The 286672-nt window shown below is 48.2% G+C and overlaps 2 protein-coding genes, 1 long non-coding RNA gene, 1 other non-coding gene and 1 pseudogene across 5 annotated transcripts; 4 read left to right on the forward strand and 1 right to left on the reverse strand.

The window, feature by feature from the left end:
* Window positions 1–10228: 10228 nt before the first annotated feature.
* Window positions 10229–180018, forward strand: PCSK6 (proprotein convertase subtilisin/kexin type 6). 2 transcript variants are annotated; one of them, XM_070358493.1, is made up of 22 exons: window positions 10229–10657; window positions 60324–60428; window positions 74421–74531; window positions 74988–75131; window positions 77349–77425; window positions 79121–79209; window positions 114744–114916; window positions 120124–120336; window positions 123725–123825; window positions 128226–128329; window positions 130391–130508; window positions 137912–138100; window positions 140718–140854; window positions 160442–160621; window positions 160742–160780; window positions 165675–165777; window positions 166555–166751; window positions 168805–168892; window positions 170759–170862; window positions 174474–174603; window positions 177338–177450; window positions 178688–180018. In XM_070358493.1, exons 1-22 carry the CDS (start codon window positions 10373–10375, stop codon window positions 178783–178785), a joined length of 2898 nt encoding a protein of 965 aa, XP_070214594.1. In that variant the 5' UTR covers window positions 10229–10372; the 3' UTR covers window positions 178786–180018. The 2 variants fall into 2 exon arrangements, with proteins under 2 accessions (XP_070214594.1, XP_070214593.1); XM_070358492.1 differs by lacking the exon at window positions 160742–160780.
* Window positions 33606–33677, forward strand: TRNAC-GCA (transfer RNA cysteine (anticodon GCA)). Its single transcript has one exon. It is a non-coding gene; the product is annotated as a tRNA-Cys (tRNA).
* Window positions 180019–189659: 9641 nt separating the features above from the next.
* Window positions 189660–202538, forward strand: SNRPA1 (small nuclear ribonucleoprotein polypeptide A'). The gene is made up of 9 exons (XM_070358495.1): window positions 189660–189817; window positions 191252–191399; window positions 192624–192702; window positions 196240–196286; window positions 196571–196673; window positions 197253–197332; window positions 197735–197810; window positions 199655–199748; window positions 202290–202538. Exons 1-9 carry the CDS (start codon window positions 189736–189738, stop codon window positions 202346–202348), a joined length of 768 nt encoding a protein of 255 aa, XP_070214596.1. The 5' UTR covers window positions 189660–189735; the 3' UTR covers window positions 202349–202538.
* Window positions 202539–209956: 7418 nt separating this feature from the next.
* LOC106700601 (uncharacterized) lies at window positions 209957–282764 on the forward strand. The gene is made up of 5 exons (XR_001351288.2): window positions 209957–210453; window positions 259731–261205; window positions 263479–263613; window positions 270000–280368; window positions 282199–282764. It is a non-coding gene; the product is annotated as an uncharacterized lncRNA (long non-coding RNA).
* Window positions 267398–268203, reverse strand: LOC102278962 (histone-lysine N-methyltransferase PRDM9 pseudogene; annotated as a pseudogene).
* Window positions 282765–286672: the final 3908 nt, after the last annotated feature.

The following is a 286672-nucleotide window of genomic DNA, read 5'->3' on the forward strand; positions in this document are numbered from 1 at the left end:
CCATTTTATCCTCAGTTGGGAAAACCCAGGCCCAGAGAAGTTAACTGACTTGCCTGAGGTCACACAGCTAGGAAGGGCAGGGCTGGGTACATGGTCAGTTCAGGTATCTGTGCTCTAAGCCCAGTGATACACTGCCTCTCGTCCTCCTGCCTGGGCATCTGCTCAGTCTGGACCCTCTCTTCCTGTTCTGGGGGCAGGACCTGAGCTCACTTCCTGCCATGCTGTCTTGTTTGTGCCCCAAGTCCCACATGAACTTTGACCTGAGAGGCAAAGCATCTTGGCCTAAGGGCGGAGACTGAGTGAACAACAGTGACATCTGTGACCCGTGATGGAGCACACTGCTCACTGTTGGTTTTATGAAGGATCAGCTCACAAGATGGAGGGAGAAGGAGCTCAGGAGAAAGACAAAGAATAAGGGATTGGCCCTGATCCAGATGAAGAGAGCAGGACACAAAATCGTATGGGCCACAGAAATATTATATGGTTACCAAAGTCTCCAAAATCACTGTGGATGGTGACTGCAGCCATGAGTTAAAAGACACTTTTTGGAAGGAAAGCTATGATAATGATAGACAACATATTAAAAAGCAAAGACATCACTTTGCTGACAAAGGTCTGTATAGTCAAGGCTATGGTCTTTCCGGTAGTCGTGTACAGATGTGAGTGTTGGACCATAAAGAAGGCTGAACGCTGAAGAATTGATGCTTTCGAACTGTGGTGTTGGAGAAGACTCTTGAGAGTCCTTTGGACAGCAAGGAGATCAAACCAGCCAATCCTAAAGGAAATCAGTCCTGAATACTCATTGGAAGAACTGATGCTGAACCTGAAGCTCCAATCCTTTGCCCACCTGATGTGAAGAACTGACTCATTGGAAAAGACCCTGATGCTGGGAAAGATTGAAGGCAAGAGGAGAAGGGGGATGACAGAGGATGAGATGGTTGGATGGCATCACTGATTCAATGGACATGAGTTTGAGCAAGCTCTGGAAGGTGGTGAAGGACATGGAAGCCTGGCGTGCTGCAGTCCATGGGGTCACAAAGAGTCGGACACAACTGAGTGACTGAATTACAGCAACCAGATTTTCCACCTTTTGGGAATGACCGTATGGAATGCCAGGAATGGATAGAGTTTCTGGAGTTCCTACGAGGGAGAGGGGATGGACGTGGTGACCAGCAACTCTCCAAGGAGCAGAGGAGTCCCTGATTTCATCCCCAGGAGAAAGCGTGCTGGGCTGGCCAGGGCTGCAGATCCCGTAGCTCTGTTCTCCCAGGCTGGAGTGTCTGGGCGGAGGGAAAGAATAGCAGGGATGTGCTGGCTGGGCTGGGGATTTGGAAGAGTTTAGACTATAAATAGTGAGTATATAAAAAGCCTCAAGTGGATTTTTGGAAGCCCTAAATCCACCACATAGATCCAAGCAAGATAACAGAAACCATTTAGGTTTTAGTAACATCTAAATGTAACTCGGCACAGTGCCCACCGCCCCACGCTTCTGCTGTCACCACAACCCCTGCCAGCGTCTGCCAAACCAGACACGCGCCTCAGGAGCTCGGCTGTGGGCTACGGCGCGGTGCTGGTCCACTCTCCAGGGAGCGCCCGTTTCAAGTCCCATTCTGGAGGCTGAGTAGGCCAGGTGACCAGTCCAGAGTGACACAGCCGGCAGGTGCCGGGCTGGATTCCACCCTCCTCCCAGAGCCGTACCCTGCCTGCTGCCTGCCCCGCCCAAGACCAGGCTCTGGTCGCGCCAGGGCAAGCCTGCCCGAAGCTGTGCTCATGTCAGCAGAAAATCAAAGCAGCGAGCACGTGGACAGGAAAGGGGATGTCCTTGTGTCTTGCTTCTCATGGCCTGCGGTCGCCAGGCTTCTTTCGTCTCTACAGCCCTTGTTTCATGTGACCCATTGACGTCATGAAGCCCCACATGCCCTGGCTCGACAAGCCCGACGCCCACCCTGGTCACTGGGCGGCTCAGCATGGATGGGACCTGGCTTTCCTGCCCTTGGCCCTTGACCGGTTGCTGCTCCTGGACATCTGTGGTTGGGTGTTCTGGTCTTAACTTTTTCAGCAAAGTCATTGTCACCTGTCACCAAAGGATAGAGAACCTTTGCAGAGTGACATTTAGGATGATCACTGTCACATTTACAGGGAAAACCCAAGGCTCCAATGAATCGTTCTTTAAACTTGGAGAATTCCCTTCACGGTCCTTCCCGCCCATGTCAGAGTAGCTCATCCTCCCCAGGGTTCTGGAAGACACTGCTGTAGGAAGCCCCAGAAGGAGGTTCCAGCTGGTTTCTGCAGGGGAGGGCCATCGGGCCTGAGAATTCATCTCGCAGGGACAAATGGGGGGCCCAGGGAGCCCCATGAGATGAAAAGTGCTTCTGAGACTCAGTCCCTTGCTGGCACCAAGCTGGGTGTGAGAGGTTCCAGGGCAGAAAAGAGCACCGAAGCAGTTCCTCCTGGGGACAGGAGGGAGGGACACTCTCAGTGAAGGAAGACTTCTTGGAGGAGGTGCCCCAAGGCAGGAGGAATCTGTGTGTGGGGGCGGAGAGGGGAGAAAGGCACGCCCAGGGAAGAGATGTCCAAAGCCAGGCAGCCTGGGCCTGAAGGGCTGGTCTATCTGGGAACGTGGCTCCCCATGACAGGGCAGGACGAACAAGAAAGACAGTGCCTGCCTGCTAAACGCACAAGGGCTGTGCCTTGTGGAGTCTGGGCTCCACCCTGGTGGCCACAGAGACTCATGGTGGTCTGAGAGGGCTCCCAGGAGCGTGTCAGGTGTAGTAGGGGTGGGTTTGAGGGGCAATGAGCTAGAGCTGGAGACCACATGGGGAGTTACCCCCGGAGCCTGTGTTAGTGGTGAGGGCTCTTCCAGGATGGGGCTGGGAAGGAGGGGCCGGGGAGAGAGGCAGGGGAATGTCACAGGGAACCTTCCAGGCCAGGGTCTGGGTGGGGTTGAAGAGGCCAGAGGCAGTGAGGGTGTTAAGTAAAGGGCTGAAGGTGTGGATAGGGGGTGTGGCTTTCTGAAGATGAGGGTGGCTCAGATACTGGCTGGAGCAGGGCAGTGTCTCTCCTCCAGGGATCTAGTCCAGATTCTTGCCAGAGCTGATGGGGCTGCCCCAGCCTGGCCCCTGCCTCCTCTCAGGCTGCCCTCCTCTCACTGTCAGGACTCCTTCCCCTCTGCCTTCTTCTGCATCAGGCCCTTTGCATGTGCTGGTCCTACTGCAGGTGCAATGCCTAGAGCCGGTGACACCAGGCAGGGGTGGATGGGAGAGTTGGTGCAGATCTAGGGCTGCCCCTGTCTCCTCACTTCAGCTCCTCCCTCGCCCAGGCCACCAGTTCTTCCAATGTAAACACTTGGTGCAGTTTGTGTTTTCCTACTTAGACCTGACAGATGTCCACTCATCTGGGTATTTCCTGTTTATTTCTTTGAGCTCAGCTTAAAAGTCACTTCCTCCAGGAAGCTCAAACCATCCAGTTCAATATGCTTCCAATATCTGACTGGTCCACTGTGCATGGTGGGGGTGGAGGAGGGTGGGTCACACAGGACATCTGGGCTGCTCCGACTTCAGTTTTGCTCTATGTGAGCCTGGAAGCCAGGGGGACTCTGCACCAGGGAGTGGCCTGAGTGACTGTTGCACATGGTCCCCCATGCTGTGGGCTGATTCAAGGGGCATGGTCAGAGTAGGGGGGCATTTGGGAGACTGCCAAGTTACACCAGGGGGCACGTGTGAGTGGTAGCAGTGAGAGTGGTGAGAAGAACTCAAACTCTGAACGCATTTCCAAGGTAGAAACGATCAGATCCCTGAGAGCCTAGAATGGGGAGGGGTCGAAGGGGCTGCCCTCTACTGTGATGGGAAGTCTGGGGCAGGATGGGGGCTAGGCAGACCAGAGCTGTTTGTGTGGGGGGCCTTGGGTGCAGAGGGGAAACACCCTCAGTGTTCACAGCTCAGCTGTCGGGCCACACGGGGTTAGGAGCCATTGGCTTGTAATGGGCGCCCACAGTGTGAGGATGGCAGACCTGTACCAGGGGCAGGGAAGAGGGAAAGAGCCCAAGAATGGAGGCCTGGGGCCCTTGATACCAAGAAGGACCAGGCTGTGGAGGCTGAGGAGCAGCTGTGCAGTGGGGAACCAGCAGGGTGAGGGGGTGTCCCAGAGACCACGTTGGAGAGGCTTCAGGGCCAAGTGGTCACGAGCTGCAGGAAGGGCCTGAGGACCAGGGCTGAGAACCGGCCCCTGGACTTAGTGTCGTGAGCAGTGGTGACAGAGCTGCTCTAAAAGGAGGGAGAGAGACGGAGGGCTGCCGGAGAGTTTGTTGTCATCTCTGTCTTAGAGACGATGGACCGCAGCAGCTTGTTTATGCACAAAGATCACTTGGCAGCTGGAGCAGGGAAGCCCCTGCATGACCATGGGGCGGGACGGGGGTCCTCAGGCCGCAGGGGTGGGGCAGCAGAGCCCTTGGGTGTGGTAGGAGAGGAGGGTCTCCCCTGAAAACGTGGTAGGAAAGGGTGAGGGCCTGGGAGAGAGAGGGTGGGGCTGGGGTGGGAGTGGAGAGGAGTATGGGGACTTGCATGACCCTGGAAGTGTGGATAGCAAGTGTCAGAGAGACCTGGTGGCTGGTTCTTCAACTGTGGTCGACTGTGGGCCCAGAGTGACCATCAGGCGAAGAGCCAGGAGCTCACAGGGTGGGGTGGAGCCACAAGTAGGAGTTCCCTGGGGACCGGGGCAACCGGGGACGGGTGGCTTGGAAAGCGGAGGAGGGCAGAGAGGGACTGCATTGCTGCCTTCTGGCCCTAGTAGCCAATTTATCCACCCACCCAGCTCGGCCACTCTGCTTGCATCCCCTGAGATGCATGTCCCCACTATCTCTGTGTACACTCCAGCCCCCGAGACCGTAATTGTCTAGAAAGCGCTCATTTGGAACCCTTCTCTACAGCTTGTGCCTACAGCCCCACTGCCACCCCATCCACTGCCTTGCTCCATTTGCAGAGACTGCGAAGGGGCCCAAGTTCCTAATTTACTCTCACTTGGAAAGAGTGCTCGGGCAGTGAAGCCGAAACTCGTCCTGGCATCAGAGTGATGGTGTCTTCACCCAGGACCCAGATGCAGGTCCCACTGCTCATCTGTTGAGCCTCCTAGAAGCCAAGGCAAGAAGGGAAACTGGAGAAACTGCAAGGCTTTTATTCTTAGTTGGGACAAGCTTCTGAGGGATTTTGTTTTGCTCACAAATTCCTCGCTTGACACTAAATTTCCACGTGGGAGTTTATGAAAGGAGCACTGAGATAGACAACTGCTAGATCCAGGATAACTGTTTTGTAGGAGAAGCAGTTTTCACAAGATTCTTCAGACATGGAAGATCTAGATATAAAAGGAGAGTCTAACCAGAAAGATAAGGAGGTGGGGAGTGGGAGCTGTTTATGGCCCCCCCATCCCAGATGGTCAGACATACCCTTAGAAAGGAGTAAAGTAGGAATTGGAGCCCACACTAAGGAGGTGATGAGATAAACAGGCAGCAACACAGAACGGAAGGGAGAGCACGGAACATGGGAAAGGCAAGCCCTCTGACCCGCCACAGCTAGAGGCAATGGCTCCAGGTGGGATTTGGGCTGAAAAGATTTGGGGTTGGTTGAGGGATCCCTGGTTTGTAGATTCCCTGGGCCTGGGTGAAGCTTTCTCTGGGACTGCGGGTGGGGTGAAGATGGAGGTGCATGAAGGGAGGCAGAGGTCTGCTCTTTCCCACCCCTCCCTCATCTCAGGTTCTCTCACTGGGTGCTGTATGCGGTGTCTGTGTCAGCATCTCCTGTCCCCCAGGCTGGGTACCGGTGTGCCATCCAGGCTGGGTGGCGAGGCTGTCAGCTCCATAGGATGCATTTGTGCGTCTCATCAGGCGTCACACTTCTGAAGGCTGCATAGCCTAAAGCATCCAGGGGTTCTCCCAACAGAAGGATAGGATTTGAAAATTCATGCTAACCAGGTAATGGAAGAGCCCTTGCTTTGCCAAAGGAATCACAGCAGATTTTCATTAAAAACACCGCACTCTCTACCTCTGCTGTAGGATGTCAATAGATGCTACAAGAAAAAAGGTCAGATAACATGTGAGAGGGTTAAACAGGTTATCTTTACCGCAGTATGCCTCAGAGGCACTAGTGCCACAGTCATCAAATCCAAGACATGCCCTTGAGTAGAAGATGATCAGCGTTTGACATGTTACTAAGAAAGGAAATGTGTCCAAGTTGGGGAGTGTCACGGGGACCCTTCCATGAAGCTGTGCCAGTAAAGGCTGCAGTCGGTGCAGAAGATGAGAAGTAAACCACCACCAGAGAGGGACCGCACAGTCCTGTGGCCTCTGTCCTGGCCATTGTGGAGTCAGGGAGGAATCCCGACCCTTTGAACGGCCAGCCGGTTCTCAACTGGGGCCACACCACCCACGTGGTCCCCAAGGGGTTTCAGGAGCTGTGCCCCAGATCACTGGTGGGAGCAAACAGAAACCTACTTAGGAAGATCTCAATTTCAGTCCAGGCCAGTGGTGATCACAAAACACCATCTGTGAGATTTCCGGGACGTTAAAATGCAAGGAAGTGTGCAACGAGGCCTGGTGGAGGATAGGACATTTCCATGCCCCCCTGGAGGCTCCTGGTGCCCGGCAGCAGTGGTCACCATTTGTTCAGTGCAAACTTGGTGCCAGATTGGGTGAGGGACTTGGCCTGCTTCAGCTTTGACTGGCCTTGCGGCTCTTGCGTGGAGACAGCATCACCACTGCCATTTCTGGCAGAGGGTACTGAAGAAACTCTGCCTGGAGCTGCACAGAGCAGGGGCGAAGGTCTGCTGAGGGCTTGCTCTTCCCTCACATCAGACACTCTGGGGGCCATCCTGACCTGCCAAATGGAGCACATGTCCAGAAATGCAATTTTTCAATCAAGTGCCTGTTGCCTAAATGGAGGCAGTTTCTGGATCAAATTCTGCTCCAGCACACCCCAGTAGCTATGTGAAGTCGTCTTCTGTTCAGTGGTCTGGGCAGTACTGGGCATCTCGTGGCCCCAGCTGTATAAGCCTGCACTTGGGTCAAGGGGTCAGCCTTTGTGTAAAGTAATATCCACCAGCAATGCTGCCGTCTCTGGTTTGATTTGAGAAGATGCTGGCATAAATATCACGTTGTCATATTAGCATTTGCTAAAACTTCTGAAGGGACTTCCCTGGTAGTCCACCACTGGTTATCCCAGTGCCACTGCAAGGGGTGCGTGTTCAGTCCCTGATGGGGGAACTAAGACACCCACATGCTGCATGGTGCAGTCAAAAAGTAATTAATAAAAAAAAAAAAAACAACTTCTGAAAAATGTCCTGGTTCCAGTCACCTTTCTGGTCCATGTCCTATCCACCTGTAGGTCTGTTGACCTCCCCCTCCCTGCAGAGCTGTGCGACCCCCAAGGGCAGTCTGGAGAGCTGAAGCTAGAGTGAGTGGGAAACCCCCTTCCTGCAGGAGGATGAGCCAAGTTGCATTCCAGGTCCCATTACAGAGCAGAGGGCTAGACTTCTGTTATTGAGCCGTCCTGTCACCATGAAATCAACAGGAAGCCACAGGAGGCACTATGATTTGGGATGTTCATTTTGGGAAGCTGGTCTGCTTACCACATTGAAGCCAAGATATTGTCCGGGCACATCCACAATAAATGGGAAGTTTAGCCCCAAATGAGCAGATGTTAATAAATTCGGATCCCTCCAAATAAAAATTCAGATGCATTTTAGTCTACTCTCAGCTCAGTGGGCTGAATCCCTTAATCTACTAAATTGTTATGGAAAAACCCTTATCTTTGTCTGTCAAAATCACTGCTGTCATGGGGTGCACTCTTGGGAGGCATGAGCTGCCTCATAATAACTTAGATTTTGTACAGTGTAGCCTTAGCGTGAAGAGAGTCACACTTTTTTTTTTTCATGTTTTCTTTTTACTGTGGTAAATCACATAATATAAAACATACTGTTTTAACCATATATATGGTGAATGAACTCAGTGGTACTAATGACATACACATAGTTGTGCAACTCTCACCATCATCAATCTCCCAAATTTTCCACCTTCCTGAACTGAAACTCTGTCCCCATTAAACACTAATTCCCCCTCCCCCTCCCCACACCCACACCCCCACAACCCCCGATCCCTGGCATCTACCAGTGTACTTTCTGCCTCTATGAAATTGACTATTCTAAATACTTCATATAAATGGAATCAAATAGTATTTGTCTGCACCCAATGTATATTGGAATGCATTTTAAAGGTTAACTTAATAATGTCCTGCAAACAGATGGTGCCTTTTTTTCCCCTGTGCTGAACAGTAGCTTCTCATTAGTTACCTATTTTATATATGGAGGATTGTATATGTCAATTCTTATCTTCCAGTTCATCCCACTGCCTCCTGTCCCCCCTTGGTATCCATACATTGGTTCTCTACCCGTGTCTCTATTTCTGCTCTGGAAATAGGTTCACCGGTATTATTTTCTAGATTCCACATATATGTATTAACATATGATATTTGTTTTTCTCTTTCTGACTTACTTCACTCTGTTTGACAGCTTTTAGGTCCACCCTGAGGGTCACAGACTTGAAGGAGAACAACACAGGGTTCAGGCCAGGGCCTGGGGACAGTCTGGACAACAGGGGCCAGAAGGGGACAGGTAAATATTGCTGGTAAGTGACAGTGACCCTCCTCTGTGGGCAGCCAGGGTGGCATTGGGAGGAGGTGGGCTGCAGGTTCTGGCTTTGCCTGTGCCCCATTGGGCAGTATGATCTCCCATAGGGCAATCCCACCTGCCTTCAGGCCTCCTGCCTCATGGGTGGGCAGGGCGAGGCTGTCTGCAGGTGGGGAAGGAGGGGTCTGCATTCTGCCTGGTGGGGCAGGCCCAGGGAGCTGAGCCCGCTTGGCAGGGGAGAAAAGGGAGGACAGACTGCATTTAGTGTAGAGAAGAGGAGAAGGTGTGGGGAATCAATTCCAGTTCCATAAGGGGCCTCTGGCAGGAGATTGTGTGTGCAGGAGTTCGGCTGGTCCCTGTTGGGCCTCCCATGCTCCCACCTCCACTGGGGTGACTCATGCCTGCATAAAGGGTGAATCATGTGGGTTACGAAACCAAAGGGCTCCTGAGAGGGAGGCTGGAGAGGCCCCAGGGAGGCCATCATCCTTGGGTCCTGCTCTGTCCCCACTGGCTCCTGCCCCTCATCACCTGCCTTCTACGTGCCAAGCCACAGAAGCACACCCTGAGCTCTCTACAGCCATCCAGAGGCAGATGGTCAGGTCACTGGTCCTCTTCCCACTTAAAGGCCTTCCTGGCCTAGTTTCTGCTTTGCTGCCAGTGTTAATCAGGGTGAAGCCTTGCTTCCCACGTGTTGCCAGTTGGGACCAACAGCCCTTGGGAGGAATGGCAGAAGAGACCCTGGCCAGTCACCTGTCCCATGTGTGACACTCCTGGAGCTCTCCAGGTGCACCAAGTGTGTCTCTACTGGACTCTAGGTTGCTGGAGGCAGCAGAGCCAGGAAGACCCCACTGACTGTCTCCCTGACTGGTCCCAGGGTCGGGCGGTGGGGGTCGGGTGGCGTTTAAGTCTGCACAACTAGTGATCTCCTACTGCGAGGCAGGCCAGAGCTCATACAAACACTCAACAAAAGCTGGTGCATTGCCAGCGCTCCTGTCATCCTCTGAACAGCGCCACCGGGGAGATGACTGTTGTCACTGCACTCACAGATAAAGGGGTGGCAGTTTGCCCACGGTCGCGCTGCTGGGAAATGGACAGTTGGGGACCCACAGCGCCGTCCTCCCTCAGGAAGGCTGTCCCCGAGGTTCTTCCCAAAGCCAAACGTCTCTGGCCCCCTTGCTGTGTCCCACTGTCAGGCCTGGTTTTCAGCGGGGCCGACCCGTCTTTCCTTGTGGTTTCTTCGCCCAATATTCAGGCGAGCCGCGCTCTCACGCGGGGACGAGTAAGGCTTTGCGCGCAGGAGGTCAAACACTGTTAGGCAAATGACGGAGGCCCCCAGGCACCCCGACGGGAGGGAGATGCGGGCAACCAGGCTGGGAGTGGGACTCACCTGAGATGCCCTGGCCCTTCCGGCCGCTGGGGGAACGCGTGTCCCGAGCGCCCCCTTAGTCTGCGGGAAGTTACGGGGTGAGGGGGGAGCTCTTTGCTCGGGGCGCGCGAGGGACGGGTGCCGGTCACCGAGCGCGGGCCAGGGCACTGCCGGGCCGCGCGGGCGGGAACGCGCGGCGGCCGCCGCCTCCTCCCCTCGCTCCCGCCCGCAGCGGCGGCGGCGGCGGCGCTTCCCCGGCGCGGAGCGGCTTTAAAAGGCGGCACCCCACCCCCCGGCGCACTCGCCGCTCCGGCGCCGCGCGAGCCTGCCACTGCCATGCCTCCGCGCGCGCCGCCCGCGCCCGGGCCCCGGCCGCCGCCCCGCGCCCCCGCCCGCGCCGGGGACGCGGGCCCCGACTCGAGGGCCGCCGGCGGGCCCGGGCTCCGGCCGCTCGCGCCGCGCCCTTGGCGCTGGCTGCTGCTACTCGCGCTGCCCGCCGCCTGCTCCGCGCCGCCGCCGCCGCGCCCCGTCTACACCAACCACTGGGCGGTGCAAGTGCTGGGCGGCCCGGCCGTGGCGGACCGCGTGGCCGCGGCGCACGGCTACCTCAACTTGGGCCAGGTGAGTGCGGATGGCCCCGCGCGCCCAAAACTTTGGCTGTCGCCGGCGGGCGCGGCGCGAGGGGGCGCCCTGTGAGGAATCTCCCGGAGCGCGGCGCGGGGTCCTCGGCGGCCAACGGGGCAGCACCCAGACGCGGACACCTGCCCAGCCGCGCGGGTGGGGAGCCCGTGAGAGCGCCGTCCTCCCGTGTTCCTCAGGTCCTCCCGCCGCCGACCCGGCCTATCGGCGCCGGCCCTCCAACTAGACGGGCGGCGCGGGGCTCCGGACCCTGTACGCGCGCAGGTGGGGACTGAGGTGCTCTCCCTCGGCGTCCGAGTCTCTCGGAGGGAGGGCGGCCGGAGTCAAGGGGGCTTTCCGGGCGGCCTGGACCCCGCAGCCAGAGGCGAGGGTCCAGCCTTTAATCCCCTCCAGGCCCCCGGCAGGGGTGGGGGGAATTGGCTTCGTCTCTGGGCCTCTGGTCGGCGGGTCTGATAGCAGTTCTCTGCGGACCGGTCGTGTAACCTTAGGCTGGTCTCTTCCTTCTTTTCCATCCGCCCGCGTGTCGGGACGTTGACCTTGTGTACTTAGGTGCGCGATGTTTGGGACGGGACGGTCCAGTGTTTCGGGCCGCAGAGCACCTGCCGGGGCCTGACCACTCCCGCGCCTGGTTCGGAGGAGTGCTGTCAGCGAGCAAGAGGGGACAAGCCTGGGGCAGGACCGCGGGTGGGGTAGCTCCATAGGACCTCAGAGGCAGGCTCCCTTTTCCTGTGCCAACCCAGCCCGGCGGGTTGATCCTGATCTATGGCGGGTGGGGGCCCACCGGGGGACCTCTCTGTGCGTTGAGCAAACCTCCAACAAACACTTAGAGGATCAAGTGGAGTGACAGGGACGCGCCTGCTCATAACTGAGACCCTGCCACCAGCCAGCGTTAAATTTAGTTTCATCATTATCCGTGGCAGAAGTGGGCCACCTCTGGTGTGGCTCTGATGTGAGTGACATTTCTTTGCATCCTAAGTCCGGTGCGAACGCTGCTAACGTGAGTTGTGCGGCCTTCTGGAAACGTAGATCCTGCTGTCTGAACTGTACTTCACACCGCGTGGGTCAGAGAGTGTCTGAAATAACCCATCATGTCCTTGGTGTGTCTTTTTGTTGTATATTGAACACTCAGGTCTCTGCAAACATCCTGTGATTTAAGATTTGCCTTTGGGCAGCACTGGCTTCAGTTCCTAAATCTGAGGTTCCTAAATCTCCTGGTCCACGGTCCAGATGAAGGAAGTACTTCTTGGTGCTCTTCTGGCGCCTGCTTCCCCTGTTGGCTCAGGCCCGGCTTCTGCCACAGTTCATTGCTCCGCCCAGGTGGCCCGGCAGTTTGTCTTCAACTAAAAGTGACTCTTTAATGGCACAGTAAATTACAAAGTGCCTGGGTTCCAGGCTTTTATAATTAAGTGAACAGAGGGGAACTGAAGTAGAGCAGGGAGCTCCGGGACATTGCAGTAGAGGCCTGGTGAGGCCCCTTACCACTCCTGCCCTCAGGCATCAGAACCGCCAGCCCCCTGACCACACCCCATCTTCAAACAACTTGCATCCCACTACTGAGGGGCTTGTGCTGTGAAGCCTGCTGTCTTTGCTTTGCCTGTGGGAGAGGTTTCGTTGGGGTGTGCACCCTTCCTCCCGGATCTCCTGGGGAGTGTCCAGAGCAGCCGAGGTGGGCTGCACACAGCCTGGCACTCAGCCTGGGAATGGGATGCTGCTGGGACTGATACAGGAGGCCGTCACACACCCAGGGCATAAGAGCTGTCTTGGAGGTGAGTGTGTGTGTGTTTGTGTACACGTGTGTGATTTCTCAAGGAGGGCCTGTTACCCTGTATTCCCAGTGCAGCTTTCCTCCCCACCTCCCCCAAGTGCACTGCTAATGTGGAAAAGGCCCGGAGCAGTCCGGCCTCTACCTACTCAATAAGAACTCTTTAAAAACCTTATTTGCCTTCTTCAGCCAGGAGAATTTGTGACTCATAAATAAGATGTATATATTATTAGCTTTGATTTATGGGTGAGTGAGCCATGGTGAAGCGAGGGCTGGGAGCGCTTTGTGCCCACACGGCAGAGTGTGTCACTTCTGATGGTTGTACTATGCTTTGTCTCCTTCCACATTCCTGGCTCCCAGTTTTTCTGTGAGTGACCTTCCCTAGACCCTTAGTGGGCAGCTGGTGTTGTGCCTGGTGCCTGCCCTGACTCTTCATCCTGGTCTTTGCTGCACTCAAGCCCTGACTTTACCTTCATACAACCATGGACCTGATCCCATTTATCTTGTGTGGTGCAGGTCAAATGATACCAGTGGTTATTCACCTGTCTTGAATCATGGATCCCTTTCAGAGTCTGAGAGAGTCTCTGGATCCTCTCCATTTAAAAATATACATCATTGGGAACAGGACAAACATGTTTCTTTTTGCCCCTCAACTCATTATATTATAATGGGAATCCCAGATAATGCAACACAATTTCCAAAAAAATAAAGATTGGGAAGAGCCAAATGTCAGTCTTGACAGAGGACAAAATTAACCATATGGATAATCCAAGAGAACCCAGAGGCCAACTATTAGAACTAAGGAGAGAGAGGTGGGGGCTTGATTGACAAGAGACCCCTGACGATGGCCACAGCTGCGAGGACAGCATAAGAGCTGTTAGATACTTAGGAATCAATCCTAGAGACGTGTCAGACTCCCGTGAAGAGGATTATAAAACATTGTAGAAAAAAGTGTTGGGAAAAAGAAGGCAAGAATGATGGAGAGAGAGATTACATTCATGATGGGAGAGGTGACTGTCACAGGTCCCCTCAACTAATGTGTAAATTCAGTATAAGCTAGTTTTAGTGCATGTAGATTTTTATATTGAATATGAAATCACACAAATACCATAGATGACTCCGAGAAGGAAGATGGGGAGGACAGTGTCTGTCACCATGAGTTTCAGTGGTCATGGCAGTTCTGCCATGGCCTGGCGATGGTTGTGTCCGTCGGTGACATTGACTCCAGCCCAGGCATATGTGGGAGCTTGTGTGTGAGCCAAAGAGGTTCTTGTGGATGGGAGGGCTGGGCAGTCCAGGACATGGTGCTGAGAGAGCCAGGTCTCCACAGGGAAGGGCAGCAGACCCTCACCCCCACTCTGTATGGGAACTCCAGATAGGATGAGAGCCTGAGTGTGTATCATTGGGGAAGACCTTCATCACATCAGCAAAGGAGAGGATTTCTGTTTATAACTTATTTTACTGAAGTATAGTTGAATTACATATTGGGTCAATTTCAGAGTGATTCAGTTGTACATACATAAATATTGTTTTTTATGTTCTTCATTCGCAGGATACTGAATGTAGTTCCTTGTGCTATATAGTAGGACCTTGTTGTTTATCCATCCTATAGATAACAATTGGCATCTGCTAACCCCAAACTCCCAGTCCATCCTTCCCCCACCATGCCTCCCCTTGGTAACCCCAAGTCTGTTCTCTGTGTCTGTGAGTCTGTTTTATTTCATAGATAAGTTGATTTGTGTCATATTTTAGATTGCCACTTCATTCTTTTTTGTGGCTGAGCAGTATTCCATTGTATGCTATTTCACCGCTAAGTCATATCCAACTCTTTGCGACCCTGTGGACAGTAGTGTGCCAAGCTCCTCTGTCCATGGGATTTCTCAGGTAAGAAGTTTGGAGTGGGGTGCCATTTCCTTCTCTATTGTATATATGTGCCACATTTTCTTTATTCAGTTGTTGATGGACATTTAGTTTGCTTCCATGACTTGGCTATTGTGAATAGTGCTGCCATGAACATAGGGCTGCATGTATATTTTTGAATTATAGTTTTGTTCAGATATATGCTCAGGAGTGGAATTGCAGGGTCATATGGTAGTTCTGTTTTTAGTTTTTTGAACACTCTCCATACTTTGCTCCATAGTGGCTACACCTATTTTCATTCTAACCAACAGTGTAGGAGAGTTGAGAAAGGAAAGGATTTCTTAAACAAGACACAAGAAGATCAAATAGAGAAGGGAAGAGATTGATCCATTAAATGTTCTATATAACAAAGGTGTCATGAAGGCAATGGCACCCCACTCCAGTACTCTTGCCTGGAAAATCCCATGGACGGAGGAGCCTGGTAGGCTGCAGTCCATGGGGCTGCTAAGAGTCGGACACGACTAAGCGACTTCACTTTCACTTTTCACTTTCATGCACTGGAGAAGGAAATGGCAACCCACTCCAGTGTTCTTGCCTGGAGAATCCCAGGGACGGCGCAGCCTGGTGGGCTGCCGTCTATGGGGTCACACAGAGTCGGACACGACTGAGGTGACTTAGCAGCAGCAGCAACATTAAAAAAGCAAATAAGAGAGTAGGAAGTATTTATAACATATAACAGTATTTTATAACATAACAGATTCATGTGTAGATTATTTAAAAGGCTATAAATGAATAATGGAGAGGGAAATAGCAACCCAGTCCAGTATTCTTGCTGGAGGATCCCATGGACAGAGGAGCCCGGTGGGCTACAGTCCATGGGGTTGCAAAGAGTTGGACACGACTGAGCAACTAACATACGTAAATGAATAAGAAAAAGGATAAGCGCCAGGTAGACAAGTGGGGAAGTATATATGAATAGGAAATTGAATGAAAGGGAAACCCAGGTAAGAAAAAGTGCCCAGCCTCCCCGGGAACTGATGGGCCTTAAGGTGGCCGTCCCACTTCACGCCTGTGGGGTTGGCAGACCGAGATGGTGTTAGCATCAAGGGCTGCCTGGGCTGCGGAGGAGCCAGGAATTGGCAGTGGGTACAGCTGCTTGGAGAGCGATAGGAGGTCGGTTATGTCAGCATGTCCGCATCCTGGCTTCAGCCTGGGAGACCCTCACTGCTGCCCCAGGAGACGTGTACAGGAGTGTCCACGGGGTCATCTCTAGATGAAGGGAGACACCACCTAAATACCACCAGGAGAAGAATGGAGGAGAAAAGTTGTCACACCACAGGGTACTCAACAGTACTTAGAAAAGAGGGAACTAGGTGTGTATCTACATAAATACATCCCAGAATTAATGTTGAGTGAAAACGGCAGGTTGCAGATGCACAGTGTAATAGTATTTATGTAAATTTTTAAAAAACACTAAGCCATTTTGTAGAACTTAGGAACGCTTACACAGGTAGTGAAAGTATAGAAGCTTGGGCTGGAAGGATCCACATCAAATTCTAGTTAGTAGAATTTCAAACTTAATCTGCAATGTTCTAATTCCTAATCTACTTTAGGAGCATATAGGTATTTGTTGTTGTTTAGTTGCTGAGTCATGTCCGACTCTTATGACTCCTTGGACTATAGCCCGTCAGGCTCCTCAGTCCATGGGATTCTCCAAGCAAGAATGCTGGATTTGGGTTGCCATTCCCTTCTCCAAGGGATCTTCCTGACCCAGGGATTGGACCTGCCTCTCCTGCAGTGGCAGGCAGATTCTTTACCACTGAGCCACCTGGAAAGGCCAGGCATATATATATGTGTGTAATATATGTAAGTTATATACAAAATTATGTTTAAGCATTTTGCACTTTTTTGTGTGTCAGAACATATTATATACACCCACTTGCATACAGACATGCATATGTACATGGATATACACATGCACATTCATATGCATATACATGTATCCACATACACCTACATACATGCACACACAGATATACACGTGCAGTGTTAAAGGAGGGGGAGAAAAATGTACATCATACCCATGTATGACTGTTCTTGGGCCACCCTTGGGCCCAGGTGAGAAGGCCCTGCCTAAAGTCTCAGGCTGGTCACCCGTGGGCTCAGGTGAGAATGCCCTACCTAGACTAAAGTCCAGGCTGGGTTGGTCCACTTGTGTAGGAAGCGGTGACCTGGAGAAACAGAAGTCCTGGCTGCAGTCACAAGGTTCTTGGGACGGAGCTGTATCTGGAGCCCATGCACCCCTCTGCCAGTCATCTTTCTCCGTCAGGTCAGCTCTCAGCAGAGAGAGCCTCAGCCCAGCCTACATCATCACCTCTGACGTTGCTCACTCAGAGAAAAGACAGGTTGTTCATTCACATGAGAAGTATGGCAGCAAGCCATTGGCCCCACTGGATACAGCAGCACGGCGTCGGCAGCTCTTAGAAGTGATGTTTATCTTAAGGGTGGCACTGAGGCGCCGTGCTTGCCCTTGCATTTCTGCTTTGCCTGGAGTATTGAGCTAATTTGTTGGTTCTGATTCTGAGCATAAAACAGCAGGCTGGCTGCCAGGGCCCTGAAAGATCTAAGAGCCATAAATGGTTTTGAACTTTCCTTAAATAGTTTTACTTAAAATAGCTACTGAGCTGAGTGTACCTGGCCCAGAATTTCAGGTGGGCCTTTGTCATTCACTTGTCAACAGAGGAAAATTGTCTTGCTGCACACAGCTTGTTCTTACAACCAGGAGCAAGCTGAAGCTTTAGCCAGGTGTTAGAAGTGATGGGCCGGAACTTGTTCCAGTGAGTGTTGGGGACTTGGGAGGGACGAGGGGAGCCCAGAATAGCAGTCACTAGGTACTGGTTTTCACCTGGAGGCTATCTTGCTTTTATGTTCTCAACTGGGAGCCATATTCCTGGATGGTCTGTGAACAGCAAGGGCAATTTTCTGGTGTGAGCTGGGGCGGGGGGCGCGGTTGGGGGGTGGGAATAGACAGAACTGGGACTGCGAAAGTCATGCAGTAAGTATTACATGTTCCTGTCTGCCCTCTTCATTCAGATGGTAATGGATTGAAGTGGACAGGGCTTTATTTGATGGGCAATATGGTGAGTCACTGGGGCTACAGTCGGGGGAGGTGAGAAAAGCTTGAGTTGCAATGCATGGCGCTGGGAGAGCCCCCAAGGCCAGGGTCCGAGGACTGAGAACCTGGCCAGGGGGCTAGCCAGCTCTATGGCCCATTGGGGAAGTTGTTTTAAACTTCTCCAAGCAGAGGCCAAGGGTGTTGGTCCTGGTGGAGCGGAAGAGCCTGTGGGTCGTCTGGACCCCTCCCTGGTCTTGAACTACACAGGACTGTCTACACTTTGGGGAACACTCCAGGCTCCTCAGGATCTCTGGGCTCCTGCACAGATCTGGCCTCTAGAAAGCAGTTCCTCTGGTCTTTTCTGGCACCTCTGGCACTGGTGCCCCTCTCTCCAGCCAGCACCCTGCCCATGGAGGCCTTCACGATCACGAGTTGTCCATGTCCTTTCAAGCTGGGACTGCAGCACGGCCTTGGCACTGACTGGAGACCCTGGTGTGTGCTTGGGCTTGGCCGGTGGTTCCCTGGGACTGCTGTCACCATGGAGCCTGGTACTGACCTGCAGGTGCTGCTGGGCCTGTTCACCATGAGGAGACCTCGGTCCAGTTAAGTGTGACTTGCTACACATTACAAACCAGCAGGCCAGGGCCCAAAGCCCTCCCTTCTGACTGTCCTGCCTGCTCACTCGCCTGGCAGAGGGCCGTCACCCTGCATCTCAGACTCGGGTAAGCCATTGGGCGAGGAGCCTTTCAGCTGGGTGCTGCCGCTGACACATGGGCCCGTGTGGACCCACCAGCCTCGAGTGTGCATACAGTGCCGGCGCTGGTGTGATCCATGCTGCATGGTCTTTGCTGGCTCCTTCTGCTTCACACTGAGGCTTACTCCTGAGTCTCCATGGTGGAGGGAAAAACCCATCCCTCCCCAGGGGCCGCACACAGTCCTTCATAGTCTGAGGCTTTCCCCTAGATGGGCCCTCCTCCCCCTCCCCGTGGGTCCCGGTTCACCCAGAGCTGGAGGCCTGGAGGGTGCCGCCACCTTCTTGCTCCCATGCCTCCTATGCTGTCTGTAACTACGCTTCTGTCTTTGGCCTCCTGTTCCCCCACTTCTCCCCGTCCAGGGCATGTAGACCCTCCTGCCCCTTCTACTGCCTTCTGCTCTGGCCAGACCCCTCACTCTGCACTTGCTTCCTCGTGGCATCCTTGGTGCTGTTCTGTCAAGCGAGAAAGGCTCTCTCCTACAGCCCTCCTGGTCAGTGCCTTGTCCTTCCTGGCTGGCTGCTGCTCTGCAGCCATGCCCCTGGGCTCCCAGGCCTCTGCAGTGCTGTCTGCCGGCCACTGGGCTCTGTGCTTCGTGGGCACCTCAGTTCACACCCATGGTCTGGCTGCTCCTGGAGATGAGGTCCGATGGAGCTGTCTCTCTGGTGCAGAGCCGTCGGCCCAGGGCAACCTGTGCCTGGCAGACATGCCCACATTGATTCAGACTGTGTTTGTTAAGTGCTCCCCTGGGTGCTGGGCCCTCAGAGTCAAGGGGAAGGCGCCCCTGGAAGAGCCTCTCGTGGGGGGCAGGGTGCAGGCATTGTGACTGAGCACAATCAGGCTCCTCTCAGCATCTGGACAGAACCATCTCCCCTCCACCGCTTATCTGGATCCCTGCTTCTGGGAATCTCTCGGCGGGCCCTTCCCAGCTCCATGGTACGGGGGGAGGAGCTGCCCTGTGATGCTGTAGCTGCCCCCCAGTCTGGTCGGCTATATACCCCGGCCCCGCACCACCCTATAGGGTCCCGTCATCCTGCCGAGTCCTGGTCTCTGTGCGGTCCAGTGTCTCTGCTTGTGGAGTGTTGCAGACCTGGCGGCAGGCATGAGGCCCTGTCCAGCACCGCACAGAATGGGATGAGCAGCCATCAACTCTCGGGAGGGAGCCTTGTACTCATGGGATGGGACCGGATCTGCAGCTTGAGTTCCCATGGTAACCGGCCCATCAATGCCCTCAGTGTCAAGACGGTGGGACCGTGGAGAAGAAGAAACAGGCTCATTGTCTCTGCCTTGGCCGCTTGGGCCCAAACCAGACACACTCTGCAGGGCTGGACAGTCCTGGCCACTATGGGGCACAACCTGGCCAGAGAGGGGCTGTGGGCTTCAGCTTCCTGACCTCCCTGGAGCCTCATGACTTCCTGCCCCTGGCGCCGTCTTCCTTGTTGGTCTGCTCAATGGGAGAAAGGGCCTGTCTGCCACAGGGGTGAATAAACCGTGTCCAGTGTCGTGGTTGGGTGCTTCCCATTTTGTTTGTGCTCTGGTTCTCAGAGATGACCTCCTGTATTCATTACACCAGAACCATCATTGCCTGTGAAAGGACCTGGCCCACCCTGTGATCCTTGTCAGATGCCCCAAGGTGGACAGTTGGGGCAGGAGGGAGCAAGGGGCAGGGTTGGGGAGCCCTCTCGTCAGATAAGGGCCTAAGGTCCCCTGGTCCAGAGAAGAGGCTGTTCTTCCACTCACCCATCATAATCCTCCAAGTCGGAAACCAGGGCATCACTGGGTTCCCCTTCCTCCCTGGTGCCCGTCTGCGACTCCTCTCTGCCTCCTGGTCGTGCCTGCAGCCTCCTCTCTGCGCCTGGGTTTCTGCCTCCCTGCGCCGTTCCCCACCCCAAGCTGTTTGTTCCCTGCCTTGAAATCACAGAGGCTCTTCTGTAGCGGAGCCTAACTGTGTGGCCCTTGGGAGTGAGCTGTCCCCCCTGCCCCCTGCCTCTCCATCCCCACCCAGAGCCCTCACAGTTGCCAGACACCCCAGCTGGTCCAGACCTTCACTGAGCTGGAAGTGTGCCACATGCCTTTTGTTTCTCTGCATCTGCTGTTTTGGGGCTGCTGCTTTAACCTGGGCACCCGTTCCCGTGGAGCCCACCTGGAGAGCCTGCCCCTCTTCAGGACTAACTGAAGTGCTGTTTCCTGCCCTGTCTGCTGCCTCGTGGGGCAGTGCTCTGGTCTTCAAGTTCCAGGGCCCTGGCCTGATAGGGAGCCTGTCTCCCTGCCACCCCGCAGCCTCTTGTGGTCTGGCCCCAGGCCCGCTGTCCACTCCCACACCACCTCCAGAAGCACCGGGGGACTGGGTCACTTGGCCACTGGGTCCCAGGACCTCTGTCACGACTGCCACCAGTTGGCTTTGAGCTGCCCTTCTTGTTCACCAGGCACTGCTCTGATCATCACCCCTGAGCCCTATTAACCCTGTTACACAGATGAGCAAGCTTAGGCACGGAGCAGTTGAGTAACTCATTGAGGCTCAGGCCCCTTAGAGCAAGGCTTTCCATGGAGGCAGCTTTCATTCCAGCATCCACTTTGGGAAAGGGTGCAGAGAGCAGGTGGCCATGGGGCTGCAGTTGGGGTTTCCTAACTGGTGAGGCAGAGGGTGCAGTCCAGGCAAAGGAAAGACTGAGATATAGCAGTGCCTCATGTCCAGAAGATGCTGGCACCCTCCCAATGAGGGGCAGGGCTGAGCTGCACGTTCAGACCCTCCCTTCTTACCAGCTCCCTGGGCTAGGGCCTCCCTTCAGAGGCTTAGGAGTGCTAGCGGTAAATAATCTGCCAGTGCAGGTTAGACCAAGAGACATGGGCTCAATCCCTGTGTCGGGAAGATCCCCAGGAGGAGGACATGGCAACCCACTCCAGGATTCTTGCCTGGAGAATCCCATAGGTGGAGGAGCCTGGTGGGCTACAGTCCATGGGGTCACAGAGAGTCGGACATAACTGAAGTGACTAGGCCCACATTCATGTGCAGGAATGAAGGTGGCCCATAGCACTCCTGACCTCTAGAGTCTGAGAGTCTCAGGGCAGGGAGCTTCCCTTGGACGCCTCCCATGGCCCATTGAAGCCCCCGTGTTTTCCACCTTGGATGAGAGTAGAGAACTGTCCAGCAGACACCTAGCCAGAAACCAGAACCGCAGAGAGGGGCCTTTGTGACCCAGGGTGGCACCCAGAGTGGCCTGGCCTGGACATGAAACTGTATGGTTACTTGATTTTCTTTGTGCAATACCAAAGAATACAGTATGTAGAAAAGTTGGAAAATATGGAAAAGAGCAAAAAACTCTGAGAAAAGATCATTGATAATTCTACGCCTGTCCCAGATAAACACTGTTAACATTTTGGGCTGTGCCCTCTTATCATTAAGCTTTTTAGACTGTGTGGGTATGTCCATCTGTGCATGCATGTTCGTTTGTATATCTGGGTATATGGGTGTACACACACATGTACAGACAGTTCTAGGCCGATGGTGTTGCACAGTTGTTGCAGCTATACCTCCTGGGTCTGTAACTGTTTTGTGGTGAAATTTTTAATAAATGTTCAGTGCCCTGGTGGTTCCTTACCTAATCTTGCCTGACATTTAGGTCAGAGGATTCTTTGTGAGGTCATATTGCTGCTGATGGAGAATGCCAGCACTGGGTGGGGTGATGCACAGGTTCCCCGCCCTCTCTTCCCCCGCACCTGCTGCCAAGCCTCTTCCACCTGGTTCCCATGCTGGTTACACCCCAGCCCCATCCTGCATCACCCACCTTGCACAGGGTCCCATACTTGATGGCATGTGTCAGTCTAGCTCACAAGGATTCTATGAAGCACTTTTTCCTTATTTGATAAAGCTACTGGTATGCTGTGTAAATATCCTCCCTTCAAAGAGAATTCAAACAGTGAAAGATAGATGAGGAGAAGGACCCCAGATCCCCTGCCTCTCCTCATCCCATTCTCAACTGACCCCTCCCCCAACACCACCCGCCCACATGTTACTGTCCGTGTGTCCTGTTTTCACGGAGGGTGAATGGGCCATGCCAGATGTACCCAGCAGTACATTTTGGAAAGCTCTCTACTGAAGTACGTAGAGGTCTACCTCCCTCTTTTGAAGTAGTTTTAAGCTGTTGTATTGAAGCCACATATTTGGTTACGGCATTGCCTTGTTCATTCATGTTATTTTATTTTTCTCCAGGTTTTTTTTTTCCTGTATCATAAACAACATTGCAGTGATCATTCTTGTTCCTCTTCTCTGTATGAGAATTTCTGTAGGCTACATAATAGCAAAAACAAATACGAGTAGTGAATATGTAAGTCCCCTACATACAAACCTTCAAGTTGTTTTTTTCAAAGATGTGAATGTGCATTCACACGTCCACTTACGTGACTTAGTTCGTGCGTCTGGTGTATGCTGTCACGTGCATGCCTCCTCTACACGTGGTTGTGCTCTTGTGTACTTGAGTGTACAGTCCTGTACAGAGGACAGCAGTGCAGCGTCTTTATTTCAAGCCCAGGATGTCCAGAAGCAAGTGTTAACGCAGTGGTGATACTGCTGGTACTACTGTACTTTCAAGGTACTGTAAGATTAAAATTGTTTTCTCTACTTTTGTGTTTGTTATCTGATATTTGTATGAAAAGTATTACAAACCTATTACAGTGCACTACTATATAGCCAAGCGTGTTAGTTGGGCACCTGGGCTTACTTTGTTGGACTCAGGAACAAATTGGACTTAATGATGGTCCTCTTAGAGTGGAACTCGTCTATATGTTGGGGACTTACTGTAATAATCACAGATACCTCTTGAGCCTTATTATGTGCTTTCCCTGAACTGACTCATTCAATCTTCTTAAGAACCCTGCAAGTAGGTATTGTCATTATCCCCTGTTTACAGAGAGGAAGCTGAGGCACAGGAAGGTTAAGTAACTTGTCTGTGATTGCAGCGCTTGCCCATACCAGAGCCAAAATCTGAGCTGAGGTGGTCTGGCTCCAGAGGCCAGGGAGCTGCTGAGGCAAAGCTGAGTCCGTGGGGTGGGGGTGAAGCGGGGCAGGGCTGGGAGGAGGGAGTAAGGGGTGGTCCAGGCAGGTGGGGCCGGGTGACACTGCCCACCCCTAGAAAGTAGGTGGGAGACCAGGCCCTCAGTGGTCCTCTGGGGGAGATTGTCAGTACTATTCTCACAGGTAAAAATCAGCTCTCATGGTTGTTTAATATGCTTTTTTTTTTTCCTGATTACTGTTAAAATTAAATGCTTCTTCATAAACTTATCAATCATTTCAATTCCTCTCTGAAGGATTTGTTTATATTCTTTGCCCATTTTTCCAGTGGTTTATTTTTCTTTTCTCCTGATGATCTGTAGGTGCCGTCACTCTCTTGTGGTTTTGAATCTTTTGTCTGTAAATAGATTCTCCTTTGTCACTTTTCTCTGAATGTTGTTCAGAGGGTGTGTTGGCTGCTTGTTTTTGGAGGTAAAATGCACAGTTGCCATTGTTTGCAGGGCTTTGGGCTTGTCACTCATGTGACTGAGTGAACAAGGCAGGGTCCCTGTCGACAACAGAAGAGAACTAAGTAACCATTGCCAGAGGAATAGTACAAGGAACACACAGGTGGGACCCGCCTGCTTTAGGATGACAGGAGAGTGGGGCTGGTTTTCCCTGGGAGGATCAGGGGTGGCTTTGTGACTAGTGGCTTTGGAGCCAGACCTTGAAGGTCCATGGTTGTCAAAAGCAAAGCAGGGAGAAGCAGGGAGCAGGCTGGCCTGAGGGGGAGTGTCATCCTGCATCCCATGGGGGAGAACCCAGCTGGCTGGCTCGGACAGAGGCATGGTCACGGTGGGGCTGCTTCCAGGCGTGTGTGCAGGGTAAGGAGAACCACTAGGGCTGTGGGCCAGCAGCGTGGGAGCCTCTGCCCATGCTGGGATGAGGGGATAGAGGGAGGGGGAGCAGGGTCAACAGAGCCTTGTGGGCGCCAAGGCAGCGAGGACGCGGCACCCTCCTGGCGCCTCCCACTGGCTGAGCCCTGAGAGGTGTGCTGTCAGGAGGGGTGCAGGGCTGGGCGAGGAGAGGGGGATAACCAGGGGAGCCTGGCGGGAAGGGGAGCATAACTTGAGGAGTAAGGGACGTCCTGGGTGTGGTGTCACCAGAGGTACAGCAGGCATTTGTCGGGTGCTAGTGTGAAGCCTGACACTGTGCAGGGGACTGGGTGGGAAGGTGCATTGGGCTGGCATCGCCCCTGGGACACTGCCTTGGTGCCATTGATAACTGTCCACGTGTCCTTTCGCATGCCTGCAGCCCTGTCAGACCCCATGTACCTGGATCTGTGCCTCCTTGCCCCAGTTAGAGTTTCTTTCGGTCTGTCCGACTGAGGACAGAGTTCACAATGGGAAACTAAGTCCGTTTCTGGCCACTTGGCACTTCGTCTAACACACAACTTGGTCTTTGGTTGTTTTCCTAAACATAAGCAAGTTTATATAAGAATCCCTCCTTGGGTTCTTCTTGGTTAAGCCTAATTTCTATAAAAAGGAAAGAAACCTTACTTCTGTCCTGCCCTCAAAGTAGCCATTCATGCCTGAGTTTGTTCACAGTCTTATGCACGTCTCCTAGTTTCTCTCTTGCAGGAATGTGATGCTGTCAGCCACAGGCCAGCAGCAGGACTTGCTTCCATGGCTTAAGCAAGTTTCTGTGCCACAACTTTCCCATCCCAGAGCCTCACACCCTGCATTTAAGCACGAGAGGCAGAAGCCCATTTATGGGAATGAACGCTCTTTTCCTGGAGTTTCATGTCCTTACACAACATGATCTCTCTGCTACTTTCTAGGTTTTTTTGTTTGTTTGTTTTGTTTTTAGTTTTCTTTTTCAAGGAATGTGGTTTTCTACCTTCCTCTGATACATGGACACACCAGGAAGATCAGAAAACCAAATTGTTCCTTTTCACACCAAATAGACCTGAAATCCAAAGGATTTCAGAGGTAGAATGGGTTCGCTGCCCCTAGAAGTTCATCTCTGAGACTCTTTTCCAGGCCCAGGACTAACCACCTTGCATGATGACAAGCTGTGTCACTCTTGTTCCAGCCAAGGAAGTGCATTTCCAAAACCTAACCAGGAGCATCTTTCCACTTCCCACCTTTACTTTTACTCTCAAAGGGTCTTGCATGTGTTGGTGTTTTCTTCTCATGTCAGAATTTCAATTATTCCGTAGAAACGCCTGTCTTCAAGCCAACTGGTTTTAAAACCAGCTGTCACTTCAGTCGTGTCTGACTCTTTGTGACTCCATGGCCTGTAGCCTGCCAGGCTCCTCTGTCCATGGGATTCTCCAGGCAGGAATACTGGACTGGGTTGCTATTTCCTTCTCCAGGGGATCTTCCTGATGCAGGGATTGAACCCGTGTCATTTCCGTCTCCTGCATTGGCTGCTGCTGCTAAATCATGTCAATCATGTCCGACTCTGTATGACCCCATAGACAGCAGCCCACCAGGCTCCCATCCCTGGGATTCTCCAGGCAAGAATACTGGAGTGGGTTGCCATGTCCTTCCCCAGTGCATGAAAGTGAAAAGTGAAAGTGAAGTTGCTCAGTCATGTCCGACTCTTCGCGACCCCATGGACTGTAGCCCACCAGGCTCCTCCGTCCATGGGATTTCCCAGGCAAGAGTACTGGAGTGGGGTGCCATTGCCTTCTCCTCCTGCATCGGCAGGTGGATTCTTTACTGCTGACACCACCTGAGAAGCCTGAAAGTTGGTTTTACTTTCTAGCAATTGGTTCCTTTCCTGAAGTTCATCACTAATAGTCTTTGAGCATGGTCTGAGCTGATGGCTGTGCCAGCCTGGGCTTGTCTTGGGGCCAGGCAGTCGCTCAGCCTCCTCCTGGGGTTGCCCCTGCGCAATGAGAGTTCTTTTCTCCTGGCAAAGCCGAGGAAGTTGTTTGTGTGTTTGCCACTGCTTCCCTCCTGTCTGTGTCTGTGTTTCACTTGAACCGTGTGGTTGGGATGTGTGAGTTAGGCTCCAAGTCTCCAGACAGGGCTGCATTCCTGCATGCACCCTGGGCTTGGAAGAGATGCTCAAAGATTGTTACAGACAGTGCACGCAGGCCCCAGGGAATAGCCATCTCACCAGAACTGCCCAGTCCCTTCTAAATGATGCACCTTTCTTCCCAGGTCTTCTGGGGGAGGTTTGTGAACATTGAGCTCAGTTTGATTTCTGTATCCTAACAGAAATCTTCATAACAGAAGATGACATATTGGCTGCTGTGACCAGCCTTCCTGTGGCCAGCAGGAGCTGGTGCCGTGGTTTCCCTGGCAGATCGTGGAGCTTTGCTGAGGGAACCAGACTAGTATGTGTAGCTGTCTGTCAGAGCAAGTCACCAGCTGCCTGACCCCTAGCTGGTTTCTCAGAAATCAGGAGTGGGGGAGCACTTCTGTTTTCTCCCCTAGAGGATTATGGAGTTCCCTGGGTTGTTCAGCTTGTTTATCCCAATTCTTTGAGTGTCTACTACGGTCCACCAGTAGAATGGATAAACAATGTGTCACGTTCCTACAGTGGGCATCTGTCCTCAGCAGTAAAGAGAAGACAGTTGGTATGTAACAGCAGGGTGGGCCCCACAGACTCTGCAGAATGTAAGAGAAGGCTTACACCAAAGAGTCATCTGATTTCATTTCTTGTTGTTCAGCCACTCAGTTGTGTCCAACTGTATGTGAGCCCGTGGACTGCAGCATGCCAGGCTTTCCTGTCCTTCACCATCTCCCGGAGTTTGCTCAAACTCATGTCCATTGAGTCAGTGATGCCATCCAACCATCTCATCCTCTGTCATCCTCTTCTCCTCCTACCCTCAATCTTTCCCAGCATCAGGATCTTTTCCACTGAGTTGGCTCTGCATCAGGTGGCCAAAGTATTGGAGATTCAGCTTGAACATCAGTCCTTCCAGTGAATATTCAGGGATTATTTCCTTTAGGTTTGACTGGTTTGATCTCCTTGCCGTCCAAGGGACTCTCAAGAGTCTTCTTTAGCACTGCAGTTCAAAAGCATCAATTTTTCAGCTCTTGGCTTTCTTTGTAGTCCAACTCTCACATCCATACGTGACTACTGGAAAAAACATAGCTTTGACTGTACGGACCTTTGCTGGCAAGTGATGTCTTTGCTTTGTCATACACTGTCTAGGTTTGTCATAGTTTTTCTTCCAAAGAGCAATCGCCTTTTCATTTCATGGCTGCAATCACCGTCTGCAGTGATTTAAAAATCAAGTTTGTCACTGTTTCCATTGTTTTCCCATCTATTTGCCATGAAGTGATGGGACTGGATGCTATGATCATAGTTCTTTGAATGTTTAGTTTTAAGCCAGGTTTTTCACTCTCCTCTTTCACTTTCATCAAGAGGCTCTTTAGTTCCTCTTCACTTTCTGCCATAAGGGTGGTGTCATCTATATATCTGAAGTTGTTGATATTTTTCCTGGCAATCTTGATTCCAGCCTGGGCTTCATCTAGCCCAACATTTCACATGATGTACTGTGCATATAACTTAAATAAGCAGAGTTCATTTCTAGAACAGGCAAAACCCACCTGTGGGAGTGGAATAGCAAGTAACATGTGGACTGCCTGGAGAGGGGCATGGGGAGGTATTCTGTGCTGATGGCGACATTCTCTGTCATGAAGGGGATTTGGGGTCATACAGGTGCAAACATTTATCAAAACTAAACAAATTTATTTATCTCACCGTATGTAAATTTTACTTCAGAGGAGAAAAATCTGTGAGCAAACGCTGAACTCTCCTGATGGTGTGGATGTTGAGATGTTTAGGGGAAGTGTACTCTTACTGTATTTTACTTTGGATGCACCAGAAGTAAGAGCGATTGACAGATAGACAGAGGCCTGGATACACAGAAACGTGAGTCACTTCAGTGATTATGTCAGTGGGGCAGTCAGAGTGGTGGGTGTGTGGGTGTTTGCAGTTCTTTCAGCTTTCTGTATGTTTGTAAATTTCCACAGTAAATGTTGGGGAGGAAAAGACTCTTAGGGGTGTGGTGGGCATAGGGCAGATTCAGGAGAAATCCCCTACTGTCCTGATAGGCTCGTCAGTTTGTGTTCAGAGATAAGGAGGAGAAGCCTAGTGGTTTAGTGGGGCAAAGAGGTCATCAGAGAAATCCCGTGGAATCTGTGCTTGGGGGACGGACGCTTTGGTAAGGTGAGCTCTAGGGTCATGCTCACATCTGGCAGGATTACTGTGGCTCTCTGAGCCCAGGGACAGAGAGATTCGGCCAGGAGAGAAGCACCCAGGGCACAGCGCTGTGCGGAGGCCTGCCGTCTGAGGGCCTTCCTGCAGAGGGGAGATAAGCCTTCCACAGACAGCCTGGCACCGTGGTGCGGGTCTGGGTTGCTGGCCTGCTGCTTATCTTCTCAGGCCTGTTCTGCGGTGCTTCTATATTACAGGATTTGAATTATCGTACAGACTTTTTAGCCCCCTTTTTTAAATCATAGAAGTTATTATTTTTTTAATCACCTGCAATTTGAAAACAATCAGCAATTGCTAAAAAGCTTTCTGGAAAAGAAGGCAAAATGATACATTGATCTCAAAGATGTAGTGTGACCTTCAGGTAACAATGAACATTTGATGTTAATACGAACAGCCATTGAAATCGTTCTGAATGGGAAAGTTTGTTGTCATCAGCAGTAGTAGCTGTGAGAATGGAGTAACCATTGGTGCCATTGGTGGAAGCTCTTGTGGACCCAGGCAGTGTTGGATTGAACCAGACTAGTGGTGTTCTGGTGGGGGCTGCCCTATGCTGGGGCCGTGCCCCTCCTTAGTGAGGGGCTGCCCTAGACCAGATGCGCCAGAGACCACCAACGTCAGGCTTCTCCCAGAGCCTCTGCCTAGGGAGGAAGCTCCCGGTCTGCTGGTAAGTAATTTAGGGCATGTGTGAGAAGCGGGGGTAGGGAGAGCAGAGAAGAATGAAAGCATTATTCTAAGAAGCTGATCTTATTTATAGATTCTCCTAATTCTATTAAAATGAAGGCCGGAGGGTTATAAAACTTGGAACACATAACACAGAATAGCCATGAAAGGACGTTAAGTGAAAATAGGGAACAATAGTAAAATGAGAAGACAGTGTCGACAGGAAGAGGTGACGGTTTTCTGAAATAAAATTGTCCTAGGGCACACTGTATGGGGAGAGTGAATTAAAATGAGGAGAGAACTTGGAAGGAAACAGAAAACATTTCATAATGAAAAGGGGAAAGTGTTAGCCGACTCAAGAGGAAAACAAAGATTACACTAATTACATTAAGCGACAAATAAATAAAATGCCATCGTTGTAAAGAGAAATAAAACTAATTAAATACTTAATGTGCTTTAAGAGGGCTTAGCAAAATAAAATGTATCAACTGTGATAAAATATGTAGACAGCCGTGATTTTCCTGCTTTGGCCCAGCAGCTAGGATAGTGCCCGACCTCCTGCATGTAAAACAAGGGATTTTTTATTCCTGACATAGCACATTAATGTTTGTATGTCATGAAACAAAATAATGAGCCCCTCATATTATTAATAGAAAAGCTGGAATCAAACAAATGCTTTTAAATGAATGAGTTTATGAATGAATAAGGAGTTAAAAAATACACGCTCAAAATGGAAAGCAACAGAACCACCTTCTAAGATAAAAATCTGACAAATGAAGATTTGAAGGAGGTGTTTCTCTTTAGTGCCAGTAACTTAAGCTCTCTCTGCATTTTCTGCTGGAAAGCAGAGTTACTGGTACCCCCGACAGTCAGATGCTTGGAAAATGTCAGGTCTGAAGTGAACATGGATGCGTGTTAATGCTGATAATCTTATCATCACCACCTTGATGTCTGTTAATACCAGAAGAGAGGGAAGTGGCATGTCCTTTCAGTGTTAGGCCCTGGAGTCAGAGTAGGAGAACACCGTCTGTAGGGCTTCAAAGCTAGCCAAAGGTGTCATGGAGAAGATTTCAGACATACTGCTCCTTTTACCTTTTGTCTTTTTTGAGGGGAAAAGATGAGCTGATGTGAAAAGTTTAGGATGGGAAAGGTAGAAAAAAGCCAGACCAAGAAAGAGCTGATGAGCCATTGGGTAGCCCGGACATCCGGGCCACAGAGCCTGCCCACCAGTTCCCAGGGAGACACCTGGTCAGTGGCCACTCCAGCCAGCCCACGTGGTATTCGCCCTCCTCAGCCATCCCCCTGCTAGACTCTTGTCCACCATCATGATGCTAAAGAGGACACTCCTGCTTGGAACTAATTGGTTAATGATCCTCTTTGGAGGATGAAAGAAGAGTTTAGATTCAGTAAAACTTACTGTCAATTAGCCAGTGTGGGCACCTGGGAGCCAGTGGACAAGCTCACGAAGGAATAGTTTGTTGCCTGGACACGGCAGTTGGGGCGTGGAGTGGCTCTGTGACTTGGCACGGCTCTGTGATGCCCATTTGCCTGTTGACTATAACCAACAGGTCCACTTTCATCCCCATGGAGAACGGTGTGCCTGGAAGTGCTGAATTTTATCCTTTTCTCAAGCCATTCTCAGTCTGGGCATCACTCAGCAGGGCCTGCACAGAACCCAGACTCTCCTGATTCAGAGAACAAGAGTCAGACTGGGGCTCTGGGACAGGAGACACGAGGTGGGTGGTTTTCTCTTCTGCTGCTCCTCCCCACTACACCTGTTTTCCACTTTATTGAAATGTTGATCAATTTTGATCTATTTTGATCTGGTAGCTCTTGCCATCAGAGCCAGTGGCCAAAACAGGCTGCAGGATTGTTCTAATCCCAACACTTTGTCTGCAGTTGGTCAGCGGTCGATATCTCTGGGTCTCAGGTCACACACCGATCTGTAAAGTGTGGTTGTAATCATCACTTTCCAAACAGCATTCTCATCTGGCTGTTGTGAACATCGTAGCATGGACTTCTTCCTGTGTGACTGAGAGGGCAGACATTATCAGTGCAGCCGTTCGTGGGCTCGCTGGACTGACAGATGCTCTGCACAGGCCTCTCTTGTGGACACTGACCCTCCAGCCCAGGGCCCACCCCCATTTACCATTACCTGCTGTGGCCCCTCAGCTACATCTTGCCTGGGTGGGTTCCATACTGATTCTGGAGGAGCCACGGAACACTGGGTGTTTGTGGCATCCTGGGATCACCGTCCACCTTGGGCTGTGAGGGCTGAGCTATCAAAGGACCAGATTGCTTTAAGCAGTGGTCTGAAAGCTCCCCTGCTGATACTGGAGGGTTTTCATTCTGCCAGGGAATAGGACAGTGTGCCAGCAATTTCAGAGCATCACAAAACAGTAGCTAGGGATCATTGAGATACTAAATGAGAGGATGGTGCCTGAAACAAAGGGGGCTCTGACCTACCTTCTGTGGGAACTCAGAGGGGACCATGGAGGCAAACTGGTCTCAGGACTTGGTCTCTAGCCAACAAGACACCTGCATCAATAACTAACCAGTGGAATGTGCGAGGTTGTCTGAGAGGTGTGGAAGTGATACTGGAGGACTGGGCACTGGGGATCACTTCTACCTTATGAAGGAAAATAGTGAGGAGGATGAAGACAGGATGGGGAGAAGGATGAGGATGATGGTTAGGTTGATGTTGATGGAGAGGAGGAGGAGGAGCATGTGGAGGGTGATGGTGAGGATAATGGTAGGATGAGGATGTGGACGATGGTAAGAATGATGAGAATGGTGATGGGGAGGATGGAGAGGATGATGGTGATAGTGACGGTAAGGGGAATGAGAGGAGGAGGAGGATGTGAGGAAGAGGATGATGATGGTGATTATAAGGGTGATGGTGACAATTATAAGAGTGGTTAACTCTTACCGGGCCAGAACCTACTCTAAGTGCTTTACCTCCGTGACTCCTTACAGCTGCCTCCTCACAACGGATGCCCCTCCGGCTCCCATGTGACGGATGAGGACACAGCACAGAGAGGTTCAGTGATGCATACAGTTCAGATGCGGCAGAACCAGAGCTGACTGCACACTCACTTCTTTGTTACCTTTGAAACATGTTATTCAGTGCATATAAAATATTTCCCACAACATATATGTTCATTATTAAAAAGCATAAAAATAGAACTATTGACACCACCACCCAGCCCAGAAAGTAGACGATTATCAACATTACTTACGTATTCCTTTTTCATCTTTCCACTGTTAAAAGGTAAACCAAGGCATATTAAAAATTTTAAGAATTTATGTGAGCAAAAATCGATTTGAATCAGGCAGCACCAAAGGGGAAGTGGATATTAGTGCCGTGTGAACACAGGAGCGAGACTTTTATAAAGGAGAAGCAGAAATAAAGTGAGGAAGTGATCTGATTGGCTGTTGCTTCGGCGGCTGCCTTATTTGGGAAAGCTTAGTTAGCTAATCCTGATTGGCTGCCCTTAGGTTTTGATTTCTTAACCTTGAAGCATTTACAGGCTTGGGTTTGGTTTGCTTACCTGGGCTGCTAAGGCAGTAGAGTCACCTCAGCCTAATGGCCTCCTTGTTTAATTAATTTAACCCCACCCTGCCCACACCTCTCCAGCCCCACAGGGTAACCACAGTCCAAACAGTACGTGTGTCACAGGTGTAGGTATGCTTAGACTGTACCTTGCTTAGTTTGACTTTTGAGCTCTGTGAAAGTGAAGTTCTGTAAAAGCTGAAGCTCCAGTACTTTAGGCCAGCTGATGTGAAGAGCTGACTCATTGGAAAAGATGCTGATGCTGGGAAAGATTGAAGGCAGGAGGAGAAAGGGGAGACAGAGGATGAGATGGTTGGATGGCATCAGTGACACAATGGACATGAATTTGAGTAATTTCTGTGAGATGGTGACGGACAGGAAAGCCAGGCATGCTGCAGTCCATGAGTTCACAGGACACTACTGAGCGACTAAACAATAACAGCAACAAAAAATGATATACTGTATGTGTGTGGTGTTCTGGGACTTTCTTTTTTTTTCACTTAACATCAAGTTTCTAAGGCTCAGCTACATTGTAGCCATAGCCCCAGCATAGCTGTGGTTCATTTCACTTCTCTACAATATTCTTCAGCCAGCAAATCATCATGCGCATGTCCTTCTCCCAGCAATAAATGAATGTGATTTCTACTAAGAACAGGGTTGCTACAACAGCTCTGTGCATGCCCTCTGGTTTGCGTATATCAGAGTTTCTCTGAAGCACGTGCCTAGAATTGGGATGACTGGATTTTTGTATACTGAATACCAGTGCTTTTTCAGTTACAAGTGTAGGAAATGGCATTTCCAAGTTTGTGAATTTTTAAAAAAATCTTGTGTAGGTGTCTTCTGATTAAATAGGAAAATTAACTGTTACATAATTGTATGCATCAGTCTTTTCTCTTTTTTATAGCAGTTTTATGAAGGTATAATTTGTGAGCCATATGACCTGTTTAAAATGTACAGTTCATTTTGTTTTTGTTAGTGTATTCATATATTAGAGAGGGCTTCCCTGGTGGCTCAGAGGTTAAAGCGTCTGCCTGCAATGCTGGAGACCCAGGTTCGATCCCTGGGTGGGGAAGATCCCCTGGAGAAGGAAATGGCAACCCACTCCAGTACTCTTGCCTGGAGAATCCCATGGAGGGAGGAGCCTGGTAGGTTACAGTCCACAGGGTTGCAAAGAGTTGGACATGACTGAGCAACTTCACTTCACTTCATAGAGTTGTGCTACCATCACTACAATCAGGTCTAGAGCATTTCATCACCCCAGAAAGAAACCCCACACCCACTGGCTGCCACGCCCCATCATGCCCTGGCTGCCCCAGCCCTAAGCATCAACTAATCTACTTTCTGTCTCTACAGAGTTGCTTACTCTGGACATTTCACATGATGGAATGATAGAGTGTGTGGTCTTTTTTGTGACTGACTTCTTTCCCTTAACACAATGGTCCCCAACCTTTTTGGCAGCAGGGACAGATTTCATGGAAGAGGAGGGGAGGGTGGTTTGGGGATGATTCCAGCACATCACATTTATTGTGCACTTTGTTTCTATTATTACTACATTATGATATATAATGAAATGATTATACCACTCACCATAGTGCAGAATCAGTGGGAGCCCTGAGCTTGTTCTCCTGCACCTGGATGGTCCCATCTGGGAGTGACAGGAAACAGTGACACCCCAAGTGTGTTGCTTATGTCTTCTCTGGAATCTTGTGTTGGTTGCTGTCATTGCAGAAAACCCTGATTCACAAAGATGGGATACTGGAAATGGAAGCAGGCTTTTCAATGCTTTTGTGCAATCTCAGGATATTCTGCCTTGACTTTAATTCAGAATGTATGGAGATTTGAAGTTGTCTCAAACATACGCTTTAGGCCACCATCATTTGTGATCTCAAGCAGCTGATCTTCTAGCACAGATAAAGTCAGTTCATCTGGCTTATTCACAGGTGGGTGGCAGATCCATGCATTCTCAGTCTGGGGGTCTTTCATGGTTGGAAAATAAGGCTCAAACTCTTAGTCTCTTTAAAAATCTCTGCTACTGTTTGAAACATCAAAATCCCAATGTTCATTCATCGCCCCCATAATTCCAGTTTGACTTTGAATGCAGTCACTTCATCTGCCAGCTTGAGCACAGTTGTCATTCTTCCCTGGAGTGATAGATTGAGTTAGCTGAGCAGGTTGAATATGTCACAGAAGTAAGCAAGTTTTGTGACCCATTCTGTGTCACTGAAATGTGCTGCCAGTGGGGGCTGCTTTTCTAAAAGAAATGTTTTCACAGTGTGGAGACCCACATTCAGAAGCAACCTCTTTGACGTGAGTAGTGAAACCCAGAAGCCATTCAGTCATGGCAGCTGCTCCATCCGAGCATATACAGACACAAAATGACCAGTTCAGTGTTCTGATATGTGATCATTTAGAGGCTTAAATAGTTCTGCAGCTGTGGTGTTGATTGGCAACAAAAGTGCACATAACACAGTCTCCTGCACATCCTCCTGAAAAACATCTCCCACAGAAACAGGCATTGTCTTGTCAACTCAGGTGGACTCATCAGATCTCTCTGCTAATGATAATCTGTATTTGTAACTGCTCCCCAGCACTAGCCTCACTGCTTCAGCTCCATCTCAGATCATCAGGTGTTAAGATTCTCATAAGAAGCAAGCAACCTAGATGCTTCACACATGCAGTTCATAGCAGGCTTCATACTCCTGTAAGAATCTACTGCCACCACCTCTGACAGGAGGCGGAGCTCAGGTGGTCATGCAAGTGTTGGGGAGTGGCTGTAAATACAGATGAGGCTTCACTCGCTTGCTCGATGCTCACCTCCTCCTGTGCAGCCTGCTTCCTAACAGGCCACAGATGGGTACTAGTCCATGCCCTGAGAGTTGGAGACCCCTGCCGTAGCATGCTTTTAAGATTCATTCATTTGAGTATGTTCCAGTACTTTATTCTTTTTATTTCCAAATAATATCCCAAATATTCCTCTGTTTGGATATACCAGTATCTGGATATTTTATTTGTTTGTCAGTTGATGGAAATTGAGGTTCTTTTTGCTCTGCTCTTTTGGCTCTTGCAAGTAATGCTGCTGTGGACATTGGTAAGTTTTGTGTGGAGCTATGCTTTTACTCCTTTAGGGTTATACGAAGGAGTGGAATTGCTGGGTCGTGTGGTAGCTCTCTTTGACCTATTGAGAAGCCACTGGATTGCTTTCTAAAGTAGCTCCATCACTTTACAATCTCTCCAGCAGTGTATGAGTTTTCCAGTTTCTCCATATTCTCATCAACAACACTTGCTATCATCCATCTTTTGTGTTGTACCCATTCTAGTGCTGTTGTAGTTGTGGTTTGCATTTTCCTGATGGCCGATACTGTTGAGCATCTTCCAATGGGCTTTTGGCCTCTTGCATGTCTTCTCCAGAGAAATATCTGTTGAGATCCTTTGTCCATTTATAATTGTTTTGTCTTTTTATTATTGCATATTTTAGACACAAGTCCCTTACCAGGTATGTTATTTGCAAATACTTCCTCCCATTCTGTGGATTGTCTTTACATTTTCTTGGTGGTGCCCTTTGAAGTACAAAGATTTTTTTTTTAATCCATTCTTTCATTCTCTGTCTTTTAATTGGTATATTTAGTCCATTCACATTTAAAATCATTGCTGATATCATTGGCTTAATATCATTTGTTCTTCTTCCTGCTTTTTATACTTCCTCTAATTATAATGGAGTGTCTTAATAATTCTGTTTTATTTACTGACATAACACATCAATTATACTTCTGTAAAATACTTTTTTTAGAGATTTCCTTAGAGTTCACTGTATATATTGTAAACTAATTTATGTCCACCATCAAATAGCCCTGTGCCACTTGAAAGGTAGTGTAGGCACTTTGTGATAGAGTCTTCCTGGTTTCTCCCTCTTGCCCTGGTGATGCCAGACTTCAGGGGGACTTCAAGAGCACTTCCTGTGCTCTTGTTGAAGAAGCCCCTCCATACCTGAGGTCAACAGTCTCTCCCATGCTATCCATCAGTGTCGCAGAGGGCAGCAGACGGCACTGTGGCCTTTCCTTTAGAATAGCCCCATCCTAGCACCCCAGAGCAGGTCAGGGCGTGTCATCATTCCCTGGCACGTGTGCTAGGCTCTGTGTTCTGGAGCTGGGAAGTGAGCCAGGAGGTCCCTCGGGGGCACTGGACACACTGTCAGGCAGACCCAGTCCATAAACAGAATATAACAGAATATTGCCATCCCATCACCCCAGAGAGGTCCCTCGGGGGCACTGGACACACTTTCAGGTGGACCCAGTCCTTGGACAGAATATAACAGAACACATGGAAGGTTGTGTCAGTTCAAGGCAGATCCTGTGGGCCAGGGTGGTATTTCAGGGATGTGGGACCAGTGTGGATGCAGAGCTTGAGTCTGATGTCCACCGGGAGGTCTGGGTGTCCCCAGTGTACCCCAACCTGAGAGGGGTCTGAGGGCGTGGGGGAAGGCCCTCACTCACGCCAGCTGCTCTTGCCCAGTCCTCCCCTGAAGGCAGCTTGTGTTCCTGTGGTCACCGAGGGGCTCTGGGTCTGGGCACTGAGATCCTGGGGACTCTATTGCACGGTGCACAGTGGCTCAGTGGGCTTCAGCTTCCACATGTCAAGGGGCTGCCCCTCTTTTCCTGGGTTCACGCCACCTCTGTCATCACCTCACCCCCTCCTGGCCTCCGTCAGCTGTGCCTGCCACTGGCCTTGACTTCAGAGTCCTTGGTTCCCACTGAGAGGTGGTGGGGTGGAGCAGCCCTGTCACCTGCCAGACAGAGAAGACAGCTACCTGGAGCCTGTAAGGGACGCCACCTGGCTCCCAAGCATGTTCTTACCCCTTGGTGAGCAGTTTCCAGGAGACTGATCCCTTCACTTTTACCCACTGACACCAACCGCAGCAGGGACGACCCTTTTAGAGATGGAGATGAAAACCTCTGACACAGGCCTGGCTGTTGGATGTGTGAGCCCCTCCCCCACTCCCTGGGGACCCAGTGTCTGTGCGTCTTGAGAGCCACTGCCCCATGGGTGTCCTTAGTTCCAGCACCCTGACCTCCCCAGCCATCAGCTTTGGTTCTCTCTTGATGCTGATTGGCTGGTCTCGGCGACTGTAAACATGCCCTGCATGTCTGAGTTATGTGTTACAGGTCCTGGTGTGGGGAAAGCATTGGGTCAGTTTGGCCCTGTCTGCGTGGTTTACATCCCCTCAGCCTGCTCTCTCTGTGCAGGCTCTCCTGGTGCACAGTGACTCCCCCAGGGCAGCTCCATGACCTCTGGGGCCCATCTCATGGATGGGTGTGGAGCGGGGGTGTGGGCTGGGTCCAGAGGAGGAAAGGCCCTACTGTGAGGGACACAGGGACACACCTTTTGCTCACACTGGTGGGAGGGCTGCTTCAGTAGATAAATGAAGTCAGGTCTAATTGTGACCAGTGTGTCTGACGGGCCCACTTCTTCCCACCACCTTTCCCAGTTGTTATTTCAAAGTGCTGTGCATTGTGATTTTTTTTTTTCTTTTTGACTCTGGAACCTTAAAGTTGCACTCTGGGGTGCAACAGTGGCCTGCTGGTTCCCCACATGTGTTCTTAGTTACTGATTTATGGATTTTAATTCCCCTCCTCCCTCCCTCCCCCACCGTGTGCTCTCTAAAGCCATAAGCAGAATCCACCCGACTTTACAGGCTTTGCAGTCACAGTTGTCAGGTTGCCAGGCACCTGTTCTCCCCAGGCCCCATGCACCTCCTGCACTTCATCTCATGTATCAGTATGTGTAATCACGGATGCTCTGGATTTGCGTGTCACCCAGTGCCGTGGATTACCCTGAGTCCTACACGTGCACACACCCAGTCCCAGCAAGGTGGTTGTCTCAGTACTCCAAGAATGTGTACATAGCCCAATCTCAGGATCCCCTTTTGAGGGACTATTTTAGGATCGCTTGCAGTAAGGATTGCTTTATGAGTCAGGATCTCAGCAGGAGAAATTAGGGTACTGGGAGGAGGGTAAATTGATAGACTCACTTTTCCCCAGGTGTGGATGGAGTTCAGAGAAACCACCCGAGACTGTTAACAACAGAATTCCTTTTATCCCACAGCCCCAAAGGGATAGAGTGAGAAGTAATGGAGCCTAGGAGGAGAGATGGCCTTGACCAGGTGCCTTGAGAAGAGCCACAACTTCCAGGGAGACACAGCAAGCTTAGGAGACCCTACAGGGAGAGCCAGGGGAGTAGCTCGGCCTGTTTACTCTCCTCCATCCCCGCTCTGCTCCCTTCCCAGGGTTTTCCAGGACCAAACTGCACCCTCAGCCAGAGGGTGCAGAGCTTGCTGACACAGTCCTTGTTCCTGGAGCAGAGAGCCAGGTGGAAGAGGTTGGAAAGGAGATGTAGGGAGCTAAACAGAAGATATCTGGCCCATTCCTGTAAGTTCTAAAAGCTTTGGTTTGATGTCTCACACTTAAATACTTACTCTGGCTTGAACTTGTTTTTGATGTGAAGAAGGGATTTAACTCCCTCCACCCAGTCCTGTATAAATTTCCAAGCACCATCAGTTTCTAAGTCCCTCATTTTAATTGATGTTTCTGATAAATCAAGTTCAGTATTTGCGTGGGTCTGTCTCTTTTCTGTTCCCTGGGTTAATTTGTCCCTGACCCAGTGCCTCATCACCTTTCTTGCAGAAGCCTTATAATAAAACTTGATGTCTTGTCCTTTTCCAGGAATATCTAGGCTATTCTTGGGCTGTTGGGTCTAACATGTTGGCTTTGAATCAATTTGACAGGTTCCACAAAACAAATAAATCCTGTTTGAAATTTGCCAGAACTTTTATATAAATATATAAATCTGTTAGATGTGGTTGTTATATCTTTCTGATATGGGGTCTTCCTGTCTGTGAACATGGTATGTCTGTTTATTTAAGTCTCCTTTAATGTCTATTAGCAAAGTTTTGTAACTTTCTATATATAAGACTTACATTCTTTTGTTTAGTTCCTCAGTTGTGTCCGACTCTTTGCAACCCCATGGACTGCAGTACACCAGGCTTTGCTGTCCTTCAGCATCTCTTGGAGCTTGCTCAAATTCATGTGCATTGAGTCAGTGATGCCATCCAACCATCTCATTCTCTGTCATCCCTTTCTCCTCTTGTCTTCAGTCTTTCCCAGCATCATGGTCTTTTCTAATGAGTTGACTCTTCAGATCAGTTGGCCAAAGTATTGGAGCTTCAGCTTCAGCATCAGTCCTTCAGTGAATATTCAGGGTTGATTTCCTTTTGGATTGACTGGTTGGATCTCCTTCCAGTCCAAGGGACTCTCAAGAGTCTTCTCCAATACCACAGTTCAAAAGCATCAATTCTTTGGTGCTCAACCTTCTTTATGGTCCAACTTTCACATCCATATATGACTACTGGAAAAAAATGTAGCTTTAACTATATGGACCTTTGTTGGCAAAGTAACATCTCTGCTTTTTAAATACACTGTCTAGGTCTGTCATTGCTTTTCTTCCAAGGAGCAAGTGTCTTTTTAAATTTAATGGCTGCAGTCACCGTCTAGAATGATTTTGGAGCCCGAGAAAATAAAGCCTGTTATTGTTTCCATTGTTTCTCATCTGTTTGCCATGAAGTGATGGAACTGGATGCCATGATCTTAGTTTTGTGAATGTTGAGTTTTAAGCCAGCTTTTTCACTCTCTTTCACCCTCATCAAGAGGCTCTTTGTTCCTCTTCACTTTCTGTCATAAGGGTGGTGTCATCTGCATATTTGAGATTATTGGTCTTTCTCCTGGCAATGTTGATTCCAGCTTGTGCTTCCTCCAGCCCAGCATTTCATATCATGTACTCTGCATGTACGTTAAATAAGCAGACGATATACAGCCTTGACGTACTCCTTTCCAATTTGGAACCAGTCTTTTGTTCCACGTCCGGTTCTAACTGCTGCTTCTTGACCTGCATACAGTTTTCTTAGGACGCAGGTAAGGTGGTCTGGTATTCCCATCTCTTGAATAATTTTCCACAGTTTGTTGTGATCCACAGAGTCAAAAGCTTTAGCATACTCAATGAAGCAGAAGTAGATATTTTTTCTGGGATTCTCTTGCTTTTTCTATGATCCAACTGATGTTGGCAAATTGATCTCTGCTTCCTCTCCCTTTCCTAAATCCAGCTTGAACATCTGGAAGTTCTTGGTTCACATACTGTTGAAGCCTGGCTTGGAGAATTTTGAGCATTACTTTGCTAGCATGTGAGGTGAGTGTAGTTATGTGATAGTTTGAACATTCTTTGGCATTGCCCTTTTTGGGATTGAAATGAAAACTGAGCTTTTCCAGTCCTATAGTCACTGCTCAGTTTTCTAAATTTGCTGGCATATTGAGTGCAGCAGTTAAACAGCATCGTCTTTTAGGATTTGAACAAGCTCAACTGGAATTCCATCACCTCCACGTACTTTGTTTGTAGTGTTGCTTCCTAAGGCCTACTTGACTTTGCACTCCAAGATGTCTGGCTCTAGGTAAGTGATCACACCATTGTTCAGTATATGGATACCTTAAATTTTTTATATATAGGAATTGCACATTTTTTGTAAATCACTGCAGATGGTGACTGCAGCCATGAAATTAAAAGACTCTTACTCCTTGGAAGGAAAGTTATGACCAAACTAGATAGCATATTCAAAAGCAGAGACATTACTTTGCCAACTAAGGTCCGTCTAGTCAAGACTATGGTTTTTCCTGTGGTCACGTATGGATGTGAGAATTGGACTGTGAAGAAGGCTGAGCGCCGAAGAATTGATGCTTTTGAACTGTGGTGTTGGAGAAGACTCTTGAGAGTCCCTTGGACTGCAAGGAGATCCAACCAGTCCATTCTGAAGGAGATTAGTCCTGGGATTTCTTTGGAAGGAATGATGCTAAGGCTGAAACTCCAGTACTTTGGCCACCTCATGAGAAGAGTTGACTCATTGGAAAAGACTGATGCTGGGAGGGATTGGGGGCAGGAGGAGAAGGGGACAACAGAGGATGAGATGGCTTGATGTCATCACTGACTGGATGGATGTGAGTCTGAGTGAACTCTGGGAGTTGGTGATGGACAGGGAGGCCTGGCATGCTGCGATTCATGGGGTCGCAAAGTGTCGGACACGACTGAGCGACTAAACTGAACTGAACTGATGGTACCTTAAGTTTTCTAGCAGTTGTTGCTAAAAAAAATCACCCAGTTGACTTTTTAAAAATATTGTTCTTATATCCAACCACCTTGCTGTAAACTCCCTTATTCTTTCTAGTAATTGGGAATGCTTTCAATATTTCCCTGTTAAGATGGATACTTGCTGTTTGTTTTTATAGATAGCTTTTTACCAGGTTAAGTAATTTCCTTTCTCTTTATAACTTGCTAAGAGCTTCTTATCATATGGGTGTTGAATTTTAGCAAAAGTTCTCCTGCATCTCCTTTAATCTTGTTCATGTAATGATTACGTTTATTGATTTTCTAATGTTAAAATACCCTTGCATTTCTCAGATAATCTAAACATGGTCACAGTGGATTATTTTGTTTTTGCTTTGCTCAATTTGGCTTTCTAATATTCTAGTTAAAAGTTTGCTTCTGTATTCATAAAAAAAATGAACCCATGATATATTCCTTTCTTGTACTGTCCTTGTTTGGTTTTAATATTAAAGATTTTCTGGGCTTAGAAAATTTTACTCTTTTTCTATTCTCTGGAAAAGTTTATGGCAGACTGAGATGATTCACACCTTGATTTTGGTAGAACTTACCCATAAAACTGTGTAGGCCTGTTTGTGTAATAGAAAACATTTTTTTAACTACTGCTTCTATTTCTTTAATGGAAAGTCTGACATCCAAGGACTTGCTTATATTATTTACATTTTCAAATTTGTTAGCTTAACATCATTCATAGTGCTTCTTTATTATTTTTAAATTCTCTGCTTTATTTGTAGTTGTATGTCTCCTTTCATTTACAACATCACTTCTTTGTGTCTTCTCTCAGTTTTTTTTGGTGATATTGCTGTGAGTTTGCCCTTCTTCCTAGATTTTGGCCTTGTTTATTCTCTATATTATAAATTTATTTTCTCTTTTTGCAGAATTCTGCTCCTAACTTTATTATTTTCTCCCATGGTTTATTTATTTAGTTAAACAATGGTTTTAGTTAGACTCTTAATCTCATGAATTTTCAGTGTGTCTACTTCTAATATGAGCACCTAAGGTAATACATTTCCCTCCCACTGCCTTATTCACTGGTGCTTATAAAGTTGTTGTATGTAGTATATTCACTCATCCAGTTCTATGCATTTTTAAATCCCCATTATGATGTTTTCTTTGACCCATGAGTCATATGAACATGTTTGTTAATTTCTGAGTGTGTGCAGTTTTTGACTCCCTCTTCACCTTACTGATGTTGCTTTTAATTCCACTGCCATCAGACACTGTTGTCTTGGAGATCAGTTTTTGGATGCTGTGGGGGACCTGCTTCTAGCCCTGGTCCTGGATCAGGTTTTGATAAGGTCCCATGTGTCTGGAAAGAGTTCTGTCCTCTGTTGTTGGGGTGGAGTTCTGGGTCCTCTGGACCCTATGTCTCTGTTGCCTTTTTGTCCTGTTCTCTGGGGATTTTGCTGTGCCTCACGGCCTCTGCAGTCTGGGGCATGTCCAGGAGGAACAGGTTTGGGCTGGCCCCAGAGGATGAGAAGGATCCTATCCGACGGAGGAGAAGGGCCTGGATGCGGGAGCAGCATGGATAGTGGGGGGCCAAGGCTCCAGGGTGGTGTAGCCTCTGAGGGAGGGCAGAGGGGAGGGGCCAGCACCAGAGAGTTTGGGCAAGGGCCTTCACAGAAGAGGGCAGGGGAGAGTTGTCTGAGGGGTCAGAGGGGCCCACAGAAGGGAGGCAGCCGAGGGCTGAGCTGGGGGGGTCTGGCTCTGGGGCGTGTGCTCTGGTTACTGGGACGCCTGGTAGTGCTCAGGGTCTCCTTAGGTGACAGCCTGACCACTTGGTCAGGGGACTGGAAAGGCAGGAGTCGCTAGAGGTAGGGTTCTGAGGGCAGTGATTGAAACAGCAGGCCCAGAGGACCAGGTGGGGCAGGTGGGCCAGTGACCAGGAGCATCCAGGTTGTGGTGGATGGGTTGGGAGAGCTGTGGTGAAGGAGGGATTTGGGTGTGGGGGCCTGGCAGCGGCATGCCCACTGTGGCTGGAATTGCAGGGTGTCTGGGAGAGATGAGGGGAGTTCTGAGGTCAGGGTGTCAGGAGGGTTGTTTATCAGGTCATCAAAGTCCTCTGTCAGTGGCACAGTGGTAAGGAAAGAGGAGGGGGAACCCTGTGACGGTGGCCACCCCTGGAGCACAGGGGTGGCGGGTGGGTGGACCTGGGTGGGGGGAAAGCTCCCAGGAGCGTCCTTTCCTGGGAGGCTGCCCATGATCACCCTGCTGACTGTCCAGCCTCAGTGTTTCTGAGGTCAGAAGGAGAGCCGTGAACACTTAGGCTAGACACCAGGACTGAGAAAACCAGGACACACTGCTGACTGGGGGCTCCCAGGCAAGTGGGAGCTTTCAGCTGAGACTAAGACATGGTATACAGATACACCACATGGATGGAGGAGTGTTTTGTTTGTTTGAGGCTTTTTTAAAAAGTGATCACTTATGGTAAAATACATGCAACATAAAATGCACCATTTTCACCATTTTCCAGTGGACATTTCAGTGGCATTGGGTATACTGACAGAGCTCCTCCTGTTGCAAAACTGAAAATCTGTGTCTGTTAAAACTAATGGACCACCAGGAAATTCCCTCGTTTAAAAACAATAATAGGGATTCCCAAGGGTTCAGTGAGAGGACTTAGTAGGGGCTGCATGAGACACTGTCCTTGTCACTGGGGACAAACACAGTAGAGCCTACGGGGGCTCACTCTAGGCTGCCGGGTCTGTTGCTCATGGGGAGATGCCCTGAGAGGAGTAGCACTGTGAGAACAGAACAGGGCAGGCCCTGGAAGTGGGAGATGGTCTCTAGAGGCGCCCAGGGGTACATGCAGCCCCCTAGCTATATTTTATTTGATCTAGAATGGTTTCAGAAAATTGGAATAATTACTAACTAGTTCAGTTCAGTTCAGTCGCTCAGTCATGTCTGACTCTTTACCACCCCATGAACCGCAGCACGCCAGGCCTCCCTGTCCATCACCAACTCCCGGAGTTCACCCAAACCCATGTCCATTGAGTTGGTGATGCCATCCAGCCATCTCATCCTCTGTCGTCCCCTTCTCCTCCTGCCCCCAATCCCTCCCAGCATCAGGGTCTTTTCAAATGAGTCAGCTTTTCGCATCAGGTGGCCAAAATATTGGAGTTTCAGCTTCAACATCAGTCCTTCCAATGAACACCCAGGACTGATCTCCTTTAGGATGGACTGGTTGGATCTCCTTGCAGTCCAAGGGACTCTCAAGAGTCTTCTCCAACACCACAGTTCAAAAACATCAATTCTTCACACTCAGCTTTCTTTATAGTCCAACTCTCACATCCATACATGACCACCGGAAAAACCATAGCCTTGACTAGACAGACCTTTGTTGGCAAAATAATGTCTCTGCTTTTTAATATGCTGTCTAGGTTGGTTATTTAAACATTGGGAGGAACTCTGCTCAATATTCTGTAGTAACCTAAATGGGAAAAGAATTTGAAAAAGAATAGATGCGTGTGTGTGTGTGTGTGTGTGTGTGTGTGTGTGTGTGTGTATGGTTATATCTGAATCGCTTTGCAGTACACCTCAAACTAATTAATACAGCATATAAATCAACTGTACACCAATATAAAATAAAAATGTAAAAAAATTAAGTTTTGGGATATTTCAGATAGAAATTTGTTTCCAGCATCTCTTTTTAATGAGTTTTATTATTACAAAGTTTATTATAAAATTAAAAAATTATTAAATAATTTTTAAAATTAAAAAGTTATTATAAAGTATTGTAAGAGTTGCATTTTAAAGTTGAACATTATACTTCAGCTTATTGATAGGAACGATAAATTCAGTGCTACCTACTTTTTATAATTTTTTTTTTTTTAGTTGAAGTATACGAGGTATAGTCCACGGATCACAATTAGTCGGACATGACTGAATGACTAAAAGACAAGAACAATAGTTAATTTAAAATATTGTATTAGTTTCAGCTATACAGCAAGGTGATTCACTTCTAATGTTTATATTATATATGTATTACTTATAGCATATATAATAAATATATATATATTCAGATTCTTTTCCTTTATAGTTTATTACAAGATATTGATATAGTTCCCTGTGCAATGGTGCAGGTCCTTGTTATTTATCTATTTTATATATAGTCGTTTGTATGTGTTGATCCCAAGGCCCTCCACCAGCTTCTCTTGAAAAATAGGAGAGCTGGTCCCTTCCCCACAGGGAGGCAAAGAGGGAGTGTGACCCAAAGGGTCATGTTAGATCCTTTCGGGTCTCAGGACAGATGTAGTCTGTGCCTCAACTTGGCTCTCTCTTCCCCCGTGGGGCTCGGCATCACCCTCCCAGAGGATTTGCCCATCATCCTCTGGGAAGGGCAGGTCCTCGCTGCTTATCTGGCTCTGGAAGAAAAGCTGCTGGGCCTGGGGGCACAAGGATTCAGTCTCTGGGTACCCTGTTCCCACTCAGGTGATGTGCCATCTGTCTGCCAATGAGAGTGTGGAGGTGCCAGTTTTCGGCTCCAGTGAGGAACCATAAATCAGACAGAACCGCACAGAACTAATGAGCGCACCTCACTCAGAGCTTGTCTTACAGATTTGGTCACATGAGTGATGACAGAGGCATGAATTCACCTCACAGAGCTGAAAAAAATGACTCAGCCTAGAACCAATTGTATATTGCAACCTCATTCTCTACACATGGATGAAAAAGGAACAAGAAGGAAGTCTCTCTCAGGGACTTGAAACACCCTGAGGATGGCCAGATGGGGTGGGCAGTGTGGCCCTGGGGCAGGCCTGGCCAGTAGGCGGTGTACTGTTCACTCCGGCTTTGTTGGCTCCGTCGAGGTGGGAGTGTTTTTCCCACGGGGACCGCTGATAAAGAACTATGTGTGTGTTTTTAATTGAAATTAAAGAGCAAATGGGATTTGTTATCTGGCTTTGTGACTGACTTTGTTGCAATCCATTTTCCCTCCAAAGTGAGATACATATTACTTCCTATAGAAATGATAGGGAAAAAGCTACCTGAACAACAGCCTGCCCTGTGTCAGGCCCTGGGCAGGCATCTCACATATGTCCTGCTTCATTTATCCTCCCAGCAACCATGGGGTGGGGTGGGGGGATTAGAGAGGGGTGCTGTCATCCCCGCTGCCTAGTAAGGGAAATGACAGCAAAGAGAAATTAAGGAACTTGCCTGGAGTCTCTTCAGTGAAATGGAGGACCTGGCACTTAGATCCAGGCAGTCTGGCTCCAAGGCTTCAGTCAGTGTGTGGAGTCTCCCCTGCCCTAAGTTCCATGCTAGGCAGTGACCAGAGTCCCTTTGCCATCACTTCCCTGCCCTGGCCCCATCTTGCCCTGTTTTTCCTCGGAATCCTGGTAAAGAAGTTCTCCCCACTAGCAGGATACCAGCTTCTCAAAGCATGGGCCCCCTTTCTCTGTAGGAGCAACGGGTCACCTGTTGCTCAGAGTCTGTGATCTGAGTGCCGGCCTTGCAGAAGAGCCTTCACCAGGCCTCCCTCACCTGTCCTGGGCTGCTCACTTCTGTGGATCTCCTCCCAGAGGCAGGTCCCAGACACTGTGACCCAGCTTGGGACCTGCCTGGAGCCTTGTGGAGAGAGTAGAGCTGTGAGCGGACAGGTACCGGCAGCTGCATGGTTGTCCTGGGCATAGTGAACACGGGGTGCTGTGTTGGGGGGCATCCTCGGCCCTGCTCACGAGTCTCTGGCAGACAGTCGTGTGTGTTGACTTTGTGAATCGTGGGCGGAGAGAGGGCAGACAGAACAGGGTGATCTGTTTCCTCTCTCTTTCCTTTTACACACTGACTTCTTGCCTATAAATGAGTACTTTTGAAGTTTTACTTTGAATATGAAAGTTCTGTTGGAATTTTTTATGGCCACACACTCCATAAACCATCATGTTAGCATGAAAGGGACGGAGAGACGCTGGTTCAGCATCTCCTCAGAGAGTAGAGTCTGACCAGTGCGGAGACGGGCAGCCCCCGCAGACCCCGACCTGAGATGCCGCAGCTGTGTGGACAGTCACAGCACCACAGCAAAAGGCCCGATGGGGAGAGCTGCACGAGGCCCTGCTCTAGTTTATAAACCAGGACATGCTGTGTGGCTGGGAAAGGGCCCTCCAGGTGAGTGTTGGTGGAGCTGGGGCAGCTGCTGTCCCCCAGGGGACTCTTCACTGTGAGTCACAGGTGTGGGGTTGAGTCCTGAAGCCAAACAACAGTGCATGGCTCTCTTCCTGTGTGCTTGTAGTGCACACTGTGGAGTTTGGGCACTCATGTGCTTTTGCTGAAGGCTTCCCTGGTGATTCAGAGGTAAAGAACCCACCTGCAGTGCAGGAGACACAGGAGACACAGGTTTGATCCCTGGGTTGGGAAGATCCCCTGGAGGACGGCATGGCAACCCCTTCCAGTATTCTTACCTGGAGAATCGCATGGACAGAGGAGCCTGGCAGACTACACTACATGAGGTTGCAGAGTCAGACACGACTGAAGTGATTGAGCATGCACTCATGTGCTTGTACTGAAGGTTTCTTAGCTCTGTGAAATACAAGCCTCATGTCTGAGCAGGGTCAGCCCACATACCCCCCCACCTGCCAAGAGGCCAGCTTCCAGGATGGGCCTGGGCTGCATGGTCAGCAGACCCCCAAGGACAGGCATCAGGAGTTAAGGGATATTGGATCAGGTGAACGTGGGCTGTCTCCATGGGCATGGCTGTCCCCTCCCAGGTGTCTCTTTTCCCTTTAGGGGAAGCCACGTAACAGAGAGGGATGCAGGACTGGGATGAGCGGCCTGGAGCCCAGAGTAGTTGGTAATCACAGCCGGGCAGTGTTGCTGGGCTCTGTCCTGTCCTGGGCAGGGCTGTGCTGGGCTGGCCTGTCCTGGGCTGGCCTGTGCTGGGCTCTGTCCTGTCCCCTCCTCGGGCCTCCAGTGCTACTGTCACTGGGGCTAGGGGTGCCCAGCACCCAGAGTGACCTCTGAGAGAAGTCAGTTTTAGGAAGAGTGGGACAGGAACGTAGAGACATTTTTTCTGTAATTGCAGTAAAATAGTGGGCTTCCCTAGTGGCTTAGACGGTAAAGCGTCTGTCTGCGATGCAGGAGACCCGGGTTTGATCCCTGGGTTGGGGAGATCCCCTGGAGAAGGAAATGGCAGCCCACTCCAGTATTCTTGCCTGGAAAATCCCATGGGCCATGGAGCCTGGTAGGCTACTGTCCATGGGGTCGCAGAGTCGGACACGACTGAGCAACTTCACATACATAATAAAATTTACCATATTAACCATTTTTAAGTGAACTGTTCAGTGACATCAAGTACACTCACATTGTGGTGCACCCATCACCCCCATCATTTCCAGAACATTCTCACCTTCCAGAAATGAAACTCTGTCCCTCCCCTGGCCCCTGACTCCCACTGTCGCTGTCTCTGTGACTGTGACTCGTCTCCTGCCTCCGTGGGGTCACACAGGATTGTCCTGTGTGTGTCTTGTCTCATTGAGTGTGAAGTCCTCAAGGTTCACCCATGCTGTCGCAGATGTCAGAGCTGCCTTCCTTTTTGAGACTGAGTGATAGTCCCTGTGGGCATGGACTGCACCTTATAATCGCTCCATCCATCCATGGGCACTGGAGTTGCCGCCTTCTCTTGGCTACTGTGAACGTTAGTGTTCACATGTCTGTTGGAATCCCTGCTTTCTCTTCTTCAGGGTATTGAAGTGATGTATTTTTAAAGTGAGTATTTTAAAGATTAATTTCTTCAAAACACTTTTTAATTTCCCTTAGGATAATTCCTCTCAAGTGAGAGTTTCAGATATTAAACTTTGAGTCTTAAACATTTCTCTCACAAGGACAGAAATCTTCTTTATCAAATCTTGTAGCCTTCTCACCCGCCTCTGTCAGGTAACCCTAGGCTGCAGCTTGGTGCTGGCCCTTCTTTCTGGGGAGCCCGGGAGGGGGCCAGTAGGACCAGGTGGGCCTTCCCCTGTTTCTTTGCTCAGGGCATCCCAGCATTGACCATCTCCCAACCCCACACCACCCCGAGTGCTGTGTGGCCATTGTGCTAAAAGTCGCTGATAGCATCTTCTCCACTCACACGCCGAGGTGCTCTCTGCTGAGAGCAGTGTGGGCGTGTCTGTCCCAGGCTCTCTTACCTGGAGATGGGACCCTCTGGGGTGAGGCTGTCCCCATATGTCTTCCATGCTCAGCAAAAAAAAAAGGCATGTGCTAGCGTGAGGAGAGCCCAGTCCCTGTCACGAGGACCGTGGGCTACCTGCAGCAGCAAGTGGTTGCAGGCAGGCCGCATGACGGGGCTCCTATTCAACAGTAGTTGCCAGTGAGGTGCTGGAAACTTACAGGAGCTGAGGTAGGATCGGGATGCTGGCCTCCTTGTAAGAGTTCCAGGTCCCTATTCTTGACCTGCCCACTGCTTCCCAGTCAGGGATCCCTCTCCCCTCTGGAGACCACGCACTGCAGAGCAGTTAGCAGGCAGCAGGGACATGGTGTGAACCCAGCCTCACCCTCACCATCAAGTCAGCTTCATGGAATTGAGGGGTGGTCAACCTTAGAAATGGGATAAATGACTAATTCTGGAAGTCATAAAGATACCTTTAAAGAGTAAAGGATTTAAGATGAAAATCTTCAGAAAGGCCGTGCAGTTTTTCAGATGTCTCTCTGTGGATGTAAAAGGTGTAGCTTGATCTGTACATTAACCATCCTCATCTGAAACGGGACCATTCGGCTTGGTGACTTCAGGGAAGAGAAAATGAAGTCTGTTAAGTAAAAATTAATGGTTTTTCAGGAATTTGTAGGAAGTCGAGCAGCTTAATGACATGCTTTGGGTGGATGCGTTTTGAAGAAAGCAATTTGAGCAGACTAGGAAATTGTGCAATAACCTTAACTTGGGTCAGAATTTAATTACTGCAGTAACAGAGTGTCGCTGTGTGTCTCTGTGACCAAAATGGGAAGCAGGATTTTTTAAAAAGGCTTTTAAAAGTAACAACAACTTGTCCATTCTCTCTCTCTGGACTTCCTTCATTATAAATACCAGGTAACCCAATGCTGGCTAAATATAGGTTCAGTGGCCATCTCTGTTTATGACTTTCTTTAGGCGGAAGTTACCAGCACAAGGCCAGATTAATTTGGTGTGTAGGTTTTTATAGGCTCTAATTAGTTATGTTTTTCTTGAGCAGACCAACTGGGATCAGTAACATTATATAACTGAACTCTGACGCCCAAGACTTTGAAACACAGACGCCTCTCTCAGAGCTGGGGCCCCTGGGAGATGCCGACCCAGCGGCCCGGCGGCCAGCCCACTGCAGCTGTGAGCAGCCGGGCTCAGAACATCTGTTTCCAGCCAGGAGCAGCTCCAGGAGTGATAAACTGAATACCTTCTTGCAAAGTCAGAAGCCTCATCTGCAGCCCATTGGTTTCTGCATCCTTGAGGTTTGACATGGCACGACTACTTATCAGCTGTCCCCGGAGGCAGATTCCACTGTGCTGGCCCAGGAGGAGGTGGGGCAGCCAGGGACAGAGCAGAGTGTGCACTTGACCAGCCTCCCTACCTCACTGCTTGACAGCCCTGCACCTGCGTCTGAGTGTCTGAGGTCACAGCCATTGGAGGCCTGAGTGGGTGGTGGACCTTTGGAGCCATGGAATGTCATCTGGGGTGGACCTAGCACGCTCATCAATGACTTTGCTGCACAGCAGACTTGACAAATGACTCGGGGCCCTCCTCTTCTGTTCTCGAAGCTCTGCAGAAACCGCCAAGTCATCTCCTTTTCCTCCAGGAGGGCAGGATGCACCCCACTGGCAGCACCCTGGATCCCTCCCACCTCACACCTGCCCTGCATAAACAGGGAGGTGACATGAAGCTAGCTATGCTTACACTGATGGGAAAAGCAGGACAGGAGGGGCTCTTCCTGTAAACACCCCGGCCCAGGCCTCTCTCCCCATCACACTTGGCCCCTGCCCCTTCTTCACTGGACTTTACAAGCTGTTGCTGCCCCCCGCCCCCTCAACCCGTGGTCCCCTGGATGCTTCCTCTCCATGGAGCACCACCACCTGCCTCCGAGCCCTGCAACCCTTGGAATGGACATTAGAGGGGCCAACATGGGCCTCACCCAGCCACTCAGCTGGTGGGTTGTCTTCCTGTATCCACAGCCTCAGGACTGTCCTGGGAAGGGGGCTAGAGAGCCCAAAGGCCAGACGACTGGGAGGCCCAAGGTCTTGGTCACCGCTACACTGGACAGCTCTGTGTGTGTGGACAAGAAGATGTGTGTCCTTCCAGTGTGACTCAAGGTCTGTTCACTTCACCAAACATTTCTTGGCCTCCTGCTGTGTACCAGATGCTGCCAGTGCCTGTGGGTTACTACAGATGACAGTTCATGCCTTCGAGGAGCTTATCTTGGAGGAAGGGACAGAAGATGGGCTATAATGGGCACATGTAGGCACACTAGGCTCTGGGAGGTCCAAGAGGGCTTCCTGGGGGCCATGACAGCTGAGGTGATGGTTAAAATCAGAGCAGGAGGTAGACTTGTTGTGAGATGGCTGGCGTGAGCAGGCTTGGGGGTGTGAAAGCAAGCAAGGGTCCCTCACACACAGCAACATCACTAGAGTACAGGGGTGATGCTGGCGAGGCCAGGCCTGTGCCAGAAGGAGAGCTGACCTGGCTTGGTCATGGAGACATGCATATGCCCTGTGAGAGGCCCATGGGCTTCTGCTCCTCCAGGAGGCAGGGATGGTGGTGTGGTGGAGACTGTAATGGAGGCTAGGAGGCAGTAGGGCCCTGCCCCATGATGGGGGCAACAGGGAGCCACCAGACTTGAGAACCCTTCAGGCTGTCTCTCTTGGAGGGCTTGGTGATGGATGCCTGGGAGGACAGTGGTACCTTGACCCAGAGGAGGGACTTCTCAGGAGGAGGGGGTCTGGTAAGGGTGAGGACAGCAAGATGGTGCTGAGTTCAGGGTGATGCTCTGATTGTGGGGGTCGGCACAGCCTTCCCAGCTCAGCATGCTGGGTGGGGGCTGGGGGTCTGGTAGGCCAGTGGGGAAGGGCCAGGCAAGAAGTGGAAGGGCCTTCTCCTAGGAAGAGCTGTCCTCGGGTTGGGGTACGACCCTCAGCTGTAGCTCGGTGCCTCTTGGAGGTGGTCCAGACCTCGACGACCAGGACCTCCATGTGGGGGCAGGCCCAGCCACAGCGAGTTTGCTCCTGTTTGCACACCAGGCCTCCCTGTCATTCACCATCTCCCAGAGTTTGCTCAAATTCATGTTCATTGAGTCGTTGATGCTATCTAACCATCTCATCCTCTCTTGTCCCCTTCTCCTGCCTTCAATCTTTCGCAACATCAGGGTCTTTCCCATTGAGTTGGCCCTTGCATCGGGTGGCCAAAGTATTGGAGCTTCAGCATCAGTCGTTCCAGTGAGTACTCAAGGTTGATTTCCTATAGGATTGACTGGTTTGCTCTCCCTGCAGTCCAAGGGACACTCAGAAATCTTCTCCTGTACCACAGTTGGAAAGCATCAATTTTTTGGCTCTCAGCCTTCTTTATGGTCCAACTTTCACATCCATACATGACTACTGGAAAAACCATAGCTTTGACTATATAGACCTTTGTTAGCAAAGTGATGTGATGACTTTGCTTTTTAGTATGCTGTCCAGGTTTGTCATAGCTTTCCTTGCAAGGAGCAAGCGTCTTCTGATTTCATGGCTGCAGTCACCAAATGTCGGTACACACAAATCTGAATGTACAACATGCATGTATATATGCACATTCTCACATCTGTGCACACATGCAGTCATACATCTACATATGTATGTACATAAATACACAGGAACCCATTTCTATGCCTGTCCATCCACAGACACACCCATCAGAGGTGTGCATGGGCCACAATGGTCTCTCTCCAGGTTCCTGCACTGGTAGGAAGGAGAGAGAGCCCCACAAGGCCCTGGGCTGCTGTGAACAGTGTGTTGCGGGGGACCAGGTAGGGTGAGTGGGGTCACCATGACAACAGTGCTGGAGATATGTCCAGAGGCAGAAGGGTGATGGTTAGGGATGTGAACTCGGATTCACCTCCTGACTGTGCTGCGTGCAGTGAGGGGGCGGTTCTGAACCACTCAGAACCTCTGTCTCCCCATCTACACCATGAAAGTGAAGATGGCCCCTGCCTTGTAAGGCTGCTGTGAGGCTCAGGTTGTGTTGTCTCAGCTGGAGGCCTGGACAGGGGGCTGCCGTGTTCTGAACCAGGAGCCCCAACAAAAATCAGGGGCCTTGGGAGCTGCACAAAGGAGAAGACAGGACTTGCTGTTCCCTGCTCTTTTTGTGCCTGTTTTCCATCTGTATTGTGCACCAAGGGCATGTGGAACTAGGTTTCTAAAGTGCCTCATGGAGGGTCCCAGTTGGGAACCACATCCGGCTCTTCACTGTGGGTTCTTTGATCCCATTTCTTCCAGTGTTCTGGCTTAGAATACTTAGCCAGGGTTTTGATGTTACCAATTGTATCAACTAATGTGTATAATTACATACCAGTGTTGAGTGAAGAGATGTGGACCTCGCACACTCAGCAGATTGTTCATTTTCTGGCGAGTGCAGTAGGCTAAGAGAACAGCTCTGATTAACCCATTGTGGAAATAACACAGATGAGAAAGAGAAAAGCATTTACAAAAATTTTATGTTGTGACCAACACCTACCCACCCCTGCCAGAATAAAAATAACTTAAAAAACACCTCATATACTGGAGATTGGATTCACTGAGGCAGAGTGGATTGAGGTTCTGGGGGCTCAGTGCCAGCAAGGGCTGGTCGGCAGCTGGAGAGAATGGGAGGAGAGGAAGAAGAGAAGACTGCCTGGGCACTTGGGCAGCAGGGTTCTGCAGCAGCCACTGCCTCGGGGTCAGTCGAGCAGGTGGCTCAGCTACCAGCCAGGGAGGTGGTGTGCAGAGCATGGGCAGGCATGGCGGCTGGGGCACAGTGTCCGGGACAGCGGGACTGTGGAGCTGGGACAAGTGCCCACGTTAATGTCAGTGCGGAAATCAAGTGAAAATAAGGGCCTCTTCTTACCCATGGGGTTGCCCTGCACTTATGATGTCTTTTGTGCCCCCTGCCCCCGCCACTTCTCTGTCTGCTCTTCTGACTCCACCTCTTGTTGGTCTGACCCTGAGGCTGTACCAGTAGTGCTGCAGTGATCCTGAGCCCTAACCCATGTGCCCCTGTGTCATTCAGTGTGAGGTTGTCGCCTGTCTGGGCACAGTGGGGAGAGTCTGAACGTAATGCTGTGCTTAGCCCCCTTGGCTTCAATTTTCCCATCTGTGAAGTGGGGCCATCTCTGTGGCTCTTCCCTGACCCCTGCCTGTGAGGCCAGGGGCAGTCAAGTGTCCATATGTTTACCCCAGCCAGTGGCTACATCCCCAGTGTCTTGCTCTCCTGTCCTCCTATTTCATGAAGGCCCTGGTGAGCTTGAGGGACAGTGCCCTGAGCGGGAGGGCGTAATCCGGGTGGGGAAGGTCACTGAGTGGGGGGGTGGGGTGCGAGTCAAGGGGCAGGAAACAGCCACGTGGTAAATGCCACACCATCCATGCTGGGCCACGTCCCACTTCAGGCAGGGACATGAAGGGAAGCAGAGCTTCCTGCTCTGCTAGCTCTTGATCCTTTCTGACCTTCTTCCCATCTTGGAAACCTCATACTCCCAACCAGTCCTGATGCTGGGGAGGGTGAGTCAGATGGGAGTGACCGGGTCACTGGACAAGGATGGTGCCTGGAGAGGAGGCAGCTCCGTGACTAGATAAGATGCTGAAGGCGCTGACCTCCTAAGCAGAACCCCTCGGTATGGGGACTGGTGGTCTGGCCTCAGACTGGTGGACCCCCACCCCAGACACGTCCTGCAGCAAATTCTAGAATTGCAGGTTGGCAGGCCTTCTCTGTAAGGTCTGCACATGGCCTGTTCTAGGCGAGGGGGCAAAGGGTCCCTGTGGCAGCCACTGGGCTCGGCATCATAGTGTGGGGGCAGCTGTGGACAGGATCCCCAGGGAAGCTTTACTTACAGAAACAAGAGCTGTGTGTACGTCCTAGGATGGAAAGCAGGGTCACCAACAGACACGGCACACTTCACTCAGCGCAGTCAGGAGGTGGAAGCAGCTCAAGTGCCCATCAGTGGGCTAATAGACAAGCGATGATGGCATATGCCCACCATAGAGTGTGGTTCAGCCTGAAAGACAGAGGGAGTTCTGACACCTGTGGCAACAGGGGTGAACGTGGACATCATGGTAGGGCAGCAAACCCGGCACAGAAGAGCCAGTGGCTCCCCTGAGACAGCCAGAGTTGTCAGGTTCACAGAGACAGAGCAGATATTCTGTGCCCTGTCTACTCTCTGTTTGCCTGTTCGCAAACCTTTCATCTCGAGGAAGGACGGTTTCTGCTCCCCATGCCCGCACACTGCTCCAGGAGGGCCCAGAGGGTGGGAGTTCACATGTAATGGAGGCAGGGTTTCAGTTTGGGAAGATGAGAAGGTTCCCAAGATGATGATGGTGATGATTGCATGACAGTGTGAATGTGCCTGGTGTCCTGAACTATAGATACTTAAACACTGTGACAGTGGTAAACATTATGTCTGTTCTGTGTGCTGAGTCACTCAGTCATGTCCAACTCTTTGCAACCCCATGGACTGTGGCCCACCAGGCTCCTCTGTCCATGGGATTCTTCACACGAGAATACTGGAGTGGGTTGCCATTTCCTCCTCCAGGGGATCTTCCCGACCCAGGGATCGAACCTGTGTTTCTTACGTCTCCCGCATTGGCAGGTGGATTCTTTACCAGTAGCACCACCTGGAAAGCCCTCTGTCTGTTTTACCACAATTTAAAAAGCTAACACAATAAGAAGGAGATAGATCATTTGCCTGTTCTCCGTCCTCTGCCCGCTGCCGCCCTTGAGTGGGTCAAGACGTGGTTGACCACATGGCGCGTCCTTGGGCTTCAGGATGTCACGTCCATCCAGGTGAGGGTGGTGCCAGGGCCTCTCCCAGTGTCAGGACTCCCTCCTCAGCATCTGGCCCTGCCTCCTCCCTCTTCCCTCTTCCTGCCCTCACAGTCTCTCCAGGGTCAGACAGCCTTCTGTCCCATGCCCTGTCTGCCCTCTGTTTGCCTGTTCACAAATCTTTCATCTTAAGGAAGGACAGGTTCTGCTCCATTCACAAATCTTTCATCTCAAGGAAGGACGAGTTCTGCTCCCCATGCCTGCATCCTGCCCCAGGAGGGCCCAGAGGGTATACAGATGCACACAGAACCCTGGGAGGATCTGGGTGGCAACTGTCAGAGTTCCCAATAGCCAGTGACCTGACTCACTCCCCTTTTTCCTGAATCAGATTCCAGCTTCTGCACCTGGTGTTGTCAGGATGGGAGGGTGTCCTTGACTGGTGTCCCCTTCTCCCCTGCACCTTACCCAGACCTTTATCGTCCATATTGGACTGCACATAAGTTCCCAAAATAGATGTGGCATTGCCCGTTGCTGCCCCCGGGGCAGTTTGTCTGGTCAGCACCATGGGAGCCATCTGTTCTTCCCTGGAATTGCTCAATGGAAATGAATCTCCTCAGTGCAGACCCTCTGAGCCCTGCTCAGGGTGGAGCTGGACAGGGGCAGCGTCACGGGCCTGCACGGCCTGGGGACTGGCCTTTGCAGAGAGGCTGGGCTGCTCTAGGGCCAGATGCTGCCCTGAGTGGCGTCCAGGGCTACCCTGATGCGGGCCTACTTAGGATCTATGAGTGCATGCTCAGTCGTGTCTGCCTCTTTGTGACCCTGTGAACTTTGCGACCCCATGGACTATAGCTCACAAGGCTCCTCTGTCAATGGAATTTTCCAGGCAAGAATACTGGAGTGGTTGCCATTTCCTCTTCCAGGGGATCTTCCCAAACCAGGGATTGAACCTGCATCTCTTGTGTGTCCTACATTGACAGATGGATTCTTAACCACCTTTCTACCTGAGAAGCCCAGTGCTTATAGTTGGCAGCTCTGAAATTAATCCCTCCCCTTGTCAGCACATTGGATTCAGCTCTTAGTTTCTCCATGTCCTGAGTGGAAATTGATTTGAACACCTGGAGTTAAAAGACCCAAAGTTGTGATATATCTCCCAGGGATGGTGGCCACTTGTAGATTAAACATGGCTGTAAGTTAAAGCTGCATTGTTGTTAAATAACAGCTTGGCTTGCTCTAGGAGGAGCCCTTTGACAGACATAACAATTAACTTCAGTGAAAAAGTGAGCAGTTAACTGTAGGAGGAGAAATAAGAGTGCTTCTGTGCAAAACAGGGCAGAAATAATGAGGTTTATGATGGTTGAAAAGATGCTTGAAGTCGAAAATGAACCAAGAGTCATAATTGCAGAAAACCACGTATAGAGCACTTCCTGCCTGCCAGGTACTTTGCTGGCTCTTTGTATATGAAGAGCTGTGCCCGACTCTGTATATGTGTACGTGTGCGTGTATTGTTGTTGTTTAGTCGCTCAGTGGTGTCCAACTCTTTGTGACCCTACAGACTGTAGCCCGCCGGGCTCCTCTGTCCATGGGATTCTCCAGGCAAGAATGCTGAAGTAAGTTGCCATTTCCTTCTCCAGGGGATCTTTCTGACCCAGGGATTGAACCCAGATCTCCCGCACTGGCAGGCGGATGCTTCACCACTGAGCCTCCAGGGAAGTTCACGTGTGGTGTGTGTGTGTGTATGTGTGGTATATGTGTGATGTGTGTGTATGTACAGTGTATGTGTGGTATGTGCATGCAGTGTATGTGTAGTGTGTGTGTGGTGTATGTGAGGTATGCATGTTTGGTGTGTGTGTATGTGTGTGAGTGTGTGTATAAGTGGTATGTGTATGTGTGTGTGGTGTGTGTATAGTGAGGGGAGAGGGGAGAGGGACTGTCTTGGAACAAACCTTGAAGATAGTAGTTACTGTTCTCAGAAGGAGACTAAGAGAGGGTCTGAAGCCCAGATTCCGCAGCAGGTAAAGCTGAGTCAGGGTGTATCCCAGGCCCAGGGAGGGTTTGGAGGAGCCAGGGTGAGAATTCCAGCTCCTAATACAGCCAGGATTTCCTGAACAGCAACTGTGTTCAAGGCACTAAATTAGGCAGACACCATATAGACTCTTAACTGGCTAACCTTCATAGCTGTCATGGTGTTCGCTGTTCTGTGCTTGAAAACAACTGAAACACCCTGGAGCAAGCTTGAGCAAACAAGGAGGTTCTTCATTTCAAGGACAAGCGGTGTCTCTGGAAACTGAAAAGCAGGATGCAGCCGGACTGCTGGGTTTTCTGGATATGAGGGTAAAGGGTACAGTCAAGCAGGCTCTCTCTGTAGACACCTGCGCAGTCTTCTTGTGGAAAGACGTGGAAATGGCTGCTCAGCATCTCCATGTCCCTTTAGGTCTCTGCCTGGTCCCGTCCACTGCACTGGACAGATGCAGTGTCTGTGAGCAGGAAGAGGGGCAGAGGAAGGTCATGGTGAATTGGGTGCACATTAGTCCTGCTTAAACAAGTTCTTGGGGTATGTAGTTTTATCCCCACTGTACATGTAAGGAGCTGAGGTTTGCAGGAGGGGAATCTTGCTCAGGATCACAGGATCATGCATGGTGAAGGGAGCGGACAAGGTTTGGATGAGGCCTGTCTGGCTGAAACCAGGCTTGTCACCATGACATCTGACTGCTGCAGAGGACAGTCTGTCTTAAATCCATCCTCTCCTCAGGAGCTGGAAGAGAAACTAGGATGGTTCCGCCTGAGGAGGGCAGCCTGAGAGTTTGTGTAGCATTTGCTCCATCTTCAGTGACAAGGCTCTGCTCAGGGCTCGTGCCCAGCCAGCTGTTTCCAGCAGCCAGTGGAATTTAGGAGAGGCAGGCCTCCTGAGCACAGTGTCCTGATGCTCCAGGGTTGTGAGACACGAGGCAGGTCGGGGCTGGGATGGCGGGAGGAGGTGCAGGAGCAGCCTACCACGTCCCCTCCAGCCCTCCAGCTGAAATCCACCCTGATAGACTGCTGCTGGCCGAGAGCCGGGACACCCTGGGACTCGGGTGTTCTCAGCTGACCTTTCCGCAGTCCCCAAGCAGATGGGGCTGCGTGTTTGCCTTGGCTCCTTGCTGCACTTGGGAACGGACATTCATTCTTAGATGTCTCAGTGTACCCTGGGGGGCAGAGAGCATGGAGTTTGTTTATAAATGAGTGTTTGGTGTAGACTTAGACCTGACTTGACACGAACTGAGCTGCTTCAGGGATGCTTAACCCAAAATGAACAGGATTTCTTGTCTAAAATAACTTGGCCATGGTAATACAAACTTTAAATGATACAAACTCACTGCAAGATCTGGGGAGCATGTACTTCATCGGAAATACCACCTAGTGTTTATCCAGAAAGGGGTCTCCGAGTTGACATTCACAGACCTAGAATCTGTGGCAGGGATGTGAGCGGGGGAGTGTCATGGAGGGTGATCTCGCTCTGGGGGCAGGATGGGTCTCTCAGAGGAGGGGGAGGTGTTCTGAGAGGCAGGGTTTGGTGAGACCATACTGATTGGTGGTATCCTGCTTCTTGTTTTGCAGATTGGAAACCTGGACGATTACTACCACTTTTATCACAGCAAAACCTTTAAGAGGTCCACCTTGAGCAGCAGAGGCCCTCACACCTTCCTCAGGATGGACCCCCAGGTACAGCTCCGCTCCCTGGGCAGATGCTGTCTGAGGGCCTAGAGTGTCGTGTGCGGGTTGTTTGTGTCTCTGGTTCTGAAAATGCCCAAGTCTGAATTTTAATGAGCTTCTCCATGACCCTAAGTTTTCCTCTCTGAACAAAACAAAACAGATGTGCAACTACATATCAGAGCATTTCAAAACTCCAAATATTTGGGTCCTTAGTAAGACTTGAGAATTTAAATTCTTGACTTCTGTTTGAAACAACAATCAAATGACTATAGGGCTATCATTTTAAATCTTTAAAAGTCAACAAAACACATAGTAATTAGCGGAGATAAATGTGTGCATCTTACCCATAAAGGCTATGGAATTCAAACTGTCGTTTTAATAATGAAATTAGAGTTTGGATAGGCAGGTGTTTTTGTGGTTGTCATAACACATATCTTAATGGTTACCATGAACTTGAAAACTTGGGCAGTGAACGTAGCTTTTTCTTTAAAAATCCCTGTGATCTTTGAGATGAAAACAGATGTAATTTGAAAAGAGGCTAATAATGTTTTTAGTATAATTCTTATTTATCAGTGGTTAATCATACTTTCTACATAGATTTGAGATTAATATTTGACTCATGGGTCAGCAGATACTTGGTAAGATTAAAGATGTAAGATGGCCAAGTGAGCCTTTGACGGCCTCATTCATTCACCAGGTGATTTTGGAATACCTGCTGTGTGTCCCTGTATGTCCATATCAGGGCCATTGGAGTGGACGGTGGGGCTGACAGTCTATAGAAATGCACATGATATGTCACAGGGCATTGAGAGCTACAAGGGATGGTGAAGTGCAAGTGACAAGAAGTTACGGCCACGACAAACAAATGAGGCCATTGGTAAACTGTAGTTTTAGAACATGGAAATCACCCTGTCCTAAAAGCAGTGTGCAGAGTGTTCATTTAGACTCCCAAGCAGGTATGGGGTGTTCCTGCAGGGATCCCCAGAGAACGTGGATAGTAAAGTTTCTGCAGAGAAGCTGGCCGTGGTGGTGTCCCAAGCACCACCCCCCACCTCACCCCGCCACCATCGTGGCTCCTCTTGTGTTGATGGGAGAGATGGTTTGTCCTGGGAATGCTTCTCTGGTTACAACTTTGTGATTTCTGGTTTCAAGAGCATGGGGAAGTCATCCTAGTGCATGAGCCAGCCCATCCACAAGCTGGGCTCTGATAAGGTGGACACACAGTGCATGGTTCTGAGTTCACTTTATGGGTGGGTACGAGGATGGTCGGATGCATGGTGGGTGGGTGGACAAACAGAGGAGATAGAATCAAACACTGTGCTAATCCCATTCTTCCCTCACAGCTAAGAGGAAGTTTGTGTTTATGAAGGACACCTTATGTGCCTCCTCCCACCCGGTGTGTGTGTTCACACCACAGAGCTGGAAGGACACTTTTCACAGGGGCTGGTGCATTTTTTTTCCTCTCAGAAGCAAAGCCAGGTGGTAGTGGCTAAGTCGCACAGGACGGGCCATTGGAGAAGAGTGAGCAGACCCCATGTCACCATAGGGCTGAGTGCAGAGTGCATGGCCACCACAAAGACACATGGGGGTCCTTGCAGCTGGTGGTGGGGGCGGTGCTGAGGTTCACAGGGGCTCCTCACCTGTCTAAGCTCAGAAGGGAGTTGCTGCCGTGCCCTCCACAGTTTTTCTTAAGCACGCAGAGGTCTGTCTTGTGAGAACAGCATGCTTGTTTGGAGTTACTGTTCCCACAGGGAGAGTCAAAGCGAAGGGATGCTGTTTGCATGGGGGACATCCCCCCCCATAGAGATGTGCATGAGAACAGGATGGGATGGTAGAATTCTTTGTCATTTATTTATTTGGCTACATGTCTTTTATTTATTTTAAATAATTTATTTGGCTGCATCTGGTGTTAGTTGCAGCATGCAGACTCTCTAGTTGTGGTGAGTGGGCTCAGTAGTTGCAGCGTCTGGGCTCTCCAGTTACAGCACTTGGGCTCTGGAGCATGTGGAATCTTAGATCCCCAACATGGGATGGAAACCTTGTCTCTGGCATTGCAAGGCAGATTCTTGTAGGGCTGTCCCTGGTTGGGAAGTCTCTTGATTCCCTTTCTCCTGCCCAACAGGATGCTTGGCCTCCCCACCACCAATAGAAATGGATCAGAGGCCAGACAAGAGATTTAGGCGAGACTTTATTGGGGCCCCTGCTGCAGCAGAGAGAGCAGGAACAAACAACAGGCTCCCTTGCTTGCTTGCTTCCCCTGATGTGGGTGGGGTGGGGGGAGGTGGTTCCTTATATGGGGTGAGGGTCAGGGTGTGTTCAGGGTCAGGCTGGAGGGGTGGCTTAGGTGGTCCTCCGCCCCTTTGGTGGTGTTGAGTGCAGGGGGCATGTGCAGTCCCCTGCTTCTGTTCCAGGCTCTTCAGAAGTGGCAGCTGGGTTTTTAGTCTTTTTGTATCTTGTCTGGAATTTCCCCCAACTGTGCATGCATGCAGTTACTTTTAGTCCCATACACTTTCTCTGTATCTTATTGCTGGAGGAGAGGTTTGTGCAGGTACAAGCACCTCAGTGAAGGGCCCCAGGCCTCTGCCTGTCTCATTTCTGAGGAATTTTGGAGAACTAAGTGGCTTCTCAATTGTTAAAACTATGGCAGAAGTGAAATAGGAGATGTAACCTGTGTTTTGGCATGGGGGTGGGTGGGTAGGGGGATTCACTCTTTTCTAGTGTCTAAATTGTAAACCTTTTAAAGGTATTCAACTCAACTGTTCCACCCTTCCTTTCAGAATTACTAACTGTGCACCTGCTGAGTGTGACCCTGTGTCCAGGAACGCAGAGATGCCCACCTGGTGGTCCTCTGGCCCGTGGCCCCAGTAGGGCCAGACATGGGGCCTGGCTGTGAGGCTGCGGGAGACAGCTGGGCAGGACTTGGGGTGGGCCCCAGCTGGCTCCTCTTTGGCATCTGTGGTGATGGGCTTGTGCCGTGTGGGTGGGTTCCAGGCACTGCGTTCACTCTGGGTCTGCAGGCAGGGGCTCCCGGTGATCAGTTGTGGCCTCGAAGAAGAGGGGAGGAACTCCCACAGGCAGTGCCAGTTAACTTTTTTCAAATTAAAAATCCTTTTTATGCAGAGCTTCTTAATCAGCTCCTGGCAGAGCTGCTGTGGGAGCATCCTGCCAACAGAGAAGGAGAGAAAAGGTAAACAGCCGCGCATTCCAGTGCCCACAAGGCCCACGTGATTGCGATTGTTTCCCACAGTTCTCATTAAATATTTAGCCCCAGGGAGAGCATATAGACAATGGAACCAATGACAAATTCAGAATCGCAACTGAAACGCCTCCGTTTAAATCAGTCTAGTTTTAATGCAAACCAAATCAATTAGCTGTCAGTCTGACTAATATTTACTCTACCAAGTCATTGTAATGAAATATCAGGTAAAATTAGCTATTTACAGAGATGTTTAGTGTTATCTTTTCCTGCAGTGCACTAGGATGCTTTCCCAAATTAGCGAAGTGTTTTGTGACACCTTCGCGATCAGAGAGTTGTGTAATTAATATTTAAAAAAGGAAAAGATGATTTAATACTATCCAGCGTCATTGGAATGCAGTTGCCATCGTGTTTGAATGACCAAACTGGAGATGAATGTTATAGGGCTTAGGATAAAGTTCAATCGAATGCAGATGGTATTTTATTTTAATTAGCTCCAGTCCCTATTGTATACAATTGCTTTGATAAGTGATGGAATTTAAAGCTCACCCCTACTTCGCCTAAAAGCTGATACAGCGTACATTTGTTAAACAGAACCGAACAGAACACCAGCGGGAGGGAAGATTGAAGACTTCAGTCACATGCACTCACATTCTTTAGGCATCTCTACCCTGACCCTGTACCAGCGTCGTGCAGTTGTTGTCCCTAATCACCTTTACTTGGTGTTTTAAACCGCCTTTGAAAAGGGTCATTTTGCTCGAAGAGCCTGGTGGGCCAGCCCTCTCTCTTCTTGGGAGAACAGCCAGCCTGCTCTCCGGGTGCGGTATCAGTCGCTGGGTTTCTCCAAAGGGCTGTCATTTAAGCCAACTGAAAGCATTTGTTTTTAACTTGTTCTTTTGCCAAGAGTCTGGAGCAGGGTGGATGTTACAGAAGCACCAGCCAATAGCTGTAAGGGCTCCCAAATGTTTTAAAAATTACTTGTTCTGACTAGGTTCCAAGCTGGCTGATAGTTGGATGTTGAGTCTTCCAAGCCTTACATTTTAGAGTGGTGACTCTGGCTCAGCCCTCCCACTGTGTGCTCAGCCAGATCAATGACGGAAATGGAAGGATAAAGATGTTGTCAGGGGCCCTCAGTGGCTCCTCATGGAGTGGTGGGAGGCTTTGGGTTGACTCTCTGCTCCAGCCCTTCAGCGCCTGGGAGCTGGGAAGTGATTTCCAGGGCCAGGGTGGGCATGCTGTTTGTGGGACAGGACTTTGCCCCAGAGCTTCATCAGCTTCAGGTTCTCCTCCAGCAGTGATGCAACACTGAAGCTGATCTTTCCATTAACCACAGAGGGACTTTTATCTGAGTTTTGTGTGCTAGAGCCACTGGGTGTGCAAACAAACAGAAAGTTCCTGGCAAATACCAGCATGTGGACAGGAAGTGGCTGCATTGATTTGGGGGTTGATGAACTGTGGGATGGGATGGGTTGGACTGGGGAGTGGGGTGGACTGCCACACACAGCCCGATGGGTCCGCCCATGTGGTGTGGGGAGGCCTTCAGCTGTCTGCACACTTCAGCACAACCCCGCTGGGTCTAGTGGACTCTGGCTGCTATGAACTGGCAAACAGAATTTTCAAATAGGCTTTAAAAGATGGTGCTCTATGATTTCACCAGCAGGCTCACACTTCCACTTATATGCCTCAAAAAGTCCCACAGTCCCACTTACATGCCTCCAAGAGTCCTACAGTCACCGTGTCCCAAAGCTGAGTAATGTTCCAACCACAGCTCTGTCTCAGAGAGAAGCTGTGCCTCCCCCACTCTCGTTCCTCCACCTGGGCAGCCCCGTCCTGGCCTTGTCCTGCGTCCCCACCTGCACCCCTACCCCAGCCCTGTCCTCTGTTGCCTGGATGCCGCACAGCCCCTTTCACTGGCCAGCTGTGGGCATCCTTGCCCAGCCCTTGTTGTGGTGCTGCCGCCCCGGGACATCCTGCCCAGGCCCCCTGGTCTGGCCTCCCTGAAGCCAGGCTGGGCTTTGTGATCCTCATCGGATGACATCTTCACTTCCTCCACCAGCCTGTGCACACACTGCCTCCCCTGGTGTCTCCTCAGTCTCAGCCTGTGCGCCCTCCCACTGGGAGCTGGCTCAGGGCGCTGCTCTAAGTGGTGGGAGGTCCGCACTCTGGGTCTGTGAGGTCCCTGGGACTCCTGGAACGGAGGGGTCCAGGCTGTCTAGATATTGTCCCAGCACGAAAGCTACAGGGCCAGAGCTCATCCGGCCACGTTTGGAGCTGCCCACTGCTGCAGGGCACGCGCTGTCTTACTGGGCTTGGGAACCCATGGGCATCCTCCTCCCTGGGGTTCCCAGCACTGCGAGCCCATCCAGAGCAGCAGACAGACCCTCAGCCCTAGGTCCTGCTCTTGTTCCTGTAAATCTGTTTCCAGCCGCCCCAGAAACTGCCAGGACCAAGGGCCCAAGCTCGGCAGAGTTTGTGGGAGTGAAGAGGGAATCTTCGTTTGCTGGGAATCTGTTAGTGACCAGGACTGGCACAGGGCTGCTGGGAACTGCAGGTCATTCCCAGGAGGCCTGGGATTCCAGGCCCAGGAGCTGCAGAGAGGTGCGGGGAGAGATGGCTGGGTTCAGATGCAAGTAGCCCATCCTGTGCCTGGGCGGTTGGGGGTTGGGGAGGGTGAGTCACCCTCACTTGGCCAGGCCAAGTCTCAGGGCCTGGCCACCCTCACTTGCTTTCGCTCCCAAGTCCGACAGGCTACCCGGTGAATAGCAGATGGACCCTCAGTGTTTACTGAAGCAGATGTCAATTTTCACAGGGTAGGTTCACATAGCAAGTTGTATCTGTTACTGTTTTCTCATAGACTTCTTTTTATGTGATGACTTTTTTTTTAACAAGAGTAACTTTACATATTATCCTATTTTTGTCTAATTTATGTTCCCTTGTGGTGGTGGCAATGAGGGAAAAAGGGAACCTTCTTCATGCTGCACAGAGGTTGTGATACTGACCCTGAGGTGAGGGTGGAAATTTCTTGATGAGCTTATGTCAGCTGAGACTGGCCTGTGGTCAGCCCTGGATGTGAGTTCTGGTGCCCAGACTGGCCCAGCATGGGGAGTGAGGAATCCAGACCCCCCCATAGTCCATCACCCAGGGATGTTCGAGAAAGGTGTTTCTGGGTCCCCAGGCCTGTGGCTCTGAGGGAGAAATACCCACCAGGATGCTCGGGTCTGGCAGCGTCCCCACTGCCCAGTGATCCTAAGTCCCTGTCATTCAGCTGCCGAATGCCCAACTTCAGAAGTACCTTGTGGTCTTGGTTAAATTGTGACAAAAGCCCTAAAGAGGGCTTTAATTGACCAGACGGCAGAAGCACTGACGTGGGCGGCTGGGCACCCCTGTCTGGCTGGTGATTCTGGAGTCAGTGCTCCAGCCCCCTGTCCATTTTGTGATCCTCAGGGCACAGGGCAGGTGGGGAGAGCTTCCCCTTTCCTTTCAGGAAAGGGAGAACTCATATAATCAAGGACCCTGACCTCCTGAGTCCGGTCTTGTCTCCTGCATTTGCAGGTGGGTGGTGCCGGCTCATACCAGCGATGAGCGGACACCTCTGGGCCCCTGTCCTTCAACTTTGACAGGGAGGATTTGAGAGGTGGGCTGTGCTCTGGCCAGCTGAAGGAGTAGAGATGTGCCTGGGTCCCCAGTGGCCTCTGTCCTGTGGGGGGATTGGGGGGGCGGGGAGTTGCGTCTAGGCTGCATTAGATCAGCTTTGAATTTTCTGGTTTGACTTCCTTCTCTTCTGTCTCTTCTACTGCCCAGGCTCTTGGGTTCGCATAGCAGCCTGGCATCTCCTCCCCACCTCACATGGTACCTCAGAGGGCTCAGGTGTCTCCCTGAGACTCTCTCTAAGGAGGCTGGTGCCCTCTGCCCCAGGAGGTCAGCTGGCGGGGGGGTGTCAGTCCTCTGTCTCCGATCACTCTCCACCTCTGCAAGCTGGCCTCTGTGCTTCTTCTTAACTGTGCCAGAATCACAGGCCTCTTGGAAAGGCTGATGAAGGCTGTGGACACCGTTTCTCTCAGAGGAGGAAAGACACCCTAAGCTCACATCTACACGGCTCTACACACAGCTTCTGGGGCTCCTGGGACTTGAGCCTGCCCCTCCACCCTCCAGGGACCCTGGATGCTGGGCAGGAAGCCCCCACTTGGCAACTGCTCATTTCCTACACATGCAATCCATGGCCTGTCCTCAGAAAAGGAGCACGTCACACACTAAGGTGATGTGCTCTGGTCAGGGAGCATGGTTTCCTTTCTGTGGGTCCTCACGCCATGAGTTCACATCTCACTGCTTCTCAGCTGGTAGAAAGCTGGCCCAGCACGTGCTGCAACAGGTGTGTGGAGCACTCAGGATTGATGGGACTCGGGATGTGAGCATCCAGGCCTTCACACGCAGGGGCCCCAGACAGGCTGATCTGACCCTCACTACACAGGCTGGAGGCTGAGGCGCAGACGACAGGGTCACAGGTTTACTTTCCCAGCATGCCTGCCGCTCGCCTCTCTCCTGGAAGAGGCCTTCGGATCTGGGCCCCAGACACTTGGAGTCTGGCCTCTCGTGACTTCCAGAGACTTGCCCTGGTCTGCAGGCATGGCTGGCTCTGTCACAACACACAGGAGAGGGAGTCTCCATCCTTCCCCAGTGACAGAAGGATGCATCCCTCACTTCGAGGACGCCAAGGTGGGGAGAGAGGGGAAGGCGGACCAGAACTGTCTCTCTTGCTGTGCATGAACACGGGACCCGAATAGAACTCCATGTCACAGGCTGAGCGTGGGGGCTGTGAGGAGGCAGGCAGCTTGATTCAGTTCCTGCTCTTCCCCTTGAGTTGGTGGAGGTCTGGGAGAGTGGTCACAAGGGTCTCAGAGAAGGGCTGTTGTCCTTCATTCTTTCTCTGAGCAGAGCCCCCAGGGCCCCTTCTGGGCCCCACCAGCTCCTGGTGATGGCTCAGAGCTTCCCTAGCAGGCAGGGCCTGTGGGTGGTGGAGGGCAGTAAGCAGAGCACAGGTGTGCAGTGGCTTTGGGTGGAGTGCAAGGGCTATTCTTGCTCTGGTGGCATTCTTTCATGGGACAAAGTTTCAGAACAGCCCCTTGTCACTTGTTGCACCCGGGACGACCTGCTGGCTGCCTTCTGGCCCAGCAGCCCAAGGGAAGAGGGTGTGGGCCTCCTGCCCACACAACACTTGGGCACTGCATGGCCTGATAACTCACAGTTTTCAAGGCCGTTCTAGGGTCCTGCTCATTTACATGACCTCTTTCTCAGCATCTTTTAAGTTTACCTCCTCTCAAGTGCAGAGTGACATTTAGCGGATGCCAGATTTTAACTTGACTTCTTAAGAAGAGAGCTGGAGGAGGTGTTGTCTCCCGAAGTACGCACTGCTCTTCACCTCATCTTGAGAAGATGGTAAAGTCTCATGATGAAAATGTTTAACAGGAAACATGCAGAAAATGGATAAAAGAAAAAGTCAGAGTGATGTTTCAGCTTCAAAATATGACTGAAGAAATGAAAATGCTTTACACGGGTTATAAAGGCTTGCCCAGACAAGATAACCTGTGCTGAGCTGGGCTCAAATGCGGCAAACCCAAAGCACCAGTCTTCCGCACAGAGTCCACACTGCTCCCCTGGTGGTCATGGAAACCCAGTCGCGCGCTCTGCTCCACAGTGGTTTCGAAAGTCTGTCTATGGCTATATTTGAATCTAAAGCTTATTCATTTAATGTCATTCCTTCATTCAGAGAGCATTTAGTGAACTCCTACTGTATGCCTCACATCGCCTGGCACACACAAGTACAGTGGTGAGCGAAATGCAGCCCTGGCTTCACATAGGCCAGTGGGGAGCAGAGGGTAGTCATAAAGACCTGGACATGTCCAGCCAGAGCTGTGGGCGGTGCTGGACAAGCCAGATCAGGGGAGCCCCAGCCCCAGAAGACATGCTTCCCTTTTCAGCATCAGGGGTCGTTTTGCCATTTAAGGAAGACAGAGGACAAGGACCCTGTTACAGGCTGAGAGCTGGAGAGACTCGCATGACCAAGGCACATCCTTCCCTCCTGGGGAGCAGGGTGGTGTCTCCTGAAGAGTCTGTGTCCACGTCCTCCATGTCAGCAGTGTCACTGCACAGACACGCTCAGGGCACAGGAGCCTGGTGGCCCACCCCGGCTGGCCCAGGTATCAGGGCACGGTTCCCTGGTGAGGACGGTAGAGAGGAACACAGTGAAGAGGCACCCACCATACAACCAGGCCTGCGGGCTGGAGGCCAGGCCAGAGGGGCCCTGGGCAGGGGTCAGACTGTGCCAGGTGTCAGTCATGGAGCAGGGACCCTCCCAGAGTCATGTGACCTCCAGATGCTGGGGGCATGGCAGCCACGATGAGCTGTGGGTGATGGGGTCCTGACGCCTTTAGGAGACTCTTGTGTTGGAGAGGATCCCTGCTTTGTCCTGACTTGGGGGGTTGAGGGGAGACAGTGGGTTTTAGTGCCACTGATTTAGGAGAATCAGGCAGTGAGAGGGCCCTGGGTGAGCGGGCAGGACCCACTTTTGGGGCAGCTTTAGTTTGAGAGGACAGCAGGGGCAGGTGTCCAGGGCCCAGTGATGTGCAGGGAAGGGCAGTTAGGGTGGGGGCTCCAGCCAGAGCTGGTAGCAGTGGGCACCCTGGGATGGCCCCTCTGTTTTGGTGAAGTCCCCACGCCAGCGCCCCTGCTACAGCCCTCAGCCCCTCCTCTGGGGGCTCCAGGTCTGATGTTAGGTAGGACAGCCTCATGAATTCTCAGACATGTAACACCTCAGCCCTGATCAAGGCTGTGATCCCAGGATGGCCATAGCAAGTGACCACCAACTGGGGGCTTCAGACACCAGAAGCATATTGTCTCAGAGCTCCAGAGCTATGGTACTGGCAGATGTGGTCCCGCTGGGGGGTCCTGCCTTGCCACCTGCAGCTCCTGGCAGGTCAAGGTGCTCCTGGAGCTGTTTTCTTCCCAAGGCCTCACTTTCCTTGGTCTTAGTCTCCCCCTGCCTGTCCCTTGTCAGGATGCTTGTCGTGGGATTCAGGGCACAACCAGATAATCCAGCATGACCTCGTCTTCAGAGCCTTAGCTGATTACAGTTGCAGAGACCCTCTTCCTGAATCAGGCCACGTTCCCCCCATTCTGGGTGAGTGAAAGCACCTTTGGGAGGCCGCAATCAACTCCCTGTGAAACCTAATGAGAGTTATGGAGAGCCAACAGGGACTTTCTTGTCTCTTCCTTCCTTCATGGACCTGAAGGTTTTTCAGAGCGATCAGTTCTCTTCCTAAGAAGGCTGGGGCCCCACCCAACAGCTCAGCTCTCACCCTGCACACAATTGCCACATGTGTATCTTAATGTGACCCAGGCCGCGGATCTGCAGTCTTCCCTGAGTATATACCCTTGGCCTTGACAGGTAGCCAGAGTGCACCACAGTCTCTCTTGCCATCTTCACCAAAAGGTCTGAGCACCTAGAAGTTCTGAGGGCCCTAGTGAGCCAACCAGAAGTGAAACTGCCATGTAAAATGGGCAGGCTGCCAGCAGAACAGGACAACGTTCCCTGTGCTCCTGGCCTCTCGGGGCAGGAAGAGCTCACGATCAGCCCCGACCCAGCCCGACTCGCCATCATCACCAGCTCACCGCCTGTGTTCCTTCCTCTTCAGTGGTTTGGGAAAAGTTTCAGAAGGCTCCCCTTACAGTTGGTAAAGAATCCGCCTGCAATGCAGGAGACCCTGGTTCGATTTCTGGATCAGGAAGATCCACTGGAGAAGGGATAGGTTACCCACTCCAGTATTCTTGGGCTTCCCTTGTGGCTCAGCTGGTAAAGAATCCACCCAAAATGCAGGAGACCTGGGTTCAATCCCTTGGTTGGGAAGATCCCCTGGAGAAGAGAAAGGCTACCCACTCCAGCATTCTGGCCTGGAGAATTCCAGGGACTGTATAGGAGAATTCCTATACAGTCCATGGGGTCACAAAGAGTCGGACATGACTGAGGGACTTTCACTTCAGAAGGATGTGTGTTATCTCTTAAGTGTTTGCTAGAACTCATCTGTGAAGCCGTCTGGTCCTGGACCTTCAGATGTTGGGAGTTTTTTCATCATGGTTTCAGTCTCAGCAACTGTGGCTGGTCTGCTCTGGCTCACTTGTTTCCGAGCTCTGCGCAGGAATTGGTTCCACAGACAACATGTCCTTAGGGTCCTGAACTGTGTGTTCTTTTGTCATGAACAGCCTTACTGTTCACGATGAGGTGCCCCTTGGGAAAGCCACAGTTTCAGGCACTTGGCTGGGGATCACTGGCACCCCTGACCCTCCTGGAAAGGTTCACTGGTTCTGGGTTCCAGCCTGAGGGGCTCCTGAAGCAGAGCTCTGTGTCTGAGTGGAGGTGTATGTATGTGTGTGGGGGGGAGGGTGGGGCTGGTCCTGGGTGGGAATCAGTGGTGTTTACACTCATGCTCATGACCAGAACCAGCAGTGGACACACTGGAGACAGTGCAGCGTTATTGAGCAGGCCACTGAGTAAGGGGCCATGGGGCCATGCTCCCCAGAGACACAAGGGCCAATCTGGAAAATGGCAGGAGGATGGAATGCAGGAACCCTCTGCCCTTTCCTGGAGCCGGGTGAGAAGCAGGGCTGTGGCTGGGGCCTGGAGAAGGGAGATGCGGATTGGCCCTGACCAGGTGACCATGGGCTGAGTCAGCCTCTGTGCCTGGCATCTGGGAGTTCGTGTGTGCAGGCCTGGCGAGTGATTTGTTGTATCCAGGTCCATTGGCCTGACAGTGCCTGACAGCTGTCAGTGTCCTGCAGTGACCTGTCCCGGGGGAGAAAGCTGCCCCAGACCATGCCATAGGGACAGCCCCCAGCTGTCACCTCCACCAAATTATGTGTCAACTGGGTTCTTAGCCAGAGTGCAGCAGCCACTGAGACCAGGAGCCCTTACTGTCTTATCCCACAGGGGGATTGTTCTGTGACTGGTGGCACTGTGCCCTCCATCACCTGCCTGATTTTCAGGAGCCACCCAGTTGGCCTTGGGAGAGGAAGGTCCCCCTCCTCTGTGATGGGAAGTGCAGCCTGGTGGGTAGTGAGTTGGCCGAGCTGGTGGGCCCAGAGCATCCCATCCCAGGAGCTTGAGCTGTCTGTGGGGTACGACCACTGTACTTACAGCACGCAGCCCAGCCAATTAGGGCATAGGGTCTTAGGCATTTTATACCGAGTTAAAGCTTCCTGGTTCAGGTAGTAATACTTTGGGAAGTCTCACAATGCCTTAAGAGGGTGTTATGAGCAGAATATTTCACTGTGCAATTTTACTTGCCATGCCCATGTCTCCTGCATCTCCTGAATTGGAATGCAGGTTCTTTACCGCTAAACCTTCCCTGGTGACATTTGCTTCTGAGCATGTTGTCCTTGGAGATCAGGGTCACCCTTAACTGTGGGGCTGTTGCACTCTCCTCGCTCAGGTGCCTGTGGGGAGGTCAAAGCTGAGGTCTGAGGGGAGCTGCTTGGCCCTTGACCTTTGTGCCTCCATCCCCCTGGGGTCACCAGCCTTGGCCTAACCTCCAAGTCACCCAGCCCCCCATGCCCAAGGCTCCATCCTTGTCTTCCTCCCCTACTTTCCCTGCCCTTGGCCACCTGTCTACCTCACTCTGGGCTGCCTAGTGGGAGTCCTCGACTGGAACACCAACTTCTGAGAGCAGGGCTGGGTGTCCCCATTCTGCCCACTGCAGCCCCTGTGCAGAAGTGAGTCCCAGTGGCAGGAGAATGGGATTGGGAACCCATAGCAGCTGGACCGAGAAAACGTTTAGGTTCAGGGCATGGGAGTTCCAGCTCCCTTATCTTTTAAAAGTGAAAAAAAAAAAACACCTCTTCCACTTTGAAACAAACACACACGTGATGACGATACATCCTTGTGCCAGTCACTGATGGCACACTTTATATGCCATCCTTCCTTGTGGTGCCACAGTGATGCCCATTGCACAGGTGATATGAGCAAATTGAGGCCAGGGAGGCTCCCTGCTCGAAGTCACTCCACTGGTGAGTTTGGGCCCAGATTTGAATCCAAGCAGCCAGGCTCCAAGATTCCTGCTCTTAAGTAACATTTATCCTGCCTCTGAAGCTTTTTTCCCTTGGTTGTGACAGCAGGTCATGCCGATTGAAAGAAGTTTATAAAACCCTGAAAATAATTTTAAAATCTTGAACAAACAGTAAAATCTTAAATGAATGCCATCCAGAAATTGCTATCAGTATTTTGCTGTGTGCCTCCCTGGGTTTTCTCTGCATGTCAGTATTTTGCTGTGTGCCTCCCTGGGTTTTCTCTGCATGTCAGTATTTTGCTGTGTGCCTCCCTGGGTTTTCTCTGCATGTCTGGTACCAGGTCTGCAGTAGTTGCTGTGCTTCCATTATAGGGATCATCATAATTAACCGTGTCCTCCCGATAAACCATTTGACACCTTTTATGCCTCTGCACTCTCCATTCCTGACGTGTATTTCCTTTTAACTAGGGACAAGGGTCACCAGAATACTGGCCATTTCACAAGGTCTCCTTTAGCAGGATGATTTTCCTACTGTTGCATAAGAGCGGTCCTCTTCCCTTCCATGTAGACTGGTTTTCATCTTTCAAATATGGTTGCTCTGAAGTGAAAATGTCTCCTTGGAATTAACCATCCGAGGCATCTGATACACCTAGATGTTCATGGAGAAGGATGCCTGGAACACCTGCAAAGCGGCCTTGTGGAGCCAGGACATGGCTGCTGAAACAGAGAGTAACTGCATTTCTCCCCTGCTAGGTGAAATGGATCCAGCAACAGGAAGTTAAACGGCGGGTGAAGAGACAGGTGCGAAACGACCCACAGGCACTTTATTTCAACGATCCCATCTGGTCCAACATGTGGTACATGGTAAGTAGGCCATGGGCCTCTGTCCCCACCCTGTGTTTCTGAGATGGGTCAGCTCCAGACAGATGGACTTCTTTTGCATGTAGAACCCCTATTTCAGTGCTGTCAGGCACACGCTCTCTTGTGAATCTTTCATTATGTGAGGGTCAGGGTGAAGGGCCCCCGGAGCAGGGGAGGGTGGGCGGCACCTTGAGCCATGGATGGAGCCCATGAAGGGTGGGAACACCAGGGAGAGCCGTGGGGACATGGCCTGGCTGGGGCAGGAGGGCCTTCCGTGTACACGTGGCCAGGTCAGGGCGGGAGAGTGATGCAGCCCTCCTCGATGACTCTTGCTAGGACCAGGAGGAGGAATGGAGGTCCTACCCTGTCCTCCCACTAGCACCACAGCACCTCTGTTGGGCTGGCAGGTCTGTGTCAGGCGTGTCTGTGCTGGGGGCTTTGTGTCTCGTGTGCCTGCAGCACTGTGGTGACAAGAACAGCCGCTGCCGGTCAGAAATGAACGTCCAGGCAGCATGGAAGCGGGGCTACACGGGAAAGAACGTGGTGGTCACCATCCTGGATGACGGCATAGAGAGAAACCACCCAGACCTGGCCCCGAACTACGTAAGTGGAGTCTTGGCGCTGGCTCCCTGAGACTCTCACCTGCGCTGGTCATTACCTGAGACAACGTACAGCATAACCTGCTTAAGCCCCCCCGCCCTGCCCCATTATGTTACAGTACGGAAACCGAGCTGGCAGTGCTGGTGAGCCCAGCTGCCCAGAGCCAGGGGTGTTTGAGAGGGTTCCCGGGCACTGCTGGGGCCCTGAGGGGCTCAAATGTGTGTGCTTGGGTGTGTGTGTGGGGTGTCCCCTCTGCACACATGTCTGTGTGCCTGTTTACCTTCAGATCGGCGTGTGTGGGGGTTGTGTGTGTGATGGTTGTGTGTAGGGACCCTCTGCCTGTTACTCCTCCAATGGTGCAGAGAAAAGAACCTGGCACGTGGTAACTTTTGAGAATTGCCTTCGAGATTCTAAGGCACTTGGGTGCCTCGGTTACATCAGTCATCTCATGTTGGTTGGGTAGATGGTTATGCACCCTTAACGATGTCAGTTTTTTAATTTTATCTTCTTAAAACATTTATTAAAGTAAAGTTGATTTATAATGTATTAATTTTTGCTGTCTGGCAAAGTGACTCAGCTATATATGTGTAAAACATCTTTTCTGTTACGGTTTATCACAGGATATTCAATATAGTTCCCTGTGCTGTGTAGTAGGACCTTGTTATTTATCTACCCTATATATACTAGTTTGCGAAGGATGACAGTTTTGAAGTCAACAATCAGGAGAGCTTTTACAACATGTCTTAAAGGAAGATAGGAGATTATACAGATAATATATAAAGCAAAAACATACATATTAAAAATATAAGATGAAGGGAATTATGAGGCATAGCTAACGCATGGATGAACCGTGAAGACAGTACCTGGGTCACGAAACGACACACACTGATTGTTACTGAAATCGCAAGTCTGTGTGCCCAACACACAGTGAGGCCCATCATATACTAAACATTAGACTTTGGCGCAGAGAAAAGTTTATTATAGGTTCATACAAGCAGATGGGTGGCTCATGCCCTAAGAACCCCAAAGTTACTGAAAGCTTTCAGCGAGGCCCTTTAAAAGCAAAAGGTGAGGGAGGGCCAAGGTTGGTTGTTGCAGACTTCTGTGTGTCAGATCCTTTGTTCCTGAGGTCAGGTGGTCAGGTAATGGTGTTCCTGTAAATCTCTACCAGATGAATGTTATTCTCTGTCCTGTCAAGAAAGCAAGGTCCCAAGGCACAGCTTTCACCCTTCAAGGTCCCAGTCCTGGCTCAGAGGAGACAGGTCTCAGTTGGCAACTCCTTCAGGGCCATGAGGGAGCCAGGCATCCAACCCACTGATCCTCAGGCTGCTTAGGCCGCCCAAATGGGGAGACCAGGTCCCACAGACTGTGACCCAAACAGATGGGCACTGCTAGTTAGGTCGCAGAGACAGGGATGGGGGAGAGGTTCACGGCTGCTTCAAGGCCTGGGGTAAAGTTAGTGGGTGGCCTTGGCAAGGGCTCTGAGGGCCATAGTCTCCAGTCTGCTTCCTGGGCCTCCAGCTCACTGAAGGCTGGGTAAGCTGCAGGGCCTCCAGGAGAAGGCCTGAATCTGCCTCTTACCTCACTCTCCACCTGATGACCACCACGCCACTGACCCTTGACTCAGTCACTGCCACAGTGGTTCCTTGGTGTCAGGTGCTAGTGGTCAGGGCCCACTGTAACACTGACCAATAGCTGAGCAGCACAAATAATGGTCACTCATTGACAGTCGGCTGCTTGTGAGGCCGGGCCCATTGAGGCACCAGAGTAGTGGCTGAGGAGCCCTGTTGCCTAGTAACAGGGAGCAGAGTAATGGCTGCCTGCTAATCCTTCTCTGTTACATGATCTCATGTAGGTGAGGTCCCTGGAGTAGTTGCATTCATAGAGATGGAAAGCAGACGGTGGCTGCCAGGGGCTCAGGAGGGAGGATTAGGAGTTAGTGTTTAAGAGGTGCAGAGTTTTGCAAGATGAATCCTGTGGATGGATGGTGCTGGCAGCCACACAACTTGTGGATGTACTTAGCACCATTGAGCTGTAAAAATGGTTAGGGTGGTAAATTTTATGTGTATTCACCACATAATTATATATATGTATAATTGTTGTTACAGTAAGAGAGTGCCCGGCTTGTTTCTGTTTGCAGTCGAGGCCTAAAACCAGTTATAAACAGAGTTGTGATACACTGAGCCACTTCTCTTTGGTCACCAAGGTTTCATTTTTTAGGATTCCTACGCGAGCTATGACGTCAATGGCAATGATTACGATCCGTCTCCGCGGTACGATGCCAGCAACGAGAATAAGTACGTCCTGGGTCACCTGCCTGACCCCTACCTGCTTCCTTCTCTGTTGCTGTCCCCACAGATGGTGGAGCCAGCTCACATGGGGACCCTAGGCTGGAGATGGGCCGGGGGCAGCTCTCTGCCTCCTGGTGGGGTCTGGGGCTGACCACCAGGAGCAAACCCCACACCGCCTTCCAGGCTTGCAGGCTCAGTGGGTTTGGCCCCTTCCTGTGGGCTGTCACTCTGCTGGTCAGCTGCAGTGGGTGTTGGGCCAGCATTATTCCTGTTTGCAACATTGTCGGAATATCTCATGGTCTGCACAGCCAGCTTTGTCCAGATCACGATGTGTTCTCTCGGACCACTCAGTCAGCATCCAAGCCTTCTTGACCCTGTCTTTGACCTCACAAGGGCAGTGGTGGAGGCCCAAGTGATGCTGGGGCTGGCTGTGTGACTCTGTGCAAGTGGGGTGACCTTGCTGAGTCTCGGTGTCTTAGAGATGCCTTGTGTCCTGATGCTTCCTCCTCCGAGGGCTGGGCGCGGGGGTGAGATGATGGGTGAGGGACACACCGTTACTGTTCGGTCATTGAGACTTGTGATAGGGGGAGTGGGGGTGGTCTGGAGAGACTGGGGGACTTGGCACCATTGGTAGCAGCCCTGGGGGTGATGTCTAGTTTCCCAAACCTGCCTGGGCGCTCCTGTCCAGTGTCCGGCCAGACCTTCCTCCATCAGCTGGCCCTGTGCATTGGCTCTTCCCCTTCTTCCAAACGTGTTTAGAGGATGGTGGAAGCCCTTTCTTTCTTTCCCCTGCCGACACGAGGCCTTCAAGGTGTGTCCTCCTCAGCGTTCCCTGTTTCAGTCCATTTGATGCTGAGGTTGGAGTCCCGGTGTCCCAACGGAGCCCCGCAGGAAGGCTCAGCCAGTGGAGGCAGTTAGTGGGCTGGCCGCAGTGCTCCCAGCACCTGTGAAGGCCTGGCCTCACCTCCCAGGTGCCCTACCCACTCCATGGCCACCACGCTGGGGCTGCAGGGGTGCAGCGGGCAGGGAGGGACCACCCAGATGCGGCGTGGTGAGTCCCGAGTGGGACCCTGGGCCCATGACTCAGGGACAGCCCCAGCTGCAGGCACACATGGTCCAGAGTGTGGACGGAGGGAGGGCTGCCCCGGGGGCTGACCCTTGGGCTCAGGACTGGCTTTAAAGGTGGTTTTGATTCCAAATCAGTGATTCTCACCTCTGAAGGGCCTTCTCAGAGATGTGCCTGCTGTAGGTGGCAGAGTGGGGTCATTACTGAGGAGAGTGCTGACCTCAGGTCACCTCTTCCTATTCCACCTACTGCTGTTGAGTGTTCCGTGTCCAGCCGTCCTCCTTGCCCTCTGCTGGAATGGCTGTGGAGAGGTGTGTGGGGGGAGGGGTCTGCCCAGGGTGAGCACAGGGTAGGGAGAGGGCTCAGGAGACAGAACCTAAGCCTTTGTTTGTTCTTATTTCATCTCTGCAGCCAGGCCAGCATCTGCACTGTGCTGTTAGTCAGGGGGACGCAGAGCCTGGGGGTGGGATGAGGAGGCCGTGGGTGCCCAGCAGAGCCCAAATCTGATACAGGTGCATCACATCTGCAGGGCAGCCTGTGGGGCACATGGATGGCCCAGCAGTTATGGGGAGGATTGAGGGAGGACCTCAGCGTCCCCAGCTTAGGGTCCTGATTGCCTTCTCTCCTTCCCGCAGACATGGCACTCGCTGTGCAGGAGAAGTCGCCGCCTCCGCCAACAACTCCTACTGCATTGTAGGGGTTGCATACAATGCCAAGATTGGAGGTGAGGCCCAAGTGCACTGCCGAGGGGCTCAGGCTGTCCTGGGTGCAGGGTGCAGTCCCCTGCAGGTCTGGGCAGCTGCACTCCCCATGGCATTAGACCGAGTCGGATCCTGGGCCTCACCTCACACTGCCTGGGGCCTGTAAAGCCTCCGTGGGTGCTAGTGTCTGGCCCCTGAGTCACCGCTGTCAAGCTGACTGCTCCGTGAAGCCGCTGGGTCCTGCTGCTGGCCTTCCCAGGCTTGCCAATCACTCTCCCAGCAGAATTTATGGTTTTCACCTGAGAGGAAGCCTAACCTTGGCCCCAACTCTTGCTGTAGCCTCCTGGCCCACTGTACCTGCCCCTCAGCTTTAGCCAGAGAACATTTGTCACAGTGACCCGCAGACTTGCCTGGTCTCCCCTGTTTGTCTTGGTGGACTTGTAGCATTCACATCACCCCAAAAGCCTCCCTGCCTCCCTTTTGGGTCAGTCCACCCATGACTTACAGTTGCCCACGCCCAAATGTGCTTCCGTGGAGGCTCTCGAAGCTGGATGCTCCCGCCTTGTTCTCCAGGGGGTCAGCCTTCCAGGGCCCTGTAGGGAACACTACCTGACCCAGGATATCTCTGGCTCTGTTGTTTATTTTCTCCATTGGAGAGTCAGGCTTCTCTTGTCAGCATGGGGCTTTAAGAGCAGAGAGTCACGCAACTTCCTCACGCCTCCCCCGCCCAAGCCTGGCAGTTGGTCATTTCAGAATGGCAGAGGGTCATTCAGCATGTCCTCTGCAGTGTCTTGTAGGGCATGTGGCTGAACTGGCACTGAGCAGGTGTGTGCCAGGCCTGAATGGTCCCCAACCATCCACTTGGCCTCGGGGCACTGCGTGCTCACCTGTGGCTCTGGCCCTCAATTTGAAAGTGCTCATGTGCACGCCAGTGGCTGTGCTGGGTGCCTCCTTCCCATGGCATGGCCTTCTCGGCTGCTTTTCCTTTATGAAGGGGCCGTAGCTCCTTCAGCTCTGTGATGAGCAGTGAAGGGTGGGGAGGTTGGGCCAGGGGTTCTATGGGTCACTCAGTCCTTGGGGAGTTTCTTGAGTTTTGAGAAAAGGCTCCCCAGTTTTCAGTTACTGAGGACTCTCCACCTGCCCTGTCCCTGGAAACCTTTGAAGTGGCTGGGACTTGTCAGTCTGTGACATCATTAGCCACCAAGAGCATGTCCTGCAGAGAACAGATCAGAGGACTGTCACCTGATCTCACTCCATCATGGAGTTTATGTTGAGATGTGTAAGGTCTCCCTGGAGCCTTTGATGAGTGAAGACCCATGAAAATTCTCCCTGACTGATCTGGGTACCAGTTGAATTCCCACCACCCACTGCCTCTGTGTCCTGGGACAATGGGTGTAAAGTCTCTGTGAACATGGGTGGGGTTGCCATGGAGAAGGGGTGGGGGTATTGGCATTGACCCAGGGAACCTATGACAGCCGCGTCTCCAGAGCTGCTGCACACAGCATCAGCCTCTCCACCCTCTTCCTGACCCTCCCTCCAAGCCCACCTGGACAGGCAGCCTTCAGGCACCCTAACACAACCTCCCTCTCCACGTGCTGGCACAAAGCAGGGAACTTCTCTGAGACATTCTGATGTTTCCATGAGCTCTACCTTTTTATATCTTTTCTGTTTCTAAAGTTGTTCAATAGATTAAAGTGTATATCCTAACTTAATTCCAATCTACATGGAGTTAATATTATACAACTTCATGTATAATATATGAACCTAAAACATTACTTGAGTTCACACTTAGTTTCACCTTTTATGCTGTTGTTTTTATGTTTTCATATTTTATAAACCCACTGTTTATTCTTGCTGTAAACAGTTGGCTTGTGAAAAGAAGTATACTTACCTACATGTTTACCCTTCCATATTTTCTAGCTTCAGATTCCTTCTGTCTGGTTTCAGTTTTTCTCCAGCCTGAGAATTTCTTTTACTGCTTTAGTATTTCTTGAAGTGTAGGTATGCTGGTGAGAAATCATCTCAGCTTTTATCTGAATTTCATCTTCTTTGAAAGAAGTTTTGGTGAATCCTGGGGTGACATGGTTCTCTCTCAGCCCTTTAAAGATGCTCTTCCATTGTCACTGGCATTCGTTGTTTCTGATGATGAGTTGGTTGTCATCCTTATTGTTGTTCCTCTGTATGTAATGTGAGTTGTTTCTTTGGCTACTTTTATTTAGCCACCTCATGCGAAGAGTTGACTCATTGGAAAAAACTCTGATGCTGGGAGGGATTGGGGGCAGGAGGAGAAGGGGACGACAGAGGATGAGATGGCTGGATGGCATCACTGACTCAATGGACGTGAGTCTGAGTGAACTTCTGGAGTTGGTGATGGACAGGGAGACCTGGCGTGCTGTGATTCATGGCGTCGCAAAGAGTCGAACACAACTGAGCGACTGAACTGAACTGAACTGAACTGAAATATTTAGTAAATATTTCATTATTTACTTTTATTTATTTAGTATTTTTTCCTCTCTATGCTTTGTCTATGATGACTCTGATGGCCCTTGGTGTAATTTCTTTCATAGTTATCCACCTTGGGATTTGCTATGCTTCTTAGTGGGTTGTTTGTTTATTCTTTCTTTTTCTAAATGAAGTTTGGAAAAATTTCTGTCAATGTTTCTTTAAATATTTTTTGCAGTCCTGTTTTCTCTCTCTTCTCTTTGGGCACCAGTTATAGCTGTTATATTGCTTGATATATCTCACAGGTTAAAGCTGTATTCATTTTTTAAATCTTTTTGTGTTTGTGTGTGCTTCAGATTTGATAATTTCTTTCGCACTATTTTCTTCAAGTTCACCAATCCTCTCTTTTGTTGTGTTCAATCCATTGTTATTTCCACCCAATGATTTTTTTCCTTTTTCTTTCCTATTCAAATATTGTGCTTTTCTGTTCTTTGATGTCCATGTGGCTATTTTTTCACTATTTCCAAATCTTTTCTGACATTCTCTTTCTCATCATCCATTATACTTATATTTTACTTTGGATTCTTTAAAATATTTATGAGTTTTTTACAGTCTTTTGTACTGATTCCAATAGCTTGGTCATATATGATATGTTTCTATTTTTTAAATTGAAGTGTAGTTGATTTACAGTGTTTCAGGTGGACATCAAAGTGGTTCATATATATAATATATATACATATATCTTCAGATTTTTTCCATTATAGATTATTACAAAATATTGAAGATAGTGTTGTATAGTAGGTCCTTGTTATTTATCTGTTTCACATATAATATGTATCTGTTATTCCCAAATTTAGGTCAAACAAAAACAAGTATATGATATCACTTTATGTGGAGTTTATAAAACAGTGATACGCTTGAACTTACTTGCAAAACAGAAACAGACTCACAGACAGCCACAGACAAGCTTCTGGTTACCAAAGGGAAGTGAGGGATAAACTGGGAATGTGGGTATGTTTCTAATCATTGATTTTTCTTTTTATAGTGTGCAACATACTCCTGTTTCTTTGCACATGTCTAGTAATTTTTTATTGTACACTGGACATTGTTCCATTATATTGTAGGGACTCTTGATTCTGTTATCCCTGAATACAATTGAGTGTTGTTCTTGCTGTCAGTTCAATTTTTCATTTTGTAATGACTCATCTGTTCTGATTTGCCCTTCGCCTTAGAGGAAATCCTTTAGCTCAAGAACAGTCTTTACTCTTAGATGTTGTTCAGTCGCTAAGGATAGTGTGACTCTTTTAGTATTTCAGTGGAAACACTGAAGCGTTTAACCAGCATGTCTAAGTTGGCAAGGTTCAAGCTCCAAGTTGACCGCAGTGCCCCTGCAGTGGCAGCCCACTGGAGTATCTGCTCACTCATTCAGCCTCCCCCTATTCCTCTCTACCTGGGCTTCTTAGAGACTTGCCCAGATGTGCTCCGTGCAGGGCTTAGCTGAATATCTGAGGGAAGTTTATGTATGTCTTCTTCTGTAGCTCTCTGCTTTCTAGGATTTCTCTCAATTTCCAGCTTCTCTAACAGTTCCAGACTCAATCCCACAGCTCCCCAGCAGAATAAGATTGCATTTTCCTGATTGAGTTCTAGCTTCTCTGTATTAAAAGACATGAGGAGTGCCCTCAGAGGAAAAATGTTATGAACCTGCATCATACCTGGTATGGTTGCTCTTTTAAGAACTGAATCACCTGCTTCTGCCTTCTGGTTGCTTTCCAATGCCCTTAAAAAGTTTTTGTTTTCTTAAGTCTTTAGTCCAGAGTTTATAATTATTATTTTTAAAAGAGTTAGTGTAATAGAAGCTACTCTGCCTTTATTGGAACTAACACTTGTAGTTTCTATTTCTTTACCAAATAGATGGTGTATGTTCTGGTGGCTCAGATGGTAAAGAATCCACCTGCAATGCAGGAGACCTGGGTTCAATCCCTGGGTTGGGAAGATTCCTGGAGGAGGGCATGGCAACACATTCCAGTATTATTGCCTGGAGAATCCCCATGAACAGAGGAGCTTGGCAGGCTCCATGGGGTCACAAAGAGTCAGACACGACTGAGTGACTAAGCACAACACAGCACATTGCTGCATGGTAGTTACTCCAGCAAACATTTGTGATCTAGCACAGACAGTGGATTAACTAAGTGATTCCAGCTGAGGGTCATTCATGAGGTTGGCTGTGATTGTCATCTGAGGGCTTGCTGGTGGCTGGAGTATCCACTTTCAGGACAGGTCACTTATTTGGTTGTTGGCTAGAGTCCTCCATCCCCTCCTGACCGTTGGCAGGAGGCCTAGCTTCCTCTTCATGTGTACTCTCCGTGGGGTTACCAGAGTGCCTGTGGCATGGTACCTAGCTTCTCTCACTGCAGGTGATTCAGAGAACCAGCAGGAAGCAGCAGTGCTTTTTATGATATGGTCTTAGAAGTCACACACAGTCAGTTCAGTCACACTCTGTTCTTTAGAAATGATCCCAACATATACTCAAGAGGAGAGACATTAGGCTGCATCTGTTGAATGAAAAAGTGTCAAAGAATTGTGGATATGGTTTAAAATCACTACAGATGGGCTCCTAAAAGTGTACTATATATTTATACAAATGGAGTAATTTTTTTCTACCAACTTGCTTTGTAGAATTGCATGTTTCTTACATGTTTTATCACAGGAAAATAAATGGAATAAAAAGTGGCACTGTCCAAATTATGTCTTTAAAATAATATGCTTGCTTGTTAACAAGTTGAAATAACTCCACAATGTATGTAATGCTTTATCAAATTGCAGAGGAGGACAAGGAAGGTAAAATATCATCTGGAACCTGGTGAAAACAGAAATAACCAGTACTTACAGAGTTCTGTCTACATCGTAGGCACTGATGAGGTGTCTGTCTGTATGATGAGGTGTCTGAAGTGTCTTATGTGTCTTACATAATCTCTACAGAGCACTCTGTCATTGATGCTGCTTTTGTCCTCATTTCACAGATGAGGGCCAGCCAGCTCTTAGCCTCTACTCTTTTACAAAATGCAATGCAGGAGACCTGGGTTTGATCCCTGGGTCAAGAAGATCCCCTGAGAAGGAAATGACAATCCACTCCAGTATTCTTGCCTGGAGAATCCCATGAGCAGAGAAGCATGGCGGGTTAGAGTGCATGGCATCACAAAGAGTCAGACACAACTTAGCGGCTGACACTAACCCTTTAAACCATATTTACTAAGTGTGGATAGATGGATGAATGGATGGATGGATGGACAATATTGTTTTTGTTTTTGTTTTTTTAACTTTTGATTGTACCATGCAGATGGTTCCTTAGACATGATGGTGTGACTTAAGATTTTTCAACTTAACCATGATGTGAAAGTGATACATCAAAGTAGAAACCCTAGTTTGAGTTTTGAATTTTGCTCTTTTTTGGAGCTAGCAATATTCCATATGGAATTCTCTCATGGTGCTGGGCAGTGGGAGCCTCAGCTTCTAGTCAGTCACAGAGCCACAAGGGTAAACAGCTGACTCGTGTACAACAGTTGTGTCTTCACTTTCGGTACAGTATTCAGTAAATTACAGAAGATATTCGATGCTTTATTATAAAGTAAGCTTTGCCGTAGGTGATTTGCCCGTAGGTGATTTGTAGGCTAATGTGAGTGTTCTGAAAATGTTCAAGGGAGGCTGGGTAAGCTATGATGTTTGTTGGGTAGGTATATTAAATGCATTTTTTACTTAAATCTGTCCTAAGTTGAGAATATTTTACGAGAATGTAACCCTATCATAAGTCAAGAAAGATCTGTACTTGTATTTAGTAAAATATACTAAGTTTAATTTTATACAAACTTAATACGAGAGAAACTAAGTAAAACTTAATATTCCTGAACTTTAGATTTAATTTTATGTTTAATTGTGTTTGTTTAGTGTTTAACTTTATGCTTGCTTTATTTGATTTATGTGCATTGAATAGAAGAAAAAGAAATCAGCTTAAGGGAGAGAAATTGCTGAACTTCACATAAATATTTCCTTATGTGAAGAAATGACATATTTTCTCAAATATCTCTCTTTTATTAAAAAAAAAGTCCCAAGATTGTGACAGCCTTTAAAGATGCCAGAGTTAATTTTTTGTTGTTACATATATTTCCCATACTGAGTAATTAACATTCATTTCAGCTTGTTCTCACTTCATCCCACACTTCAATTTTAGTTCTTTTTTTAAATATTGTTTTTACATTGTCAAGGTTCAGTATTAGTCACCTGTCATTATGATTCTCATAGTTTTTTAGTCTTGGGTCCCCACCATCATTTTCAGTACACCTTTTCACTCCTGAGTAATCTAATTTGATTCATCTCTTAATTCACTGGACTTTGCCACCCATTAACTTTTTCAAGCTGGAGGAGGGCATAGCAGCCCCCTCCCGTAGTCTTGCCTGGAGAATCCCATGGACAGAGGAGCCTGGTGGGCTACAGTCCATAGGGTCACAAAGGGTTGGACATGACCAAAACAACTTAGCACACACACAACTTTTTCAAGAAAGGCTAACAGGTGCTGTTTTCTTTCATCTTTGGGAAGTTCTGAAGGTGGCCTTTGCACCTGAGTTATACCTTTAATGTATACAGCCTTATGGAACTTGATAAACATCACCTGCTTGTCTTCTGGATCCACTGTTGCTTGGGAAAGTTTGAAGTCAGCCTAAATCCTTCTCCTTGTAGGTGACTTGACTTTGGGGCTTGGATTACTGTTGCTCTTCAGTCGCTAAGTCATGTCGAACTCCTTGTGACCCCATGGACTGCAGCACGCCAGGCTTCTCTGTCCGTCTCCTAGAGTTTGCTCAAACTCATGTCCACTGAGTCAATGATGCCATCCAACCATCTCATCCTCTGTCGTCCCCTTCTCCTTCTGTCCTCAATCTTTCCAGCATCAGGGTCTTTTCCAGTGAGTCAGCTCTTTGCATGAGGTTGCCAAAGTATTGGAGTCCCAGCCTCAGCACAGTCCCTCCAGTGAGTGCTCAGGGTGGGTGAGCCTTCTTTACTCTGGAAGTCCAGCCCCTGTGGCTACCTCTGGCTGAGGCTTCTGCAGCAGCTGTTCCAGGGATGCAGCATCCTCAAAAAGATCTGAGTGTTTTCAATTTTAGGCAAATTTTCTTCTGTTATGATTTTTGAATATTTTTAGCTATATATGTTCAGTTTTATGCTTCTTGTGAACCACTTACATGTGTATCAGATCTCTATTTCCTAGTTTCTATATCTCTTTCTGTTCATATTTAACTTAATTCTTTTCTGTTTTATTTTCCTCAGTTTTTATCCAGCTCTTCTATGTCTGACTGTTTAACTAGTGCCTTCTTTTCCCACACTTTTTCTAGTGTGGCTTTCATTTCTGAAGGTGTTGAGCTGTCTCCATCTGTGTCTTTCCTCAGGGTAACACACTTTGGTCTTCTTTCTTTTGTCTTGTTTTCTCTTCATTGAGTTCTTGTGTCTCTTTGACCCCTTGCTTCATGGAGAAATCATGTTTTCTTTAAATTTTGGATATGATGGAACAATGCTTGCTTATACTTTTCATCATCTTCTTCCCTTGTCATGTTCCCTTTTCCCTTATGTTTTTACAGCATTGTTGCAGAGGTGTCAGGCTAGTCACTTTCTGGTTTTAATTAGTGACTGGCTGGAGAAGATCAAGGTCTTTCTTCCTAGGCTGCTAAGATGCTAAAACAGAAAGGAAGAGAAGTGGGGCATTAGCTGGGCTGGAGGCACTGTGGACCTGCCAGTCCAGTGCCTCTTAGTGGCCCCTCCGCTCACCAGGGAAGTAACATCCATTCATCACATGCTGACTCAGCAGGAATGCGGCAGTGCTGATGATCACTTTTTCTCCTACAACAAATCAGGCCACAGAAACTGCCTGTTCTTGGAAAGCTGATGTGTCTGTCTGATTCCTGGTCAAACATCACTGTTTTCTGAAATAATGGACATTTAGATGGATTTTCATCTTGGCTGTAAAAGCAGTGCAGTGGCAAAGAAACAGACTCCCCCAGCCACATGTACCAGTCTTATGGCCCCCGAGAGCATCAGTACTTTGTGAGGAATTACGTACCCTTGGGAATCATGAAGGCAGGTGTCATCTTTTTTGTTTTCAGAGAGGAGAGTGGATCACTTCTGCTTGTTTAACTGAAAGTCCCAAACTTTCATTTTAGACACTTTTTAATTTTTTTAAAGTTGTGGAGCTATACATTGATGACTTTTACCGTTTTTTGTATGTAATGTTTCAGTTAAAATCTGTTTAAAAATTTTATGATGTATTTGTAATCTTCCCTTTCAACTCTTGGGTTTTGGACTTTGCTTAGAAAACCCAAGATAATAAATTTGTTTTATATTTTGTCTAGAAATTTCACTTCAGAATAGTTCATCTTGAAACCTTCATGGTTTTGTCTTTTCTGTTAAGCTTTTTAATCCATGTACAGTATATTTTTGTGAATGTTGTGGAGAACTCTGACTTTACTTTTCTCCAGTATTAATGTTTAGTGATCTCTGCATGCCACCCTTATCATATACTAAATTTCCAATGTATATTGGATCCTTCATCATGTTTCATTAGTCTATTTGTTTTTAATCCCTAAATAATATTTCATTTTAAATTATAGTTTGAGAGGATTTTTTTTTTTAGGATATATTTTTTCTTAAAGTTTTTTTTAAAATCTCTTGGCTATTCTTACACATTTTCTCTTTCAGATGAACTTGAGAATCCACTTACCAAGTGTCATAAAAAATCCTGTTGGGATTTTGATTGGGATTACATGGAAATTATAGATTTATTGGGGGAGAATTGGCAACTTTACAATAATGAGTCTTCCCACCCAGAAACATGGTATGTTTTTATTTATTCAGGTCTTCTTTGACATCATTTAAAATAGTTTTATCATAGTCCTCATTTTGATTCTATGCATTTCTTGTTAGGTTCATATCTAGGTTGATTTTTTTTAATTGCATTGCTAATTGGTTATTATTGAAATGAATATAGAAAAGCTATTGATTTTTGTGTGTCAATTTGTTAAATCTTGCCACCTTAATGAACTATATTGGTGCTATTATTTTTTATTCTCTTGGCTTTTCTAGACAGGTATAAATAAAAGCTGTCTATAAATGATGGTTTTTCTCTCTGTAATAGTTAACACTTTATCTCCTTAATAACTGTCATTTCTTTCCTATGTCTTATTTCAGTGTATCAGAACTTCCGATGAATAATAATTGTTTATAGGTTTTGTTGTTTGTTTCTGATGCATACAGGAATGTTCCTAGTGTTAACACCATTTGTGGGCGCCTTCTATAGCTTTCCTCCTGTTAACTCTTGATTAAATTAAGTAAATTTTCATATTTCTAGACTTCTAAGAGTATTGATCAGGACAGATGTTGAATTTTATTACATGTTTTTTAAGAAAGCATTTAGTAAGGTGATTTTATTGTTTTTCAACTTTACTGTTTAATCTGTTTAATGCAGTAATTGCAGTAATACATTTCTTAACATTGGAAATTTCATCCTTTCATTCTTGTGATGCGTTTTATTTGGTTATGACTATTAGTCTTTTGGGCTTCCCTGGTGGCCCAGACAGTGAATAATCTCGCAGTATGCGAGACCCAGGTTCTGTGCTGCATTCAATTGTTAATATTTTATGCATGGATTTTGCATCTTTATTTATAAGATAGATTGAGCTGTTTTTTATGATGTCCCTCACCAGTCTGGGTATAAGAGTCATGCTGATTTCATAGAACGAGTTAGGAAGCTTTCTGCCTTTTACTGTACTCTGAAATATTTCATATACTGTGGATATTGCCTGTTCTCTGAAACGTTGGTGGACCTTGTTAATCAGTCTGAGCATTTATGGTGACTCTTTAAAGGGCTGGGTCTGTTCAGGCTTTCTGTTTGTCCTCGAGGGAATTTGGTAGTTAAGCTTCCCTAGAAAATCATCAATCTCCAGATTTTCAAATATATGAGATAAATTTTATGTCGTATTTTCATAATTAACAAACGTATTCTCCATATTTATAGTTAAAATTGTTCCTAATCTTATTTGTGGCATCTTGCCCTTTCCTTTGGTCAGACTGGTAAAAATTTGCTATTTCCTACAGAACAGGTTTTTTAGAGAACTAGATTTTTAAAATTGAAATTCAGCTGACATATAACATTATACTAGTTTCAGATGTACAACTTAATGGTTCGATATTTGTATACAGTGCAAAATGATAATAAGTCTAGTTACCATCTGTCACCCCACATGGTTATGAAATGATTTTTCTTGTCATGAGAACTTCTGAGATTCATTTTTTTTAGTAGTTTCATATTTGCAGTATAGTATTACTGACTGTATTCACCATGCTGTATGTTATATCCCCATAACTTATCTACTTTATACCCAGAAATTTGTATCTCTTAGTCCCCTTCACCCATTTACCCCCCATCAGACACCCTTCCCTCTGGGAACCACCAGTCTCTTTTCTGAGCAGTAGTGGCCCCGTTGTCCATGGTTTCGCTTTCTGTGGTTTCATTTACCCACAGTCAGCTATGGCCTGAAATACTAAGTGGAAAATTCCAGAAATAAACAATTCCTAAGTTTTAAATTACATCCATCTCAGTAGTGTGATGAAATCTTGAGCCAACCCGTTCTGCCTTGCCTGGGACATGAATCATTTCTTTGTGTAGTATGTCCCTGTGTTAGGCACTTAGTGGTCATCTCAGTTATCAAATGGACTGTCGCAGTAACACAGTGCTTGTGTTACTTAATAGTGGCCCAAGCCCGAGAATAGTAATGCTGGCAATTTGGATACGCCAAAGAGAGTCCATAAATTGGTTCCAGTAAGTGAAAAGGTGAAAGTTCTTTGCTTAGTAAGGGAAGAAAAAAACTCATATGCTGAAGTTATTGAAATCTATGGTAAGAACAAATCTATCCATGAAACTGTCACGAGGGAAAAATTTGTACTTTTGCTGTTGCATCTCATAGTGCAAAGGTTATGACCACAGTGTATGATGAGTGCTTATTTAAGGTGGAAAAGGCATTCAGTTTGTATAATAAGATATTTTGAGAGAGAGAACGAGCAAGAGAGACAGACCACCTTAACAAAAGTTTTATACTGTGCATTGTTATAATTGTTCTCTTTTATTCTTATTGTTGTTAATCTTGTTAAAATTGTTAATATTGTCGTAGGTAAGAATACGTATATAAAAGAAAAAGTGTAGGATACAGGTTTCATATTATCCATGGTATCAGGTTCACTTCAAGTCTTGAAATGTATTCCCCACAGATCCAGGGAGATTGTAGTATCTGTGAGGTTTTTTTTTTTAGATTCAGCATACAGGGTTTGTCTTTTCTCTACCCGGCTCATTTCACTTAGCACAGTACCTTCAAGGTCCATCCATATTGTTGCAAATGGCAAGATTTCTTTCTTTTTAATGGGTAATCATATGTGTCATATATATATATATATACCTCACATCTTGTTTATCCATTTATTCATCAATGGACTCCTAAGTTACTTCCATGTCTTGGTTATTGTAAGTTATACCACAATGAACATCATGGTTAATGTATCTTTTTGAATTAGGGTTTTCATTTTTGGATGTTATCCAGAAGTGGGATAGCTGGACCATATGATGTATGTGTGCTAAGTCACTTCAGTTGTGTCCGACTCTTTGCAACCTCATGGACTGTAGCCTGCCAGGCTCCTTTGTGGAATTCTCCAGGCGAGAATTCTGGAGTAGGTTGCATGCTCTCCTCAGGGGATCATATGGTAGTTCTTTTTTCTTTTTTTTTAATTTTATTTTATTTTTAAACTTTACATAATTGTATTAGTTTTGCCAAATATCAAAATGAATCCATCACAGGTATACATGTGTTTGAGAAACTGCCATGCTGTTTCTCATAGTGACTGCACCAATTTACAGTCCCACAACAGTGCCCGAGGAATCCCTTTGCTCCACATCCTCACTAGCACTCGTCATTTCTTGTCCTTTGCATAATAGCCATTCTGACAGGTGTGAGGTGATAGCTCACTGTGACCTTAGTTTGCATTTCCCTGCTGTTTAGTGATGTTAAACATCTTTTCATATGCCTGTTGGCCATCTGTATGTTTTTTTGGAAAAATGTCAGTTTATATCCTCCTCCCATTTTTCAAATAGATAGATGATTTTAAATGTTTTCTCCAATTCAGGAAGTTGCCCTTTTATTTTGTTGATGATTTTATTCACTGCACAGAGTTGGATGTGGTTCCATTTGTTTATTTTTACTTTTGTTGCTATTGCCTTTGGAGTCAGATTAAAAAAAAATACTACCGGGGGTGATGGCAAGGAGCTTGCCAGCTATGTTTCTTCTAGGAGTTTTGTAGTCTTAGGTCTTTACATTCATGTTTTTAATCCACTTTGAGTTATTTTTTGTGTATGGTGTGAGATATTTGCCCAGTTTTGTTCTTCAGCATGTGGCTGTCCAGTTTTCCCAGTTCCATTTATTGAACAGATTGTCCTGTCTCTGTTGTATATTCTTGCCTCCTTTGTTGTGAATTAATTGACCATATATGTTTGGGCTTGCTATTTCTGGGCAAGCTATTTCTGGGCTTGCTGTTCCACTCTGTTGATATATTAATTTTTTTTTTTTTAGCAATTCCATACTATTTTGATTGCTAGAGCTTTGTAATATAGTTTCAAGTCAGGGCACATGATACCTCCAGCTTTATTCTTTCTTGTCATGATGGCTTTGGTTTTTACAGTTTCATACAAATTTTAGGATTATTTGTCCTAGTTCTGTGAAAAAAATGCCATTGGAATTCTGATAGGGATTGCAGTAAAACTGTAGATTGCTATAGATTGCTTTGGGTAGTATGGATATTTTTACAATATTAATTATTCTAGTCCATGAACATGAAATGTCTTTCCTTTATTTCATTTTCAGTTTCTTTCATTATGTCTTATAAGTTTTCAGTGTACAGGTCTTTCACCTCCTTAGTTAAATTTATTCCTAGATATTTTATTCTTTTTGATGCAGTTATAAATGGTATTCTTAGTTTCTCTTCTGATAGTTGCTTGTTAGTGTATATAATACAACACATATTTGTATATTAATTTTGTGTTCTGAAACTTTACTGAATTTATTAGTTCTACCAGTTTTTTATGAACTCTTTATGGTTTTCTATATATAAAATTACATCATCCAGAACTAGTGATAGTTTTACTTCTTCCTTTCAAATTTATATGCCTTTTATTTCTATTTCCTGCCCAGCTGCTGTGACTGGGACTTCTAGTACTATGTTGAATAAAAGTTGCAAGAGTGGACATCCTTGTCCTCTTCCTGATCTTAAGCAAAAGCTTTCAGCTTGTTACTGTTGAGTGTGGGTGGCTGTGGGCCTGTCGTATGTGGCCTTTTTTATGTTGAGTCATGGACCCTCTGTATCCACTTTGTTGAGAGTTTTTATTGTAAATGAATGTGGAATTTTGTCAAATGCTTCTTCTGGTATGTCAAGATCATCATATGATTTTTATCCTTCATGTTTTGTATCATGTTGACTGATTTGCAGATGTTGAGCCATCCTTGTGTATCTGGAATAAATCCCATTCAGTCAAGATGCATGATCCTTTTAATGTATTATTGAATTTGGTTTCCTAATATTTTACTGAGGAGTTTTATATCCAGGTTTGTCAGGAATATCGAACAGTATAATTTTCTTTTTTTGATGTCCTTGTCTAGATTTGGTATTAGAGTAGTGCTGGCCTCATAACGTGAGATTAGGAACATTCCTTCCTCTTCAGTTTTTTTGGAAGAGTTTTGAGAAGAGTGCGTATCAAATCTTCAACTGTTTGTTAGAATTAAACAGTGAAGCCATCTGGTCCTGGGCTTTTGTTTCTTGGGAGTTTTTTGATTACAGATTCAATCTTCCTAATAGTGATTGGTCTATTAGGGTTTTCTAGTTCTTCATGATTCAGTCTTAGAAAAGTTTATGTTTCTAGAAGTTATCCATTTCCTCTCGATTGGCCAATTTGTTTATGTATAATTATTCATGGTAGTCTCTTCTGTTATTTTCTGTTTCTTTGTTTGATATCAGTTGTAATGCCTCCTTTTTCATTTATGATTTCATTTAAGGCTTTTCTTTTTTTTCTTAGTGAGTCCAGGTAAACTTCAGTCAATTTTGTTTATGTTTTTAAAGAACCAGTTTTATAGATCTTTTCTGTTATTTTTCTATTTCATTTATTTCCACCCTGATCTTTGTTATTTCTCCCTTTTTACTAACTTTGAGCTTCATTTCTTGCTTTTGTAGTTTCTTCAAATATAAAGTTAGATTGTTATTTGAACGTTTTCTTGTTTCTTGAGGTAGCCTGTATTGCTATAAGTTTCTCTCTTAGAACTGCCTATGCTGCATCCCATAGATTTTGTTGTGCTGTATTTCCATTTATATTTGTTTCAAGTGATTTAAAAATTTCCCCTTTGATTTCTTCATTGATCCATTGGTTGTTCAGTACCATGTTTAATGTCTATATATTTGTGATTTTTTCAGTTTTCTTCTTGTGATTGATTTCTAGTTTCATACCATTACTTGATATGACTTCAGTTTTAACTTTATTTAGATTTGTTTTGTGGCCTAACATATATCCTGGAGAATGCTCCAAGTGCACTTGATAAGCATGTATATTCTGCTGTTTTTAGATGGACTGTCCTGTATTTGTCTATTGGGTCCCTCATTTAAACATCATTTAAGTCTGATATTACCTTATTAATTTTCTATCTGGATGATCTAACCGTTGATGTAAGTGGGGTATTAAAGTCCCCTACTAGAATTGTATTGCTGTCAATTTCTCACTTGAGGTCTGTTAATATTTGCTTTATATAAGTAGGTGCTCCTATGTTGGATACATTCATACTTACAAATGTTACATCTTATTGTCAGTTTGCCCCCTTTGTCATTGCTTGATGCTCATCTTTATCTTTTATTAAAGACTTTATTTTAAAGTCTGTTTTCTCTGGTATCAATAGAGCTGCTAAGTTGCTTCAGTCGTGTCCGACTCTGTGCGACCCCGTAGACGGCAGCCTACCAGGCTCCCCCGTCCCTGGGATTCTCCAGGCAAGAACACTGGAGTGGGTTGCCATTTCCTTCTCCAATGCATGTAAGTGAAATCAATAGAGCTACCCCAGGTTTATTTTGATTTCCCTTTGTGTGAAGCACCCTTTTCTGTCTCTTCAATTTCAGTCAGTGTTTGTCCTTAGATCTGAGGTGAGATCTTACAGGGAGCATATAGTTGATTCTTGGTTGTTGTGTATCCATCCAACTACTATGTCTTTTGATTGCAAAATTTAGTGTATTTAAAGTATTTACTGATAGGTATGTACTTACTGCCATTTTGTTCATTGTTTCCTGTTTTGGAGTTCTTCTTCTTCTTATCTTGCTCTCTTCCCTGTTTTGATGACTTTCTGTGTTGTTATGCTTAGATTACTTTCTCATTACCTTTGTATATCTACTACAGGTTTTTTCTTTGTGATTACCAGGGGACTCATAACAGCCTATCTATATAATAGTCTGTTTTATGTTGATAGCAAGTTAAGTTCGGGTGCATCCTAAAACTGCATTTTCACTCCCCACTCCCCACACTGCCACAATGTATGCGTTTGCTGTCACTTTTTATATCCTTTTATTTTGTGTATCCCTTATCATAGCTATAGCTATTTTTTACTACTTTTGTATTTTCATCTTTATACTAGCTTTATAAGTGATTAATCTACTTCCTTTACGTTACCAGTGAGAATTTGACTTTCAGATGTTTTCTTATTATCAAATAGTTCCATTTCTTTTCAGCTTAAAGAAATCCCTTTAACATTTCTTGGCCTTCCCTGGTGGCTCAGATGGTAAAGAAATTGCCTGCAATGCAGGAGACCCGGGTTTGATCCTGGGTCGGGATGATGCCCTGGAGGAGGAAATGGGAACCCACTCCAGTATTCTTGCCTGGAGAATTCCATGGACAGAACGGCCTGGCGGGCTACAGTCCATGGGATCAGTTGGACATGACATAACATTTCTTATCAGGCCAATTTAGTGCTGATTAACTCCTTTAGCTTTTGCTTGTCTGGAGAATTCTTTTATCTCTCCTTCACTTTTGAATGATAAACTTACCCAGTAGAGTATTCTTGGTTGGAAACTTTTTTTTCTAGCACTTTAAATATATCATGTCACTCCCTTCTGGCCTGCAAAGTTTCTGTTGATAGTCTCATGGGGGTCTCCTTGTATACAACACATTGTTTTTCTCTTGGTGTTTTTAAGATTCTATCTTTAACTTTTGACATTTTTAATTATAATGTGTCTTGGGGTGGGTCTCTTTGGGTGCATCTTGTTTAGAGTTCTCTGGGATTCCTGAAGGAATGTCTGCTTCCTCCTCAGGGTAAAGAAGTTTTCAAACATTATTTCTTCAGATAAATTTTCTTCCCCCTTTTTTCTCTTTTCTCCTTCTACGTATCCTTTAATTTGAATGTTATTCTGCTTGATGTTGCCCCATAGGTCCCTTAAGCTATCTTTCCTTTGTAAAAATATTCTTTTTTCTTTTGTTTCTCTGTTTGGATTCCACTGCCCTGTCTCCATACTCACAGATCCTTTCTCTGCTTCATCTAGTCTGCTATTGAATCCCTCAAGGGTATTTTTCAGTTAAGTTATTGTGTTCTTTGGCTTTGTGACTTGTTTGGTACTTTCTTATATATTCACTGTCTTTGTTGAAAGTCTCACTGTGTTTATCCATTCTTCTCCAAGTTTGGGGAGCACTTTTATGACCATAATTTTGAACTTTTAATTAGGTAAATTACTTTGTTTCATTACAGCTTTTTTTGGACTTTTGATCTTGTCCTTTCATTTGGAATTAATTCTTCTGTTGCCTCATTTTTCTTGACTCTCTGTGTTTGTGTCTATGTGTTAGGAGAAACAGCTATGTCTCCCAGTCTTGACAGGGTGGCCCTGTGTAGGTGATGAATTTTATAATTTAAACTTGTCCTCATTCTTAGTTGTCTTTTGAGCTATCTGTTTGATTGTTCTGGATGTGTTAGCCCCAGAAACACAATCCTCTCTGGCCAGCAGAGCCTACTCTCAAGCCCCCATGTGGGGGCTGCATGCGCGCACTGGCTTTGGGGGACTGTGGGATGAGGGGTGCTTGTCTGCTGCCTCTGGTACAGCCATGGCAGCAGTGCAGGAGGACTGACACTTACCTGCCTTCTCTTTTGGGCCATAGCAGCAGCACAGGGGGGCAGGAGGACGGGTGCTAACAGGTGAAAGTCAGAGGGCAGAAATGGCACCTGCCAGCGTCCATCCCTGAGAGACTCCCAACAGGCTTTAGCTCCTTTGGCAGATTGTTTAAGATTTGCAGTTGAATCTTTTCACATGTGATCAAGGTTCTTTACATGCACCTGGGTCCTAGGGTGAATGAGTTTGCATGGGAGCCTTTAAGAGCTGACCCTCCATTCCCTCCAGCCCTGGGGGTCTCCTGGGGCATGAACCCCATTGGTTTTCAAAGCCAGACATTTGGGAAGCTTGTCTCTCTAGTGCAGATCCCCGAGGTGGGGCCTGACAAGGGGCAGCAAACCTCTGGCTTCTCAGAGGGAAGTTATGTGTTTGTGAGCTCCCTCCAGGCTGTGGGTCTCCAGGCCTGGAGTTGGGATGGGGAGAGGGTGTTGGTGAGACCGTGTCTCCACGTCTCCTACCTGCCTTGAGGTGGCCTTTTTAGCCATTGTTGAGTAGCTGCAGCTAGCTCTTGGGTCTCTCTCCAGAGGGCAATTTTTCATATTAATATGTAGTTTAGATTATTAAGTCGGAGAAGGCAATGGCACCGCACTCCAGTACTCTTGCCTGGAAAATCCCATGGATGGAGGAGCCTGGTAGGCTGCAGTCCATGGGATCGCTAAGAGTCGGACATGACTTAGCGACTTCCCTTTCACTTTTCACTTTCATGCGTTGGAGAAGGCAATGGCAACCCACTCCAGTGTTCTTGCCTGGAGAATCCCAGGGACGGGGGAGCCTGGTGGGCTGCCGTCTATGGGGTCGCACAGAGTCGGACACAACTGAAGCGACTTAGCAGCAGTAGCAGCCGCAACATATAACCCAGGGACAGGGGAGCCTGGTGGGCTGCCATCTATGGGGTCGCACAGTCGGACACGACTGAAGCGACTTAGCAGCAGCAGCAGCAGCAGATTATTAACTATCAACGAGAGAAGGTGAGCTCAGGGTCTTCCTGTGCCAGTGTCTGGAAGCATTCTGTTGTCTCCTCCTGGCAGGGTCCTTGCCTGAGTCAGCAACCCCCCTGTCGTCCCCCCATTCTTGATGCCTACCTGGTCCCCATGCCTCGCCCTACCAGTGTCCATGCCTGAGTCAGCATCCCATGTGCTCCCCCTTCCCTGGCTTCCTGGTGTCTAACTGGTCCTGTACCTCCTTCTAAACAACTCCGGCTCACTTGCCTTGCCCCTCTGGAGAGCCAGTGGAGGCAGCACAGCACACAACTCCTGGTGATCCAAGGCCGACTGCTCTTCCTTGGCTCTCGCCTCGTCCTCCCAGGATTGGCTGGTTTCAGGTTTCACCCGGGACCTGGACTGAGGCAGCTCCACCTTCCCAAGCTCCTTGATGCGGCCTCATCTCCCTCCCACAGCTGAGACTGATTTTTTTTATTGAGTTCTTTTATTTTCAACTCATGAATTTCTACTTTTGTTTGTTTATTAATTCCTCCAGCTTTTAAATTTTTATTATTTTTTCCTACCTCCTTGAATAGAATGTTTTGTTCTTTACTTTCAGGCTTTGATGTGCTTTAATAAGTAATAAACATTTTACTTGTTTTCCTCTCATTACCTATCTCTGGCTTAATTACACAGTGCTCTTATTATTCATTTCTGAACAATCTTTAATTTCAGCTTTGATTTTTTTCCCCTGTAGCTCAAAAATTATTTATAAGGGATTTAAATGTTTTTTTCCAACTTCATATAGAATTTTTTGGATGCTCCTTTTGTTGCTAATTTTTAACTTTATTGGAATCAGGGACTGTTCTCTGTATAATTTCTGCCTTTCTGAATTTGTAAAGTTCTCTGTGTGGTCTAGGACATGCTCGGTTTCTTATGAGCATTCCAGTGGGTATGTGACGAGTACTTGAGGAGTACTTTTCCTCCGGGCTTATGTGAACAAGTTTCTACAAATTAGACCAGAGGTGCACCCGTGCCCCCAGGCTCCCTTGGTTTGCAGATGTGTTTTGTGTGGCCCACACCAGTGTTGGTTTTTCTTAACTAGAGGCAACATTTATGGATCAAGAGATTTTATGTAGAAAATAGGAATTTGCCACTTCTTTTGAAAAAAATCAGAAGCTCTGGCTCCTCTGGCCCTCGTTCCTTTATGGCAACGCTCAGCTGGGGCTACACAGTGGCCACCCTGAGAGGGCAGTTTCTGCACCCCACTCAACACCTGGTCTTGTAGGGCTGTCCATGTCAGCCATCTATCCTGCCTGCCTGGTGCCTGGAGAGGCCACATTTGTCACCTGGCTGCATAGAGCTCCTTCAGGTGTGTGGGCATCTTATATTTTGTCTGCCTAATCTCTTTCTGAGAAGGGATGTTAGTCTCCATATCAGTTGTGGATTTGTCGATTTCTCTCTATTTTGGTGTATACATTTCATAGTTACGTTACAAGATGCATAAAAGTTATCATCTCTCTTTGTTGTAATGGCTCTTTCTTTAATCAGTATAATACATTACATAGTTACATTACAAGATGCATAAAAATTATCATCTTTTTTGTAATGGCTCTTTCGTTAATCACTATAAAAATCCTCTCTTTATCTTATTCTCTTTTTGCCTTTAATTGTTCTTTAGGTGATATTAATATTGCCATGCCTGGTAAATTATTTTATCATCACTTTCCTCATGTATTTTTCATTTCTTTATTTTTAACCTTTTGTAAGTAGCATGTGGGCTGCCCTGGTGGCTCAGTGATTAAAAAAAAAAATCACTTGCTAATGCAGGAGATGCAGGTTCGATCCCTGGGTTGGGAAGATCCCCTAGAGGAGGAAATGTCAACCTGCTTCAATATTCTTGCCTGAGAAATCCCATGGACAGAGGACCCTGGCAGGATACAGTCCACAAGATCTCAGAGTTGGACATGACTGAGCAACTAAACAACAAAGCAGCATGTATCTACTTTTTTAAAAAATTTTTGATACCATTTAAGAACCTAGAGCTAGACATCCTGTAATGTGAAGTCAAGTGGGTCTTAGGAAGCGTCACTACGAACAAAGCTAGTGGAGGTGATAGAATTCCAGTTGAGCTATTTCAATTCCTGAAAGATGATTCTGTGAAAATGCTGCACTCAATATGCCAGCAAATTTGGAAAACTCAGCAGTGGCTGCAGGACTGGAAAAGGTCAGTTTTCATTCTAATCCCAAAGAAAGGCAATGCCAAAAAATACTCAAACGACTGCACAATTGCACTCATCTCACACGCAAGTAGCTCAGCGGTTAAAGCGTCTGCCTGGAATGCAGGAGACCTGAGTTCAATCCCTGGGTCAGGAAGATCCCCTGGAGAAGGAAATGGCAACCCACTCCAGTACTCTTGCCTGGAGAATCCCATGGACAGAGAAGCCTGGTAGGCTACAGTCCATGGGGTCGCAAAGAGTCGGACACGACTGAGCGATTTCACTTTCACTTTCACTTCACACGCAAGTAAAGTAATGCTCAAAATTCTCCAAGCCAGGCTTCAGCAATATGTGAACCGTGAACTTCCTGATGTTCAAGCTGGTTTTAGAAAAGGCAGAGGAACCAGAGATCAAATTGCCAACATCCGCTGGATCATGGAAAAAGCAAGAGAGTTCCAGAAAAACATCTATTTCTGCTTTATTGACTATGCCAAAGCCTTTGACTGTGTGGATCATAATAAACTGGAAAATTCTGAAAGAGATGGGAATGCCAGACCACCTGATATGCTTCTTGAGAAATTTGTATGCAGGTCAGGAAGCAACAGTTAGAACTGGACATGGAACAACAGACTGGTTCCAAATAGGAAAAGGAGTATGTCAAGGCTGTATATTGTCACCCTGCTTATTTAACTTATATGCAGAGTACATCATGAGAAACGCTGGACTGGAAGAAGCACAAGCTGGAATCAAGATTGCCGGGAGAAATATCAATCACCTCAGATATGCAGATGACACCACCCTTATGGCAGAAAGTGAAGAGGAACTCAAAAGCCTCTTGATGAAAGTGAAAGAGGAGAGTGAAAAAGTTGGCTTAAAGCTCAACATTCAGAAAACGAAGATCATGGCATCTGGTCCCATCACTTCATGGGAAATAGATGGGGAAACAGTGTCAAACATTATTTTTGGGGGCTCCAAAATCACTGTAGATGGTGATTGCAGCCATGAAGTTATAAGACGCTTACTCCATGGAAGGAAAGTTATGACCAACCTAGATAGCATATTCAAAAGCAGAGACATCACTTTGCCAACAAATGTCCGTCTAGTCAAGGCTGTTGTTTTTCCAGTAGTCATGTAGGGATGTGAGAGTTGGACTGTGAAGAAAGCTGAGCGCCAAAGAATTGATGCTTTTGAACTGTGGTGTTGGAGAAGACTCTTGAGAGTCCCTTGGACTGCAAGGAGATCCAACCAGTCCATCCTAAAGGAGATCAGCCCTGGGATTTCTTTGGAAGGACTGATGCTAAAGCTGAAACTCCAGTACTTTGGCCACCTCATGTGAAGAGTTGACTCATTGTAAAAGACCCTGATGCTGGGAGGGACTGGGGACAGGAGGAGAAGGGGACGGCAGAGGATGAGATGGCTGGATGACATCACTGACTCGATGGTTTGAGTAAACTCATGAGTTTGAGTCAAACATGAGTTTGAGTAAACTCCAGGAGTTGGTGATGGACATGGAGGCCTGGTGTGCTGCGATTCATGGGGTTGCAAAGAGTTGGACACAACTGAGCGACTGAACTGAACTGAAGAGTCTCTTTTAAAGGGAATTTGATGTAGTCACCTTCCGATACCAGATATATTTGTTATTGTATTTTGATTTTTCTTTTATTATTTACTAATGTATTAAATTATTTACTTATATTTTTTTACTGTTTTTCATTGTTTCTTTTACTTACTCCCTTTTGCTAGATTGATGTAGATTGTTGCTTCTTCTTTATTTTTTTTTCATTGTAATGGCTTGAAGTTTTTGCATTCCAGTTCTGTTTTTCTAACACCTTGAAACACACCTATCTGAATTTATCTTTCTGCAGTGTTGCACTTTGATCTGCACCTGCCCACTTCTCCCGAGCTAAGCAAGAACCCTCTGCCTTCTTCCTCTCTCCTGCGTTGCCCCCTACATTGGTGTTGCTTCCCACATTGGCATCATCCAGGATTTTCAGTCCATGTTGTTACTACATTTCTACATTACGTGGCAACAGTTATGAGGGCTTCACTGCAAAGATGGGCCAGTTTCTTTGGTTACCTTTTTTTCTTTGATCCTATGTCTGTCTTTTATGGTAATGTCATTCATTCTTTCAAAAGATATTTTTGAGTGCTTTGCTGTATATATGGGTAGCTATCTAGGTAGTAAACTTTCTGAGTTTTTGAAGTCTCTATTTTCTTCCAGCAGATTTGGCTGAGTTTAGATTTTAAGTTCAAAATAATTTTCACTGGGAATTTTAAAACCCATGTCCCCTGGTTTTTTTGGTATGAGGGGTCCGGTGCCAATGTTAATTTTTGTTCCTTTTCAGATACTTCCTTCTTCTTCCAGAATCTTTCAGAATTGTTTTTTCTTTTCCTCATTTTGGGATTCAGCCTGTGTGTCGATATGAGTTTGTTTTCCTTTTCCTGTCTGGCCCTCCTGAGTTATTAATCATCTTATACTCCAGAAATCATGTGAGCTTAACTGCTAAGGGGGAGCCAGTTTCTTTGGTCATCACTGTTTAGATTTGAGATTGAAATTTAAAGACTTCTGTGCTTGGCTTCAGGGGATCCTTCTGTTATTTATTTGACTCTCTTGCTTGACTTTTCCTCATTCCATCCTCCCAGAACTCTTATTAATAAGACAGTGACTAAAACTCGGCCTCTTAACTTTCAAACTTTTAATCCCTTTGACCTTTTGTCTTGGGTCTTGGGAGAATCCCTAAGCTTAGTTGTTTAATTCTCTGATACTCTATCTTTGCAGTTTTGACATTTTGAAAATAATTTACCTTCTGGGATGTTTTCAATCAAGTGTCCAAATGAAATAATTATAGATTCACATGCAGTTGTAAGAAACAGTACATAAAGATCCAGTGTATCCTTTACCCAGTTCTCCATCATGGTGATCTTTGTGAAACTACAGCAACAGCATCACAATCAGGATACTAGCACTGATACAGTCAAGACAGAGAACAGGGTCACAGAGAGATCCTTCATGTAGCCCCTTTATTGACACAACCACTGCTGCCTAGCTCCTTCCTTAACCTCTGGCAACCATTGTTGTCTCATTTTAAAAATAATGTATAAATGGAGCCATGATTTGGGACTAGGAATATTTTGGGAATGTCTTCCTCTTGCAAAAGTGAATTAACTCTAGGGACCAATCTCTGTGTGTGTGTGTGTTTGTGTGTGTGTGCACATGCTTAGGTGCTCAGTCGTGTTGTACCCCGTATTAAGAAGTCACTCTACTTCCTATCCCAGAGTCAGTACCCGATCACATTGGCCAACAGAGATTGTCGAGTACTCTGTGGTGGGATTGAATCATGGTAATGATAAATATAAATATCCCAGTTACAATGTATACATGAAGATGTTCCATTAATATGTGTTATAGATTCTAAGAGGGCTAAATGTAAACTTTGCCCTCATTGTCCAAAAGAATTGATTTAAATAAAATTCTTTTTCTTTCATTTTAAACATGTGAAGAAATGAAGTTCAAGAGTCTTCCTTCCCAGCTTTCTTACTTTTAACTAGAGGTTATAATCAATGTCTGGGTAGAGTATGGGACCACATTGATTTTTAAGTCATAGAAATATTAGCTTCTCCATTTTCAAACATTTTCTCTCCAACTTGTTAATAACTTATTTAATATTAATGTTAAAAAATTTATTTTTATCTGGTCAGAATAATTTTTATCTTCTAGTTTCTGACATTAGTTTTATGATTACGATTATCTAATTGATTTGTAATAAAGGTTGATAAAACTTGAAAAAAAGGAACCATATACTATGTAACTGTTGGGATTAATGTCTTGCACTCATTATGGTTCTTCCAAAATTCTTCCAGGTTGTTGTGTACATCTGCAGTTTGATCCTCTTCATTGAGAAACAGTGTTCCATGGTATGGATGTAATGCAGTTTGTGTCACTGCTCTCCCACTGAAGGATATCTGTGTTGTTTCTAGTTTGAGGGGTATTACTAGTAAAGCTCCTGGAAACGTTCTTGTATGAATGTGGGGGCATTCTTCCATTCTTGTGGGAGCAGTGTCTTCATTTCTTTGGGATAGACGTCCAGGAGTGCAGCTTGCTGGGTTCTATGGAAAGTTACATGTTCTTTTTTTTTTTTTTTTTAAGAAACTGGCAGTGTTTTTCTGAGACGCTGTGCCATTTGACATTCCCACTGACACTGTGCGAGTGATCCTGTTTCTCTGCTGCTTGCCAGTATTTGGTATTGTCACTGATTCTACATTAGCCATTCTGATGGGTATGTAGTGATATCTCATTAATTTGCATTTCTCTAAGGCTAGTGATGTGGGACATCCTTTCATGTCCTTATTTGCCATCTGTGTGTCCTCTCTGGTGGTATATCTCCTCATGTCTTTTTTCTCATTTTCTAATTTTTAACTATTAAGTGTTGAGAGATCTTTGTATGTTCTAGCTATTTGTGCTATGATGATGATGTTGTTCGTGAACGTTTTCTCCCATTTTGTGACTTGTCATTTCATCCTTCTCAACTATATCTTTTCTGGTGTAAAATTTTAAAATTTTGGTGAAATCCAGTTGATCAACTTTAGCTTTTATAGGTCATTTTCTTGGTATCAGTCTTATAGCTCTGCTTTATCTTACATTCTAAAGATAGTGTCTGTTTTTCTTTCTGAAAGCTTTATAGTTTCATAAAAGTTGTCCGTTCCACTTTGAGAGGCCCACTCTGAGCTGGTTCTGTACAATGTGTCAGACCTGTGCCTAGGTCTCTTGCTTTTGGTTCTGTCTGCCTGTGGACATTTAGTTGCTGTGGCGCTGTGTGTCGCAGTGCCTTGCTTCCATTGAGTTGCTTTTGCACTTTTGTCAAGAGTCATTTGAGTTGTTTGTATGAGTTTATATTTGAGTTTTCAGTCTGTTCCATTGATCTATGTGCCCGTGTCACTCTGCCAGTGCAGCAGAGTCTTGACTGTCGTAGCTACAGAAAGTTATGAAATAAGGTAGACTGATTGTTCCCACTTTATTTTTCCTAATTCTTTCACCGTTCTGTACAAGTTTTACCAGTATTTTGTCAGTATCTAGCAAAAAATCTTGCTGGGGTTTTGGTAGGAATTGTGTTAAACCTGTATGTTAATTGGGAAAATTGACCTCTTTACTATGTTTATGAACACAATATGTCTCTTCATTTATTTATATCTTTGATTTCTTTCGTCAGCACCATGAAGCTTTCACCATGCAAGTTCTATACATGTTTGGTTAGGTTTATATCTATTTCATTTTATTTAAATGATGATAAAAGTCATTGTTTTTCTTTGACATTCGTGTGTTCATTGTTAACATACAGAAATACAAATGTTTGTTGCATGTTAATCTTGTATCCTGCAACCTTTCTAAACTTTATTATTAGTTCTACGTATAGATTCTTTTTATACTTGATACTTTTATCTGCAAATTGGGGCAATTTTATTTCTTCTTTTTAATCCATGTGCCTTTTATTTCCTTCTCTTGGTTTATCACCATGGTTACAACTTCCGGCCAAGAGCAGACATCCTTGCCTTGTTCCTGACCTTAGGAACAAGATCTGGACCTTTACATTAAGAATAATTTTTTTGTAAATGTTTTTTAGGAAGTTCATTATGCTCCCTTCTATTCACGGTTTTTGAATTTTTTAAAGAATGCATGGGTGTAAAATTTTGTCACCACCTTTTCCTCATCGAGTGACATGTTTTATGTGATTTTTCTTTAGCTTGTTAGTATGGTGGGTTATCGGAGAAGGCAATGGCATCCCACTCCAATACTCTTGCCTGGAAAATCCCATGGACGGAGGAGCCTGTTAGGCTGCAATCCATGGGGTCGCTAAGAGTCGGACATGACTGAGCGACTTCACTTTCACTTTTCACTTTCATGCATTGGAGAAGGCAATGGCAACCCACTCTAGTGTTCTTGCCTGGAGAATCCCAGGGACGGGGGAGCCTGGTGGGCTGCCGTCTGTGGGGTCGCACAGAGTCGGACACGACTGAAGTGACTTAACATAGCATGGTGGGTTATATTGGTTTCTGAATATTGATCCAGTATTGTCTGTAGAGTAAGCCCCACTTGGCCATGATGTTTTCTTTTCCTTTTTGATACATTACTGAAACCCATTTGCTAATATTTTGTAAAGGGTTTTTATGTTCATGAGGAGTCTTGGTTTGTAATTTTTCTCTCTCTCTCTCTTTACACTGTGTTTGATCTTAGTATCAGGGCAGTCCTAGCTTCAGTAAGTGAATTGAGAATTGTTCCCTCCCTTTTATGTTCTGAAAGTGATTGTGTAGAATTGGTGTTAATTCTTTAACTACTAATAGATTCTTCTGACCTAAAAAATCTCTTTTGGGGGGAGATTTTTTTTTTTAATTACTAACTAAATTTCTTGAAAAGTTACAGAGCTGTTCAAATTGTCTGTTTCATACTGAGTGCAGTGCACATATGCTCTATTGTGTCCGAGTTTTTGTGGACTGTAGCCCTCCAGGCTCCTCTGTCCATGGGATTTCCCAGGCAAGAATTGTGGTAATTTGTATGTTGTGAGGAGGTGGCCCGTTTCATCTCACTTGTCACATTTATTTGTGTAGAGTTGTTTGTAGTATTCTCTTATTGCACTTTTGGTGCAGTAGAGTCTGTGGTTATATTTTGTTTAATTCCTAATGTTGGTAATTTGTGTCTTCCCACCCCCCCTTTTTTTTAAGTCATTCATACTTGAAGTTTACCAAGTTTTAGTAATCTTTTTAGAAAACCAGCTCTTTGTTATGCTTATTTTCTCTAGTGTTTTTCTGTTTTCAACCTCATCATTTTCTGCTCCCGTCTTTATGCTTCCTCCCTTCCTCTTGCTTTGGGCTTCGCGAAGTCTTTTTCTAGGATCTTGAAGTGGATGCTTCCGTTATTGATTTGAGATGTTTTCCTCTTCTCTGATGTAAACAGTGGTGCCATAAATCCCTCTCATAGCAGAAAGTTTAGCCATGTCTCACAGATTTTGATATGTTGTATTTGCCTTTTCATTCAGTTCAATGTTTGGTTTTTCCGTTGATACTTCCTTTTGGGCTCATAGATTATTTAAGAGCGTGTTGTTTTGTTTCCAGCTGTTTGGAGATGCTCTGTTCTCTTTCTGCCATTGGTTACTAGTTAGAGTCCAAGTTAGAGACCCTCGTGGTTGTGGAACACACTTGGATAGGAGTTCAGTTCTCCTAGATTCATTGAGGTCAGGGGTGAATCTATCTTGATAGTCTTATGCACACACTTGACAAGGATGTGTATTCTCTTGTTGAGTAGAATGTTCTAGAAGTGAGACCCTATTGATTGTTAGTAGTGATGAGTTCTTCCACATCCTTGCCAACTTTCTGTCTGGCTGTTCTGTTGACTATTGAGAGAAGATGCTGGAGTCTGGCAAGGTGGTACTGGCCCCCCGAATTGCCCACTTTGTTCTCCCCGTCCAGCCTTGGTGCCCTCGTCCTTGGTGTCAGACTCTGAATGAAGCCTGCTGCTGCCCACTGGCAGCCCAGAGGGGAGGTGGCTATCCCACCCACCTAACCCTAACCCCAACCCTAACCCTCTGACATGGCAGGACCTAACCCTAACCACCCCACCCCCTCGCCCATCCCGCTTCACCCTATCCCCTCACCACCACCACTGCCACTACACCCCCCGCCGCAGCCTCCCACCCCACCTCCTCTTCCTGTCCCTTGTTTTCCAGGGCTGTTACTGTTTTATTCGTTTCTTTTCTTGCTTCTGTTATTTCTAGGGCCCTGAGTAGAGGTGGACCAGGGGCTCGATTTCCCTTCGTCATCAGGCCAATCGGTATTTTTATTGTGATGGCGCTCAGTGCTGTCACTGGTTGCCATTAGTTACCAGATGCTGCACCAACACACATAGTCATCTGTGCATCTGGTCCTCAGAATGACGCTTGGAGCTGGGTGTTAGTACAGTTGCTTCACACCAGGCGAGACTGACAGTCAGAGAGGAGGCTTGCCTGCTACGTCTGGGTCCACACCACTGCTGCTGGCAGAGCCGACATGTGAGCTCAGGCCCCTGGTGTTAAGCCAAGGTCGGCCCTTTGCAGCTGTGGCTTCTGGTGCTGCAGTGGTGACCGGTGAGGACTGTTGCCACCATGCCCGTGAGGCGGCGCAGAGCAGATAGAAAGGGTCCGTGGTCCACAGTGGGCATGTGAATCCTTCTCCTTGGCTGCATTCACATTTCTTCCAAAGGTAACTGGGCCTTGCTTCTCTCTTCCAGCCTCATATGTTCTGAGCCGCGCTGTCCATCCTTCCTGGGATAACTCGGTCAACCTGGGAAGTCACAGAGAGAGGATGGCGAGCCCGCCACGCCCCTTTCTCCTCGCTGTCTTTATTCTCTCACTGTCTTAACCTTTTTTTTTTTTTTTTTAAATTTTAGCCCTGTGCTCAGTGTTCCCCATCACTCTGTCCCTGTCTGCTTCTGGTTGGCAGTGGTGGTGGGTGGGCTCAGACTTGCGCCCACCAGCCTTCAGCTCATCGTAATCAGTGTCTCACCTGCCAGGTGAGTTCCGGACAGAGCCCTCCTGGCTGGTTCCTTGAGAGCCCCTCCAGACATGGAGGGTGAGCCAGGCCACTGCATTGGGTCCTCCGGCCTCAGGGCCCCTCCCAATGTCCTGTAGGATGCCCACCCCACCCTGGCCTAAGGAGAACTTGCTGGGTGAGGTCACCTGTAGGGTGCGTGATGAAGCCCTTGCCTTTTTTACTTTCAGTTCAGTTCAGTCACTCAGTTGTGTCCGACTCTTTGCGACCCCATGAATCCCAGCACGCCAGGCCTCCCTGTCCATCACCAACTCCAGGAGTTCACTCAGACTCACGTCCATCGTAACTTTAGGGGGCATCTGGCTTTTGGTGAGTTGCTCCCCTGAGCTGATGCTTAGCAGGACTCAGACACTTCCCTGAGGCAGGATGGGGTCACCTGAAGCACAGCCTGCCCCTGGAGCTCAGCTCCAGCTCCAGCTCAGCAAAGCCCACCAGCCCGAGGGACAGATCCCCAGGCTGCTGGGGGGCAGGCGGTGCCCTGGAACTGAAAGGTGTCCTGCTCAGGCCTGGTGAAGGACAAAGGGCAGGAGCCTTTTCAGCCTGTTGACTGTTTCTGGGAAGTTCAAGTGCAGCAGCAGCAGCCACATTCCTGCTGGTGTTTTTGTTCCCTGTTTTGATGGGGGAACTGAATCATGCTTTTCCTTTCATAAACAGGAGAATGCTAAGTACATAACAGCTAAATTAATCCTTGCCCATAAATTAGTTCATTATGTTAATTCAGACTCACAGAACTCAGTCGCATTAGCATTTCCATTAAGCTGTTTAGGCTTACGAGTATTTTAAGAGTACAATTTAAGCTGCAGATTAATCTTCAAAGGCTCCAAGTGTGTTTTTAACTGCAGGAAAATTTAAAATCCATTGGGAGGTTTGGGGGGATTTAATGACTGTGGGTAGCACAGCCCCCACATTCTCATCAAAGGCCCCCACCTGCTGGGTATGGTACTCCGAGGCTGAGAGGAGCCTTAGGAAGGAGGAGATGGGCAGGTATGGCCACCATCCTCCCCAGATGACAGGTGAGCCGATTCTAGGCTGCATGTGCGATTCTGAGGTTGTCCGCACAGACACTGAGTGGAAGCAGTTCCACTCCTGAGGGCTTGTGAGAAAGATAGGCAGGGAGAGAACACAGAGCCTGTCCGAGCTGCGTGACAAGCCAATGGCCTTCTTGCTGGGTGGTGTGACTGTCTTCTTGCCACTGCCGTCTGGTCTTCATCAGAGGCCTGCTCAGGGCATCCTGTCATAGGACATACATCCTTCAGGGCTCCTCACATCCCTGCCTATGGGGCTAAGTCCCTGTCCTGCCTGCTGTCCCCTGTCCCATCCTGCCAGCCCTCATTGAACTACTTTGCTCTCTGGACCCTGCTCCCTGGTGCAGAAACCATGAAACTCAGTCAGGATTTCAAATCTCCAGCGCACTGCTGAGGTTCTTCCACTTTTTACTGTTCTCTGACAAATCAGCAGAACCTCATTATGAAAGAGTGACCTGTTTTGAAATAGAGTTTTCATTATTATTCAGATATGACAGGCCCACAGGTCAGGAGACAGTGGGCCCTGAGCAGAGTCTGTCACTCACAGTTCCCAAGAGGATGGGTCATGCTGCCATGGGGGACACATGGCAGGCTCCAGGGTCTCTCTGGAGGCAGAGGGAAGCAGTGATCTGCAGCCCTTATTGTGGTTTCTGCATAAAAGACAAGTGAGGAGGGGTGAGCAGGCTTAAGATGGACTAGTTTGAATTATTTCAGGGCTTGGGGCTTAGGGGCTGCCCCTGGTGGTCCGGTTCCTGGCCCTGGGGTGACTGGGGCAGGTGGAGAGTAACCTGAAGGTAAGACCCCCACTCCCAATGAAAGACATGCTTGTGGGGTGGACTCTGGATTGTCTGGTTTGCCGAAGGAAGACATCCTGGGGGCCTCCTGTACCATCTCCAAGAACTGGCCAGCCTGGGAGTGTGGGGGTTCAGTCCCTGCAGGGTCAGCAAGGCCTGAAGCATCAGAATACAGAAAATAAGAGACAGGGTTCATGCAAGACCTACTGGGAGAGGCCTCCTCTCAGGGGCCCAAGACGGTGCAGGACCCCAAGAGTTTACTGGACACCACTGGCTCCTGCCTCATTTCCACCATGAGGGATATCGGACTGAACAGGAGCCCAGGGAGACCTGGTGTGGTGGTCAGCTGTGGTGTCTGGACACTTCCTGTAACCCTGTGGCAAGTTAACATGTGCCTCCCAGTCCCGCAGACACGCCCCAGGTCTTAGAAGGAGGCTGTTCAGTGCAGGCATGTTTACATATCTGAGAATCTTATTTGTCTTGGGCCATAATGAGAGCAGAAGCCTTTCAGGTTTGCAGCATTTCTAAACAACTGTTGCAACCTCCCTCAGTCCAGAATGGCTGTTGGTAGGACAGAATATACTGTAGTTTTAGTGGAAAAAGAGAGAAAGATGAAATCAATTCTCTGTGGAAATTGCTAAAATAAACTCAGGATTAATGAACAAAATTTGTTGGGGAGGCCCATTTGTCACACTCAGGAAGCCACAATCTAATTTTACTTGCCGCTGTTCATTGCTCTTGCGTTGCCATTCATTTGCTGAAGGCAAAACACATTACCTCTCAATAGACAGGAGTGGGCCCACGTCAGGCTCCCCTTCCCTCCTCCAGACGGCCTGATGGCTGACTTCCTGTTGGGGAGAGGGAGGAGGGCAGGGGGTGTTCTTCCAATTGTCTTTTCCTTGGCTCACCAACAGAAACATTTTCTCTCGGCTCTAGAGGCTGAACGTCCAAGGTGAAGGTGTCGGCAGGCCTGGTTTCTTCCAAGGCCTCTCTCTAGACCAGCAGATAGCTGCTCATCTCTGTCTCCCTGTGGTCATCCCTTGGTCTGTGTTGTCTGTATTGGAATTTCCTCTTAGAAGGACACCAGGCCTGTCGGATGGGGGGTACACCCATGTGACCTCACTTCAGCTTAATTACTCCTTTAAGACCCTGTCTGCAAGTCCAGCACCGCCTGCCTCCCACTGGCCTGTGAAAGTGGATGGATGCAGGGCACTTGTAGGGGCGATGCAGTGGCCCTGGGTGGGTTTGCCCATCACACACAAGCCTGTGATTTGCATGTGCTGTGTGCTCAGTTGCTTCATTTGAGTCCGACTCTGTGTAGCCCACCAGGCTCCTCTGTCCATGGGATTCTCCAGGCAAGAGTACTGGAGTGGGTTGTCATTCCCTTTTGTAAATTAGGAGCAGGGGAAGGGAGGAAGGATGGGTCACTATGAGAAAATTGTGGTGGTTTTTTTAACTTCCTCAGGAAACTTATAAAATCAGTGCTTTCGTCGGGTTCTTCAGGACAGTGAGGCTGCTGTGGGTGCAGGTCAGTCTGTGGAAAGGTGACTGCGGCAAGCCCAGCTGTGCAATCTTCCCGGATGTGACTCTGCCAGGGGCTGAGCTGCCCAGCAGGCCCTGCAAAGCCCCCTCCCCATCCTCCTCGTCACACTTCTCCCACCTCATTCGCTAAATGGGCCCTCAGAGTGGACGGGTCAGCCCCGTGTGTCCCGTTTCCGGGAGCCCTGGACCCAGCCTGCTGCCCAGGTGTGGGCACACCAACAACCAGGACAAACCAAATCCAGATGGTTTGTCCACATTATTTTTGTACCTGACAGTTTATGAGTTTTTTTTTCATTAAAGAAATGATGACTGTTTTCTTCAGTTGGGCATTTCCAGAGAGCCATTAGCATTTAATGCTAATACCGGAACAGCAGGTCTCCACTGGAAATATTTACCTTTTCCTTGTTGGCAGCTTGTCAGTGTTGGGAAAACAGATGCTTAATTAAAATCTCAGTATGTCATGCTTTCTTCCTCACACATCAGTCACTCTTCTTCCAGGTTGGAGGAGGCATGTGAGAGGTGTCGGGAAGCATTCCGGTCTTCTGTTTTTATATACTTGGGGGATGTCTCCTGGCATCTTGTTCCTGTTCAGACATTGGCATTCCACCACCCATCCCTGGCCTGGAGAGGCCTGAGGGTGGCAGGCTACTGTCACCACCTAGATGGCAGAACTGGTTTGGTTTTGGCTGTGTGTATGGTCAGCGGGGTCTCTTGCCAGGAGAATCCATTGCTAAAGATAAGGACATGAAGAAAGCAGCTGCTTTTTTTCAGAAAGAAGAGGGCATCAGGGCCCCAATGTTATATTATCCTCCCGACTGCCCCAGCAGGTTTTGTGGAAAATATGGGCTCAGAGAGTGTGAGACCCTGGCCCAAGGCCAGATGCAGCTGGGATGTGATTCCACCCCTGGACTGTCGAGCCCCTGCTCTCTTCCCCCTGAAGCACTCTGCGCTTCATCTTGCCCCGGGGCTGCATCTTTGCCCCACGAAGCAGCCAGCATCCTATACTGGTTGTGGCCCCTCCTCAGTGTTCATGGCTCCAAGAGCCCCAAGGTCCCATCTGTGACACAGCCATGGAGACACGGGCCCTGGACACACAGACCGGAGACCGGGAGGCATGGTTTTAGGGGCCATGCTGACTGCTGTCAACCCCCAGAAATCAGAAAGGAGAAAGTACAGCACGGAGGGTCCATCCTCCACAGATGCTGACAAGCCCAAAGAAGATTCGGCTCTTACTCTATTCAAACCGAGAACCTCTATTTATCAAAAGACATCGTAAACAAAGTGAGCAGACAAGGCACTAACTGGGAGAAGGTATTTATAACATAAGTAACTGACAAAGGATGAATTCCCAGTGCACGCTGTGTTATTTAAGCCTGCTTCCACTCATATTAAAGCGCCCACTGTTAAGGCAGTGGATAAACTAATGCACATTTCTGGGTCAAGGCCTGGGTCAAGGCCTCAAGTGTTCAAGTTCATATTTTCCCAAGATGGAGGTTCATGTGTGTCTGTTATTTATTTAGTAGGCTTTGTAACTAACATGTGTACCAGGCTTTATTTAATAGGCTTGTAACGTGTGTACCAGGCAATCCTTCATGTGTCAAATAGTAAATGTTTTAAAAATAAAGGTAAAAAGTAGTTATTGTTAACAGCCCCTGGAGGTAGGTCTACTGCCCCGGTTTTTACTGATAGGGTCAGAACTAGCTGCTGACACAGTGGCCACTTACCATGTGCCAGGCACGTTATATGAACCATCTTTTTAGATGTTTTGGCGCCTCAGCAGATTTGACAGCTTTCATCACTGCGCATTGCAGACGTCAGAAGCTTAGGGAGATGAGGTAGCCCTGTGGTCACTAACTGGTTACAACAGGTGGTTGGGCAGGGTCTCCCTGGTGGCCTGCACCATGTTCCCCCTACCTTCCATGGGTGAGGGGCCTCCTCCCCAGGCCTCCTCTCCGGAGCTGGTGACAAGGTGTCCACCCCGCCCCCACCCCCCGTCCTGTGCCGTCACATCCAGGCTTGAACAATGGTGGCAGCTCTGCATCTTGCTACCAGACACCTGAGGGTCCAAACCGCTCAGGCAGCCATGACAAAATCTCACAGACCAGGCGGCCCAGACCACAGGCCCTTGTGGCTCACAGCTCTGGAGGGCTGAAACCCAAGTTCAAGGTGCCAGCCCACTGCTTTCTCGTGAGGGCCCCATAGCGTGGCAGCTGGCAGATGACCGCCATCCATGTTCTCACGTGGCAGAGAAGATGAGAGGCACGCTCTCACCGTCAGTTCTCCTGAGTCTGCTAGTCCTGTCCTGGCCCCTCATGACCGCATCTGAACCTCCTGAAAGTCCTGCCTCCAGATATGCTGGCATGGGGTTAGGGGGTCAACCCTGAGCCTGGGAACACAAGCCTGTGGTCCATGGAGGGTGAAGGAGTGGGGAGCAGGTGGAGCCAGCAGGTAAAGCAGTTTGCGTTGGTGTCTGCTCACTCTTGAGGCCATCCAGCCACAAGGAGCCGGACATCTGGTGACCTCAGCCTTCCCTCAGGCCTTAGCCAGGGCCCACGTGGCTGTGGGCGCCATCATTGAACCTGTGATGGTGCTCAGGTCTGAGTCCCTCTTGTTCTGCTGTGAATTTCTCTGACATTGTGTTCAAGCAGGGTTTCCAGGCTGTCAGGGCGGGAGTTGCTAGTGGCTGGGGTCCCAGCTGAGGGTGGGGCCCGATGTTGTACATGGGAACCCTGCCCACGAGGGGCCAGCATCCACACAGCTCTCACATCCGCCTGTGCTTTCAGGCATCCGAATGCTGGATGGAGATGTGACCGATGTGGTGGAGGCCAAGTCTCTGGGCACCAGACCCAATTACATCGACATCTACAGCGCCAGCTGGGGGCCGGACGATGATGGCAAGACGGTGGACGGGCCTGGCCGGCTGGCCAGACAGGCCTTCGAGCACGGCATCAGAAAGGTGTGGTGACCCAGAGCCGCGGTGGGAGGGCAGGGTGAGGGGCAAAGTGAGGGCTCTCAACAATTAAAAACCAGAAAGAATAAAGAAGCCAAAAACATAATATTAAAAGCAATTCTACAAACCCAAGACGATCTTCTCTGTGCATTGAAGGGCTCTACTTCTCACCCTTTAAGAGACGAGTAAGGGATCAGCTTCATGCTGGTTTGCAGTCTGTCATATTAAGTAACCAACATAGAAGTAAGGAGAAATCTTGTCATGTAGGTAGAAGTGAATAAATTTGAGGGACGTCACCGGAGGTCCAGTGGTTAAGACTTCACACTTGCAGTGTGAGGGCAGGGGTTCTGTCCCTGATCAGGGAAGCAAGACCCTACATACCGCTCCCCCCAGTTAAATAAATATATAAATAAATTTGAGGATCACACACACAGTCGGAGTGACTCAGGGAGAGCCCCGACACAGGATGAGGTGGGACCAGGGCTAGAGTGAGGGAGAAGTCAAGTGGGGGCTCAGGGTAGCAGCTACCCACGAAACCAGAGCAGAGGGACGTCATTTCATTACAGAGTTGCTGCTCCCAAGGTGCCTGCAGCTTACCTGCCAGCCCCAGGACTCTGCCTCGCAGCCTGACAGCCCCCATCTTGGGGTGTGCAGCTGGGTGGTGGGGGTCCTAGACTGACCGCCTGGCCTGTTAATGGGGCTCTGCAGGTGGAAGGGTGTCTGGGACTCAGCCCACCTGCCCACAGGACCCCCATCCTGGAGCTCTGTGCGTCCATCACAGGCTGTGTGCTCACCTGGCAACCCCAAGGCATCAGGTCTCCATGGTGCTCCCTCCCCGCCAGTGTGCCACCCAGACATTTAGGACATCTTGGGTGGAGCCCACCAGGGGCTGTCAGAGCAAACACCTGAGCATGGGCCTTCAACCCATCAGCCAAGGGGGGCAGAGGAGGACACCCCAGTCACTCCATGGTTGTCAGTTCTGGGTCCTTGTGAGTTAGGAAAGCTGGGGCAGAGGGTCCTAGGTCTCACAAGGAGGGGGCACAGTGGATTTCTGGGCGAGGACAGCTTCCTGGAGTAGACACTGGCCTGTGGTCAGTGTCCCGGTGGCCCTGGGTGGCCAGGCAATGCCGGCGAGGTTAGAGCTGGAAGTCTAGGCCTCCCGAGGCAGGGTTTATGCCTCTGACTTCTCCTGTGGGAGATAGGACAGTGGGGCTGGGTCAACCACATCTTATTATTTATATACTTTTACCATATTATTAAAGTTATTATTTTATCATAAACTGTGCACCATGACTAAAGTGTGGTCAATACATAGTTAACAAGTCAGATGGTACCAGTGGTTGTCCTGAAAGCAAGGCTTTCCACCCTCTGCACCCCACCCCGCCCCCCTCCACAGGCCCTTGTTGATGATTTCCTTTGTCTGAATAATACAATCTGGTCACTTTTCTGGATGTGCTGAGTTTGGTCACTTTCTATCTATTAATTCCCTTCTATGGGGCTGGGGTGTTTGTCTCCTGAAACACCCCCAGCCCCAGACCCCATGGTCTGGTGGCTCCGGGCCACGTGATACTGTACACAAGTGTGAGGCTTCTTATTCTGCCCTCTCTCCTCCCCGGCCACTCAGGGCTTGAATGTCTGACAAGTGAGTGACCAGAGTGGGGCTCCGTTCTCACGTCCCTCACAGCTCTGTGCTTACCCTGACACTCATGAGACAAAAGAAGAGGGGAACAGGTAGACATCAGCATGTCCATAGCTACACAAAGGACACAGACGTCTTCCTCTATCCTCATGATCCTGAGGAGATGTGCAGGCTCTTCAGTCAGCTCGGCGAGTGGCCGAGCTCACGGGGTGCTGGGAGGTCAGGCGCGGGCACGTTAGCCGCTGCCAGATGCACAGATCTCATTGCCCCAATTTCCAGCATCCCTCGTGTGCTGGGTCATGTGGCTCTCACTCTTGACACCAAGGGGAACCTCCTAAAATTAGGTGTAAGTTAGAGACCACTTTTATTGAATGGAAGATGCTGCTTTTTAAAGATATTTTCTTTATTCACATACTTGGTCACACCAGGGCTAAGTTGTGGCACATGGGCAGTTTAGTTGCAGGTGTGAGCTCTTAGCTGTAGCATGTAGGATGTAGTTCCCCAACCAGGGGTCGAACCCGGGCCCCCTACATTGGGAGCGCGGAGTCAGAGCCACAGGACCTCCAGGGTCGTCCCTGAAGATGCTTTTTGAGAGATGTGAATCCTGAGTGTCGGCCATTTCTATGAGATGATTTCTAAAGATTCTGAGAGCTGAGGACGAGCTGTTTCCAGGAGACAGGCTGGTTGTCTGGGCCTGACCTCTCTCGGGTGTATAGGTGAGCTGTAGAGAGTGGAGTGTCGGGGCTGTGAGGGCTCCGCATGCTGAGTTCTGAGCCACGCTGGCCTCATTCAGCCATCAGGAGTGCAGAAGCTGCAGAGGGACCGCGTGGTTCCTGCCACTCGTGTCAGTTTCCTGAGATACTGAGGTCACTGCATTGTTTTTTTTTTAGTCTTTCTGAATAAAATATGTCACATAGGAACCTTAAATTGCAACTGTCAGAAGCTGTCACTGAAAATCCTCCTAGAAATTTGATGGTCTCAAACCAAACCACATTCTTCCGTCTGTTTTCCTCCTTGATGCCCCACTTGTCACCTGCAGCCTCCCCTGTAAAACCCGACTGCATCTTTGGTAGATGGTGCAGGTTCTGGTAGGCACCATCAGATGCTGTACTTTAGCATAAAGAGGTGTTGGATATTGGTCCTCATGTGGCTGGTCACCCAGAATGGGAGAGTCTACCACACTGTGGCTGAAGGCACTGGCTGGGTCCAGTGCCTAGCATTCACTAGCATTCCACACCCACAGACGAGCCATCTGCTTCCCTGGCAAGATGCCGAAACACATTCTGAGGAGCGGAGGTGGTGTCTTCCTGAACAGAAGTGCAAGTTCACGGCTGGGGTTGACACGTCCTCACCCTAGAGCAGGGTCCCCATCTCCAGGATCTGATGCCTGATGATCTGAGGTGGAGCTGATGTAATGATAATAGAAATAAAGTGCACAATAAGTGTAAGGTGCTTGAACCATACCAAAACCACCCCCACCCCAATCTCTGGAAAAATCATCTTCCACAAAACTTGTCCCTAGTGCCAAAAATGTTGGGGACCACTGCCCTAGAGCCTCCACCCCGTGGCTTCCAGGTGAACAGAAGATGTGGAATGTGAACACACAGTCCTCAGAGACAGCTTGGACGTTCCTTACACCTCCGCCCTGGGTGTTTCCTCTGCCCCGTTCCCATGCTCTTTTCCAGGAGACTGTTCTCAGAAGGGAGAGAGGCTCTGGATGCTCTGACGCCTGTGAGAACTCAGGGGTCAGGGGTCCCTGCAAAGTACAGGGTGAGGAGAGGCAAGTTTTTGGTATTTAGGCCTCTGTTGTTCGCCAGCATCACTGGGGAGCTCATTAGAAACACAGACTCGGGCTTACCTGGACCAGCCAAGCACATACCTGCAACGTAGTGAGACCCAGGCATTGTCCTCTCACATGTGAGCTGTGTAGGTAGTGTGAGCAGTGTGGGCCATGTGAGTAGTGTGGGCGCTCATGAGTGTGAGCGGTGTGGACACTCACGAGTGTGAGCTGTGTGAGTGGAATGGGCGCTCACAAGTGTGAGTGGTGTGAACAGCATGGGCGCTCATGAGTGCAGGCCATGTGAGTGGTGTGGGCACTCACGAGTATGGGTGGTCATGAGTGTGGGCACTGTGGGCACTCATGAGTGTGGGCGGTGTGAGTAGTGTGGGTGCTTACAAATGTAAGCAGCACTCTACAAAGCAGGAGTAGGAATGTAGCTCCCACTGCCTTTGATCAGTAACCTGCAGTGTGGTGAGGACTGAAGGTGAAGGTGTCCAGAGATGATTCGCATGAGAGAATCAGAGACAGGCTCTGATTGAATTTCATTCGGATTCTTACTGCTTTGTATGACCTTTGTGTGTGTTACTTGCACAGACAAACCCGTGTCCTCAGTCCTTCTAGCAACTGCCCTTTGTGCTGGCCACTGGGACAGGACTCCCCAGAGATGTGTGAACAAGAGTGGATGAGGCAGCTTTGTGCGGGGGGCTGGGCTGTCTTTCAAGCCCCAGGTTAGAGCTGGCGGGAATGTTGGAGTGAAGACAAACCGGCACAAGAGGGCGGGCCTTGGGGTCCACTTGGTCCACATGTGGGGTGTCCTGGCGCCTCCGGGGAAGGTGGGTACCTTAACCCAGGTGGCCTTGGGTGCCAGGGTCATGTGTCTGCATCCCATCAGAAGCAGGGCTTCAAACAGCTACCAGGGTTGCAGGATTCCTTTGAAAGCTTCCTTTAAATTGGCCAGTAGTTGGGGAAAGCCTGGGTTTCCTCCTGCATATTTGGATGAGGGGGTAGGGGGTGAGGAGCCTGGGGCGCCTGCCCATCTGGAGACGGGTGTTGGCTCCACCCTCTGAGGCCAACTGCACCCACTAGCAGGTCCTGCCTTTGGACCAACGGGTCAGCTCCATCTGGCACTGGTGTGCTTGTTCAGCTGGTGTCTGTGGCTGGAGGAGCCTGGTTGGGCCTGTGGGTGAGGATGGAGCTTGGCCAAGCTGGCAGTCTGAGCGCTTCAGTGTTGGCCCTGTGGAGGCCCTGGGGCACTCTCCTAGGATGGCCCTGGGCATTCTGGCACCTGGCCCTTGACCCATAGGTCCTGGGCCACCTGCTTTTCGAGGATCTTGCTCCCCAGGAAGGGTGCATCTGCAGCTGGTTTTGCAGAACCTTCATCCCCTCCCTCCCAGGACTAGCTCTTGCAATTCAGAAAAGTTAGACTCATCCATCAGCTCCCATGTCAGCGTACGTGGGGTGCAGTGTGGTGTTTATGACCATGGGTTGCCACAGAGGAAAGCACTGGCATGGCCCTGGGACAGGACAGGTCAGGTCACGGGAGGGCCTGCATCTTCCCCTGAAGAGCAGGGAGCACTCCTCAGTACCGTCCAGTCATTCTGATGGGTCCAGAGTTTTGCCAAGGACTCTGTTAACATCAAGAGGAAGCCCAGAAACTACACACTCGGGGCCCCCATCTGGTCCAAGTGGCATCCTTCTGAGTTTCCTCCTGGGGGAGGTGTGCTGGGCCAGGCTGAGACCAGCCAGCAGGGGCGTCCAGTGAGGGCTGACACCTGTCCCCACCCTCCCATCCAGGGCCGGCAAGGCCTGGGCTCCATTTTTGTCTGGGCATCGGGGAACGGCGGCCGTGAGGGGGACCACTGCTCCTGCGATGGCTACACCAATAGCGTCTACACCATCTCCGTGAGCAGCACAACCGAGAACGGCCACAGGCCCTGGTACCTGGAGGAGTGTGCGTCCACCCTGGCCACCACCTACAGCAGCGGGGCCTTCTACGAGCGCAGAATTGTGAGTCCGGAGAAGGGTCTCGGGGGTGGGAGGGGGATGCTCCTGCCCCTGGTCTCATGAGTCCTCAGGGGCCCCAGGGAGCGGTGACTCCTGCTCTTGTCCCACGAGGCCTCAGGGGGCCCTGGGGAGTGGGGTCTCCTGGTCATGGTCCCATGAGTCCAGAGGGGGTTCCCAGGGGGAACGGCTCCTGCTCCTGGTCCCATGAGTCCTCCCGGGGCTCGAGGAGGGCAGGGTTCCCGGCCAGGAGGCCGTTAGGGCAGTTCGGACTCAGCCTCATTCAGCCTCGCCATCAAGGAACTGGTTGTGCCTGGAGGTAAACCCCAGGCCCTTGGCAGCCTCCCTCGGACCCTGCCTTTCTAATTTTGGCACAGAATATCAATTAAAACCCTCTCTGGCTCGGGGGGTCTAAAAATACCCTGTAAGAATGGGGTGCATTCTCACCACAGTGTCTTTTTTTAGCTTTCTAAATTCTGCGGTCACATTGCTTGGGGTCCAACTGGCCCGTTCAATTTCCACGTGTAAAACAGAAGGAGAGAAAGTCTTGGCTCTACGCTGAAACATTTTAGAAATCCAAGAGTCTTGGGTGTTCCCTTCCTCACAAAAGGACTTTTCTACACCCTTTAGGTTGAGAGTGGTTTTGTCTGCTGCAGTGGCTTCAACGAACATAAATCAGTGTAGTTTATCTTTTAGAAATAGCTTTTAATTTAGTGTATGGGTAAAGTTCATGCTTGTTCCTTCCCCAGGTGCTTTCATACTTTAAAAAGGTAGGAGGGGAGGGTTTCAAGTTGAAGTCAATGCAGAATTGAAGTGCACAGTCCTTAGGATGGTTTTTAGATGTCTAAAAATGAGACCTTGGAGCTGGCCAGGCGTGGTTTAACCTGAAAACTCCCTGGCTTCTTTTCATTTCTCCTGCTGCCTGGCCACATCTGTAAATGTTATTTGCAGGCACATTTTTATACTTTCTTGTGGGAGCCTGAGGCTTCCCATTGCCCACTGTCCTCTGCAGTACCAGGAGGATCAACGGTCCTTCTGCTGCCAGCCTGGCATTGGCCTTGGCCAGCTCATGAAAGTACTCATTAAGTTGTTAACTTTCCTTTCTGCTGGAACAGGCACCCCTGGATGGGGCTGAGATGCTGAATGGTGTCCTGTTGCTTTAAATATCTAGCTGGTTTGAGCTTGGACTTAGGACCTGTCAGAGGCCTGGGCTGGAGTAGAGGGATGGTGCAAGCAGGGCTTGCAGCTTTGTGTGCTTAATGAGTCACATAGCCGGTGCATGCGTGTGTGTATGTGTGTGTGTGTGTGTGTGTGTACATGCATGAACACACACCTTAGCTACAGAATGCCTGTATTCCTCCGTCTCTTCATGAAGAATTCTCTGAGCCCTGACGTTCAGTAACTGTGTGTCACTGGGCAGAGGGCGGAGGAGAAAACAGTGGGCAGCTGCTGTCCAGGGCCCTTCCCTGGTAGCACGGGTGGCAGGTGATTTTGTTTCAACTCATCCAAGGCAAGGTGTTTGCTCTGAGTCCCTTAGAGACCCAGCCAGGGGCGCGCCCTGTGCTGGATGCTCGGCAGCCCTTGTCTGTGTTCGGGCAGGCGTCCGACGGCAAGCATAGCTGGGGCCCCTGTCGCTCTCGTGCACTGAGTGCCGACGGCAATGACTGCCTGGTGCTGAGACGGCACCTGTCCCTCCTTCACACTCTCATTACCCCGGCCACGCCATGCCCCAGCAGCACAGAGGGTCTCAGGAAGGGGCAGCCCACCCTGGCTCCACTATCCCCTTCTGCCAGCCAGGGGAGGCTCCTCTGCTCACACCCTTTTCTCTGAGGCTGCAGAGCTAGCCCCAGGCCTGCCCTGCTCTTGGAAGCTCGGTCTTCTGCCCAGACACCCCCATTTCCCTCCTGCCAGTTTGGACTGAGCACAGGCATGTGCCAGGCACCGGTGTTGCTTCCCCAGCAGCCCTGGGAAGGGTGTGTCAGTAGCCCATTGGGAGGAGGATCCTGGAGTCACAGGGGGTGCATCCTCCTCGCGGTGCCCTGACCTCTCCAGGGTCGAAGAGGGGGAGTAGGCTGGTCTCTGCCAGCACCCCATGAGTCTTCCTATGTGTGTGACCCGCGCGGGCTCCCTCTCTCCGGGTGATGGTCGACCTCGCTGAGCCCTGACAAAGGAAAGACACTGTTTGTAAGAGGCTCTGGACTCTCCCCACAGGGGAAATTCTTTCTCAGGGATTTGCAGATGGGTGGCTGGAGCCTGGCAGTTACAGGTATGTTAGTCTCCTGTTGGCACCATAACAAATGATCCCAAGATTCCCAGCTGGAAACAGCACAGCTGGGCCATCTCACAGCTCTGGGGGCACAAGTGCAGCAGCCTCCACGGGCCCATTTTCTGGGCCTTACGAGGCTGAGTCCAGGTGTCAGCTGGGCTGCGTGTTTTCCATAGGCTCAACAGGAGGGCCTGTCCAGTACGCATCCTGCATGTTGGCAGACCTCAGTTGCTTGTGGTTTTAGGACTGAGCTCCCGTCTCCTCATGGGCTGGCTGCCGAGGCCAGTTCCTGGCTGCTGTGGGCCACCCACCTTCCTGGCTTGCATCCCCAGCATCCTCTCTAAAGCTAGCAGCACAGATCGAGTCCTTCTTGAGCCGCATCTCTCTGACAGATGTAAGGGCCTGTGATTACATCGGGCCTGCTGGATCATCCAGGATAAACCCCTGACTTAACAGCTGGCTGGGTGGCAGCCTTCGCTCCATCTGCACTAGCATGAGGGTCACTGCAGGGCCAGCCCCCCTCCTAGCACAGTAGATGTCTCCTACCTGTGCCTCCATGAGGTCACCACCTCAGTTCAGGGGTGCAGTCGGGCCGTGCCATGGTGAGACTCAGAGTCCGTGCCCTGCCCAAGGGTGCTCTGCATGTAGCTCTTGCAGCAGACAGGGTGGGGGCTTTGGGACACTGCCAGCTACGAGGAGGACATCCTGGTAGGGGTGGTCTGTGACCTCTGACCCATCCTCGGCCTCTGGCTCACAGCAGAGATGCTCTCTGGGCCACCTGGCGCCTGCGTGTCTTTTACACTGCTCTGAAGTTGGGGTGACTTTGGGGTCATTGATGGGGGCCCTGGCAAGCAGTCTTGCTGTGGAGGCCCCTCTGTTTCATTCTGTCTCTCCGTGGAGTCTCAGGGTACATCTGCAGAGGTGTGGGTGTGTGGCTGCGACCCCATCTCCCCACCCGACTGTCAGCCTGTTGCTCTGGGGGGTGCCAGATCCATGGAAACCTCTGTCCCTGAGATGTGTCTGCGTAACACCTCTTTCGTCCCTAGGTCAAAGTCAGCCTGCCTGGGGCAGTGTCCTGGGCAGCCTCTGACCCGGCTGCTTGCTTTCCCCACCTCCCCTCCCCGCCAGGTGACCACGGACCTGCGTCAGCGCTGCACAGACGGCCATACTGGAACCTCGGTCTCGGCCCCCATGGTTGCCGGTATCATCGCCTTGGCCTTGGAAGCAAAGTAAGTTCTTACCTGCCTTCCCTTCTTTACCTTTCTTCTTTTTTAAAAAGTGTTTAATGTATCAAAATACACATAATGTAAAATTTACCATTTAAGCCATTTTAAGTGTGTAGTTGATGAAGCATATTCACTGTTGTATGATTGTCTCCACCACCTCCTGCAGGACATCCCTCTTTGTCCAAACAGCTCCTGTCCCCAAAAGACAGCTCTGCTGCAAAAAATCACACAGACAGAGCTTAGACAGGAGATGCTCCGTCTCACAGTCCCAGGGCCCGAGGTCTAACTGAGTGTCTCAGGGCTGGTTTCCTCTGAGGCCTGTCTCCTTGGTGCGTCACCTTCTCCCCATGTCCTCACGTGGCCTTCTTTGAATGTGTGTGTTTGTTGTTCAGTCACTTAGTTGTGTCTGACTCTTTATGACCCCATGGACTGTAGTACACCAGGCTTCCTTGTCATGTATGTGTTTAGATCCTTTCATAAGGACACCAGTTACCCTGGATCACGGCCTACCGTATGGACCCCATTTCACCTTAACAACCTCTTTATGATCCCATCTCCATAGGCAGTTACATCTGAGGTCCTGGGGGTCTGGTTTCCACGTGTGACTTTGGGGAAGGGACACAGCTGGCAACCACAGCTGTGTTCTCTGTCTTTGAGTCTGACTCCTCCTGGCTTTCAAATGAGTGGAGTCACAGAGTGTTTGTCCGTCACTCAGCACAGTGTCTTCCAGGTTTGCCCATGTCACAGCAGATGTCCAGATGTCTTCCTTTTTCAGGCCGTCCTTAATAGGAGTCAAGAGGCTCCTTCCTGTCTCTCCCTTTTTCAAGCTCACAGCCTCCTGCCTTCATAGGGGCACAGGGAGCTGGTGGGTGCAAACCTCAAGCCTGCACTACACCCCAGATCACACTTTAGGTCAATACAGCTGCCCTCTGTCAAGGGGGTTCGTGAGTTGTGATGCTTTATCTGCTTCAAGCCACATAAAAACCCCCAAATTGCCATGTGTTGGATGGGTCCACTTTACATACGGTCATGGAATCAAACAGGTTTTAGTTTAAACATCAACAGTGGCTCCCAACAACAACCTGTGGCTTTGAAGGAGTCATTTGCTGCAGATGAGATTGTAAGAAGTTGTGTTTGGGTTGCTGAGTCCATCTAATTATGTGTGTTTTGTTTGTTGATTCACATCAGGAGAAAAAGCATAAAGCTCAAATGCTACCCATTTTACAAAGAAACAGGTATGTTTAATTTTCAGGCCAAAATTTTAACTTCTGTGTCCTGGGGCTCATTTTAAAATACTAAATAGTTACTTGTGTGGAAAGTTGCATTCACATACTTAGTGATTCATTGTTTTATATTTTCTTTCCTCCCTTTTTGGAAACATGCAAGGAATTTTGTTAGCTGAGGATATATAGAAAACAAACCCTGTTTTGTGTCACTTGTTCCATTAAACCTGGCCTGTGGACTCACGAACTCCCTGATCGCTATCTCCTCATCATTGTAGCCCATCCTCAGAATTTTACAGATGGCAGGCATCACTGGACACAGCGTCCACTTAGAGCGTGTAAGTGCAAGGTTTGGTCAAGGGAGGAAGGAGCTGTAACGGGCATGCTGCCAGCCTCAGCTGAGGGGCTTTGGAGGCTCCAGGGCCAAGACTGCTGCTCATGTGTGCAGTGTCTTCCTGGCAAAGCCAGGTCGCCCAGGAGAGGAGAGAAGCTCTCCGGCAGGAGGCTAGCAGGCAGCACATGACAAGATGAAGGAAGAGCCTAGTGTGCGAGAACAGCCCCGAGGGTCAGCCGGGAGTTCAGGGCCATTTTGGAATGTCACATCAGTCCCTTCTTCATGAGAAACCATGTCCAACACCATTTCTTAGATATGTTTTCATACAACTGTGAGTGCGGCTTTATTTCTATCATCAGAAACGAGGTGAGTTTCCCCCTAGGAAAATAGTTTCTCACAGCCTCCCTTTCTGGACTCTCTGTCATCAGCACTGAAGCCCAGGCTTCCTGGTGCCTTATGCTGAGCTTCCGGGGCGAGGGGAGGCATTCTGCATCTTTGTGGGCCCCATGGTCATGAGCAGCTGCTGCTGCTGCTGTGAAGTCACTTCAGTAGTGTCCAATTCTGTGCGATCCCATAGATCGCCCATAGATCAGCCCACTAGGCTCCGCTGTCCCTGGGATTCTCCAGGCAAGAACATTGGAGTGGGTTGCCATTTCCTTCTCCAATGCTTGAAAGTGAAAAGTGAAAGGGAAGTCGCTTAGTCGTGTCCGACTTGTAGTGACCCCATGGACTGCAGCCTACCAGGCTCCTCCGTCCATGGGATTTTCCAGGCAAGAGTACTGGAGTGGGTTGACATTGCCTTCTCCAGTCATAAGCAGGGACCAGCCCAAACAAGCAAGGATGGGCTGTGGCCGCATCTGCCATCTGGACTGCAGAGCCTGTGCCCAGTCTTTCTGTCAGGGGGAGGAGTCTGTGCCCACCCTCACTGCCAGAGGGTGTGGTCTGTGCTCCCTCTCCACCAGAGGGCGTGGTCTGCCCCCTCTCCACCAGAGGATGTGGTCTATGCCTGGCCTCTCCACCAGGAGGTGCAGACTATGCCCCCTCTCCACCAGAGGGCATGGTCCGTGCCTTTCCTCTATGCCAGAGAGTGCGGCCTGTGGCCCCCTCTCTGCCAGAGGGCATGACCTTTGTCCCCTCTCCACCAGAGGGCATGGTCTGTGTCTGACCTCTCCTCCAGGGGGCGTGACCTGTCCCTAAACTCTCCAGCAGGGGTCATGTCCTGCACCCGGCCTCTCTGTCAGAGGTGTGGTCTGTACCCACCTCTCTGCCAGAGGACATGGCTCTGGGCATCTGGGGCCGCAGGTCCTCCTCTGACAGTGAGGCTGGCTGTGGTCCTCAGGTGGGGCCATGGATGAGGGGATGGCAGGTCAGCTTGTGCCAAGGAAAATCTGGAAACTGGACCAATGGAAGCAGTTGCGATGAGGCAGCCAGGAGGCCAATATCTGGCCAGGGACAAGCACAGTGGAGAGAATGTGGTGAAGTCAGAGGAGGCCAGGGCTAGGACCGGGGAGTGAGAGCCCCCAGGGAGGATGACACACCCCCCCAGGACCCAAGCTACAGATGAGTGTCTCGCAGGTAAAGAGGGGACATTTGTTGGGAAAGTAAAACAGTGCAGCTACTGTTAAAAAACTGTAATGACTCCTCAAAAAAATTAAAGAATTACCATGTGATCCAACAATTACACTTGTGGGTGTGCACCCACAGGGATCAAAGCAAGGGTTCAAATAAATGGTTTTATGGCCATGTTGTAGCATCGTTACTCAATAGCAAAAGGTGGAAGTGCCTCAGGCATCCATCAATAGATTAGTGTGGTCTGTGCAGCCACAGAGAAAGAAGGAGACCTGACCCCTGCAGCAGCAAGGGCATCACACTGCATGAACTAAGTCAGTCACAGAGGGTCAAATCCCACATGACTCCACTCGTATAAGGCACCTGCAGTCCTCGGATTCACAGAGATGGAAGGTGGTGGGAGTGGGGGCCAGGGATGGGAGGAGGAAGGGGGGTTAGTGCTTGATGGGTGCAGAGGTTCGGTGGCTTAAGATGATCAAGCTCTGCAGGTGAACGGTGGTGATGACTGCACAGCACAGGGAATGTATTTAATGGCACTGACTGTATGTCTAAGAACCATTAAGATGGTGCATTTCACGTTATGTATGTTTGCAAACACACAAAGAGCAGGCAGTTGGAAGGATGTTTGTGAGGACTGGTCAGGCAGGTGCTGTTGAGGAGGAAATGTCGAAGACTGGGTCTGCTCTTGTCGGTGACGCAGTCCTAGCACTGTGGACAGAGGGGTCTTGAGAGCTTGTGTTGAGAAGTGTTGAAAAGGCAGGCAAGGATATCTTATCTGCATTTTTGGTAGTAGGCCAGTGTTCTTTAACAAAGTGCCTGTACTCCACACCAGAATGCATATATCGTAAAGGTAGAGTATCTAGAATCTCAAATTGTAATGTGTGGCCAGTAGTCCTGGGAGTGGGGTAGGGACAGGAGATGGCTGGCGTGCCCCAGTACACAGAGCACTCCCTCACGGGGTGCAGACCAGCCCAGGTTTTCCCACCACGTGCTAACACACAGTGCCGTCATCTCATGGATTCAGGGGGATTGTGGCCCAAGGCTGGACTTTCCCCAGGTGTCAGGTCACCTGCTGCACCATCTTATCTCAGGCTTCGAGGATCAAAATTGATTCTTGACCGAGAGGGTGTGACATCTACCCTTGCCAAGTGGTAGCGTCTTGAGGCCTCCTCAAGTACAGGAGCGAGGCCAGCCCCCAATGCCCCGCCTCTGATGGACCTGGCGGTCGGCATTGCTGACTGATGTGAGTGCAGCTGTCTGTCCTTGTGTCATTGCAGCAGCCAGCTGACCTGGAGGGACGTCCAGCACTTGCTGGTGAAGACGTCCAGGCCGGCCCACCTCAAAGCAAACGACTGGAAGGTGAACGGTGCCGGTCATAAAGGTGCGGCCGAGACTCGGGGGCTGGGCAGGGCCAGGTGCCATCCGGGCAGAGCCTGTGGGTGACCTTCCAGAGCCTGTATGGGGGAACATGGATTTCTCACCAAAAAAAAACCCAGACGACAGTAATTGTGTGTCACAAGAATCAGGAGCGCGAACTTAGTAGTTTAAGCAGAGTACCTACAGTCACTTGAGTATTGGGTTCCCTAAACCTCATGACCTTTGCCACGTCAGGGGCCCCAGTACCGATACTGACTTCATGGTTCTCTTTAAATTTTTGCCTATTTTTTTTTACACAAAGGAATATATTCTAAAAGAAAACTGCATTACATCTCGTCAGTCATGTGTGTGTGTTATTAGCTCAGTCGTGTCCCACTCTTTGTGACCCCATGGACTGTGCTCCACTGGACTCCTCTGTCCATGGAATTCTCCAGGCAAGAATACTGGAGTGGGTTGTTATTCCCTTCTCCAGGGGATCTTCCCGACCCAGGGATCAAACCCAGGTCTCTTGTGTTGCAGACAGATTCTTTACCACCTGAGCCACCAGGGAAGCCCCCCAGTCAGTCATGGGCTTGATGCCAATCATAATAAATGAAGTTTGCTTACATGCCACCTGAGGGCAACTTGCACTCTTAGCCCTGAGTAGCTTTCCCTAAGTTTCCACATCTGTGCAGTGAAGACACTGAGACGGTTATTTGAATTCCTTTCTAACTGTAGAACTTCTGTCAGCAAGTCCTTGTGTTTTAAAAGGGCTGTCTGCCATCACAGCTTGGGGCTGACCCAGGTACCGTGAGCTCAGCCCGTGGTCAGGCTTGCAGCCAGGTATGTGAGGCCTCTTGAGCAGGTGGTGATAGGAGTATGCTCCTGGATTTGTCTGTCTTGCTTGTTACCAGAGACAGTTGAAAATGATTTACATTTAGCCATGGTATATTAAGGAGAACATTTTCCCTTTTCTTAGGGTCAGATCCAACTATTTTGACACCAAGCCTGACATTCCTCTCTGTAAAATATAGGTCAAGCATTGTCACCCCAAGTTCCAAGAGACATTCCTTTAATGAGGAGGTTGGCTGGACCTGATGCATCCTTGTCTTACAGGGATGTTGGTGGTAATGGTTCACTGTAACAGGAGCTGACCTACATTTCAGTTTTGGCCTAATTAGTAGGAAAAGGGGTTGTATCTAGTTTTTAACCTTGCCTCCTAACTCTGAAACTCCCCTGCATGGCCAGATTAAACACTGACTCAGGCCAGCCTGTGTACTGGACAATGCTACTTTCCCCGGATGCCCTGGAAATTCCCACAGGAAAAGCAAATGGAAAAAGAGAAGAGCGGAGCCTTGTTTGATTGTCTACTGCACGCATGTTTGCGTGAGCCACAGCATCTTGGGTCTTGTTTTTCTCATCTGGTTCAAGACTCAGGGAGCACAGTTCAGTTCAATCGCTCAGTCGTATCTGACTCTTTGCAACCCATGGACTGCAGTACTCCAGGCTTCCCTGTCCATCACCAACTCCCAGAGCTTGCTCAAACTCATGCCCATCAAGTTGATGCCATCCAACCATCTCATCCTCTGTTGTCCCCTTCTCCTCCTGCCCTCAGTCTTTCCCAGCATCAGGGTCTTTTCCAGTGAGACAGTTCTTCCCATCAGGTGGCCAAAGTATTGGAGTTTCAGCTTCAGCATCAGTCCTTCCAATGAATTCAGGACTGATTTCCTTTCGGATGGACTGGTTTGATCTCCTTGCAGTCCAAGGGGCTCTTTTGGGAGCACAGATGCCAAGAATTCCCTTTAATCTAAAGAAACTGGTCCTCATCTAACAGAAAGAAAGTTCTAGACCCTCCCAGCATTTCTTTCACTTTGCACCCAGACGGGACACATTTTCTGGCCCTCACTCCTGGTCTGAAAGAGTTCTGTCCAGAGAGTAAGGCTGCCGGGACCCTGGTGCATCCTTGTGGGGGCAGGGGCTGCAGCCAGGGCACTCTGGAGCTGGCTGTGGCCCCTGCAGCTATGAGGGGACAGAGGCAGCCATCCCTGGGCATGGGGGGCTGGGTCTGAAGGCCCTGTCTTTTCAGTTAGCCACCTCTATGGATTTGGCCTGGTGGATGCAGATGCCCTGGTCGTGGAGGCCAAGAAATGGATGGCAGTGCCCCCGCAGCACACCTGTGTCGCCATCACTGACAAGAGACCCAGGTGAGCTCGGCTCCTGCACATGCACTGGGCCCTGCTGGTGGGCATTTGGGGGGTGGGGGGTGGGGGTAGATGTTCACACGTGCATTCCTGTGCTTGTCGATGGGGACACATGTGCGTGCGCCAGTGTGTGTGTGTGTGTATGTGTGTACGTGTGTGTGTATACTTTCGTGCATACACGTGTGTGCATGTGTGTGTGCACACTTGTGGTGCGTCTGGATATGTGTCTGCCTTTTTTTCCTGTGGATTATGAGACAGGTAGAGGAATCGCTTCTCACTCCAGGACTGTTTCGAGGCCTTTCACTGTCGATGTCGTTCCCTTTTATCTGTTGCTCCCTCAGCCTGAGCCCCTAACGAGGACTGGAAATTCTTAGCGTGTATTTAGCGGAGCTCCCGGAGGAGGGCACTGCCCTGCCAGCGGGGGTGACGGGCAGCAATGGCACCTGCCCCAGGGTCCAGGATGGCAGCCCTGCTGCTCCTCTGTCGCAGGCAGGGTCTGGTGTCTAGGGAACACCAGTGTGTCGCTGTGTTTGGGCTCCGATGACTGGAAGGTTTAAGCGCTGGGGTTTAACCTGCCTCGAACCATGTTTCGCAGAGTCCTGACTTCACCTTCCTGCCAAGGTTGAGCACTGCCCTTTGTGTAAGTTATTCTCAGTCAGTTGCATTTGTTCATTAAAATTTTTGTTTTAAAATTTTCAGCTGTCAAGTAATCAAAATGGCAAGAACCCTGTTCCATTAGGCTCAGATGATCCTCCTGAATTCTGCGTTGCCACTGTCCCTTTTACCCTTTTTTAGAGTGTTTCTCTAGGCCTTAAAATCTGACGAAGAATGGAAGAATGAGATGCATTCTTTTCTAGCATTTATAACCTTTGGAAAATGTGTGTTTTTTAAAAAAATGATGAGGTGATTGCTTTGTCAACAAATATAGATCACTCTCTGAGGTCGCCTTTTCCTTGAAGGCATCCACTTCTTATAATATGCCCTTTTGCGATAAAATTTTCAGAGAAGTACTTTTTGTTGATGCCTTGTGTGCAGTAGGAATTCAGAAAGTATTTGTTGGATGAATACCACACAGTGGGAGCTTTGGAAAAATTACATTTCCCTCCTGATGCTGATGGTGAAGACTGACTGTCAGCTCGTCCCTCCAGGCCTGACCAGCTGGTCGGCCAGCAGATAGGTCTCACTCTTGACGCTGGAAGGCATCGCTTTCTCTGGGGAGCCTTAGACTGTCCTATTCAGAAGAAAGTAGAAGGTTCCCTGAGCCTGAGGAGGCCTGTCGCATTCTTCCGCATGGTTGGTTGGGAGATGCCTAGCACACAGGTCCTCAGGCTCCAGGTTATGTGACGCCTGCCCGGGGCTGCGTCCAGGCTGCAGCCCTTCCCTCCCACTGGCCTCCCCGTCGGGCGGCTCCTGAATGAAGCATTCTTCTCCTGCCAGAAATAGTTTTAAGATGGGAGAGTGGTGCCTCGGTGGCGCAGGGTTGTTTTTATTTTTATTTTATTTTGTTTTTTAAGTGCTGGTCCATGGAGTCTAGACAGCACGGGTGGAGGGGCGCAGCCGTCACACACAGTGTGACATTGTTTCTGTCCTTTGAGGAGGGAAAGGCCACATACTCCAGCGGACAGGAGAGTCGCACATGTCTCTAAGGGAAAATCGTCTTTGCGTTCAGCAGCCTTAGCCTCGCAGGACTAGTCAGCCAACCAGCTGTCCGACACCACAGACTCAACTACAGGTTCGGTTGTCCCCAGGGACGTGAGGGCAAGGACACAGACACACAGGCCACCAGGCGGGTGCTCCGCATGGAATCACATGCCTGCTTTGACCTGTGGTCACAGCCTGCCTGCCGGGGTCACTTGAGCCACATGCTCGGTGCCCCCTGTGCTTATGGCCGGTTTCCTTTGTCAGGTTCTTGTGTAGCTTTGACTAAGCTGCTCGGATGGTTTGGCTTAAAGATGAAAAGGAAGTCTTCCCACACACCTGCTTCTCCTCCCCTGCTTCTCCTTGCTCCCTCTCCACGGATGCTTCTTGGTCCAGGGGTCCCCCAGGATGGCTGTTCATTCTCTCAGCCTCTTTCTGGTTTCTTCTCATGGTGGAATCCAGGAATGCTGTGAGTGTCCTAGACCCAGCTTTAGTGCTTCCTGTGGAGAGCAGAGAGAGAGAGAGAAGAGAGAGACAGAGAGAAAAGGAGAGGGAGACAGGGAGGGAGAGAGAGACAGCGAGGGGGAAGAGGGGGCCTCCTTGGGCATCTTGTACAGACCTTTGTACCCACATGGGACTCATTTCCCTGCCCTCCCTCCTGAGTGGAAGGACGAGTCTACCCCAGTGTGAACTTCAGAGAACCTTGTTCACTGGGATTAAGTGCAGGCGTCCTGGTAAGTCTGCAGTGATGTCGGTGAGGTCGTGTGGGGTTGTGGGCCAGAGGCCTGGGTGTCCCTGGTCATGTGCAGGGCAGGAATGAAGAGTACCAACACCTCTCCACCCTCCTTCCCCCCACAGTCCTCCCTGGGGTATGTCCTGTCCAGGAGATGGTCCCCCTGACTGTGACCAGAGGAGTCCCGGGACTGCCCTCTCTGCAGATCCAGCCTGTGCTCAGACATGGGTGTCATACCCACTGTGCCCTGGAGGACTGCTTAGGCCCCGCTGGTGTCCCTCTGCTGGCAGGCTCCAGCGCCACCCCGAACCTGAGTCAGGCTCGGGCCAGAGGGGCAGAGGGCCAGCAGCACAGCAGAGAGGCGGTGATGGGGAGAGGGGGCAGGCTGCCATCAGGGACTGTCGGGGGAGCAGTCAGTCATTCTCTGCAGAAAGGCCATGCTGACCTCCTTGTCTGGACGCTGTGTATCCAGGGTCTGGCAGTGGAGGGATGGCAGCCTGTGCCTGTCGGCATCCCTGAAGTTCATGGAGTAGGCCGTGGAGCCACCAGGAGAGGCCGGGAGAGAGGCGCCCTTGGGAGTGGGGTGGTGAGGAAGGAGAGGGGCCAGGCACCCCCTGCTCACCAGGGGCCAGCCCTCCCCGCACCCCTCAGAGGCCAGCCCTTCCCCAACTCCTATTCGCAGACACTGATCTCCAGATCTCCCTGGGCCACCTGATTATAGCCTTCACCCACCCCTACCCCGGAGCAGCCCCCGGCACCCACAGAACAGGCATCAGGGCCAAGCATGGCCGGGTGGCTGTCAGCGAGTGTGGAGTCTTGGCCCAGCAGGAGGGCAAGTCCCTTGACCTCACCGGGCACATTCATGTTTGAGAATGACTTGTCCAGGCCATAGAGGTGACACTGTGCAAGCATGAGTGGAGGCCCAGCCTCTGTTGTAACGTGCAGGCACACAAGGATGGCATTCTTGACTGGTTTTGGGTACAAATGGTTTAAACCTCCTTAGAAGTTTCTGTCCACTAATGGAAAGTAAATAGGGTCATGACCAGTGCCATCTACCTGTGCAAAATTATTTTAAAGTCTAGGGGTGTCAGATAGAAAAGGGTGAAATGATACTTTTATAACCTTTCTGAAAGTGAAAATCAACCTTAATATAACTCCCGTGAATGAAAAAGAGTCCCAGCTTTTAAAAATCTTATCTGACCCATAGGATTTTCTAGCTAGCATGTCCCTACATCTTTAAAGACCCAGCTACAGTTGGACAGTTGATGACATCTGTGCCTCCCAACTCCATGCTGAAAGACAGCCAAGCAAGAGGAGTTGACCTGCTCGTCTTCAGTTTCAGCAGGTTTGGAAGGTTACCATCCAGACAGTGTGTAGTTTAGTGTGGCTCGTCTTTAATTAAAGAACTCACCCACCATGCAAAGATACTTCAAAACTAAAAGCTTTGACTCAGGGTTATCTCCAAAGCAGAACATCTATTTCTAGATGTTCAAGAATTAACTGTGCATTAACCACATGCTGTTTACTCTTCTGGTGTCTCGTTAAACCAGACCACATGTGATGGTCTTTTTATAACAGTTCTGCTTATAAATATGTAGTGGGTTGATGGGTGATGATTATCAGGAGCTTACTGTGTGCCAGCCTTTGTTCTAAGCACTGTGTGTATGGATTCACTCATTCAAAACCCCCAACACGGGTGTGAGGTTTGGAAATTATCATTTTTTTTTTTTTAATTTGGCTGCAGCCTCATTGCTGCACAGGCTTTTGTCTGGTTGTGGTACATGGGCTTCTCATTGCAGTGGCTTCTCTTGTTGCAGAACACGGGCTCCAGAGCACAAGCTCCTTAGTTGTGGCGCACAGGGTTAGTTGCTCCACAGCTTGTGGCATCTTCCCAGATCAGGGTTGAACCCATGCTCCCTGCAGTAGAAGCATGGAGTGTTAACCAGTGGAATGCCAGGGAAGTCCAATGCTCCCTGCTTCTGAGATGAATATTGGAACTTGAATGATACAGTTGTCCTTGTTGTTCTAGGAAGTCACCATAGACACTGGAGAGATACAGGCAAGGTTCCCAGGGGTTCTGAAACACTCTGGGCCAGGATGCAGGTCTGGGCTTGAAACTAAGCTGGGGAGGGGTCTTCCAGGTGGGAGTGCAAAGTGAGGCAGACTTGGGAGATGTTACAGGTTCAGTTCCAGGTCACTGCAATAAAACAAGTCACATGAACTTTTTGGTTTCCCGATGCATGCAGAAGTTACATTTCTAAAACACTGTAGTCTGTTGTGTGCAATAGCACTGTGTCTAAGAGGACAATGTACCTACCTTAGTAAGAAGTACTTTACTGCTAAAAAGAAAAAAAAGAAGGACTTTTACTGCTAAAAAAAAAAAAAGACTCACCATCATCTGAGCCTTCAGTGAGTTGTAATCTTTTTACAACTGTACATCAAATATCACCAGAACTTTATTAAAAGTGTGAAACCTTCAAAGATCATTGAAGAGTTTGAAATATTGTGAGAATTGCCAAAATGTGACAGAGATACACGAAGTGACCAAATGCTTTTGGAAAGGTGTGGCTGACAGACTTGGCTGCCGCAGGGTTACCACAATTTGTAAAGCATGGCAGTGGAGGGAGGTCCCTGTGCTGACTGCCGCGGCCCCCCAAGCAGAGCGGAGGGGGCGGGGGGCACCCGTGCTGCCCAGCTTCTCCTGCTCTTCCCCAACACTTGGTTTACTCGAAAACAGTTCTGCCTCTGGTTCTGAACGTCACTTGGATGCCCTAAGATTATAAGCACCGTGACTAGGTGAGTGTCTTGAATTTAGTAAATTGGGAACTTGTCTCTACAGATATACGAGCAATTAGATGGTGTCATGTGCTAGAGAAAGCTGAATGCAAGGTCTAGGAAGTGGCTATGAGCCTTCAGGCTGGTCGCTGTTCCCCACCTTCCCTGAGAGGGTTGCTGCTGAGGGGCGTAGGATGAAGGAACACCTGGAGGGTCCAGCATTGAGTCTGGCACAGCTCAGCAGGAAGTGACACATCTCTGTCCCCAGAGCCCTTTTCCAGGAGGGCAGCTCCCACAGCTTGAATATCACTGGGTCTGAAGGGACCTCTGAAGTCCTCAGGCTCTCTGGGGTCCTGGAGAGATGGCTTTGTGCACAGATGACAGTTTCAGAGTTTAGTAGCAGAAGAACATTCTGAGTCATCTTGGGAGCTTTACAATCTTTCTAGATCAGCTTTTGTGATTAATGTGCAGCTTACGTGTGTTTGTGTTTCTGTGCATGATTTGACTGAAACCCTGCAGCTTCTGTGCTCAGCCCAGCCAGTGTGTGTACCCTCAGGGAGGGCCAGCAGCTGGGGTCCCCAAGAGACGCTGCCAACCTCAGTGAGGACGCCATGTGTGCTCCCTAAAATGTGCTTTCCTCTTGGGGCATCAGCTCCAAGGCCAGGCTGGGGAGGCAGCTGTGGGGAGTGTGAGGGTCTTTACTTCTGTTCCTGTACCCTGAGGTCAGGCCCCTCATCACTGGTAGTGGGGTTTCCTGGGTGGGATGCATTTCTAGGGCAGAGTGATGGCTCCCCATCCCAGCTGGCAGATGGTTGAGGGTGGGAGCTTGGTTGTGACTTCTGTGTCTGTTTCACCCCTGTCTTGCTTTTTAGCTGAGGAGAGTGTAGGGTTGCTTAGTGAGTCTTCACAGGGGAGTGTCCACCACCCCCTTCCCCAGCACCCACATTGCCTCCTCAATGCAGGAGGTAGGAATAGTTTACCTGAAGATGAGTGAATGCCCGTGGGGCTGGGCGGGGCTGCTGACCACCAAACACTGACCGTAAAACCTAGGAAAAGCACTGGGAGAAGTAAGCATCTCTGTCAGTTTACAACGTATACAAGTCATGTTTTCAAATATTTAGAGAGTCTCCAGAGGAATTACATCACTGTTTATAAGTGTTTTGATTGTTTTTTATGACTCAGGCCCTGTTGAGCCAAGCGATTTAATTCCAGAGACACTGAGCCCACACGGGAGCTCCCTCTGGGGGAAGCCCCCTCCCCAGAGGGAAGTCGGGCATAGTGGAAACAGCGCTCCCCGCAGTAGACTGAGTGCTGGCCCAGCGTCAGAGTTACTCCTGTGCTGCTGGGCAGAGCGTGGCCTTTCTTAAGCTCACAGGCCGTCAGAGTGAGCTGTGCAGGTGCAGCACTGGCGGGTGGCCTGGCCCAGCTCTGCAGCAGTGTTAGGGGAAGGCTTGTCTGCTCCATCTGGGGAGTCCTGAGGGATCAGGGTATGGTGCCTATCCCCAGAGACCACCCCAGATGGTAAACACCCTTGGGTTTGTTCAGAGCACAAACTCCCTTGTGGGGTGGGGGGGCGGCCAGCGTTCCATCAGGACCGTCCAGAGCAGACTTCCTGTCCAGCCTCCATGAAGAGTCCTCTGGTCCAGTCACCGTGACCTCCACCAGTGACCCCAGGTCCCTTGTCCCTCTCCTACTTCCTGGCTTCTTGAATGTGATTGTGGGTCCATGCAGACATCTGTGTCGGACAAGGTGGCTCAGGTGGACGCAGAGGACTCGGAGCCTCATATGTGTCCATGTGTCCCAGCTCTGCCCCTCCACAGCTCTATGACCTCTCTGGGTTAAATGGGTCGGTCCTTGTCAGTATGCAGGCCAGGGGCCAGTGCCCGGCATGTAGTCAGCTCAGAAAGTGTTTGCTGTTGTTAGCATTCGGCATCATGACCTGTATCCTCAAGGCCAGTCTTTGAGACAGAGTGATGGGGTTTTAAAGCCTCTCATACCCCAGGATGCTCAGGAGACTAGCTGTCCACACTGAGGGGGCCGAATTCTGGGTGTGCAGGCTGAGTCTGCGCAGGAAGACACTCTTTAAGTCTCTCTGAGCAAATCCCAGAATGGTCAACCCCTTCAGGGCAGGTGATGTGACTCTGACAAGCGTGTCTAAGAGGGAGACACAAGGGGCTTTGGCCGGGAGGCCTGTCCTGTCCCCTGGTGCACAACTTAGGGGTTTGGAGCCCTACACTAAGCCCACCCCCACCCCTGGCAGGAGCATCCCAGTGGTGCAGACGCTGTGGACCACCGCCCTGACCACTGCCTGCGCCGACCACTCAGACCAGCACGTGGGCTTCCTGGAGCACGTGGTGGCCCGCATCTCTATCTCCCACCCGCGCCGTGGCGACCTGCAGATCCACCTGACATCCCCCTCTGGGACCAGGTCTCAGCTGCTGGCGAAGAGGTGAGTCCAGGTGGGCAGGGGCCGGGGGCTAGGGGATGGGGTCCAGAGGGGTGGCTGGGCGAGAGGTAGGTAGGGGCTGGGCGCAGCTCAGTGTCACAGGACTCTGCAAGGTGCCAGCATATTGGGGGCTCTGGAGACACACACATGCAGCCCCCCAAACCTGAGAAATAGCCTCCTGCAGCCTAGCCTTCAGACATCCAGAACCTTTTCCACTTTTTCTATCACTACGGGCAGTGGTAGAGGCCGTGGCTGTCTGGTGGAGAGATGCGTGGCCCTGCTGGGCTCCCCCTCGTAGCACAAGGGTGACAGTGGTGTCTCCCCTCTGGAGGGGGCCTGGGCCACCTTCTGCACTTGGAGACTGGTGTGGGCACAAGCATTTGAGGATGCCAGCCGGCAAGCTGCAGCTTTGTGCTATTTTGCAACCAGAGTTGTTGTTAGAACTTTTAGACGTTTCCTTTAAAAATCCACAAGTCTAGTCTTCTTGAGAAATTGGAATCTGTCCAATTTTGTCCAGGCTTGCATGCTATGGGCAGACACTCACTAGAGCGGTCAGCGCCTGTCTCTGCATCAGCTGAGGCTGGACGGAGCTGCTCATCTCCCGGCCCTCTTGAGGTCACTTCTTGGGCATGGGCTGTGGGACCGAGAGACCAGAGCTTGCAGCCTGCTCCTCCATGGGCCAGCAGGCGCAGGGGGCTGCCACTGCTTCTTGGCTCTCGAGGCGTCCTGAGGTTCCTCCGTCTCAGCTAGCAGAGTTATGAGGACTAGATGTGATGACCCAATGGAAGTGTTGGCCTATGCTCTGTGCTCCTCCCCTCCTGACTCCCACTCCTTGCTCAGGCCCAGGGTAGGAACCCCAAAATGAGACGGCTATGAACCTGGACTCACCTGGTTCCTAGCTGCCCATGCCCTGGGTCACACTGAGCCCAGGCTGTCATCTGAGTCTTGGGAGTTGGGTCTTTCCAGGGCAGGCTGTCGGAGAAGGCAATGGCACCCCAAAATCCCATGGACGGAGGAGCCTGGTAGGCTACAGTCCATGGGGTCGCTAGAGTCGGACACGACTGAGCGACTTCACTTTCACTTTTCACTTTCATGCATTGGAGAAGGAAATGGCAACCCACTCCAGTGTTCTTGCCTGGAGGATCCCAGGGACGGGGGAGCCTGGTGGGCTGCCGTCTATGGGGTCGCACAGAGTCGGACACAACTGAAGCAACGCAGCAGCAGCAGCAGGGCAGGCTGTGGGATTACAGCAGGAGTCTTTGTTTCAGGATCCAGTCACTGTTTGACCTCTCAGCTAAGATCAAGTGTGGGATCGATCACCTACTTTATTTTTGATCTTGCTTAATTCAGCGGCTTTTTCGGGTTTCTAGATTTCTTTTTGCTTTGAGTAAGCGGAAATCTTATGTCCCTCAGTCCCAGAAAGAGCTTGTCTTTATTCCACATTCATTGGGGGTAATATGTGAAAATCAGCCTTGACCTTGGTGGTTTCTTAGAAGAAAGTATCAAGTTTTCCCCTCCCCGCACTGTTTGTGTAGAGCATGCTCCCTTTGTAAACATTTCTGGACGGTGGACGTTTAGAGAATCCCCAACTGGGAATTGAGTCTGACATCATATGAAACATCTGAGTTTCTGATGAACAGTAAAGAGCCCCTACACATTAGAGGTAGAGATAGACAGGTTGTGAAGGAAGAGTGAGATGAGGAGCCTGGAAACCTTTCTTCTCGGGGTCTGAGGGCTGGAGATAGAAGGTGCCCATGAGCTGCTCCCTGTTTCTGCCTGAAGCAAGCTTGAGAAAGTGGACCCAGGCCGGAGGTCCAGCAGGAAGGCCCAAGGGGATCGGGCAGCTGTGGGGACCTGGAGCAGTGAGGCCAGTGCTCAGGGGTGTCTCATCTCCCCACGTGCAGCTGTGGGGACCTGGAGGGGTGAGGCCAGTGTTCAGGGTGTCTCATCTCCCCACATGCAGCTGTGGGGACCTGGAGGGGTAAGGCCAGTGCTCATGGTGTCTCCTCTCTCCACGTGCACCTGAGGGGACCTGCTAAGCCCTGGGGCCCAAGCGAGGTTATGTTCTCCCTGGGGCTGAGCAGTGGTTCACGTTCCTCATTCCTATCTTCTGGAGAACAATGCTGCTCTCAGACAACTTGAGCGTTTCCTTCACTCCACAAGTCGGCATTTCAGAAGGGCCTTCTCCGTGACACCCTTGCGGCTTTGCAGGAAGGAATGATGTGGCCCTGCTGCCATCACTTTCCAGTGTCCAGGAACTGGGGTCACAGCTCTGTGGAACCCTCCTGGGGTGGAGCATAGGGGCGCTTGATGGTGATGGAGAGAACCCAGGACAGGAGAGGATATTTCAGCTCTGCCAGTCACTGGAGGGGGGCTTGCAGCAGATCCCTGGGCCTGAGTCTTCATGTGAGAGCTAGGATGGGGGAGGAGCCCACCACTGATGGAGCCCCATCTCATGCTGGGCGCCACCTGTGCCACTTGGCTGCCTTCCTCAGTGAGCGTTTGGGGACCCGCCGAGGTTGAGGGTGCAGGCACCTTGCTGGGTGGTGCTGCACAGCCAGGGTCTACCCACCATCCCTTCTGGGCCCCTCTGGACTGACCCCCGTGACTCCGATTGCAGACTGCTGGATCATTCCAACGAAGGCTTTACAAACTGGGAGTTCATGACTGTGCACTGCTGGGGAGAGAAGGCCGAGGGGGAATGGACGCTGGAAATCCAAGACATGCCATCCCAGGTTCGCAACCGGGAGAAGCAAGGTCAGTGGCTCCTGGGATGGTCCCAGCACTTCCTGTGTTTCAGCCCTGTGGTTAGCCCTACACTTGACTCAGCCACAGTACCTCAACCACTCTTTGCTTTTTCTTAGAGGTAAAGTTTACATAATATAAATTTCACAGCTTTAATCATTTTTAAGTGTACAGTTTAATGGATTTCAGTACATTCATGGTATTGTGCAGCTATCACAACATCTAATTCCAGAACTTGGTCATCATCCCATGTAGGAGTCCCTACATGTTCAACAGTCACCCCACTCCCCACACCTTGCAACCCTAGCAGCGCCTAACCTATGTTCTATGTCTGGACTTGCCGCTTTGGGACATTTCATATAAAGGGAATCACAGTGTTGGTGACCTTTTCTCACTGGCTTCTTCTGTGTAGCATCATGTTTCAGGGTTCATCAGTATTATAGCCAGCGTCAACACTTCATTCCTTATTACAACTAACTACTCTCCCGTTGTATTGATGAACTGCATTTTGCTTATTCATTCATCACTTGATGGACAACTGGGGGTTTTTTCTCTGTTCATAACTACTAATAATATTATGAATATCCATGTACAAGTTTTTGTGTGGACGTGTGTTTTTAGTTCTCTGGGCTATGTACCTAGGAGTGGGATTCCTGGGCCATATGGTAAATCTGTATTTAACTTTTTGAGGAATTGCTGGGAAATTTGACAGTGGCCAGACAGTGGCCAGACAGTGCCTGTCATCAAGATAGGAGGATTTTAAGTTCCCTACCAGCACCCTCTTTTGTTATAACCATCCTAGTGAGTGAAAAGTAGTGTCTCACTGTGGTTTTGATTTGCATTTCCCTAATGATTAGTGATGTAGAGCATGTTTTCATGTGCTTATTGGCCACTTTATCCCTTCTTTGGGGGAAATGTCTGTTCAAGTCATTTGTCTACCTTTAAACTGGCTTGTTTGTCTTCTATCATCAAATTAGAGGAACTCTAAATATTCTGGACACTAGACCCTTACCGAGGAGAAGGCAATGGCAACCCACTCCAGTACTCTTGCCTGGAAAAATCCCACGGACGGAGGAGCCTGGTGGGCTGCAGTCCATGGGGTCACTTCCAGTCGGGCACGACTGAGCGACTTCACTTTCACTTTTCACTTTCCTGCATTGGGGAAGGAAATGGCAGTCCACTCCAGTGTTCTTGCCTGGAGAATCCCAGGGATGGAGGAGCCTGGTGGGCTTCCGTCTATGGGGTCGCACAGAGTCAGACACGACTGAAGCGACTTAGCAGCAGCAGCAGCCCCTTACCGAACAATGAGATTTGCAAACCTTTTTCCCCAGTATGTGGGTGGTTTACTTTATTAATAGTACCCTTTAATGCAGCCATTTTTTATTTTGAGGAAATTCAATTTATTTTTTCTAGTTTTCCTTCACTTTTAATATCATGTTGAAACTACTGCCTAACCTGAGATAACGAAGCTTGAAAACTGTTTTCTTCCAGGAGTTTTATAGTTTTAGCTCCTTGGTTTAGGACTTGGGTCTGGTTTTAGTCACTTTTTGTGTGTAGTGTGAGGTGAGAGTCCAAGTTCCGTTTTTTTGTGTATGGAGGTCCTGTTAGCCCAGCACCATTTTTTGGAAAGACTGTCCTTCCTCAGAGCAGTGTAAATAAACACCTGCCTTCTAGCTCTGGACTTGTCTGACCTGCTGGACGTGGGGGACGGGGACAGTCCCCTCAGTGTCCAGAGCGTCTGCCCAACCCTGCAGTGGCCCCTGGGGCGGGTTCATGTGTGTGAGCTCCACCTGTAGAGACACCACTCTTGAGGTGGCCTTTGTGGGAACAGGGTGTCCAGTGAGTGTTGACAAGCCACACACCCTGCTCCCCGTGCAGGACAGGAACAGGCCCCCCAGTCTGCCTTCCAGGTAGAGCTAGCATTGGTTCCATTGGCTCTCTGCACATAGAGGGGCCAGGAGGGGAAGAGTGAGGGCCAGGTCCTAAACCATGCAGGTCAGCGTCGTGGGGCCCCAGACAGTGACCTAGGACAACCAGGGGCTCCCCCGATGCTGACCCCAAAGCCCAGGAGAAACTCGGGCCTATGAGCCACCTCGTGGTCGGTGCTGGGCATGCCATCAGGTCAGGGTGGCCCCTGGGCACCGGGTCTCCACTGGCCTCAGGGCCAGGAATGCAGCAGCAGCACAAAGTCATCCTGTCAGAATTTTTGGCCAGTCCCTCTCCCGTAATCCCTAGAGCCAGTGCGTGGGGCACAAGACTGTGGGGCAGTACTGTGCATTTCAGTCCCCTCCATCCTCTGCATCTTAATTGCTTAAGAAAGAAAACAACCAATTAACTTCAGGGCTGTGCTGGATGACAACACTCCACGAGTGGGACCAGACCCGGGGCTGGTTGAGTAACAAGTCCTCAGATGACTCCCTTCCTCAAACAGTGCTCACCTCCTGTCATTCTCAGTCTGGTATGTGTCGTGTTTTAAAACTTTTTTTCTTTCACCTGAGGAGGAGATTGTTTTCCTCCTCAGTTCCTAGGCCAAAGAAACGGTGCGTCTTCTCCCAGGGTCATTCCCTCTGCAGGCCAGGTTAGGAGTGCAATCGAGTACAAACCCCACTCACAGCTGGGTTGCCTCTGCCCTTGGCACTTCAGTTGATCCCTGTTCAGCACACCCTTATCAGTACCGACCCAGAGGTTTCCTTCATTATCCCTGTGGCCAGTCTTCACATATCTGGCTTTAGGATGTTTGTGGTTGGGTTTTTTTGCTTTTAAGTGTTGCAATTAGGAGATAAAAATCAAATGAAATAACAAAGGCTAACGGATGCCTGGAACCTGGAGCTTCACTGTGCACCAGGGTCAGGGCTCCATCCTTCTCCCTGGCCTGAGGCTCCAGGGGATACTTGACTTCTGAGACCTCACTATGACCCACAGTTGTGGACTTGGCCCTGTATTTTTTTAACTCACCGGAGCTCTTGAAACACAAAAGGCACTTAGAATAGATGGTTATCAATCTTTAAGAGTTTTTCTATATACTCTCTGCCTGGCTTCAGTATCATTGATAAATCCATTCTTAACAAATCTACCATTTTAACACACTCACAGCAAATATCACCTTGAAACTAAGGGATGGAGGGTTGCTCAACTGAATGATTATGAAGTTTTCTGAAAGAATAGACTAGGGAAAAAAATTCTGAAAGATTAAATGCAGATATTTAAATGTTTTCAAATTATAATAATTAAAAAGCTGTGGCACTCGTTATTAGATAAACGCAAATCAAAACTACACTGAGGTATCCCCTCACACCAGTCAGAATGGCCATCATCAAAAAATTGACAATGAATGCTGGAGAGGAGATAGAAAGAAGGGAACTCTCCTGCACAGTTGGTGGGAATGAGAATTGATACAACCACTATGAAGAACAGCATGGAGATTTCTTTTAAAACTAAGAATAAAACTACCATATGATGGAGCAATCCCACCACTGGGCATACAACACTAAGAAAATCATAATCAAAAAAGACACATATACTCCAGTGTTCATTGCAGCACTATTTACAGTAGCTAGGACATGGAAGTAATCTACATGTCTATCGACAGATGGATGGATAAATTAGTTGTGGTACATATATACAGTGAAATATTACTCAGCCATAAAAAGGAATGCCTTTGAGTCAGTTCTAATGAGGTAGATGAACCTTGAGCCTGTTAAGAGTGAAGAAAAACAAATATCGTATATTAACGCATATGTATGGAATCTAAAAGGTACTGGTGAACCTGTTTGCAGGCCAGCAATAGAGATGCAGACAGAACAGACTTGTGGACACAACAGAGGAAGGAGTGGGAGGGACAAATTGAGAGAGTATGATTGAAACATATACACTGCCATATGTAAACAGATAGCCAGTGGGAAGCTGCTATATAGCACAGGAGCTCAGCTCAGTGCTCTGTGATGACCTAGAGGGGTGGGATGGGGTGGGAGGTGGGAGGGCACTTCAGGAGGGAGGGGACATAGGTACACTTACGACTGATTCATGTTGTTGTATGGCAGAAGCCAACACAGTATTGTAAAGCAGTTATCCTCCAATTAAAAATAAAATTTTTAAAAACTGTGGCATTGGTGCCAAAATAGACAGATGAGGCAAGGGGACCACAGCCGAGCCATGTAGACACACTGAGTGCAGTGTTGCTAACTGGTGGGGCAAAAACAGAGTGTTGGATAAAAGCTATTGACAGTTGGTGAACCATTTGGAAAGGAAATCATCTTGGTGGATTTATACACATACAAGTAGAAACGTCTGTTTGGCAAAAGATACCATAATATTAAAATCAGAAAAATATTTACAAAATATTCTGGATAAACTCGAGTAATTCACAGATGGCCTTTTTCACTTCTCTGTAGCCCAAGGACTGCACACTGTTTCTGCGAGGGGCTTTCTGGTCTCTGTGCCAGCAACTCAGTTCTGCCGTTTGAGTGCAAAAACAGCCACAGGAAATAACACAAATGAAGACCATACTTGTCCTAACAGAACTTTACAAAAGCAGATGGGATATACCTCCTGCCTTGTTCTTTTTTCTCAGGATGTTTTGGTAGTTCTGGGTCTTCACCAGTTCCATATACATTTTAGGATTATTTGTTCTAGTTCTGTGAAAAATATCATGGGTAATTTGATAGGGATCGCATTCAATTTGTAGATTGCTTTGGGTAGCATGGCCATTTTAATGTTGTTAACTCTTCCAATCCAAGAGCATGGGATATCTTTCCATTTCTTTGAATCATCTTCCATTTCCTTTATTAATGTTTATAGTTCTTAGCATGTAATTCCTTCACCTTCTTGGTCAGGTTTAGTCCCAAGTATTTTATTTTATTTTTTGATGTGATTTTGAAAGGAATTGTTTTATTTTTACATTTCCTCTCAATATTTTATTGTTAGTGTAAAGAAATGCGACCAATTTCTGTATGCTAACACTGCAATTCTACTACCTCACTGAACCCGTTTATCAGTTTTGATAGTTTTTGGATTTACTAAACTGAACCTTCAGGGTTTTCTATACATAGTTCCATGTCATCTGCATGTAATGGCAGATTTACCTCATTATGTCAAGGACTTGCTGTGAGAATGAGCAGACTCTAAGGGGGGGTGCACTCAATTACAACCAGGACTCAGACCTTACAAACTGCTCTGCCTACCCACCCACACCCCAACTCCTTGTTATTCCAGTAGCCAGCCCCTCTGAGCAGAGCCTTGACTCTGCTCCAAGGACCAGACTTCACAATCAGGAGCTCTTATTTCAGTAGTTCATTTCTTTAATTCTCCACTTGGAGGGGTAAAAGTCTAATCACCATTGGTTTAATTGCTTATTTAATAAATCAAACTACATTTTTTTTTTTACTAAATCTTGCTCATCAGTAAACAGTCATCATTTGAGTTCTCAATATGCTAAAAATTGATTTTTCCAAGGAAGATAATTAAACAGTATTTGGTATAAAAAATTCCTATACATAGGCAGGAAGACACCTTCTTCATGTCTAACATCTCAACTCCCATGGTTAGATGACTGCAGACAGACAGTATATAATATTAATGTTTTTTATATTAATATAACCTAATATTAATATATAAATAATCACTAAGAAGTCTAGCAATCTCACAGATTGCTAAGAAAGATGCAAAGCTTCCCACTAGAAAAATAGGCAGAGAGCTTAAAAAAGCAATTCATAAGAAAAGTGACAACCAGTCAACAAAAGCTGTTTCCCTGGTGGCTCAGGGGTAAAGAATCTACCTGCAATGTAGGAGACCTGGGTTTGATCCCTAAGTCAGGAAGATCCCCTGGAGAAGGGCATGGCAACCCACTCCAGTCTTCTTGCCTGGATAATCTCATGGACAGAGGAGCCTGGCAGGCTGTAGTCCATGGGGTTGCAAAGAGTTGAACACAACTGAGCAACTAACACTTACTTAATCTTTGCAGTAATAAAAGAAAATATAAATTAAAACAGAGATGGACAGTTAAATACAGTAAGTCCCCTCCATATGAACAAGTGCCACTCTGAGAGCCCCATTGTAAGTCCAATTTGTTCCTGAGTCCAACAAAGTCAGCCCAGGTGTCCAACTAACATATGCGGCTATATAGTACCACACTGTGGTAGCTGTATAATACTTTTTACACAAATACCACATAAAAAACAAACACGAAAAAGAGAAAACAGTTTTAATCTTATAGCACAGTACCCTGAAAAGTACATTAGTACCAGCTGCATCACCGCTGCTTTTACACTTGCTTCTAGACATCCTGAGTTTGAAATAAAGTCACAGTCTATGCAGGATTGTACAGTAAAGTACACCTGAGCACAACCACGTGTAGAGGGCACACTCATGTGATAGTGTACACCAGACACGTGAACTAACTCTCAAGAGTGGACTTGTGAACACACGTTCACATATTTGAAAGCCTACAACTTGAAGGTTCGCACGTAGGGTTTACTGTATCAGAGTAGCGAGCAAGTGGAAGTTACCAAGTGTGCCTGGCGTTCCACACTTGGGGCCACGGTGTGATTTGGTGCAAAGAGCCTGAACACAGATGTCAAGAGGCCTGGGTCCCAGTTCTAGTTCCACAGAGTACAGCCTGGGGACCCTGTGAGTGACAGGAACTCCGTTGTGCCTGTTTGGGCACCTGATGGGTGTGAGTGTTTCCAGCATGACGTGGCACACCGTGGGTTCCCCTGGACGCTCGGCCGCTTTTCACCTTGTCCCACAAGTGCACATGCTGACCGCAGCCTTTGGGAACTGGCCCACGTGCCCCAGGGGAGGCTTCTACCCAGAGGACACAGGTGGAGACCTGCCTGGTGCCTGTGGGGAGAGTTAACCTGCCTGTGAGAGTAGAGAGCTGGGGGGCTTGGGAACACCAGAATCTGGGGTGGGGTGGGGTGGGGATAGTGCCAAGGCCCTGCTCGCTAGGTTACCATCCAGTCCATTCTTTCAAGCTTGCAGCTCAGCAGATCCATTCCATATCCGTTCTTCTTCTTAAGCAACATTTTTTTCATACAAAAGAAGCAAAAATTTGCTCACAGCTTGATTCTGAAACTGCTGGGAAGACATAACCCACAGCTTGCCTTCCCAGCTCTGAGTGACTGTATGAGCTCGGGGTGTGCTGGGGCTGAGCCTTGAGCAAAGGTCCTACATTTCTTGGCTTTCTCTGGAGCCCACCCAGCACACCAACTCCACCAGCTCACTTCCATGGAATCCCAGCTTTGAGTTTCTCCTTTCCCTAAACCTGAAAGTCGGAGCCAGGGCGCGATCAAAGAGACCCAGCCGTGTTTGGTTGGTGTGTTTGCCAAGTCATGCGGAATAAAGCTGCAGGGCTGGGTAAGTTATGCAGCTGGAACCTGCTCCATGCTCACGCTGACCTAATGGAGAAGAGGCAGAGTCTGTGAGGAGGCAGGGGTGAGAGGGAACCCGGGCCTGCAGACCCCAGAACCCTGCTGCCTTCAGGCCCAAGGACTCTGTGTGCGGTGAGCGTGGAGCAGAGTGTCTGCGGGTGTAACCTGATCCTGGAAGCTCCCAGTCCCCTGCCCTGTGGTGTCGGGGGATCATGGCCCCTGTGTTGCAGGCCGGGGAGGTTCCAGGTCATGATGGTGCAGATGGTGAGCGGAGATGTCCGCAGTGGGCATCCCTGGACCTGTCGTGTGTTTCTTTTCTTTGTCAAGCTCAGTGATTCTTTGGCCTGCTGTTCTGTCTGCCTTACCAAGCTGTGGTGCTCTCTCATTTTTAAGGAAATTGCAAGTCTTTTTTTTTTTTTTCTTAAGATTTAAAAAGAATCTTTATTTGGCTGCCCCTGGTCTTAGTTGTGGCATGTGGAATCTTTAGTTGTGGCATGTGGGATCCAGTTCTCTGACCAGGGATCTAAACAGCACACCCTCCACTGGGAGCATGGAGTCTTAGCCATGGGGCCACCAGGCACATCCCTGTGGCGTTCCCTTGGATAGAAAGGAAGGGACCAAAGAAAGCCCAGGGAAGTCGTTCTTTCTGGACTTTACGCTTTGCTCTGTCCATCTCGCACCACACCCTCTATGTCCTCTCAGGTTTGCTCAGCCCGGCTGCCTAGGGACCTTGCTTCTGGCCCAGTGGGGAGGTCCTGCCCTATGTCAGCTCCCTGGATCTCCTGGAAGCTGAAGGTGTGTCTGGCGCACAGCTGCCCTGTCGTACAGGTTGTTGAGCTGGTCCTCGTGGAGAGGAGGAGAGGGGGCCAGTCAGGCTCAAGAGGACATGGGAAGGCTGCTGCTTTCTCTCCACCTCCAGGTCATGTGTAAATCCCAGCTTTCCAGTGGCAACTGAAAAAATGCACACCTGGTGAGTTGAGAGTTAGGTTTTATTCAGTGGACACACTGAGGGCTAAAGCCTGAGGAACTGCCTCTCAGATACCTCTGAGGGACACCTCCAAAGAGGCAAGCAGGGAGCCAGGGCATTTTAGAGCTTTTGCAACAAAATCCAGGTAGTCCAAATATCAAAAAATTAGTATTAATTAAAGAAAACCAGTCATTTCAAGTTAAGGAACTTGGCGTGTTTTTGTGTGTGGGAAGAGACAGGCCCTGGGCTCCCTGAAGGTGCTCCTCTGACACAGGCGCCCACCAGCCGAGGCCAGCGCCCTGCTCCTCTTCATCCTGCAGCCCTCCAGGGTGCATGCTTGTGTGGGAGGGTGGGGGCGCTGCAGCAGCTGAGGGCGCCATGGGCAACTGTTCTCTCCATCCTGAGCTCCTGCAGCGCTCTGGTCCAGCTGACTCCATGGTGGCAGCATCCTTTGTTTACTGATACGGAGGTGAGGTCTTAGTTCACGCCAGCACCTAGCTACCTGGAGGGGCAGGTAACATACCTGGAGTGCACCAGAGGTTTGCCCAGGGAGAGGGTGCACACCCTTCCCAGCCCTACAAGGCCCATGGGGAGGAGCTCCTCAGCCTAGAACCTGCAACTTTGCAGGGAACACACAGCCAGCTCGGTATCTGTTGCCCCCTGCCTGCCCAGCCTCCCCTACCCCCCGTGATTGCCTCTCCCGGTAAAGCCCCAGCCCATAGACTTTGCCACAGACTCTGGCTTTCTAGAGAACATGGCCTCAGCACAAGGTCATTGGCAGATTGGGTGTGTGCTCCAGTGGTCCCTGTGAAGTGCTGGGAGGGTGGTCATCATGGGCATCCTCAGGACTGGTCTAGTGTGATGCCGGTGCGCTGAGAAAGAGCGGAATGCTCTCTCTCCTCTCCAGCACCTGCAATGTGGCTAACATGCAGTTGTTGGGTGGGGGAGTGAGTGAAGGTGCCTGTGGCTATAAACCTTGTTTAAATCAAAAGCCCATATAATTTGAATCATCTGTTTTAAGCCATGCATACTCATCTGTTCATTTCAGTCGCTCAGTCACAGTCGTATCTGACTCTTTGTGACCCCATGGCTTCCCTGTCCTTCACCAACTCCTGGAGCTTGCTCAAACTCATGTCCATCGAGTCAGTGATGCCATCCAACCATCTCATCCTCTGTCGTTCCCTTCTCCTCCTGCCTTCAATCTTTCCTAGCATCAGAGTCTTCTCCAGTGAGTCAGTTTTTTGCATCAGGTGGCCAAAGTATTAGAGCTTGAGCTTCAGCATCCGTCCTTCCAATGAAGATTCAGGACTAATTTCCTTTAGGATTGGCTGGTTTGATCTCCTTGCAGTCCAAAGGACTCTCAAGAGTCTTCTCTAGCACCACAGTTCAAAAGCACCAATGATTCAGCATTCAGCTATCTTTATGGTCCAATTCTCACATCTGTACATGACTACTGGAAAAACCATAGCTTTGACCAGATGGACATTTGTCAGCAAAGTAGTATTTCTGCTTTTTGCTATGCTGTCTAGGTTGGTCATAGTATTTCTTCCAAGGAGCAAGCGTCTTTTAATTTCATGGCTGCAGTCACCATCTGCAGTGATTTTGGAGCCCAAGAAAATAAAGTCTGACACTGTTTCCATTGTTTCCCCATCTATTTGCAATGCAGTGATAGGACCGGATGCCATGATCTTCAGTTTTTGAATGTTGAGTTTTAAGCCAGCTTTTTCAGTCTCCTCTTCACTTTCTGCCATAAGGGTGGTATCATCTGCATATCTGAGGTTATACTTATAACCCATATAATAATCAGTTAAAAGAGGAAGAAATTAGTCTCTCCCATGTGACTGTTCTTTCCCTTTTTTCATCATAAAAAGTTCCATGGTTTCTTGATTTCAGTTCAGTAACTTTCATACATTTCTTTCTTACTGAGAGCATAGCTGTTCTCACTCTCTTGTTGGTTTTATTGACTGTTGAATTGACATCTGCTTTGAGCTAATCTTCACTTCGAGAAGAAGAATGGAGCTTTTGCAATCAGGGTTTGATGGCCCGATTTATCTTGTACTGGCAGCTAGAAAGAAAGTCAGGTTTCCAGCAATGCCTTCTGTGCTGGCTTCCAGGTTTGTCACTAACACTCCTTTTCTGGGAGATTGCTCCTGCTGCCTGGAGAGAACTCAGCACGTCGGGAGGCCACACACACCGATGTCCAGAAGCCCCACTTTAACCCCATTAGCTTTGAGAGTACTTGGTGGGTCTCAGAGGGTCTCTGCCTCCCTTCAGCTGTTTCAGGGGCCCATTGTAGACATTGTTCCCCTGAGTCTCCTAGTTCAGGAGGGAGAGGGAGGGCGACACTCTGCTTGTCCAAGTTGTGCAAGCTTGTGCACGTTCTCAAGTCATGGCTTCATTCATCATTCTGTGTCTCCTGGTCTCGGGTGGAACAAAGAGATGAGATTTTTCTTGAATACTTCGTTTTTACAAATAATACACTAGACATTGATGAAAATGAACAATGAAACATATGGGAAGAGGAAGAGCTCTCCTGGAAACCCCATCCCCAGGTTCCCCACCATCGCATCAGCCACAGAGGTGCTGCCACCCTGGTCAGCATTCTGGCAGCCAGATCCCCTCCCCCCAGCCCCCCACCCTCAAGTGCACTTAATGTTTGAAACCCTTAACCTTATCCTTTTTCAGAAACACGTCATGTTCAATATGTCCATATTTCCACTTAGTGTTTTTTGGACTTAACATTTTACAGCGTTTTCTAACCGTGCTGCATGTCTAACTTTGTATTTCCTTTTGTTACTTGCACATCTGTGTAGGCAGCATTTTATATATATTTTTAGTACCTTGCCAAGTAGAAGTATCATCACTTATTTAGAAAGTTTAGTCACTCAGTCTTGTCCAACCCTTTGCGACCCCACAGACTGTAGCCTACCAGGCTCCTCCGTCCATGGGATTTTCCAGGCAAGAGTACTGGAGTGGGTTGCCATTTCCTTCTCTAGAGGATCTTCCCGACCCAGGGATCGAACCTGGGTCTCCCACATTGTAGGCAGACGCTTTATTGTCTGAGCCACTAGGGAAGTCATTTATTTAAGCATCCCATTATTGTAGGTGCTTCATGTAAAATACAGATGTAATAACCCTTTCTGGGTCATAGCTCCTATAAATATTTTTGTGATCTGTTATTTGACTTAAATAGTCTTAAGACTTATATATAGCCTTAAGATAATCCTAAATTTCTTTTCTAGAGTTTTGCTCATTCTCTTTTTATTCCCACTTTGTGATTTGATTTTCTTCATAGTATGATTTGAGGTTTTGTTATTGTTTTTTTTTTTTAGTATAAGGTAAACATCTTTCATAAATTGCTAATGAATTACCCCCAACAAAGACAAAATTGTAATGTTAGGAAATGTTGTGGGCTTCTGTGTCTGGCACCAGAAAGACCAAGAACAGAACAACTAGCGAAACAACTAGAATACACAAAACAAGCTGTGAAGTCCAGCTGTGTTGATAGTTCCAATTAAGGTAAATAGACAGACTGCTTCATTTAGAAGACAAAGATTGTCAGATTAGATTTTTGAGTGTGTTTGCTATTGCATCTGCCCCACTCTGCCTTGAGGCTGGCTTGTGCAAAGACCCTCTGCCCATGGCTTGTGGTGGAGTTCAGCCAAGAGAACTTCAGCAGAATAGAAGGAGGAAAGTGGTACTTCTGTGTGAGTTATTTATCCCTCCAGCATCCCTTGGGGTCACGCCCTCCCTTCCCCTTGCCTGTAGGCTATAGTACACCTGTGGGCTTAGCACCACTTCTGTTTCTAGCCCTGGGGAACCCCGTCATCCCTTGCCTCTGCTCATTGTTGTTAAGCCGCTTCAATCGTGTCCGACTCTGGGACCCCATGGACTGTAGCCTGCCAGGCTGCTCTGTCCATGGGATTCTCCAGGCAAGAATACTGAAATGGGTAGCCATTTCCTTCTGCAGGGGATTTTCCCAGCCCCAGGGATCGAACCCACATCTCTTGCGTCTCCTGCATTGGCAGGCAGATTCTTTACCACTGAACCACCTAGGAAGCCATTGGATTATCTGAGTTTAATTATGCTATCTGCTTCATGCTGCGCCTGACTGAGAGAGCTATATGTAAGAACAATATCTAAACTACAAGAAAACTGCAAAGTTAAGAATCAGTGGATGGTAAAAGGTAGCCCAAGAAAATGTTAACCAAAGAAACCGATGTAGTTCCGTTAACATTGGAGAAACAAACGTTAAGGTGGAAAGCCTTCCTGAAGCTGGAAGGAGGATCACAGATGTTGATAAAAGATTTGGTTCAGTCCTGATGTGGCCTCGAAATATATAAAGCAAAAATTTGTTAAAACTCCAAAGAGAAAAAGACTAACACACAAGGTGGGAGGTTTAGTGTACCTCAAGTACATTTGATAGGCAAAACAGCAAGTCAGTAGGGAGAGAATTCTGAACATCACAGTTGAAAATTAGGTCCAACCAGTGGACCTACACACAATGACCGAAGAACACACTCACCTTTCCAGCGCAAGGTGGATTGTTTATGAGAATTGGGCACATCGTGGGCCATTTGGCAAGCTTCAGGCTATTTCCAAGGACTGGTAGTATATAAACCCTGTCCTCTGAGAGTACACGTAAGAAATCAAAACTTAAGAGGTTACTAGAAAAAGCCTATACATTTGATAGTGGAGCAACACTACTAAATGACTCGTGCCAAAGGAAAATACCATAATTTAAAATAGGAGATCGTTGGAACTGGATGATTATAAAAATACTGCCAATCCAAACAGGTAGTGCGGGTTAAATAGAGGTGACAGAGGGAGGCCTAGCCCCGAGTGAAGGAAAAAAACAAGCTGCTCTTCCCCATGCTCTCCCTGTGGATCCGGATTTTACGTGTGACCATCTTCCTTCTGCCTGAAGAGCTGCTTCTCCATTTCTTAGCCTGCTGGCCATGACTCTTCCCTGCTTGGGTTTATCTCAAAATATCTTTATTTCAGCCCATCTTTTGGTTTGTTTTTAAGGATAGGTTTACTTATTGACACGCTGATTTTGACTCTGCTGACAGGAATGAAGGCGAGGGTGCCATGGCTCCACCTATTTCTCAACAGTTATTTTCACTGGATCCTGGGTCAGCCCTGTTTCTTTTTTATTATTTCAGCACTTTAAAAATCGTACATTTTCTTCCCGTCTCCACTGTTTCTGATGCGAAGTGCTTGCATTTACTATGAAAACAAGCATTGTTTACATCTGAGCTAGCTGGCATGCTATGATAACATTTCCGTTCTCGTTTTGTTCTGGCTAGCAAGTTTGCTGAATACGAAATCAATAAACAAAAAGTGTGTTTTCACATTCCAGCATGCAGAACCTCTAACCATTCTTAGTGCCTCACTGATAAATAGAAAAGGACCCCCACACATGTGAGAAGTTTATGCAACATCAAAACAGACACAGACCTTATAGAAAACAAACCCCGGGGGAAAGAAGCAACTCAGGCAGCAAAAGCAAACAAGAGCAGGACCAGAAAATTTCAAGAAAACTGCAGCTGGTGTTGTAAAATAGAAACATGGAGTAGGGAAAAACCCACTTCTTCCTCCCTTCTGTGTTTCTCTCTCTGCCTCTGTTGTTCACTCAGAGGTCTTCACTTCAGGTCCCAAATGTGTGGGGTTTTCCCCAGGACAGGCAATTCTCTGCAGCTTCACCTGGGTGTTCTACAATGTAACTCCTTTCTGGCACCACCTGCCACGGAACAGCATCAGCCCTGCAGACTGAGGGTTCAGTCCCACAAGACTATCTGCCCCCTCTTCCCCACCCCACTGTACTTGGTACACCAGTTGTAAGCCTGGGTTATCACCTGTGCTTTTGACCGACTGCCTGTAGATCTGAAGACCCCCTCCTTGAGTTCAGTTCAGTCAGTTCAGTCATTCAGTAGTGTCCAACTCTTTGTGGCCCTGTGGACTACAGCACACCAGGCTTTCCTGTCCTTCACCAACTCATGAGCTTGCTCAAACTTATGTCCATCGAGTCAGTGATGCCATCCAACCATCTCTTCTCTGTCATCCTCTTCTCCTCCTGCTTTCAATCTTTTCCAGCATCAGGGTCTTTTCCAGTGAGTCAGTTCTTTGCGTCAGGTGGCCAAAGTATTAGAGCTTAAGCTTCAGCATCAGTTCTTCCAGTGAATATTCAGGACTTGGATTTCTTTGGAAGGAATGATGTTAAAGCTGAAACTCCAGTACTTTGGCCACCTCATGCGAAGAGTTGACTCATTGGAAAAGACTCTGATGCTGGGAGGGATTGGGGTCAGGAGGAGAAGGGGACGACAGAGGATGAGATGGCTGGCTGACATCACTGACTCGATGGACATGGGTCTGAGTGAACTCCGGGAGTTGGTGATGGACAGGGAGGCCTGGAGTGCTGTGATTCATGGGGTCACAAAGAGTCGGACACAACTGAGTGACTGAACTGAACTAAACTGAACTGAACTGAATTTCCTTTAGGATTGACTGATTTGATCTCCCTGCAGTCCAAAGGACTCTCAAGAGTCTTATCCAGCAGCACAGTTCAAAAGCATCAATTCTTTGGCACTCAGCCTTCTTTATGGTCCAACTCTCACATCCATACATGACTACTGGAAAAACCATAGCTTTGATTAGACGGACCTTTGTCAGCAAAGTAATGTCTCTGCATTTTAAAATGCTATCTAGGTTTGTCATAGCTTTTCTTCCAAGGAGCAAGCGTCTTTTAATTTCATGGCTGCAGTCACCATCTGCAGTGATTTTGGAGCCCAAGAAAATAAAGTCTGTCACTGTTTCCATTGTTTTCCCATCTATTTGCCATGAAGTGATGGGACTGGATGCCATGATCTTAGTTTTCTGAATGTTGAGTTTTAAGCCAGCTTTTTCGCTCTCATCTTTCAGCTTCATCAAGAGGTACTTTAGTTCCTCTTCGCTTTCTGCCATAAGAGTGTGAGGATGGCGGAGATTTAGTAAATTCTTTGTTGTTCATAACTTTGCTTATGGCTGAAGAAAAGCCAGGAATTCAAAAGGATTGGTTCAGAGCCCTTAATCTAACAAAATCTTGCCCCCACATCTAGCTTGTTTGGATTAGCGCTTAATTCAAAATGCTGGAAAAGAAAAGCGATACCATTGGTGGTACTTTCCCATTGGCAAACTCTGCCTTAGTCTTGCCTTAATTCTTGTTCTCTCTTTGAATAGGAATAACCCTGTTTGTTTATTAGGAGCTCAGTTCATTGAGAGGAAATGCACTGAAGACAGTGAATGAAGACAAGGCCATTTGTCGGCAGCCTCGGGCATCAGCTTGGATTATCCTCTCCTCTCCCAGCAGTGCTGCCCAAGCATTTGAGCAGGCAAATGTGCCCTTCCTTCTTCTAGGGGCTCAGGAATCTGATGAAGAGACAGCCAAGGCATTGGGATCAGGGCATCTTTTAAGAACCCTTTCCTGGAAACTAAGGAGTGAATGGTACTGGTTGGGTTTTTGTAAGCACACCTTGTGCAGATTTGACCAATAAGCAGTACATTCTTGTTAAAAGGTCCTACTGCTCTGGATGAAGGTCCTGTTGAGTGTCGGCTGGCTGGGTCTCTGGTCTAACCCTGGATGGAGTCCTGTGGAGTATGGACTGGGTCTTTGTTGCCCTGGATGCAGTTCTGTGGAGTGTGGACTGGGTCTCTGCTCTAAACCTGGATGGAGTCCTATGGATTGTGGGCTGGGTCTCTGCTCTAAACCTGGATGGAGTCCTATGGAATGTGGGCTGGGTCTCTGCTCTAAACCTGGATGGAGTCCTATGGAGTGTGGGCTGGGTCTCTGCTCTAAACCTGGATGGAGTCTTATGGAGTGTGGGCTGGGTCTCTGCTCTAAACCTGGATGGAGTCCTATGGAGTGTGGGCTGGGTCTCTGCTCTAAACCTGGATGGAGTCCTATGGAGTGTGGGCTGGGTCTCTGCTCTAAACCTGGATGGAGTCCTATGGAGTGTGGGCTGGGTCTCTGCTCTAAACCTGGATGGAGTCCTGTGGAGTGTGGGCTGGGTCTCTGCTATAAACCTGGATGGTGGGTCTTCTGCTTCCTGCTTGGTTTTTCCCTCTGCGTCTCCTCTCCTCACAGCAAGGGCGGACTCTGGGCATGGTAAGAGTGCTGGGAGCTGGCACGGCTATGGGCTACATCCTCAGGGTTGTTGATGGGTGTGGAGTCGGGGGAGGGGGCTCAGGGACCACCCTGCAGCTGAGAGCACAGAGCTGCACTTCCACATGAGTCACTTTTCTGAATCTCTACCATCGTTAAAGTCATTTCATTCCCCAGGCCGATCTGTGAAGTAGGTGTTGTTAATGTGATCCCACTTCACAGATGAGGACGCTGAAGAACAGGGAGAGTGAGTACTTTGCCTGAGGCCTCACAGCTAGCAGGTGGCCGAATCAGGATTCAAAGCCGGGTCCTTGCTCTGCCAGCCTCGCCTGGCGCCTCCTCCTGTGACCCAGGCTATAGGCTGTCTGTGACTGCAGACATTCGAAAACAACTTCGATGCCTGTCAAGGGCATTGTTAGTAAGTGATGCCACATCTCTCTGAGGCAGTGATGGAAAGATCAGCAGGATGTGTTTTAATGGAAAATCCCAAGTGCAGAATATGCTGCCAGGTGTGTTGATAAAAGGGACGGGGCAGAATATGTATTCATGTTTGCTTGGATAAGAATAAAACACCTCCAGAAGGATGCTCAAGAAACAGGTAGCCGAGTAGCCGTGGACAGAGATGGTGGCTCGGGCAGGCAGGTTGGGGGGACTTCCACTCTGCTCCCTCTGTACTTGTAGATTTTGAGCCTTCACATTTATTTCAGAAATGTAAATCAAAAGCACTGGGCCTCAGCTTTTTCACGTTTGCTTCCTTGACTGTATAACCAGTTTGTTTCTTTGTTGTTGTTCAGTCACTAAGTCATGTTCGACTCTTTTTGACCCCGTGGACTGCAGCATGCCAGGCTTCCCTGTCCTTCACCATCTCCTGGAGCTTGCTCAAATTCATATCCAAGGAGTCGGTGATGCCATTCAACCATCTCATCCTCTGTCGTCCCCTTCTCCTCCTGCCTTCAATCTTTCCCAGCATCAGGGTCTTTTCCAGTGAGTTGGCTCTTCACGTCGGGTGGCCAGAGTGTTGGAGCTTCAGCTTCAGCATCAGTCCTTCCAATGAATATTCAGGGTTGATTTCCTTTAGGATTCACTGGTTTGATCTCGTTTAAAAAAAAAATTATTTATTTGGCTGCACCTGGTCTTAGTTGCGGCACACAGGATCTTTAGTTATGGCATATAGGATTTAGTTCCCCGACCAGGGATCAAACCTGGGCCCCCTTCAGGGGGAGCAGAGAGTGTGGAGTCCTAGCCACTAGACCACCAGGGAAGTCCCTGTTTATAGATTTTTAAACTAAACTTAATGATTTAATATTTATATATATGAAAGGTAATATATGCCATGTTTGTTTGTTTGTTTTTAAATCAAACCATCCACAAGGGAAAACAATAAAAATGAAGCCTCTCTTCCATTCCTGAACCCCAGCCTCCCCTCTCGGCCTCCCTTCCAGGCCTCCCTGCAAGACAGGTCCTCCTGCTGGTTTCTTGGAATTATTTTTCTTGTCAGCTTTATCGAGATATAATTGGCATGTGGCCCTGAGAAGCATAAGGTTACAGCACAGTGACTTATGCATAGGGAGAAGTGATTGCTGCAGTCAGTCTCCCTAATGTCCTACCCATCATGTCCTACAGACACACAAGGAAGGAAAGAAGCTGGTTTCTCCTCTTGACAAGAACTCTTAGGAGCTGTTCCCATGGTTTTTTGGTATTGGTTCTGCTCTCCCCGCTCACACACAGGCTGTTCTGATCCCAAGCTTGGAGCAGCCTCCCTTCTCTTGTTTGTCCTACCAAACCTCTGCCTAAAATAAGCATCTAACTTTAGTGACAAGGCCTTTGGTGGGGTTTCTAGAGACATAATACAAAGTTGAAATAAATCTCAACTCTGATTACAGCTCGTAGAGCCCTCGTTGCTGCCTGTGGTCATATACTCCCCTATGCAGTCACTATGCAGTGTTCCTCACTCAGCACCTCACAAAGCCCAGAGCTTTGTGGTTGCGAGGTGTAGCTGTCATTTGATCCCTGGGGCTTGAGAATGCATGGTGCTTCCTAGCCTGGCTGTGTTTGCTGCACCTGGGCCCACATGAAGCATTTCCCTGTCAGTGTCACTTGCTGTGTTGGGGACTTGGCCACGGAAAGAGCCACACCCTCTGGAGACATGTCCCAGGGGACAGTCAGCCCAGGACAGGTCCCTTACCTGCTTTAATCCTGGTCGGGCCGGGAGGGCCTGAGCCTGACTTGGGGGCTTTGGTGGCTGCAGCTCTCAGGGGCTGGGACCTTATCTGGCCAGGATGCTGGGTAAAAGAAACCAGTCCTGATCTGTCCCCCGCTGCATGACAGAACCAGTTCCTGTGGAGTCAGCCCTCTTCTCAATAAATCCTGTGCAGCTGGGGTGACCGGAGCCCGTTAGCGCGAGCCGAGGCTTGTCCTTAGGCCAATCACACTGGCCCTCGGCCCCTCACCTGCACGATGATGACGTCAGTGACCCTCCCGACACAGTCCCATGGCCCCGAATGCTGGCCACACATGTTGAGAGAGGGAGGCAGCCTGCAGTCGTGTCTACCCCCGCCCTTGTGGGCTGTATTACATCAGTGATCCCACCTGCACGGTGCAGGCCAGGTTCCCCTTCTCCTCACACCTGATCATATCCAGCTACCTGAGCCTCGTTCTCTCATAGAGGCAGCAGGGTGGTCCCTGCTGCTCCCTGTCCCCCTCCCTACACATGCAGACCAGCGAGGGTACCAGTCATCTTTCTGTTTCCAAGACCCGCCATCCTGTGACCCAGGGTGGAGACCCTAGCTAGTATGTCGGAACACACGGGACGAGGCTGAGGGCCCGCCTGACCCAGATCCATCCCCTGGATTTTCCCAGACAGGGAGGGAGCTACCCATTGTTGGGGTGGGAGTCGTTTGGTGGGGAGGGGCTGCACCACCACCCAAGGAGGGAGAGGTGGCTGGGCATGGGGTGACAAGCGGAGGATGGCACTGGGCTGGGAGCCCTGCTGTCAGAGGAGGGCTGGGAACCTGAGCCGGCTGCGCTAGGCACTTCTGGGGAGTGGAGGCCCCTGGCCGGAGCACGTCCTGGGCCTCCTGAGGGCTGTCTGGACTCTGGGTGAGTCTGGATCCTGTGCCTTCCAGGGAAGCTGAGGGAGTGGACCCTCATCCTGTACGGCACCGCCGAGCACCCCTACACCACCTTCAGCACCCACCAGTCCCGCTCTCGGATGCTGGAGCTCTCCGCCTCAGAGCTGGAGCCCCTGAGGACTGCTGTGTCACCATCCCAGGCTGAGGTTCCAGAGGACGAAGAGGACTACACAGGTACTGAGCCTGCGGCCGGAGGACACGCCTGCTTGTCCACTCCCCGGCGGCAGGCGGGTTAGGGCTGCTGGTCTCCTCTCGCTTGGGAGTCGTAGTAATGGTGGTCGTTTGCACTCACAGCTCCTTCCTCCCCTGGCTCTCCTAGTCTTTTACAGACCAGTAAGTATGCTGCAAACCAGTAAGTACTCTACAACCTTTCTAGGACGGGAATACAGGTTCCCTGTCCCCCACCAGAACATGGACCTGCCCCCGGCTAGTGGCACTCCTCTGGGGCACCCCCTTTCCTTCAGGGGACCCGGCTCCCGGCTCAGCCTCCAGACCCTCTCTCTCATCTGTCTGTTCTCTGTCCTCGTGGCCAGGATGTGGGAAGGCCGGGGGCACTGACAGGAGCCAGGATGTGTGGGCATGGCCAGGGGGAGTGACTGGCGTGGAGACTGTGGAGGACCAGGGGATAGGGTGGGGGGACTGGAGGAGGACGCGTGACAGGGTCAAGGCCTGATGTCGGGGGAACACTCACAAGCAGCAGGGGTGCCTCCTTGCCAGTGGTCTTCCTGCAGCACCCCCATGGGCAGCCCTGGCTCAGCCTGCAATGCTCCGTGCCAGGGGCCTGGCAGCCTAGGCAGCCATGGACGCTCCCGGCACTGGGCCAGGCATGATCTTGTGGGCATACCTGGCCGAAAGCTTTCCTTTGCCTCAGAACCACCCCAGTGATTGTGAAATGTGGAATCTTTCTGGTTGGGCGTATTTTCCTTGGCTAAATATTTCAGCTGCTTGATAAATGATGAGTGAGATCTAAGAATATTGATGCTTTGAGTTATCTAATAGCTTCTGGGAAAAAAAAAATGGAGAATTCCACAAATAAAGATCAAGCATAAATTATGGGTGATTCAATTTTAAATTTCTCCTACCATGCCTTTAAAATGGAGCATTGAATTATGTATGGACTAATCTGCTCTGTTTCCCCCTGTGATTTATAAACAGTGGCAAGATTCAGTAATTATTAATAAAGGACTGATTCCCTCCCCGCTAAAATCTGCTATGGCTCTAACCTCACACTGTCCTGGAATGTCACTCTAATTCTTATGCAGCCCAGGCCACTTAGGAGCCCGACCACGGGGATTAGAGGGGTCTCTGAGGGACTGAGGGGTGTTCCTGACCCTCAGGGAGATTCCCTGGGGTCTTGGGCAAGTACGGCGGGCACACCAGTAACAGCAGAAGAACAGGAAAGGGGCCAGGGCAGGAGGGGCATGGAAGGAGGGGTGAGGACTTGGGGGATGGGGGCCTTTCCTGGGTGCCTGGGGATCCCCTCTGTCACAGACAGACAAGCCCGGGTACAGAAGCTGAGGGAGGAGAGGGACCGAGTGGGGAAGACTGTGAGGTGCAGCTGTGACTGTGGACTTTGTGGAGTTTCTCACACAGCTGAGGGGTGAGCTTGAGAGGTGGCCGAGAACTGGGGAGCCTTCTCAGATGCTAAGCTGGTCATGCCGATGGTGCCTGGGGGGCACTGGGCCCTGTTCATTCCTGGTTCTGGCAGCGGGGGCACTGGGCAGTGCTGTGATGGGGGGTGGACAGGTGCTGGGCCAGCCCTCCTGGAGCCAAGAAGTAAATAAAGGGGGGGAGGTAAGTAGGGGGACAGAGAGGAGGTCCAGCCGCCTGCGGGCAGTAAGGGTCTCTGCAGACGGATCCGCCGGTGCTCACCTCAAGCCTCATGGTGACATGGAGGCTAGGCTTCTGGGTGGTGAGAAGGGCAAGGACTGTGAGACTCACTGAATATACCTGGTCCTTCAGGCCTAAGCCCGTAAGGACAGAGCCATTGAGAACCCCCAGCTGCTTTCTAATGTTTGCTCACGTATGATTTTATCCTGGATTCACTGCACACAGGAGTCGGGAAAGAGTGTTTAAATAAGCCAGTGTCAGTCCAGCACCTGCAGAGGGGTGTCAACTTAAAAAATAGTCTCAACCAAGAAGGTGAGTTATGTTTTATTCGAGGGAAGCTTTTAGGACTTAAGCCTGGGAGGCAGCATCTCAAGTGACCCTGAGATAACTGCTCTGAGGAGGTGAGAGGGGTAGGAGCCAGGTTATATAGAAGTTTGCAACTAAGGGCAGGCAGTCTGAACATCAAAAATATTTTTGTGAGTTAAAGAAAACCAGATATCCCAAGTCAAGGAAGTTAGCACTTTTCTGTATGAATGAAAATGAATGTGAAAGCGTTAGTTGCTCAGTCATGTCTGACTCTTCAAAACCCTATGGACTATAGCCCTCCAGGCTCCTCTGTCCCTGGGATTCTCTAGGCAAGAATACTGGAGAGGGTTGCCATTCTCTTCTCCAGGGGATCTTCCTGACTCAGGGATTGAATCCAGGTCCCCTGTGTCTCCTGCACTGCAGGCAGATTCTTTACTGTGTGAACCACCAGGTGAGCCCAGACTCTCGCATCTGCCTTTTGTGTATGGGACGATACAGGAGTCTGTGCTCGCTGAAATCTCTCCTTCCACGTGCACCTCAGCTGTCTGGGGTCTCTGTCCTGTGCAGTCACATCCTGAGTTCCTCAGGGCTCCCTGTAGGGAGTGGCTGCAGCCCTATGGCTGCCAGATGGCCCAGGTTCTCCTCCTTCCTGGCTGCCCTGGAAGGCCAGAGTCACTGATGCCTGTGACCTCCTTGTGTACTGATAGCGCAGGAAACGCTCCATTTTCTCAGGGGGTGGCCGCCATCCTGCTGGCTGCAGAGCTGGGGGGAGAGTGTCATGCTGCCCTGTGGCTGAAGCCCTGGGAGGTGAGACAGAAAGTGAGGGGTCTCTGAGGAACGTTCAGGCTCCTGGATAGAAGAGGGAAAGGGGGCATAAGCACACCCACCCAGAAGATGGGTATAGCTGAGCCAAAGGGAACCCAGGTGCATCTGAGGAACAGTGGGGGTGGGACCAGGCAGCCCAGCTGGCAGACAGAGTTCAGGAATGATTCCTGGTAGGGATGACCCTCCTGTTGGGCTATTCAGGGTGATCCAGGAAGAGATTTGCACAAGGAGGGGGCTCACAGATGCAGACCGGAGGACCCTGCTTGGGAGGGTCTCACCGCGCTCCCTGGCACAAGGCTATCCACCCCCTGCCCCTGTGCGGGACTGGACTTGCCATCCCTGGGTGCCCTATCAGGCTTCTGCAACCCCCACCTAGCGTGGGGCTCCCCACTGGGTCCCTGACTAATCTCTCACCAGCAGAGAGGCCCCAGGGAGAGGGGACTGAGTGCACCAGGCCTCCCCCAAGGCTTCCCCATTCTGGGACATCTGAGGACATTCTGTGTGTGGACAGGAGGATGCCGGGCTGCCCCAGTATCCCAGTGCCTTGCTCTTTCGTCCCTTCTCTCACCCTCAGCCATTCAGCAGGTATTTACTGAACACCTGCTTTGAGCCATCCTAACACCTTTCAGGCGCCAGAAAGTTGGCATCCAACATGGTTACTAGACCAGGTCCTGCCCTGTGGAGCTCCATCTCCCAGGCTGGGAAAGAGTGGGGAGTGTGGGCTATCTCCTCCCATCCCTACACTTCTCCTTAGGGTTAAGAAAGTTATTCTCAACTTCTCACAGGAGATTCTCCTGCCTTGGGGGGAGGTGACCCCAGGCCACAGGTTGTCAGGCCACTGCAGGGAGGGCTGGATGCCACAAAAGGATGAGCAGACAAGAGCCAGCTCAAATGCAAATTGACGCCCAAATCCAACAGCTTCCTGTAGCTGAGGGAGGGATAGGGGAGCCTCATGCCCCCAGACCCTGAGGAGCCGTCTAGCTCACCCCCAGGGATGAGCACAGCTTTGAAAGGGGTTCCCGGTGGGACCCACAGTGAAAACTTTGGAAATGCTGACAACGGTAAACCTTGGGGGAGGAAAGCCAAATACAGCGAGTCTAACACTAGGAAGGTCTGGAGGCCCTTTAAAGAGGAATGAAGGGGACTTTGTGCCCTCAGCAAAGACCCATTGTGGCTGCACAGAGTAAGCCCTTGTGTCTTTCCCTTCTGGCTGTGAAATGCTGGTGACCGGCTAGTCACCTCCTCTTTGCTTCTGAACTTACTCCCCACCCTCTCCGACAACTGAAACCTTGTAGAAGTTGGTTGTTTTCTCTTCCAGGGACTCAAAAGCCTTCAAATGCCCCACCAGGCCCCTCCCGACATGGGGAGGCTTTCTGGAGCCACTTCCCAGTGGAGACGATGGGGGAGGTGGGGAGGAGACGGGAGGAGGGGTTCCACCATAGCTCAGCCCAGTGGCCAGGTGAGGAGGACCCCTGTGGAGGGGCCCCCAGTGCTAGGGCCAGAACCAAAGAGCTGGTCTCTTTCCCAAAGCACAGGTGGAGGGGAGACCAGGTCAGGCCCTGTGGGGTTGCCCCAGTTCCAGCAACACACAAGCTCTCAGAGTTAGAATTTGGGGATGGAGAGAAGGTGGGGGTGCCACCTCTGAGGTCAAGATGGGAGAGCCAAGCAGGCCTCAGCCCAGATCCACTCAGGCCATGGAGACCTGCCCAGCTCCATCACTGCGTGAGGCAGCATGGTGCACCCCTCTTCTTTCCTTCATTCCTCATCAGAAAGTGGCTGCCTGGTCACAGCTGTCCCGCATGACTCTGCACTGCCCTTCATGGTGGAGATGGGGGTGGTGACTGGTGCCCATGTGACTCTGCACTGCCCTTCATGGTGGAGATGAGGGTGGTGATTGGTCCCCATGTGACTCTGCACTGCCCTTCATGGTGGAGATGGGGGTGGTGACTGGTGCCCATGTGGCCCTGCCCATGTGGTCCTTCATGGTGGAGATGGGGGTGGTGGCCAGCCCAGCATCATGACCTTGCCGCAGGAAGGATACTAGAATGTCACAGTCCTGGATCCCTGCCCACCGCTCTCCTGCTTGTCCTCAGGCAGCCCCCATCTCAGGTCATCAAACCCTCTGTTCTCAGCTGAGGCGGGTCCCCTACAGGATGGGTGTGTTGGCCCAGCAGGGGCCTGTGGGACCCAGACGCAGGTTTCTTGGGGGTTCAACATGACTGAGACAGCATCTCTGTGGGTGAAAGGAAACGGTTGTTTCTTTAAGGTGTGTGCCATCCGGAGTGTGGGGACAAAGGCTGTGATGGCCCCGGTGCAGACCAGTGCTTGAACTGCGTCCACTTCAGCCTGGGGAGTGTCAAGACCAGCAGGTAAAGGGCTAGGCTGCAGCTGTGTGTCTGGCTCCTACATAGGGATTAGTGACACCACCTGGAAGGGAAAGGTCACATATAGGGTCACAGCCATACACCCTGGAGGGAAGTCACTTTGAGGGTCACAGCCACATACCCTGAAGGGAGGTCACCTGGAGGGTCACTGCTTGAAAAGTTTATGCTTCGCAGCCTTCTGTTCTCATCACGTGAATAGCTCGTGACTGAGACAGAACTCAGAGGCCATGGGTGGCATTGTGCTATGTTCATAAGCTTTTTCTCTCCATTGTGTTAAACAAAAGTGGGTCGTACTGAGCATGGCATTCGCTTGGAAACTGCAAACAAACATCATCTCTGGGGCCAGTACTGCTGTAAACATCAGCAAAGTCTGCCAAGAATGAGGGGTCCCCACCCCTGCGTGCCCAGGCAGGGGTGCAGCCCCCCTGGGGTGCACTCACGGCCAGGGCTCTGGCAGGGGCGCTGCTGAGCCCTCATGGTGACCTTGGAGACCCACTTGCTGCCTATCAGGGGGCTTCTGCTGGCGCTGGGAGTTCTGCCCAAGGAAGCCACGTGCCCTTCAAGTGCCCCCACCCCTTGGGGAAGCCTTGAGAGGGAAGGGCTCTGGGCTTCCCATGCAAGCCTTCCCCACTCAACTGCATCAGGAACCTCCAGGGGCAGCTGAGGGGTCCCCCTGCCCGCCCTGGCCCACCCCTCCCTGTGCCCCTGTGCAGGTGGGGACTGGGCCCAGCGATATGGTCTTCTCCGTGTCTGCCCCCACAGGAAGTGTGTGAGTGCGTGCCCTCTGGGCTACTTTGGGGACACCGCAGCCCGCCGCTGCCGCCGGTGCCACAAGGGGTGCGAGACTTGCTCTGGCCGGGGCTCCACGCAGTGCCTGACCTGCCGCCGTGGCTTCTACCACCATCAGGAGGTGAACTCCTGTGTGACCCTCTGTCCCGCCGGATTTTATGCTGACGAAAGTAAGTGCGTGTGTTCCTGGGCCTGGACCCTGACCCTTCAGAGCAGGGTCCCCTCTCCTGAGGGAACTGTCCACTCGAGGCTGGGGTCCCCTCCTGGGAAAGCTGTCCCCTCGGGGCTGGGGTTCCCTGTCCTGAGAAAACTGTCCCCTGGGGTCCCCTCTCCTGTGAGAACTGCCCACTTGGGGCTAGGGTCCCCTCCTGGGAGAGCTATCCACTTGGGGCTGGCTCCCTCTCCTGAGAGAACTGTCCCCTTGGGGCTGGCTCTCCTCTTCTGGGAGAACTGTCCCCTCAGCTCCCTTCTCCTGAGAGAGCTGTCCCCTCAGGGCTGGCTCTTCTCTTCTGGGAGAACTGTCCCCTTGGCTCCCTTCTCCTGAGAGAATTGTCCCCTCAGGGCTGGCTCTCCTCTTCTGGGAGAACTGTCCCCTCAGGTCCACTCCCTCTTCTGGGAAAACTGCCCTGGCCCTCTGCTTCCTGTGTGCAAGGACCCTTCACAGGAGGGAGTGGGAAGGAAGGGGGAAGTCACAGCCCTCGGACCCTGGTAGTGGACAGCAGTTCACTCGGAGCCTGGCCAAGATGGTTCAATGTGACGCAGAGATGGAGCCCCTGGAGCCAGGCCTGTCATGCGTGTGCGGGTCAGTGTCCACTGTGGAGGTTGAACAAGAGGTGACTTGAGTCGGGGGCCTTTAGGCTCACTAATTTCAGACACCCGGATGGAAAGGCCTCTGAGGACCCTACCACTTGTCCTGGAGCCGTGGGTATGAGCGTGGGGGCTGGGGGGCTGCGGGGCTGGGGATCACAGACCCCACCATCACCCCCACCACCATCCCCATCCCCATCAGTGGCTCACGGCTTTGGTGGTTTCACCGCTGTGCTGAAGTTGTGGTTGCAGACAGGGAGGTTTTGGGCCTCCGTGAATGAGGAGAGCCTGCTGTTGGGTGTGACTTGGCTCAGGAAGACGGCGTGGGGGACGGGGGGGCGGGGGGGCAAGGTTGGGCCATGCACCTCACAGTGACCAGGCTCCCATGAGCTAGGCGACCCTGCCCTCACCCTGCCAAGGGGAGGAAGCTGAGCAAGGCAAGAGGGCCCAGCTGCAATGACCCAGAAGGGCGTGAGCTCAGAGCAGCACCAGCATCCTGGGGAACAGGGTGGACGGCCCCAGGGCCAACGGTTCACCATCCACCCCCCCACACCCTGGAGGAGAGCGCAGAGAGGGTCTGGGTTAAACTGATGGAGACAGTTCTCAGATGGCATGTTGACTGTGGTGCAGATGACAGGCCTTACCGGAGCTGGTGTCTGGCCCAGGCCTATAGGAGGCCCTGTCACACCCCGCTGTCACTGCTGTGGGGAGGAGCCAGGCAGTCTTTAAGGATGTTTACAGCTGTGGAATAACCACCCTCTTGAGAGGAGCCACAGAGTCAGGCAAGACAGGCTTCACAGGCTTTGCAGACTCCTGTCCGGGGGCCAGGTTGGACACATCTCCATCCCCACTCCCCACCCCACCCCGATGCCTTGTCCCTCCAGACGTGCTCTCTGAGCCCCTGCAGCATATATGATGCTGCCTGCGGGCCCTGGGGAGGACGCCCCGAGGTATAGTGGCCAAGATGCCAGGATGAGTGACCTGGATGATCTCCAAGACCCAGGGCTTCCTCTTCAAGGTGTGGCAGATGTTGAGCTTTGTGTCTGACCCCTGTGAAGACCCTGTGTGGGGGTGGGGGGGTCAGGGGCTCCTGTGGCCCCACCCATCTCACTCAGGAAGACCGGCCGCTCAGGAAATTGCTCGGCTGCCTCCAGTCCCCGAGAAGAGAGCTAAGGGACCTACAGGCCTTAAGGTGACCTGAGGACTTCAGTTTACTCCAGAAAAAGGGTGCAAGGCCTGTGACCCGACCCCCAGGCACGTGGTCGCCACGTGGCTCTGGTGGTTCTGTCAGCACGTCACCCGTGACTGCTGTTCCATCCATCAGCCCCTCTTGAAACTCTTCAGTCCTCTTGGCCCAAGCTTGACCTACATCCACTCTTCTCACCCTTCTCTTTACCTCCTCTCACTTTTCTCCAGGTCAGAAAAATTGCCTTAAATGCCACCCAAGCTGTAAGAAGTGCATTGATGAGCCAGAGAAGTGTACTGTCTGTAAAGAAGGATTCAGGTAAGACCCTCCTGCTGGGCGTGGCCGCAGTGTACGCTGGTTTTAGTGTCTGTTGTGAATTTACACTTTTTCCTAAAAGCTAAAATTTCAGAGGCCCAAAGCCTTTCAGGATAAAGATTCCAAGTCAAAATCAGATCTGCACTTAGAGCTTGTTTAGGATAGAAAGTCGGAGGATGAGGAAGGTCTCTAGTCTGAGGCAGCATTTGGGGAATCGGTCAAAGCTGATCTGCTGATGGAAAGTGGGGCTGGATGCTGGAGGGTGGGAGTCCAGCTCCTTTCTCAGGCCCCAAACCCCACCCACCTGTCTCCCTCCTGGTCTGGACACGGGGTTCCTCCCTCTGCCCCATGGCCTGGCCTTCTCTGTCTCCCAGCCCTCGTGTCTCCTTCCAGGGAGCTCTCGTGTAAACATCTTACTGTTTCCTGTAAAACATCTTACTGGATTAAAGGTTTTTATGGGAATATGTTGAAGTGTTGGTTTAGCCCATTTCATGCCATCAAATTACACACCATTTGTTCCTTAAGTCACGGTCTAGAAGCTTAGAAGTCATTCTGTTAGGAATTGTGCTGAGGCCCTTCCGCAGTCCAGTCTCTCAGACCGGGGTCTGCACTTGAAGAAAGAAAGAGACAAGAGGTGGTCCTTGAGGGTAGTGCCTCCCGCCTCACCCTGCTGCAAGGGGACAGGGCGGGGCAAGGGGTCTTGTTAAAATGCAGGTGCTGACCCAGCCACTCTGTGACTCTCAGCATGTCTCACCAGGCCAGGGGACAAGGTTACTGGTCCTGCGGCCCACCTCCCCCCGCCCACCTTCCACCACCCGAATGCCACTGTGAGGGGAAAACACCCACAGGGTTGAGTTCTTGTGCAGCAAGGAGTGAAGGAAGGAAGTGTAAAGAGCATTTTATTCCAGCAGCTCTCACCATTTAATCTTTTTTTTTTTTTCCATGAAATGACATTTTTTATTTTTTTTTATTTAATTTAATTTTTTATTTTTAAACTTTACATAATTGTATTAGTTTTGCCAAATATCAAAATGAATCCACCACAGGTATACATGTGTTCCCCATCCTGAACCCTCCTCCCTCCTCCCTCCCCATACCATCCCTCTGGGTCATCCCAGTGCACTAGCCCCAAGCATCCAGTATCTTGCATCGAACCTGGACTGGCATCTCGTTTCATACATGATATTTTACATGTTTCAATGCCATTCTCCCAAATCTTCCCACCCTCTCCCTCTCCCACAGAGTCATCGCAGCTACTAACAGGGAGAGGAACAATCTTCCCGGCAGCACAGCTGAGCTTGCCTGAGCCCTGAGCTTCCTCTAATCACTTCCAGATCAGGGGATTGGAGGGAAGAGGGTCCAGGGAGCCAGGAAGGGAAGGGAACCAGGACCCCATGAGTCACAGGTTCTCATCTGAGCCTGGGAGTCACAGCTTGCAGGCCTGCCAGGTCCCAGGAGCAGATTTTATTTCAAATTCATTATGAAACATGGAAGGTTTCAGGCAAGGGCAAGGCTGGAACCCATCTAGTTTCAAGGTGATTGTTGCTGCTGGCTCCTCTCCCGCATTACAAACGCTGCGCCCTGGGAGACAAGCCAGCAGGCTGACCCCACCACCCCCTCGGGCCTCGGATTCCATAGTGGCTGGTGTTAGAAAGTACACAGGACGCGGCACCCCGCATGGGAACAAGGCCACCAGAAGGCCTGAGCATCCCTCCCAACCACTTTTCCTGAGCTCAGAACCTGAAGTGACACCAACAGCTGTGTTCTAGCACCTCTCATCTCCTCTCAGGAAAGACGTTGAGGGCAAATCCTAATACAATCAGAGTTTCAGAAAGGATGTGAAAACCTGCCTTTTTCCCTGTTCACCAGCCTTGCCCGGGGAAGCTGCATTCCAGACTGTGAGCCAGGCACCTACTTTGACTCTGAGCTCATCCAATGTGGGGAGTGTCATCACACCTGCCGGACCTGCGTGGGTGAGTTCACGCCTGCTCCCCAAGCCGGCGGGTGGGCAGAGGACCTGAAACCCAGAAAGCCCTGGCACTTAGGGCTCTGTGGGTGGATGTTGCAGCGTTGAGTCCGGGAGGAGGGAGAGTGATTAATAGGCACAGAGGTTCAGTTTGGGAAGATGAAAACATTCGGGGCATGGATGGTGGTGGTAATGGCTCCACAATGCTGTGAATCTCCTTATTTTTTTATGGTGTACTCTACCCTAGTTTTTCTGAGCATGCCCAAGGCAACATATGAAAGACACAGGTGTACTATAATATTGTGTTGCTACTCACTCAGTCGTGTCCGACTCTTTGCGACCCTGTGGACTGTAGCCCGACAGGCTCCTCCGTCCATGGGGTTCTCCAGGCAGGAATACTAGAGTGAGTTGTCATTCCCGTCTCCAGGGAATCTTCCCAACCCAGGGATCAAACCCACGCCTCCTGCATCTCCTGCATTGGCAGGTAGACTCTTTACCATCTGAGCCACCAGGGAAGCCCTAAGGCCACTGAACTATGTTAAGTGGTCAATATGGTAAATTTTACATTGTGTACATTTGACCACAATTTTTAAAAATTAAAAAAAGAAAACCCACAAGGGCCCACATCCTGGCGTTAGGAGCCTGGCCGGGCAGGGGTTGCTTTCAGGCCAGGCCGGGCTGCTCACTGCTCTCGAGCTCTTGCCAGGGCAAGCGCCTGAGGTTCAAGTCCTAAAGATTCAAGAGTCATCGGAGAGAGACAGGGTAAGTTCTGAGTGTGAAGGAATGAGAAGGCTTCTTAAGACATAGCCTTAGTTCCTGGGCCTGTCTTAGCTTAAACACTCACTCACAGGGGAAAGGCTTCCGTAAGGGGGGTGTGTGTACTATAGTCCCCACAGGATGATGGCAGAGCTGCCGTCCAGGCGCAGATTCTGTGTAGAATCTGAGAGTGATTGTTTTGTCGGCTCGTGCTGCAGAGCTGTGTACAGCGGACGATGCCACACATCAGAGTTTGTGGCCCACATACATTTCTGGTTGAATCTTCTCCTCTGACCCTCCTTCCCAACCCAGCTGGGGTCCTTGTTCTAGGAAACCCATGTCGGGTGCAGCTTTTGCTGCAGAAAGGTTGTAAGGATGAGATCTCCATTAAGGATGTAATGTGGGTCCCGGCAGGATGGGGTAGCCTCCAAGGGTAGACGTGCCATGGCCAAGGCCATAACCTCAAGGCCCCTGGAGCAAGCCATGCCTCCCCGGGGCCACTCTGGGACAGCACCACCCACCCCCCCGCCCCCAGAAGGCCAGGGCTTGTCGGGCAGCCCTCCTGTTTTTTGCCTTGATGCCTGTCAACGTTGGTTCTATATCTTTGACTCGTTGTTTAGCCCAGCTTGATAAAGGAACATCACTGGCATCACTTATTCAAATGTCACAGTCTGTTGAGTCCATAACACCCAGCCAGGCGTGTGTCTTTATAGCACTTTTGCTCATTCAATGCAGTTTTCTTTCTTGGCACCCCCACACTGCCTGCTGGTGGATGGCTTTATAGTCGCTTGTGGGTTCTCTCACCCAGCCCAGCCACCTGTTACTTCAGGGGCCCGGCAGTCCCAGGGCTGCCCTGCCCCCACGCCCACCTGCCCAGGTGCCCTCTATGCTCTGGGATGTGTGCACCCACCCCGGCTGATGTGGGTAGAGGGACCCTGCCTCCAGCTCTGAGTCTCAGAAGGCCCCTCACTGCTGGTCAGGGTCCCTGTCCAGAGCCCCTGGAGGCCCAAGCCACCTGGCCTTCCCCTTCTGCTCTCAATCAGGGGCCTCTGCTGACCGTCTGTGAGGGCCCTGGGCACCGTGTGGGGAGGTTCGAATACACAGGAGCTTAGGGGCATCTGTCCCCACCCCAGGTGGCGGGGACCCTGGGATGGTCAGTCTGTGTCCCAGAGCCTCTGAGTCAGGAGGCTGGGATCCCTGGGGTGCCCATCTGCCTTGGTGGGTGCAGGAGACCCGGCTCTGGCTCTGGCTCTTGTTCTCATGGTAAAAGATCCAGAATGGAGAAGGTACGTCTTAACTGTGCTGAGGCGCACACCTTGGCGGGGCCTCCGCCCATCCAGGGCTTTCTTGGCTTCCAGCCACAGCTGAACGTATCTCACCCACTTTGTGTTTAGGAAATTGAACATTAAAGTAGGAGTAGACCACTGCAGATGCTGGTAGGATGGGGGCGGCGTTCAGTGGGGAGCCAACAACGTGCCAACAACGCACACACTCCCTGGAGATAAGCGGGGGCGGAAGGAGGGGGCACAGGAGCAGCCGTCAGTCCAGAAGAACGTGTGCGAGGCTCCCCCACCACACCCCAGCTGCAGGGGGACAGCGTGCCATGCAGACCCGGGCGGTGGGCACCTGTCCTTCATGAAGGCCCGTCACGCACGGGTTCCCACTTCCGCCTTACCCCCATCCCCCCAGATGCTCAGAACCCCATCCAGGCCAGCAACTGTGGTTCTGAGACACAAGACCAACCGTTGGAGCATGGAGCCATCTGCAGGGATTCTCCCTTGATGCAGGCACGAGGCCCTCAAGTCCACAAGGTCCACAAGTCACTCCTTGAAGACGACTGGACACCTCAGCCTAAGCTGCCAGGCCTCCAGCTGAGGCCAGACCACAATCAAAGTGGGGGGAGGTCCAGTGAGGGGCACATCCAAGACAGCTGCTCCCCACGCTTGACCCTCTGCGCTGTCAGCCTGCAGCCTCCTGGCCACCTCTGACACCCCGTAAGGTGCTTTCAGGGAGATTTGGCACAGAGTGGATGCCTGGCACTCACTTGCTATTCATGTGAATGGTGAGGAGGTGGGCAGACAGACAGACAGCACAGTCTCTTCAGTCTGGGCCACGCCTGCCCCACGCTGACAAGCCCTGTTGACTGAGCTGCAGGTTTTCCTTCATGACTCTTGATCCTTCATTCAGAGTCTTTGCCTCTTCTGTCCCCACACCCCACCCCATGAGCCCGAGTGGCTTTTTTTCTGTTGAAATTGTCCTGATCCTTCACACCACATCTCTGTCAGCCCCAGGGCCCCACACCTCCTCTTTCCATTCTCCATGTTGTCTCACACGTCATTCGGTCCCCTCGAAACACCACGTGGGCTGCAGATGCGGGTACAAGTTACCCTGAGAAGCAGGTGGAAATCAATAGAACATCATGTTTAACCGCATATATGTAAATATTACCATTTCTCCGTGTAATTGATATTTAAAGATCAGTGAGCTATTTTACTTTTTTTTTTTTACTACATCTCTGAAATCTAGCGAGTAAGTTTGTGTGGTCAGGCCCCATTTTGAGTTTAAGGCTACACCAGCTGCCCTGGCCCAAACCGGTCCAGGCTTGTTGGGAAAGAAGGCCCTTAGAATCAGGCTGATAGACATGGCTGGGGCCGTGGGAGTGCACTAAGCCTGGCGTGTAAGGTCTACTTCCTAGGAGTGGGCGAGGGGGCCAGTGCAGACATGTGGTGGGCAACAGTTGGGGGTGGTCTTGCTGTTGGGGGCAGCCTTTTAGGACCTGGATCTTAGGCGAGGCCACAGATCTGTGACACGCAGCAGATGGTGGGTGGTCACTGACCTCTGCTCTCTTCCTGTGCCCCTCAGGGCCCAGCAGAGAGGAGTGCATTCACTGTGCCCCGGGCTTCCACTTCCAAGACTGGAGATGCGTGCCGGCCTGTGGTGAGGGCTTCTACGCAGAGGACATGCCAGGGCTGCCCCACAAGGTGTGCCGCAGGTAGGTGCCTCCTCCAGGCAGTCCTCCCGGCCCAGCCCCAGATGGCCAGTGCCCGCAGACAAGGGGCCAGGTCTGCTGCCCCCTCCAAGTAGTCCTCCCGGCCCACCCCCAGATGGCTGAGCATAGTGCCCGTGGAGGAGGGACCAGGTCTGGAGGCCCCTGTCTCAGGGACTGGGGTGGGGTTCACTTTCTGAGTAATCTGTTGAGACCTACTGCCACAGACCACAGTGTGCTCACTCTGTCGTTAGGAAACCACCTGTTGGGTTTGCTTAGATTCTAAATTAGATAACTTAGAGAAAAAGAGAAGGTCCTGACAGCCTCCTCATTCCAAAGCCGTTTCCAGCCATTGCAGCAATGCCATAAGCCTCCCCAGTCTCCTTTTCCGCTCCTCCTTTGTATCTGCACGGCTCCTTGTCCTTGTCTGGGGACTCTGGTCATCGTGGGTCATGGGCAGTAATGAGAGGCCATTTGCTTGGTGTCCTCTTCATGTCCTGCTGCGTGCTGCCTCACGCCAGGCTTCGTGACCTAAGCCCAGGAGCAGGGCAGAGCAGCCCGCCTAGTCCAGGGTGAGAGTGACCATGAGGAGTCTGCAGGTAACCTTGAAGACCTTGACAGTGAGCCTGAAATAGACTCGAAACAAGGGAGCCAGGGCCCACATCAAAGCAGTGTGGAGAGACCATACCCCATCTTCCAGCTCACAGCTAAGGACCCACAGGGCATCTTCAAGGCCCCCAGGATATATTTGAGAACTGTTACAGATTGTAACCTAAACAAGTTAAACAAGTTCCGGATTGTAACCTAAACAACCTAAAACAAAAACCCAGCAACCAAACATAAAACAGGAACACCAACCACTCTGTGGTAAGCCAGTGAGATACCACCCGGTCCTTGCATTTGTAGGACCCACACAGGAGGGTTGGGGTTTCAGCCCTTCCGCCCAGCTGCCTTCACCTGGCCTGGACAAGTCCGTGCAGGCCCCTTGACACCAGCATCTGAAGTCAACCTTGATTTTAACTCACCAGCTCTTTCTAGGGCAGCAGCCCAGGGACTACACGTTCTGTAGTGATAACAGTCTCATTTATCAGACACCCTGGACCCCTGGGGTGCAGGGTGCTTCCACACTGTGAGGTCTCCCAGCTCCAGGAAAGCTCCTCCTGGGCTGCGGAGGCCAGAGCTCCTTGGGTGCTCTCCCCCATGGGAGATGAGGCTTTCGGCCTGGAGCGGGGTCCAGCACTGGGGCCAACACAGCAGGTCTCAGAGGCGCATCCCAGGAAGAGGCCTGCATGGGGCACCACGGTAGTGGATGTGGCATTGCAGAGAATTTCTTCCTCCTCACCCCCTGGCTCTGAAGACCCCTCCACATGGCTCCTCTCGGGGGATGGATGGCCTTGGTCCCCGGCTCTGAAGACCCCTCTGTGTGGCTCCCCAAGGTGGATGGACTGACTTGGTCCCCTGGCTCTTCAGGGCCTCTTCCCACTTGGGCAGCAGCAGCTCCCAGGGAACTTGGCTCTCCAAGACCCACAGTCCAGTGCCAGCCAGGCCCATTCCCAGAGAGGATGATGGGCAGGTTCGGGGGGCAGGGCCCAGCCAGCTGGGCTGGAGCCTGAGCACTGAGGAGATCCATGAAACCGAGAGACAGGGCTGAGAGTGAGAACAGTCCACACTGAGTACTTCAGACAAGGTCTGGACACCCCGAGACTTAGGAAGAAGACCTGGAAGAGGAGTAAGAATCTCTTTGAAGACAGAGCAACTCAGGGGGCATGGGGTACTTGCCTGAGGGGGTGCTAGCCTCGCCTTCCCACCACACTCCCGCCCCAGCCCGGCCTCTCTGGGTTCACTGTTGGGGCAGGATGCGGGCAGGCCTCTGCCGTCTGAGTGTTACCAGAGCAGCCTGAAGACGCAGGTGGGTGGTGGTCCCAGCAGTGGGGGGGAGGCGATGGGGCTGCAGTGGGTGCCACCCTGTGGAGGTGGAGGACATAGTCGCAGGGATCTTTGGGGGTGAGGTAGTGGGTGGGGGACTGACTGGAAGTGGCCCCTGTCCCATACAAGGAGCTGCTCTGTGGGGCAGGCCCAGGCCTGGCTGAGCCGCCTCCTGCCCACCACCCTACCTGCCTATCTGAGCCGCTCCCGGGCCTGCTGGGCCTGCAGCAAGGTGGGTCTGGGGAGACCTGGTGCCTGGAGTAGAGCTAGACTGGAGAGGCAGCGGGCAGGCAAGGTCCGTGCATGGCCCAGAGCAAGTTGGTGTCGACCGGCTCTCCTGAGGAGCCCAACGGTGAGCCCTGTAGGTTGGGCCAGCCGTCCAGTCTCCAGAGCAGCTGCTTGTCCCCAGCGCTGCAGCCTAGCCACAGCTGGATGCAGATGGACAAGACAGGTCCCAGAAAAGCTGCTGGTGTGGCCCGAGGCCAGAGTGTGCCGACCCCCAAGGTCACGGCGCTCCGATGGTAGTAGTCCTGGGTCCCGTCTCTGGGACAGGACTGAGAGGGCACCCTCAGCCCTGTCCCCAGGGGTGAGGCCGACCTCATCGCAAAGGAGGCTGAAGACTGATGGGTGGTGCCCCAGCGGCTCCTGGGTCCTGTTTGTCACACAGGTGACAGACGTCAGACATGACGAGAGACCACTGTGGGGCAGAGTTACTGCCAGGGGCACTGTGGGAGGGCAGGCAGGCTGGCTGGCGGGCCCTGGGAAGGGCTGGAGTGGTGGGGCCCCTCCTTATCAGGAACCCGTGTCCCCACAGGTGTGACGAGAGCTGCCTGAGCTGTGAAGGCTCCAGCAGGAACTGCAGCCGGTGTAAAGCGGGCTTCACACAGCTGGGGACTTCGTGCATCACCAATCACACATGCAGCAATGGTGAGTGGGCATGGGCTGGACCCAAACCCCTTGGCTGTCCGGCCAAAGAGGGAGAGAGGGGCAGGGACCACAGGCTGTCCCTGGGGTGGCCCTTCCCTCCAGGCCCCTCACACTGACCAGAGAGGATCCAGCCGCCACCCTGCTACTGTGGGTCTGTCCAACGAGTGACTCTTAGGAATGATTCGGACGTTGTCCCCACTCTCACTCCAGTAGCCCCAGGTGGCTTGGGTGTGGTGGCACGGGTTAGGAGAGGCCCACGTGTTCTGCAGGAAGGATCCACGTGTGTGCTGTGGGAGAGCTCTGGGGCTCTGGTCGACTGGGAGGTGAGGATAGGTTGTGAGGGCGGAAACTCAGAGACCAGGTTGGGGATTCCAGGCAAGAGGAAGGGTTGACACAGAACTCTGGGCTGGAGACCAGGGCAGAGGCCATGGGCAGACGTGCCGTGGTAAGGAACCGCCGTGGCTCAGGAAGCATAGGGATGAGCAGCCCGAAGCTGTCTCTGGGTGCTGAGAGCCTGCTGGTGTGCTGGAGGGAGAGCTGCCAGCACCATGAGGTCCCTGAGCATGGAGCTGGCAGCGGCCTGGGCCTAGCAGAGTGTGAAGCCCCCAGAGAGAGCCCGGGCATGCCCTGCAGACCATGAGGTGGCCTCCTTGCCTTGGAGCTCTGTGGTTTCCTTGGCTTGGAGAATCATGTTCCTTTAAGGCCAGGAAGCGCTTACTTCAGGAAGCCACCTTCTCGGGTGAGGTCCCAGCCCCATAAAGTGAGGCTGTCCCGGCCCCATGCGTGCAGGTCCCCAGAGGCCAGCTGCCAGGGGAAGGGCTGGCCTTAGGGGATTGGCTCTTCCCCTCCCTCAGCCATTCCCAGTGCCCTGATGAACCCCTTCCTCTCATCATCCCTCCTCCCCACTGGGGCATCCCCGGCATCACGCAGCAGCCCCCACCCTGCCCCCAAGTCTGACCCCTCTTCTTCCCACGTCCAGAAAGAGGAACAGTGACCACGGAGGGCTCCCCACACAGCCCAGCGTCCCCAGACCCTGCCCACCCCCACCCCCCAACCCGTCTCCTCCCCCACCCACCCTCGTCTCCAGGCTCAGCTCCAGCCCTGGCCTCACTGAGCTGGCCACCTGTCACCACGGGGGTGATGGCAGATGGCTGCCTTCCGGAGTGGGGAGCTGGGAGCAGCCATGTCTGGCCCCCACGTCTGACCTGTCCCTCCTTTCTCCTTTGGGGGAACCCAGCTGATGAGACGTTCTGCGAGATGGTCAAATCCAACCGGCTCTGTGAACGGAAGCTCTTCATCCAGTTCTGCTGCCGCACGTGCCTCCTGGCTGGGTAGGGGCACCTGGCCCCCGCGCAGGGCAGGGCCCCTCCCGTCGTCCGTCTGTCCGTCCACCTTTCTCCAGGCTGTCGGCCAGAGCCTGTTTCAGGGATGGTGCCCCCATCTGACAGCTTCGTCTCCCTAGGAGTAAGGTCCTTCCTGGCGACTCTGGGCACCCAGGCCAGGGCGGGGCAGGGGTTGCCTGGAGGAGGTGTCCCGGGAGCAGTGACACCCGCTCACAACCCCTCGCTGGCTGTGTTCTGGCCAAGTCACAGCAGGAGCAGCATGAACTCTGGGGATCCACAGCTCCTGGGACCATGCATTCACTGAATCTCCAAGACCAAAGCAGAAAGGCCAGCCACATGGCCCTAAGCAGAACCTTCCTCCCTGTGCTTCCATGCCCCCTGAAGAGCCCTGGCTGTGCCCCACGAGGAAGGGCCTGGGGCACACCTGCTTCTCTGCCAGCCGCCATTTGGGAGGTGGTTTGGTCAGACTCAACAGAACAGATCCGGGAGCGTAAAACCTGTGACCTCTGGGGATGGAGCGTCTGTTTCTACATGGTCGGTGACTTCTGAAACTACACCCACGGCTTAGAAAGTCACATCCCAGTGGGACGAGATGGAGAGACCCTCCTTCATCTACAGCCCTCATCTCTGAGTGGGCTGAGGGCCCCCGGGTCACTGCGTCCCATCCGCGCCTCTACGAGTCTCATGGCCCGAACGGTCACCTCTACCTGATGGAAGGTAGCCCCAACAAGCAAGATGTAAGCCTGTCCGTGAATTGCTGATTGTCAGTCACTTCCCTTCTGTGGAGCTGCTCTGAAAGCCCGTGGGCCCTGCTTTTCAGGATACTTGTCTTAAGGTGGGCTCACCTGTGTCTGAGTTTGCTGTGAGCCTATCAACACAGTTGGATTTACTTCTGCCAAACCTGTGTGGGCATTTTATAAGCTACATGTTCTAATTTTTACCAATGTTAATTATTTTGACAAATATTTCATATATTTTCATTGATATGCACAGATCTGCTTGATGAAGTCCCTTTAATATGGGAATTAACATTTGCCTTAAATTTTCTCAAGCTCGTTCTCCATTTTCGTCCTGCTTCCCTCTGTGACTGTAATGCCTTTGACGAGCCACCGGTCAGCTGGGGGGAACCCAGCTGTTGTTGATTGAATCCACAACTCTGAAAAAGAAATTCACAAGGCAGACACGGTGTTAACCCTAAATTAATAAAAGAGTTAACATTCCATGGCAGAGGAGTCTGTGTTTCTTTCCAAGGCACAACATTTAAATGTGGGCACTGGCCAGAGTATGAGATGGATTTACATGTGGTTTTATTGCAAGGTCTTGGAGCCTTAACAAATGATGCTGCAGCTGAGCTGTAGGAGAATCACACAGCCCCAGCTCCAGGGTGTCATCAGGCAAACAGACCCAGTTCGGGCAGGGGAGGGGGGCCTGGATGTAGAGAGGCCTCTTTTCTGTCCCTGGGGAGCCCAGACAGCAAGTATCTTCAGCTGGATCTACAAGCATTGTTTAGTTAGGTTGCAGTGCGTCTTCCGCATGGTGGCTGGAAGCCCCAGGCCCGTGGGCTCCACGCTGTTGGGGTTTCACCCTGGCCTCTCTGTGAGGTAGGGGTTGTCCTTATCAGGAGTCCTTCGGCTGCAGATAAAGGAAATCCACCACCTGGAACTGACTCAGGAAGAAACAAGTGGGTGAGGGGTGTTGTTCTGGGATTCCAGGGTTGTCTCGGGATTTCAGGAGAGCTGCTGCTGGCCCTCGGGAGCCCATGTCCTCTGGACCCTCTCTGGGGACCACGGCATCTCCTCTCGCTGCACGTGATGGGACAAATGACAAGCAGGACCACCCACAGCTCCCGAGAAAACTGGTGCCAGGCCTGCCCCTTGGGTTCTGAGTCTGCTGTGGGCCTGGATCACCTGCCCCTCACCTGGGTTTTCTGGGTGCCCCCTGCTCTGCCCACAAAGACAGGCTTTCCAGTGGTGACTGTGTGGGTGGAGGCCGCAGCTCTGGGAAAATGGGAAAGCGGCGAGGGGCTGGCAGGGGGAGTGGGCATGCAAACTGCCAGCAGCCACCATGAGCCAGAATTGACTGGAGTCATCAGTGTGAGGCAGAGGGACGGATGAAGTGAGGTGTCTGCTTGGGAGACAGTCCTGGCTACTGTCCAGGACTTGGGAGGATATCTGTGATTGAATTAAAATCAGAAGCTTGCTGGGGACCTCCAGGGCGAGGTGCCATTACAGTCCCAAGAGCTGTTTGTCCACAGAGAGCATATGGTTTAACACGTTCAGTTGCAACTAAACCAGAAACAAGTCCTGTTAGTCTCAAAGGACACCACCTACAAGAAGCCCACCAGGCAATCTTGGAGCATATGTACCCTCCTGGCCGTGGCTAGGCCAGCCTGTCCTGGGGTCGGCACTTGTGGTGTGGAGTTGAGAAGCTGCTCCCCAAATCCTAAGGACCCAGCAGCCCCTTGTTAAAAGGGCTTGAAAACTGACCACATAGAATGCCTGTGTGCAGATGGCCCGATGTGAGGGTTGTCGGGGCCCTGCTGGGACAGGACATACCTGAGGATTTTGCTTCTTGCGATAGACTCATGCGGCACATCCTCTGAACCCATCCTGTCATAGACTGCAGCTTGTAGAGCTGATGGGACCTGGCTCAGGCTGACTTGGGCCAGGCTGTTCCATCATGTGCCCAGGAGGGAGGCTGGCTCTTGCAGGGAGATGGTCACTTCAACAGCTGGCCAGATGCAGCTACGGTGCCTTCACTTTAAACTGTCTTCATTCCTGGTGGGTGACATTTTTCTGACTTTCTCCCCCAATTTAAGGCTCCTTGGTGGTCCCCAGATACAGGTCCCCATCCTCCCAGGCCACAGCTGACAGCATACCTCGTATCTCTTCACAGGACTGGGAAGAACTGCACTTCCTATAGGAAATGCACTGATAACAAATGGGGCTGGACGGACCCTTAAGAACAAAGAGGGCAACATATAGGCATGGCCAATATAGGATGCTCTTGAAATTGGGAAACTGACACTCATTACATTTAGATCATTGATCGTATGACTGGAGGGGGCCCTAACCCTGCCAGCTCAGACCCGGGGCCCTGGGAGTAGGTGAGGGAGGGTTTAGATCATAGGATGGACAAGGGGAGGAGTTGGAAAAGTGAAGTAAAAGGAAGGATTTTTTTTAAAATTTTAATTGGAAGCTAATTACTTCACAATATTGTGGTGGTTTTTGCCATACATTCACATGAATCAGCCATGGGTGTACATGTGTTCCCCATCCTGACCCTCCCTCCCACCTCCCTCCCCATCCCATCCCTTAGGGTCATCCCAGTGCACCAGCCCTGAGCACCCTGTCTCATGCATTGAACCTGGACTGGTGATCTATTTCACGTATGATAATATACATGTTTCAATGCTATTCTCTCAAATCATCCCACCCTCACCTTCTCCCACAGAGTCTAAAAGTCTGTTCTTTACATCTGTGTCTCTTTTGCTATCTCTCATATAGGGTCATCATTACCATCTTTCTAAATTCCATATATATGCATTAATGTACTATATTGATGTTTTTCTTTCTGACTTACTCTACTCTGTATAATAGGCTCCAGTTTCATCCACCTCATTAGAAGTGATTCAAATGCATTCTTTTTAATAGCTGAGTAATATTCCATTGTGTATATGTACCACAGCTTTCTTATCCATTCGTCTGCCAGTGGACATCTAGGTTGCTTCCATGTCCTGGCTATTGTAAACAGTGCTGCGATGAGGGGTACACGTGTCTCTTCCAATTCTGGTTTCCTTGGTGTGTATGCCCAGCAGTGGGATTGCTGGGTCGTATGGCAGTTCTATTTCCAGTTTTTTAAGGAGTCTCCACACTGTTCTCCATAGTGGCTCTACTAATTTGCATTCCCACCAACAGTGTAAGAGGGTTCCCTTTTCTCCGCACCCTCTCCAGCATTTATTGTTTGTAGACTTTTTGATAGCAGCCATTCTGACTGGTGTGAGATGGTACCTCATAGTGGTTTTGATTTGCATTTCTCTGATAATGAGTGATGTTGAGCATTTTTTCATGTGTTTGGTAGCCATCTATATGTCTTCTTTGGAGAAATGTCTGTTTAGTTCTTTGGCCCATTTTTTGATTGGGTCATTTATTTTTCTGGAATTGAGCTGCAGGAGTTGCTTGTACATTTTTGAGATAAATTCTTTGTCCATTGCTTCATTTGCTATTATTTTCTCCCATTCTGAAAGCTGTCTTTTCACCTTGCTTATAGTTTCCTTTGTTGTGCAAAAGCTTTTAAGTTTAATTAGATCCCATTTGTTTATTTTTTCTTTTATTTCCATTACTCTGGAGGTGGGTCATAGAGGATCCTGCTATGATGTACATCAGAGTGTTTTGCCTATGTTTTCCTCTAGCAGTTTTATAGTTTCTGGTCTTACATTTAGATCTTTAATCCATTTTGAGTTAATTTTTGTGTATGTTGTTAGAAAGTGTTCGTTTCATTCTTTTACAAGTGGTTGATCAGTTTTCCCAGCACCACTTGTTAAAGATTGTCTTTTTCTCCATTGTATATTATATTCTTGCCTCCTTTGTCAAAGATAAGGTGTCCATAGGTGCATCGATTTATCTCTGGGCTTTCTATTTTGTTCCATTGATCTATGTTTCTGTCTTTGTGCCAGTACCATACTGTCTTGATGACTGTGGCTTTGTAGTAGAGCCTGAAGTCAGGCAGGTTGATTCCTCCAGTAGGAAGGATGTTTTAATAGGAACATGCAGGGGCTGTGGAAATTAGCGTCCTAGGTGGTGCTAATGATAAAGAACCTGCCTACCAATGCAGAAGATGCAAGGGACACGGTTTGATCCCTGGATCAGGAAGATCCCCTGGAGGAGGAAATGGCAACCCACTCCAGTATTCTTGTCTGGAGAATCCCATGGACAGAGAAGCCTGGTGAGCGCTAGTCCATAGGGTCGCAAAGTGTCAGACATGACTGAAGTGACTTGGCACGCACATAGCACACATGAGGAGTATACATTTCAAAGCCAAGTCGTTCTCATGCATCGTGAGGTTCAGCCCAGCAGGTGGACAGGCGGCTGGGCTGATAGTCCTGAGAAAGGAGGAGTTTACATCCTGTCCAGGCCTTTTTCTGCTGCTTTCCTTCTTGAGCTCAGGCTTTGTCCTTCCTGCTGGTTGCCTCAGGTTGGTCGTGACCCTTCTCAGAGACTTGTCTATGCACAGAACAACACCAACACCGCCACGTGGTACAGCAGCTCCTACCACCAAAAGCTACCCCCACGACGTACCAGGGGCGCTAAGCGTGGTCAGAGATCTTCTGAACTTTCTGTCCAGCAGACAGCAACCAGAGTGCCCAGAGCAGAGAATGTCTTTTTGCAAGCACAGTGGTTCTACCCTGGGGGTGATTTCTGTCTCCCTCGGGATACCTGGCAATCTCTGGAGACAACTGGAGTCATGACTGGAGGGATGTATTGATATCCAGTGGGCAGAGGCCAGGGATGCTGCTTCTGGTTTATGTTTTGGTGTTTTGGCTACAAACCATGTGGGATCCTAGCTACCCAACCAGGGACTCAGCCCGCACCCCCTGCATTGGAAAGCAGTCTTAGCCATTGGACCCCAGATGCCGCTAAACATTGTGCAATGCACAAGACAGTCCTCACAACAAAGAATTATCCAGTCCCCAAAGGTCAACAGTGCCAAGGTTGAAAAAACCGTAGTCAAGAGAAATGAGATCAAGAAAATCTTTTCTCAACCTTCTGCATGTGTGCTCACTCAGTCGTGTCCAACTCTTTGTGACCCCATAGACTGTAACCCACCAGGCTCCTCTGTCCATGGGATTTCCCAGGCAAGAATGCTGGAGCGGGTTACCGTTTCCTGCTCCAAGGGATCTTCCTGACCCAGGGATCAAACCCATGTCTCCTGTGTCTCCTACCTTGGCAGGCAGATTCTTTACCACTGAGCTACCTGGGAAGCCCTTGAATCAAACCAGCTATAGTTGGATTTATGTCTCTGTTCATGTGCTGAAGCAAGGGAAACCCATGCCACTTTACTATTTTAAAGTACAGAAATAAACCCTTTTGTTTTTAGTTCAGTAGGAGAAAGGCTTGTTTAGCTGAGCAATTCCAGCTGAGCTATTTAAAATCCTAAAAGATGATGCTATTAAAATGCTACACACAATATGCCAGCAAATTTGGGAAACTCAACAGCGGCCACAGGACTGGAAAAGGTCAGTTTTCATTCTAATCCCAAAGAAAGGCAATTCCAAAGAATATTCAGACTACCGCACAATTGCACTCATTTCACATGCTAGCAAGGTTATGCTCAAAATCCTTCAAGGTAGGCTTCGAAGTTCCTGAACTGAGAACTTCCAGATGTTCAAGCTGGATTTAGAAAGAGGAACCAGAAATCAAATTGCTAGCATCTGTCGGATCATAGAGGAAGAAAGGGAGTTCCAGAAAAACATCTGCTTCATTGAGTGTGCCAAAGCCTTTGACTGTGTGGATCACAATAAACTGTGGAAAATTCTGAAAGAGATGGGAATACCAGACCACCTGACCTGCCTCTTGAGAAACCTATATGCAGGTCAGGAAGCAATAGTTAGAACTGGACATGGAACAACAAACTGGTTCCAAATTGGGAAACGAGTACGTCAAGGCTGTATATTGTCACCCTGCTTATTTAACTTATATGCGGAGTACATCATGCAAAATGCCAGCCTGGATGAAGCACAAGCTGGAATCAAGATTGCCAGGAGAAATATCAACAACCTCAAATATACAGATGACACCACCCTCACGGCAGAAAGTAAAGAGGAACTAAAACGCCTCTTGAGGAAAACGAAAGAGAAGAGTGAAAAAGCAGGCTTAAAACTCAACATTCAGAAAATGAAGATCATGGTATCTGGTCCCATCACTTCATGGCAAATAGATGGGGAAACAATGGAAACAGTGACAGACTTTATTTTCTTGGGCTCCAAAATCATTGCAGATGGTGACTGCAGCCATGAAATTAAAATGCGCTTGCTTCTTGGAAGAAAAGTTATGACAAACCTAGACTGTATTAAAAAACAGACTACACTTTACCAACAAAGGTCCGTCTAATCAAAGCTATGGTTTTTCTAGTAGTCATGGATGGATATGAGAGGTGGACCATAAAGAAGGCTGAGCACTGAAGAATTGATGATTTTGAACTGTGGTGCTGGAGAAGGCTCTTGAGAGTCCCTTGGACTGCAAGGAGGTCAAACCAATCAATCCTAAAGGAAATCAACCCTGAATATTCATTGAAAGGACTGATGCTACAGTTGAAGCTACTATATACTTTCCACCAGATGCAAAGAGCCAACTCATTGGAAAATACCCTGATGCTGGGAAAGACTGGAGGCAAAAGGAGATGGGGGAGGCAGAGGATAACATGGTTAGATTGCATCACAGACTCAATGGACATGAGTTTGAGGGAACTTCGGGAGATAGTGAAGGACAGGGAAATGTGCTTGCTGTTCATGGGGTCACACAGAGTCAGATAGGACTTAGCAAAGTGAAAGTGAAGTCGCTCAGTTGTGTCCGACCCTCAGTGACTCCATGGACTGCAGCCTTCCAGGCTCCTCCACCCATGGGATTTTCCAGGCAGGAGTACTGGAGTGGGGTGCCATTGCCTTCTCCAAACTGAACAGGGCTTGTCAAATCAACTCTCTGACCTAAGGACTCCACCTGGTGGTTCTCTCTGGAATGAAGTGAAGTTTACATTGGTTCTTTTTTATTTTGAAAAAACCACAAAGCAAAATTACAGAACAGTTGAACAATTTGAAAACAAATTACTGACATACTACCCTCAGTTCAGTTCAGTCGCTCAGTCGTGTCTGACTCTGTGACCCCATGAACCGCAGCATGCCAGGCCTCCCTGTCTATCACCAACTCCTGGAGTCCACCCAAACCCATGTGCATTGAGTCGGTGATGCCATCCAACCATCCCATCCTCTGTCGTCCCCTTCTCCTCCTGCCCCCAATCCCTCCCAACATCAGGGTCTTTTCCAATGAGTCAGCTCTTCGCATCAGGTGGCCAAAGTATTGGAGTTTCAACTTCATCAGTCCTTCCAATGAACACCCAGGACTGATCTTCTTTAGGATGGACTGGTTGGATCTCCTCACAGTCCAAGGGACTCTCAAGAGTCTTCTCCAACACCACAGTTCAAAAGCATCAATTCTTCAGCACTCAGCTTTCTTTATAGTCCAACTCTCACATCTATACATGACCACTGGAAAAACCATAGCCTTAACTAGATGGACATTTGTTGGCAAAGTAATGTCTCTGCTTTTTAATATGCTGTCTAGTTTGGTCATAACTTTCCTTCCAAGGAGTAAGCGTCTTTTAATTTCATGGCTGCAATCACCATCCTCAGTGATTTTGGAGCCCAGAAAAATAAAGTCAGCCACTGTTTCCATTGTTTCCCCATCTATTTGCCATGAAGTGATGGGACCGGATGCCATGATCTTAGTTTTCTGAATTTTGAGCTTTAAGCCAACTTTTTCACTCTCCTCTTTCACTTTCATCAAAAGGCTCTTTAGTTGTTCTTCACTTTCTGCCATAAGTGTGGTGTCATCTGCATATCTGAGGTTACCCTATCACTCCCTAAATACTTTAGATCATTTCCTATAAATAGGTATCTTCTCCTACATAAACACAGGAATCAGGAAGTTGACATTGATACATTTCTACTGTCCGTCCTCTGACTGGATTCACCTCTTGCTAGCTGTCCTGATAATGCCCTTAGCACAAGGGTCCAGTTTACATCATACTCTGCACATACTCATCATGGCTCTCATCTCCTTCAGTTTAGAATAGTTCCTCAGTTCTTTGACTTTCGTGACCCTGAACATTTTCAAGATGACCAGCCCTCAGCCTAAGTCCTGAAGGACTTACAGGCTGTCCCTCTGTGTGTGCTTGTCTGAGGTTTCCTCACATTTCCATTCTGGTCAAGCGTCTTTGACATTAATCTGTCAGAAGCAATGCTGTGTTCTTCTTATTGCATCCTAGTAGGTGATACAGGACTTTGATTTATTTCATTATGGGTGACGTTATCTTTAATCATGTGAAGAGGATTCCCCCTCCCTGGGCTATGAAGCAGAAAATGTTTTCCTGTCCCAGACCTACATGACCATAGTAAAACTGCCCTCACCCCCTGCCCAAAGGAGAGCAAAAGATGCTGTCAATGGGTAGAGCTTCCTGAGGTAAGAACTTCTGCTGATGTCTCTTCTTGAATTGGACCTTTTGGAAGCTCGTTTCTTCTGCAAAATGCAAGAGGCAGTCACATTTCCTATCCATGTGATTCAAATTACAGCCCAAATTATGATTTGGTGATTTGGGGAATAAGATGTTTTCTTAGACCAAACTGGATTACAGGGAGGATGCTCTGTGTGTTAGTTGCTCAGTCATGTCTCACTCTTTGTGACCCCATGGACTGTAGCTCCACTAGGCTCCTCTGTCCATGGACTTCTCCAGGCATGAATACTGGAGTGGGTTGTCATTTCCTTCTCCAGGGGATCTTCCTAACCCAGAGATTGAACCTGGGTAGTCCTGCATTGTAGGCATAAGGACAGTATTCCTGCTACCTGTGAGGTTTTTGTATTTAAGCAGTTTAAACCCCCCTCCCCAAGAGTGAAAGGTAAGCCACAAAATATACTTATACCTAGAATATATATAATAAATTCCATAATGAACTGTTTAAAAAGCAGAGAACCCAATAGAAACAAACGGGTGAAAGACTTGAATGGGCACTTTGCAAAAATTATCAGAAGGCAGCACAGGAGAAAATCCTCAACTTCATGGTAGCTCAGTAGTAAAGAATCTGCCTGCAATGCAGGGGACAAGGGTTCGACTATGGACGATGCCACATCCCGTGTCCAGTTAGCTCCACTCCTGGGGAATCCAGGCGCAGCTGCATCAAGTCCATGCACACGAAGATTCACAGCAGCGTTTCAGAGAATCGCTGGAACTGGAGCAACCGGCGCAACCAGAGGGTAAGGTGAGAAGCAAAATGGGTATGTTATGGTATGAGAGGTACAATGGAATTGCATACAGCAGCAAGTAAACAAAGCACTGCTGCCTCCAACCTGGATGGATTCCAGGCAGGACACAAAGCCGAAGAAACCAGGTCCAGAAGCGGACTGCACCAGTCTCTATGAAAAGCAAGCAAAACGAATCTGTGATGTGGGATTCGCGGCTGCCTTTAGGGGCGGGTTGGGAAGGCGGGTGTGGGAGGTGGTTTCCGAATAGTGTTTCTTCAGGTGTGCTCTCGCTGCTGCAGACCTCTGATCTGCGCACTTTCCTGCGTGTCAGGCGTCAGCAAGAACATCTTAACTCTCCAGCGGCAGCGGTGGTGGTTTAGTCGCTCAGTAGTGTCCGACTCTGCGACCCTATGGACTGTAGACTGCCAGGTTCCTCTGTCCGTGGGATTCTCCAGGCAGGAAAACTGGAGTCGTTGCCATTTCCTCCTCCAAACTGTCCAGCGAGCACAAGCCTAACCGCAAACTGGACCTTGAGGGGTGACCCAGCCCCAATCTGCACAGGGGGCCAAAATCCGGGACCCATCACTGGATCCCACGAGGACAGTCACAGCCTCCCTTTCACCTTATGGCGCATTGATGCTCGAGGAAGTTACCCTCGGGGGTTTTCATACTTTGTTAGCTTGCTAACACAACGCTCCGGATGCGCGAGAGGAACGGAGACACAACCAGAGGTGCTGCAAAGCGCGCGAGACATCGGAGGCGGAGCCCGAGCCCGAGCCCGTGGGGCGTGACTCCTCGATTGATACAGCCTGGATGCCCCGCTGCGCGCGCACGCGAAAGGCGATTGGTGCTGCCTGGCGGCGCACGCGGGGAACGCCGGGACGTCGGTGCGGCGGGACAAGCAGGAGGAGCGGCGGGCGGGAGGCTGCAGGATGGTGAAGCTGACGGCGGAGCTGATCGAGCAGGCGGCGCAGTACACCAACGCGGTGCGGGACCGAGAGCTGGACCTGCGGGGTGAGTCGGGTGGTGGCAGGCGGTCCGGCCTCCCCGCCCGCCTGGTGGCTTGGCCCGGCCCAGCCGCGTGCGCTAGGACCGCCGGAGCGTGGCCGGCAGCCTGCGTCCAGCGCCCATTGCCGGACTGGATCCTGCCGTCGGCGGCGGAAGGCCCTCCCTGGGCCTTTCGAGGCGCGCTCAGCCCGGCTCCTCCCTGCACACCGGGGCCACCGCGATGGTCCGGTCACACAGCGGGCGTCTTCCGGGCCGCCGGGCGGTCTGAGCCGTTTAGGGGCAGCGGATAAACGCACGGGTGCTTGCGGCCGTCGTGAGGGGGTGGACGGGGTGCGGAGTGAGGGAGCGGTGTACGGGCCGGAAGCTGTCGTTTCCCCTGCGTTTCCTCGCGTTGGCTTCTGCTGTCTTTTTCCCTCTACCGGAGCGTTTTTGGGAGCGGACTGTGGGCGCTAAGCCGGCGCTGCCGCCTACCGGCGGAAGCGGTGCGGAAGCCCCCAAACCGTTCGAGTCCTTAGGAGGAGGCTTCTCTGGCGGTACGGCCATCGGTCTTGTCCTGAGATCCGCTCCCGGGGAGAAACGCCGGCTGCGGGCTCTGCCTTCTGCTGGCTTTCTTGTCCGCTGAAAGCTCAGGACTTTGGTTTTTGTTGAAATCGAGTTTCTCAGAGAAAGGTTGAACTCGGGAGTAAACAGGCAGACTTCACTGCCTTCTCTCCGACTCCGAAGTGCGCCCAGCGTTGAGGATTCTCGTTTGAGTGCAGCGATTCCTTTGTTGTAGCCCTTACATCTGCTTGGCTCCATTAACTTCTTCGAGTAGCTGGCGCAGTCTTTATGCCCGTGTTGGACGCATCGAGGTGTTTGAGTGAGCTGTCCGCGGGGTGACTTACCGTTGTGTATCAACCACTGACTTTCAGCTCTAGGTTTGAGCTGGGGGAGGTGAAGTAAGGGGGAAGTGTTTTAATACTAAGACGATATCCCAGAGAGTTCTAGGAATCTGGCCTGTGGGATGCAGACGACTGTTGTCCACCCCGGGTGGACAGTGCTTGGACGCTGACAGCCGCTCACAGTGTGAAGTCCTGTTAGGCCCTCTCTCTAGCTCCGAGACCTTGCTTAGAGCAGTGTGAGGCACTTGTAAGTAATCTTGAAATGGTTAGCCGCTGGTTCCTGCTGATGAGTACTGTCATCCTTATGGCCCTCATCACCATCACCTTGCTCACATCCACAGCTGGACCGGAAGCTTCCCGGCAGCTGAGATTTGTGACTGTGTTCTTCCTTGTGTTGTGTGCCAGTATTTTGGCAGGGTCTGGTGGTTGCATAGGTGCCACGTAAACACTTTGGGAAGGAACGTTAAGCTGTGAGTCAAGTTACCATGAAATGCTATTAAAGTTTTAAAGTGCCTTTTATTTATGTTAATACTTGTCTGGGTTTTTCTCCTTTTTACAGGGTATAAAATTCCTGTCATTGAAAATCTCGGTGCCACCTTAGACCAATTTGATGCCATTGATTTTTCCGACAATGAAATCAGGAAACTGGATGGTTTTCCTTTGTTGAGAAGACTAAAAACATTATTAGTGAACAACAATAGAATATGGTAAGCGTGTGCTAGTGGAAAGTAGCTTTCTCCCCTAGAGCAGAAGCTGCAGAGTTCCCTGAAGAAGCTGCAGTGTATATGCCAGTTAAACTAGATTTCTATTTTTTTTACCTGCCTATTTCTCAAATGGTAAATGAGCAATTTCCCCATACAGATTCAGAGTTTTAATTTGTCATTGGTCAAGTCTTATTTGCATCTATTCAGAAACCTGGTATATTTATATATTCATAGTAAGTTTCTAATTTAAATTAATTTAAATTAAAAATCTGGTGCTTTGTACCAGATTATAATTATTCTGTATAATTATTTCATTTCTAAAATAATTATAATTATTAGAGGAGTCATACTAAAGAGATACATAAAATGCAACAATTACAGTTTTAACGGAATATCTCATTTTGCCTCAAATCCTCAGGTATTTGTTTTTCTTTAACTGCAGCTGATTTGTAGAATATTGTTTATAGAAATTAAGATTTTTTTTTTAACCCACTTTCATCATCTCTGCGGGCTTTCCAGATGGCTCAGTGGTATAGAATCTGCCTACAGTGCAGGAGACATGGGTTCAATCCCTGAGTTGGGATGATCCCCTGGAGGAGGAAATGGCAACCCACTCCAGTATTCTTGCTGGGAAATCACATGGACAGAGGAGGCTGGCAGGCTATAGTCCTTAAGGTCCCAAAGAGTTGGACACAACTGAGCACACGTGCGCGCGCACACACACATCATCTCTAAATTTTGTTGGAAAAAAGTTATTGAAGGTGTGTTGATAGGGTCTTTTAAGACGTTCTGGGTGGTGAGCTGCTTTTTTTAAATAGGCACATTTCTCCTGAGTTAAACTGTTGACTGTGGTTTGGTTATTGTGTATCCTGTGGTTCTGAGCTGTGACTGCAGAAGCAGGTGTATTTCTGTGCTTCCTGCTGACCAGTCCTAAGATGAGTGAGGTCGTTTGTGTCCACAACACTTTCTTCTTGTCTTGGGGCTATTATGGTGGTTGGCGGGAAGAGGCCATTGGCAGTATTCTGGAGGCGTGGGTTCTCAAATCATCCCGCTTGTGTGACCTCAGACACGCCTGCTCTTTGTGCCTAAATTTCCTTCCGTCAGATAGTGTTGGAAGGAGGATCTACAAGGTTCTTCCCACTTTGAAGTCCTCTGGGCAAGTGTTTAGGTCAAGTTTTTAGCTTACTGCATTTTGACTTTTATTAAGATTTTGTCTTTTCCTTTTAGCCGTATAGGTGAGGGGCTTGATCAGGCTCTGCCTTGTCTGACAGAACTCATTCTCACCAATAACAGTCTTGTGGAACTGGTAAGTCAAACGGGGAAAGTATATTTACAAGGAGGAGTTAAAGGCACTGCCTGTCTTTAATAGAAAACTTGGAGAGTCCAGAAGATTATCTCATTACCTTTTTTCTTTTTCTTCATTATTAGGACATGGGGTTTTTTTGGTTGTGTGTTAAACACATCTTCCACTCTTGGTCACTCACCTTTGGACTCCTGGGGGCTTGATGGAGCAGTTCCTAATTCCAGCTTAATCTGTGTCACCGGTCTGTTGTCCTTGGTGCTTTGAGTTCTGTTCAGCTTCTAAAGAGACTCACCCATTCTTTTTTTCTAGAGTTTCTGTGTCCAGTATGCTAGCCACCAGCCACAAGTGGTTACTGTAAGATATACCAGAAGTATAAAAAACACTACAGATTCCAGAGATTTAGTGCAGAAGAAAAATATACACTGTCAATAATTTTTTATATTGACATTAAAATGGTAATATTTTGGAAAATAGGTAAAACAATATATTAAAACTAGTTTGTTCTGTTTTAATGTCACTACTAGACAATTACATATGTGACATACATTAAATTTTGTTAGGGAGTTTTATTCAAGAAATTATTGTTTTACTCCACATTTAGATCAACAATCATTTGAGATTGGTGTTCTTTTAAGATAAGGGGCAAGTTTCATTTTCTCTATTTGGATATGACTATTTTGATCCACTTCTGCTTTTTAAATTTCTACTCTGTATGTATAATTTTTAACAGCGTTGAGCTTAGGCTATATATTGTTTGTAACCTAAATTTTTCACTTAAATACTAGATACTGATATTCTTATGGTATGACTTGATTTTTAGGTTGTTATGCCCTTGACCCCTCCCTTCCTTGCTCCCTGACTGTTCCTTTCCTGAGGGACGAGGTCCCTGACTGTCCTTTAGATTCCCAAGGGAGTGCTTGGCTCCAAAAGTCAGAAAGCCCCCGATCTGAGGCTGTATCCTTTCTAAACTCCGTGAGGTATTTAACCCAAAATGTGTGTCCATGCGGAATGTGTGGCGTATTGGGGCAGTGCATTCTGTGTGTTGTGGTTGTGCTTAAAGCTGTTCGCACAGATGAAGGCTGTCCTGTCAGTACCGAAAGAGGCATATTAAAATTGTGTGCTAGTGGATTTCCCTGGAGTTCTGTCAGTTTTACTTGTATATATTTTCAGGTTACTTCATTTGATATATCCAGATTTTATGTATCTTACTGATGAAATGAACCTTTTATCATTGATATTTTATTAGTGGATAAGGAAATGGCACCCCACTCCAGTACTCTTGGCCTGGAAAATCCCATGGATGGAGGAGCCTGGTAGGCTACAGTCCATGGGGTCTCGAAGAGTCGGGCACGACTGAGCGACTTGACTTTCGCTTTTCACTCTCATACATTGGAGAAGGAAATGGCAACCCACTCCAGTATTCATGCCTGGAGAATCCCAGAGACAAAGGAGCCTGGTGTCTGCTGTCTATGGGGTCGCACAGAGTTGGACACGACTGAAGCGACTTAGCAGTAGCAGCAGCAGCAGTGCAGTTTTACCTTGGCGTCTGTTTTATCCACTGCAGTATAACAAAACAAGCTTTCTTTCTTTCAGTTCATATTTGCGTGATCATTGTTTTCCATCCAAAATTTAATTTTTTTCCTCTGCACTTATATTTTAAATTTGTGTCTTGAGAACAGGATTTGATAGGATCCTTTTTTAAAATCCAGTGTAAAGTCTGTCTTTAAATGGAATAGTCTGTTTATGTTTAATGTAATTACCAGTATATTTAAGTTTATCTTGTCTCTTTTCTAGAATTTTTTTACTTGTCTCATCCATCTGCAAATATTTTTCCTCTCCTTTATTGCTCTTTCTCTTTTTGGTATTCCACTTCTTCTGATAGTTTAGAAATTAACTGATTAGTAAATAGACTCTGTTTCTTTTCTTAGCATACTGGGAATTAGCATCCAAGTGTAAAGTTAACCATAACCTTTACCTCCTGAACGAAACAGCACCATAAGCATCTCACCACCCCTGCATCGAAACATCACTGTGTCGTGCACAGTCTGTGTGTGGGTCTGTGTGTGTAAAGTTACCATTCTTTCTTTTGTGTCTTGCAGCTTTATTGAGCTATGATGGACAAATGAAGATTATAAATATTTAAGGTGTATAATGTGAAATTTGATATCTGTACCCTGACACCCACCCCTTCATGTAACCAGTCTATGTGTGTGTGCAGTGAGAACACTTGAGTTCTATTTTTTTATCGTATTGGGTACACCTTATGTTATTTTTAATGATAGTCACCACATTGTACATTAAATCTCCAGAATTTATTTATTTATAACTGAAAGTTTATCTGCTTTAATCAGTAGCTTCACCCCCCTTTTCCTTCACCTCCCAGCCTTTGGTAACCACCATTCAACTCTCTGTTGCTATGAGTTCCGTTTTTTGAGATTTCACTTAAAAGTGAGGTCCTGCAACATTTGTCTGTCTTTGCTCCATTTCACATTGTTCTGTAGATCTCCTTTAGTGATGGTACTCCAGTTGCAAGCATCAGTGCTCCCTCCAGTGTTGTCATGAAGAGTGGCAGCTCTCTGAGCTTGTGGCTCTGTTCCCCTCCCCTGTGTTACTTGTGTTTTTCCTCATCATCCCTTTCGGCACTGTCCCACTCAGTTTAGATCTGTTATGGCAGTTTCTCATTCGTGTGGGGCTTTGTTTCGGGAGGCCCTCCAGGCCTTGTCACACACCTGGTGTGCTTGGAACATGCCTGTCTTTGGCTACTGTTCTTAGGCTGGATGCCTGTTGCCCTGTTTGCCTTTCCCCCGCTTCTTCCTGTGTGGTGTCGTCACCGCGCAAGTCTTACAGCTTTCACAATAGTTGGTCCTTACTGGTCCCAAGTTGAGGTTCTTGCCAGAATACATTTTCATCTGGTTTGGCTGTAGCTGTTGACCATATCTTTTTGGTTTTCCTATCCTTGTTGCACTGTATTTTATAGGACAGTTTGGGAAGATTAAAAAACTAACTCGCGTTCTTCCTATATATATATATTTTTTTCCCTCCCTTATAACTATACTCCTTGTCCTTGGAAAATGTATTTGAAGAGATTTAGGGGAACCTAGAATAAAGGTAACAAAGGTGACATGCCTGCATTGCTCCCAGGCAGCGGCAGCAAGAACCACCTCACACCAGGTTCCCTGTACGAATAACCTTCCCTGGAGATACATCACTTTTCACATTGCTTTTTTTTCTCAATCATTACTCAGTAGCTCTTTTGAAGTTGCTACAGGAAATGATATATATTTTTTCTTTTTGTCTCTTCTGCTGTTGAGACAGAAGCTGTTGTGTCCGGGATATTAAAAAGTTCAAATTTATGAACCAGTTATTCAGTAGAATACACCAAGCGTCTGTGATGTGCTAGGGCTGTGCTGGGTGCTGGGGCAGGAAAGACAAATTAATGTATGAAAGACAAAGTGTATCCTTCTGCAGAGCTGTCAGCATGTAATGGGATCATGGTGGGCTGTGGTGTTTGTGTTCTTACCTGTGGCTGTTATTTCACAGGGTGATCTGGACCCTCTGGCATCTCTCAAGTCACTGACTTATCTGAGGTATGGAAACTGTTTGTGGTGGTGACAGTAAAGTCTTTTAAAATAACAGCATTGCTGGCCTTGATGGTAAAGTTATAGTAAAAAGTACTTTTAAAAAAACAAATATTGAAAATGTTTCCTTTGGGCTCTATTAAATTTCCCTAGCATTAAGTTCTTATGACATTGAAATGTGAAGAATAGTGAACTTTTCCTTACTTCCTGGACTCATTAGACTTTATTAAAATGGACCTCTTGAATGCTGTGCTAGGAACAACACTGGCATCAAACTGTTCCTTTTCTTGTAGTATTCTAAGGAACCCTGTAACCAATAAGAAGCATTACAGACTCTATGTGATTTATAAAGTTCCACAAGTCAGAGTACTGGATTTCCAGAAAGTGAAACTAAAAGTAAGTGTTACTCTGTTGTAAGTCGTTATTGGTTGGTGCTTTTCCTTAATACTTTTGTTACTGACTTTTATTATTAGTTTGTAATAGGAATGTGGCGGGGGTGGGTGGGCAGGGAGTGTTAAGTCGATTTTTTTTCCATAGCAGTGTTTATGGTGGGACTTATAGTTAAGGTGTGTGTGTGGGGCTGGTCATTCCAGAGGTGGCCTGGCTTCAAAGCCACCATGGGCTTTGTCACAGCAGACGGCCTGCCTAGATACATGCTCTTGGGGAGCTTCATATCATTCACTTTGCACTAGCTGTAATTGTCAGGATGATTCTCCCATTGTTGGGGATTTTTTTTTACCTTCCTTATTTCCCAGAGAGCCCCTCCTGGAAATTTTGGAGAGGGGGCTCTGCTCTCTCCAGGGACCTTCACAGAGCAGGGGACTGCTGTATCTCTTCTTATTTTGAAATGGGCTTTGTGGTATTTTACCAGCCCAGAGTATTCCAGGAGAGTTTTCTTCCATGTTTTCTGAGGAATGCATCTAAATGCATGTGGTATTCCTATTTCCATTAACTCTGTGTGTGGTGTCGCTGTAGGAGCGTCAGGAAGCAGAGAAAATGTTCAAGGGCAAACGGGGTGCACAACTTGCAAAGGATATTGCCAGGAGAAGCAAAACGTAAGATCCGGATATCCAACTTCACTCCACTTCACCTTCAGAAACATTATCTGTCTGGCATTTTGCCTCTTGCAAAATGAAATGAAACACCTGTGACTAATACAGTCCTAAATTTGCACAGTGATGATCCATGGCCCACAGTGGCCCCTATATCATGTGAGATTTCTAGCAGATGAGAGCAGACGCTCCAGTATTCAGTCTGCTGTGATAGTACTGCACCCTCTTCCTCTGTGGCAAGATGAACTGGGTGGTGTTTCTGAAGGAGAGAGTTTCTTGTATCAGTTTGTTAACAAAGATAAGATACTACACTGGTTGAATTACTTTCAAAGCTTTTGAAAGTAAAAGAGAAGCAATTTCTGTCAGTTTGGATTTGACAGTTTTGTTCTTCCCTCCCCTCCCAAGTTTCAATCCAGGTGCTGGTTTGCCAACTGACAAAAAGAAAGGTGGGCCATCCCCAGGGGACGTGGAAGCCATCAAGGTGAGCACGAGTCAGGATTCTCAGACTGGAGTGAGCTGTTCAATCATGTAGTAACTCAAGTAATGAGTTAGACACCGCAGGTTTCTCCCACGGTTGTTAGAATCCAGCTACATTTTTGTAAGGAAAAACTAGCTTTCAGTTCAGTCGCTCAGTCGTGTCCGACTCTTTGCGAGCCCATGAATCACAGCACGCCAGGCCTCCCTGTCCATCACCAACTCCCAGAGTTCACTCAGACTCACATCCATCGAGTCAATGATGCCATCCAGCCATTTCATCCTCTGTTGTCCCCTTCTCCTCCTGCCCTCAGTCCCTCCCAGCATGGCCAAAGTACTGGAGTTTCAGCTTTAGCATCATTCCTTCCAAAGAAATCCCAGGGCCGATCACTGGTAGGATCTCCTTGCAGTCCAAGGGACTCTCAAGAGTCTTCTCCAACACCACAATTCAAGAGCATCAATTCTTCTGCGCAGGCGCTCAGCCTTCTTCATAGTCCAACTCTCACATCCATACATGACCACAGGAAAAACCATAGCCTTGACTAGACAAACCTTTGTTGGCAAAGTAATGTCTCTGCTTTTGAATCTGCTATCTAGGTTGGTCATAACTTTCCTTCCAAGGAGTAAGCGTCTTTTAATTTCATGGCTGCAGTCACCATCTGTAGTGATTTTGGAGCCCAGAAAAATAAAGTCTGACACTGTTTCCACTGTTTCCCCATCTATTTCCCATGAAGTGATGGGACCAGATGCCATGATCTTCGTTTTCTGAATGTTGAGCTTTAAGCCAACTTTTTCACTCTCCACTTTCACTTTCATCAAGAGGCTTTGTAGTTCCTCTTCACTTTCTGCCATAAGGGTGGTGTCTGCATATCTGAGGTTATTGATATTTCTCCCGGCAATCTTGATTCCAGCTTGTGTTTCTTCCAGTCCAGCATTTCTCATGATGTACTCTTCATGTAAGTTAAATAAGCAGCCTTGACATATATACAGCTGACAATATACAGCCTTGACATACTCCTTTCCCGTTTTGGAACCAGTCTGTTATTCCATGTCCAGTTCTAACTGTTGCTTCCTGACCTGCATACAGATTTCTCAAGAGGCAGGTCAGGTGGTCTGGTATGCCCATCTCTTTCAGAATTTCCCACAGTTTACTGTGATCCACACAGTCAAAGGCTTTGGCATAGTCAATAAAGCAGAAATAGATGTTTTTCTGGAACTCTCTTCCTTTTTCCATGATCCAGCGGATGTTGGCAATTTGATCTCTGGTTCCTCTGCCTTTTCTAAAACCAGCTTGAACATCAGGAAGTTCACGGTTCACGTATTGCTGAAGCCTGGCTTGGAGAATTTTGAGCATTACTTTACTCTCATGTGAGCTTAAATATATTATTTGACCAGATTTTGACTTGAATTAATTATATGAGCTGGTCAAAGTGGAGGCAACTCTGGTCTTCTCATTTTCTCAGTATGCATTTATCTGAACAGTTAGTTACCTTTGCTTGCTGTCTTGATTTTTACTTTGAAGGACTTGCTGCCTGAAAGATCCTGCTTGATGAGAAATCCTAATTTGGTAATGCTGCCTCCTAAATCATCCAGTGACATAATTCCAATTAACTAGAATTTTAGGGCATATGCACTGATTATTTGCTCTCCTGTAAAAGGGTCTGCAGCTCTTTACCAATTTGGGAACTTCATAATTTGGTTTTGGGGTTGATTTCACTGTGCCAGCAAAATTCTTCCTGCGAGAGAGACTATTTAATATTCGAGTTCAGAAAGGTGGCATGAGTTTGTGTGAGTGTTTTCTGTTAACTGGATGAAGATAACTGTCCATCTCTCTTGTTTCCTGGTGTCCAGAATGCTATAGCAAATGCGTCAACTTTGGCTGAAGTGGAGCGGCTGAAGGGCTTGCTGCAGTCCGGTCAGATACCTGGCAGAGAACGCAGAGCAGGTCAGGAACCACGTTCTGACTTCCTTTCCAGATTAATGATACACTCCTAGTGATCGCAAATTGCTTTAGATGTTACGATCCAAGGATGCTCGAATAGTGCCTCCTTACCATTATAATCTACACAAAATGCCTTTAAATGCTCTTTGAAAAGAAATCATTTGATAAAAAAGCTTATGTCCTAGGACTCTGGGGTTTTTGTGAAATTTGAGACAAATGTTAGTTCACAGCCATGGAGTGAAAGCGAACAGTGGAAGTGACCATGATGCCTTTGACCCCTGTCCGTGTGGGCCCACTTAGCAGTGGGAAGCATGGGCTCTGGAGCCAGCCAGACTGAGGCTCAGAGCATAGCTTCACCAGCTTTGTCCTTGGATGAATTTCTTAACCCCACTTGATCTTAAATCTGTTTGCTCATCTTTAACCAAATAGTAGTAGTGGTGACCTCAGAAGGTTGTTGGGAGGATTAAGTAAGAGGCTTCCTAGGCCCTGAGCACCGGGTGTGAGCTGTTCTGATTGTGGACACCGGCTCTGTGTTGGGCAGCGTGATGGACACTGACTGGGGTATAAAGTGAAAACTGCTAAAGACGGTGCATGTTACAACTTTGACATGAATGTAACTGGGGGCTCTGTCTAGACCAGTGGCTCAGGGCAAGTTCCCTTGAGGAAATAATGTTTGAACTGAAGCTAAAAGTGAGTAAGACATTCATTAGAGCAGCAGTTCTCACTGTGTGGTCCTTGGGCCCCTGGGGGTCCATGAGGAAAACTCATAAACACCAAGGCATTATTTGCTTTTTAAGTGGTGTGACCATTTGTGCCTGATAGTGCCAGAGCAACGGCAGGTAGAGTTGCTGGTGCCTCAGCCCAGGTACATGGGTTCACAGGACCAATGATACTAGGTGTCATTCTGAGCTGCCGGGTACCCAATGAGGTCCTTTGTGAAGCAGTGAGGATCATTGGCATTCCTGGGTATCACCCCAGGGACACATCATTTGATGTGAAGAAATGGGCCAACATTTGCGATCTAACCTTTAAGAAACTACCATTTTGGGGAATTCCTGGTGATCCAGTGATTAAGACTCAGCTTTCATTGCCCAGGTTTGATCCCTGGTCAGGGAACCAAGATCCTACAAGCTAAGTGGGGAGACCAAAAGAACAAAAGCAAAAAACTACCACTTTTGTCAAGTTTTGGCATAGTATCAAAAAAATATCCACAGCTGCCTGCACAGGCTGTTAAAATACTCCTCCTTTTTCTCACTGCATGTCTTTGTGGGCCTGGCTTTCTTCACACCCTTTAGTCAAAACATATTTTGGCGAGTAAAGTGATGAAGGCAGAACAAGGGCCCGTCTACCATTGGGCAGACATTGCAGAGATGGGCAAAAGTGGAAAACTGCACCAACTTTCTCATTATATATTTTTATTTTAGAAAATATTGATACTGTATTTTATAAAAATACAAACATTAATGGTACTAGGTTTATTGTTTTAAGGAATTACTGTTTTTTTAATGCTTTCAGTTTCCAGCATAGTATCGATAAATGTAGTCTACTTGAAGAAAAGTTCTTTGGGTGCTAAAACTAAAGTATTTGAGAACCTGTGACCTAGACAGAGCAGAATGACATTCTCAGGGGAAGGAACACTCTGTGGTGAGAGAGCCTTGCACCCTGGGCCTGAAGGAGGACTGTGAGCCAAGGTCCAGGGCTGGCGGGGGGTATGGGTGAAACAGGCTGGCAGGGAGAGCTCTGAGTCCAGCCAGAGGGCCCTGTAGGCCGTGAAATGAGGGACCTGTGACCCTGAGAACAGCACAAGCTGCCAAGACCCACAGGGCTAATGACAGGCAGGGAGGAGGCTGTGACACGTGGCTCACTTTGGCTGCAGCGTGGCAGAATTTCTGTTACTGTGCCTCCCCTTGAGCATGTTATGTGGGCCTGGGACTCATATGGGGCTTTTCAGTGTCGTCTGAACACATGTGGGGCACCTTGAGGAGAGAAAGGTGGGAATTGTTTGTGGTTCTCTTAGGTTTCAGTGGGCCCAGGCGTCTGAACGGCAGTTCCTGGTGACATTCTCGCTTTCTTTAGTTTTGTGTCTAGAAATGTAACGTTTGGGTCTAACTGGAAACATAATTTAGACAGAATCACTGGCTGACTATCTGCAGCATGTAGTAGGTATCCTCTCCCATCTTTCTTTGGAAGGTTCCTAGTTTCTTTGCCGATGGCAAAGTAAAGTAAACTTTATGTTTACTTTAAACATAAAGTATAGGCTTTTTATCTTGATAAAACATGAGTTACAGGCTTGACCAGAGTGGGTTAGAACAGCAGGCATAGAGTTGACTTTCATGAAGCAGCTTTGTGACCCATTCCCTAGAAGCTGACCATCCTTCCAGGGCCTGCCAAAGACAGGTGGTCCCTGGACCTAAGTTCCTCTAGGCTGAGGCTGCTGTCGGGCATCTGCACCTGGTCTAGGGTCTGGCAGGCAACAGCAGCATCGTGGGTGGACGCCCACACATGCTCTAACCTAGGTGTGACTTGGCTTTGTGTGTTTTCTAGGCCCCACTGATGATGGTGAAGAGGAGATGGAAGAAGACACCGTTGCAAATGGGTCCTGAGCAGGGCAGCCTCAGCACCTCAGGACGTGTAACAGTCCACCTAGGACAGGTCCTGCCTTGTGTCAGCAAAGTAGAGTTCATCAACATTGTTGAAATGCTCAAAACTGCTGCTTGTAATTTTGTAATACAGATTTTGAAATCTAAAACCCAGTTTTCTACCAGTAGTACAAATAAAGGACACTCTCTGTGCTGCGGGTTGTGTGTCACTGGGGCGTGTGCAGTGAGGTATGGATATGGGGAGTTGGAAATGCAGCAGGGCGGCTCTGTGGGCAGGCTTCCCAGTCCTCTTGAAATGTTTAGATTTTTTAATTCATAATAAAACTTAGATTATCTGTGTGCTGCTATTGGTTGTTAGAATTTGCGATATTGGCTGCATTTTTTTCTTCATGAAGGCTCACAGACATCATTAAAGACAGCCAGGCCCCAGGGCTTTGCAAGAATCAGTGTCCTTTGAAGTTTTTGTTTAACACTCTGCACCAGCATGTGACGATAAATTGCTGATTTGGACAGTTAGAGGGAGTGTGACATCTGCCTGTCAGTCAGTGGGATTCAAGAGATTGGGACCACCCTGGACCAGCTCTTCCCCAGCTCAGTGCACTGTGAGCCTCGGAGGTCTTGTCAGAGCGCAGGGTCTGTTTTGGGCCCTGAGGCTCTGTGCCTCTTGTGGGCTCCCAGGAGCTGTCCCCCAGAGGGGACACTAAGGATCTCCAGCCTTCTGCCCACCCTGGCCTCACCCACCTTACACCTTCAGCTTCTCCAGGGACTCGTTACAGAAAGCACTTCCCTTGCTCTTTGCAAGTAGAGTGTGATATGGGGTCTTACCTCCTGTTCTGTGAGCAGATCGTATTCCTGGGTGACTGCCATGTCAGAAACCAAGATGTGTACTCAGCTCCTGGCTGCACCAAGAGGACTGCCCTGCAGGGGCCAGGCTGCTGGGGCCTGAGTGATACTTGCATCTTCTGATGGAAAGTAGAATTCAGGCCTGACAAGCAGTTTGTGTGCAGCTTGCTTTCAAAGGGTGTTTCAAGGGATGAAGTTCAAAACCCCAGGTGGTATCCCTTTAGCTCCTGATAGTGAGCTTAGACCCTGTCTGGTTTTCACTCAGCTCGGAAGGATTTCAGTACTGTGATTGCTAGTGCTGTGTTCATCATCAATTTGGGCACATTTCCCTGAGGGACCTCCTACACACACCCCCACCAGCCCGCCTCCATCACCCCTCACCCCTCCCTCCCTCCTCTGCTGTGCTTTGTCTTTGAAAGCTCCCACAAGGAAGGGTTGACAATCTTGTTACTTGACCAAAGCACAGGACTGCGGAAAAGCCACAGCCATTCCAGAGGGCTACAAGCTCCTGAGCTGCCCCTTCCCCTACCAACTGGCTGCTATCCCCTCAACCAGCAACTGAGAGGGGGTTGAGAAAAGGAGAGAGGATGAAAAGTGTCCTGTGAGAGCCCTGCTCCATTCCAGGGACCACCCCAGCACACTAACCTGGCCTCGCTCCCCTCTCCTGTCTGCACTCACCACAGAAATACCATTTTATAGAGGATATGATGCTGTATGGAGAAAATCCTAAAGACACGGAAAACTACTGGAGCTTGTTAATTGATTTGGTTAAGTTGCTGGATACAAAATTAATACACAGAAATCTGTTGCATTTTGAGACATAAACCACCAATGGAATATCAGAGAAATTAAGGAAACATTTGCATTTACCACTGCATCAAAAAGAATAAAATACCTTGGAATAAACCTACCTAAGAGGAGACAAAAGGCCCATATTCCAAAAACTAAGATGCTGATGAAAGAAACTGACAACCATAGAAATAGATGGAAAGAATGGGAGCTGGAAGAATCAGGCTCCCTGACTTCAGACCATGCTACAGAGCTACAGTATTCAAAACAGTATGGTACTGGCACAGAAGTAGACGTACTGATAAAACTGCATAAAAGTCCAGAAATAAGCCCATTTATGGTCCATGGGGCTGCAAAGAGTCAGACACGACGGAACACACACACGCAGTCAATCTACAACAAAGGAGACAAGGGTACAATGGAGAAAAAAGTAAGTGGTGTTGGGAAAGGTGAACAGGTTCATGTAAAAGAATGAAATTAGAACATTCTCTAACACCATGTACAAAAAAACTCAAAGTGGATTAAAGACGTAAATGTAAGGCTGGCTACTATAAAACTCCTAGAGGAGAATAGGCAGAAAAAACACTGACACAAATTGCAGAGTTGGGATCTGTCTCCTAGAGTAATGGAAATGAAGATAAATAGGACCTAATTAAACTTAAATGTTTTTGCAAAGGAAACCATAAATACAATGAAAAGACAATCTACAGAGTGGGAGAAAATATTTCCAAATGATGCAACCAACAAAAGATTAATTTCCAAAATAAACTGCTCATACAGCTTAATATCAAACAAATCAAAGAACCCAGATCAAAACCAAATTTCCATGGCTGCTTTTCTTTGAAGGAGCATGATATTCTTCCACACTTCCTACAATCCCAATTAAAAGATAAATTCATCAGATAAATAGAAACTTTTTAAAATAGAGGGATAGAAATTTCATCTGTAAACACTGTGTATAAAGAGTACTTTTTTTTCTTTTAAAAATCAGAGTTTTGTAAATTTTATGGATAGTAAAAATTGTTCCAGGGACTTCCCTGGTGATCCATCGGCTAAGAATCTGCCTTCCAATGCAGAGAACTCAGTTTGATCCCTGGCCTGGGAACTAAGATCCTTCATGTCATGGGGCAACAGAGCCCATGCTATCTAGAATCTGAGCACCTCAAGTAGAGAAGCCCACACACTGCAATGAAAGATTCTGCATTTCACAACTAAGACTCAACACAGCCAAATGAATAAATATTTTAATAAATTCTTCCATCAAACTTTGTACAATCAGCATTTCCAGCATTGCGCTGTTTTAAATTCTTAATTTCCCATGGTCGGTGACCAACAGCAGAGGTCATCAGGAGGTCAACTCTAGCCCACCCATGGACATGGCAGCCTTAACTACTGATGTTCAAGCCATACATCGTCAGCAGAACCATATCTCCACAATCATGAGTGAGTTTCTTCAGTAATCATGGAGTCCTGGGGAAGTCAAAGGATACTCTTTATTGAGAATCAAACTTTATCAATCCCTCTCTTGGGTTCATCACTTTGAATATTTGACCCAAAAACCCAGATGCACCATGTTCAATTCTACAAGCTTTATACCTGGCGGCTTTGCAGTGGAAGAGCAGCAGGTGCAATAGTGATATCTCATCCTCTCTGACACCCCTGGAGTCAGAAGTTTTAAAGGCAAAAGAAAGTGATACTTTTCCTGAGCAAAAAGAACAGAGGCATTTAAATTTAACTTAGAGTCTGTCCTATCCCTTAACTGTCACATATGCTCCACCCCATAAGCCTGAGTTCAGGGTGAGGTTTTCAGAGATTGTATTGTGATGCATAACGTATTTTTTATTCTTTAAAAAGAATGTTACTAATTTGTTAAGTGATGCAGTGAGCCATCTGCATATGTGTTTAGTTGCTCAGTCGTGTCTGACTCTTTGGCCCCATGGACTATAGCCCACCAGGCTCCTCTGTCCATGGGATTCTCTAGGCAAGAATACTGGAGTAGGTTGCCACTTTCTATTTCATGGGATCTCCCCCCACCCAGGGATCGAACCTGTGTCTCTTGCCTTGGCAGGTGGATTCTTTACCACTAGTGACACCTGGGAAGACCAGAGTAAGCATAATACTTCTGAAATTTCATGATTTTTTTCCCCCAGAATACTGAGATGGACACCTTGAAGTCCAGTTTCTTCATAAGAGTCTTTATCCAAGGACAGCATTAACTTCACTATAAAGCATACAATCCCCACAAAAGAAGTGTTAAAAATTGCTTGCTATCTAAGAGAAAGCAAGACAAACTGAGCAGTTAGCTATCAGTGTAAAAAGTTCTTATGTGAATCTTACTGCAGCAGTGTCTATGATAAATAGTGAAGCTGGACGTCATCAAATTTCTATCAAAGGAAGAATAATTAGACAAACCGTAGTATAACAGATAATTGGGAATTAAGAATGAAATGAAAGATTCATTGATTAATGATTCATTGATAATCATTGAAAAAAGCAAAGCTTTCACAGGGAAATAAAGGAATAAAAAGCACAATTCAGCCTTTTTGTTTCTGGTTTGGCATGTGAAGAGTTTGGAAGCTACCATTCTAACAAGTGAAAAACTATACCAAAAATCAGTAATTTCAATAATGGCTCTATTAGAGCCATCAGAGAAGTGAGGTGGGTCAGAGGGCCAACTGCAGGCCCGAGGTCTCAGAGACAGGTGGGCTCTGATGCACCGGAGCAGAAATGCACAGGGACACCAGGGAGGAAACCTGGATCATGATCGACAGATGCTGGAGGCTCAGTGCAGCCAGTCTGAGACTTAAAATCTTTGGGGAGGCCCAGTATGAGAAGGGTTCCCCCCAACTTTCTGAATCTTACCTTCAGAATTCAACTCGGTTCTTGCACTGAAAAAGGAGACAATGTGCTCCACTTCCAGCAGGGGAGAAAGAAACTGTCCTGAAGTAGGCCCAACAACATTTTATTTTTCATGAGGCCTGCCCTCAAGAGATCCTAAACAACTGGGATTTAACACAACACAGCTAAGCTGTATTAACTAGACAGTGTATTAAAAAGCAAAGACATCAGTTTGCTGACAAAGGTCCATCTAGTCAAAGCCATGGTTTTTCCAGTAGTCATGTATGGATGTGGGAGTTGGACCATAAAGAAGGCTAAATGCCGAAGAATTGATGCTTTCAAACTGTGATGCTGCAGAAGACTCTTGAGAGTCCCTGGGATAGCAAGATCAAAAGAGTCGATCCTAAAGGAATTCAACCCTGAATATTCATTGGAAGGACTGATGCTGAAGCTCCAATACTTTGGCCACTGGATGTGAAGACCCCACTCATAGGAAAAGAGCCTGATGCTGGGAAAGATTGAAGGTGGGAGGAAAAGGGGCCAACAGAGGATGAGATGGTTGGATGGCATCACCAACTCAATGGACATGAGTCTGAGCAAGCTCCAGGAGATGGTGAAGGACATGGCCTGGTGTGCTTCAGTCTATGGGTTTGCAAAGAGCTGGATGTGACTTAGTGACTGAACAACAACTGACCCGAAGAAAGAAAAATACCAAAATGCAGCACTATCTATAGAAATCATAGGAATTTATGAATGTAAGAAAAGCATCAGAGAATTAGCCTTCATCCAGACCAAAGAAGCTGTGCTGTATATACGTGCTACATACTACATGCTGCATAGTACACACTACATGATTCATGTATAGTACATACTACATGCTAGATAGTACACACTACATACCACATGATATATATATATATATATATGCTCACATGGCTCTGCTCCATGGCATTTTCCCTCTCGTCTTAGGCTGACAGAGCAGTCTATATACTTATCATCTTTGCCAGAGAAAAAGAAAAAGAAGAGGTGAGTTATGCACTGGTTCTTAAGTGTGTGCTCACATTTCTCTCCCTGTTCATCAGCACCTTTGCAATGACAGACAAGGGACAGGGCTGTATAATCTCCAAAAAGAGGGACACCACAGCAAAGGTCACCGAATGTGGGCAGATCATAATCTGGCTCCACTCCAGGCTTAAGGTTTTGACGTTTATCTCACGAGCAGTGGAAAACCACTGAGTACATTTTCAATTTTTAATAAATCACCCTGGCTGTAGTGAGGAGAACAGGAGAGTGGATGTGGGAGAAACATGAGGAGGCCACTTCAGTTTTCTGAGGACAAAGGATAGACTTTAAACCAGGGTTCTGGCAGTGGAACTGGATAAAAACCAATAGACTCAAAGAGGGGAGGACCTAGTGCTGGACAAAGAGAAGCAGCGGTGAGTATGTGGCCCCAGGAGGTGGAAGACTTCCCTAGTGGCTCAGACGGTAAAGCATCTGCCTACAGTGTGGGAGACCTGGGTTCAATCCCTGAGTCAGGAAGATCTCCTGGAGAAGGAAATGGCAACCCACTCCAGTATTCTTGCCTGGAAAATCCCATGGACAGAGGAGCCTGGTAGGCTACAGTCCATGGGGTTGCAAAGAGTCAGACATGACTGAGTGACCTCACTCACTCACGCACATGTCTTACCAGCTGCTGCTCCTGTCTTTTGGAAGTACAGCTAATCCAGTCTCTGTTCTTAGGTTCTCTGTTTTCTAATGTCTTCCTTATTTGAAAAAAAAGGATGAGCTAAATAAAAGGAAATAGATGAATTAATGAGGTGAACTGACAACAAGTGACAGACTGACCAGGGGAGTTAATTAGAGTCCCCAAATGTTCAGAGTGAAGAGAAACTAGACTCCTTCAGAAGAAAATGTTCTCTGCACTGAGCCTGCTTCACAGAGGTTCCTCCACCAACACATCAAGAGTTTCTGTTTCAAGAATCCATGGCCGATTTCATCTGTGAGAAAGACAGGGAGAAAGTGGGGGTGGGGGAGGAAGGGGAGGTGGATGGTGGACAGGCTGCATGGGACTTCCACCTCACCCTCTCCTCCCATCCTGTGTGCTCCCTCTACTTCCTTTCAGGGCCCCAAAGTTGACCTTCTGTTGGGAGGGCTTGGGAATCACAAATGCCCCAGAAGAGATTTTTCTGAAGCAGCAACAGGCAACCTCATGGGGACCTAGAGCCAGGGTCCTCACAGGCACGGGAAGTCCTGATCCTCCTCTGCCCTGGTGCCACCACCAGCTGGGAGGGAGAGGGATTAAGGTACACAGCTGTGTGATCTTGGACCCATCTCAGCCCAGCCCTTTCCTGGAGTATTGTGGTCACTGTCCATAGAGCTCACAGGCTGACTCACAGCTGGAGAAACAGGTTTTAAGACCCAACCACAGTATGTCAGAGTTGAGGGGGTTCCAGGACCTCATTTTCCCTAGCGCTTCATTTTGCAGATAACAAAGGAGGGGCCCGAGAGAGGGAACACTTCCTCAAGCCCACACAGTGGGTGGCAGAGTGGGACTGGAAGCTCACCTCCAGTCGCTTCCTCAAACAAAAACTGGATCCCTTTGGGAGGCCCCTGGGTGGCGCCCAGTACCACGAACTAACGGTCCTGCAAACCTATTCCAGCGTGTAGCAGGTGCTCAGTGGAGGTTTGTTGACTGAATGAATCCGTGTAAAAGGACACAAAGAGCAAGACTGGGGGCTGGGGGGCGACCCCCACCGTGTCTTCAAACAGGTGGTCTTGCTCCTTTGTGGTATGAGTGGGTGAAATGGGGTTTAGGAGGGAGGAGATGAATCAGGAATTCTTTTGTAAACAAAGGACGGCTAGGTATGGGAAGAGGTTGCCAGCAGGTACATCCCAGGAAACAAAGAACACAGAAACTGGATCCTGGCCTCCACGCATGGAACCACACAGTGCCCGACACAGACTCAGGGCGAACAGTTGGCAAGTTTCCTAGAGAGGACGGTCACGTGACCTCCACCTGGCCAATGAGCATGTTCCATCCACCTTGGCCAAAATGATTGGCTCAAGATTGAGAGAGTGGCCAATCAGAACTCAGGGCTGAGCTTCCGGTGAAGAGAAGCTCTATTTCCGTTGGGAGCAGTTGCGAAGTGAGGTTGGCCTGCGCGGGTGGAAGCAGACGTGACGTCAGCTTGTGGCCTTTGCTGCTAAGTCACTTCAGTCATGTCCGACTCTGTGTGACCCCATAGACGGCAGCCCACCAGGCTCCCCCGTCCCTGGGATTCTCCAGGCAAGAATACTGGAGTGGGTTGCCATTTCCTTCTCCAACGCATGAAAGTGGAAAGTGAAAGTGAAGTCGCTCAGTCGTGTCCGACCCTTAGCGACCCCACGGACTGCAGCCTACCAGCCTCCTCCGTTCATGGGATTTTCCAGGCAAGAGTACTGGAGTACGGTGTCATTGCCTTCTCCTTGTGGCGTTTGGTAAAGGCCAAACTTTACCAAAAGTTTGTCACTTCTGTAAAGGCAGAGCCACCTGTGTGAGGAGGACATCAGCAAGCAGAGCTGAGAGTTCAGGAGAGATGGTTCCGGCTGACGTCCTAAAACTCCCGAGTGCAGCCCTGGCGGACGCTTGTGGATTTAGGGTAAGTCATTCGCTCCAGCTTGTTTGTTAACTGGTTTCTGCAACTTTGGGTTTTCTGTCCAGCTGGTCAAGTGGAGAGCCTGGAACCACAACTGTGTCGGTTTAGGCTAGCTTCAGGGAAGACTTTCAAGATAACACCGTGAAACTCCAGTTTAATTTGGAGATCCAAATGGATTTGAGCATTGTTGTTGTTGTTGTTGTTGTTCAGTCTCTAAGTCAGCTCTGACTCTTTGCGACCCATGAACTGCAGCACAGCAGGCTTCCCTATCCTTCACCATCTCTTGGAGCTTGCTCAAACTTATGTCCATTGAGACAGTGATGTCATCCAACCATCTTGTCCTCTCTCGTCCCCTTATCCTCCTGACCTCTGTCTTTCCCAGCATCACCGTCTTTTCCAGAGTCAGCTCTTCGCATCAGGTGGCCAAAGTACTGGACTTTCAGCTTCAGCATCAGTCCGTCCAATGAATTTTCAGGGTTGATTTCTTTTAGGATTGATTTGCTTGATCTCCTTGCAGTCCAAGGGATTCTCAAGAGACTTCTCCAACATCACAGTTCAAAAGCACCAATTCTTCGAAGCTTAAGCTTCTTTATGGTCCACCTCTCACATCCATACATGACTACTGGAAAAACCATAGCTTTGACTATATGGACCTTTGTCAGCAAAGGGATGTTTCTGCTTTTTAATACATTAGCTGTCTAGGTTCATCATAGCTTTTCTTCCAAGGAGCAAGTGTCTTTTAATTTCATGGCTGCAGTCACTGTCCAAAGTGATTTTGAAGCCCAAGGAAATAATGTCTCTCTGTTTCCATTGTTTCCCCATCTACTTGCCATGAAGTGACGGGACAAGGTGATCTTAGTTTTTTGAATATTAAGTTTTAAGACAGCTCTTTCACTCTTCTCTTTCACCTTCATCAAGAGGCTCTTTAGTTCTTCACTTTCTGCCATAAGGGTGGTGGTGGTGTCATCTGCATATTTAAGGTTATTGATATTTCTCCCAGCAGTCTTGATTCCAGCCTGTGCTTCATCCAGCCCAGCATTTCACATAATGTACTCTGCATATAAGTTAAATAAGCAGCATCACAATATACAGCCTTGACGTACTCCTTTCCCAGTTTTGAGTCAGTCTGTTGTTCTCTGTCCAGTTCTAACTGTTGCTTCTTGACTTCCATACAGGTTTCTCAGGAGACAGGCAAGGTGGTCTGGTATTCCTATCTCTTTAAGAGTTTTCCAGTTTGTTATTATCCACACAGTCAAAGGCTTTAGTGTAGTCAATGAAGCAAATGTTCATCTGAAATTCCCTTGCTTTTCTATGATCCACGAGATATTGGCAATTTGATCTCCAATTCCTCTCCCTTTTCTAAATCCTATTTTACATCTGGAAGTTCTTGGGTAACATACTCTTGAAGCCTTGCTTGGAGAAGTTTGAGCATCACTAGGGTAATGTGAAATGAATGCGATTGTGCGGTAGTTTGAGCATTCCTTGGCATTGCCCTTCTTTGGGATTGGAATGAAAACCTACCTTTTCCAGTCCTGTAGCCACTGTTGAGTTTTCCAAATTTGCTGGCATATAGAGTGCAGCACTTTAACTGCATCATCTTTTCAGATTTGAAATAGCTCAGCTAGAATTCCATCACCTCCACTAGCTTTGTTCGTGGTGATGCTTCCTAAGGCCGACTTTAGTTCATACTCCAGGATGTCTGACTCTAGGTAAGTGATCAAACCATCGTGGTTATCTGGGTCATTTCTACGGGTAACTACTAATTTATTCTCTATATCTGTAAGTCTGCTTCTTTTTTGTTATATTCAGTAGTTTCTCATATTTTTTAGATTTCATATACAAGAGATATAATGCAGTATTTTCCTTGTCAAGCTGATTACTTTCACTTAGCATATGCAGGGTATTTTGTTACCTGGACTTTTTTTTTTTTAATTATAATTAGAGGCTAATTACTTTACAATATTGTGGTGGTTTTCACCATATATTCACATGAATCAGCCATGGGTGTACATGTGTTCCCCATCATGACCCTCCCTCCCACTTCCCTCCCCATCCCATCCCTCAGGGTCATCCCAGTACACCAGCCCTTGAGCACCCTGTCTCATGCATTCAACCTAGACTGGTGATCTATTTCACATATGATAATATACATGTTTCAATGCTATTCTCTCAAATCAACCCACCCTCACCTTCTCCCACAGAGTCCAGAAGTCTGTTCTTTACATCTGTGTCTCTTTTGCTGTCTCGCATATAGGGTCATCGTTACCATCTTTCTAAATTCCGTATATATGTGTTAATATACTGTATTGGTGTTTTTCTTTCTGACTTACTTCTCTGTGTATAATAGGCTCCAGTTTCATCCACCTCATTGGAACTGATTCAAATGCATTCTTTTTAATAGCTGAGTAATATTCCATTGTGTATATGTACCACAGCTTTCTTATCCATTCATCTGCCAGTGGACATCTAGGTTGCTTCCATGTCCTGGCTATTGTAAACAGTGCTGTGATGAACATTGGGGTACACGTATCTCTTTCATGCCCAGCAGTGGGATTGCTGGGTCCTATGGCAGTTCTATTTCCAGTTTTTTAAGGAATCTCCACACTCTTCTCCATAGTGGCTCTACTAGTTCACATTCCTACCAACAGTGTAAGAGGGTTCCTTTTTTCCTCACCCTCTCTGGCATTTATTGTTTGTAGACTTTCTGATAGCAGCCATTCTGACTAGCATGAGATGGTACCTCATAGTGGTTTTGATTTGCATTTCTCTGATAATGAGTGATGTTGAGCATCTTTTCATGTGTTTGTTAGCCATCTGTATGTCTTCTTTGGAGAAATGTCTGTTTAGTTCTTTGGCCCATTTTTTGATTGGGTTGCTTATTTTTCTGGAATTGAGCTGCAGGAGTCGCTTGTATATTTTTGAGATTAATACTTTGTCCATTGCTTCATTTGCTATTATTTTCTCCCATTCTAAAGGCTGTCTTTTCACCTTGCTTATAGTTTCCTTTGTTGTGTAAAAGCTCTAAGTTTAATTAGATCCCATTTGTTTATTTTTTCTTTTGTTTCCATTACTCTGGGAGGTGAGTCATAGAGGATCCTGGTATGATTTATGTCAAAGAGTGTTTTACCTATGTTTTCCTCTAGCAGTTTTATAGTTTCTGGTCTTACATTTAGATCTTTAATCCATTTTGAGTTTATTTTTGTGTATGGTGTTAGAAAGTGTTCCAGTTTCATTCTTTTACAAGTGGTTGACCAGTTTTCCCAGCACCACTTGTTAACGAGATTGTCTTTTCTCCATTGTATATTCTTGCCTCCTTTGTCAAAGATAAGGTGTCCATAGGTTCATGGATTTATCACTGGGCTTTCTATTTTGTTCCATTGATCTATATTTCTGTCTTTGTACCAGTACCATACTGTCTTGATGACTGTTGCTTTGTAGTATAGCCTGAAGTCAGGCAGGTTGATTCCTCTGGTTCTATTCGTCTTTCTCAGGATTGTTTTGGCTATATGAGGTTTTTTGTAATTCCATACAAATTGTGAAATCATTTGTTCTAATTCTCTGAAAAATACCATTGGTAGCTTGATAGGGATTGCACTGAATCTATAGTTGCTTTGTTACCTGGACTTTTAAAAACTAGGACTTTAAGAAGCAATGTTGTGTAGGTAAGCTGAATATATATTTTTCCTTCTGAGCAAAAGTAAGGCTAAATTTATAAGTCTTTCATGAAGCAGCTGGTTCTGCCCTTTTTCTATTTTAATAACCTAAAGTAGTTGTCAGGGAGTGAAAGTTGTTCCATGCTGCCACAACGACAGGGGTTCCCAAGACACTGCTGCTAAGTCGCCTCAGTTGCGTCTGACTCTGTGTGACCCAGTAGAGTGCGGCAGCCCACCAGGCTCCCCCATCTCTGGGATTCTCCAGGCAAGAATACTGGAGTGGGTTGCCATTTCCTTCTCCAATGCATGAAAGTGGAAAGTGAAAGTGAAGTCCTCAGTCGTGTTCGACTCTTAGCGACCCCATGGACTGCAGCCCACCAGGCTCCTCTGCCCATGGGATTTTCCAGGCAAGAGTACTGGAGTGGGGTGCCATTGCCTTCTCCTCCCAAGACACTGACACTCTCCATTTGCAATCAGTTAGGTGAGTCCTGTAGATGACACAGGGGACCCCAGTCTTCTGATGCGTCCAGCCTCTGGGCGGGCATCACCCGTTCCCCAGGAGCCCAGGTGCGGGTCCTTGCGGGGGGGGGGGGGGTGGGGTGGGGGGTGGGGTGGGGTGGTGGGGGTGGGGGGGGTGGGGGTGGGGTGGGGGGGTGAGGGGTTGCTGCCTGGTGGGGTAGGTTGGGGAGGGGGGGGCTTGTCCAGGTACAGAAGGAGTGCAGGAACGTGGAAGCCTTGGCATGGGGTGGAGGGTGGGGTGTCTGGGGCTGCGGTGGGGCGGGGCAGGGCGAGCCCAGTTTGAGTGCTCCCATCTAGCCTTCAGCGACAGGCTTGGGAGAAGGAAGAAGTACTGGTCCAAAGGGAGCAAGCGGAAGGCTGGCGCTGCTTAAGTCCAGCGCCTCCAGGCGAGTCCAATAAACTCGAGGGAGTCGCGCTTCCTAGGCCCCGCCTCCGCACGCTTCCTCGGCCCCGCCTCCGCACGCTTCCTCCGCCATCTTACTCTGGGGTCTTCCGCTGTTGCAGCTGTGGTGCAGTAATGCGGCTGCGGCAGCCCCAGCCTAACCTTGGCCTGGGACCCCTCCCCAGGCTCCTGCGTGCTTCGAGGCCCCCCAGCCATATCTCTCTCAGCTGAGCCAGGAGGCGAGCACAGAGGAGAGAGTGAGTCATGGTGGCATCACTTGGCACCTCCCTGGGAAGGACGTCCCAGGGTGCCACGCCTCGGTTCTTTTTTGGGGAGTTGAAGGCCAGCAGCGGTGAAACCCATCCCCTCCCAGCCATCAGCTGACCGGAGACGGGAGCTGCAGAGAGAGGGGAATGCACGCTGTTCGAGTATTTTTAAGTGTGCGTGGTAAGTCGCTCAGTCGTGTCCGACTGTTTGTGACCCTATGGACCGTAGCCCGCTAGGCTCCTCTGTCCAGTGAATATCTCAACTGTTTGCAAAGCTCTTAGATGCTGTTGCTACCCGCCGAGTCGAAGGAAGTGAATGCACTTCCAGCAAGACATTAATTAAATCTGTTCTCTGTGTCAATGAGCTTATTTTGTTGTTGTTGTTGTTGTTAAAGGTTTTAATTTTGGCCGTGAAGCACAGCTTGTGGTATAGTTCCCAAGTGAAAGACGCTCAGTTGTGTCCGACTCTTTGGTATCCAGTGGACTGTAGCCCGCCAGGCTTCTCTGTCCATGGAATTCTTCAGGGAATAACAGTGGAGTGGGTTGCCATTTCCTTCTTCTCCAGGGATCCTCCCAACCCAGGAATCCAACCCAGGTCTCCTGCATTGCAGGCAGATTCTTTACCATCGGAGCCACCAGGAAAGCCACTTAGCTCCTCAACCAGGGATTGAACCCTAGCCTTTGGCAGTGAGAGAACTCAGTCCTAACCACTGGACTACAAGGGAATTCCTCTCCACTCCCCCCCCCCACTTTTTTTATTTTTAGATTTAGATCATTTTAGTGATGCTTTGGACTTCGCTGGTGGCTCAGACAGTAAAGTGTCCACCTACAATTCGGGAGACCAGGTTCTATCCCTGGGTTGGGAAGACCCCCTGGAGAAGGAAATGGCAACCCACTCCAGTACTCTTGCCTGGAAAATCCCATGGATGTAGAATCCTGGTACGCTACAGACAATGGGGTCACAAAGAGTCAGACACGACTGAGCAATTTCACTTCAATTTTTAGTTATTGAATTAGGGTGGAATTAGTGATGGTGGAAAGAGTTTGCAGGGTAAAAAATATTAATATTATAATAGTAGGAAAAGAGGAGGAGGAAAAGGAAAAACAGCTTTTCTTGGGTGTTTAATACTTGGGAGGCACATTTTTAAGTTCTTCTATTGATTCATTCCAATAGGTCAGTTTTCATTCCAATCCTAGAGAAAGGCAATGCCAAAGAATGCTCAAACTACCGCACAATTGCACTCATCTCACACGCTAGTAAAGTAATGCTCAAAATTCTCCAAACCAGGCTTCAACAGTATGTGAACCATGAACTTCCTGATGTTCAAGCTGGTTTTAGAAAAGGCAGAGGAACCAGAGATCAAATTGCCAACATCCGCTGGATCATCAAAAAAGCAAGAGAGTTCCAGAAAAACATCTATTTCTGCTTTATTGACTATGCCAAAGCCTTTGACTGTGTGGATCACAATAAACTGTGGAAAATTCTGAAAGAGATGGGCATACCAGACCACCTGACCTCCCTCTTGAGAAATCTGTATGCAGGTCAGGAAGCAACAGTTAGAACTGGACATGGAACAACAGACTGGTTCCAAAACGGGAAAGGAGTATGTCAAGGCTGTATGTTGTCACCCTGCTTATTTAACTTACATGCAGAGTACATCATGAGAAACGCTGGACTGGAAGAAGCACAAGCTGGAATCAAGATTGCTGGGAGAAATATCAATAACCTCAGATATGCAGATGACACCACCCTTATGGCAGAAAGTGAAGAGGAACTTTTTAAAAGCCTCTTCATGAAAGTGAAAGTGGAGAGTGAAAAAGTTGACTTCAAGTTCAACATTCAGAAAACGAAGATCATGGCATCCGGTCCCATCACTTCATCAGAAATAGATGTTGTAGTAGAAACAGTGTCAGACTTTATTTTTTTGGGCTCCAAAATCACTGCAGGTGGTGACTGCAGCCATGAAATTAAAAGACACTTACTCCTTGGAAGGAAAGTTATGACCAACCTAGACAGCATATTCAAAAGCAGAGACATTACTTTGCCAACAAAGGTTCGTCTAGTCAAGGCTATGGTTTTTCCTGTGGTCATGTATGGATGTGAGAGTTGGACTGTGAAGAAGGCTGAGCGCCGAAGAATTGATGCTTTTGAACTGTGGTGTTGGAGAAGACTCTTGAGAGTCCCTTGGACTACAAGGAGACCCAACCAGTCCATTCTGAAGGAGATCAGCCCTGGGATTTCTTTGGAGGAGAAAGTACTGGAGCTGAAACTCCAGTATTTTGGCCACCTCATTTGAAGAGTTGACTCATTGGAGAAGACTGTGATGCTGGGAGGGATTGGGGGCAGGAGGAGAAGGGGACAACAGAGGATGAGATGGCTGGATGGCATCACTGACTCGATGGACGTGAGTCTGAGTGAACTCCAGGAGTTGGTGATGGACAGGGAGGCCTGGCGTGCTGCGATTCATGGGGTCGCAAAGAGTCGGACACGACTAAGCGACTGAACTGAACTGATTGATTCATTTACTTGGATGGTAAGGATGGTGGTTTACTGACCTCCAAGATGGGCTGAAACACAAGCTGCAAGAGCTGAGACGTCTGGGAGGATGGATGATGAGTCATAGTGAAACAAGGGGGATAAAGGGCAAACCAGGGAAAAGAGGGAAATAAGGAGAGAGTGGAAATTTGACAAAAGTCCGAGGAGTTGGGAATGGGTATAGAGTTCAGAGTACCTGGAGTGGCTGATTTGAACTTTGAGATTTCTGTTGTCAGGTAGGGGTAATTGGAGGATGAGAAAAAAAAGATGTGAAGGGATTGTTCTCAGTGATAGTGAAACTGGAGAACTGCAGGCGAGCAAGTGCTACGATGCAGAGGAGAGAGGAAGATGGATCAGGCAGTGTAGATAGGTTGTAAGGGAATGTCACTAATGGAAAACAAATTCAGAACATGGGCTCTGTAGCGGACGAGCTGGGCAGGCTTCATGAACATTGTATCTCCTAACCCGGCATGGATGGAGCTCTGGCAGGACCACTGTATGTGTTCCTAAACCAGGGTAGAGTTGAGCTGTCATTGATTGGTGGGTAGGAGAGTAAGTTGACAATCAGACAGGGAAGAGGCCTATACCTGGACGTGGGTTTGATTTATCTGCTTGACCAGTTGTAAATGAGAGATCAGCTTTTTATGTGTGAAGTAAGTCAATATTAATTAGCAGTGAGTAGCTCTGACTCTTATTTTCTTAAACTGAGAGCATCAAAATTCCTTTTGCAATGACCTGCATTATCCCCAGGAAGCTACATAACTCATGTCCCCGTGCCTTGCTCCTTGTTCAAGGAGATTTAGTGGGGCTGACTGGCAGGCCTCTCAGGAAAGCCTGTGGAGTTCATCACTGGCACTGCATTTGGTGCCACTGTTTAAGCCATTTCACTGTGTGTAAAGTTCCATTCATTTACTCTAATGTGTCCTTTGCAAAGCATTTATGAGGTGGTCTCTTGAGATTTCTTATTCTCCCAGGGGTTGATGCAATGTAGCTTGGAATAGATCCAACAATTAGTAAGAGGAAGGTACTCTATAGCTGTCTTTTTTTTTTTTTAAACAGAGTTTTATTTCATTTTTAATTAGAGGATAATTACTTTTGATGGTTTCTGCCATACATCAACATGAATCAGCCATAGGTTTACATATGTCCCCTCCCTCTTGAACCTCCTTCCCACCTCTCATCCCATCCCACTCCTCTAGGTTGTCGCAGAGCCCCAAGTTTGAGTTCCCTGAGTCATACAGCAAATTCCCACTGACTCTCTAATTTACATATGGTAGCACATATGTTTCCATGCCACTCTCACCCATTCCTTCCTCCTCCCCCATCTCCGTAAGTCTGTTCTCTGTTTGCGTCTCCATTGCTGCCCTGCAGATAGGTTCAGCAGTGCCATCTTTCTAGATTCCCTACATGTGTGTTAATATACAATATTTGTTTTTCTCTTTCTAACTTGTTCACTCTATGTAATTGGCTCTAGGTTCATCTACCTCATTACCATTGACTCAGATGCATTCCTTTTTATGGCTGAGTAATATTCCGCTGTATATACGTAGCACCACAGCTTCTTTATTCATTCATCTGTCGATGGACATCTAGGTTGCTTTCATGTCCTAACTGTTGTAAATAGTGCTGCAGTGAACATTGGGGTACGTGTGTCTTTTTCAATTATGGTTTCTCCAGTGACTTTTAATCTCAGTTATTCCATTGCTCATTGTTGATTGTTCATTCTTCAATTCTTCAAGGTCCTTGTTAAACATTTCTTGTATCTTCTCAATCTGTGCCTCTAGTCCATTTATCTGGGCCTCCATTTTATTTCCAAAATTCTGGATCAAGTCTACTATCATTCCTCTGAATTCTTTTTCAAGTAGACTGCCTATTTCCTCTTCATTTGTTTGGTCTTGTCAGTTTTAACCATGGTCCTTCAACTGCTGGATGTTTCTTTGTCATTTCATTTTGTTTATTTACTGTGTTTGAGGTCTGCTTTCTGCATAGTGGAGTATTGTAATTCCTCTTAACCGAGGAGTCTGCCTCCATGGGTGGGTGGGATCAGTGCCTTGTGAAGGTTTCCTACTTGGGGGGATTTGTGTGTGTGTTCTGGTGGGTGGAGTTAGACCTCGTCTTTCTGAAGAGCAGTGGCTGGGTCCAATAGAGTGCTTTGGGGTGTCCATGGATTCAGTATGGCTTTGGGCACCCTGTCTGCCACCATGTGGGGTTGTGCTTCTGTTTGGTTGAAAGATAGGTCTGGGGTGTTCGGCACTACAGCCTTCTGGCTTTGGGGTGTGGCTTAGTCAAGTGTTGAGATGGAGGCCTTTGGGAGGGTGCTAACCTATCAGTGTTCTATGGGCCCGGGAGTTCTCTAGTGATCTAAAGTCCTGGAGTCATTCAGTTGAGTTCAGTTCAGTTGCTCAGTCATGTCTGACTTTCTGACTCCATGGACTGTGACACACCAGGCTTCCCTGTCCATCACCCATTGAGTCAGTGATGCTATCCAACCATCTCATCCTCTGTCGTCCCCTTCTCATCCTGCCTTTAATCTTTCCCAGCATCAGGGTCTTTGCCAGTGAGTCAGTTCTTCACATCAAGTGGCCAAAGTATTGGAGCTTCAGCTTCAGCATTAGTCCTTCCAGTTAGACATTAGCCATTTCCTTCTCCAGGGGATCTTCCCGACCCAGGGATTGAACCCAGGTCCCTTGCATTGCAGGCAGATTCTTTACTGTCTAAGCCACAAGGGAAGCCCCTAGTGAATGCCTAGCACTGATTAAATTTTCAACAAATACACATTGAAAATGTCTTAAAAGTATGGTCATGAATAGCAGAGGTTGATTAACATGATTATTGTTATTATTTCACAAGTCTTTGCTATCACATTATGGGCATGAATGTGTGTGGTAGAATGTGGGAACATGGTACAGTTTCCAACTGTGTATATTCATCTGAATGTGTCCAGGGTGACAGCTGGTTCTCAGTTACCTTCTAAAGACAGTGACAGGATTTTTCATTGCTTTGTATTCTTTTTTTTAAACATTCCTTTGGTTTCTCATCTTGACTTCCCTGGTGGCTCAGACGGTAAAGCGTCTTGCTGACAATGCCGGAGACCTGGGTTCGATCCCTGGGTTGGGAAGATACTCTGGAGAAGGAAATGGCAACCCACTCCAGTACTCTTGCCTGGAAAATCCCATGGACAGAGGAGCCTGGTAGGCTACAGTCCATGGGGTCGCAAAGAGTCGGACACGACTGAGCAACTTCACTTTCACGTTTCTTTGTGTTTCTCATCTACTCGTTGCTGTTTAGTGGCTAAGTCCTGTCAGACTCTTTGTGAACCCGTGGACTATGACCCACAAGCTCCCCTGTCCATGGGATTTCCCATGCTAAAAAAGCCAGGTTTGGGGGAAGAGGATATGGGCAGAGGTCTCTGAGGACACAGGAACAGAAAAGCCTGACGGGAGGGGCCAAGGGTCAGGGAGCTTGGGTTTTAGGTGAGGTCTAGGCAGGGCTGCGGGAGAAGGCAATGGCACCCCACTCCAGTACTGTTGCCCAGAAAATCTCATGGATGGAGGAGCCTGGTAGGCTGCAGTCCATGGGTTCGCTAAGAGTCAAACATGACTGAGCAACTTCACTTTCACTTTCCACCTTCATGCATTGGAGAAGGAAATGGCAATCCACTCCAGTGTTCTTGCCTGGAGAATCCCATGGACGGAGACGCCTGGTAGGCTGCAGTCCATGGGGTCGCACAGAATTGGACATGAATGAAGCGACTTAGCAGCAGCAGGCAGGGCTGGAACTGCTGCTCCCAGGCCTGGCCATGGACACTGCCCAGCACCCCTTCTCCCTGTCATCTATCTGTCCTGCCCCATGTACTCCACATCTCTGGTTCCCAGGGGCTCTGGGGTCTAGCCTATGATACTTGCTGGGCTCCAGACACAGCTGTCTGCTTGCAGGTGTGTGGTAGCAACTGGAGTGCTCTTAATGACTCATTACAACTCTGGCAAGCAGGACAGAGATCTGGCTTTGAGGAGCTGAGGGACCTACATTGGTCCCAGGGGCAGAGGTCAGACCAGAGCTATTGAAGAAGGAACCAGAGGAGTTCTTGAAAACCTTATGAAATTGGTTATTAGGAAGCAGTACCAAAAAGCTATAAATGAAAATCTGATAAAGTGTGACACAAACATAAGGTATTGTTCTTACTGGTGTTTTGTAGAAAGCTGGATTACATGTGTTCTATAATCAACACGTTTATCCCAGAACTTTCAGTTTTATTTCTGCCACAAAGCCTCACAGCTTCATGCAAGGTATTTTCCATATTCAGAAAAATGAGTGGTGACACTGCTGAGAAGGAGGCTTGAACTAGAATGCCCAGCACGAGGGCACGTGCAAGGTTCGTAATATTGCCCCCCAGTCCCTGGAGGCCTGGATCCTGCTGGGGAGTCTGGTCTGAGCCAGAAGAAAGCAGACAATAGACCTTTCAGAAGGGCTCAGTGAAGGGCACCCTGCCAGGCTATCTCGAACCCACCTCAGTCCAGCAGTGGGACCCAAGCCTTCTTAGGCTCCAGGGATGAGGTAGCATCCCCAGTCAGGGAGGTGGAGGGGAATAAAGTAGGCACTGACTTTCTTTCCTTCTCTTTAATGTCATGCCTGTGTTATGTTGCAGTACAGTTGATGTGCAATGCTGTGACTGTTGTCAGCACACAACCACCTGATTCAGATACGATGTATCTATGGGTAATCTGTGTTCTTTCCTGGATTTTTTGCCATAGAAGTTGAGCTGATTGCTGAGCATTAGGTCCTTGTGGATTGTGCATCTCAGATTCAGTTTTCTGTGTATACAATGAAGGAAGGTAGGAGATAAATTCTGTGGATACTCTCCTAGAGATAGATTTCTGTGTTTATGTGGAAGGAAGGAAGGAAGGGATGAAGAGGATAATCCTTGTGGTTTATCTACTACAGATACAGAATCCCATGTCTAAGGTAGTTGGGACCTCTCAGTTCATTCCTTGTTTTTCACTTTTTTTCCCCCTTGGGGACCCTTTGTTGGGCTTCCAATTCTCCTGTGCTTTTCTGGTTGTAAATTTGTTACTCTGTATGTCAGTTTCTCTTTTGCCTGGAAGGTACATCATATACATACTACTGTCTTCTTCTGCCTGATTGATTTCCCTTTGTGTGATTCTTCAAAGTCCATCCCTGTGGCTGCCAGGGGCATAGCTTCCTCACTTCAGTGGCATATTTTTATGGCTGAGCAGTAGTCCATAATATATATGTACATTTTGTTTAAGCTTTAATCTCTCAGTGGAGATTTTGTTGGTTGTCTGTCTTGGTTACTGGAGTCAGTACTGCAGTCGGAGGGCTCTAACAAAACCTTGTGCACACTGGGACCCAGAGACTCCCCAGAGACTGAGCCAGACCTGCCTTTGAATGTTTGAGTGTCTCCTGCAGAGGTACGTTGGGTCAGCAGTGGCCTGCAGTGGGGACAGGGGCTCTGGCTGCAGCAGACCTGGGAGGCATGGCATGTGGCATAAGTCCTCTTGGAGGAGGTCACCATTAGCACCTCCATAGAGCCACTGAGAAGACAACCCACAAACTGGAGATCAACTATACCAAAGAAGTTCTTGCACTGTTAGAAAAGTTCTAGGACTCACAACAGATTTCCCAATCTGCGGATCTGGTAAGGGACTGAGAACCCCCAGAGAATTGGACTTTGAAGGCCAGTGGGATTTGATTACAGAACTTCCACAGGATTGGCAAAACAGACTCTTGCAGGGCACAAACAAAACATTATGTGCGCCAGGACCCAGGAGAAAGGAGCAAAGGAGCAGTGACCCCACAAGAGACTGAGCCAGAGTTGCCTGAGTGTCCAGTCTCTGGCGGAGGGGTGGGTTGACTGGCTTGCTGCAGGGTCAGGGGCACAGAATACAGCAGTGCTGGCATACGTCCTTTTGAAGGAAGTTGCCATCAGTGCCATCACCCCTATGTAGTTTACCCTGACACCAAACAAAAGGAGGTAACACAACCCCTGTCTATCAACAGAAAATAGATACAAATTTCACTGAGCATGACCTGCCAGTCGGAACAAAACCCAGATTCCCCTACAGCCAGTGCCTCCCATCAGGAAACTTCCACAAGCCTCGTATCCTTATCCATCAAGGGCAGACAGAATGAAAACCACAATCACAGAAAACTAACCAATCTGATCACATGGATCATAGCCTTGTCTAACTCAATGCAACTATGAGCCATGCCGTGTAGGGCCACCCAAGACGGACAGGTCACAGTGGAGAGTTCTGACAAAATGTGGTCCACTGGAGACGGGGATGGCAAACCACCTCAGTATTCTTGCATTGAGAACCCTATGAACAGGCAAAAAGTTATGACACTGAAAGATGAACTCCCCAGATCAGTAGATGCCCAATATGCTACTGGAGAAGAGTGGAGAAATAACTCTAGAAAGAATGAAGAGACAGAGCCAAAGCAAAAACAACTGAGTTGTGTATGTGACTGGTGATGCAAGTAAAGTCCGATGCCGTAAAGAACAGTGTTGCATAGGAACCTGGAATGTTAGGTCCATGAGTCAGTAAACTGGAAGTGGTCAAACAGGAGATGGCAAGAGTGAACATCAACATTTTAGGAATCAGTGAACTAAAATGGACCGGAATGGGCAAACTTAATTCACATGACCATTATATCTACTACTGTGGGCAAGAATCCCTTAGAAGAAATGGAGTAGCCCTCACAGTGAACAAGAGAGTCTGAAATACAGTACTTGGGTGTGCTATCGAAAATGACAGAATGATCCCTGTTCGGTTCCAAAGCAAACCATTCAATATCACAGTAATCCAAGTCTATGCCCCAACTGCTAATGCTGAAGAAGCTGAACAGTTCTGTGGTGACCTATAAGACCTTCTAGAACTAACACCAATAAGAGATGTCCTTTTCATTATGCTGCTACTGCTAAGTCGTTTCAGTCGTGTCCAACTCTGTGCAGCCCTATAGATGGCAGCCCACCAGGCTTCCCCGTCCCTGGGATTCTCCAGGCAAGAACACTGGAGTGGGTTGCCATTTCCTTCTCCAATGCATGAAAGTGAAAAGTGAAAGTGGAGTCGCTCAATCGTGTCCGACTCCTAGCGACCCCATGGACTGCGGCCCACCAGGGTCCTCCATCCATGGGATTTTCCAGGCAAGAGTACTGGAGTGGGGTGCCTTTTCATTATAGGGAACTGGAATGCAAAAATAGGAAGTCAGGAGATACCTGGAATAACAGGCATGTTTGGCCTTGGAGTACAAAATGAAGCAGGGAAAAGGATAACAGAGTTTAGCCAAGAGAATGCACTAGTCATAGCAAACACCCTCTTCCAACAACACAAGAGATGACTCTACACACTGCACATGGACATCACCAGATGGTTGATACCGAAATCAGATTGATTATACTATTTGCATTTGAGAAGCTCTATTACAGTCAGCAAAAACAAGACCAAGAGCTGCTCAGATCATGGAACTGCTTATTGCCAGATTCAGACTTAAATTGAAGAAAGTAGGGAAAACCACTAAACCATTCAAGTATGACCTAAATCAAATCCCTTATGATTATACAGTGGAATTGCCAAATAGATTCAGGGGATTAGATCTGATTGAGTGCTTGAAGAACTATGGATAGAGGTTCGTGACTTGTATAGGAGGCAGTGATCAAAAGCATCCCCAAGAAAAAGAAATGCAAAAAGGCAAACTGGTTGTCTGAGGAGACCTTACAAATAACTGAGAAAAGAAGAGAAGCAAAAGGCAATGGAGAAAAGGAAAGATATACCCATTTGAATGCAGAGTCCCAAAAAATAGCAAGGAGAGATTCGAAAGCCTTCCTAAGTGATCAGTGCAAAGAAATAGAGGAAATCAATAGAATGGGCAAGACTAGAGATCTCTTCAAGAAAATTCGAGATACCAAGGGAACATTTCATGCAAAGATGGGCACAATAAAGGACAGAAATGGTATGGACCTAACAGAAGCAGAAGATATTAAGAAGAGGTGACAAGAATACACAGAAGAACTATACAAAAATGATCTTATGACCCAGATAACCACAATGGTGTGAGCACTCACCTAGAGCCAGACATCCTGAAGTGCAAAGTCAAGTATGCCTTAGGAAGCATCACTAAGAACAAAGCTAGTGGAGGTGATGGAATTCCAGCTGAGCTATTTCAAGTTCTAAAAGATGATGCTGTGAAAGTGCTGCACTCAATATGCCAGCAAATGTGGAAAACTCAGCAGTGGCCATAGGACTGGAAAAGATCAGTTTTCATTCTAATCCCAAAGAAAGAATATGCCAAAGAATGCTCAAACTACCACACAATTGCCCTCGTCTCACACACTAGCAAAGTAATGCTCAAAATTCTCCAAGCCAGGCTTCAACAGTACATGAGCTTAGAACTTCCAGATGTTGAAGCTGGATTTAGAAAAGGCAGAGGAACCAGAGATCAAATTGCCAACATCCATTGGATCATAGAAAAAGCAAGAGAGTTCCAAAAAACATCTATTTCTGTTTTATTGACTATGCCAAAGCCTTTGACTGTGTGGATCACGACAAACTATGGAAAATTCTGAAAGAGATGGGCATACCAGACCACCTGACCTGCCTCTTGAGAAATCTGTATGCAGGTCAAAAAGCAGTAGTTAGAACCAGACATGGACAATGGACTGATTCCAAATTGGGAAAGGACTGGGTCAAGGCTGTGATTGTCACTCTGTTTATTTAAGATATATGCAGAGTATATCATGCAAAATGCCGGGCTGGAAGAAGCACAAGCTGGAATCAAGATTGCAGGGATAAATATCAATAACCTCAGATATGCAGATGACACTATCCTTATGGAAGAAAGTAAAGAGGAACTAAAGAGCCTCTTGATGAAGGAAAGAGGAGAGTGAAAAAGCAGGCTTAAAACTCAACATTAAAAAAACTAAGATCATGGTATCCCATCAGTTCAGTTCAGTTGCTCAGTCATGTCCAACTCTTTGCAACTCCATGGACTGCAGCACACCAGGCCTCCCTGTCCATCACCAACTCCTGGAGTTTACTTAAACTCATGTCCATTGAGTCGGTGATGCCATCCAACCATCTCATCCTCTGTCGTCCCCTTCTCCTCCTGCCTTCAATCTTTCCCAGTATCAGGGTCTTTTCATATGAGTCAGGTGGCCAAAGTATTGGAGTTTCAGCTTCAGTCCTTCCAATGAATATTCAGGACTGATTTCCTTTAGGATGGAATGATCGGATCTCCTTGCAGTCCAAGGGACTCTCAATAGTCTTCTCCAACACCACAGTTCAGAAGCATCAATTCTTCCATGCTCAGCTTTCTTTATAGTCCTGCTGCAGGGTTGGGGGCACTGAGATCTTTTGAAGAGGGTCGCCATTATCTTCATTACCTCCACCACAGTCTGGCCTCAAGTCAAGTAACAGGGAGGGAACACAGCCCTGCCTTTCAAGAGAAAATTGGATTAAAGATTTACTGAGTATGGCCCAGCCCATCAGAACAAGACTCAGTTTCCCCCTTAGTCAGTCTCTCCCATCAGGAAGCTTCTATAAGCCTCTTATCCTTCTCCATCAGAGGGCAGAGAGACTGAAAACCACAATCACAGAAAACTAACCAATGTAATCACATGGACCACAGCCTTGTCTAACTCAGTGAAACTATGAGCCCCGTGTAGGGCCACCCCAGACAGACAGGTCATGGTGGAGAGTTCTGAAAAAATGTGGTCCAGTGGAGAAGGGAATGGCAAACCATTTCATTATTCTTGCCTTGAGAACCCTATGAACAGTATGAAAAGGCATCCCATCACTTCACGGCAAATAGATGGGGAAACAATGGAAACAGTGAGAGAGTTTATTTTCTTGGGCTCCAAAATCACTGTAGATGGTGACTGCAGCCATGAAATTAAAAACACTGGCTCATTGGAAGAAAAGCTACAACAAACCTAGACAGCATATTAAAAAGCAGAGACTACTTTGCCAACAAAGATCCATATAGTCAAGACTGTGGTTTTTCTAGTAGTCATGTATGGATGTGAGAGTTGGACCATAAAGAAAGCTGAGTCCTGAAGGCTTGATGCTTTTGAACTGTGGTGGTGGAGAAGACTCTTGAGAGTCCTTTGGTCTACAAGGAGATCAAACCAGTCAATCTTAAAGGACATCAGTCCTCAATATTCATTGGAAGTACTGATGCTGAAGCTCCAATACTTTGGCCACCTGATGCGAAGAACTGACTCATTAGAAAAGGCCCTGATGCTGGGAAAGGAGGAGAAGGGAATGACAGAGGATGAGATGGTAGGATGGCATCACCAACTCAATGGACATGAGTCTGAGCAAGCTCCGGGAATTGGTGATGGACAGGGAAGCCTGGTGTGCTGTAATCCATGGGATCGCAAAGAGTCGGGTATGACTGAGCGACTTATCTGAACTGAACTGAATGGCAGTCTTGGTCGGGGTGCAGGTTCCTTTTGATCTGTGGTTTTCTTAGGAGATAGGCCCAGGTGTGGGAATTCCAAATCCTAGGATTATCCCCTCTTTAGAGTTTGTTTCAGGGTTTGAGAGAATGTCCATTGTACTGACCGTTGCCAGTTTTTTCCTTCATGGACAGTGTAGGGGAATCTTTTTTCCTCTAGGTTCTCACCTGTGTGTATTCTTTGTAGACCTGTCAGGATGAACATTGTGACTGATGGATTTGATTTCCCATTGTCGTTCTGTTCGGCATTTCTGCAGCAATTAGGGATGCTAAGCATCTTGTCTTGTGGTGGAGGTTTGGGTGTGGTTTTTCCTTAAGGGGTGTGAGGTAAATTGACCGGTGGCAGTTGGCTTCCTAAAAGAAGGTTGTGTTTGGAATTTATTTCTGCAATACCAGCCCCAGAGCATTTCCTGAGGGCAGCTGTCAATCACATAACCCCAAGTTTTGTGAGTTTGAGTTGCCATTGAGGGTTTGTGGTCAAGTTGTAGTTACAGGAAATGTCCACAAGGCAGCAGCACTTTTTCATGCATACCTCTGAATGGTGGGGGGGGGGGGGTGCGGGGGCCAACCAGAGCCTAAGGCAAATTAGGCTTCCTGGGCTGTTAATTGGAGTGGAATGTGCCTGAGCAAACACTGAAGGTCTTGGATTGGTCAGCAGGAAAACAGTAGGACTCTATATCACCAAAACTACTGTGGAATAGAAAAACCTTTTGAAAGAAAAACCTCTAATTGCGTTTGAAATCCACAGGCATATCAGAATTATCTTGGAATTTTTTGAAAAATACATATGCCCAGGTTTTTCTCTTTTGGGCCAGAGATCCTGATAGGTTTCTATTGAGCAGAAATGTTTTAAAACAGCTGAACTCTATGATGACCTTTTACTTATACCTAGTTTGTTTCACTTTTTCTATTTCATGTTCAGAGCCCCCATGTCAGTTAGTTGATGTTCTCCAATTTCTACATCTCTCCTTTCCTCTGGATGTTCTTTCTTAGCCCTCATCCTGTGTAGTAGAGAAGCTTCTCTATGCATATATGTATATGTGTGCGTGTGTGTGTGTGTGTGTGTGTATATATATATATATATATATATAAATATGTAGAATGTATAAATTTTAGAAAACTTACGAATCTTTGCCCTACTAAAATTTTTTTGATGTTTGATTCTACTTGTTTGACTTAGTAGGAACAGAATGCTACATTTCTAATTTAAAAAAAAAATAGGCAACAAGCAACAAAGGTCTACTGTATATCACAGGGAACTATAGTCAATATCTTATAATAACCTCTACTGGAAATTAATTTCAAAAATAATTTGTGTGTATACATATACCTGAGTCCAGTTGCTGTGCACATGAAATACTGTGTCAACTATGCTTCTATCAAACGTATATATATGTGTGTGTGTATATATATATATGTATATATATAATTTAACAAAAGACACCTAAGGGCTTCTTTCTCACTACTTTGTCCCCCTAAAGCATCACATACACAGCCCTCACTGGACTAATAACTACCTGGCTACAGCACCCTGCTGAGGGTGCTTGGATGGCAAATAGGACAAGGAGTTGGTCAAGGCTGTATATTGTCACCCTGCTTATTTAATTTACATGCAGAGTACATAATGAGAAATGCTGGGCTGGAAGATGCACAAGCTGGAATCAAGATTGCTGGGAGAAATATCAATAACCTCAGATATGCAGATGACACCACCCTTATGGCAGAAAGTGAAGAAGAACTAAAAAGCCTCTTGATGAAAGTGGAAGAGAGTGAAAAAGATGGTTTAAAGCTCAACATTCAGAAAATGAAGATCATGGCATCCGGTCCCATCACTTCATGGGAAATAGATGGGGAAACTCTTGGTGTCCTTTAATGGACCGGGACCTGGACATCCGGAGGCGATGATAAGAAAGTTAAAGAGAGAAAGAGGCTGATACTCCCTGGTTTATGCAGAAAATCAGTAAAGTCCTTGACACAGGACTTGAGTTTCTCACTAAGGCACCGGGTGCCCTCTCTAGTGGGGGTGAAGGCACAGGGCGCCTTCTCGAGAGAGTCTTAGAAGCCCGGGCAGGAGAGTGAGCAAGACGGGTCTCTGCGCTCCGAGAAATCAGCTGAAGAGAGAGAGAGAAAGAAAGAAAGAAAGACACGGGACCCAAGCTCTGATGGAGCAAAGGTACTTTAATGATTGTTCTGTGAGTATATATAGGCTGTAGTACAAGAATCTTCCGTCGATGATAAAAATCAGAAAACCAAATATACAGTAACCGTTACCAAGGGAACAAGGGATGATCATGGTGACAAGGTCAGGAGACAATCCATATCTCAAGAAGGGGGATTGAGACTAAGCAGTTTTGTCAAAAAGAGAATGTTTACTAAAGGAGATTCAAGCCTGTCTCACACAATGACCCCAGTTCCTGGGAGCAGAATGCTGTTCCGCTTAAAAAGAAACAAAGGATTTGTGAGAAACAGCACACAGGAATCCTCCTTTTAAACATTCCCTGACAATTCCCCCTTATTTATTTATAATATTTGTAAAAAGAGCTCTGACCATTAGAGTTTGTTTAGTTTTAACAATCTTTTGCATGAAGGCAACGGTAGATGAGAAATAATAATTATCAAGACAGTCATTAAAATTACAGTTCTAGACCCAATGTTGTGAGTAATGCTTTGAAACCATCCACGTGGGTCTAGCCTAGATAATAATTAGCTAGTTGTTCAGCTAAAGTTTTCAAATTAGTGGAAGCGGGCAGATTATTAGAAAAGGTTTCAAATATTTCTATTTGTAATAATTGTACATTCAGAGAGACATTATCATGTATGTTTTGTAAATGAAATTTGATTTGTTCCCAGTTGTAGGCATTATTGTTGAAATGAACAGGAATAACACAAAATAGAGTAGAATTCCAGTCACATTTTAACATTGCCTGTTTTTGTACATCTGTTAATTGATCTCCAACCCATTTGATGGCTGTTTTTAGTTCCTGTATTTCCTCTTGAATATCCTCATCTATCTGAGATTGAGTGGCCCACATAGTATGGGTGTTGTCGCCATTTGTTGCAGGAAGGAGGACCCCTTCCAGGGCCCGAAACTGGGCTCTTGTCTAACCCTCGGAAATGAATTGTCCGAGGAGACACGTGTGCTGACAAAGCAAGAGATTTTATTGGGAAAGGGCACCCAGGTGGAGAGCAGTAGGGTAAGGGAACCCAGGAGAACTGCTCTGCTGGGTGGCTCACAGTGTCGGGTTTTATGGTGATGGGATTAGTTTCCGGGTCTTTGGCCAATCATTCTAATTCAGAGTCTTTCCTGGTGGTGCACTCATCGCTCAGCCAAGATGTATGCTAGCAAGAGGGATTCTGGGAAGTGGACGGACATGCAGTGTCTCCTTTAGACCTTTCCCAAACTCTTCCGATTGGTGGTGGCTTATTAGTTCCGTATTCCTTATCAGGATCTCCTGTCATAAAACAACTCACGCAGATGGTTACTCTGGTGCCTGTGGGCGGTTTCAATCAGTGTGCTTCCCCTAACATGGGCATGTTTAGTCCAATTTTTAATAAAATTACGTGTTTGAATTGAGGTTTGTAAAGCAACACCAGTGACAGCAGCAGTGGTGCAAATAGCTATTAATCTCAAAATGCCAAAAATCAGCCATCCAATGAATCGTTTAGATCGTCGGAGCAATTTAGTAAGTAACTGGGAAGCAAGACCAGCCATGGGACCTTCTTCGTAGGGCTGTTGGAGATTTATTGGTAACCATAGATGATGTTGAAATCGAAGAATCAAAAGGGAGTCATTTCTCAAGGAAATAGAGGAGTTAAGTATATAGTTTACAATTTATGCAAGTTACAGAACATAAAGTCTTATTGAATTCTAAGTTTCCTATAGCTACAACAAAAGGAAGTGGAACACAGGCTTGTAGAAAATATGATTGATTATAGCAAAAGAAATAATTGCTATGGCTATGATTAGCCCCTGTGAAATGTCCAGTCCAAGTCCCAAGTTCCTCGATGCTTGTAGCAAGTTTCCAGATGTCCCATTGCTCAGGCCCAGTCTGTCTATCAAGAACGACTCAAGGACGAGGTGGGGGCCACTCCACTGTCAAGCCATCCAAGAAGTCCTCTGTCATGGTAATGCTTCATTGTAGTATTAGTAACCTTCTATGTTATTTAAATAATATAATCATATATAGTGTTGTTAATATCATCTGAGCAATTAGATAACCATATACCATGGGGTCCCCAATCAACAATTGTATGATTAGCCATAAACATTAATTTTCCTGATTTGGCCTGATATTTGTCCCAATGAACAGGAATATATTTAAAGTTCTTGTTAGTAAACCCTTTGCATAGTGTTCTTTGTTCTTGCCTTAACTCTTTCCCTAAAGTTTTAGTAGTATAAACATGGTTCATGGACAAAGAAAGAGTAGTAAATAATTCAAGCAGTGTCCAAAAGTCCTCTTTTAGAGGCAGGGCGGAAGTCCAAGTTTGTCGGCTAACATTTATGCATAATTCTGTTGGGCCTATATACAAAGAAAGGACTTCATAACCTAGAGAGATTAATTAGTTTTTCTTCTTCTTCAGGATGAGAGGGCCCCTCCAAGTTCCAAGGAGGGGGCATATGTGTGAGTCATTAGTGGATATGATTGGTCTTATATCTGTCCATTTTATAACCTACAGTAAAAAAAGGGGGGTTAGGTATATAAGCCCGTTAAGTGTGATCAATCAAGTCAGCCTGAGCAGGGGAAGCAAAAGCATGCAAAGCAAGCATAGCAAAGAAAAATATTTTCAGGATTCCAAGACATTCCCTTTTGAGAAATCAGATTTGCAGCTTGATTAGTAAGGGTATTTATCTGTCCCCAAGTAGGGAGATCATAAGGTTGGTGACGTCGAGTGTGGTGTTTTTTGGAAATTTTTAAAGTTGACATGGCTTGTATCAGAATTCCTTCTTCCTGAAGTTTTTGTTGTATCATCTCTAGTCTGAATGTTGGGGGCCCCCTTAGGTTGAATCTTCTGAAGAGGAAGTCATATGAGTTCGTTGGATCCATCTGGAGAAATAGAAGCATATCCCTTTCCCTGTAAGAGTAGTTTCTTAGATTTCCATAGATTAGTTAACCCGTCTTGATATCAAATGGGCAAAGGAAGGGAGGTGTCCTTTAGTGTTTCAAAATGTTTTTCTGCTTTTGTCAAAATATCTTCTTGCGGTAAGTAAAAAAAAAAAAATTAAAACAAATCTATATTAACAATAGTTATAGAAAGAAAGGAAAGTGATAATGATGAAAACATTACTAGGAAATATTTAAGTCCAAAAATAATCATATAGAGATCTGTTTGGGGATTGGTAGATAATGTCCCCCAAGAGGACATTGAGAAGCTTTTATTTTAAATAGACCTTGACTCTTGACTACTTAAACCTTTCTTCTTGAATGTTGTTTCCATGAATTTGTTTATTTCTCTGTCAAAGGTATGAGTTGTCATCTTGTTCAGCCAATGCTATTGTTCTTCCTTTTCGTATATGTAAATCAAATAGACCCAATTTTGGTTTTAAGTTAACTTCTTGGTCTTTGGGTATTTTGGAATTGACAACATTGATGTTGTTAGAGGTAGGTTTTTCTGGTTTTTAGAGTTTATGCCTCATGTTTAACAGATGGGACAGTCAGTGGCTTAAAGCAAGCCTTTGTAGATATATGTACCCATTTAAAAAATATTTTTGCATTAGGCCCAGGTATTGGTGGCATAGTCTGTCTAATGTTATCAGTTCCAACCAAGCAACATGTCAGTAAGTAAGTAAGTTTGCCTTAAGTACATGAGGTACTATAGTCTTGTTGTCATCATGAATTAACCATGAAAATTTGGCTGTGGTTTTGAAATAATGGGTTGATTTCTTTCTCATTTAGCATATATATTTTTTCTGATATAAAAAGAAATGGGATCTGTGTTTTAAATGGTTTGTGTTATTTGGGGCAAAGGATTAGGAGCAAACATTCAAATATTTTTTCTTAAGTGAAATTATTGAAAAGATGATGCAGAACAACTTGATAAATGAAATGTTGCTCATATCCAAATATATTTGACCTTGTCCTTGGAAAAGAAATGCAGCCTGGCAGTTGTTGAATCTCTTTGTTCAGTGTGTCAAGGAAGATGATTATACTTTCAAGACAGACCTAAAAAGAAGGTGAATATTTTGCACTTTTGATACCCTTAGGAATAAATAACTTATTTGGCAAATGGTGTCCTTTTTATGTTGTTTTTGTTTTGTATTGTGAAACAGACATTGAAGTTGGTGTTCTTTTGTTTTAAGAATCTTATAGACTGGAAATAGAAATAAAGCTATATTAACAGTAGTTATAGGCTTAAAAAATATATTGCGCCAGAATCTAGTAAAGTCTGTTCTGGATAAGGAAGATAAAAGTGTTCCTGTGTATTTTTCTTTATTTAATTTTCTATTTGTAGTTACAGTGTGTAATGTGTTTGTTTAATTTTGTCTTGTGTTTGTGGATTATAAGGAATGTCTGTATTCTGTTTAATAGAGAATGAATGTAAAAATTGTTTGAATTTGCTTAGAAATATAGGTAGGACCAATGTCTGTTTTTATAGAATTAGGTATTCTCATTATTGTAAAGTAAGCTAATAGGTGGGTTATCACATATTGTGTAGTTTTACCTTGGAGAGGTGTGGTCCATATAAAAGAATTTGTATTGATTGAGACATGTAAGAAGGAAGAGGAAGAAAGTTCAGGGCAGTGAGTTATATCCATTTGTCATAAGATTTTCTTTCATTTGTGATAAACTCTTTTTTATATTTTTGTATTCATCATTTTATTTGCCATTTCTTATATCTTTTTATCAAAAGCATATATTTTTTCTTTAGCAACTATGAAGTGTCTTGTATGTTAGTATTTTATAGATTGGTGAATATCTTTATTATATCACGTTATATAATATATTTATTTTAATATAAAAATATATATATATTTATTAATAGTTTAAAATCTCTTTAGTTTTTCTATAAGAAAAATTTTTTTGTAAGAGGAAGTTAACATTCAGTGATTAATGTTTTAAAATCTTATTTCATTTGGAAATGACCTATTTAATAAACTTTTATTATTTAGTTTAGTATAACTCCAGAAACTTAAGTTACCCCAATCCTAAGAGATTATTTTAGATTATAATAATAGATTATTTTATTAAAAATATAATTACTTAAAATAGAGTTTATCTAAAAGTTTTCATCTTATTTTATATATTTATATATATATATATATATATATATATATGAAGTTAACCTTTGTTGACAAATTTAGTTTACCTTAAACCTAGGCATAATAAAACTATTATATAATGTTGGTGACTTAAGACATGTCTTAATTAGATTAGCAAACAAGTGAATTTAAATAGAGCTCATTAACTTCACATTATTCAAAAACAAAGACATATATTGAGACATAGATAATTTTAGATAGATAGGCATAGTTTTCCTCTTGAAATTTAAAATATCTTTTTGTTTTATTTTTTAATTTTTAATGTTTTAATTTTTAAATTTTTTTAGTTCCACCAATTCATTTATGGCTGGAGTCCTAGATAGAGTGGGCTGTGTATCCCAAGGACATGCATGGTAAGAGTTAACTTTAGGTTTTTTCTTAGGTCTGTTTTTGTTTGCCAGGCAGAATTGGAGCTCCAAAAAAGTATTTTAGAAGTTAACCTTACCTATACAGTATTGTAAAGGACTTAACCTCTAATTAAAATAAATAAATTTTTAAAAAAGAAGTTAACCTTTTCCTAACTGCACGTGTAAAAAGAACTGGTTTTGCAATTTCAAAAAAGATTTTATTTTAATCAGTATTCTCTGGAGTCTAAAGAATATCATGGCCATTCAGTGTCAAAAATATCATTTCTCCTTTTTGTAGTTACAGTATATTATTAATGATATATGCATGAGGGAATTGCTGTCACATAGGAAGTAAAGCCTTGGCTATAAAATTTTGACAAATATTAGGATTCTTAAGCATATCTTGAGGTAACATAGTCTATTGAAATCTCTTATGAGTCCCGATATGATTAGGATAAGGGAGACAGAAAGTGAATCTTTCCCAGTCTAAAGGATGTAGTTCAGTTCAGTCGCTCAGTCGTGTCTGACTCTTTGCCACCTTGCCACCCCATGAATCACAGCACGCCAGGCCTCCCTGTCCATCACCAATTCCCAGAGTTCACCCAAACTCACGTCCATTGAGTCAGTGATGCCGTCCAGCCATCTCATCCTCTGTCGTCCCCTTCTCCTTCTGCCCCAATCCCTCCCAGCATCAGAGTCTTTTCTAATGAGTCACCTCTTCTCATGAGGTGGCCAAAGTACTGGAGTTTCAGCTTTAGCATCATTCCTTCCAAAGAAATGCCAGGGCTGATCTCCTTCAGAATGGACTGGTTGGATCTCCTTGCAGTCCAAGGGACTCTCAAGAGTCTTCTCCAACACCACAGTTCAAAAGCATCAATTCTTCAGTGCTCAGCCTTCTTCACAGTCCAACTCTCACATCCATACATGACCACAGGAAAAACCATAGCCTTGACTAGACGAACCTCTGTTGGCAAAGTAATGTCTCTGCTTTTGAATATGCTATCTAGGTTGGTCATAACTTTCCTTCCAAGGAGTAAGTGTCTTTTAATTTCATGGCTGCAGTCACCATCTGCAGTGATTTTGGAGCCCAAAAAAATGAAGTCTGACACTGTTTCCACTGCTTCCCCATCTATTTCCCATGAAGTGATGGGACCAGATGCCATGATCTTAGTTTTCTGAATGTTGAGCTTTAAGCCAACTTTTTCACTCTCCACTTTCGCTTTCATCAAGAGGCTTTTTAGTTCCTCTTCACTTTCTGCCATAAGGGTGGTGTCATCTGCATATCTGAGGTTATTGATATTTCTCCCGGAGATCTTGATTCCAGCTTGTGCTTCTTCCAGTCCAGCGTTTCTCATGATGTACTCTGCATATAAGTTAAATAAGCAGGGTGACAATATACAGCCTTGACGTACTCCTTTTACTATTTGGAACCAGTCTGTTGTTCCATGTCCAGTTCTAACTGTTGCTTCCTGACCTGCATACAGATTTCTCAAGAGGTAGGTCAGGTGGTCTGGTATTCCCATCTCTTTCAGAGTTTTCCACAGTTGATTGTGATCCACACAGTCAAAAGCTTTGGCATAGTCAATAAAGCAGAAATAGATGTTTTTCTGGAACTCTCTTGCTTTTTCCATGATCCAGCCGATGTTGGCAATTTGATCTCTGGTTCCTCTGCCTTTTCTAAAACCAGCTTGAACATGTGGAAGTTCACGGTTCACATATTGCTGAAGCCTGGTTTGGAGAATTTTGAGCATTACTTTACTAGCATGTGAGATGAGTGCAATTGTGCGGTAGTTTGAGCATTCTTTGGCATTGCCTTTCTTTGGGATTGGAATGAAAACTGACCTTTTCCAGTCCTGTGGCCACTGCTGAGTTTCCACATTTGCTGGCATATTGAGTGCAGCACTTTCACAGCATCATCTTCCAGGATTTGAAAGAGCTCAACTGGAATTCCATCACCTCCACTAGCTTTGTTCGTAGTGATGCTTTCTAAGGCCCACTTGACTTCACATTCCAGGATGTCTGGCTCTAGGTCAGTGATCATACCATCATGATTATCTGGGTCGTGAAGATCTTTTTTGTACAGTTCTGTTTATTCTTGCCACTTCTTCTTAATATCTTCTGCTTCTGTTAGGTCCATACCATTTCTGTCCTTTATCGAGCCCATCTTTGCATGAAATGTTCCCTTGGTATCTCTAATTTTCTTGAAGAGATCTCTAGTCTTTCCCATTCTGTTGTTTTCCTCTATTTCTTTGCATTGATCGCTGAAGAAGGCTTTCTTATCTCTTCTTGCTATTCTTTGGAACTCTGCTTTCAGATGCTTATATCTTTCCTTTTCTCCTTTGCTTTTTGCTTCTCTTCTTTTCACAGCTATTTGTAAGGCCTCCCCAGACAGCCATTTTGCTTTTTTGCATTTCTTTTCCACGGGGATGGTCTTGATCCCTGTCTCCTGTAGAGGTATATTAAAAAAGCAATCTTGTAAATCAGTAAGAATAATGTGCTAATTTTGAGGAATAGTAGTAAGTGATGGGATCCCTGGTTATAATGTGTCCATAGGTTTCATAGATGCATTAACTTTTCTAAGGTATGTTAAGAGACACCATTTGTTAGATTTCTTTTTTATAACAAAAGTAAGAGAGTTCCGAGAACAGCAAGATTCCTCAATATGTTTCAATTGTAATTATGTGTCTATAAGTTCTTTAGTAGCTTGTAATTTTTCTTTCGTAAGGGGCAATTGATCTGTCCAAATAGGCTCGTCATTCTTCTCAGTTATTTTAAAAATTGCTTTGTTTGTCAAATGAACAGTGGTCCCTAGGAAAAATGTGGAATGTATATCTGAGTTTGCCATTGCATAAGTAAGTCTCTTTCTATTAGATTCAGGGGTGCATTTATCACATAAGGTCTTAATGTTGTAGGTTGGCCTTTTGGTCTTTCATATGGGTAGATCAAAACATTTTGATAAATTTCTTGTACTTTGGTTTGAGAAATTCCCACAATTTGGCAAGAGACCTTTTGTATAGGCCAGGATTTGGGCCATAAGTGTTTGGAAATAATAGTAATAGTAGATCCAGTGTTGAGGAGACCAGAAAATCTTTTATTATTAATTTTGATATTTATATTTGGTTGGGCATATTCAGATACCAATGATGTCCATAAGGATTGTTTTTGATCTGTACTGCCGAACCCATCTGTCCGTACATTATTAGAGGAGTTAATAGAAATATAAGGCAAAAGAAGTAATAGAGCAATTTTGTCCCTCTTTTTGAATTGCCATAGAATCTGAGATGACATCATAATTTGAATCTCTTCTTTATAATTTAAATCAGTTATTCCAGGATGAACAGTAAATCCTTTAGAAGCCAAACTAGATTGGCCAAATAAAAGACTGAAGGTTTGTGGGGGCAGGGGTCCAAAGAGTCTGGTAGATATTCTAGAAGGGACTGCTTGAGGGTAAAGGAAAAAATCATTTAGGACTGGTATATTGAAGGCAACACTGCCAGATGTTGAGGGTTTGAGGGAAAAGATAGAATTTACCCCTGGTTTTTGTTGTAGGGGACTTGGGGGGGGTCCCCTGTTTGGAGTTCCCTGGAATTGGTTTTCCTTCAATATCAAATTTAGATTTACAGTCTTTGGCCCAATGCATTCCTCTACGGCAGTGAGGGCAAATTCTTGGAGGTTTTTTTATTAGCCTTCTTCGGGCAGTCCCTTTTTAAATGGTTTTTATCTCCACATGTAAAGCATCCTTTATTTTCCTTTTTAAAGCCATTGTTTCAGCTAGTATTTTCATCTTTTGAGTTTCTGACCCTAGATTGTGAGAAGCCTTCAAATAATCAGTAATAGTCCCAGTCTCACGAATTGCAGCGATAGCTCTTTGGTATTCCTGATTTGCATTCTCACAAGCAAGTAATTTCTCTAGCTGTTTCTTGGTTTCTTCTCTGATTACAGTATGGGAAATAGCAGTTTCTAATATAGCTAACAAATTAGTATAACTTTCATTAGGTCCTTGTAATATTTTGGTGTAACTACCTGTAGGCGCTCCTTGAGGAGTAATTCGATCCCAAGCTCTAAGGGCCACTGTTTTTAATTGTTGATGCAACAAAGGAGGGCATTGTATTTGAGTTTCTGTGGTATCAAATTGTCAGGAGCCAGTTAACATTTCATAAGTAGTCTGGTTTTGGGGAGTGCCAGCTCAAGCATTCTTGTTAGCATGATCTCTGGCTATATCAGGAAACCACATTGTCCATTGAAGATATTCTCCCAGTTTAAGGAGAGCTTTTATTAAAGTTTGCCAATCATAGGGAATAAAGTTTCCAATAGAAGATGCCGCAACATTTAGAAGCTCTCTAGTAAAAGGAGAATGTGGGCCATACATAATTATAGCCTTTTTCATTTGTTGCATGTGAAAAAGATTAATACCATCATATTGAGGTATTATGTGCCCTTGAGTGTCAGAATTTCTTAAAACTGGAAAGACGGAAAAACCATCAGCGTCAGAAACTTGTGATTGCAAAGCCAATAATTCAGAGAGCCTCTGCTGTGGAGGAGAGTGAATAAGTGCTGATTTTTTGCAAATATGAGTCTGTATCAAGGACTTACCATAATTGTCTGTAAGAGCATTACCAGTTTTAGTGTCAAAAAACGCCTAAGGAGAGTCGTTGTCAGAATCATTAAGTCCTAACAAAGGAGAGACTTCTGGATTCATGCCTGCTGGCAGAGGAGGAACAATTGGAGCAGCCGGGGCAGGGCTAGTAGGAAAATTTTGAAATATTTTATGTTGTTCTAATTGGGCCTTTTGTAAAGTTTTATCATCTAATTCATATTCATGCGATAGGTGTTCTGTCTGTTGTCGAATATTAGGAGGGTTGGAATATACCTTGAAATGGCCAGAAATCAATTAGAATATTTTTTCCTTGCTTGGTGCCTTGTTCAACATTTTCTTTGACCTGGTGCCAAATTTCTAAATCAAAACTGAATTTATCAGGGAACCAAGGATTACATTTAACCAGTGTTTGAAAGTAAGCCTCTGTTCATTGGCACGAAACCAAAAGTCCCTGAGCTTTAAACAAATGGTGAAATAAAGTAGAGAAATGATGGGGCTTTCCAGCTGTATAACCCGTGTCTTAGTACTTACCGACCTCAATAGGTCCTGACCTCAATAGGTCCTGAGTCCCTCTGACTGAAATGCCTGTACACCAGTGTCCCTGTTCAGGCGCCACTTGTTGGGGTCCTTTAATGGACTGGGATCTGGCGGTCCGGAAGTGACGATGAGAAAGTGAGAGAAAGAGGCTGATACTCCCTGGTTTATGCAGAAAACCAATAACGTCCTTGACACAGGACTTGCGTCTCTCACAAAGGCACAGGGGGCCTTCTTGAGAGCGTCTTGAAGCCCGGGCAGGAGAGTGAGCGAGGCAGGTCTCTACGCTCCAAGGAATCAGCCAAAGAGAGAGAAAGAAAGAAAGACAGACATGGGGACCCAAGCTCTGATGGAGCAAAGGTGCTTTAATGATTTTTTTGTGAGTATATATAGGCTGTAGTTTCTTTCGTTGATAAAGATCAGAAAACCAAACGTACAGTAACTGTTCCCAAGAGAACAAGGGATGATGATGGTCACAAGGTCAGGAGGCAGTCCATATCTCAAGAAAGGGGATTGAGACTAAGCAGTTTGGTTGTAAAGAGAATGTTTACTAAAGGAGATTCAAGCCTGTCTCACACAATGACCCCAGTTCCTGGGAGTGGCATGCTGTTCTGCTTAAAAAGAAACAAAGGACTTGTGAGAAACAGCATGTAGGAATCCTCCTGTTAAACATTCCATGACAGGAAACAGTGGCTGACTTTATTTTTGGGGGCTCCAAAATCACTGCAGATGGTGATTGCAACCATGAAATTACAAGACGCTTACTCCTTGAAAGGAAAGTTATGACCAACCTAGACAGCATATTAAAAACCAGAGACACTACTTTGTCAACAAGTCTAGTCAAGGCTATGATTTTTCCAGTGGTCATGTATGGATGTGAGAGTTGGACTATAAAGAAAGCTCAGCGCCAAAGAATTGATGCTTTTGAACTGTGGTGTTGGAGAAGACTCTTGAGAGTCTCTTGGACTGCAAGGAGATCGAACCAGTCCATCCTAAAGGAGATCAGTCGTGGGTGTTCATTGAAAGGACTGATGTTGAAGCTGAAACTCCAATACTTTGGCCACCTGATGTGAAGAGCTGACTCATTTGAAAAGACCCTAATGCTGGGAAAGATTGAGGGCAGGAGGAGAAGGGGACGACAGAGGATGAGATGGTTGGATGGCATCACCGACTCAATGGACATGAGTTTGGGTGAACTCTGGAAAGTTGGTGATGGACAGGGAGGCATGGCATGCTGCTGTTTATGGGGTCTCAAAGAGTTGAACATGACTGAGCATCTGTACTGAACTGAACTTGAAGCCCCACGTGAAGGCAGTGCCATCATGGGTGCTGTGCTCCGTGGTGACCAAATCCCCTGGCCTTTCCTGCCCATTGGGCCCTCCCTGGGTGCTCTGACCACCCTGATACGTATGCACACAAAATTAGGGCCATGCATTGGTGTGTGCAGCTCTCGGGGGAACTTCCATAATATACACGTGATTGTCAGGGAGTCTGAACCCCAGAGAAGGAGGAGAGCTGGGGCCCAGCCCCTGAGTTCTCCTGGAGCCTGGCCCTTTCTTGCCCTTCCCTCTCAGCTCCCAGTATCTTGTCTTGATGGTGCTGAGAACAAGGGGTCCTTCTGGGCTTTCATCCTGAGTCAGGCCAGGCTCTCAGCGTATAACATGCTCTGCTCTTCAAACCCTTACCACCACCTTGTGATATTGTACCCTTTGAAAAACATCGACTTTCCAGAGACGGGGGACAGAGAGCTGCCTACACTGGTCATGCCAGTGCTGTGGTCCAGACCTTAGCTTTTCTCAGAAGAAGGAAGGGAATAGATAGTGACAGACATGGTGGGGAGGGTGGTCCCCAGGAAGGCAGGGATGGTGGGCCTGAGTGAGAAATGCCTGATGGAACCAGGAACGCTGAGTTCACCCCCTCTTCAGCCTTCCCAGTCATGACTCAGGGACACTGAGGTCCCTCATGTGAAGTGGTTGGGTAGCACCTGATGATGACCTTAGACTCAGGCCAAAGTTATCCTGGACAGTAGGGAAGTCCCTGGTTATCTTCCAGACACATTTTCTCTATGTGTCTGTGAATGGCCATCACCACCTGCTTTATACACCTGCCCCTGTGACATGAGGCCGGAATGTCCCAGGGAAAGTGTAACCCTGGTGCCCAGGAGGAACTTGCCAGCCCTGCCACTCGGGGGCTGCTCGGTCTGCCGTGGCACTGTGTCCATGCTCACAGGCTGGCTACCGGTCAGCTGTTAGCTCCCTCAGTATGTGGTATAAGACGGGCTCAGCAGCAGTGGCATGTGGAACTTGTGGCTCTTGTTTGTGACAGTGAAAGCAACCTGCGGGCAGAAGGGGCACTGGGAGAGCAAGCAGCCTGGCCCAGTGCTGCCTTGGACCCCGTAATCCAGGGCTGGAGTTGGGGGGAGAGGAGCCCCAGAGTCAACTGGGGGACTGTGGGTGGGGCTGGGGCCTCCCCAAAGGAAGCATTTGGTCTGAGGGTCCCCTGGGCCTGTGGTTCCCAAGGGTTAGAACCATCCTGAACAGGTCAGGTGATGGGGACAGAGAGCTAGAGGTGCTTGGGTGAACCTCTGTCTGGAGGGGCTGAGTCAGCCTGATAGCAGGATGGAGTGGCATGGGCGTGGTGTGGTCAAGGCCAGGAGCTCGGTTGTGGGGGTGGGGCAAGACCAGCCTGCGGGTCACAGTGCATCTCAGGCCTCTACCCTTCTGGCCCTCACCTCCATGTACGGATAGATGCTCTTCTGGTCCTTCTTCTACCAGTAGCCCTTGATGTCGAAGGACAGCTTGTCAGTGCCCACCTTCATCTGGCCTGGCAGCAGGAGCCCAGGTCTGTGGGATGGGATGCACAGCCCATCCGGGTCTCTGCAGCTGTGGAGAGGAGGGGTCACTGCAGAGGGCTCCCCAGCCTGGGTCTCCCAGGGCACACGGACCGGGCGTGGCCTGACTCGGACCTGGGTGAGCAGGGCCTGAACACCTCTGCAGCAGGGCAGCATCCAGGACCTCAGGCTATGTCGCCTCACTGTCCTGAGGGAATTCCAGAGAAGAGAAGGGAGAGAACCTTCCCGTTCCCCATGGGCAGTAATCACTTCATAGCTGGCACAAGGACTTTTCACATTTTCTCTATGTGTAAGTGTGCTTACTTGCAAACTTAAAAAACTGGGTTGTATTAGCCATACTGTTTTATAACGTATGTGTGCGTGCTGAGTTGCTTCAGTCGTAACCAACTCTCTGTGACCCAGTGGACTGTAGCCCACCAGGCTCCTCTGTGCATGGGATTCTCCAGGCAAGAATACTGGTGTTGGTTGCCATTCTCTCCTTCATGGGATCTTACCAACCCAGGGATCAAAGCCATGTCTCTTTTAAGTCTCCTGCATTGGCAGGCGGGTTCTTTACTGGTAGTGCCACCTGGGAAGCCCTTGTAATGTGTACTTACTGTTTACTACATTGCATTGGCTTTCTGGGTCAGTAACTGTGCCCAGGCTGCCATCCACATGGCGGGCTGTTTGCAGCTGCAGTGCTGGAGGCTCTGAGGGCCTCTGCTCACTACAACCATGCTCTCAAGTGTCCATGCTCTAATGAGCATCGGCAGCATTTACCAGCACAGTTTGGGGGCTGGGAGTGGCTCTGTGTGAACCCCCCTCCCCCGGGCTCCATGTGTTCCTCCAAGCTTAGCTGTAACCTGGAAGCCCCTTTTCGTGAAGGGCTCCATAGCCTCAGGCCCTGAGCCTTTGGGGTCCAGCAGGGGCAGGGGCCTCCTGCCTCACCCTCTGTCTCCTCATATGTGAAAGGGGTGCTTGTAGGGTCTGCACACCAGATGCAGTGAGAACCTAACAAACGTCCAGTGCTTGAGAGCTACCCAGAACAGGTCACCTGCCAGTCATGGTGACGACCAGCCCTTCTGATTCCTCCTCAGGCCTCAAGTGGCCACAGGACAGGGAGAGATGGACCCCTGTCCCACTGCAGTGGGCACTCAGGTTGTGAGCTCTGCCAGCTCGGCTGTGGCCCAATCAGAACTGCTCAATCTGCTGAAACAGAGGCTCCCAGAGTCTGCAGGGGGACCATCCAGCCAGGTCAGCCCTGCCCTGCCACCTGCTGGCCCGATGCAGGGCCCCTTGCAGGGGTTGTGTGGGGGGTGTTCTGGACTCGAGCCTGGCCCCAGACCACCTTACTACTTTTTCTTCAGCTCGGTCCACTGCTGGCCACCGTCTTGGAGCCTGGACAGACAGAGGCACAGGCCCTGGGCTGGCCGCCCTGAGGCAGTGTCCAGCACATGTGTGGTCAGTGGCTTGCTGCCCGGCTCCATGCCTCTGCTCTGGGCCACCAGAGGGACAGGGATGTGTGCCTAGGGGTCCTTCTTGTGTCCACATCCCCTGGTAGGAGGCAGCGCCTTGGAGTAAACAGGCCCCACCAGGGTGGGTAGGGGGGCTGGGGTGGAAGTGGAGTTGCGTAACACACTGCCTACACAACGCTGATCTCTCCACCTCTTCCCAGCCCCAGAGGGGTCTCTACACCCAGAGCACCCCCCAGCACCATGTCCTCAGTGCCTGGGTGGCCACAGAGGGTTCTTCTCCCCGAACCCAGCTCTGTCCTCTGATCTGCGGGCCACCTCGGATCTTAGCCTCAGGTGCAGGAGAGGTCAGGTTTGTTGCCCACCTCTGGGGAGCCCAGGCATTGCTGGAGTGTCCGCAGCCGCCGGAGAGCCCCAGAGCTCAAGCCTGGCCAGCCTGGGAACTAGTGAGGAGACCAGAGGTCACACCACATGTTACCCTCCCCACCCAACTTCCCTGGGAAGCCCTGCCCTGATACCTCCCACGATCCATGGCCAATCCCAAGGCAGAGAGGAAAGTGCTCACCCAGGGTGCTTCTTGGTGAGGGTAGGGGTGGATAGCTGAGCAATCAGTGAGCAGAACTGGGGCCGGAGGCTTGTCCCTGGCGGAAGTGGAGTGGCCCCGCAGAGTTGGGGTGGGGCGCAGGGGCGGGGTTCGGGGATGTGGGGGTGGAGTGCTGGGCAGGACTGGATAGGGAGGGCCGCAGGAGGGGATGGGGGCGGTGGGGGAAAGATTGGGGCAGGGCCGCTGGCAGCGCAGGGAGATCCTGACTGCCCCTGGTATCCTTGGAACCAGTGCAGTTTGTTTTGCTTCCCTGGATGGTCAGCATTTGGTAGAAGCCCCAACAGGCCATGTGGAGGTACCCAGGCAGGACTGACCCCTGCCTGGTTTGAGAGGGCAGTGTGACATAACAGCCTTGTGGTCACCTTTACCGCCCCCCACCCCCCTGCTCTGGCCCTCGATCCCCAAGGTGCAGGAACACCGCACACTGACAGCATAGGGTTTGGGCTCTGCAGAAATGATGGAGGAGACAAGGCTGAGCACACAGGCGTGAATCCCGTCATTGTATTAAAATATCACGTGATATGCGCTCGGAACAGATTTTATGTAACAGATAGATAAAAATAAGGACATTCCGTGCTTGCAGTCCGTATGATGTTGCCTGACCGATTGTGTTGCTCAGCGTGTGGGTGAGAGGGTAACAGGCAGGAAGGCCAGGGGTCTCCAAATAGAGGAAATAGCCTGCAAGTGTCAGACATTTTTATCTCTCTTAAGCGGCAGGAGGAAACAAACTAGCAATATTTTTTCCTTCTCTATACAAATTTAAAGGGAGGTTTCTCTTAAAATATTGTGTTGCCATAATGACACCCGGTTTCGCCTGAAGTTAGCTATTCTCGAGTCTAGAGATAACCAATGCCTTTTTCTTATGGAAATGTTTGTCTTAAGCTATGCTAATGTACTATGCCTTTACCCCAAACTCTGTCTCCAAGTCGGTTCGCCTCTTGGCCCAGAACCTACTTGACAAACCAGTATGGATATTGTTCCCCTAATCTATGTAAATGAAACTATTTGTATGGTGGTCTGCCCTTCTTCAAGATTCAAGTTAATCATTTTATGGCCCAGGATAAACCATTTATCCCAAAATGCATCTTATGGGTGAGGGGCCTGGTGCCATTCTGAATTTTAAGATATTCCTTTCTTTCATTAACAGACTGCTAGTGACTATATAACATCCAGCTAAAGACTAGCAGAGGGGTACTCTTTCTACCCCCTTCTGATGCCTATGTCAGAAGCTTTCTCTATCTCCTTTATACTTTAATAAAACTTCATTACACAAAAGCTCCGAGCGATCAAGCCTCGTCTCTGGCCCCGGATTGAATTCTTCTCCTCCGGGGGCCAAGAATCCCGGTGTATTCGCGTGATTCAACAACAACCTTTCATGGGGTCCTTTTTCTTCTCCTTAAACTACATGTTCAAATGATTAGATAGTTAGCCTGGTCAGTTTGAGCCTTAAAGATCAGGACTCTCTGAGGTGGGGAAGGATACCTCTCAACAAAGTTTGTGAGTTGGTTACAACTGCTTTGGAGGTAACCAAGAAGTGTGTATTTGAGACTTAAATGCAGTGAGCTTTGGCAGGGCTTATGTTTTTAGGAGGTGACCCCATGGAGACACACACCTGTTTTGGCAAAGGGCCACTGGACTGGAAAAGGTGAGTTTTCATTCTAATGGCAAAGAATGTTCAAACTATCTCATAAGTGCACTCATTTCACATGCTAGCAAAGTTATACTCAAAATTCTCCAAGCTAGGCTTCAACAACAGTAGGTGAACTGAGAAGTCCCAGATGTTCAAGCTGGATTTAGAAAAGGCAGGTGAACCAGAGATCAAATTGCCAACAGCCCTTGGATCATAGAAAAAGCAAGAAAATTTCAGATGAACATCTACCTTTGCTTCATTGACTACGCTAAAGCCTTTGAGTGTGGATCACAACAAACTGAAAAATTGTTAAAAGAGATGGGAATACCAGACCATCTTACCTGCCTCCTGAGAAAACTGTATGCAGGTCAAGACGCAATAGTTAGAACCAGACATGGAGCAATGGACTGGTTCCAAATTGCGAAAGGAGTACATCAAGGCTGTATATTGTCACCCTGCTTATTTAACTTATATGCAGAGTAGTACATCATGTGAAATGCTGGGCTGGATGAAGCACAAGCTGGAATCAAGATTGCAGGGAGAAATGTCAGTAACCTCAGATATGCAGATGACACCTCCCTTATGACAGAAATCGTAGAGGAACTAAAAAGACTCCCAATGAAAGTGAAAGACAAGAGTGAAAAAGCTGGCTTGAAACTCAACATTCAAAGAAACTTTAATATCATGGCATCCAGTTCCATCACTTCATGGCAAATAGATGGAGAAACAGTGTAAACAGTGAGCAGAGCTGGTCTGCCTCCTGATGTGATAAAGTCTTATTTTCTTGGGCTCCAAAATCACCACAGATAGTGACTACAGCCATGAAATTAAAAGATGCTTGCTTCTTGGAAGAAAAGCTATGACCAACCTAGACAGCATATTAAAAACTAGAGACATTACTTTGCCAACAACTATCCATATGGTCAAAACTATGGTTTTTCCAGTAGTCATGTATAGATGTGAAAGTTGGACCATAAAGAAGGCTGAGCCCCAAAGAATTGGTGCTTTTGAACTGTGGTGCTGGAGAAGACTCTTGAGAGTCCCTTGGACTGCAAGGAGATCAAACGAGTCAATCCTAAAGGAAATCAGTCCTGAATATTCATTGGAAGAACTGATGCTGAAGCTGAAGCTCCAGTACTTTGGCCACATTATGTGAAGAGCTGGCTCGTTAGATGAGACCATGATGCTGGGAAAGACAGAGGGCAGGAAGAGAAGGGGATGGCATGACGAGATGGTTGGATGGCATCACAGACTCAATGGACATGAGTTTGAGCATACTCTAGGAGATGGTGAAGGATAGGGAAGCCTGGCATACTGCTGTCCATGGGGTTGCAAAGAGTCAGACATGACTGAGCGACTGAACAACACAGGGACAGGACCAAAAACAAGCATACTTCCCCCACAAGGGACAATTAAATAAATGAACTTCTCCACACACCAGCAGCTGAGTAGCCCAGTACAGACAGTGAGGCTGTTGGTGGGTGAGGTGAGCGGTAAGTAGCAGCTGTGAATAGGAGAGTGAGTCAGCTCTAGCTTCCTGGTTTGAATCTGCAGCTGTTTCCACTCCATTACAAGGATTTGCTCACCTCATCACCATCACAAGCTCTGTGCAGCTCTCAGAGTCCCCATGTCACAGAGAACGAACCTGAGGTGTGGAGGGGCTGTGTGCTGGAAAACTTTCTGATGTGGGACACAGAAGAGTGATGCCAGAACCACATCTGGGACTAGCCGTGTTGACGGGCTGCTATTTTCACTCTGTAACCTTTCCTTGTACACTTACCATCTCAAATGTCAGAAGCAAGCTAACAAAAACAACAGTCAAACATTTTTTGCTGGCTGCCCTGTCACCCTCTCCATCTACAGCCCTGATGCCCTCTCTGCCCCAAGAGAGACCCTAGTCCTGGGAGAGCACAGGCCAGGGCAGGGCATTGTCAGAACTGATTCTGCAGGTTCACCAGGGCCCTAGCCCAGCCTGCAGGCTTACCCTGGAACCTGAGAGGGCAGCAGGCTGATTAAGAGCAGGCAAGGGGGGTCCAGCCTAAGAGGGCCAGAGCCAGCCATGCTGTGCTCACCACATGACCCCAAGCTGTAGCTGCCTGACCAACCCCAGCCAGTAGTAGTCACACAGCACCTTCAGGCTCCTGGGAACAAAGTGCAGCTCTGCTGGTGGGCCTGCCCTCTTCCTCCCACTCCCTTCTGACTGTGATGTGATGCTCGAGGCACAGCAGCCCCCCAGCACCAGAAGGGCACGACTTGTGCTAAGGAAGACTTGAGACGCCAAGGAGGAAATAACCAGCTCCCTTCCTGGTGGTGGTCCTGAACCTCCTGTCAAGTGCATGGGCCTTTTGTGTCTGGATTCTGAAGCGTGGCAGCTACGACGGACCACGCAAGAGCGCGGCCGAGAGGAGCTACCCCACGCCCAAGGCAACTGAGAGTGCCAGGCTGCAACGGCACAGGAGCGACCAAGAGGAGCTAGCCCACGTCTGAGGTCAGGGGCGGCGGCCAAGATGAGCTAGCCCGCGTCCGAGGTCACGGGCGGCGGCGGAGAGGAGCAACCCCACATCCAAGGAGTGGCGGCTCTGCGGCTGCAGGAGGGCCAAGAAGAGCTATTCCACGTTCAAGGTCAGGAGGGGCAACCTTGTCCAAGGTAAGGAGCAGCCATGAGGAGATACCCACGTCCAAGATAAGAGAAACCCAAGTAAGAGGGTACGTGTTGCAAGAGGGCAGCAGAGGGCAGACACACTGAAACCATAATCACAGAAAACTAGCCAGTCTGATCACACGGACCACAGCCTTGTCTAACTCAGTGAAACTAAGCCATGCCATGTGGGGCCACCCAAGACAGACAGGTCATGGTGGAGAGGTCTGACCGAATGTGGTCCACTGGAGATGGCAAACCACTTCCATATTCTTGCCTTTAGAACCCCATGAACAGTATGAAAAGGCAAATTGGTAGGATACTGAAAGAACTCCCCAGGTCGGTAGGTCCCCAGTATGCTACCGGAGATCAGTGGAGAAATAAGTCCAGAAAGAATGAAGGGATGGAGGCAAAGCAAAAACAATACCCAGTTGTGGATGTGACTGGTGATAGAAGCAAGGTCCAATGCTGTAAAGAGCAATATTGCATAGGAACCTGGAATGTCAGGTCCATGAATCAAGGCAAATTGGAAGTGGTCAAACAGGAGATGGTAAGAGTGAACATGGACATTCTAGGAATCAACGAACTAAAATGGATTGGAATGGGTGAATTTAACTCAGATGACCCATTATATCTACTACTGTGGGCAGGAATCCCATAGAAGAAATGCAGTAGCCATCATGGTCAACAAAAGAGTCCAAAATGCAGTACTTGGATGCAATCTCAAAAACGACAGAATGATCTCTGTTCGTTTCCAAGGCAAACCATTCAATATCACGGTAATCCAAGCATATGCCCCAATCAGTAATGCTGAAGCAGCTGAAGTTGAACGGTTCTATGAAGACCTACAAGACCTTTTAGAACTAACACCCAAAAAAGATGTCCTTTTCATTATAGGGGACTTTAATGCAAAAGTAGAAAGTCAAGAAATACCTGGAGTAACAGGCAAATTTGGCCTTGGAGTACAGAATGAAGCAGGGAAAAGGATAATAGAATTTTGCCAAGAGAACACACTGGTCATAGCGAACACCCTCTTCCAGCAACACAAGAGAAGACTCTACACATGGACATCACCAGATGGTCAATACCATCTGAAATCAGATTGATTATATTCTTTTCAGCCAAAGACAGAGAAGCTGTATACAGTCTGCAAAAACAAGACCGGGAGCTGAGGGTGGCTCAGATCATGAACTCCTTATTGCCAAATTCAGACTTAAATTGAAGAAAGTACGGAATACCACTAGACCATTCAGGTATGACATAAATCCTTTATGATTATACAGTGGAAGTGACAAATAGATTCAAGGGACTAGATCTGATAGATAGAGTGCCTGATGAACTATGGATGGACGTTTGTAACATTGTACAGGAGACAGGGAGCAAGGCCATCCCCAAGAAAAAGAAATGCGAAAAAGCAAAATGGCTGTCTGAGGAGGCCTTACAAATAGCTGTGAAAACAAGAGAAGCAAAAAGCAAAGGAGAAAAGGAAAGATATTCCCATTTGAATGTAGAGTTCCAAAGAAGAGCAAGGAAAGATAAGAAAGCCTTCCTCAGCAATCAATGGAAAGAAATAGAGGAAAACAACAGAATGGGAAAGACTAGAGATCTCTTCAAAAAAATTAGAGATACCAAGGGAACATTTCATGCAAAGATGGGCTCGATAAAGGACAGAAATGGTATGGACCTAACAGAAGCAGAAGATACTAAGAAGAGGAGGCAAGAATAAACAGAACTGTACAAAAAAGATCTTCATGACCCAGATAATCACGATGGTATGATCACTGATCTAGAGCCAGACATCCTGGAATGTGAAGTCAAGTGGGTCTTAAAAAGCATCACTACGAACAAAGCTAGTGGAGGTGATGGAATTCCAGTTGAGCTCTTTCAAATCCTGGAAGATGATGCTGTGAAAGTGCTGCACTCAATATGCCAGCAAATGTGGAAAACTCAGCAGTGGCCACAGGACTGGAAAAGGTCAGTTTTCATTCCAATCCCAAAGAAAGGCAATGCCAAAGAATGCTCAAACTACTGCACAATTCCACTCATCTCACATGCTAGTAAAGTAATGTTCAAAATTCTCCAAACCAGGCTTCCGCAATATGTGAACCATGAACTTCCACATGTTCAAGCTGGTTTTAGAAAAGGCAGAGGAACCAGAGATCAAATTGCCAACATCAGCTGGATCATCAAAAAAGCAAGAGAGTTCCAGAAAAGCATCTGTTTCTGTTTTATTGACTATGCCAAAGCTTTTGACTGTGTGGATCACAATCAACTGTGGAAAATTCTGAAAGAGATGGGAATACCAGAACACCTGACCTACCTCTTAAGAAACCTATATGCAGGTCAGGAAGCAACAGTTAGAACTGGACATGGACCAACAGACTGGTTCCACATAGGGAAAGGAGTCTCTCAATATTGTCACCCTGCTTATTTAACTTATATGCAGAGTATATCATGAGAAATGCTGGGCTGGAAGAAGCACAAGCTGGAATCAAGATAGCAGGGAGAAATACCAATAACCTCAGACATGCAGATGCCACCACCCTTATGGCAGAAAGTGAAGAGGAACTAAAAAGCCTCTTGATGAAAGTGAAAGAGGAGAGTGAAAAAGTTGGCTTAAAGCTCAACATTCAGAAAACGAAGATCATGGCATCTGGTCCCACCACTTCATGGGAAATAGATGGGGAAACAGTGGAAACAGTGTCAGACTTTTTCTGGGCTCCAAAATCACTGCAGATGGGGATTGCAGCCATGAAATTAAGATGCTTACTCCTTGGAAGGAGAGTTATGACCAACCTAGATAGCATATTAAAAAGCAGAGACATCACTCTGCCAGCAAAGTTCCGTCTCGTCAAGGCTATGGTTTTTCCAGTGGTCATGTATAGATGTGAGATTTGGACTATAAAGAAAGCTCAGTGCCAAAGAATTGATGCTTTTGTACTGTGGTGTTGGAGAAGACTGTTGAGAGTCCCTTGGACTGCAAGGAGATCCAACCAGTCCATCCTAAAGGAGATCAGTCCTGAGTGTTCATTGGAAGGACTGATGTTGAAGCTGAAACTCCAATACTTAGGCCACCTCATGCGAAGAGTTGACTCATTGGAAAAGACCCTGATGTTGGGAGGGATTGGGGGCAGGAGGAGAAGGGGATGACAGAGGATGAGATGGCTGGATGGCATCATCGACTTGATGCATGTGAGTTTGAACTCCGGGAGTTGGTGATGGAGAGGGAAGCCTCACATGCTGTGATTCATGGGGTTGCAAAGAGTTGGACATGACTGAGCGACTGAACTGAACTGTTACCTCAAGTGATTTTAAACCATTCCTGTTGATTGTTCCAAGCATATAGCCCAAGCACTCTGCCTGAGAGAGTTGAGATCACACAGGTAAAATGTATAACACCACACAGGGTACTCGGTATTACGGAACTGAGAGCCCTTCCTGTGTAGTCGTGACCCTGAGCAGTGATAAGAGACTCGTCCCCTCATGGTCCCAGGGAGAACGAAGCTGCTCTGCCTGTCGTCCGAGTTGGAGCCAGAGCTGCAAGGTCCTTGTCCTACCCTGACCACTCTAGGTCCACCTGCTCAGGCACCACCCAGCCCCTGCTCCATACCTGTCCAGGGAGTCCTTCCAGGCCACTGTGACAGGAATTTGTGGTAAGAACTCAACAGAAAGGGTGTGAAGGCAGCTGGGAACTTCCTTCAAAGCAAACATAACTTTGCCAGGTACACTGAGGTGATGCAGATGACAGGGAGGCCATTTCAGATGGTGGTATGCTCTGAGAACGACACAGGGCACAGGGTGCCAGAGCCGACGGGCAGTGAGTCCAGAGAGTGGCCTCCTTGGAGGAGGGGAGATGCTCAGATGGAACCGTGTCTGCAGGCTGGAGCTCTGGGAGGGCTGGCCGATGGTTTGAGGAGGGTGAGGCAGGAGGCAATGGCCATAGGAGGGGTGCATTTGTCCCCTGGTAGAATTTCTGCTCCCCAAGGACTGGGGTTATTGTCAGTCTCCTCACGGTTGTCCCCATACCTGGAACACAACCTGGCTAGAGGCAGGTGCTGAACAAATATCCTTTGAATGAATGGACAGTCTTGAATGTGGAGATGCACAGGACAGATGGCGTCAGGCTGCCGCGTGGGGTTTAAGTAGATTAGGAGGTAGAGATGAGAGAAAGGCATACAGGGTTTCTAAGCCCAGCCTCCCAGCCCCCATATGGCTTAGCTCTACCCAAGCCTGTCTGTTCCCCCAGACACCCTGTTTTTACGGTAAATTCCCTCTGATCTTCACTTACCTGTGTGTCTTGCCCTGCATGACTTAAATAGCAGCTCTGAATCTGTTCCCACCACCTGAGCCTGAAGCCTCTTTATTCTTAAGCTGGGGGATCCCGAAGGCTTTGGCCAGAGAAGGGGCCCCTTCCCTGCTGGGGGACAGCTGGACCTTGTCTGTGCTGTGGACTCTGCTCTCTGCACTTATCTGCCCCTTTCAGTCACTGCCTAGCCCAGGATCGGTAGTGTTCATGGGTCAGTGTTTTCCTGTTGATTCAAGCAGTCCGCCAGGCTGAGTACCGCTGGCCTGCATCTTGACACTGCTGCTTACCAGTGACAAAGGGGCCACGGAAGAGCATAGCTCATGGGATGTCTGCTGGCCTCAGCTGGACTTTGCAGTCAGGCCAAGAGCCAGAGGGTTGGTGCTGTTGGTGCCTGTGGGAACAGCCGCGATCACAAGCCTTCACCTTGGGGCTTGGCAGCTGAGCCGTTAGGATGTGTGTGAAATGCTCTGCAGATGGGCACATGGGGGTCAACACTGGGTATCAGCCAGAGGGCAGAGGCACCAAACTTGGGGGCCTCCCCTCCAATAGAACAGTGACTGTCCTCCTGGGTGCTATTGTGTCCGATCTTCGAGGAAAGGGACAAGCTGCTGCACTCTTCATTGCTTATCCTGGCCCACCACACTCCGGAACTGCCCTCATAGACTTCCCCTGTATTGGGATCTGACCAGTATATTCCTGGTCCCAGCACCAAGCCAGAGCATCCTGGGGTCCCTTGAGTTATGTGATCGGGGGAAGCAGAGCCACTTCGTTTTGCAGCTAGAGGAGGAGTTTTTTGGGTACAGTTCTCATTTCCTCCAGCGACACTTCCTGCTTATGGTGCCCAGGGCTCACAGCCAGCCTGGGGGCAGCTGTGGGGCCCCGTCTGCAGTAGACCCCTCTTCTGACTGGTTGGTCCATGTTCTAACTGTTGGGAAGTCTGTTCTCGTGGATTGAGTATCTGTTGTAACTGGCTAGCATCTGTTCTTTTTTAATCAGTATTTTTAAAAATTGAAGTATGTTTGGTTTACAGTGTGTTAATTTCTGCTGCATAGCTCAGTGATACAGTTATACACATATATACATTCTTTTTAAAAAATATTATTTCATGGTTTATCATAGGATACTGAATATAGTTCTCTGTGGTATACAGTATGACCTTGTTTATCCATTCTATTTATAAAAGCTACACCTGCTAACCCCAGCCTCCCACTCCATCCCTACACCAACCTCTTCTGCCTCAGCCACCACCAGTCTATTCTCTATGTCCGTGAGTCTGTTTCTGTTTCATAGATAGGTTCGCTTGTGTCATATTTTAGATCTCATATATAACTGATATCATATGGTATTTGTCTTTCTCTTTCTGACTTACTTAGTATGATAATATCTGGTTATATCCATTTTACTGCAATTTCCTTTTTTATTGATTAGTAGGGGTCGCAAAGAGTCGGACACAACTGAGCAACTGAACTGAACTGATTCCATTGTATCTGTACTCCATCTTTATTCATTCATCTCTTGATGGACATTTAGATTGTTTCCGTGCATTGGCTATTATAAATAGTTCTGCAGTGAATACTGGGGTAGGTGTATCTTTTCAAATTACAGTTTTCTCCAAGTATGCTCAGGAGTGGGATTGCTAGATCATGTGACAATTCTGTTTTTAGTTTTCTGAGGAATTTCAGTACTTTTCTCCATAGTGGTTGCACCAACTTACATTCCCACCAACAGTGGGAATCCACTTATCTCCACATCATCTCCAGCATTTATTATTTTTAGACTTTTTAATGATGTCCATTCTGACGGGTATGAGGTGATACCTCATTGTAGTTTTGATTTGCATTGCTCTAATAATTAGTGATGTTGAACATCTTCATGTGTCTGTTTGCCATCTGTATTTCTTGTTTGGAGACATGTGCTTAGTTCTTCTGTCCTTTTTCTGATTGGGTTGTTTTGTGTTATATGAGCTGTTTGGTCAGTTTGTATGTTTTGGAAATTAAGTCCTTGTTGGTCACATCATTTGGAAATATTTTCTCCCGTTCTGTAGGTTGTCATCTTGTTTGTGATTTCCTCTGCTATGCTTGTAAGTTTGATTAGGTCACCTTTGTTTATTTTTGTTTTTACTTCTATTGCCTTGGGAGACTGACCTGAGGAAACAGTGGAATGATTTATGTCACAGAATGTTTTGCCTGTGTTCTCTTCTAGGAGTTTTACGGTGTCACATCTTATGTTTACATCTTTATCACTGGTGCCTGTTCTGATTGGCTGGTGTGTCCTGTGCCTTGCCGGCTGGGACAAATGTAGATTTGGTTGCAGCACTGTGTGGTCCCTAGCTAACCCCTGAGCTGTGTGTCCAGTTGGCAGTGGCATGCTGGTGGTATCCATGTGCTAATTGACGTGACATGGTATAGAGGGGTCTTGTTCATTATTGCCATTTGCTTCCACTGCTGAGACTCGCATCACAGAGGTTCCTGCATGGGCAAAGGGGAGGGGAGTTGATAGTCTCAGCCAGTGTGACAAAGCAAACTGACATAAAATCTAAGATTAAATGTATCCCCTTTTACTCATGATGAAGATGATAAAACAGCATAAAGTGATGCAAGTTCCAGTTCAAATACTTCACCACAGTATTGGCATAGTTTCCACATGGTTTGTTTACTCTTCCAGAAATCTTTAGGGCATCCTTCAATGTGACTGTCACTATAGGGCAACAGGTTTCCCTTTGATGTGATTAACTTCAGGGACTGGGAAACTGTTAAGTGCCGAAGGGGAGGGCGATGTTCCATACTCCCACCTTCCCATCATGCACTGCTCCAAGGCCCCTCCTGTCCTCCCTTCTCCCCTACCCTTGTCAGGGGAGTCCTGCCTGGACAGTGGCCACAGAGCAGGAGCTAGGCTGAGCACATGAACCAGAGGGAGAGAAGTGGCTGGTGGGGGCTGGGTGGAGGGGTTGGGGGCATGTATCCTGGCTGTTAGAACCAAGTCTCTCATGTTTGGTCCACTGACAGGGCCTGAGACGGCCTTGGCCTCATGTAGGTGATCAGATAGCTCATCTGCCCGCTGAGCAGTGTGGGAGCAGATGAGGCAGCATTAGTGGCTGTTGGTCGCAGGCCTGGAGGGGAAGAACACCCTCTCCTGGCTTCCTTTCCTATGAAACACCTGGTACTTTTCAGTCCCAGGTGTCAGTCAGAGACTGGATGTTTGGACATGGCACCAACAGAAGCTTCCTGAGAAGCTGTGTCTCGGGGGCCTGAGTCTGTGAACAGGATGGTGCCCTGGGAGGGAGAGTTTGGCCATGGGATTGGAGTGGCCAGTCTGATTCCTGTTTTCAGGGGCAGGAATTGGGATCATGAAAGGACAGCTGGCAGCTGAGCAGGGATGGGGTGGGAGCAGCTGTGGGGAGGAGGGATGCATGGGGCGGGGCCACCAGTGGTGACCCTGGTCAGTGAGTGACCCTGGTCAGTGGGTGACCCTGGATAGCAGATAGTGGTAGCCTCACAATCACAGAAGGGCTGGCCCCCTTGCTATGAGATGCTGCCTTCCCCACTCCCAGCCCTGCCCCCGCCTGGCTCTGGACCAGCATCTCTACTGCTTGAAACCACAAAAGGCCTTTGCAGTCCTGGAGCTGCCCCTGCTCATCTCAAGGGGAACCTTAAGTGGAGTAAGATTTTCTTTGATATCCATCTTTAGTTTCTCAGACTCTTCATATTTTTCCTGGTTTTGTGGCCATGTGTTATTAAAATCCTCCATTATCTGATGATGGGCTTCCTCTGTCACAGATGTCTCAGACGCCATCCGCTGGGTGAATGAGGGCTTGTGGTCACTCTGGCCACACAGTCTCCATAGACTGTCAAGGGGCACTGTATGGCTGCCCCAGCTGGGGGCCCCTTTGTCCTACTCTTGCTGCCCCCAAGCTAGGTCTGGAGAAGGCCAACCCAGTGAGAAGCTACTTTCCAACTTTGTCTCACATCTGAGGAACTAGTCTTCCAGCCTAGGCAGGTCACTCAGTGTTTCCGGTGCTAGTGCTCATGGCTCACATCCTCATGAGAGAGTATTTGAGCTGGGGACACAGGTCCCCTGCCACTGGAAGTGACATGATACCATGCTCCCAAGGATGGACACAAGGGCTATTGGGTGAACTTCTGCCCTCCTTGCTTGGAGGCACTGTTCCTCCAGCCCGTGCCTTCTCCCCACTCAGGTGTGGGATGTGGGAGAGCAGGAGAGGGACCTTTTTCATAGTGAGACCCTCTCAGCAAAGCAAGTCTTTAACAAAGCTGGGCCTTGTTCAGGTATGGAGGATGTGGCTGAGAGTCTGCTGGACAGGAAGCACATTTAAAGGGCTTCCTGCAGTGTCAGGCCTACATAGCAATTAAATGTGGAGCACGGACCTGACTGAGCTGGCGACTCCGGATCCTGCAGGCTGAATGCGGAATCCCGAACATTGGAAGATTGTCTGGAACCATAGGACATGCCTGTTCCCTCAGCTGAGACAGTCCCCCTCAAGACTCAGGTTCCTCCTCCTGCTCTCTAGCAGCTATCAGACTGCAGCCACTCCCCATGATGAGCCCTGAGGAAACTTGGGAAGGAGAATAGCTGCCCTCTGGCAGCTATAATACTGTAGCCACTCCCCAATGGTGAGCTCTGAGGAAACTCAGGAAGGAGGAGAATACTTGCCCTCTACCAGCCACTAGACTGCAGTCACTCCCCATTATGAACCCTGAGGAAACTCAGGAAGGAGAAGGCAGGATGCTGGTCCCAGATGGTGAGGTGTGTATCAGAGGGAATGATTTCAATGAGGTGACTCTTGCATCTTTCCATAAATACAGAAGTGCTTAATTTGTTAACTTTAGATGCTGCTTCCTGGGTCTGAAGCCCTAAAAGATTATCTCTGAATAAAACATAACTCTCAACACTTAGATTGTAAATATTTTTATGTCTACACATGTAGACACTTTACAAAGAACAACAAAAGACAAATCTCAACATTCGAAACACTGGCACTGATGATGAACATTCCCCAAAAGATGCAACTGATGGAGCAATTAAAATGCTCATCACCCCTTTTTCCATAAGATTGTGGAATTCCATAAGACAGTGGGGAATTATAGGGAAGAATAAACCTGACTCCATGTTGGATCTTTTAATCTTTGCTTCCTGTTGATTTGTTTACTAAAAGGATACTGTCCATACATAATGGCCTGCCTCAGGTAACCCTGCCCTTCTGCTTTTGTTCAGGACCTGTCCACCTGTGGATGGCTACAGAAAGGAAGAAATTAACACTTCTTGGTCTGCCAGCTCTCCAAGTAAAGTCATATTCTTTGCCTCAAGACCTTGCCTTTGATTTATTGGCCTGTCGTGGGGTAAGCAGAGTGAACTTGGACTCCATGATAATCCCACATGCCTTGCAGTCAAAAAACCAAAACATAAACAGAAGCAGTATTGTAACAAATTCAATAAAGACTTTGAAAATGGATCATATCAAAAAGATCTGAAACCAAAAACTGAAAAGAACTCGGTGGTTGTCTGAAATATTTAGAAAAGGAAATGGTGCCCCTCATGCCAGTACCCCCTGAAGTCACACAGGGGACACAACCTAGGGGAGGTCCCTTCTCTCGTCCAGGGGACTGTCATACCAGCCACCATTTCTCCCTGCCCATGATAAACACACTGTAACGAGGGTCATTGGCACCTGGGCCAGTAATGCTGTGAACACCTGGATTCCTTGTCCTTGTGAGATTTGATGTGAAGATAACACAGAAAGAGAACCAGCCAAGAAGGATCTGGTCAGGAGTAAACTCCTCTTCACTGGGACCCTGTGAGACCCAAGCACTTGCTCTGCTCACCCTGCACCGACTTTGGGGAACTGGCCTTTGTCATTCTCTGGGCAGAAGGTCTACCTCCTGAAACCCAGGTGAGCACTGGGGACAGCAGCACCTCCACCTGAGGTCCAGAGAGGGTGTCCTGAACAGGGCCTAACCGTTCAGTGAGGCCAGCCCTTGTCCACACTGCACTGACCTGATGCAGGATCTTGGGTTCCCTGGCATCCAGCATGCCCATTGTCCACCCCAGCTTGAGGCGTCTTGAGAGCCCCTCACTGGCAGGCAACAAGAAGTAGAAAACTGCACACCCAGCAAGAAGGAGAAGCAGGCGGGGCAGGGTTCCAGCTTGGAGTGTCCAAGGTCTCTTTGGTTCCCTGAGAACACCCAGCCCTGCCTGCCATGGCTTTTCTCCTCTTTAGTATGTGTCTCTTTGTGGTTAATGTTGCCAGACACCTTCCTCTGGAAGAGAAGGCTCTGTGACCATGAGGAGGCTCCGTAGTCCGGAACACAGGAAGCTTGAGAAGTAACTGCCCTGAGCCCTGAATATACTGCAAGTTAAATCTGCACCAACCTAGGCCAAGATTCCAACAGATTCTCTGTGGAAACGCTTTTCACGTCCAACAAGAGAAGGCTTGTTAACCCATAGCCCAACCCCAAGACATGAGACAGGTTGTAACCACAGAAACTGCAGGGAAGGTGTTCGAGAGGCTTTTTCTTAGGCATCTTCCCTGAGGTCCCCTGAAGTTACTGGACCTGGAGTAGGGCACTCGGCACTTCTCTCCTCACTGCAGGCTGGACAGCAACCCCCCAACCTCACAGCCTCCACTCCTTCACCTCCCTCTGAGTTGAGTGGAAACTTCTCATTCATGAGGCCAAAGCGCAGTCTTCTTGGTGAGCAGAGCAGAGGCTGGTGGGAAGGTGGGTGGAGGCTCAAAGCTCTCGTGGAAGAAAAACATGTATGCGTATATGGTGGCCTTATGCTGTAGTAGTTGGTATTGCCTACACATTTATGGGTGGCTTTTAGTTTCCCTATTTTCTAAGTTTCTTTTTTTATGACCAACTGCATATTATTAGAAAATTTTTGCTATCAAGCATGAGAAGTTGCCAAATAAGATGTTTAAGTTTATTGAAATGTTGTAGGAGTTTTCTTTTGGTGACAGAAGAACAGCCTCCTACTTTTAAATGTTTATTTAATTGACTGCACTAGGTCTTAGTTCTGGAGAAGGAAATGGCAACCCACTCCAGTGTTCTTGCTTGGAGAATCTCAGGGATGGAGGAGCCTGGTGGGCTGCCGTCTATGGGGTCGCATGGAGTCCGACACGACTGAAGCAACTTAGCAGCAGCAGCAGCAGATCTTAGTTCTGGCATGCAGGATCTTCATTTGCAGCATAAGAGGATCTAGTTCTCTGACCAGGGATTGAGCCTGGGTTCCCCTGCACTGGGAGGTAAGAGTCTTAGCCACTGGACCATCAGGGAATGCAGCAAGCTTCTAAATTTTTTCTTTTTAAGATTTATTTATTTATTTTTGGCTATGCTGGGTCTTTGTTGCTGTGTGGGCTTTTCTCTAGTTGCGGCAAATGAGGGCTACTCTCTAGTTTATGTGTGCTCGAACTTCTCATTGTGGTAGCTTCTTGTTGCAGAGCATGGGCTCTAGGGCACATGGGCTTCAGTAGTTGTGCACAGGCTTAGTTGCTCCATGGCATGTGGGATCTTCCCAGATTAGGGGTTGAACCTGTGTCTCCTGCATTGGCAGGTGGATTCTTAACCACTGCACCACCAAGGAAATTGCCCACCTCACGCCCCACCCGCCAACCTCCTACTTTAAAAGAGGACTAAAAACAGCCTGTTTAGTAAGTTTTCAGGAGTCTGAGCTTTGAGGTGAGCATCTGTGGTGTCATTCTCCCAAAGGCAGCTCAGCTTCAGATATCGGCTGGGTTCATGGGCGCGGTGATCAGGACAGATCTGGTGGCTGAAGACAGGCTTACCCTCTGGTGCTTCGCCCTCACCTGCTCAGCTAGGGTCCCTGAGCCATGGCAGCGAAGCAGAGCAGCCAGCAGGTGGGGCTGGTACAGCTGTGGGACCGCTGTGGTCAGAATGGATCATACGGTGGAGGCAGGACTGCTGCAGTCAAGAATGGAGTGTGCAGTGGAGGCAGCTGGCCATCCTGTCCCATGACTGCTGGTGTCCTGTGTGCCCAGGCAGGGCAGTCACGGTGTCAGGTGGAGTTCGGGCTAGTGTTGTGGGGACCGGAAAGGGCCTTAGACAGCTCACATCCCCATTCTCTGCCCCCCGCCCCCGCCTCACTCCCCCTGGCTCCTCTTCAGATCATGGTTCATGGCTGCTAGCTGCTCCCTGGGCCTGGGATGGTGTGTAGACCACCAAGCCCCTTGCTCGAGGTGAGCTGAGACCCCAAGCTCTGGGGTCACACACCATTGCTGCCACCATGCAGGTCATCCCACTTCTGTGAGGGAGGGCCCGTGCAGGGCTGTCGGTGATGGGGGATTTGGGGATGTTGTGGGCTGGCCCAGGAGTGGGGAGAGGAAAGGAGGAGAGAGAGAACCCTTGAACTGCTCAGCCTTCCAGGAAATCCCAGGCCCAGCTCTGGTGAGAGGTGCAGTTGAGAAGCTCTTTCAAGTTTCTGGGTCCCCCTTCCCACCATATTTCAGTTGAAGCCCCTCTGCCTGCTCCATCCCTAACTCTCCCTCCTGTGGCTCCTGCTGAAAGCCGCAGGAGATGAGAGTTTATGCTGCTTCCCTTCCCGTAGGGAAACGAAGCCACAGACAAACATGTTCCTTTAAGAAAGCATGAAAGAAATGCGAAAATAATAGCAGGAGGTTATTATTGACAGGTTCATGTAGAGATGCTTCACAAGTCTGGCACAAGGAAGGGACTAAGAACTGTTGCGCCTGGTCCTGGGGTTTGCCTCCGCCCACCCTAGCCTATGCTCCCCTTGGTGTCTTCTGGCAACTAGGCAGACTTAAACCTCCTGAACACATCCTGAAAGGATCAGGTCAGGGAAGAACTCGTTTCACAGATGGGAGGGTGTGGTCCACTCTTTACAAACACCTTCGCTTCCTCTCTGTATTGGAACTCAGTTCTGGGTCTAAGCAAGCATGGCTTCCTGTCTGGGTCAGCACCCTCACTTACCTCTTGCCTTACTCCAGGTGAGAGGCTTTGTGTCCACTTCTTCCCCACGTGCATCCTGCTCACTTCCATTGCTGGGGCCCCGGGGCCTGTACTGTGCACATCTGCTCTGCTCATAGCGCACCCCATGGGCCATAAGATTTCACTCTTAAAAGGTAAGTGTAAGGGTAAAATACTCCATAGTTAAGAATTTCAAGGTGGCAACAGCGTTGACCGAAGCACGAGAGCTCAGGTACAAGGCTTATGTGTTAGAGAAGCTGCTGTGTGGGCTTCAAGACACTCCATGTAGAGGGTGGGATGGGGGTGGTCAGGGAGGTTCTGAGACACTCAGCTCACCCGGTTCCTGCACAGCCAACTCCAGGCTCTATTCTTGGCAGGGTGGGTGACAGTCGGCACTGCCTGCCTGTGTGGAGGGGCTCAGAGGCTGCCCAGCTCAGCAGGAATGGCAGTGAGGGGAAGGAAGGGCACCCTCCCTTAGCATTCCTGACTTCACACCTCCTTCTTAGGGCAGCTGAGTGCCTGAATGGCCCCTCCCGTGTCTAGCTCTGAAGATATAGAAGTGGGCACGAAGGACATGCAGGATGTACCAGAGGACAGCAAAGGCGAGGCTTGCATTCTCAGCCAGCCTCTGCCAGATTCTGCCTGTGCTTATGCATCAGACCAAGATGCTGGCTGTGGCTCAGATCATGAACTCCTTATTGCAAAATTCAGACTTAAATTGAAGAAAATAGGGAAAACCACTAGACCATTCAAATATGACCTAACCCCTTACGATTATACAGTGGAAGTGACAAATAGATTCAAGGGATTAGATCTGATAGAGTGCCTGAAGAACTGTTAGATGGAGGTTCATGACATTGTGCAGGAGGCAGTGATCAAGACCATCCCCAAGAAAAAGAAATGCAAAAAGGCAAAGTGGTTGTCTGAGGAGGCCTGACAAATAGCTGAGAAAAGAAGAGAAGCTAAAGTCAAAGGAGAAAAGGAAAGATATACCCATCTAAATGAAGAATTCCAAAGAATAGCAAGGAGAGATAAGAAAGCCTTCCTAAGTGATCAATGCAGAGAAATAAAAGGAAACAACAGAATGGGAAAGACTAGAGATCTCTTCAAGAAAAATTAGAGATACCAAGGGAACATTTCATGCAAAGATGGGCACAGTAAAGGACAGAAATGGTATGGACCTAACAGAAGCAGAAGATACTAAGAAGACGTGGCAAGAATACACAGAAGGACTATACAAAAAATAATCACGATGGTGTGATCACTCACCTAGAGCCAGACATCCTGGAACATGAAGTGAAGTGGGCCTTAGGAAGCATCACTAAGAACGCTAGTGGAGGTGATGGGATTCCAGCTGAGCTCTTTCAAGTTCTAAAAGATGATGCTGTGAAAGTGCTGCAGTCAATATGCCAGCAAATTTTGAAAACTCACCAGTGGCCACAGGACCAGAAGAGGTCAGTTTTCATTCCAATACCAAAGAAAGGCAATGCCAAAGAATGCTCAAACCACTGCACAATTGCACTCATCTCACACGCTAGCAAAGTAATGCTCAAAATTCTCCAAACGAGGCTTCAACAATACATGAACTGAGAACTTCCAGATGTTCAAGCTGGATTTAGAAAAGGCAGAGGAAGCAGAGATCAAATTGCCAACATCTGTTGGATCATTGAAAAAGCAAGAGAGTTCCAGAAAAACATCTACTTCTGCTTTATTGACTATGTGGACCACAACAAACTGTGGAAAATACTTAAGAGATGAGAATACCAGAGAATACCTGCCTCCTGAGAAATCTGTATGTAAATCAAGAAGCAACAGTTAGAACCGGACATGGAACAATGGACTGGTTCAAAATTGGGAAACGAGTACGTAAAGGCTGTATATTGTGACCCTGCCTATTTAACTTATATGCAGAGTGAAAGTGAAAGTCACTCAGTTGTGTCCAACTATTTGCGACCCCATGGACTATACAGTCCATGGAATTTTCCAGGCTAGAATACTGGAGTGGGTAGCTGTTCCCTACCTTCTCCAGGGAATCATCCCAACCCAGGGATTGAACCTAGGTCTCCTGCATTGCATGCAGATTCTTTACCAGCTGAGCCACTAGGGAAGCCCTATATATGCAGAATACATCATGCGAAATGCTGAGCTGGATGAAGCACAAGTTGGAATCAAGATTGCCAGGAGAAATATCAATAATCTCAGATATACAGATGACACCACCCTTAAGGCAGAAAGCGAAGAAGAACTGAAAAGTGTCTTGATGAAAGTGAAAGAAGAGAGTGAAAAAGCTGGCTTGAAACGCAGCATTCAGAAAACTAAGATCATGGCATCTGGTCCCATCACTTCATGGCAAATAGATGGGGAAATAATGGAAACAGTGACTTTATTTTCTTGGGCTCCAAAATCACTGCAGATCATGACTGCAGCCATGAAATTAAAAGACACTTGCTTCTTGGAAGAGAAGCTATGACCAACCCAGAGAGCATATTAAAATGCAGAGACATTGCCAGCAAAGGTCCATCTAGTGAAAGCTATGGTTTTTCCAGTAGTCAGGTATGGATGTGAGAGTTGGGACTGGAAAGAAGGCTGAGTGCCAAAGAATTTACACTTTTGAACTGTGGTGTTTGAGAGAACTCTTGAGAGTCCCTTGGACTGCAAGGAGATCAAACCAGTCCATCCTAAAGGAAATCAGTCCTGAATATTCATTGGAAGGACAGATGCTGAAGCTGGAAACTCCAGTACTTTGGCCACCTGATACGAAGAACTAACTCATTGGAAAAGACCCTGATGCTGGGAAAGACTGAGGCAGGAGAAGGGGACAACAGGGGGTGAGATGATTGGATAGCATCACTGACTCAATGTATATGAGTTTGAGCAAGCTCTGGGAGTTGGTGATGTACAAGGGAGCCTGGTGTGCTGCAGTCCATAGGGTCACAAAGAGTTGGACATGACTGAGCGACTGAACTGAACTGAAGACGCTGGTGCTACCATCCTATATCACACATGAGACTAGAGGCACAGAGAGGCTGAGCACCTTGCCCCAGGTCACACAGCTGGTGATAGCAGAGCTGAGAACTGGCCCACTGTGGTTGAATCTGGAGTCTAGATGCTGTTATGACCTGAGGGAGCAGCAAAGACAGAGTAAGGGAGAAACAGATGGCCCAGACTTAGCCAGGCATACATGTATGCACACACATACACACATGTGCACATGACCTTCACCTTTGAGGCTACAAGGAGTCAGAGGAAACCAGAGGGCAATCAGGAGAGGCCAAAGGAGGGTGGAGGTCTATTAGAAGGAAAGACCATACTTCCCAGGAGACCAGGGAAGTCCCTTCTTTGCTGAGTCTGTCTCAAACCCTAGATTCCTCTCGCTGGACCCAGGAACTGACTGTGCAGTGACCTAACTGAGTTGACTCCAGACTTATGCTTTCCCAGTGGTTCAGCTCCCACTGGACCCCACTGCTCTCAGTAATGGGGGGAATGAGATATATAGTCTGGGCTTCAGATTTGTTTGGAGACAAAATTTATTAAAACAGGAGTACAAAAAACCCATGAAGGGAATTGGCATGAACATCTCCGGAACACTTAAGAAATCATCTGCTGTTTATCTACCTCCTCTCCTGTCATGAAAGTGGAAGGTCTATTTAATCAATTCTGTGCTCATCACACTCTTTATTTAAAAAAATGTATTTATTTATTTGGCTGCACTGGGTCTTAATTGCAGCATGTGGGATCTAGTTCCCCAGTCAGGTATTGAACATGGGTGTTTGCATTGGCAGCATTATGTCTTAGCCACTGGGCCACCAGGGAAGTCTCTCATCACAGTCTTGGGGAGTGTAACGGATCACAGACCTCCTCTGAGGCCCCCTCAGAGTTGAAGTATGTGATGGCTACAGTAATCCTCCTCTGGCTAATATGTGGTTTATTGGTAATGACTTACTCAACTTCCCCGCAAACATAGGGCTTCTCCCCTGTGTGTGTCGTCTGGTGTCTGATGAGAGTTGACTTCTCACTGAAGCTTTGCTCACACTCCCTGCAAACATAGGGCTTCTCCCCTGTGTGTGTCCTCTGGTGCTTGATGTGACTGAAGCCTCACTCACACTCCCTGCAAACAAAGGGCTTCTCCCCTATGTGTGTCCTCTGGGGTCTGATGAGAGGTGACTTCTCACTGAAGTTTCGCCCACACTCCCTGCAAGCATAGGGTTTTTCCCCAGTGTGTATCCTCTGGTGTGTGATGAGACTTGACCTATCCTTGGAGTCTTGCCCACACTTTTAACTCTTATAATTGTTAAAACTCCTGCCCCCATACATAATTTGCCTGTGTCCTCTGTATTCACTTTCTGGCCTGTGCGGGGCTCTTGCATCATTCTCTCGCTTACCCAGGTATCCCCCATTTGTCCTTTGGGTGAGTAGGAAGAGGCCCTTGAAACTCTCCTCAGCCTTACGCTTTTCAGCAAAGGTTGGGGCCTTTCCTTGACCTCTCGATCCTCAGGTTTGTCTCTCCAGCTGTGTGGATCAGAATATTGCTGATGATGATTTTGATTGCCTGGGCAGGAATCCTTTGTTTGGAGGCGGTCTCTTGCAGATGTTCTCAGGAGGATCTGAGAGGGGTGATTATGTTCAACATGTTGGCTGAGGAATTTCTGACTGGAGAAGGCCAGGGAGCAGGAGGCACATGGGTGGATTTTGGGCTTTGGTTCTGCTGAAAGAGGAAGCTTTTGGTCAGGTAGCTGGTTTGTCATGGTAAAGCCTGCCCCACTAATCATCTTAGTGCTGACAGTGCAAGATCTGTCTCCCACCAAGTGTTCCTTTACAGTCCACTTTGCCATTCCATTCTTATTCTCTGCATCTTCTACAGAAATCCAGGAAGCCTGTGTCAAGGACCTTTTCTACAAATCCCCAGACTAGGGACCTTCCAGTAGCATCAGAGGCAGTGTCTCTCCTGATAGAGGTGGATCTGCAGGGACCTTTCCCTACATATAAGTATCTGAAAATTCATGTCACAGTGGTCACAGGTATTTTATCGTACTGAGAGAGAAGACTTTTGATGACTTAGGTGGAATCATCCTGAGTGGCTCCCTGTGAGGGGAAAAGGTCTATTTAAGTTAGAGTGCCCAGCCTAGAGCTCTCTGAATATGGGAGGCAGCATAGGGGGTGATGCTTTAGCATGTGCAAGTAAAGCTGAATTTGAGGGTCCTCATTCAAAGAGCATCTTTTGTGTCCGGGTCTCTACATGAAGTGGGATTCAGACTGGATGAGACCGAGTGGCCCAGGTCCCATGGACTAGAGGTCTCTGGTTCCTGCTGCCCCCATTGGTTCATGAATTGCTTCTCTCTCAGTTTTCCATAAATCATAAAATGAAGATGTGTTCTTTCTCAAGCCTCATGAGTATTCATACCTCATCTATTTAATTCAGTCTAGTCCATTTAACGGAGAAGGCAGTGGCACCCCACTCCAGTACTCTTGCCTGGAAAATTCCATGGATGGAGGAGCCTGGTAGGCTGCAGTCCATGGGGTCGCTAGGAGTCGGATACGACTGAGCGACTTCACTTTATTTTTTCAGTTTCCTGCATTGGAGAAGGAAATGGCAACCCACTCCAGTGTTCTTGCCTGGAGAATCCCAGGGACGGGGGAGCCTGGTGGGCTGCCTTCTATGGGGTCGCACAGAGTCGGACACAACTGAAGCGGCTTAGCAGCAGCAGCAGTCCATTTAAAATGCACTAGGAAGTCCTGTTTAAAAATACATCTCCATCCAGACTCTTCACATCCTGCTGCTGCTGCTGCTAAGTCACTTCAGTCGTGTCCGACTCTGTGCGACCCCATAGACGGCAGCCCACCAGGCTCCCCCGTCCCTGGGATTCTCCAGGCAAGAACACAGGAGTGGGTTGCCATTTTCTTCTCCAATGAGTGAAAGTGAAGACTCTCAGTCATGTCTGACTCTTAGCAACCCCATGAACTGTAGCCTACCAGGCTCCTCCGTCCATGGGATTTTCCAGGCAAGAGTACTGGAATGGGTTGCCATTCTTCACGCCCTGACTCCCATGCTTCTTTAGCCAGCCCACTGTCCCCTCTCGTCTGGCGATGAACTGACCTCTGAAGGGATTCCCCACTGCTGTCTCTTCCCAAAAATGAACCGAAGCATCGTCTTGGAACAGAGAACATGCCACTTGAAGCTGAAAGCTGCATGGTTGTTCGATGTTACCCTGGAAGATTCCAGGTGCCTGCAAATGGACATGGGCCCTGAGGCTTCCATGTTCCATCCATCCTCCGTCGTCTCCCTCTGTACTTCCTCCTACAACCACTGGCATGGCCTCTCTTCCCAGCCCTGGGGCTATGGCACTGGCTGCTCCCCTGCCTTGAATCCATTCCCACAAGTGTTACCTCTGGAGAGACCCTGCCCCACCATCCTCTGCCACACCCCACCCGCTGCTCACACTGATCCGAGGTCCTTTTCCTGGACTGGTTTTTCTTATAGCAACCAGCAGCCTGTCTGGTATTAAGCATATATTGCCCCAGAAGGTGGTTCTGTCTATTTCAGGGCATGGAGCCTAGTCTGGCACAGAGTATGAACTCACATGACAATGAACTGAAACAGTGACTGAATGCAAATCAGTGTACACATGTCACTTAGAAGTGTGGAGGACATGAGGAAGAAACAGCTAAAGGTGAGAGAGCTGGTAGGTGCTAGAAAATTTGCTTTCTGCCTCTAAGCCTTTCAGCAAAATGTGATGTCATGTGTTTTTTGCATGAAATATTAGAAATGAGAACAAAAAGTTTTAATATAATTTTTTCCTAAAAGTCATATGAAATGAATCAATTTCTGAGGCATTTTAATTGAGACTTGACTGACTTTACACTGGATTGTACTCTGCTTCAGAGCCAGACCAGGGACGCTCCCTAGGATGGGGTGGGGTGCTTGAAGAGTAGCCCTCACCTATGCTGGCCGTGAGCTCACTCTTCCACCTGCTGCCGCACTTGATGCTGAGCTCTTGGCTGTACTTGTCCCCATACCAGACCAGCAGCTCACAGCCTGGCCTGACCACCGGGCAGGTTTGGTAGAAGATCTGCCGGTGACTCAGGAAGGCTACCAGGTTCTGCTCCTTGTCGTCCCGGGCACAGTTCACATACCTGGGGTTGAGGCTGGGAAAGAGAAACCACAAGTGGTGAGTCCCCTCCACCTGTCAGACCTGATCCCGGCTCCTGGCCTTCAGTCTCTGAGGCCGCCACAGCCCCCACCACCCCTCCTGGGGACTTTCTGTTCACACTTTTGACCGCACCATGTGAATTTCTATCTCCAAATCCTATTTCCGGTCCTATTCCTGGCTGGAATGCTTTTCTCTCCTTACCTAATTAGCCATTTTCCAGAGCCCAGTTCCACGTTTGTCTTCACCTGGACTGACCATAAGACTGGTGACCGCTAGCTCCTCTAAACTCAAAGTTCTCTTTCATTCCACAGAACTTGTTACTTCTAGGCTAGCATGCAATCCTTAGCACTCACCCCAGCCTGCCTTCTTTTCCGAGGCCCTCCAGTCTCCCCACATGTATACAGGGTCCCATTCACTTGCCAACCCCTTCCTGTGGAAACTTGGAGCGTGCTCTGACTTAGCTCGAGACACAGAACAGTAATACTCACTTTCTGCCTCCCCTGATGAAAGGTCCTCAGAGAAAGGTCCTGACCCCCATTCCTTCCCAGGCCTCAGGGCCCACTTCTCACTAGAGCTTAGCCTGGGGAGGTTGCTTCCCTCATGGGCTCAAGGTCCCTCATGTTAGGTTATCCTGGCACTGTACAGTTCTTCAAAAGTAGAAAAATTAAGGTTACATATTCCTAAAATCAATTGGTTAATTTCCATCTGAAGTGTATCCTCCAAAAGACATGGGTTGTGTGATCTGCTTCAATAATGAACTCTACTGTTTTGGAACACAGAAAGTGGTTGGTAAGGGTCAGTTAGGTGAGTTAAAGTGTCCTTGGTGAATCTAGACTCCTCAACTTGTTTTCAAGTACCCCAGTTTTGTTGAGCATAGAGACTTATATTTTGAGGGCATATACTACATTTTTATTTCTTTCATTCTGTCTTTTGAAAGGAAAGAACACAGTATGGTGGAAAAAGAGGAAAGATGTGAAAGCTATTGAAGGAGGCTAGTTGAGAAGGAAGGGGCTGTGGGCTTGAAGGAGGAGCGATCTTCATACCTGCAGGCTCACTGTACTCACCTCATCCATTTGGCCCAAGACGTGTCCTTTCCATCCACATACTCATAGCAGTTTCTCCCTTTGGTGATCTGAGTGTCAGAAAAAGGATTAAAAACTTTCTTCTCTTTTTCTTTTTTGGTGGGAGGTAACAGAAGAATTACTTCCCTCTGCTATCATTAGTGCACTTCAGCCTGCATGAATTCAGTTGTCAGTCGTGACCACGTGGTAAGCTCCTTAATCATCACCTCCATGTCTGAGTCTGTTGGTGCACTCAGGGCAAGGACTCCACATGGGAGAAGCCACTTCTATGTGCCTGTACCACTGTGCTCCCACCTCTCCTCTGATCTGTAGATAGAAGTCCCGTGTTCACACACGGTGCACACAGTACACAGGGCTGGCCATGTTATCCTCATCCATGTTCTCACATGTAGACGTGAGCTCCCCCGCCACATGCACCAGTGATTGGAGGTCAGAGGACAGGGGATGAGGGGTGTTCTCACCAGCCAGGAGTAACCACTGTTGGCAGCCTCTTCATCATCTATGATCTGGCCCTTGTAGGAGCCAAAGTGCAGGCCCAGCGGCAGATCAGACACCTCGTTCCACACTCCAAGTACAGCCTCAGGGATGCCTGATGGTCTGATACTTAACCCAGCAGGCAGACTGAGGGCTAAGCGATTGACATGCCCCTTTTCCACTGCACAGTCTTTTACAAAGGTCGGGAGCCCGTGAACAGCACAGCTTTTGATGAAGTTCTGACACTTCTCACAATCCGGAGGCAAGAGCAACGGAGATGAGGGGAGGTATAGTGATGTTGCTGGTCATAAAGAACTTCAGAATGAACCGGGGCGCTCACGGCATTTGGCCTTGATCCTGTACCCCAAGTCATAAGAGGAAAGGGATGATTGGGGGACCAAATGGTGAGGTTTTATTATTGTGCCAAGGCCTATAACTGCTTCTCTGTGAATGGGCCCGTGGTGTCACTCACAGAGTAGTCGTCATCCTGGGGCTTGCTGACCTCTTGGAACACGTGGCTCACTCTTTCTCGTAGACTGTACATCTTCACTTCATGCTCCTTTCAGATGGACCCATGGGGTCACTCACAGAGGTAGTCGTCGTCCTGGGGCTTGCTGACCTCTTGGGACACATGGCTTGCTCTTTCTCGTAGACTGTACATCTTCACTTCAGTCTCCTTTCAAATAGGCCCATGGGGTCACTCACAGAGGTAGTCGTCGTCCTGGGGCTCGCTGACCTCTTGGTACACATGGCTCGCTCTTTCTTGTAGACTGTACATCTTCACTTCAGTCTCCTTTCGAATGGGCTCATGGGGTGGGTCACAGAGGTAGTTGTCGTCCTGGGGCTCGCTGACCTCTTGGTACACATAGCTCACTCTTTCTCATAGGCTGTGCATCTTCACTTCAGTCTCCTTTCTTCTGAGTTCTGAGTTGGAGAAGAGAAGCTGAGCAAGGCTGGTGGGGTCTGGAGAGTTAGATCCTGTTTGATCAGAAACTGTGATATCACCCACCTGTTCCTCTGTATACTTTGTTAAAAATTTTTTTACATTTATTTAAAAAATTTTTATGTATGGATTTTTATTTGTTAATGTTATGTTATTTATTTATTGGCCGCACTGCATGGCATGTGGGATCTTAGTTCCCTGACCTGGAATGGAACCCAGCCTCCTGCAGTGGAAGCACGGAGTCTTAACCACCAGGAAAGTCCCTTCTCTATACTTTGTTTTTTCTCCCTTTAACTACTGGTTCAGAGAAACTGAGGCTACACACTGACTAAAGATGCCCAGTTTAATGTTAGCATCCGGTACTTACTGTTAGTAGGTTTAATTTCCCAACGTCCTTACTTAGAAAATAGTTCACAGACACATCTACTCAGAAAATATATGTTGAGGGCACATTACAGATAAGGCATTGTGCAGAGGCCTGGGCATAAACACTAACAAAGCATGGCCCTATTGTCACAGCTGGATTTATTGAACAACTTCAATGTGTCAACACTTCTATATTTAATTTAATGCTTTTGAACACTTTTCAGTGTGTTTGAAAGCAATAAGAAGATTGCTTATCTCCACTTTACAGATAAGCAGTCAGAACCTCAGAAAATTTGTAAGATTTTCCTTTCCAAAGGCCACAGTGCTACCTTTAGGTCTCAGATCAGTCCAGCTTAAACCCACACCTACCCAAAGTCTACCCTACATACCTGGGCCATAGTTATTAGCCTTTCTAGAGGAATTAGAGGAAGTGAAGTACCCAAATTATTTCCTCTTACCCACTTTTTGTCTAGGGTGCTGTTCAGAGGTACTTGCTTCTCTGGGAGGGGGCACTGTATCTGGGCCTGCTTGGGGCCACTTGTCTTCAGCAATTTTGTTGCTCCTGGCAATTCCTTCAAACTAGATTTGTTACTTACTAGTGCCCTGGACATTCCCTTCTGTGTGAGAGTCACATAGTAAAAGACAACATACATTTCTTTAGTTCTTTAGAACTTTATGAAATGTTTTCCCAAGCATGATTTTAGTTAATACTTTGACAATTCTTGGAAATATCCAGTGTTGCGAGGGGAGGAGGAGTGGAGAGGGGGTCTGAACACTAGAGTGTAAATAAAGGACCTAAGTGGGTAGTGAATCAAAACTAGAACTCATGTCTTAAAGTTCTTTCCCTTCAACTTTCTCCATAAAAGTGAGAGCAAGGCAGGGGGAATAGCTGGAGAATCAACAAGGTCAGGAAAGAAGAGGGTAAGGGCTCAGAGAAAACTGGGGTGGGGGGTGGGGTTTCTATTAAATAGTGCCCCTTTGATGAATGAGGAAGTGTGGAAAAGTAGAGGGGACAAAAAACATCTGGAAAATGAGGTGATGAAGCAGTGAGATTGGAAAGAGAAAAGATGATTGGCAAAAACATATATAGACAATAAAGAAAATAAGCTGAAAGTTGCAGATTGCCATGTCCTAGAGACAGTGTTTGGAATTAAAGTAGCTGGTCCCATCAATTCTGCTTGAATAAGGTTGTACAACTAGCTGGTTTTCCTCAGTTTCCTGATCCATAAATTGGTATACATGCTAATTCTTGATGTTATAGTGGACATGAAGTTTAATAACATTCAACAAAATATTCTGTGAGCTATTTGATACAGTATGAATGTGAGAGTCCATCCCTGCTATCAATTTACCCCCTCAGCTGCCTCTGTATTTGAAGTCCTGCTCACAGATACTATCTTCAGCATTTCTTCACCTTCTTCCTCCTAGATGAATGTTTAAATGTGGAGTCACTCATTCAGAAAACATTCAGGGGGCCCTCAGGGGCTTTTAGCTGGGCATGAACTTCTAAGAATTAACAGATATGTGCTAGGCTCTCAAAGCTTATGACACAGGGGCAGGCTAAACAAATGATTCTGTTCTGTAGTTAGAATAGGAAAAAGGAGTCCAGAATGGTGATGGCTAAAAGACAAGGAAGGGAAAAGCCCACGAAAACAGAACAAAGGAGGGTCCGAGGACCAGAGTGAGGACCTCAGGTAGAACAAACAACACTCCTGCCTAGCCCAATTTACATAGGGCAGGCCCAGGGAGAGGAAAAAAAACATATAAAAAGAGGAGCCAAAGAGCTGGAGGGTCTCTCCCTACCCTGCGCTCGTTCTCTCTCTCTCTCTTCTCTTCGCATCTTTGGGTCGGCCTGCCCTCACGCCTCAAGGATGTATTTTCCTATTATTTTCTAAATAAAACTGAGCTGAAACACAGAACTGTAACACTGATCTGTCCAAGAGCTATAACATGGTCTGTTCGAGACCCAAGAGCTATAACGCGGTCTGTCTGAGAACTGTGACATGCCGAGGGCCTTAACGTCCATCGCTTCAAATTTTTGTTGAGATGAGACAGAAACAAGTTTCTTTGGTAATCTCTTACACTCCCCTGACATCTATGGTGCCGTGACTTGGGTTTAACCTGGCTGAAACAACCTCAGCGCAGTCCCCCGCAAGAAGGAGGCCAAGCACAACAGGAGCCCAACTTGGTGAAAGCTCCTGAGGTAGAAGCGGAATGCGAAGAAAACCCAGCGCAGGGGAAGTGACAAGAGGCCCATTGTACTGGAAACCGGGACAGCAAAAAACAAACTCAGCAGAAAGCTCACGCGACTCAGTCTCAGATTCCAGAAGACCTCCAGTTAAGGTAGGAGATCCTTGCTCCTATGGCTAGAGGGACATATGCCTAACAAACTCTTTAATTCCTTTATAGTCTCTTGTTTCTTGTTTCCTCACTCCCCCCCCAACCTCCGCGAACAGGTGGGTGGCAGTGGGCGCAACTGACGACTCTGGAGAGGCTACTCCTCAGCATGTCCCAAAGGCACTACCTGCTGAGCCCCAGTAGCTATTACCCAAGCCAGTGGGGGTTCTTCTGTCCTTAATCTTCTTTGTGCCAAGGATCAGGCCAGTGAAAGCTGTGAGGACAGGTCAGCTATTTAGCAGATTTTCCAGCAGGCTATAAACGGGATTCCTTGGCACATTTTCCCCACTGCTTTTTCCTCCTGTCCTTTAGCTCTCTTTTCCCAGGACTTGGAGCCCAGTCAAAACCCAGGATGCCTGGCTTCAGGTCCTAATGAAGCTCAGGCTCTGATGTCTCATTGCAAAAATTCAGTGAGAGACAAAGTGATAGGTAAGAGGTGGATTTGTTAAGGTTTAGAGAGAAGCACACTCTGCAGGGTGTGGGCTATTGCAGAGGGCTCTGGACGTGGAATGGGGCCTGGCTAGGTTTTGTCAGCTGAGTGAATTAAAATGCTAATGAGTGGGAGGATCATCCCAGCCATTGGGGAACCACCCATTCCTCTGTCTTTTGACAGTGCCTTAGAGCTGTCCTGCCACCTCTGGGTGTGTCATTTAGTTTACAGATTGGGGATTAAGGTTTGCTTGAATTTGACTTGTCATCTTGGACCCAATTGATTTTAATTGGTTTATGTTATGCCCTTGTGCTATGTCATTCTTTCAAAGGTTGTGCTCTGTCCCCTTCCCTTCTGTTTCATGCTTTTTTCCTGAGCCCCATCCAGGCCCACAATGTTGCCTCTACAGTCTTCTGGAGGGACAACTAGAAAATAGCTAGCCCTTGGGAGGGAAATACTGTATAATATCCAATCCTTCTGGATATTCAGCCCTTCATCTTCCATGTTTCCTACAACATGTGCAACATCAGCATCTCTTAGTGAACCTGCTAGGGTGGGAGACAGGCACACATGCCTGCTAGAAGTCCATCAGTTGGCATTCCTTCAAAGGCAATTGGGCTTCCAGGGATAATGTTTGCCACTTTGGGAGTTAGCCCTGTAGGCTGTTTGGGCCCAAACTCTTATCACCCTTCTCCTAAAGTTATAAACACCCCTGGATCAAATCTCCACTCCACTTTTATGGAACATCTGGTCTGTTGCCTCTTAACAAATTTGTTCTTAAGCCAATTACTAACTCCTACAATCAAGACCCTTCCCACTTGTATGCAACCCTGCCCCCTTGTTGTTCCACGCAGTCTATAATTAAAACACCTTAATGCCCCTAACAGGGCCAGATAACCCACTCCTTTGTCATTACTTCTGTTATTACATAAAGTGGGTCTATGACAACAGTGCTTACTAGGGGAGACACCCTTACCTGCTCTTATGGAGGACTAGGGGAAGAAATCAATGGCTTAAATCCCTTAGAGTAGTAAGAGGATAAGGCTTATGACTGTTTCACTGTTTCCCGGTCTAAGGGCATAGGCTTGGATTGCTTTACATCATGATATCTATTCCCGTCTGAACAAAATGAGTTAAAATTACAACCCCTTAATCCTACCCAGCACTGGTCATGCTGGAGACCTTGGGGACGCCCAACTCCAGTCCAGGGGTCCCAGGAGGTCAACCTGCCTCCACCTGCCTAGGAGGTCAACCTGCCTCCACCTGCCTAGGGGTCTGGTCTTCAAAGGTGGTCACACCTCAACCTACTTGGGGATCCGCCAGTCCAGGGGTCCCAGGAGGTCGTCACACCTTGATCTGCCCAGGGACCCAATTCTCCGGAGGCCAACCTGCCTCTACCTGCCCGGGGATTCTGTCTCCAGGAGATTGCATGCCTCAGCCTGCCTGGGGATCTGCACCTTGACCCGGGGATGCCTGGCTCTCAGGTTGCAAGACTACTGGGTAAGATAAGCTTCAGAAAGACCCATCCCTAAGGAAGTCCACCCATGGAAATAGAAGGAAGCCTATTACTTGTGGGACTGTGCCCAGTCTCAGCAATAACTCTGGAGCTCAACGAGTTAGTCTTCTGGAAAAGACTAAAGAGGCCCTCCAAAAGTTTACCAATCTGCACTTAGACTCTTATGAGGGACAGGTGATTTTAAAGGACAAATTCCTGTCCCAATGTGTATCAGATATCAGAATAAAATTACAACAGCTACAGCAGCAGGACCCTGCTTCCTCTTTAGATGAGATGGTCCACACAGCCAGCAATACCTTTTATAACAGAGAACAGGAGAAGGAGGCCAAGGCCCAGGAGAGGGAGAGAAGGAAAGACAAGGCATGTCCAGATGCTGGCCGCCCTCCAGGGAAACCCTGTGGCAAACCCTGAGTCCTTAAAGGACAAGGCATGAGGCGAATGCCTAATCTGTAGACAGGTGGGGTATTGGGCCAACGAGTGTCCAAACCGTTAAAAGTCTCCTAAAACGGTTTGCTTCAAATGCCATCAACTGGGACATTGGGTGGCACTCTGCCCTTGAGACCCAAGAGCCTCAAGGTCAAGCGTCAAACCTTCCCTCATGATGGTTCAACAGGACTGAAGCGGCCCACTCCAGCCAGCCCGCCTGTCACAGATAACCATCACAGGGCTACTAGAGCCCAGGGTGCAACTGGATGTGGCAGGTAGGTCCGAGAATTTCTTGGTTGACATGTGGGCTACCTACTCTGTCTTGATCTCCTACTCCAGAGCCTTCTCCTCCCAAACCTGTACTATTTTGGGTGCTACAGGAAAAACTACTAAAAGATTCACCCAAGCACTTCTTTGTTGCTGGGATGGACAAATATTTTCCCACCAGTTTCTGGTGGTCCCTGAGTGCCCTACTCCCTTATTGGGAAGAGATACACTCACTAAACTTGGGACCAACCTTGTGATGGGAAGCTTTTCAGCCCCTTAGAGCTCTACAGCTTCTGGTTGCTACTGAAGAACCCATTACACCCTCTCCAATAGAGAGGGACCAAAAACTATGAGAAGACAAAATTAACCCCCAGGTGTGGGTCGAGGGGACTCCTGGACAAGCTCTCCAAGCTGAACCGGTCATCATTGTCCTCTGAGATCCCACTCGGTTTCCCAACCGGAAACAAATATCCCTTCAGAAGAGAGGCTCGGGAGGGACTACAGCCTTTAATAAATAAATTCCTTGTTTGTGGGCTATTGGTACCCACCAATCCGCCATGTAACACCCCAATCCTCTCAGTAAAGAAGGACAGAACCTGGTGAATGGTTCAAGATCTCCGGATCATAAATGAAGCTGTAGTACCCCTCCATCCCACAGTATCCAATCCCTATGTAATCTTGGGAGAAATCCCACCCAGTGCCAAGTGGTTTACAGTCTTGGATCGCAAAGATGCATTTTTTTGCATACCACTAGCTAAAGAATCCCAATATCTTTTTGCCTTTGAGTGGGAGACCCCAGGAAAAAAACAACAACAGATGACTTGGACAGTATTACCTCAGGGGTTCAGAGATAGCTCCCACCTGTTTGGACAGGCCCTTAGTGGGATCTCCTAGATCTGGACCTTAGGGGAAAATATTACAATACGTAGATGACCTACTAATCTGCTCTCGAGATGAGAAAAATGTCCAACAACATGAAATTCAGGTTCTAAACCTTTTGGCAGAGGATATAAAGTCTCCTGTGCTAAGGCACAGATGGTCGAGACAAAGGTCACTTACCTGGGAGTTCAGTCCAGGAGGCTGTCCTCTGTTCGGATACAAGGAATCCTCCAGTTGCCCTCCCCCACAGCTCGAAAACAATTGCAGTCTTTCCTGGGGCTAACTGGGTATTGTAGAATCTGGATACCCAACTATGGTCTAATTGCCCAGCTTATAGGGACAGGATGATTCAATCCTACTGATGTGGGGAACTCCTCAAAAGAAGGCAGAGGCTACACTAAAACAAGCCTTAACTCAGGCACCTGCCTTGAGGTTGCCAGACCCAGAAAAAGCATTCCAACTTTATGTCCATGAAAGAGAGGGAATAGCCTTGGGAGTGTTAACTCAAAGGTTGGGATCTGAGCGCCAGCCAGCCTGTTGCCTACTTATCCAAGAGGCTCAACCCAACTGCCTGAGGCTGGCCCCCCTGCCTTTGAAATCTTGAAGCTATTGCAATCCTGATAGAAGATGCTTTAAGACTCTCTTTTGGGGGCAAACTAACTATTTTTACCAGCCACCAAGTGAAACAACTCCTAAATAGGAGAGACCATTATGGATGTCTGATCAAAGAAGCCTCAGATATCAAGTAGTGCTGATGGAAAGTCCAGGCCTCACTATATCCCCTTGTGAGGTTCTTAACCCAGCTACCCTCCTGCCTACCCCCAAGGGCTCTCTCCCCTTTCACTCTTGCCTAGAAACCTGCACCACTGGACAAAACCCTGAGAGGGATTGTCTGAAGATCCTCTGACCAACCCTGAGGAAATCCGATACACTGATGGAAGCAGCTTTGTCTTGGATGGAAAAAGAAGAGCAGGATATGCAGGTAAGTCTCCAGTTTTGAGACCATAGAGGCTAAGCCTCTGCCACCAGGTGCTTCAGCCCAATCAGCTGAGCTCATAGCCCTGACTCGAGCTTTAGAGCTGGGAAAATGAAAAAGAGTAGCTATTTACACTGACTCCAAGTATGTCTTTCTGGTGCGACATGCACCTGCTGCTGTTTGGAAAGAAAGGGGCCACTTGACCAGCCGAGGGTCCCCAGTCAAATATGGTGATCAAATTCTTAGACTCTTGGAGGCAGTCCATATGCCCACTGAGGTTTCAGTCTCCCACTGTAAAGGACACCAAAAAGGGAGCACAGAAGTGGCACAAGGGAACCAAGCAGCTGATCAGGCAGCTAAGAGAGCAGCATTACAGAAAGATGACCTAATAGGGGTTGCCATCTTAGTTTCACAGACAAATTTGCCAGAAACTCCTTCATATACTGAAGGTGAAACTCTTAAAGCTAAGAGTGAGGGCTTTCAAGAAGATCATATGGAGTGGTTGCAAAAGGAGGGACTCCATTTTCTGCCTAGAAACCTCCAATGGAAGTTGGTTAACTCTTAAATGCCACCACTCACTTAAGGGAAAAGGCCCTCCAAAGATTACTAGAAAGGTCCTTCAGAGGAACAGGCTTCCAAATGACTAAGGCAAGTGGTCTGCTCTTGTCCCACTTGCCAATTAAACAACCCTCAAGGAGCTCGAAGACCCGAGCTGGCCCAGCCTGTCCAACGACGTGGGGCCTACCCAGGAGAGGACTGACAGATGGACTTCACCCAGATGCCAGTTTCTCAAGGGTATAAATACCCATTAGTCATGATAGATACATTCACAGGATGGATTGAAGGCTTTACTGAGGAGGTGGTAAAAAACTGCTCCATGAAATCATTCCACAATTTAATCTGCCCAGGTCATTACAAAGTGACAATGGGACATCATTTACTTCTAAGGTCACCCAAGGGGTCTCTAAAGCATTAGGCATTACTTACTATCTCCATTGTGCCTGGAGGCCTCAGTCTTCATGAAAAGTAGAAAGAGCCAACCAGTTCTTAAAATCAGTGATAAAAAAGATAACCCAGAATACCTCCCTGGGATGGAAGCTGTTTACCAATAGCTCTCCTCAGTACTCATATTGCTGTTAAGGAACAGGTTGGTCTTAGTCCTTATGAGATGCTATATGGGAGACCTTTTGTTTATGTCAATGACCTCTTCCTAGATCCAGAGGCTCAGACCCTCCAGTCTTATACCACAGCCATTGGGCAATTCCAACAGGATATACGCTTGTGGGGTGTGAACCGAGACCCAAAAGATTATAAGGAGTCACCACTATATGCTCCAAGGACTCAAATCCTAATTAAAGTCTGGAAAGATGGGTCCCCAGAGGCTCAACTCCAGCCCACATGGAAGGGCCCCTACCCTGTAATACTTTGTACCCCCACAGCAGTCAAGGTACCAGGACATGACTCCTGGATTCACTACTCATGAGTCAAGCTGTGGAAGAAAACAGAAGAGGACACTCAATACACCTGTGAGCCCCTGGGAGATCTCAAATATCAATTCTGGACTACCAATGAGTGCCATTCTAATGAGCACCCCAAAAATCTGGTTTCTGGGGATAGGATTTCTCAGGACAGCTCTAAAAAGCCAACACAGCTTGCCATGGGTTGTATTCCAAAACAAGAGATAGATCTTCTGATCCCTGAACAAGGAGGGACTTGAGCCATCCTGGCAATGGGAATTTGGAATTGGCTAATGCCTCTACTAGTCCTTGTTTTGCCATATTGATGCTGCTTGTTCAGTGTATTATCAATTGTTTAACTTGTTTTGTCTCTGCCCAGGTCAACAAGCTACAATGTGCAGCGCCAGTTCAACAAAGATACAAAGCACTACAGCCGACCACGGAAATATCACTCACCCTTAGATGGACACCGCTATAAGGACTCTGAGGCCTGAGACTAGCAAGAGGGGGAGGCCCAATACCCCTCGCCGTCCCAGTTCAGCAGGAAGTAGCCAGAAAGACCTCGACGCCCCTATTCCCAAAGAATTGGGCCTCCCATCTCTTGAGGGGGTAATGTTAGGTAGTTAGAATAGGAAACAGATGTCCAGAATGGCGGTGGCTAAAAGACAAGGAAGGGAAAAGCCCTCGAAAACGGAACAAAGGAAGGTCCAAGGACTTGAGTGAGGACCTCGGGTAGAACAAACAGGACTCCTGGCCAGCCCAATTTACACAGGGCAGGCCCAGGGGGAGGAAAAAACATTAAAAAAGAGAAGCCAAAGGGCCAGGAGTCTCTCTCCCCGCCACGCGCTCATTCTCTCTCCTCTCTGCGATTTTGGGTCGACATGGCCTCATGCCTTGAGGATGTATTTTCCTGTTATTTTCTAAATAAAACTGATCTGTAACACAGAGCTGTAACACTGATCTGTCCAAGAGCTATAACACGGTCTGTTTGAGACCTGAGAGCTGTAACATGGTCTGTCTGAGAGCTGTGACATGCCGAGGGCTTTAATGTCTGTCACTTCAAATTTTTGTTGAGACAGAACCAAGGAGACTACACTCCCCTGACAATTCCACATATAAGAGTTGCCTAATCAGAGCTCAGAGGAAGGAGCTGTTATGTCCTCTTACAAGAATGAGCATTTGAAATCAGTTCCAGGTGGTAAGTTTCTACTACCTGTGTGAAGTCCCTTCAGTTATTTTCTTACATGTTGTTTTTTAGTCATAAAATCTGAGGCTTGTCAGAGTTGGGAGTTGATTCCCCTTTCTTACTGGAGTAGGAGGCTCTGAGGTTGGGGATCCTGTCTCCTTCTTCAGCTTGGACCACCTGCTCTATAAATTTCACTATGTATCTGTAAGCTTCCCTTAGTTGGATATCTTAATAGATCCCTCACTTTAGCACAGCACAAAAGAACTGAGGTTGAAACCATCCTCGAATGATATAAAGATGTATGAATAAGACAGTGTAAACTTTATAGAAGTATGGAAGTTTTAAGCAGCTTGTAAGGGGTTTAGAGAAGGTGCTTTGGATTAGACTGCATGCACTACCAGTGATACTGTGATCTCAGGCGTATAATCAAACATTTCTTTACCACAGTTTCTTGACATATAAATGGTGATAGTTATAGTACCTACCAGTAAGTACTGTAGGATTAAGGTTGAAGTTTATTCAGGTAAAATGCTTAAAGTTTGAAATACTATGAAAATAATGTAACAATGCTGCTGCTGCTGCTAAGTCACGTCAGTCGTGTCCGACTCTGTGCGACCCCATAGACGGCAGCCCAATAGGCTCCTCTGTCCCTGGGATTCTCTAGGCAAGAATACTGGAGTGGGTTGCCATTTCCTTCTCCAATGCATGAAAGTGAAAATTGAAAGTGAAGTCTCTCAGTCATGTCCTACTCTTAGCGACCCCATGGACTGCAGCCTACCAGGCTCCTCCACCCATGGGATTTTCCAGGCAAGAGTACTGGAGTGGGGTGCCATTGCCTTCTCCGAATGTAACAATAGACAGCCAATTATTGTTGCTATTCTTCAGTTCAGTTCAGTCGCTCAGTCTTGTCTGACTCTTTGCGACCCTCATGAATTGCAGCACGCCAGGCCTCCCTGTCCATCACCAACTCCCGGAGTTCACTCAAACTCATGTCCATCGAGTCAGTGATGCCATCCAGCCATCTCATCCTCTGTTGTCCCCTTCTTCTCCTGCCACCCAATCCCTCTCAGCATCAGAGTCTTTTCCAATGAGTCAACTCTTTGCATGAGGTGACTTAAGTATTGGAGTTTCAGCTTTAGCATCCGTCCTTCCAAAGAACACCCAGGACTGATCCCCTTTAGAATGGACTGGTTGGATCTCCATGCAGTCCAATGGACTCTCAAAAGAGTCTTCTCCAACACCACAGTTCAAAAGCATCAATTCTTCACCGCTCAGCCTTCTTCACAGTCCAACTCTCATATCCATTCATGACCACTGGAAAAATCATAGCCTTGACTAGACGAACCTTTGTTGGCAAAGTGATGTCTCTGCTTTTTAATATGCTGTCTAGGTTGGTCATAACTTTCCTTCCAAGGAGTAAGCGTCTTTTAATTTCATGGCTGCAATCACCATCTATGGTGATTTTGGAGCCCCAAAACATAAAGTCTGCCACTGTTTCCACTGTTTCCCCATAAATTTGCCATGAAGTGATGGGACCAGATGCCATGATCTTCGTTTTCTGAATGTTGAGCTTTAAGCCAACTTTTCACTCTGCTCTTTGACTTTCATCAGGAGGCTTTTTAGTTCCTCTTCACTTTCTCCCATAAGGGTGGTGTCATTTGCATATCTGAGGTTATTGATATTTCTCCCGGCAATCTTAATTCCAGCTTGTGCTTCTTCCAGCCCAGCGTTGGTGATGATATCAGACATTGTGCTAAAGACAGCACAGGAAGGCAGCAGTCTCTAGGATCTCTGTGTATTCTCCTATTCTTACCTGTGATTGGATCCATGAGGAGGATTTTCTTGTCAACAGGATTTGGGAAATACCTTCTGGTGTTTACTGTGCTTCACTCTGAAGGTCATCCAAGAAGGTTTACCTAAAAGATGATGAGAATCAGTGTTTTGGTTGGTAAATATTTTCAAACTCTGTGCATTCTAATTAAGAACACAGAATTCTGAGCCAGAGAGTGACAAGGACAAGGATTTACCAAAGGAGGAATAGTAAGTGATTTTTGTACCATCAACTATTATTCTTCCACTAGGAGCATCACATAGTTTCCTTTTTTTTTTTCTTTTTAAATTTTATTTTATTTTTAAACTTTACAAATTGTATTAGTTTTGCCAAATATCAAAATGAATCCGCCACAGGTATCCATGTGTTCCCCATCCTGAACCCTCCTCCCTCCTCCCTCCCCATACCATCCCTCTGGGTCGTCCCAGTGCACCAGCCCCAAGCATCCAGTATCGTGCATTGAACCTGGACTGGCAACTTGTTTCATACATGATATTATACATGTTTCAATGCTAATCTCCCAAATCTTCCCACCCTCTCCCTCTGCAACAGAGTCCATAAGACTGTTCTATACATCAGTGTCTTCTGCTGTCTCATACACAGGGTTATTGTTACCATCTTTCTAAATTCCATATATATGCATTAGTATACTGTATTGGTGTTTTTCTTTCTGGCTTACTTCACTCTGTATAATAGGCTCCAGTTTCATCCACCTCATTAGAACTGATACAAATGTATTATTTTTAATGGCTGAGTAATACTCCATAGTTTTCTTAAAGTTAAAAAAAGACAAAACTTCATCTGTGCTTCATCTGATGTTCATAAAATATTTAATAAATTTACTAGCCTTTCATGACTAAAATACTCAACAAAGTAGGAATAGAAGGAAGTGACCACAATATAATAAAAGTCATATATGAAGAGTCTACCTCTAACATCATAGTCATCAGGGAAAAGCTGAAATCTTCTAAGATCAATAAAAAAGGCAAGGATGCCCATGCTCAACACTTCTATTCAACATAATAACAATCCTAGCCAGGGCATTAATTTAGAAAAGGAAATAAAATGCTTCCAATTTGGAAAGAAAGAAAGAAAATTACATCTGTTCACAGAGGACATGACTTTATGTGTAGCAAAATCTTTAAAATTCCACAAAAAACTTGCACAGAAATTTTCAGGGTACAAAATCAGCATTCAAATATCTTCCCATGCATATTTGAATGGAAAATTCATTGTTCACTGACCATTCCAAAATGGAAAATAAGCAAGTGGTCCTATTTATTTTTAATTTTTTTAAAGCTATAGTCAAGAGCTAAGTTTAAATTTAAAAAAAAAAAAATTTATTTCTTTGTGCCAGGTCTTCATTGTGACATGTGGGGTCTTTAGTGGTGGCATGTGGGATCTAGTTCCGTGACCAGGGATTGAACCCAGGTGTTCTGCATTGGGAGTGTGTAGTCTTAATCACTGGACCACCAGGGAAGTCCCAACAATCTTATTTATAATAACATCAAAAAGATGAAATGATTAGGAGTAAACTTAAGGAGATGGAAGGCTTACATACTGAAAACTACAAAGTATTGCTGAAAGAAATCTGACACAAGTAAATAGAAAGGCATCCCATGTTTATGGATTTTAAGACAATATTATTAAGCTGTTCATCCTACCCAAAGAAATTTAAAGATTCAATGCAATTCCTATAAAAATCCCAATGGACTTTTTTTTTTCAGATATAGAAAAATCCATCCTACAGTTAATATGGAATCTCAGAGGACCCCAAAATAACCAAAACAATCTTAGAACAGCAAAACTGGAAGCTGCTGATTTCAGAACATATTA

Source organism: Bos mutus, chromosome 21, assembly GCF_027580195.1.
Source record: "Bos mutus isolate GX-2022 chromosome 21, NWIPB_WYAK_1.1, whole genome shotgun sequence".
NCBI classification, from domain to species: Eukaryota; Metazoa; Chordata; class Mammalia; order Artiodactyla; family Bovidae; genus Bos; species Bos mutus.

What these genes read in the sequence shown, in the direction of transcription:
- PCSK6 (XM_070358493.1), top strand. Translation starts at nt 10,373, where the DNA reads ATGCCTCCGCGCGCGCCGCCCGCGCCCGGGCCCCGGCCGCCGCCCCGC. An exon ending in TCGCAACCGGGAGAAGCAAG is followed by an intron (nt 140,855 to 160,441) that starts GTCAGTGGCTCC and finishes TGTGCCTTCCAG; the next exon opens with GGAAGCTGAGGGAGTGGACC. An exon ending in GTCTGTAAAGAAGGATTCAG is followed by an intron (nt 168,893 to 170,758) that starts GTAAGACCCTCC and finishes CCTGTTCACCAG; the next exon opens with CCTTGCCCGGGGAAGCTGCA.
- SNRPA1 (XM_070358495.1), top strand. Translation starts at nt 189,736, where the DNA reads ATGGTGAAGCTGACGGCGGAGCTGATCGAGCAGGCGGCGCAGTACACC. An exon ending in GGGACGTGGAAGCCATCAAG is followed by an intron (nt 197,811 to 199,654) that starts GTGAGCACGAGT and finishes CCTGGTGTCCAG; the next exon opens with AATGCTATAGCAAATGCGTC. An exon ending in TGGCAGAGAACGCAGAGCAG is followed by an intron (nt 199,749 to 202,289) that starts GTCAGGAACCAC and finishes TGTGTTTTCTAG; the next exon opens with GCCCCACTGATGATGGTGAA.